This window comes from Notamacropus eugenii, chromosome 2, assembly GCF_028372415.1.
Source record: "Notamacropus eugenii isolate mMacEug1 chromosome 2, mMacEug1.pri_v2, whole genome shotgun sequence".
Classification (NCBI taxonomy): domain Eukaryota; kingdom Metazoa; phylum Chordata; class Mammalia; order Diprotodontia; family Macropodidae; genus Notamacropus; species Notamacropus eugenii.
In genome coordinates, this window is record NC_092873.1 from 356,035,464 (window position 1) to 356,323,821 (window position 288,358).

General features: G+C 41.0%; 4 protein-coding genes, 2 long non-coding RNA genes, 1 other non-coding gene and 1 pseudogene across 12 annotated transcripts in view; 2 read left to right on the forward strand and 6 right to left on the reverse strand.

Moving 5' to 3' along the window:
* Positions 1-3,023: 3,023 nt before the first annotated feature.
* Positions 3,024-7,021, forward strand: LOC140528490 (uncharacterized). Its single transcript, XR_011975205.1, has 2 exons — positions 3,024-4,174; positions 6,842-7,021. It is a non-coding gene; the product is annotated as an uncharacterized lncRNA (long non-coding RNA).
* Positions 7,022-8,248: 1,227 nt separating this feature from the next.
* Positions 8,249-58,980, reverse strand: TNS4 (tensin 4). Of its 3 annotated transcripts, XM_072646370.1 has the most exons (14): positions 52,011-54,106; positions 46,349-46,932; positions 36,821-37,265; positions 32,227-32,669; positions 29,943-30,032; positions 29,180-29,305; positions 27,001-27,099; positions 26,838-26,915; positions 26,455-26,526; positions 24,406-24,574; positions 22,738-22,806; positions 22,414-22,440; positions 21,567-21,704; positions 8,249-10,967 (listed from the first exon to the last, which is right to left on the reverse strand). In XM_072646370.1, exons 2-14 carry the CDS (start codon positions 46,860-46,862, stop codon positions 10,964-10,966), a joined length of 2,274 nt encoding a protein of 757 aa, XP_072502471.1. In that variant the 5' UTR covers positions 46,863-46,932; positions 52,011-54,106; the 3' UTR covers positions 8,249-10,963. The 3 variants fall into 3 exon arrangements, with proteins under 3 accessions (XP_072502471.1, XP_072502470.1, XP_072502469.1); XM_072646369.1 differs by lacking the exons at positions 8,249-10,967; positions 52,011-54,106 and adding an exon at positions 58,721-58,980 and having other exon boundaries at positions 20,510-21,704; XM_072646368.1 differs by lacking the exon at positions 8,249-10,967 and having other exon boundaries at positions 20,510-21,704.
* Positions 11,876-111,926, forward strand: LOC140528488 (uncharacterized). Of its 2 annotated transcripts, XR_011975204.1 has the most exons (5): positions 11,876-14,665; positions 33,576-33,649; positions 75,916-76,126; positions 110,401-110,636; positions 111,763-111,926. It is a non-coding gene; the product is annotated as an uncharacterized lncRNA (long non-coding RNA). The 2 variants fall into 2 exon arrangements; XR_011975203.1 differs by lacking the exon at positions 75,916-76,126 and having other exon boundaries at positions 11,886-14,665.
* On the reverse strand, positions 110,276-112,107 carry LOC140528487 (endogenous retroviral envelope protein HEMO-like; annotated as a pseudogene).
* Positions 112,108-125,426: 13,319 nt separating this feature from the next.
* Positions 125,427-142,245, reverse strand: CCR7 (C-C motif chemokine receptor 7). Its single transcript, XM_072646366.1, has 3 exons — positions 142,170-142,245; positions 131,507-131,556; positions 125,427-127,484 (listed from the first exon to the last, which is right to left on the reverse strand). The coding sequence occupies exons 1-3, from the start codon at positions 142,177-142,179 to the stop codon at positions 126,420-126,422; spliced, it is 1,125 nt and encodes a 374-aa protein (XP_072502467.1). The 5' UTR covers positions 142,180-142,245; the 3' UTR covers positions 125,427-126,419.
* A 97,147-nt stretch (positions 142,246-239,392) lies between these two features.
* Positions 239,393-260,494, reverse strand: SMARCE1 (SWI/SNF related BAF chromatin remodeling complex subunit E1). 2 transcript variants are annotated; one of them, XM_072646371.1, is made up of 11 exons: positions 260,408-260,494; positions 258,432-258,483; positions 258,209-258,252; positions 254,963-255,067; positions 247,646-247,726; positions 247,338-247,469; positions 247,075-247,246; positions 246,116-246,288; positions 245,211-245,312; positions 244,180-244,420; positions 239,393-239,665 (listed from the first exon to the last, which is right to left on the reverse strand). In XM_072646371.1, the coding sequence occupies exons 2-11, from the start codon at positions 258,436-258,438 to the stop codon at positions 239,454-239,456; spliced, it is 1,269 nt and encodes a 422-aa protein (XP_072502472.1). In that variant the 5' UTR covers positions 258,439-258,483; positions 260,408-260,494; the 3' UTR covers positions 239,393-239,453. The 2 variants fall into 2 exon arrangements, with proteins under 2 accessions (XP_072502472.1, XP_072502473.1); XM_072646372.1 differs by lacking the exon at positions 258,209-258,252.
* Positions 240,227-240,333, reverse strand: LOC140530540 (U6 spliceosomal RNA). Its single transcript, XR_011975977.1, has one exon. It is a non-coding gene; the product is annotated as a U6 spliceosomal RNA (small nuclear RNA).
* A 16,503-nt stretch (positions 260,495-276,997) lies between the features above and the next one.
* Positions 276,998-288,358, reverse strand: part of KRT222 (keratin 222) — a 19,364-nt gene continuing 8,003 nt past the window's right edge. For both annotated transcript variants that reach the window (XM_072646375.1, XM_072646376.1), the window contains exons 3-6: positions 283,086-283,306; positions 281,036-281,112; positions 279,814-279,919; positions 276,998-279,170 (exon numbers count right to left, since the gene is read on the reverse strand). In XM_072646375.1, coding sequence (XP_072502476.1) covers positions 278,942-279,170; positions 279,814-279,919; positions 281,036-281,112; positions 283,086-283,306 — 633 coding nt within the window. In that variant the 3' untranslated portion in view covers positions 276,998-278,941. The remainder of the gene's footprint in view (positions 279,171-279,813; positions 279,920-281,035; positions 281,113-283,085; positions 283,307-288,358) is intronic.

The following is a 288,358-nucleotide window of genomic DNA, read 5'->3' on the forward strand; positions in this document are numbered from 1 at the left end:
GGATGATGGGTTTTCATGACCCCTGGATTCCAGATCCTGAAACTTCCCTCTAAGAGCGTTCTGGGTTTCTTGTCCTCTGGTAATGGAGAACTACAGTCGCCCCTGAAGCATCTCTAGGTATATCACTTGGAGGTTTCCAGCTTGCTCACTTGAGCTTCCTCTGGCTTCCCCCTGGGGGAAGTGCCTTTGGGTTTCTGATTCTTTTTTGTACAGTCCTAAGCTTGATGCAGGGGTTTGCTGTTGTTTCTTTTTGGATTGTTTGATCATTATTTAACCTGGTGCCCTTTAAGAATCTTTGCTGCACTTTATGTGGGAGAGCTGGGCCCCTCTAGGACCTTTCAGATCATCATGTTAATTGGAAGCTCTCTCTGCCCTTAGTTTATCATTACCCAAAGCTTCTACATCATGTTTCCACCCTCTGGTTGCTGGATTTCCTCATTGGAGTGCATTTTCTTAATAAACAATGTGATTCTACATCCTTCTCTCCTGGAATAAAGGCATACATTTTCATAGCCATAGTCCACTTATGGATCAAATCCCTGTTTCCCACCAATGAGGTCAAATTGCCCTCCTTATGATAAACTCTCTGTTTTTTCTGGCTTATTACCCATCATTTGGACATTCACATATAGATATTCAAAAGCATGGGTTTTAATACTTGCTGCTTTCTTGAATTTTATATCCCGTGATCTCCTAGGTGTCTGTTATTCTTCCTAAGAATAACTTTCTCCCTTCCCTTTCCTCTTCTGTTTAAAGTCCTTTGGATTAGATTTGAAAGACTCCAGGCCAATATAGTCCTACCAGACCTTATAAGGTGCGCTCTGTCCCTGGCCAGGAGCTTGTCATTTCTATATTTTATGTCTTGGTTCAGAAATCAAAATTCCATTCTCAGACACCATCTTCTTTTTTAACCAGTTTATTTCCCAGATCTGTCTTTCTCTTTGGAGACCCTTGCTTTCAATGGGCAATGGTAACTACACTTATGTCCTCAAAGGCTTCAATTTCTTTCCTGGTACTTCATAATTTTTAATAATGCTTCCTACATTACTTCAGGCAATGTCATTTGAATCCACAGGAATTATCAGAAGTGTTTAGTAGTCATGTTGGGTTCAATAGGTCTTGGCAGATTCTTTTGTTATATCTTGGACCTGCCCCAGGAAAATAGCAGACTTTTCTATTGTTTGTTGTTCATCCTTCCTTTGGGAAGAGGACCAATGACATCCCAGAGTGACATCTTGACTTGTGAGTGAATTGAATTTAAGTAAGGCAGAGCTAGGCAAAGTTGCCAGCCTTGCTCTCTTCCAGAGTCATCAAAGTCCAGTGGCAGGAGAAAAGTTAAGATGACTGGTAAAGGTCCAGGATACAGTGGATGACCTTGGGGTCTTCCATGTCTGACCAAGCTCTAAGCCCTACACAACACCTGCTTCAGCTGCCTTCATGGCTGTTGGAACAAATTGTTCTCATTGGCCCATTCTGCTGGGGAAAGTCTTCACATGCTTGGGGTAGACATCCTCCTAATTCACTGATGGGTCTGAGGCCTGTTGGTTACCCTCAAACCATCTGCCAAGAATGTGGCTGCTGAACATGCTGCAGCTTCTTGGAGTCACAGGTGAGAGCTGTGTGCCATGTAGACACCAAAGGTAGATGAACAACCCTGAAAAGGGTTCAATAAGTCCTCACACCGGAGGTGCTAGTCCTCCGTAAGCACTTCATATGACCCTTGCTATGGCAAGCCCCTTGGGTTGACAGATAGCGGTCTCAGTAGTCCTTTTTGAAGAGTCAGTAGTCACACTAATTTATCCCTTATTCAAATGATCTCTCACCAGATAATGCCCATGGATCAACAACAGCAGTCTTGGGTAGACAAACATCTGCTTATTTTTTCAGAGAATGCAGATCCCCACTCTTTGGGAAGTTATTTCTGTTTCTTAGCTTAAGTCATTCAGTGATTTCCCCCCCCCCCCCCCCCCTTATTCTATATAGCTGTGGTAGGAGAAGTAACTATTCTGGGAGTCATTTGCATAGAGATGATAATTCAGTTATCATATGTGTGTGTGTGTGTGTGTGTGTGTGTGTTTGTGTTTGACTCTTCATGACCCCATTTGGGGGTTTTCTTGGCAAAGATACTGAAGTAGCTTGCCATTTGCTTCTTTAGTTCATTTTACAGATGAGGAAACTGAGGCCAACAGGGGAAGAGATGATAATTAAATGAGCAGATAAGGTCACCAGGAGATTGTAGAAAGAATGAGAAGATGATCAAGGACAGAGCCTTGGGGGCAAACCAGTAGTGCCTGACCCATAATAGACACTTTAATACATACCAGTTGACTGACTGACACTGCATAGATGATGGTGTAGCAAAGAAGATTAAAGAACAGTCAGACAAGAGGAGAACCAAGAGAGAAGTGGAAGAAAAGAGAAACTTGAAGAAGAAAGAACATCCAGGACGAAGAGGTACTTAACTGAAAACGTTACAGAAAGGACAAGAAGGATGAGGGCTGAGAAGAGTTCAGAAGATTTGGCAATTAAGAACTTGCTATAACTTTTGAGAGAGTATTTTCAGTTGAGTGATGAAGTAGGCATCCTGATTGTAAGGGGATGAGAAGGGAGTCAGAGGAGAGGAAGTGGAGGTAGTAAGCGTAGACAATGTTTGTGAAAGAAAGAAGAGATATGGTATGAGGGAATGGTAGGATCTAACAAAGGTTTTTTTATTTAGTATAGGGAAGACTTGGGAGAATTTATAGACAGTAGGAAAAGAACTAGTAGTAGACAGGGAGAGAATGAAGCTTAGAGAAAGGGAATAATTGTGGGGGAATTTTGTTGTAGAATATAGGAGAGGATGAGACCAAGGGTAGATATAGAGGGGTCAGTCTTGGTGAAGGTAAGCCCCATCTATTCATCAGAGACTGGAGTGAGGAGGATGGAATGGGGAATGATATCTAGGAGTTCTGAGATAGAAGGAGATAAGAGGAAAGTCAAGGGTAGGGTCTTTATTTTTAAAATAAAGTATGATGTAAGTTTCTCAGCTGAGAGGTGCAGAGGAAATAGGGTGGTATGAGGGAGCTGAGGAGAGAAGAGGATGTTTAGAACAGTCTTTGGGATAGAGCATCAATTAGGGAGGAGTAAATGGATGATTTTGCTTCAGTGAAGGCTCAGGTGAGATTAGATAACATCATTTTGTAATGAATTGCTTTGGTGAGTTCCTCTACCTCTGGTGTATTGAATGTGAACAGCTGAGGAGGCTGAGGTGGGAGTAATTTGGGGTTGGAATTTGTAAGGCATGAGTGATGATGGGACAAAGGGGTAAAGGGTCCAAGAGTAGCAGACACAATAGAGTTGAATTAAGGTATAGGTTAAGCTGTAGGGTCAAGATCAGGAAGAGGGGAAGGTGAAATAAAAGCAGGAGTGATGGTCTAAGAAAGCACTGAGGGATAGAGAGATTTGAGGTCATGGTGAGGAAGAATAGGTTTAGGAGTAGTAATGTTTAGAGAGGAGATGATAGGAAGTGAAGATTGGAGGGAGTTCAGAGTTTTTGATCATGGAAGTGGAATATTTGTGGGGACTGGAAAGATCCAATGGTGTGACCCTCATTATTTACAGATGAGAAGTAGGGTATGGTTGAAGGGAATAAGGCAAGATGAGCTTGAACCCTATTGCATGTGGCATTTCCATTGGACAAATTGCTTCACTGCTTCATGCTGGTCTTTCAGTGATGGTTGGTGACTGCTTGGGGATGTAGGCTGAGCAAATGGGTCCATGGTGGTTCCTGGGCATGGAAATCTCTACCAGTTATTGTCCTGCTATTCTCAGGCGGGTATTCAGGTAAAAATAATAATGATGATGATGATAGCTAGCATTTTTATAGTGCCTATGGTACACCAGGCACTGTTTAACACACTTTACATCACAACAAGCCTGGTAGGCAGGTGCTGTTATTATCCTCCTTTTACAGATGAAGAAACTGAAGCAGATGGAGATTAAATGATTTGCCCAAGGTCAATCAGCAGATGAGATTACCAAAGGAAAGAGTATGGGAAGAACAAAATTAGGGTCCAGGGCAGAATCTTGTGGGGATGTTCATACTGTCAGATTTGAGGCTGGATTTGACCAAAGTTTTCTTGACTCCAGGTCCAGGACTCTATCCACAGGACCACCTAGCAGTCCCGGATCTCTGGTATGTATTTCTTTCATCTACCAGCTTCTGTGCTTTGCCTCTTTAGGGTCATTTTAGGGCAATCTTAACTATAATCTGCTAGAACATAGTGTCCTTTCTGATAAGGGCAAGCTGACATCTCTTTACTCATGGGTACCAAAACAGCTAAAGAACTTCAAAGTAGAGTACCTCCAAGCTTAACTTTAAGTATTTTCTTTTTAACCTTTGTATCTGGGTAGGGATCTTGGGCATCTGTTCCAGACAACTATCTGACCTAGGGTTAGCTATCCTCAAGATGCTTTCTGGTTTAGCATACAAATGAATTTGAATCAAAGCAAAAGGAAAACCGAGGAGGCAAGTTCATTACTCTCCATCCAGTTAGGCTGAATTCTTGCCTTTCTTATGCAAATCTGTCAGGAACAAAATCCTGTTGCTTTGGTGATATGTTTTGACCAGGGGAAAAATTTGCTGTTTCCCTGCATAGGATCCTACTCTTCATATTTACTGGAAGTGATACCACCACTTCTTTCTTCCTTTTTTCTTGCTAATAGCAACACTGGATAACTATTGCATACTACCTATAGAGAAAGAAGCCTGAGATAGGCAATGGATTGGAAAGTCAGGAGCCTATGGTGAGAACTGAAAACTCACCCAAGTGAATCTATAGTAAAGAAACTCTCAGATAGCTGCGACTGGTAGGGTTCCTCAGGGAAGCAGTATTGAATGATTTGTATCTACCAAATGCTCAGCAGTCATGCTGCAAATAATTGTCCTGGCAGCTGCAACTGATCAATAGTTTTTTCCAAGTTACTTCATGTTTGCTGGCCTTTTTACCTGGCCAGTAATAGGATCATCAGGAGAGAAGCAGTCATGGAAAATGATGGATTATATAATGGGTGTAGCCCCATTTAGCTCTCATTTCTCTTGTGCTTGATTTGCCAAAAGGCAACCATTAAAAGCAAGAAAGTAAGAATTTATTAAGCACCTACTATGTGACAGGTACTATGTGCTTAGCTCTTTAAGAATACCATCTAATTTGATTCTAACAACAACCCTGGGAGGTAGGTCTTCTTATGAAACCTATTTTACAGCTGAAGACACTGAGGCAGATAGAGGTTCAGTGACTTGCCCAGGGTCATACAACTAGTAAGTATCTGGACATTGTTTTGAACATGATAGGACTGTAATTAGATTTTATTACCTGGGACAAAAAACAATTGAATTGGGGTGGGGTGAATCATGGGAGGATGCTAGGAGTTCAGATGCACCTACTGTGGAGGAATGGGGTAAATAGTTTGCTTTTTGAGGGTAGAGACCATTTTTACCTTTCTTTTAATCCCTGTCACTTAACATGGTACCTGACACATAGGTGCTTCATAAATGCTTGTTAATTGATTGGGGATTGAAATTGGGCTGTCTAAGTAGAATTGGGGTATTGGCTGTGGGTTGAGACTGATAGAGGACTATATAGGAACAATGGCCACCATGGGGAGACAGTCCTCCTTCCTACCTCCCCCATGACAGACTACTGGGGCAAGGTCTTATGCTAGTTAGTTAGGGATTTGCTCCTTCAGATTCACCACTGCCAGAAAATGCAACACAATGATAATTCTTCTCTGACTACTATAGTTTCTAGGAAGCAGAGTTACCTGGCATGACCAAGAAAGACCTGCTTAGTTAGGTGGAAATTTCCTTTGCATTTTCTGGTTGCCATTTAGAGCTGTTCAATCTAGGGGCAGAATCAAATAAGAGATGAGAGGAAATGCCCAGCAGTGGCACTGTAATTAGGTGGCACAGTGGATAGAGTGCTCGGCTGAAGTCAGAAAGATCTGAGTTCAAATCTTGCCTCAAATACTAGCTGTGTGACCCTGGGCAAGTCACTTAACCTTATTATTAACCCCTTAATAAAAGGATTTGTTCTGTAAAACTTGGACTCAGTAAAAAGGTTGCACCCAAGGACCTATAAGGCCACATGCAGCCTCAAGGCCAAAGGTTCTTCACCCGTGTACTAGATCTTTGATCCCTGGAAATACATTTAATCTCTCAGTGCCCTACAGAGCTACTGAAGAGTAAAAATTTCAGAGAAGGTGCCAGGGTATTTCCTCATTCCCTATAGCAATGAAACGACAGTTTGAATCCCTATGTTTAAGTGGACCTAAATTGTAATGGGAATCTTTCCCTATGGGGAAACTGGGATGGAGATAACCTTAATATGAACCATGAATTGTATCTATATGTTTTCCAAGGGTTAGCTCCACCAAAGGGGTGAGAGATCAATGTTGGTAGATTCAATAGTGTGCTATAACTGGTTCTAATTTCAGGAGAGCTGATTGTTAAATTTTCAGCATGAGCATTTGTATCTCAGAAGTTGGTGAATGCTACCAATCTGGGCTTGATTTATTTTTCTGTTGATTGTCTAGACTTAAGAAAGTAATAGAGAACATTAAGATTAAACTGAAAAGTTTAGTGAGGGTGCATTTTGTCTTTCAGAGAGCCGGCTGTTAAACATTTAGCAGTGCACCCTTAGGATCTAAGAAACATTGAATGTAAATTTTTCTTTTCTGCTTTGGAAAACCTTCCTCTGGGTAGTAGAGGAGCTTGGGTCAGGTGTTTGCTGAAGTTAAGATGTTCTAACTATCCTTGACAGGGGCGGGTCAGGTCTTAACCTCCTCTACCTTACCTTTGCAGATGAACATAAAAACCCTTTTCCCCATGCAAAGGATCATTTATCCTCGCTGACATCCATCCTTACCTCTGTACCCACATCATCTCACCTTGTAGCTGTTAGGACAATGGGAAGCAGTGTTCTATAGGGACACCAGGGGGCGCTGTGGACTAAAAACCAATAAATAAAAGCCTGGAAACACCTGGTTGGACAATGAATGTTCCATATCAGTGCTGACCCATACTGTGTTGCCCAGGTCCAGACACAGACAAAGGAAGCAGGAAGAAGCCTGGCCCTGAGGTTGCACAGTGATGAATCTATTAGACTTCAAGCTTCCTGAGGGTAGGAATAGGGGGTAGGGATCCTACATCTTGTGTAAGACACTGTCCAGTACCATTTTCCTAAAGAGTAGATATTTAAATGAATGGTTCTTCCACTGGGGTGAACTTAGACTTTTAAAAAATAATTGTATTTCAGCATAATTAGTTTCCTTTGTAATCCTATGTATTTTATTTTATGCATTTAAAAACACTGTTTTGAGAAGGGGTCCATAGGTTTCACCCCACTGCCTAAGGGGTCTATGACACACAGAAAGCTTCAGAACTCCTGGAATGAATGAATGAAATGCCCTTACACCCCAGGAAAAAAGAGAAAGCACAGAGGTATGAATTCCTCTGTTCTTTTATATGCCTTAAAATTCTTTTGCCCAGCTCTCCCCCTGTTGAACCTCTGACATTGTGAGAGACCTCATCAGAGCTGGAGATATGAGAATTCATGGGTTACTTCCTGTAACTGCACCCTCGAATCTTTTTGACTGTTTTCTCCTTTCCTTCTGTTTTTCAGTTTCCCCCTTGCCTCAACCATAAACCCCAATATCATCAGTCCTCTTGTTCCTCTGTGGGTTCCTGTGTCTCTGCCTCATCCTCTCTCTTGTTATCTACCTTCCTTATCTTTTCTGTCTCCTTGTATCTTGTAGATCTCTACTGTGCTCTGTCTGAATATTTTTTTTTCTCTGTTGGTTGTTCTGACTTTCTGAGTCTCCTAGGTCTACTCCTTATGTAAAAAGGAGGTTTAAAGGAGATGTTTTGAGTTTACCTAATATAATAGAACAATTGAAGGTAAAGTTGCTATCTAAGTGACCTGACGACGAAGTGTGAAGCTCCTAATACTTGGTTTGGTGGAATTATGGGTTGGGGCCATTGGATGAAGGCAACTGACTAAGCACATGATTGCTGAGGTAGGAAAAAGCAAACTGGCCCCACCCCAAGGTGAGCTTGGAGGAAAATGTCTGCTTTTCCCTTTAGTCTCTTGGACAGTGCAGCAAGTAAAAGAAGGAGGTACTTTCTCTTTCCTTCCCTCCCCTCTCTATCAACAGTGGTGCTCAAGGCAGCATCCAATAGAGTCATCAGCTGTCATGGTGTCCTGAGAATTGGGTTCATGGGGTGGAGTGGGATCTTGTGGGGATATGGCAAACCCCAGAGACCAGATGTCTTCAAGTCCTAGGAGTTGGCCTTTGATTCTTTCTGTAGACACATGGAAGTATCATATTTCAGGATGTCAGCCGAGCCAGAAGCTAAAGGCAGCGGCCACTATAGCTAGGCTGCATTGAGCAGCAGCTAGCTTGGAGACTTTGGGACCAAAGTTAGTGGGAAAAGTGCAGTAACAATTTGGCCAGCATCTGAGGTGTGAGTTGCTTCTCCTCAAATATGTGAAGAATTCTCTGGGTGTCTCCTCTTCTCATTGATGCTGTGTATATTTGTGGGAGACTGCTTTAGATTTATGGAGCAGATATATAGCTATATGGCTCTTACTGTTACATTTCAGTAAATACATTTGCTTTAAGCAAAGTTGTGTCCTTTTGCTAACTAAACAGGGGTAAATACATCCATGGGGACTCTTGAGCTATAGTTTTGGGAGTGCAGACCCAGAGTGTACTTTGACTCCAAGATGGTGGACTCCACACCCCTGGGGTGTGTGGGAGTATTCAGGGAGGACTAGCACCTCTGGGGTGAGAGCTACCTGTCAGGCCTAGAGGCCTAAGGCCTACCCGAGTCTTTCCTTACCTGTCGCAGGTCTTCGGCTGGCCAAACAGGATAAACGTATGAGAGAAGAGACTTTCCAGAGTCGAACAAGGGTTAGGCTTTATTCAGGGTCTTGGTTACATGTGCAGGAGGGGAATTCTTCCTCAGGAGAGAGGAGTCCTCCTCCCAAGGAGGCAAAGATCTTACAGTAAGAGAATGGAAGTATAGGAGAGGGGAGAGGGGAGGGAGGCGAGGGAAGAGGGGAGAGGGGAGGGACCCTCTGCCCTCTAAGGGCCCTTCAGCGCAAAGAGCGCCTTCAGGCTTTCCTGACCCTACTTAAGCTCTCCCACTGCATAGTTTGCACGTGAATACCGGGCGTGCTCTCAGCCTTTAGCTAGTAAACAACAGGTGAGCTCAGACCCCGGGCCAATCTCAAGGGTGGGATGTTCTCCCCAGCTCGTATCCCATGGAGAAGAGGTGGAGATGCACGAGATAGCCCGCGTCTCACTCCTCAATTCCCAGCTGTTCCCTGGGGGGCCTCATGAGAACTCTAAGGTTTAGAAGTCCTCACTTTTACCTGCCTGAGACTGTCCACATGGAACTGAGCTTACACCCCCAACAGCTACCCAAACTGAAAAGGTTCAGGGCTTCTCATCCACCTTTGGGGTCCACCTGTCACTCAATTCTCACCTGTGGCTCCAAGAAGCTGTAGTATGGGCAGCATCCCTACCCTAGTAAAACTGTCTCAGCAAATGAGCTAAATCAGGTTGAGGGTAACCAACAGGCCTCAAACCCATCAGTGAGTTAGGGGGATGTCTACCCCAAGCATATGAAGACGTTTTCTGGGGGAATGGACAGATGAGAACAATTTGTTCCAACAGCCATGAAGGTGGCTGAAGTAGGCACTGTGAAGCATTTAGAGCTCATTCAGACATGGAAGATGCCAAGGTCATCCACTGTCATTGTCCCGTCATGAGACTTTGATGTTTCTGGAATAAACTCTGCCTCACTTAAATCCAAATTATGCACAAGTCAAGACACCCTGGGATATCACTGGTTCTCTTAGAAAACTGTTAACCCCTTGGATCCAATCTGTGTTGTGTGTGTGTGAATGGGAGATGGGTAGCCCAAAGGGGGTACCCTATGCAAATGTCTCTGTCCTGTCTCATTCCTTCCAACTAAGAATTCTGCCTCTTTTTCATTTTTCTCACCTATCTTCTCCACCTGGCTCCTTCGAGTTTTCTCCTCCCCTCTGATCCATGCTCTAAATGTTTCTAAAGCTGGGCTCTCTCTGATTACCTAGGGTTCCTGAGCTATACTGTATGTTCTTACCTTCATAGGTCATTTAGAGCTTCAAGGAAGCTTGGAGGTATGGATTTAATTTTCCTCATTTTACAAAGGAGAAGACAGAGACCGAGAGACTATAAATGACTTGCCTGAAGTCACACAGGCACAGAGTCAGGATTTCAACAGGTCCTCTGGCTTGAAATCCATTGTTCTTTCCAAAAGCACCGCAATTACTTCCCTCCCTCTCTTTGTCTCCACATTCCTTTTCTCCCTCTTCCCTCCTCCCATTTCCCCAATGCTCCAACAACCTGACTAGGATCTGGGAAGGAAATCAAGGCCACACACTATGAAGGCTATAAAAGCAAGGCCACTAGGACACCATCAGTCCCTCACTAAGGAAAAAGCTGGGTTGGCAGCCATTCTTGCAGGGATGGGGCCTTTGGGGAAGAGAGAGGTTAGTATAAGGAGAGGCAAAGAGGAAGAACTGTGGTTGGAAGGGAGAGTATTGACCCAGGGTCAGAAATTGTGAGAAGCCAGAAGCGAAATGCAGGAGTGTTAAAGCACGTGGTCTACAACACTTACGAGGAAGGACAAAGCAGATTAAAATGTACCTGGGGAAATAGTTAACAAAATAAATAAAACATTGATAATGTTAGTATGTGGTTTTCTAAGTCAGAATGTGGCCACAGAGATCCTTATTATGTTTTAATTCTCCTTGTTTCTTTTGAGTTTGCTAGAACACTGGAGGTGGCTGACCTTGATCTGAATCTCAGCTCCACTTCTGAGGATGGGTGGGATCCTCATTATATCATAGCATTTCTTTGGGTTTCAATTTTCTCATCTGTAAAATAAGGGAGGGTTGAATAAATGCATAAAAGTACACTTATTAAACACAATTCTGTATTATGATTGCTGTAAGCAATAGGGATACAAACACAAAACTGGGAAATTTTTTCCAACTCTTAATCCAACAATGAACATTCTGCACTTCAGGGTAGGAGTCAGATGCCCTCTTCTCCACTCCAAAACACCCAGACCAACCATCCGCTCTATCCTCTACCCAGCTTCCAAAGTAATTTTTCTTAAGTGAAGGACTGACAAGGTCATTCTTACTTCACAGACTCTTGGTTCCCCATTGCTTCTTGGACTAAAATATAGACCTCTGTTCTGACTCTTTGTGACTCTGTTTGGGGTTTCCTTGACAAAGATCCTGGAGTAGTTTGCCATTTCTTTCTCCAGCTCATTTGACAGATGAGGAAACTGAGAAAAACAGTGTTAAGTGACTTGCCCAGGATCGCACAGCTAGTAAGTATCTAAGGCTGGATTTGAACTCAAGGAGAGAAGCCTTCTTGATTCCAATCCCAGTGCTTTCCTCCCCATCCCACAGAAGCCACCTATATTAAGCCACTTATAGCTGTTACCCTTCCCATATTCTGTGGTCCAGCCAAACTGGCCTTCTTGCTGTTCCTTACTCACACAACTCCATCTCTCACCTCTGTACCTTTGCTCTGGCTGTTCCTCATGCCTGGTATGCTCTCCCTTCTCACCTCTGTCTTGTAGGATCCTTCCCCAGCTAAAGCACAACCTTCTACATGAGGTATTTCCTGGACTACTCCTCCCCAGCTGTTAGTGTCCTTCCCCACCTCCAACTACCTTATATTTCTATTTTATACACACACACACTCTGAACATTCAATATGTACATATTGTTTCCTCTTATAGAATGTGAGTGTGTATATATATATATATATATATATACACGCACACATATCACCATACTATATGTACTTCTATTTATCAGTTCTTTTTCTGGAGGTGGATGGCATGTTCCTTCATATGTCCTTTGTAGTTGGTTTGAAATTTATGATACTCAAGATGAATTAGTCATTCAAATTTGTTCTTAGAACAATATTTCTGTTACTATGTACAACATTCTCTTGGTGCCACTCATTTCACTTTTCATTATTTCATGCAAGTCTTTCCATGTTTTTCTAAGATCATGGAGCTCATCACTTCCTATAGCGCAGTAGTATTCCAACACAATCATCTACCACATCTTGTTTGACTATTCTCCAGTTGGAGGGCATCGACACTAGCCAAATTGCTAAGTGTAGGACTATTCTATCCTAGGAGACCTATAGCCTCCAGCCATTCTTAAGGAAAGGCTTTGCTTTCCTTCCCTATCTCATTCCCCCTCACACGGATAAGCCCATTCCCTGGGAAAGGTCTTTAACTCGGAAGTTCAGTGGGTACCGAGGCTTGGAAAACCCAGCCTTCTCCTGGCTAACCCTTGCCATTCGGGAACCTGGTTCTTCTAGTCTGGCCAGGAGCCGACTCGAATTCACCTGCAGGCCAACTATGCATTCTAGGAAGTGGGGTTCCTAAGCCAGGCCTGGCAAGAGCTCTGCCCTGGCAGGGGGCAGGGCTGGCAGAGGTCTGCAGAGAGGATGGCCAGGGAAACAGCTCCCTTTTCTCCCTCTGGTAGCAGGAACCTTCATCTAAATTGAACTCAGTTCAGTTCAACAAACACTTATCAAACTCAGAGCCTGGTACATATTAAGCACTCAATAAATGCTTTATCTATCCATCTTTATTTATCTTCTACCATGTACATGGTAAGAAGGCAGCAGGGTGTAGAGGAAAGGGGGTCAGCCTTGGAATCAGGGAGACCCGGGTTCAAGTCTAGCCTCTGATACATACTAGTCATGCAAGTTACTGACTACCTTCTCTGTGTATGCCCTCCATCTCTCAAATGGGGAGAAACTATCTTGCTTGTAGGCAGGAGATGGATCAGATCATTTCTTGGTAGGGTTATAAAATTCCCATGATTATTAAAAGAGCCATTCTTGTAGTTACAATGGAGTCAGGCCTCTCAGATGGGGACAGGCAGACAGAGGATAAGAAAGGGGCCTTTATCTTAACAGCTGCCAGTTCCTTGAATCTAAAATGGTGAAGGGGAAAGATGAAAGAGAATTTATTTCTTCCAGGGAACCATTGACAGCCTCATCTTCCACCTGCCCCTTGCCCCTCAACTCATCAGTACTTATAATACTTAATTATTTACCCAATGTATGAAGGAATTTTTTTTTTATTAGGGAGTGGTCTGGCCTTGTGGTTTCATCAATGTGTGGAACTCTACTATGGAATTGTCCTCCACCAATACAGATATGCATTTATATCTTATATATTTATATTCTAAAGTAATTTATAATCTGAGTTTCCTGGGATCACTCAGAGATGAAGTGACTTGCCTAGGGTCTAACTGATTTTAAAGCTGACCAGCTCTATTGTAGCTATATCTCAAGGGAATAAATAGAACCCAACAAACACTTATGAAGCAATGCACTGGGGAGGTGCAAAATTTGATAAGACTTGGTTCCTGCCTTCCACAAGATTAAAATTCTTGGAACGAAATGCCCTATGTTCCATGCTCCTAAATGCCATCGTCTCTCTCTGCCCATGCCAATCCCTCTGTTAAGGCCAGTTCTGGTTGGCTCTGGCCTCTTTTGTGTTGGAGCTAGCCCAGAGAGATGTGAGCCACTGTGACTCCTTCCAAAAAAAACAAATTGAGTAACAAAACAAGTCTTAGGCCAGCTGGAAGTGAAGGGGACCGTGTGGGGTAGTAGAATTGGGGGTCAGGCCAGGGCTGGGGTGGGAAGGCTTGTAAGTTTAGCTTGGGAGAGGAGACTACAGGCCAAGGAGGATGGTCATGGGACTAGGACCAGAGGAGGGGGTTGGTGGTAAAATGAACTTGGTGGGTCTTCCTCCTTGGGGTTTCTAGTCCCTGACCTCTAGAAAGGGTGGAGCCTGGGCTAGAAAGAAAAAAAAATCTTTTTCTCTGATTCAACTTCTCCTGGCTTTTTGACTCCAGATTGTAGTGTCTATTTACACTCAGAAAAAGTCAGAGATCAATCCCAAGGTCTCCTGAAGCAGATATTCCCTGCCCCAGAATTCAAGACTGGAAGAACTCCACTTTACCTTCTATATCAGGACCCTTACATCTACAGTGTCTCACTCTCATTCTCCCTCAAACTCTTCCTTATGTGTATCTCATTAGCACAGAATGCAGACTCATCTTGCTGCAGGAGCTTGACCCTGGGCTCTCTGTGTTGGGAAATCCTTTTCCTCTTTTGCTCCAGGACCAAGCTTCAGCTACAGGGGAGGCTGGAGCTGATCATTGGCTGGTCATGTGGGTCAGCTGTGAGAACAAAAGCAACAGGGGGTCCAATGATCCTCGTTAGCAGGAAGTAGCTATGGGCTGAAAGTGTCTTGAGGTGGGCGGTACCCTGTGGTTATGAGTGGTCTAGTGTATAGTGTGTTGGACTTTGAGACCTAGGCTCAAATCCTGCCTTTGACTCTATATCTTGCTCTGTAAGAGGAGAGGATTGGACTAGATGGTTAATTCTTAAGACCCTCCTTCCAGATCTCAATCTATAATCCAGTGAATGAATGGTTGTGATGGGAAAGAACATTGGATTTCAAATCTGAAAACCTGGATTCAAATTCGGACTTTGCCACATGCTACTTGTGAAACATTGGGTAAGTCTCTTAGCTTCTCTGGGCCTCAGTTTCTCCATCTATGAGATGAAAGGGTTGGATCTGAGGTCCCATTTGGCTACAATAGTCCTCCATTTTAGGATGTCATGTAGGGGTCCTACTCCCTTCCTCTAGACAGTTCTAGCGTCACTTTCCCAAGAACAGTGGAATCCAAGGATGAGAGAAATTTAGGAGGCTTCTGAGGAATCTGAGGAGAGGGAGAGATGAGACAGAGGAGAGAAGAGGAAAGAGATAGATGGAAAGGGAGAAGAGAGAAGGGAAGAGGGGAAAAGAGAGGGAGAAGAAATTGGGAGTGGAAAGGGATGAATGACAGGAGAAAGGGAAAGTGTGTGAGTGAGTGTAGTGAGTGGGGTGTGTGTGTGTGTGTGTGTGTGTGTGTAGGGTTTAGAGTTAAACCCAAACAGGAAGAAATCTACCTTCTACAATTATCTGACTAAGGGAAGTTAAACCCCTTCTTCTTCATACCCTTCTTATTCAAGGTCCCAAGTTTTCTCTCTATCTGGGGCTCAAGGACTCTCTGGAGTTGGGAACTTCTTTCCACTCTGGGCAGACTGCTTTTCTTTTTAGCAAAAACTCAGTTCAATTTCTCTCCAACCCTTCCTTCCTGGAGGAAAGATTAACCAGGGTGGTTTGCTGCCTTGTGTGGACTTAGGCCTAGAGGCATTTTTGGCAGTAGAGCTAGACTGAAAAATGGCAGAGAAACGACGATGGGGGAGGGGGAAGAGCAGTGTATAGTCTGTGTGTGTAGCAGAGAGGTCTGCACACTGAGGAGAATGGAGACCTTCATTAGCCTTGGAATGGCTGATGGGAACACTGGGAGAGAGAGAGAAAGGGTCATAGAAGGGACCTTAGAGGTCCCTGAATCCACTCTAGCCCATTTTACAGAGGAGGAAACTGAGGCTGTAAGAACCAGGAAGGCTGCATGTTCCTTTAAAAGAATTCTATGATCAGTTGGTTCTCTCCCTGAATAGGGCACCAGTCCTGGAGTTAGGAAGGTCTGAATTCAAAGCCAACCTCAGACACTTAAAAAAAAAAAATTCTACCCGCTGGGTCACAGGGAAGCTATAGGTGAACTTGATTATTCTTTAGCCTTTAGAATTGTCTCTTCCCTTCCCTAAAATGGAGGGTATTGTTCAAGGAATTTTGTTCAAGGAAGTATAGGATTCGGAGCTGGAAGGGGTCATCTTGTCCAACCTTCTCATTCTACAAATGAGGAATCTGATCCCCAGGGGTTAGCTGACGTGTTTAAGTTGGCATCTACTCAAAGACGGTGCTAAACCTGGAATCAAAGTTCAAATTCTGCCTCAGGCACTTCCTGACCATGTGACCCTGGGCAAGTCCCTTAGCCTCCCCAAGACTCATTTTTTCATCTGTAACTTCAGATCATAGTAGATCTTACCTCACAGGATTTTGAGGGCTGAGATAATTACATGTAAACTCCAAAATGCTAAATACAGTTATTATTAAGTTGAAAAAGGCAGCCCTCCCTTTTCTGGTTCTTCCTCTGTTGTGAATTTTCATTTCTGGTGGCCCTGTCCTTGTAGAACTGGTGTGGTCCAAGGTGTCACATTGCCCTGAAGTCAGGGCATGAACTAGACTTGACAGTTTGGCTCCTCTGCTTGGCCAGGGAAACCATGGCAGCTTTGGTCAGAGAGAGGCAGAAACCAGTATGCTTTGAGGATGTTTTCCATTCCCACTCTTTTATCCCATAGTTATATGTGTGGGGAGGTGTGGGGGGTTGGGGAGAGGGAGATGGGCTGTCCAGATCAGCAGTCTAGGTATCAGAATATAGATTTAGAACTAGAAGAGATTGTAGAGGTCTTCAGGTCCAGTTTCTTCATGTTAGAGATGAAGAAACTAAGGCCCTAATTTGCTGAAGTCAAGTTCAAACAGGGAATAGGTGACAGACTCCAAATTCGGTGTTCCTCCTCCTATGCAATATTGTCTTCTGAGCTTCATAGGATCACAGATTTAAAACTGAAAGTGTCCTTAATGGTCATCCCCTAATTTAATAAGGAAAAAGAAGCCCAGAAGGTTTAAGTGACTTGTTCTAGGTTACACAGATACTAGGTGGTACTGCTGGAATTTGAACTGAGGTCCTTAGACTCCAATATTCTTTATATTGGGCCATGCCCATCTACCTATGCATACCCAAGGCTAATGTAGCAGCAGGTAGCCCTGACTATGGGTCCTTTCAGGTTCAAAACTGATTTCTCCATGATTCCTACATTTCTGGGCTATCTCTCCTGATCCCTAACCCACCTCCTACATGTCTGGGGTTGGTTACAAGGAGGTGTGGTGACTCAGTTGACTCTTGTCTCCTCACCACCCTGAGTGCTGCTTCGGAGCCTTCTCTGGAGTTTTGTTACTCAGTACCCTGGTGTGATGTGGCCCTAGCCATCCAGCTCCCCTATCTTGAGGAGGTGGACCATGTCAGGTGGATCCAAGTTGGGGCCAACCACATATTTTCCACATTGACTTGGCCCAACCTGACCCACCTAAGTTAAGGGGTAGAGCTAAGGAAGAGAACTGAAGGAAGACTGGGCAATGGGAAGACCCAATCTGAATCATAATCAATCAACAGGTTGTACTGGGAAGAACATGGGACATAGGACCATAGATGTAGAGCTGGAAGGGATCTAAGAGGTTCCTGTCCAATTCCCTTAATTTATAGATGAGGACACACAAGTAATAAGTAGGAGAGCTGATATTTAAACTCAGGTTCTGATTGCAGATTAGGATTCTTAACCCTTTGCACCATGACTTTTGGTCTCCATTCTAGTTCCTAGCTGTGTCACCCCGGGCCATTCATTCAGTTTCCCTCAATCTCGGTTTTTTCTTCAATACAATGAGGAAATTGAACTAAAATCAGGAGTGAGGAATCTACAGCCTTGAGGCTGCAAGTTCCCCACCCCTGGTACTAGATGAACTTGAAGAACCCTTTCAGTGCTAATATTCTATGGTTCCATGTTTCTTTTTGATTGGATGGCCTAAATCCATTCTGTTACCGATGACCCAGGATCATAGGATCAGAGATTGGCAGAAACTTTCAAGTTCACTGGTCTAAACTCCTCATTCTGCAGATGAGGAAAGTAAGGCTTACAGAGGTCCTGGGCCCCTTATTTTCTGTCTTTATAATCTTTCATTTGTTGACCTCATCAGTTCCTCTGGATGTAATCACTATCATTTGTAGGACTTCAGATCCTAACAGATATCTATACATCCATTCCTATGCTCTCTTCTGAGCACAAGACCTGCACAACCAACTGCCTAATAGATATTTTGTACTGGAAGTCCCCATAGGTACCTCAAATTCAGCAGGTCCAAAACAGAACTCATTATTCTTCCCTTCTTTGGAATGTTCCGATGACTGCAGAGACTACCAACTGTTCTTTCAATCATCCAGGCTTGCATGTTCAAGATTCTTCTTGACTTTTTGACATCTATACTCCAGAGATGAGAGTTGCTAAATCTTGCCTTTTCTGTCTTCACAACTTTCTCAGATCTGCCCCTCTCTTCATTTGCACAACCAACTTCTTCTACCTCTACCTTCTACCTCCACTAGGGGGCAGCGAAAGACCCGAATGAAAATCTACCCTCAGACTCAACTAGCTGTGTGACCCTGGGCAAGTCACTTAACTTCAGTCTGCCTCAGTTTCTTCAACTATAAAATGGGGATAATAATAGCACCTACCTCAGAGGGTTGTTGTGAGGTTCAAATGAGATATTTGTTAAGTACACAAAATAAGCACTTAATAAATCCCTTCCTTCCCTTCCCCTCCCCTTTCCTTTCCTTCCTATGGCCTCCCAATTGGTCTCCTTGCATCACATCTTTTCCCACTCAGATCTATCCTCTGGCTATCAAAATGATTTTCCTTAAAGGCAGGAAAGTATGACAGTGCCACTCTCCTACTCAGTAAACTCCAGTGGCTCCTTAATTGCCTTGAGGATCAAATATAAAGTCCCCTGACTTTCCTAACCCAGTCCCAATCTACCTTTCCAGTCTAGTTGCATATTGCTCTCCCTCTAGCTTGGAATGAGGCCATTTGGTGACCTCCTACTATCTCCTCCCCATGCCCACCTTTCCCTTCTCTTTCTAGCACCCTTTTCTGTATTATCTTTCCCCATTAGAATGAAAGATCCTTGTAGGCAGGAATTGTTTCACTTCCATCTTTATATTCCCAGGGTCTAGCATATAGTAAATATTTAATAAATGCTTGCTGAATGATGGATGGATAGATTACCCAAGGTCACACAACTATAGTAAGGAGAGAAAGGTGGGGGGGGGGAAGGAGAGGGAGAGACAGAGAAAGACAGAAATAGAGAAAAAGGAGACAGTGAGAGAGATGAGAGGCGAGAGAGAAACAGAGAGAGGGACACAGAAAGACAGAGTATGAGAGAGGTGGAGAGAGGAGAGAGGGAAAGAGAACGATGAAGAGGAAAACATTGAGAGGGACAAAAGAGAAAGATTAAAAGAGAGAAATTAAGCAATTAAGGGGAAAGAGGGAGAGAGATTAAAAGAAAGGGGAGAGAGGGATCAAAAGGGAGAGCAGAGGAGACATAGAGGCAGAGAGACAGAAGAGACAGAGAAAGGTTTGCTCTGGGCTTGGATGAAATAGGTTTAAGTTTCCTCATCTGAAAAATGAGAGTTCACATTACATTCTCACCCATCTCTGCCACGCTGGGATTCCATGGACCTAGCTGGGGCACAGGGAGCAGGAGGAGGCTGGGTGGAAGGGGGTGTATGTAGAGGGGAGATGGATATGGTTGGGCAGTTCCATGCCTGCCTGTGCCCATCACCCTCTAGGCTGTTCCAGCTGAATCTGGTTTCCCAGATTGAAACTGTAACCTCCGTCAAACCAAGCCCTTGGCCAAGGTTAATGATGTGCTGCTGGCCGCAGCTGCCAGCTGGCTCTCATTAGAGGCCAGTCACTTGTTACTTCTACAACAAATGTGATCCTTCTTCCAGAGAGATCTCCCTCCCTGCCCCCACCCTCTGCCCCTGCCCCCACCCCTCCAGGACTATCTCCTTCCAACTAATTTTCTAAGGGTCTCCTATTTTCTGTCTTCCCCCCACCCCAACAGGAACTTGTAAACATACCATCTGGCTTTAGGACCAGACCACTGTCTCCCTAGATTCTGTGCCTTAAATGAATCGTTCCATCTCCTTAAACAAGCTCCCCTTCCCCCCCTTCCCCTTTCTAGGAGCTGCTCCCCTGAGATGGGGTCCCCATCCAATGCCATGTTTTGATTCTTGACTCTCTGTTGCCCCCTTGCGGCTGATGCCGCTGGCTAGGGCCATAAAGCAGGTTTGCTCCTTTGTTCTGAGGGCAGAGAATTAATTTAAGGCAGATCCAGGAAGAAGAATTGGAGATGAGAACTGGATGGGACTTTATACGTCCTCTCATCCCATCCCATCATTTCACAGCCAGGGAAACTGAGGTCGAGAGAGTGACTTATCCAAGGTAACACAGGTAGTGAGTGGGAAAAGTGAGGGAACTCCTCAAAGTTGATGGATCCAAGGTTAACACTCCTCCCTCCTCCCTCCCTGGGCTCTTAGACGTTGAATACTTTATCCTAGGAAAGCTACATAAAAGAGGCATGGAAGTGAGCTGTTAGGGTGTGTTTCTGGTTTCCAGGGAGGGAAATACAGCTCATGCTCACCGGGACCTTAAGCTAGTTAGACTTCATTGCTGTTAAAAACAAAGGTCACAGTAGGGCCATATGCCAGCTTGTGATACAGCCATCGGGGCCAGTATGTCCTGACTTGGGACGTGTCCCATGACACATGAGGCGCAACCCAGAAGAATTGCAGACATTCCTGAGCCATGCTTGTATACTGCAGTTTATGCGGCCTTTTACAAATGCACCAATGCTGGGCAAGCCCTCCCCAGATATTTTTGAATGCTCCAATCAGCAGTAAGCCAGATAGAGATGTCCACAAGGGCTGGCCAGATTCCTTAGGTGTTCAGTGGTTAGACCTGTGACCACTTTCAGTGTTTCTATACATTCTGTCCCTCTTTCCCTCCCCTCTCCCCCCCCCCCCCCTTTATGGAGGAAGTCTGGCCAAACTGCTTGAGAGACTCAGTTAAGAAAAAAGCCTCTCTGGATCTGTTTCTTCATCTATAAAATGAGGGAGTTAGACTAGATCAGGGGATTATGGACTTTTTCAGTATAATGGCTCCCTTTGGCAGTCTGGTGAAGCCTATGAAACCCCCTCCACCAGATTAATATTTTAAAGGCAAAAAATAAAATACATAGGATTACAAAGTAAATCAGTTCTACTCAAATATAGTTATCAGAATACTATTAAAAAACAAGTTCATTGACCCCCAAGTTAAGAATTCCTGGACAAGATGTTCTGATCCAGGCTTTCAGGTTTTCTGGAAAGGTGGGGGCTGGTGGTGATCTTGTGTGTGAGGAACTGGGGGAGGGGAGCTGATGTGAACAGGCTTCAAGCATAGCATTAGCTAGATGAACTCACTCTGAGATTCTGTGACCCTGTGTCATATTGGGAAAGAATGGAGCCAGACAGAGCCCTTCCTATCCCATGGTTGTCAACTTTGAACATGTACCACCAACTGGGGGGAGTTTACTCACTGCTTGAAATATGTCAGGCATGGTGCTCTCTGGTCTCTGCTGTACAGAGGAGCTCAATCGCAGACCAGGACAGTTCTGTCAATGTCTGGAAGTTTTAGCTCTAGAATTAGTTTTATCAGTCTCTTTCCAGTCTCCCATGGAGATGTCAACCTGGACCCTTGTGGGGCCTTGGCCTCTCTCCTCTATCAGGTAGAGATGGGCAAGGGATTGCCACCCTGGGGTTCAGGGAGAAATGGGAGGCATCCCCTGGCCAGCTGCACTTTACACATCCCGTTGCACCTACATCTTCTCTATATCCAGAAGCAGGGTGCCCACGAGATCAATGACCAGAGAGACTGGCTGGAAAGTGTCATATTCAGCAAAGAGATGGCACACGTTTTCCGCAGGCTCAGTCAAACTTTTGGCAATAAAGCCAAAAATCCTTGAGGAGAGAGAGAGAAAGGCAGCTTGAATTAGATTTAAGGTTTGTGGGTGTTCCAGCCTAGGATAAGAATGGATTTCCTTAACTCACAATCTCCCCCCTTTTAGTCCCCCCCTCCCCAGACATACAAACACACACTCAATTTTAATCTAGCCTTAGTACTTCCTCATGCTCATATCTGGGTTTATTTAAGGTCTTCATATCAAATGAAAGGACAGAATCTCTACCCCCATGCTCCATCAGACTGGAGGTTCCCTCAGGGTAGACACTTTTTCCTCCCAATCCCATCAGATTAGGGACTCCCTGAAGGTAGGAACTGTCTCTTCCTCCATCAGGCTGAGGGTCCTTAAGAACAGAAAGCACCCTAATCAGTTTGGGGGTTTCCTAAGGACAAAAACTGTATCTTTTCCCCGCCTCATTAGATTGGAGATCACCTGAGGAGAGTCATTGATTTTCCCCCTAGCAGACTACACCCCTTTTCCCAAAGCACAGGGATTTTGTCTTCTCCCTTCCAATCAGACCAGATCCCTCTGAGGGTAGGGATTATATTTCCCCCAGCATATAGGGAACAGTTGGAGGGCAATGACTGTTTCTTCCCTTCTTTGAATCCCTCTCAATATCCCAATCCAGGGGTCTGTCCATAGAGGATCTCCTACCAATGACTGGCTAGGAAAGTTTCAGAATAAGAGAAGAGGGGAGGAAGACTTACCTGGAAGATTTGCAATACTTCTGCCACCTGTTTGAGAGAAGGGAGAAACGGGACAAAATGAAGAAGGGCTTTGTTCCCTTCTGAATGGAGCTCTGATTGAGAGAGGTATGGGGAAAAGATCTAACTTCTTCCCCTTTCTTATCCTCCCCTAGTGAAGCCCATAGTGTTACTCCTAGCTCTCCCAAGTGGGGCCACCTTATCCAGTGACCCCTGCTGGGGGAGGGGCAAGGCTGCCTTAACGGTTCCCTGGGGGTAGACGGACAGGACACATGTGGGACCGCCATCTTAAATCCTAGACTTGCTAGGCCTCAACCTTGTACTTACTTCCTATGCTCTGGGTCCATGCCACAGAAACGGAGTGTGGCAAGTGGATAATGGCGCCGGAAGAACACTCTGTGAAGAGAAGGAGCAAAAACAAAGAGTGGGTGGCAGCCTACTGTAGCACCTCAAGAGCATTCCCTTGAAGTCCCTGGAGAGTTGGGGGGCCAGAGAGACTGAGGGACATAAATTCAATATGCATATATTAATAATATTATAGAAAATGATTTGTTATATATAATACTGTATTATATGAATGGATAATATACCTTATATCATTACATATGCAATATTATTAATATTTATTTGTTCATCACAGTATGCAAAGTAAGGTATAAATACATAAAGAGAGATATAGGCTATCTTATAACCCAAAAAAGGGAAATAGCAAGGATGCAAATATAACTGAAATAAGGGAGAAGACAGTGACAAAGAAGAGATCTAGGTAAGGCTTGGGGAGAATTTTGAGGACAGTCAACTTGTCATCAGGTGGGAGAGTTTTCATGGAGGGTCTGGCAGGAAGGGTGTGGACAGATATTATGGAGATGGGGTGGAGGGTGGCCACTTGAGTGGAGGCAATGTGATGGAAGGGAGCAGGACAAGGATGGAACATGGAGTGAAGAATGCAGAATATGTAAAGCAACATGAGAGATAGGACTGGAAAGTTAGGTTGGAGTAAGATTATGGAAGGCCTAGAATGCAAGGATTGGGAGGTTACCCTTTATTCGGCAGGCAAAGGAAAATGTTGAAGATTTTGTAGTAGAGGAATGATAATCAAGGCAGTGCATTGGTTGAAAAGAGTACTTAGGCACTGGTTTGAAGGATAGATTGGAGAGGGGAGAGACTAGAGGCCTAAAGACCCATTAAGAAGCAATTGTAATAGTCTAGGTGAGAGGTAATGAAGGCCTGAATTTGGATTTTGGTTCCAGTGGGAGTGGAAAGGAGATAGATATGAGAGATGTTGCCAAGACAGAATCTGTAGGATCTGTCAACTTATTAAATGGGGGATAGAGAGAGGGAAGAGTCAAAATGGGAATCCAAAGCTATGAATCTGGAAGGAAGGTGGGTGCCATCAATAAAAATAGGGAAGAGGATTTCACTTTTGATTATGTGGAGTTTGAAATGTTGGCAAAACAAGCAGATATGATGACAATTGGAAATACTGGACTGGAACTCTGAGGAGAGGTTTCAAGAGAAGATATGGGTCTGGGAGTCATCTTTAGAGAGATGACAGCTGAAACTATGAGAATGAAAGAGCTCAAGAAGCAAATAGGAAAGGACCCTGTGTTCTGGGGGTGTTCTGCTTGAATTTAAGGGGTAGCAGGAGGATGACAAGTCAGAGGAGGAGTGATCAAAGATAGGAGAAAAACCACAAAGTGTAATGTCAGGGAAGCTAAAGAAGGAGAGAAGAAAGGGGTGGTCATCAGTGTCAGATGCAGAAGAGACATCAAAGAGGGTGAGTACAATACCAGTGCCACTAGATTTGGGGGCAAAGAATTGTTTCCATAGAGTGAGGACCAGAAAAACCTAACTTGCTGCTATTTATTCCAAGGTTCCATCCTCTAGGCCACTTTACTTCCTTTCTCCAAGTCATACTACCAGAAAGATGTCCCTGATATTCCCACTTGTACCCATACTCATCCTAGAAGGCCTGGTAGATAGGAAGTCTCTTACTTTCTTTGCACATCAGTGAGGGTGATGCCCTGGTCTGTGACTTTAACATGGACCACAGTAGGCGTGGGGAGAGTGTCTCTCTCAAAGGTGGTAGAAATGGCCTTCTGCACGGCCATGGCCCCAGTCAATGTCTCCACACTCACAGAGCTCAAGTACAGGGCTTGGCAGCCTAGAGGATACAGACAAGAATCACCATTGTGTATTGAGGCTTCCTGCCACCCACTCTGGATCATCTACATGTGGCTCTTTCCTTCTCACCATTCAGATGGAGCCCATGCAGCATGACTTGCCCTCGACTTTATTTTTTGAGTGAGGGAGGGCTGTGCAGGTCACTAGCCTCACTTCTCCTCCAGAGCCACCTGAATCCAGTGACCAGATATTCATCAGGATGACAGGATGACCTTGCTATCCACTGCACACTAGTGCAGGAGTCAGGAGGACCTGAGTTCAAATCTTACCTCAGACACTTGACACTCACTAGCTGTGTGACCTTGGACAAGTCACTTAACTCCAATTGCCTCATCCTGGGTCATCTCCAGTCATCCTGATGAATATCTGGTCACTGGATTCAGATGGCTCTGGGAGGAGAAGTGAGGCTGGTGACCTGCACAGCCCTCCCTCACTCAAAAAACAAAGTCAAGTGCAAGTCATGTCATTATTTCTCTGATGGCATGGTCTTCTTCAGCAACAAAGGACAAACACATAAAACATAAAATGCTGCAAATGGTAGGGCTGAGTAGGAAGCAGCCCAGCAGGGAGGATGTGGGAATAGGTTTTGGATTGGAATTCAGAGTCAAATGGGAAGATTCTATGTTATCTGTGTCTCCTCGGTCTGCCATTCATGGGAGGGAGGGATTTGTGAGTTTATGACCATGTAAGGGTCCTAGCATGGGTTATCTATCCCAAATGTTATCTTCCCCTCCCTTGTTCATTCTGACAGGTCAGTGCTCATGAATCAATGTGCATGCGGAGGCAGGGATGGGAGACGAGAATCCAGCAACCCTATAGAATTCAATCCCAAGCCTTGCTTGGTAGGGGGAAGTGTGTGTGTGTGTGTGTGTGTGTGTGTGTGTGTGTGTGTGTGTGTGTGAAGGTGTGTGAGAGTATGTTCATGTGAGAGAGAGAGTGTGTGTGTGTGTGTGTGTGTGTGTGTGTATGTGTGTGTGTGGTCAGAAGTTGGGGTGGGAGGAAGGAATTGGGAGAATATGGAAGCTTCCAGATGTGACTTCAAGGTATGAGTTAATCCAGATGGCTAAAGTCTAATTAGGGGAGGAGGGGAGGCAACAAAGAATTGAAAGAATCTTTCTGGGAGGGGTCTCAGACTAAGAGAGGCAGCCTTCCCCCCACTCCCCCATACCGTAGGGTCCCCAGGCCCAGAGAGACCCACTAAAGATGAAAGGAATAATAGGATTTACAGCTGGTAGAGTTGGAAGGCCCTTCAGGCATCATCCAGTCCAACTCCCTCATTTTACAGAGAAGGTTCAGAGGTTAAGTGATTTGGCTAAGATCACAGGGCAGAGTAGAAAACTTGGGCCCTTGGTCTCCAAATTGGGTGTTCTTTCCTCTCTAACATGCTGCCTCTCAGACTCGAAGACTCCTCCTCACAGAGGGGACTCCTAGAGACAGCACACAGCGTGTGTGTGTGTGTGTGTGTGTGTGTGTGTGTGTGTGTGTGTGTGTGTATGTATGTATGTGTGTGTGTGTATGTATGTATGTGTGTGTGTATACAGGGTCAGGCACCCTTCTTTCATTCACAGAACATACTCTGGGCACACCATTGGACTAGATGGCCCCAGTTGCCCCCTATGCCCTGTTACCTTGCTGGCTGGCCAGTTTTAGCCTCTCTACTTTTACTATGAGGAGAGAAGAATGTAGCACCTTGTTAAAGGCTTAGAAATAAAGCCCTGATAGGAAACATGTGTGTGTGTGGAGGGGTTGGGGGTTGGGTGGGGGTGGGGAGAGAGGGGTTTGGGAGTGGGAGGTGGGTCTGGGCTGTCGGCTCCTCTGAGCCAAGACTGGCGCCTTCCCTCCTCCCTGTTAACCACTTACTGGCTGTTTTCTTCAATCGGGAGGCCTCGCTGTCTGCCTGGGGATCTGGGGCCCCATCTCCACCTCCCAATTCTAAACCAAAGAAAAACAACAGGCCCCCCAAGGGGTTGGAACAAATCAGTCCCTCTAACAAAGAACACCCCTCATTAATCCCTCCGAATTGCTCCTTCTAACTCCAACGTGTCTAAGTAGCCCAATATAATTATTGCAATTATGCAAATATGGGACGCTAGGCCTCTAGCCCTTTGGAAGTTTATTAATCTTTTGCTCTGGTCCCCTCCCCTTTTCCCACCCCCACCCACTTCTCCTTTGTTCATCACAATGTCCTCCTCACCCTGTTCCATCAGATTTCCTCTAGGATCTACTGAAACTCATGAACTTACCTTTCCTGGGGATGACTAGCTTACAGGGCAAGGCTAAGGGCATGATGGAGTGCTGGTACACAAAAGCCGACAAGCTGCCTGTAAGGAAAATGAGGTCACCAAAGTGGAACAGGACACACCATCGCTGCCCCTAAAGGCTGAAAGCTAGCTGCTGGGACCTTACCAAAGTAGGGTTCCTCCCCAGCCCCTTTGAGGTGCACCCCTTTGGCTGAAGATTCAATGAGAAAATGTCGGATGAGGTCAAGGTCACTGCCGTCTGCTCCTGAATATGGGCAAGAGGAATAGTGGGTGAATTACCAGCATTTAGAACATTTTAGCCTTTCCCTATCTTATTTCAGCTGCAAAGCCAGATTAAGAATGAGTTTCTAGGCTGTGTCTTGGAGAAAGCACAGCACAATGGAAAGAGTTACAAACTTGGCCTCCTTGGGTTTCCAATCTTAGTTCTCTCACTATCGCTCCCTGGGCCTCAGTTTCCTTATCTATAAAATGAGAGGATAGGATTAGCTGGTTCTAAAGTCCCTGCTCTAGACTGTAATCCCATTCAGACCCCCTGAATTAAGGCACCCCGCAGCAAAATCACCCTGATACAGATGACAATTTATTCTTCAAATCCTCTCAAGAAGCTGCCAACTTCTTTTTGGCTCCAAGTTCTACTAATACTCTTTCCTGTCCACCTGTGTGATTGAGAGCATGTGAATTCATTCATGTCTTTATGCCTCAGTTTCCTCATCTGTAATTTAAGGAATCTGGATGAACTAGATGGTCTCTTAAAGGTTCCTAAATTAGTGCTAAATCTTACGAACTGGGGAATTTTTCTCTGTATTTCAAGAACCTTCAATGGCTCTCGCTTGCTTTTCAGACCAAATCTAAACTCCTCAGTTTAGTTCTCAAAGTCTTTTATTTACTTCCCATGCTCTTTCTCTTAGAACTGATTTTCTTAATCTGCAGTATAGTTCCTTGCTATATAGCCAGATTTCCTGGTTCCTTATTTTCCTCCTCTGAGTCATTCTCTTAATCATGTCATTCTCTTGATTTGAGATGACCTACTTCCTCTCAGCTAAATCACAGTCTCTATGTTAACTGTCTACATGTAACCTTCCTTGACTTTCTATTGCCATTTTGTGTACTCAAAATGCCTCTGTTAATGCCTACAAATTCTTTTCAGTCGTATCTGACTCTTTATGACTCCATTTGGAGTTTTCTTGGCAAAGATGCTGGAGTGGTTTGCTATGTGCTTCTCTAGTCTGTTTTCCAGATGAGGAAACTGAGGCAAACAGGGTTAAGTGACTTGCTCAGGGTCACACAGCTAGTAAGTGTCTGAGGCCAAAATTGAACTCAGAAAGATGACTCTTCCTGACTCCAGGTCCTGCGCTCTATCCACTGTGCCACCTATCTGCCCTGCCTGTGGATTAGATTGAATTAGTATGTGCTTGGTTTCATCTTCCATTTATTTGATATGCGTTATCTCCTCAATAAGGACTACAAATTCCTTGAAGGCAGGATCCATTTCCTGGTGTAATTTCCATTCCAGCAACCTGGAAATTGGAGTTGGAGGATTTTGCTTTAAGTCTCAACTCTGAATCTCATAATTACTGTGTGATGACAGACCAGTCCTTTGCTTCCCTTACACCTTTCGTTCTCTTATCTTAAAATCAAGATAACAACCAAGTCTGGTTATTGTGAGGATCAAGGGGAATAATATGTATGAAGTGCTTTGTAATTATGATATCAATGGGAGCTATTATTAATCATTAGCTAAAATTATCACTTACTCGCTTTGTGACCCTGGGCAAGTCTCTTGATCCTATTTGCCTCAGTTTCCTCGTCTTGAAATGAACTGGAGAAGGAAATGGTGAACCATTCCAGTATCTTTGGCAAGAAAACCCCAAATGGTGTCATGAGGAGCGGGGCACCACTGAAAAATGACTGAATCACCACCGCCACCACAAAATTATACCTAATGGAGTGGGGTGCTTTTCGGTATATATACAGAGCCACTCAGGAAGAGGCACACTTTGATAACAGTCAGATTCCTAAGCCAGTGTCCTTGTGGTAGGGGAAGCTGGATTTACTCTTAGGTTGATTCTTGTTTCTTTTCCTTTCTTCATGGATTTGGACTCAGAGGACATAGGTTCCAATTCCAGTTCTTCCCCTTTCTGTCTATATGACCTTGGGCAAGTAACTTCCCTTCTCTGGACCTCAGTTTTCTCATCTGTAAAATGAGGGAGCTGGACTTGGTGACTTTATGAGGTGCTTTCCAAATCTAAATCCGTGACCCTATGGTTACCCCTCCCCATGCCCAGCGTTGATTTCAGGTCCTGAGGAGGCATGTCTCAGATTACCTGGTCTACTCTGAAGGGATGTTGGAGATTCCAGAACCTTCATGGCAAGGCCAAAGGACCCTCGATACGAAGTGCTGTCCCTGATCACGAAAGCACCTGGCTCCTCCATCCTCAGCAGCTCAATTGCTAAAATGGTGCTCATATTAGAGGTTGCCTCCCTCCCCCAAACCCTATTTACCTTCCTCCAGTGGATCCTGCTCTCCCATACCCATTTCAGATGGATCAACCAGCAAGGGACCCTCCCCTGTTCTTGGAAATGTTAGGAAAGCAGGTACTAAAGTCTCATGGACCCATTTTTGAGTCTTACCTACTTGTAGACAGGACATACTTTCTACTGTCTAATCTTGGCCATTCTGGCTGTAGGATCAACCTATTTCTTTCTGTGCTTGTATATATTTGTTTGTATATTGTCTCCTCCACTGGATTGGGAGTTCCTAGGGAGCAGATACTGTCTTCTGCATTTCTTTGAATCCCCAGTGCTTAATAAATGCTTACTAACTGACTGACAATGGTAGTGGAGAATGGCAGAACCACTGATTGACTTGACCCAGCTACCCCAGACCATTCCCTGTCCCTAAATGAACCATGGCACAGGATAAGTTTTGCTTTGGTTTAGACAGATGACTTTGATCTAGGGACTTAGCTTTCCTGTGACACCTCTCCAGTTTCAAAGCCTCTGTTGTCCCATTCCAGTTTGGCTTTGCTTCTCTCCCTTTCTCTTGTCTGCCCCTCCTCTCCTCCCTTCAGAGAGCATGTACCTTACCTTGATCCCGAGTGATGCTTGGTTTAAACCAGTACTTGGATGTGTCCATTACAAACTTCATGGTTGGTGGTGGAGTGTCTCTGCTGGGACCTGAGATGAAACATGGAAGAGAAGATTCTTGTAGGCTGTATCCCTGCCCTGCTAAACCAATGACAATGCCTTCTCAAATTTTATGTTTATAGCACCCTCAAATCGAACCAAAGGAAGGGTTTCTAGGGTGTGGGTATGGCTGAATTTGTAGACCCCTTTACACATTTAACCTTTGTGGCCATTAATTCCTTCATCACTAAGATGAAGGGTTATCTAAGTAGAATGTAAGGTCCTTGAGGGCAAGACTGTTTGGTTTTTGCTTTTGTATCTCCATTGCCTAGCATGTTACCTGGTGTCTAGGAGGTGCTTGAGGTCTTCTCTAACCCTAAATGTTATGAAACTCAGGATAATCCTGGCAATTAATCAGAATCAAATTGGCAAAAATTCAATTAAAAGGATAAAATCGTACCCTAGATTTGTGGCACTGCTCTGCCTGAATCTGTTCAATTTCATGGCTCATTCCCTCCCTACTTCTAAAATTGCCATATGACATATTTAACTTTTAAAAACCATGATCTGGTAGAAAGGATATTTTACTAGGAGTCAGTAGACCTGAATTCTAGGACTAACTCTTCCATTAATTTTGTATGTGGCCTTGTAGCAAATTGCCTTCCTTTCTGGGCTTCAGTTTCCTCATCTGTAAAATGAGGGGCTTAGATTAGATCATCTATGAAGTTCTTTCTAATTATGAAGGTCTATAAAATTAAAAGAAATTAGATTTGGAAGATTTTTGAAAAATTTGATATCTCGGGGAAGAAAAATACAAAACTAGAGAAGCCCAGGGTGACATGAAACTAGGCCCAGGGACCACAATGCTAAGGGAGCCCTGGAGGCAACATAGAACAGTTGATAGAGCAATAGATTTTGAAGTGAAAGGACCTAAGTTCAAATCCAGTTTCTGATGTGTGTTTCTCTTTCGTTGACAAAGAAGACCATGCCATCAGAGAAACAATGACATGACTTGCACTTGACTTTGTTTTGAATGAGGGAGGGCTGTGCAGGTCACCAGCCTCACTTCTCCTCCCAGAGCCATCTGAATCCAGTGACCAGATATTCATCAGGATGACTGGAGATGACCCAGGATGAGGCAATTGGGGTTAAGTGACTTGCCCAAGGTCACACAGCTAGTGAGTGTCAAGTGTCTGAGGTAAGATATGAACTCAGGTCCTCCTGACTCCTGCACTGGTGCCCTATCCACTACACCACCTAGCTGCCCCATAATTTCTGATGCTTGCTACCTATATGACTTTGGGCACACAGGTAATTTAGCCTGAATGATCCTCAATTTCCTCAGTTGTATAATACAGATACTGGGACTTTGAAGTCCTTTCAGACAGTTGTTATCAAGCATTCAGTAAGCACTTACTAAGTGCCAGGCACCATACTTAGGGCACAGCAGCTAGTGGCTGGGATGGAGAATATACTCTCCAGAGACATCATATTAATCTGTCCTATGAGTTGGAGATTCCATAGCTTGACACTGAACTAGACTTGAGAACTTCAGGGTTTAGCAAACTCTGGAACCAGCCCGCCATAGTGAAAAGAGCAGAAGATTTGAAGTCACAGAATCTAGGCTGAAATCCCAGTTCTGCCAGCTACTACCTGTGTAATCTTGGGTCAGTCATATGACCTTTCAGAGTTTTAGTTTCCTTATCTATAAAATGAAAGGGTCCACCTAGATGATTCCTAAGGTTTCTTCAAGTCCTAAAGCTATATGACATTCATTCATTCAATAAATGTTTAGTAAGCTCCTACTATGTGCCAGGCATTATACTAGCACTGAGGATACAAGAAGAGGCAAAAAGCCTTAGCTATGTGACCTTTGGCTTACTCACAAGGTCACAAGGAGGTGACCTCTGTACCTTAATAAAGCACCTAGCACTGTGACTGGTATATAGTAGGTGCTTAAAAATACTTATTTCCTCTCCTGTTTCATCTATAAAATGAAGAGTTGGACTAGTTAACCTCTGCTTCCTCCCATCTCTAGATTAGGATTCAGCCCATAGGATCTTTGAGCCCCTCGTTACTGAGGGGATTTCCAGTTAAAGGAAATAAGAGAATGAGATTTTTGGTAGATAAGGAAAGGATAGGGCCATATCTTATACTACCTTAATATCCTCTTGTATACTAGATTAAGGCTTAGCATCCAGAAGGAGCTCAATCATTGTTACTAATTTGGAAGACGAAAACTCACCCTCTGAGGAGGAGGTAAGGGAGGCATCTGAGGGGGTCTTGCTGTGGCTTCTGGGGGCTGCATAGGGGCTGCTGGGGGTGTCAACCACAGGCCCGACAAAGTTGTGATGTTGACGAGGAGGCTGTGAGGAGGCAAGGCCTGGTTCTGGGCAGCCATTGATCAGCACAATGGGGATGTCCACCATGGAATTTGCGATGGATGGGGGGCAGCTGCTGGCATGCTCCTTCTGCAGTGGAGGTAAGTGTGAGCCAGCAGGCTGGCCCAAGGTGGAGACTGGTGGTGTGAGTCCTGAATCAGGGCTCTGCAGGTGGAAGTAGCTGGGTCTCCCACTAGGAGATGAGGCACCAGGATTGTGGATACTGGAGGAAGAGCCCCTGGGGCATTCTGGGGACTTGTAGACAGGCTGGTGGCTGGAGGTGGTGGTGGGAAGCAGAGACTGGTTGCTGCAGAAAAAGAGAGAAGACAGGTTGGTGTGATGTCTCTGGAGGGCACATTCTCCATCCCAGGCAACTGCTGTGCCTTAAGTACAGTGCCTGGTAAGTAAATGCTTACCAAATGCTTGTTGACTGCCAGATTGCATCGGGCTTGATTAAATGCAGCTTGGCAGCCCTCCAAGTCAAGGTTTCTTAACCCTTAGACTTCTTCAAAAAATGTTAAATGTATAAAATGAAATACATAGGATTACAAAGGAAACCAATTATGCTAAAACAGTTATCCATCTATTTTTTAAAAAACAAGTTCATGAAAACTTGGAAAGACTTCCATGAACTGAGACAAAGTGATGTGAGTAGAACCAGGAGAACATTGTGCATAGTAGCAGCAATCTTATATGATGAATTGTGAATGACTTAGCAATTCTCAGTGATCCAAGATAATCCCAAAGGACTCATGATGAAAAATGCTATCCTCCTTCAGAGAAATAACTGATGTCTGAATACAAACTGAAGTTTTCTTTCTCCTTCCTTCCTTGCTTCCTAAAATGACTAATATGGAAATGTTTTACATGATTGTACATGTGTAACCTGTTTCAGATTGCTTACTGTCTCAGGGAGGCGAGGGAGGGATAGAATTTGGAACTCCAAACTTAAAAAAAAGAATATTAAAAACTGTTCTTACATGTAATTGGGGAAAAATGAAATATTATTTTAAAAAGAAACATATGCTCATGGACCTCAGATTAAGAGCTCCTGTTCTAAGCAAAGTGTCAGCCCAATTACAAAGAATAGCTAGAAGGTGCAGTGCATAGGATGGATACTGGGCTTAGAGTCAGGAATACTTGAGTTCACTTAATTAGCTGTGTGACCCAGGGCAAATTATTTAACCTCTTCCTGCTTCTGTTTCCTCAACAGTAAAATGGAAGTGATATCTGCACCTATCTCCCAGGGTTGTTGTGAGGTTCAAACAAGATAATATCTGGCATACGGTAGGTGCTTAATAAATGTTTGTTTCCTTCCTTGAATCTCCCCCAAAGATACTTAGCTATACATGACGGGCATAGAGGTCTCTCACTCAATCTCCTTTTCTAGGATCCTCCTCATCACGTGCCTCCCCTCCCCTTTGCCCCACTTTCCTCTTGATTCTGACTAATACTTACAGAGTTCTGTTTGAGGAGAGATTGACCCAAACATAAAGAAGTGAGTGGTTGGGCTCAGGCCAAATGTTCTCAGTCTCTAGGATAGAATATTGGATTACAATCTCAATAGGAACCAATAGTATGATATGCAGTCAAGAAAATCAATCAGATCCTAGGCAACGTCAAGAGTGATAAAGAGCCCAGAATTAGGGACATAGACAACAATCCTGCTATTGTCACCATGGTTGGACCACCTTTGGAGTACTTTGGGCACCCTAGTTTAGCAAGGACATTACTGAACTGTAGAATGTTCAAAGGAGACTATCTAGGACAGTAAATGGCCTGGTCCAACTACTGACCTCCCTGTCTTTCTTCAAGCATCAATTACCATTCCATATTCTACCAGAAGCCTTCCCTAACCATTCTGGATTCCAGGATTTTCCATCTTTTAATTATTTCCTATTTATCCTGTACATAACTTGCTTTGTAAATATTTGTTTGCATGGTGTCTCCTCCATTAAACTGTAAGCTCCTTCAGGGCAGGGAGTGTCTTTTGCCTCTTTTTATATTCTTAAAGCTTAGCATGGTGCCTGGCACATGGTAGGTGCTTAGTAAATATTTACTGAATGAATGAATGCTAGAGGAATATGGGTTGAAGGAATGAGGGATGTTTAGGTGCATGGAGAAGAGCTTGGGAGAGGGGAGGGCAGGAAAAAGGCAATGATTTTGGTGATTAGGTATTTGGATGGTTATCACAGAGAATGGAATCTGCCCTACACTGCTTGGCCCCAGATGGAAGAACTAGCCAGAATGGGTGGACACTCTGAATGGGTAGATTTGGTTTGATGTAAAGAAAAAGAATTCCTAACAATTAGAAATATTCAAAAGTGGAATGGGCCTTCTTGGAAGGTAGCCAGGGTTCCTTTCCCCTTCACTAAAGGACTCTGAGGATATTGTAGAAAAGTTTCTTGGTCAGGTTCAGATTGGACTAGATGGTTTTCCAATTCTGACATGCTATGTGATCTGTGTTCTTAGTCCTTGACATCAGGAAATTGGGGTTCAAATATCGCCTTTACCACTAACTTTGGGCAAATCACTTTACTCCTTTGGTCCTCAGTTTATTTGTTAATATAATGAAAGGGTTGGACTGGATGATCTAAAGTCTCTTCTAGGAGCTCTGGCAGCAATTATTATTAAACTATTAAAGCTTAAAACTACACTAAGACTTTTGGGACAGCCACCATACTACTTTATAACTGCCATATTGTACATGATTGTCTTATTTGAGCTTTATATGTCCCCTGAGTTAGGTATTTCATATTTGATTATATCTCTTTTATAGATAAGGAAATGGGGTTTAAGAGATTAAGTGATTTGTCAAGAGTCACACAGCTAGTAAGTGTAAAAGACAGGATTTGAACCCAGGACTTCCTGATTTCAAATGTAAAATATTCACATTGCCACACTGTTTCTTGTATGTTGTCAATGGCTCAGCCCAGTTACATGGATATGAAAGCAAACAGGCTCTAGTCAGTGTGTCCCAAACTGGACATCATTCTGCAGCCATCTCTATACCCTACTACCCACCAGCTGAAGGGAGCTCTGTGGTTTGCGGTTGGGGAGAAGGTCCTCTTTTTTTACATGCCTAAAGCATCTAGAACTGGAAAGGACTTTTGAGGCCACTGAGTCTGCCCCCCCCCCCCCCATTTTACAGATAAGGAAACCAAGGCACAGACAAATTAAATGACCTGCCCAGAATCACATTCAGTCAGTCCACAAGCATATATTTGGCACTTTCTTCATACCAGGTACTGTACAAAACACTGGGGGTTCAAAGAAAGGCAAGAAACAATCTGCTGTCAAGGAGCTTACAGCCTAACGGGGGAAACATACAAACTGGGGGCAGTCTCCCAGGGAGGAGGGATGTATCTGGGTCAGGATCTGAATTCAGGTCATCCTGACTCCCAATCCATCACCGTGTTACTTGTGTGATCTTGGGTAAGTTGCTTGACCTGCCTGAATCTCAGTTTTCTTATTTGTAAAATGAGGAAGCTGCAGTAAAGTTTCCAAGGTCCCTTGCAGCTTTGTCTATCTCTTTACGAGCCTGTGACTATGATCTTTCTAACATGTTTCCAGCTTGGGACTGCATGATAAAAAGCAAGCTGGCAAATCCATAAAGTGGATGATAGCAAAGGGACCGTAATAAGGAAAAAATCTAGAAAGAATAAAACTTGGCTTCCCTTTAGATTTCTTCTTCCTATAGGGGTTTTCTAAGAGTATTTTCTGCATGTACTTAGAGGATTTGGGCAGCTAGGTGGTACAGTGGTTAGAGCATCTGGTCTGGAGTCAGGAAGACCTGAATTCAAATCCAGCCTCAGATACTTACTAGCTATATGACCTTGTACAAGTCACTTAACCCTGTTTGCCTCAGTTTCCTCATCTGTCAAATGAGCTGGAGGAGGAAATGGCAAACCTCTCCAGTATCTTTGCCAAAAAAACCCCAAATAGGGGTTGACTGAAATGACTGAACAACAACAAAAAGAGGGTTTAGACCTTAAAATAATGCATTTTGTTTGTTAACTTCTTAATATAGTATTCATAGTGAGGTAGAAAGAGTGCTGCATTTGGAGGCAGGATCTGGAGTTTGACTCCTACCTCAGACCCTAGTCAGGTTAGCTATGTGACTATGGATAGGTTACTTAACTTCTCAAAGACTTAGTTTCCTTGTTTGTAAAATGTGGACAGTATGTTGGCATGATCTTTCTCAGCAGATTTCTCCTTGAGGTGTTATGTATAGGTCAGATTTTCATAAAAAGAATCTCATTTTAAACACATGAGCTCCTCATTTAAATGAATTGATTTGTAAAGTGAAGAGCCTTTAATTCATCCTGAGAGAAAAATATCATTCACAGATTTTCTGCTTAAAGTGAGGCCCACCTCCAGATCATTCTGCCAATGGTGCTGAGCAGAGGCTGGTTTGGTTACTAGGAAGGGAGGGGGAGCAAGTAAAAATGGATGTACCTGCCAAACACATAGCTGGTATCAGAGCCTGGGCTGCTGGACAACAGAGAAGCCCCACTGCCTCTCTGCAGTGCCCAGCTACCCAGTGAGGGCCTTGGCATAGCTCCTGAGCCTGGAGAAGCTTCCTGGAGGAAGCTGTCCCTCTGGGGACCAGCGGTCTTGTTCTTGGAATGGGGAATGGAGATACCAGGGGAGGGCAGGTGATGAGATGACTGCTCTCCCATGGGGGGTGGAGGCTGATGCAGGTGGTGATGTCCCCTGTGCTGGTTCCCAGAGAAAATGAGGCTCTCGCTGCTGGCACTGTTTTCACGGGGGGTGTCTCTGCAAAGGAGGATGCCGCCGCTGAGAGGTGATCCACAGGAAGGGATGACAGAGGGACTGGTACAGCGCTGAGGAGGTTCCTGGCACCTTGATTTGGTGGATGTCACCTCAATGTACTTGATATCTTGTGGAGAGAGAAGAAGAAAGTCAATTGTCATCATTTAGGCAGCCATGCTTGACTGGAACCTCTCTAGAAAAGAGGCTTCTTTCTAAAAGAAAGAAGAGCTGGATTCTTAGGAGTTGTTATGGGAACCCTCTCCCCAGCCTCCTCCAGGCACACAATCATGAGGCTAGGCTGCTGCTCTTCCTTTTCGCTGTTCCACCATCCCCATGCCTAACCCTGGGGCAGAAGAGCTTGATTCAAGAGAATCTGCCTCTAACAGCGGCTGGGTGACCTTGGGCATATTACTTAACTTCTCTGAGGTCTGACTGGCTTATCCATAAAAGAGGGTATTGATCTAGAAGATGATGTCTAAGATCATTTCTGGCCCTAAATCTTATGATCCACCCCAGGGCCCTGGAGACATGGTTTACCTCCTGCCCTTCTTTCCCCCTGCCCCTCAGGTAAGGGGAATTTTGTTTCATTTTACTATCCTGGACCCATCACCAAGTGTGTTCCTTATTTTGGAACTGAGTCCTGCCTTAGTCCTGCCCTATCTATTTCCTCTTCCTGTCCCACTGCTCTGGTTCTGGCCCTCCCAGAACCATCTCTGGCTCCTGCATGTGGGCCCCTGGTTATGACTGTAATGCCTGAGCTTGTAGCAGCCTGTAGTAGGGTGGGGCCCATCATCTGGCCCCTTCTTGCACAGCAGTTCTGGCTCTGTCCTTACCTGCTCATTAAGACCTTGTTTTGCCAGCAGGGGATGGTGGTGATGGTGGGATGACGTCAGAAGGAGAGTCAAGGGGCTGGGCTTGGCCTAGACTCTTTGGGTGGGTGTTGACAGGAGAGGCTCAGCCTGTGCTCTTCTGCCTGTCCTTAAGCTAGAGTGGGACTCCCACTGCTAAATGGAATGAAGACTAGGGAGGAAGGTGCTCTGAAATTGCTAGAATATAATGAAAGAAGCACAGTGCTTGGCACATAGTAAGCATTTAATACTTCATTCAGAGCTGGACTTTCTCAGAATACCACAGGGCCTTTGCCTGAAGTTGGGGCAGCTGTATTCGGAGGAACCTGTTTTATTTGCTCTTTTTTAGGAGTAAAGGTCAGCTGTTAACCCTGAACACTGCCTAATAATCTAGTACTGTGGGGGTCCATCAGACAGCTTTGAAAATTTCTCCCTAGTACCTTTGACTTTGTTCCTGGAGCCCTATTAGCTCTATGGGATGGAAAGGGAGTAGGGGTTGGGGAAGTGTGCTACTGGAAAGGAAGGTAGAGAGGGAGACTGAGTCAGTGATGTTGTCCTTTGGATGCCAGGAGGTAGATATAATTGGGAGTGGAAGAACACAGTGGATTTCTTCACTCCCATAACCAAGGTGTGGCTCTTGTTTATCAGGACAAACAAAAGGAGCCCTCAGGGCACCCATGCAGTCAGTTACTAATGGGCAAGTCTGAGCTGAGCACTGGGTCATTTGCCAGGTGCCAAGAGCAGGAGCAGGCAGGGTGGAGGGAAGGGGTGATGGTGGGTTATTAAAACTAAAAGCCCTTTACTGTGGACAAGAATTTACCTGGGAGAAACATGTTGGAAAGTGAAATAGGGCAGCCTACGTAGAAGGAATTGCTTAGCTCTGGGCATCATGTTTTAAGAGGAATCGACACAAGCTGGATGATAGATATAAACTCTAAAAGAAGATCTTGAAGGATAGAAGATTGGGTTGAATTGAATTTAGTAAAGGGAAATATAATATAGGATCAAAGGGTGATTGATCCAGAGTTGGAGGGGACTTCAGAGGCCCACGTAGTCCAACCTCCTCATTTTACAGATGAGAAAACTGAGGCCGAGGCAGTTCAAGTGACTTGCTCAAGATCACTAAGTTAATAGTAGTCATCCTTTCCAAGTCCAAGATTCTGTGAAAATGGAAAAGTTTAAGTTTATCCAGAGGAAAGACCAGGATGGTAAAGGTCTTATGAGGAAGGTCCTATATGAGATGTCAGGCTGGATGAATCACAAGCCAGAATTGAGGTTGCTGGGAGAAATATCAAGAGTCTCAGAAATGCCCGAGAAGATACCACTCTGATGGCAAAAAGTGGAAAAGAATTAAGAAGCCTCTTGACAAGGATAAAAGAGGAGAGTGTAAAAACTGGCTTGAAACTTAACATCAAAAAAAACTAAGATCTTGGCAACTCCCTTCACTTCCTGTCAAACAGAGAGAGAAGAAATCGAAATAATGTCAGATTTTATATTATTGGGCTCAAAGATCACTGTGGATAAGGATGGTAGCCATGAACTTAAATGACCCTTGTTCCTTAGAAGGAAGGCTATGGCAAATCTGGACAGCGTACTAAGAAGCAAAGACAACACCTTGCGGACAAAGGTCTGTACAGTCAAAGCTATGATTTTTCCAGTAGCAATGTATGACTGTGAGAGTTGGACTATAAGGAAAGCTGATCACCAGAGAATAGATGCTTTTGAATTGTGGTGCTAGAAAAGACTTTTGAGAGTCCCTTGGACAGCAAGGAGGTCAAATCAGTCAGTACTTAAAGAAATTAATTCAGGCTATTCCCTGGGAGGTCAGATACCAAAGCTGAAGCTTAAACACATTGGCCCCATAATGAAAAGATGGAACTCATTGGAAAAGATCTTGATATTGGGAAAGACTGAAGGCAAAAGGAAAAGTGGACAGCAGAGGATGAGATGGATAGTTAGAGTCATGGAAACAATGAACATGAACTTGGACAGACTTTGAGAGATAGTGAAGGATAGAAGGGGCTGATGTCCATGGGGACATAAAGAGTTGCACATGACTGAACGATAACAAGAACAAATCAATGAGGAAGGAAGGAAGTGGCGATTGTTCACCTGAATGTACTATGACCATGACAGCTCTCTCCAAATACTTAAAAAAATATTTTGTGGAAGAGAGAAGATTTATTCTGCGTTGTTCCTGAGAACAGGACTGATAGGTAGGAGCCACAAGGAAACTGATTTTAGCTCAATATTTAAGGAAGAACTTTCCAGCAGCCAGCCGTGGAACATGCAGGGACCTGGGAGAGGGTAAACTCCCTGTTACTCAAAGTATTCAAACAAAGGTGAATGACCAGGATCACAGATTTTTAGAGTTGGAAGGACCCTCAGACACCATCTAGCCTCACCCATGTCTGAAAAAAAACAACAACCTTATAGACATGTTGAGAGGATAACTGAATTAAATGGATGTTATGGGATGACATTCAAGGATCCTTCTAATACTAACATTCTAGGAGGAAAGGATACAGCAAGATGGCTTTCCCTTTAGATAGACCTTGAGAGCAGGGATTTTTTTTTAATTTTTCTTTGGCACTCAATGCATACCAAAGCGCCTCAAAGGTAGTGGGTGCTTCATAAATTCTAGTGGATTGATTCCTCCTGTATCCTTGTGTTTTTGTGATTATGATTAAAGTCTCCTCATCCCCAGCCTGTCTGGCAGGCACATCTTGATGATGTCAGATCATAGGTGGGCAGCCACTGAAAGTCATTGAAACTCCAGTCCATCAAGAGAAAAAAAAAGGAGGCTGGGCAAATCCTCAGTCTCGTGAACGTCTGGAAACATGTCTCATCACCAGCTCTGTATGGTCCACCTAGGGTGAGTAGAGACAATTTTGGGGGAAGATATCAATGGGAGCTAGCTTTTTAAAAATGGTCTGCAAGTTCAAGGTGTCAAGAGTGTGACATGGGAACCAACAATTCAGATGCTCTCCTAGGCTGCACTAAGAAACATACTATCCAGAAGGAGGGGAAACCTTAGGCTTGATATGCTCTGTCCTGGACTGTTGTGTTCAAATTTAGGCTCCATATTTTAAAAAAGACATGGACAGGTTGGAGAATGTTCAGATGAGGGGAAACAGGATATCAAGAGGCCTTGAGACTAGACTGTATATAAGTTCAGTGGAAGGAATTGAAGGTATTTATCATCAGGAAGAGAAGGCTTGGGAAGAGGATGGGAGGGATGTTGAGGACATTATTGCTGTCACTGAGTATTTGAAGGGCAGTCAAACAAACAAACAAAAAAAGAACAAACAACATGGGCGGGGGCTGGACTTAAAGTTAGGAAGACCTGGGTTCAATTTGCCTTAGACACTTTTTAGTTTTGGGCAAGTCTCTAAAACACTCTGAGCCTCATTTTCCCATCCATAAAATGAAGGGGATGGATTAACTGGCCTCTTGAGCCCTTTCTATCTCTTAATCTATGGGCCCATTAGGCTTGTTCTCTGCTTGGCTTTAATGGGTAGATTGTATAAAGAGGTAGAGTTATGTGTGATGGAAGAAAAAATAATTCCCAATAATTAGAGCAATCCAAAAGTTGAGTTCCTTCCTTCCTTCCTTCCTTCCTTCCTTCAGATCCTTCTGACTCTAGGGTCACTGCTCTATCTGGTGCACCATCCAGCTGCCCCAAGAAGTTTCTTAATCAAATATGGATTGAACTAACTGGCCTTTGAGTTCTCTTTCCCACTCTGCTCTCTTCTTTTCCACCTAATCCATTTCCCTAGTGGAACCTAAAGATCCCTGTCTCCTCATAACCTTAGTTTCCCTTCTCCAGAGGAGTAACTAGTTTACTTTGAGCTCAGAGGCCCCAGGATATGGGGATGGGGGAAGAGGATCCTCTTCCAAGAGGATACAAAGGTTATCCATGTCCATTAAAGCACCCCATAGAGTGTGTAAAACACCCACCTAATGTCATTAATAACCTCATTAAAATAGTTTGACTCTATTAACAGTAATTAGCTCCTAAGCTCTCTCTCTTGGGCAATTCATCATTCCCAACTGGCCCTAACAAGCAATAATGACCACTAGAGGGATAATTATAGTTTTCGTAACTAGTATGGAAGGTGGCCCAACTCTGAGGGGAGAGGTAGGAGAGAAGAGGAGCAGGCTTAATCTCCATGTTAAATCCTAACTTTAACTTTTAGAGTCAGACTTAAATCTGGGGTGGTGGTTGTTCATCCTTGCTTCTCGAAGAGGATTGATGACATCACAAGGGTGATATCTTGACATGTGAGTGAATTGGATTGAAGTGAGGTAGAGCTGTGCAAAGTCAATAGCCTCACTCTCTTCTCCAGAGTCTTCCGAATCCAGGGGCAAGAAAAACATCAAGATGGCTGGCGATGGCCCACAATATTATGGTATCATAAAAATTAAAAAGCCGTTTAAGAAAGGAATGAAAATTAATTGGAAATCAAATCTGAGGTTAAGACTTACCTGAATCTCAACTTAGCTCTAGGCCCAACACTAATTTCATTCCCAATTCTCCTGTTAATTTGAACTTCATCCCTAGCATTGACCCTCACCTAAACCCAAATGTGGGCAAGTCGGATCATCTCATTTCCCTGGACCACAATTTCCTCTGTTCAAAACTGAGGACGTTGAACTATCTAAGTCTCTCCAGCCCTTTCTCTAATGTTGACAACCCTCTTGTAACTCTAACCTTGATGTCACCCAGCTTTTAGGCTATGGTTTCTTGTTTTTGTTCAGTCGTGCCTGCCTCTCTGTGACCCCATTTGGGGTTTTCTTGGCAAAGATGCTGGAGTGGTTTGTCTTTTCCTTCTCCAGCTCATTTGACATTTTACAAACGGAGACAGACAGGGTTAAGTGACTTGCCCAGGGTCACACAGCTAGAAAGTGTTTCAGGCTAGATTTGAACTAAGGTCCTCCTGACTCCAGGACCACCTAGCTTCTCCTTAGGGTTCAATATCCTCATCAATATGGTGGAATGGATGCTCCTTGATCCTCACAATAGAGAGGTCTCCCTGAGTCCTGTAGGTGGGCTGAGAGTTAGAGTTCAGAGAATAGTGAGGACCTGTAGATCAAAGTTTCAACTGAGAAAGGAAGACAGATTCAAAGATGAGGTTTTAGTATGGCTAAGCTCAGCTCTGTAGGACTCAGTCCTATCTGGGGGGTGGGAATTGTGGAGAAGAAGAGAAGGGTTTTGGGGGATCCTGATCAGTGAGGATCCTCTCTCCACTCATCCCATCCCAGGGGGCCCTTGGAAACAGAGGGAGACATCCCCACCTCCCAGGCTATATCATATAATCTTAGATTTGGGAGAGACTTGAGAGATCATAGAGTCAGGGATCCTTAACCCAGGGCCCATGACATTCTTGTTGCTGTTTTGAAATATTCTGATAACTGAATTTCAATAGAATTAATTTCCTTTGTAATCCTATGCATTTTATTTTATGCATTTAAGAACATTCTTCTGAGAAAGCATCCAAAGGACCCATAGGGGTCCGTGACACACAAAAAAGTTATAACCTCTGATCAAGTCCAACCACCTGATTTTACGGAAGGGGAAACCGAGGCTTACAGTAGAGGAAATGTCAAGGTCACAAGCATAGTCAGTGGCAGAGCTGAGACAGGAACTCAAGTCCTCTGACTTTACATGTTGGGCTGTTCTGAGGGAAATTCTCTTCCTGGTAGCAGGCCAGTGTCCCTTGTTTCTCATCACCAGCTACAAAGTCATCCCATTTTATTTAGACGCAGTTAGATGGATGACTTAGTGGATAAAGTACTGGGCCTGGAGCCAAGAAGATCTGAGTTCAAATGCTGCCTTAGACATTTACTAGTTTTGTGACCTTGGGCAAGTCAATTAGCTGCTTGCCTCAGTTTCCCCATCTGTAAAATGGAGATAATAATAGCACCTTCCTCTCAGGTTTGTTGTGAGAATCAAATGAGATAAATAACTGTGCTTAGGATAGTGCCTGGCATACAGTAGGTGCTTAATAAATGCTTGTTTCTTTCTTTCTATTCAATATGCCCTGGGCATGACATGTTTTGTGCAAAGGTCCCCTTTGGCGGTCTGGTGAAGACTAGGGCTCCCTTCTCAGAATAATATTTTTTAAAGTACAAAGGAAACCAATTATATTGAAATGTAATGATCAGTTTTTATTTTAAGACTTGGCCATGGAGAGGTCAAGTCACTGGCTGGGAAAATGCCCAGAAAAGGGAAAAGAAATAAGACTATAGAAGGTTACTTTCTTGGCGAACAGGCATTTCCTCCCTTCCTTTCTGATGAGGAAGAACAATGCTTACCATCAGGCAAAGACACAGAAATCAAGGCTTCTGTGTCCCAGCCCACCCAATGGGCTCAGGCCATGGAAGAGCTCAAAAAGAATTTTGAAAATCAAGTTAGAGAGGTAGAGGAAAAGCTGGGAAGAGAAATGAGAGACATGAAGTCAAAGCATGAACAGCAGATCAGCTCCCTGCTAAGGGAGACCCAAAAAAATGTTGAAGAAATTAACACCTTAAAAACTAGCCTAACTCAATTGGCAAAAGAGGTTCAAAAAGCCAATGAGGAGAAGAATGCTTTCAAAAGCAGAATTAGCCAAATGGAAAAGGAGATTCAAAAGCTCACTGAAGAAAATAGTTCTTTCAAAATTAGAATGGCACAGATGGAGGCTAATGACTTTATGCAAAACCAAGAAATCACAGAACAAAGAGAGAAGAATGGAAAAATGGAAGATAATGTGAAATATCTCATTGGAAAAACAACAGACCTGGAAAATAGATCCAGGAGAGACAATTTAAAAATTATGGGACTACCTGAAAGCCATGATCAAAAGAAGAGCCTAGACATCATCCTTCATGAAATTATTAAGGAAAACTGCCCTGAGATTCTAGAACCAGAGGGCAAAATAAATATTCAAGGAATCCACAGAACACCGCCTGAAAGAGATCCAAAAAGAGAAACTCCTAGGAACATTGTGGCCAAATTCCAGAGTTCCCAGGTCAAGGAGAAAATACTGCAGGCAGCTAGAAAGAAACAATTCAAGTATTGTGGAAATACAATCAGGATAACACAAGATCTAGCAGCCTCTACATTAAGGGATCGAAGGGCATGGAACAGTATATTCCAGAAGTCAAAGGAACTAGGACTAAAACCAAGAATCACCTACCCAGCAAAACTGACTATAATACTTCAGGGGAAAAAATGGTCTTTCAATGAAATAGAGGATTTTCAAGTATTCTTGATGAAAAGACCAGAGCTGAAAAGAAAATTTGACTTTCAAACACAAGAATGAAGAGAACCATGAAAAGGTGAACAGCAAAGTGAAGTCATAAGGGACTTACTAAAGCTGAACTGTTTACATTCCTACATGGAAAGACAATATTTGTAACTCTTGAAACATTTCAGTATCTGGGTACTGGGTGGGATTACACATGCACACACGCTCACATACATAGAGACAGAGTGCACAGAGTGAATTGAATAGGTTGGGATCATATCTTTAAAACAAAATGAAATCAAGCAGTGAGAGAGAAATATATTGGGAAGAGAAAGGGAGAAATTGAATGGGGCAAATTATCTCTCATAAAAGAGGCACTCAAAAGACTCATTAGTGGAGGGATAAAGAGGGGAGGTGAGAGAAAAACATGAAGTCTACTCTCATCACATTCCACTAAAGAAAAGAATAAAGTGCACACTCATTTTGGTAGGAAAACCTATCTCACAATACAGGAAAGTGGGGGATAAGGGGACAAGCAGGGTGGGGGGGATGATAGAAGGCAGGGCATGAGGAGGAGAGTGCAATTCGAGGTCGACACTCATGGGGAGGGATAGGATCAAAAGAGAATAGAAGTAATGGGGGACAGGATAGGATGGAGGGAAATATAGTTAGTCCTATACAACACAACTATTATGGAAGTCATTTGCAAAACTACACAGATATGGCCTATATTGAATTGCTTGCCTTCCAAAGGGAAGGGGTGGGGAGGGAGGGAGGAAGAGAAGTTGGAACTCAAAGTGTTAGGATCAACTGTCGAGTAATGTGCTTGCCACTAGGAAATAAGAAAAACAGGTAAAGGGGTATAGAAAGCTATCTGCCCCTACAGGACAAAAGAGAAGATGGAGACAAGGGCAGAGAGAGATGATAGAAGAGAGAGCAGATTGGTCATAGGGGCAATTAGAATGTTTGGTGTTTGGGGGGGGAGGGGATAAAAGGGGAGAAAATTTGTAACCCAAAATTTTGTGAAAATGAATGTTAAAAGTTAAATAAATAAATTTAATAATAAAAAAAAAAAAAAAAAGACTTGGCCATGGTCTTGCTCTTCACTTCCCTTTCCCCAGCACTCTTACCTAATATATCAGGGTCTTCTTTTTTGGTCCTTGATACTGTGACGTTGGGGGTTGGGGCTGGATCTGCTCTGAAGATTTCTACCCCTGAAGGCAGAAGCTCAAAGTTAGGATCAAGTTCAAGGATCATCTGGTTGAGGCTCTCTAGGGAGAAATCAATGGAGGAAGCCAGTTCGTCAGTCCATCCTGTATCCTGCTGCACTCTGGGCTGGGGAAGGCAATTCGACCTGGTCCCTGCTGCTGCTGCCTGTCCTGCTCCAGGAGTGTGGAGGCTCAGGACACAGCTGCCCCTGCTGGGGAGTGGTTGCCCCTTGCCAGGTGTGGGGGCCATCAGGACCTGGGCCCCCCAGCCTTCAGTGGTATAGTACGGACACTGGGGAGCCAGGTTGGTGCTCCGGGTGGGAAGAAAGCTGTTCCTGGTCTCCTCTTGAGGGCCTACACAAACAGCATGGCCTGCTCTCAGCATCTGGCTGGACATTACTTGGGACATGGTCAGTGCAGACTTGTGGCTTGGCATTCACCCTCCCGCGGTCCTTGTTCCAGTCTTGATCAGGAGGTTTTCCTTAGCTTCAAGTGTCCAGTGAGATCTGGAATAGGTAAGGCACAAGAAAAGATTAGGTTGGATCATTTAGAAATACTGGGCTCCCAGAATTCAGGCCCTTCCATGACACCTTCCCCAAGTTCTCCTGGGCATCACTGAAATCTTCAGATTGTCCCCAGAGCAAGGAGGAAATGAAATGTCAGGCTGAGAGCCCCTGGTGCAGGGGTCCTTAACCTTTTTGGTGTCTTATATTCCTTGGGCGGTCTGGTGAAAACTATGGGCCCCTTCTCAGAATTATATTTTTAAATGCATAAAATAAAATACACAGGATTACAAAGAAACCAATTTTATTGAAATAAAGATATGTTAATACTTTCCCCATCCAAGTTTGCAGAGCTCTTGAAATCTATCCATATATTCCTTGGGAGCCAGTGAGTCCCAGGTTAAGAACTCCTGATCTGGGGCGTGGCCAATGTAATCTTGCTCATAGGTAGGGGGATAGATAAAACAACCACTCTAGGGTTAACTTAACATGTCTTGAGAGAAGCAACCTGGTAAGAACTGGAATGAACCCTGGACTGGGAGTTAGGAAATCTAGGTTTGATCCTAGCTCTGAACTCTTCTTAGCTGTGTGATCCTGGGAAAGAAACTTAACCTCTCTGAACCTTGGTTACCAAATCAATAAAATGGGGATAGCATCACCTATAGAGTCCTTAGGGCAGCTAGATAGCTCAGAGGATAGAATACTGGACCTGGAATCAGGAAGGCCTCAGTTCAAATACAGCATCACATTTACTAATTGTGTGACCCTGGGCTAGTCACTTAACCTCTGTTTGCCTTAATCCACTGGAGAAGGAAATGGTAAATCACTCCAGTAACTTAGTCAAAAAAACATGGACAGTATAGGGTCATGAAGAGTCAGACACATCTAAACAACAATAACATATAGTATCTACCATTTTATAGATGAGGAAACTGAGGCTAGCAGAGGTTAAATGATTAGACCAAGGTCATATAGCTAGTAAGTATCTGAGGCTGGACTTGAATTTAGGTCTTCCTGACTCTAGATCCAGTGCTCTACGTACTGGGCCACACTGCCTCCCAGAGAGCCATCCCTTCAGGATGGGTCCTGGACCTGTGATTTCATTGGCATGGGATTCAAAATCTACCCCCAATGCAAACTAGAATTTTCACTGTGCCTTAGAGTTCTGGAGATCTGAGAGGGCCACATAGCCAGGACATGTCCCAGGCAGGGCCTGAAATCAGCCTTTCCTAGCTCGGTGCTTTTCCATCTCTCAGATCTTCTGATCAAGGAGAAATAAAAGGGAAACAAGATAACAGGTCAGCAAAATGAACGGACCTGCTTCAAAAGTTTGGCATTGTATGCCATATTCCACACTCATAGTTCAGAACTTACCTTCTTTTGGGGGGAGCAACATATACACTGAAAATTAAATACAAAAGATATGCAAAGCAGTTTCTAAAGAGAGGGCATTGTCCACTGGGGAAAACAGGGCAGACTTCCTATAGGAGGAGTTTTAAAGGAACCCCCTTTCTTACTCTCTTTTTGGAGTCTCACAACAACCCTGTGAGAAAGGTGCCAAATAGATTATTATTCCTATTTTACAGATGAGAAAATGAAGACTGAGAGAAGTGGTGTACCAGAGTCCTGATCTCTGCTTCCTTCATAAGCACTTTCTCTCATTTGGGATGAGAGCTTCTGTTCCCCAGTCTTTCTCTCTCCCTTTCTTTCTCTCTCTTTCTTCTTCCCCATCCTTTTTTCTTTCTTTTCCTTCCTTCCTTCTTTTCTTCTTTCTCTTTTTCCTTTCTGCTTTTTTCCCCTTCATTCTTTTTTCTTCCCTCCCTTCTTTGTTTCCTCTCTCCTTCCCTCTTTCTCTCTTTCCTCCTTTCTCTCTTTCCCCCTTCTTTCCTTTCTTCTCCTTCTCCTCCTTTTTCTCTTTTGCCTTTTACATGAAGAAGCAGAGGCCTGGCTTTTGTTTGGCTTTAGTCCAGACTGCTTTTTGGCTGCTATGATTGGCTGGCATCCATTTTCCTGATTCACACTAGGATGGGTCTGGGATGCTCGGAAACTCCTGTCTTCTTGCTACGGCAATGAGGGCAATCATTATCTCCAGAGAGCTGGGGGAGGTTGTTGTGTATCTAGAATTGATTAGGGGCATAGGGATCAAGAGGATGAATCCACCTTGACAGGGCCAGGCTTGTGGCTCCCAAGGTGTCATGGGGACTCAGGCTGCTAAGGCTGCATCTTGGAGGATGTCCATAAATGGAAATGGGAAGGAGCCAGAGAGGTCTCCTTCCCACTACCTAGGCTCAGGGCAGCTGAGGATACTGGAAGATGATTTTTCCATGATTATGCTCAAGTCTCTGTGACATCAGGATAAGATCTCAAAGCACTTTATAGTATACATCCTGAAGGGGTGGCAGTTGTGAAGTCTGCCATAGGCTCCGTCCTTCTGGGAAGATGGATCAACTGCCTAGAGTTATGTCGAGAGCTCTGCCTGGACTCAGGGTGGAGAAGAAGGCTTAGGTACAAATTCCGTCTCAGAAACCTACTGGCCATGTGAGCCTGGGCAAATCACTCAACCTGTCCATGTTGTAGTCTAACAATACTCAAAACATGGTCTTTAAACTGGCGTGAAGGATGTGTGTCCCCAAGACCCTTTCAGGGGGTCCTTGTCTTCAAAATTATTTTCATGATAATATTAAGATGTCATTTCTGTAACTCACATAAGCAAAATCTCTTTGGGGTCCTCAGTAATTTTTAAGGGTGTAAATGAGTCCAGAGGCTAAACTGAGAACTATTGCTCTAGGCAACTCTTTAAACTAAAAGATCTGCCTTTTTGGTAGAGACCATTTCCTGATCTGGGAATTCTCCCTCCCAGCTGCAGCCCCGATCTCTGTAAAATAAAGAAGTTGGACCAGAAGATCTAATTTGAGTTCAGACATTTCTGCAACCCCGTGAAATGCAGTCTTTCACATAGACTTGACACAAGGTATATATTTCCTCCTCCCTCTTTCCTCCCCCACAATATTTTCTTTTCTGAAATGGGAAAATCAGAGAAAGAGAGAGATGATCTGAGTCACAGAGAGTGTTGAGGGCAGGGATGGAACAGGCTCCTCTTTGAATTCTCCTTGCTTTTTGTGGTTACTGAAAAAAATCATTAGAACTTCTGGCTTCAATAATCCCAGCAGCTCCACCCGGAAGGGATTTTGTCTCTCTCTATCTCATCTCCTACCCAACAAATACCCTGAGAGCTCCTTGGGGTCAGGTCAGTTGACATTCAGTCGTGTCTAACTCTTCATGATCTCATTTGGAGTTTTCTTGGCAAAGATACTGGAGTGGTTTGTCATTTCCTTTTCCAGTTCATTTTACAGATGAGGAAACTGAGACCAACAGGGTTAAGTGACTTGCTTAGGGTTACACAGTTAGTTAGTTTTTTGAGGCCAGATTTTAACTCAGCAAGATGAGCTTTCCTAACTTCAGGCTCTATGCACTGGGACACCTAGCTGCCTACCAAACTCCCTGGGGTAGGGAAAGTGAATAGTCAGTCGGTCAGATGACTTTGGTCTGGACCCTGTCTCTTCCATATCTCTCAGGGTCCAGCACTGCATTTTTGTTCTCTGAATCACACATCTAAGAGGGGGAGGGAAGGCTGGCTATCACAATTTTGTGTGTAAGTGGGAAGGGGCACAACACAACTAGGGTCCTCTAGCCTCTCCTTCATTTTAGAGGGGAGAGGGCTCAACTGAGCTCCTCTCCATAGATTGGTGGAATGAGGTAGGGGATTTTCATGAAAATAATGAGTCAGAAGCATAGCTAATAGCCCCTGAAGGGTAAATATAGTAGGTGCCAGATGATATAGCCTGTTGAAGCAAGGGTGTGGGGTAAGAACTCATGGAAAGAATTCTGGCTTTGGAGTCAAAAAGATCTGGGTTCAGATCCCAGCTGTGCCAAATTCTTAAATGTGTAACATTGGGCAAGGCACTTCCCCTGTCTACACAGTTTCCTTTTTTGTAAAATGAGAAAGGTGGAGTAAATGACCTCTGAGGGGCAGCAAGGTGGCGCAGTGGATAGAGCACCAGACTTGAACTCAGGAAGATGAGTCTTCTTGAGTTTAAATCTGGCCTCAGACACTTACTGTGTAACCCTGAGGCAAGTCACTTCATCATGTTTGCCTCAGTTTCCTCATCAGTAAAATAAGCTGGAGAAGGACATGGCAAACCACTCCTGTATCTTGCCAAGAAAACCCCAAATGGGGTCACAAAGAGTTGGACACAACAGAAATGACTGAATAACCCCAACAAAGGTCCCTTTCACTTTATGGTCACAGATGACAAATCCAGTCTTGTCCCTAGAAGCTACATCTCCATCAACATCCTGCCTGGCTCTCATAGCATGTGCAATCCATCTCTGGGCTAATGGGATCACAGAATTTGCACCCTGGGCATCATCTAGTTCTGCCCCCACCCCTTATTTTTTAAAGATGATTAAAACGAGGCTCAGAGAGATTAAGGGAATTGCCCAAAGGCACACAGATGTTCAGTTTCAGAGCACAGATGTGAACCCAGGTCCTCTGACTCCAGAGGCTTGAGGATTTTCCAAGGTCCTCTAAGTAGCAGTGGGCAGAACCAGGATTCACCACTGATTCTCCACAGAGATGGCTAGATCTTTACCTTTGACCCACCCTCCCCCCATTAAACTGTGAGCTCCTTGAGGTCAAGGAGTAGGTCTTTTTGCCTTTCTTTGGACCCTTTTAGCATTTAGCACAAAGCAGGCACTTAAATGCTTGTTGACTTCAATCTTTGTGTTCTTATTCCCAAAGAAAAAAAAACCGGGCTGGTGATGATGATATAATCATAAAGGCGATAATAATATATACTAATAAATAATAATTATTTGTATAATAATACATGCTATTAATAATAAACAATGTTAATAACAATCATAATGATAATATTAATAATTTACAAAGCCCCCATATAATATGGGGGAAGATGCAAAGGGTTAAAGGGAGTGACCTGACAGGAGAGGATAATCAGAACTTCCCCCCTCCCCTATCTCATTCCCCCAAAGGCTTAATTAATCTTGATTTGGGAGGCTACCTGTGAACCAGCTGCCTGGGTCCACCTCGGATGGGATGCTTTCCCTGAGGCTCTCCTGCTGTAACTGGTCTCCCGGGACGGAGGCGGGCTCCACGGCCAGGTGCGGCGTGTACTGAGGCTCTAGGCTACCCCGCACTTCTTAAAGAGCATCTTTTCCGCCCTCCCTCCGGGGCCCCAGCACTTGGGCTTGACAGCGGGTAGACGCCCCTCCCATTTCCTCTCCTCCCTCTGGATTTCGGGCTAGCTAGCCTCAGGTGTGCCTCAGGTGGGGCTGGCGCGGGGCAGGGGCGGAAGTGAAGCAATGGGGTGCTGGAATCTGAGTTCACTGAGGAGGCAGGGCGGGAGCCCGTGGGCATCAGGCAGGGGTGGGTGGGGAGGATGGGGAAGGAGACTGAGTGTCTCCCAAGCTGGACTCGCCTCTCAGGTGCCAGCATCGCAGCTGCCCTGGGCTGCCTCAGCCTGCAGACTGGCGGTCTCGGGCCAGGAGTGCCCCTCTTCCGTGTGCAGCAGGATTGTTTTACTCTCAGGTGTCCAGGAGCGCAGCCGCAGGGAGGGACGTGATTGGAAAATAGGAAATCAGCTAGCTTCGTTACCCTTCGAGTTTCTCCTAGCACTGGGGGGGCTTTCCTTAGGCTTCTTCAATAGTAAAGGATGGTATAGTTAATAAGCCAACAAGCATTTTATTAAGCGCTTACTTATTATGGCCCAGGCACTGTGCTGGGAATTGGGGATACAAAGAAAGGCAAAAAACCCCAAACCAACCCAACCCAAAAATGGCACAAACAAACCTAGTCCTCAGCCCGAGGGAGGTCCCTCAAAGGGAGAAGGGGATAAACAAATGGGTTTAGAGCTGAACTGGTCAATTGATCTACTTCGCTTTGAGGCTTTTCCGTTATTCTTATTTTTATAAACCTTGCCTCACCGGGCTATTGTAAGAACTGCACTTTATAAACCTTAAAGCTCTATAGAAATGTGAATTATTATTTTTAGTAGGAAGGAGGGAAGGGAAAAAATATTTATTAAGCACCTATTATGTGCCAGGGGCAGCTGTGTGTCACAGTGAAAAGAGTGCCAGACTTGAAGCAGGAAAACTCTTATTCCTGAATTCAAATTTTCCCTCATATACTAATTATGTGACCTTGGGCAAGTCATTGATCCTGTTTGTCTCAGTTTCCTCATCTATAAAATGAGCTGGAGTAGGAAATAGCAAATCGCTCCAGTATCTTTGCCCATAAAACCTCAGATGGGGTTACAAAGAGTCAGGCAGGACAATAAAAATCTGTGCCAGGCACTGTCCTGAGTGCTTTACGAATATCTTGTTTGATCCTCATAAGTATCCCTGAGAGGAGAATGCTATTATCATGTATTTTACAGCAAAGGAACCTGAGACAAACAGAGGTTCTGGGACTCAGCCTGGCAGCACACAGCTGGTAAGTGTCTGACTCAAAGTCCAGTGCTCTCTTGGCCCACCCAGCTGCTCTAGGAAGGTATTAGTATATTATATTACAATTCTTAGTCATAGATAAAATGCTCAGCTCAGGTGTCATCACCCTCAGGAAGTCTCTCCTGTCTTCCCCAATGATTAACTCTTTCACCTCTTGAAATTTCTTGGTATTACCTGGAATATGCTTTGTTTCTCTGTGCCCTTGTTGAATTCCCATAGTAGAATGGAAACTCCTTGAGAGCAAGGGCTATTTTGGTTTTGCCACTGTTATATACTTTAGGCACTTAATAAATGTTTATAAATATACTTGTCTACTTTAGGCATTTAATAAATATTTAGAAGTATTCTTTAGGAACTTAATAAATGTTCATCAGTATAATTTGAGTATTCAATAAATGTTTATAACTATACTTGTATACTTTAGGCATTTAATAAACATTTATAAATATACTTTAGGCATTTAATAAATGTTGGTTGTAAACTCCCTCATGGTAGAGACCACTATACCATACTTATATTTGTATCTCCCAGCAGTGTTCAGCTCATAGTAGATTAAATGGCTTTAATTTTTGAAAATTTGCTACGGACTTAAGAAACACTACATTGAAATGAATGTTTTCAGAGACAAAGTAAAAGGAATATTGAGGATTGTACAAAGAGTTGTGAATCTCTGCTACGTGCAACTTGTTTTCCCCCCCAACCCCCCCAAGTCTATAACAGATTCAACATGTCATTTTCAAAGCTGTCGTGCTTGTCTGTGTTCTCTTCTGGCCATCCTTCTGTTATATTCATTTAAAAAAAACCAACACTTCAATGACTTCTATTTCTTTTCTTTTCAATTGACTAAATGGAGATGGAGTCTGAACTCTGTTGAAAAGCGCAAGGGATAACAGATGACTAACCTATCTCTGCACTAGTACCCATGGAAGGCTACAAGTCCTAGAGGAAACCCTCTAGCAAATTGGGCACATCTTCTGTGGTAGATCAGTGGAGAAGCATGGACAAGAATGGCACAAGATGAAAAGTCATATTCATGAAAAGCCTAATTCTGAAATTACAATCTGCAGTAGTGGGAGTACCTACATGTATGAGATCATAGATCCCTTGAATTATTGGAAAATGGCCTCAGTTTTGGAAGATACACTTTGGAGGATGCACAAAGTAGATACACTTTGGAGAAGAGAGGGACAAAGCTCTAATGCTGGGATGTAATGTAAGTGATGAAGGGCACTGCTGTTTCCAAGGGGGAGGTGAAATTCTTTTCTACTTCCAGACAATAACAGGGATAAGGGAGAACTATTTTCTCCCAATGCTACCCCTGTAGGGAGACTCTGATCTGATCAATCCTTTGCCTCATTTCCTCCTATCTGAAGGCAAAGGGTCATTTCAGCCCCTGTGTGGTGTTCATGTGAACACAAAGAACCAACCATTTTCTCCCACCCCATTAGGGTGCAGTCCCCAGTCAAAAACCACAGCTTTAGAATATGTCTTCCACTCATCATTGCATAGGTTAAAATGGAAGATGGACATTGAAGTTATGCCAGGCCCCATGACTCTACAATAACGTAGGTTTAAATCTTGGTGCTGCTATTGATTTGCTGAGTTGCTTTAGGAAAGTCAGCTAAAGTTTCTAGGCCTCTTTCCCCCCTTCCTTCTCTTCAAGGAGAGAATTAGCTAGTTGAATAAAATACAAATTTTTTAACCTGACATTCTCAGTCCTCTATAGTCTAACTCCAATCTTCCTTTCTAACCTTATTTCTCAAAAAAATTTTTTTCTTAAATTTTTAAAAATTCTGAACTTAAATGTTAAATAAAACAGACATTTTCATATTCATAGTAGAACAACAACAAAAAAGAGCATTGAATATGAAGTCACAAATCTCTATTATGTGCAGCTTACTTTTCTTTAATAATAAATTTAACATGTAATTTTCAAAGCTGTCCTACTTAGTCTGTGATTCTTTCTGGATTTCATTCTGTTCCCTTCTGTGCATTTAAAAATACTTCAATATTTTCCGTCTGTCTCTCTCTTCCTTCCTTCCTTTCTTCTTTCCTTCCTTCCTTCCTTCCTTCCTTCCTTCCTTCCTTCCTTCCTTCCTTCCTTCCATCTTTTCTCCTCTTTCTCTATTTTTCTTTCTCTCTCGTTCTTTTTTAGTCACCCTATTCCCTAGTCTACCTTTTCCTCTTATCCTGTTTTTTTCTTTCCAGCTGTATTTCATACTAATCTCATTTACATACTCTAGATTTAGCCAAAATGGACTAGTTACTGTTCCTCAGTCTTGTTCTTCTCTCTCTTGCCTCCACTGAATTTACTTCTGTTGTTCACCATTCTTGGAACAGGTTCTTCTCAATGGCCTGTGTATGTGTGTGTGTACATATATAATGTCTATAAATTTAAGGTTTGCAAAACACTTTACAGATATCTCTTTCCCCATATGTATAAGAGCACCACTATAACTTTCTAGTCAGAGTTTGAAGAATCATGGAAGGTTTCATGGAAGTGGCAGCACCTGAACTGGGTCTTGAAAAAAGGTAGATATGTTATTCTCTCTTTAGGTAGATATGTTATTCAAGAAGCTGCCACGGAGGTCTAAGGGCCTGATCAGTGTCCTGGGGAGACACTGAATCTCATTATATTATTGTTATACTCTTTACTCACTGCAATCTAATCCTGAAGGTGAAGACGTAAGAGGAGATTATTCAAGGCATGGGGTGGGAGGGCAGGAGTGAGCAAAAACATAGAGAGGGAAAGGGCAGAATAGAATACAGGAATGATGAGAGTAGGCCAGTTTAGATAGAACATTGACTACTTTTCGAGTCTTCTTACACTTTACCTCCCTTCAGGTACTCTTGGATCCAGTGGCATGGCCTCCTTGATTCATCTTTCCACTCAATAAATTGTAATGATTAGCTATTGCCTCTAGAATCAAGTACAAAATCCTGTTTAACCTTTAAAGCCCTTGATAGCCTGACCCCTTCCTACCTTTCCAGTCTTCTTATACCTTACTTCCCACCCACATATTCTTTGATCCAATGACAATATGTTTCAAGTCTTTATCAATGTGTGTTTATGAATATTTGTGTTTTAAGCATTTCTTTTGTAGTAGAGGGAATAAATAGCTGTCCTATACCTGATCTACACTGTACATTGAATACTGTTCTACTCCCTTTTGGAGAAATCCTAGATTGAGTTGAACTAAGCTTCAAGTGATGTTCTTCAGGGTTCTGAGGTTGAGGCTTAAAGAGCCAGAGAGTATGAGAAAAAAAAGCCTGACTCCTCTCTTTACAGGAGAGGTTCCCACAGGAACCTCTATAACCCCTATAACCTGTGAACTTGGACCCAAATCTCAGGCCCCTTGTGTTGTTGTTGTGTTTGTCCTTTGTTCTTGAAGAGGACCATGACATCAGGGAGATGATGATGTGACTTGTAGTTGACTTTGATTGGAGTGAGGGAGGGCTGTGCAAGGTCACCAACCTCACTTCCTTCTCCTGAGTCATCTGGGTCTAGTGGTCAGATATTCATCAAGATGACTGGAGATGACCCCTAGAGCTCCTTAGTTGGGGAAGGTATCCTCAGTCTTATGGGTTCAGAAGGCCTACTGACACATGGAGAAAAGTAAGACTATTTACTTTGATGTCTCTCCTCTTTCTTGAACTCAATGCCCTTTATCTCTTTTCTGCAGTTTGTGATGAAGAGGTTGCCTCTCCTTGCCAAAACCAGCTCCTTTACATGTACCCTTGTTTCCATTTGCTCCTGTTCTCTTCATCAGATTGACCGCTCTTTATCTCTAATCTTCAATCTTTCTCTATCTCCTGATGGTATTAATGGCCAAATCTTGTCATTTCTATTTTCATACAAATTCTGTTCTGTTCTTTACATTCTCACCATTTCCACATTAGTTCAGGCCCTTATCATGTCCTGTCTGGGCTATTACCTCCTTGAGGGTTTGTATCTATTTTATATATATATTTTGTGGTTCAATCATTATGACATATATATTATACATGCATTTTTGTTATATACATTATATATATAAACTAGAATCATAGGGTCATTTACAGATGAGGAAACTGAGGCAAACAGGGTTAAGTGACTTACCCAGGGTCAAACATCTATTAAGCTGTTTTTGAGGCTGGATTTGAACTCAGGTTGTCTTGACTCCAGGCCCTGTTCTCTATCCGCTGCCCCATCTTGCTGCCCCCATCTTTGTTTACTCAGTACCAAGCATACAATTTTTTGTTGGATTTAATTGAAGTGCTAGCAGGATTCCAAGAAATGAGGGGGATTATAGTGTTATCTTTTATCCTGTCAGATTCACTCTAGAAACCCTTCAATGAATGAGTCAAGGGCTATAGCAGGTTGGAGCGCACTGAGTCATCCTTATACCCCACACTCCCCAATTCCTGTGGCATTCATCTATGACACTGGTCAAGTACTGAATGTGTGACCTTGGATTCATTAATACCCTGTGCCATTCAGTTGAGCCAAACAGCCTCAGGGAGAAGAGCATAAGAAGTGTTTGGGCAGGCAGCCAGGGAGTGCAGTGGCTAAAAAGCTGAATATGGGGTCAGGAAGACCTTCATTCAAATCCTGCCTCAGATACTTATTAGCAGTGTGGTTCTGATCAAGTCACTTAACCTCTCCTGGCCTCAGTTTCCTCATCTGTAAAATGGGGAAAAGAGTAGCACCTACCTTGTAAGATTGTTGTGAGGGTCAGATGACATATAAAAAGTACTTTGCAAAACTCAAAAGTGCTATATAAATGTTTGTAGTTATTATTATCAGGGTAACAACCCACAACTGAGTCACAGTCCCCTTTGACAAACTGATGACACCTATTGGGCAGTCTCCAAAGAATGTTTTTAAACAATTGAAGGGAATGCTAAATTGCAGTTAGACGTTAGTGAAAATAAAGATGTAATCGTTTTCCCATTCAAGTCCACAGACTCCCCTCAAATCTAACCATGAACACCTGGGGTCCATGGACCCCAGGTTAAGAATGCTTGCTTTAGAACAATGTCAGGAATATTCATTAACTCCCTGTGTGACCTCCATTGAGTTACTCTCCCTCTTTGGGAGTCAGTTTCCTGCTCTAAAAATTTTGGGGGGTTGCCTTGTACTATCAGGTTACCTCCAGCTGTAACAGTCTAGGGAAATCAGCTTTGATCACACCCAGAAAAGAGGCAGGCCCCAAAGCGGGAATCAATAGACCCACCCTGGGTCAAGAATGAGACCCATGCTGGAATTGCAAGGCTGAAGGCCTACCTTCTCAGGATTCCTTCTCCTTTGTCCCCAGCTGACCTTGAGCTAAGCCCTGCTGCGTGCTTTGGGTTTGTTATTGTGGTGGTGAAGCCTGGCCTGGCTCCCCCCTGCAGAGCAGGAGGAGAGGGTTCCAAGGGCCGAATTCCTTTCCAAATGATATTCCCGTGGTTTGCTGAGCTGAGGCTTCCACAGAGAGAACAAACAATTTGGTATTAAATGTCACTGCAAAACAGACTCTGCCAATGAAGGTCTGAGTTGTCTCATTAGGGCGGGCAATGGTTTCCTCCTCCCCACCTCCCCAAGTTCCAAGCTGGACTCTCTTTGCCTCCTATAATCTCTTGTGTTTCGCAATCTTGGTATCCCAAGGCCTTCCTAAAGCCCAACCCTGCTTCCCCACCACCACCTCAGCCAACCCTTGAATCCAGCTTTCATCACAGGCTTTTGGCTTTCCTGGGAGCAGGACGCCCTGCTCCAGAAACTAATGTTGCTGGAGTTTGCTGGAAATCCCTGTCCCCTCCCTTTGAAGGGTCTGGGGAACCATCAGCACCATCTGTCTCCACCCCCTCGGAGCCAGGCTCTAAGATTAGGTTGCAATGTGTATGGAGCGGTGAGACTTGTTGTCTCCCCTGGGTCCCTTGAGGCTCCTGGGTCAGCTCTTGGGCCTCAGTGACAGCTTCTAGGATTACAGACCCCTACAGGCTAAGCAGCCAGGAAAAAGGTGGCCAGAGGCAGGCCTGTTCCAGGGTACCTTTTCTGACTGTAAGTAAACAGTCAAACTAAGAACAATCCTTTATTCAGCATCAATTCACTGCCATGCAGTGTTTAGATAGCCTGGAATGTCTAGGTACCCCACACCAACCCGATTGCAAATACTTTCCAAATCTCCAGTATCTCCACTCTTCAGTCAATCAATATTTGCCTCCTATGTGACTGACCCTGTGCTTGTCAATGAGAACATGAAGGCAAAAGTAAAATAATTCCTACCTTCAAGAAGCTTGGAGTCTACCTGGGAGAGACCAAATACGTGCGTGTGTGTGTCCATATGCGTGTAGTACAAAATAGATACAAAGAGATGTTGGGGAGGGGGAAGGCATTAACATCCGGGGGATCAGGAAAGGTGGCCCTAGATTGAGCCTTAAAGGAAACTAGAAATTCTGAAAGATACCATTGAGGAGGGAAGGCGTTTCAGGCATGAGGGAGATGAGTGTCCTATATGGCTGGACTAGAGTGTGGATGGAGGATGGTAAGGGGAAATAAGGTTGTAAAGGTAGGTTCCAGATCCTGAAAGGCTTTAAATGCCCAAGAGAGAGAAAATCCAGTTCAAAATGTCCAGCAGGCAGTTAATGTGAGACTGGAAGACTAGGGCTAGATACGTAGGTTGGAGTCGTCTGGGTAGAAATGATAATTAAACTCATGTGAGCTGAAGAGGTCATGGAGAGAGAGTATAAAGAGAGAAGGGAGGAGGGCTTAGGTCCTAGGACATAGCTTTGGAATATTTCCACAGTTAGGAGTCACACAATGGTTGGTGATCCATCAAAGGAGACTGAGGAGTGGTCAGATAGATAGGAGGAGAACCAAGAGAATGCTATGGAGACCCAGAGGGGAGGGGGTATCCAGGAGGAGAGGTTGGTCAGCAATGTCAAAAGCTTCATAGAGGTCAAGAAGGATGAAGATTTAGAACAGGCTATTCTATTTGGCGATTAAAGATGGTTGGTCTTTTGGAAGGGAGCAGCTAGATGGCGCAGTGGATAGAGACCCAGACTGAAGTCAAAGACTTCTCTTCCTGAGTTCAAATCGACCTCAGACACTTACTAGCTGTGTGACCTTGGGCAAGTTACTTAGCCCTGTTTGCCTTAGTTCCCTTTTCTGTAAAATGAGCTGAAAAAGGAAATGGCAAACCACTCTGGTTATCTTTACCAAGAAAACCCCTAATGGGGTCATGAAGAGTCGTCCATGACACAACAAACAACCACCACCACCTTTTGGAAGAAGGCAATTTTAGCTACATGAAGACGATAAGAATCAGGTTATAAGAGCCTGAGAAATGAGAGAGAGGAGAGGATGTAAAGGCAATGATTATAGACAACTTTTGCAAGGAGATGAGTTGAGAAAGAGAGAAGAGATAATGATAGGATCTAAACAGAGGAAAGTTGTTGGTTTTGTTGGTGTTTTGTTTTTTTCTAGGCTGAGGGAGACTTGAGTGTATTTGTAGGTAGCAGGGTAGCAGGTAGAGACAAGATTAAAGAGGAGGAGTCTTGTGGGCACAATGTGCTGAAGAAGATTCATTTTACAGATGAACAAACTAAGGACTAGAGAAGTTACGATCTAGTATGTAAAGGGATAGCTTTTTTAAAGAAAAATATATAGATAGGATAAGTCCTGGGAAGATGGCATATTCTAGGAACAGTTAGTAGTTCCATTTGTCTGGAAAACAGATCATATGAAGGAGAGTATATGTGAATTAAGGCTGAAAAGGTAATTTGGACCCAGATTGAGGGATGAGCATGAATCCAGGCCTGACACTCTAGCCACTGAGTCGACTAACTGCCTCAGATCCAAAGGATCTGAGTTCAAAGATGACTTCAGACACTTACTCACTATGTGACCCTGGGGAAGTTTTTTAACCTCTGCTTGCCTCAATTCCCTCATCTGAAAAATGAGGATAATAATAGTGCTTACCCGCTAGGGTTCTTGTGAGGATAAAACAATATAATACGTGTAAAGCACTTTGCAAATCTTAGAGTACCACATTAAAACTAGATATTATTAGACAGAACAATTTAGGGAGTTGGAATATCTGGGACTAGCGAGTTTTATACACTTCTAATTACCTTATCCCCGTGTATTGTTTCTGTCCTGAAGTATTCTCTTTTCCCTTATCAATGAACCCCAGAAATCATATTCTTGTGGCCTACAGTGTGTAGAGAGTTGGGGTAGAAGGAAAAGAGGAGACTGATGCTATGGTCAGGCAAGAAAAAAGGAAATTGGGACGTGATCTGAACCCTGACCAGCAATAGGTGAGGAAGGTTTAAGAAGCATTGACTTTAGAGGTCAGTGAAGGTTCATAGAGTCCAGAAAGGAGAAAGCATCTAGGTCAGAGACAAGGTCTCTAGGACTGCAGGAGCTGGAGTCCTGGGAGGAAAGGAATCAGTACAGTGAGGATGGAGTGTTGGAGTTCCAAGACTTGAATTTGAATCCTGGTTTTTCTGCCCAATGCTTGTGTGACCTTGGGCAAGTCCTTTCATCTCTATAGACCTCAGTTTCCTCATCTGTAAAACAAAGAAACATTGCTAGAAGGCTTCCAAAGTCCCTTCCAGCTCCAAAGCTATGTTAATCTTATGATCCAGAGCTGGATTCTTCCCTGGCTGGCATCACTAGGATGCTAACCAGCACTGCCAGAAGGGCAGTGAACTTAAGAACAGGAATTTATGATTCCCAAGCATCAGTTACCTGTACCCCATCTTCAACTTCACCCCATCTTAACCCCCACCCAGGGGATCTACACAAGTAGCATCTTCCCCCTTCCCCCAACCAGGTTAGTAACTGTCCAGAATTCATTCATTTACATTCAATAAACATGTATTAAGTGCCTGCTGTGCCCAAACTATGACAAGCAGTATTGCATAGTGGTGATAGAGATGGTCGGGGAGCCAGGAAGACTCTGGTTCAAGTCCTGCCTCTGACACAGTGACCTTGGTCAAGTCACTTAACCTCTTATTGATCTAGGCAACTTAGGTAATAAATTACGGGAAAGGTACAGACGTGCATTGTTCAAAGAAGTTTTCTCACCAGGAAGTTCCCTATTCCTTTTCTGTCACCTGGCCAATCCCTACCCCTAACTGCTAGGCAAGCCCAAACCCTTGGTTCTGGAATTACACTTGAAAGATAGAGTATATACACTTTCTTCTCATTGATATAAGCTGGTTCAACTCTAGCACTGCTTTCTCCGGGCAGAGAAGTGCTAGAGTACAAGAACCAATTTTAAAATTTTCAGTGCAGATCATTTACACCACAGAAACTGGCGAAGACAATAAATCAGGGTTTGATTGTTTTGTTGATTTTCTAGAGCTAAGAAAGTGACAGAGAAAATGTTAATAATGCAGATCAAAGTAAAAGACTATCAAGGATATATTGATCTTCTACCTCCCCCTTCCTGGTCAAGCTGATAATTAAATATTTACCAGCACACCCTTGGAATATGCACTAGTCCAGGTAGTTTCTTATCTTTGATGCAGGGGGCTGTTGGAGTCAGGGTTCTGTCTGACAGGTTGTTCCTTTGTCTGAATCAAGGAAGAAAATGTGTCTATTTCCTCTTCCAGTATCTGAGAACCTCACCCTAATGTGTCCGGGATTTATGGGGTTGTTTTAGGGAGTATGGTACTCAGGCTTCCTGCTTCCTGTCTCTCCAAAATTTTGGACAAAGAAGTTCTTTGATTTTTAAGTCTTAGATGTCAGAACTGGGGGTTCTGACAGTATTTCTTCTTACAGTCCTATCTTGATTTCCCGTCTCAAGCCTAAACTCTTTAAATCTACTAAAATTTTTTATTTAATTCAATTTTGTTTTATTTTCAAGTCTTCATTTTTTACTCTTCCATCCTCCTCTCCATTGAGAATATAAGAAAAACAAAACCCCTTTGACAAACACGTATAGTCAAGTAAAACTAATTCCTGCACTGGTCATGTCTAAGAAAAAGTCTTAATCTGTACCCCAAGTCCATCTATCAGGAGAGGAGCAACATGTTTCATCACGAGTCCTCTGGAATTGTTATTGGTCATTGTGCTGACTACAATTCCCAAGTTTTTCAAAGTTGTTTATCTTTGCAGTGTTTTGTCATTGTATAAATGGCCCTCCTAGTTCTGCTCACTTACCTCCGCTCAGTTCAAAAAAGTCTTCCTAGGTTTCTTTGAAACCATGCCCTTCATCATTTTCTATAGCACAATGGTATTCAACTCATTAGTATAAATGATAAGACTATTACTAATGCTCTCTTGGTGATCTCATTAGCTCCTATGGCTGTCATTGTCTTCTCTATGCAGATGATTCCTAATTCTGCATATACCTACAGACACACTGACTCACATCTGGATACACGGACACAGACAGACACAGACATATACACGTCCCAGTTTTAAGCTACTAAAGCTTAAAACTGCACTTATATTTGGAACTCTCAGTATATGTGTGTATACATATACACATATATACATATTATATAAATATTATACTTGGGATATCATATATACATATATATTTGGAGCATACATATTTTATAGACATATATGCACATATATGTACACATGTATACTTTTATGCACACATATATACATAGATATACACATATAAATGGTGCATATAAATAAATACACAAACAAAAAAATATATATGTGTATATATATCTATATATCTATATATAGCTATCTGTGTTTGTGTGTGTATTCTTTCTGCATGCCCCCAAACTTAAGTACTCTTTAAACTTCTCTATTTCTTTGGATGTTAAGATCAGACTTCTATTCCTCAAACTTTATAATCCCAGAGTGATATGTAGGGCTTCCTCTTCCCTTGATACCTATATCCAAACAATGCCAAGTCCTAGCAATTCGACCTATTCATTTCTCACATCTGTCCCCTTCTGCCAACTCATCCAGCCACCAACTTAGTGCAGCTCAGCCCTTGGTCAGCTTTCACCTGGACTATTACAATGGCCTCCTAATTGGTCTCCCTGCCTCCACTACTTCTCCAATCTGTCCTCCACACAGCTATCAGATTGGAATTCCTAAAGTTCATGACTGACCATGTCAATCCCTTAATCAAAAAGATTCAGTGGTTCACTATTGCTTCTACAATAAACTTGTTTAAAAAAAGCAAACGAACTCCTTTGACATTTAAAGCAGTTCACAATCTGGTTTCAATCTATCCTTCTAGACTGATTTCATGTTGTTCTCCCTCCTTCATATACTCTAGGTTCCAGCCAAACTGGACTCCCTGCTGTCCCTCACATACAACATATCATCTCCCATCTCAGTGCCTTTGCATATGCTGTCCTCCTCTCCTAGGATACATTCTCTCCTCATTGCTATCTCATGGGATACCTGTTTCCCTTCCAGGCTCAGCTAGCGTGCCATCTCCTGAAGTAGAGAGTGTGGTACAGTTGAAGAGCTCTGGGTCAGGCATCAAAAGACTCGGGTTTGAATCTCAGCTCTCCCACTTGATACCCATGAAACCCTAGGCAAGGTCTCTGTGCCTTAGTTTCTCCATTTGTAAAATGAGGGGTTGAAGTTGATGGCTTCCAAGGTCCCTTCCAGTTTTATGGCTATGATCCTTTTGGCAGTTAGTGCTGCTTCATCCCAAATAAAACTACTTTGTGTTTTGTTTTTACTTCTCTGGGTACCATTAAATATAAGCTCCTTGTGGGCTTTGTATCCCCAGTGCCATCTTGCACATTGTTGAATTAAACTGCTGTTGAAATGGATTTCTCAGTCCTTGTAGTCACCTCAGAGCTGACTGAGCACACCTCTTACAACTGGCTTCATGGGCCTCTGGCCACATATTCTTTCTTCTTGCCCATCCCCAAAGAAAGGACAAAAAAGGGAAGATTTCCTTTCAGGTCCTTGGGCAGATGACATCTAGGAACAAGAGGTAGCAATCAGAAAAGAGGAAGGTGTCAAAAGCTTTCTCCAAGTTTTAGCCCTGCCTAGAGCAACAAGAATAGTCTGAATTGGGAGGCTCAGGAGGGAGGGTTTTTTGTCCTCCTCTTAAAATCTGCTACTGTTTGCCTGTTGTGTGGTATGATGAATCAGAGAGACCTGGAAGCTGAAAGGGCCCTAAGAGGCCATCTGGTTCTAGGTCCTCTGAGCAGAAGACTGAAGCCTGGAGAAAGGGGAAGTGACTTACCTATCATCACCCAGAGAGTTATTGGCAGAGATAAGACCGGGATTGGTCCCCACTTTCTACAAAACTCACCCCATGAACTACACTGAAGCAGTCTCCACCCTACCTTCAAGTTCCCTTTGCTTAATTTCATCACTGGTGGGGGTTTTCCAGCAAGAGCCGCATGGTACTAGAGCCTGACTTTGGGTATCCTGAGGCCTGACGGAGGAAATGCCTGCATGTCCTAGCCCGAGGATGGCACAGAGTGAGTGGATGAGACTGGAATGTTCTCTCAGACCTCAGGAGTGGCAGGGAGGGATGTTGTGGGGTTACCCTTACACACATCCTGAGGTATCAAGGAAGAATCCGCCACACCCGTGTGTCCACAGGCATGGTTATTCCAAAGTAAAAGCTGTGTAAATACAGTCAGTGGGGCCCTGAATCATCCTCCAGTGGGTCCTTTGTTCTCCTTCTCTCTAAAGACTCAGAAACATACACTCCATTTACATTTCTTTGTCTAGTATTGCGTTTGGTACACCAATGACTTCATTTTTTGACATGGGTGTGTGTATGTGTACGTGTGCTGGCTAGGAACATGTTCATGTGTATGCTTTGTCTCCTTCAGGCTGGCAGTTCCCTGAGGGCAGGGGCTGTGTCTCCCCCCACCACAAGACTGCAGATTTAGAGCTGGAAGGAGACTTAATATTCATTCTAGATGAATTTATAAACAAGGAAACTGATTGCTAAAGAGTGACTTGCCGAGGGTCACAGAGGTAGTAAGTGGCAGAGCTGGCATTTGAACCCAAGTCTTGTACTCCAGAAGGCAGGTGGGTGGTGCAGTGGATAGTACACCAGACCTGGAGTAAGGAATACCTGAATTCAACTCCCAGCCTCAGACGCTTCCTAGCTGTGTGACTGTGGGCAAATCATTCAACCCTGTTTGCCTCAGTTTTCTCATCTGTAAAATGAGCTGGAGAAGGAAATTGCCAACCACTCCAGTAGCTTTGCCAAGAAAATCCCAAATGGGGTCATGAAGAGTTGGACACGACCGAAAACAATCAAATAACAACTTCTGATTCCAAATCCCAGTCCTCCCAGTACACCGCGTTGCCTCCTTTTTTTGTCAAACAATCATGCAATACGCAAGTATTTATTAAGTTACTATAATTCCTCCTGGCAAGGAGGTTACATGTGTTCACACATCTATGTTTCCCTCTCCCTTGGGATGGGAGCTCCCTCAGGCTAGGGACAGTTTCTCCTACTTTCTCTAGATTGTCCTGCCCTTTGTAGGGAGTATTGCCTGAATAATGGACCAACACCCCATTAAATTCAAGTGTAGGTGGGGGGAGAGAGAGAAGGGATAAAGAATGGGTAAGGGGGAGATCCAGGGCTCCTGCTCCTGCCATGTGCTCTCTTAGTGGGCAAAAGGAGAGCAAGCCTACCTCTGCTCTGGGCCTAAATACATAATTCCTAAATTTGAAGAATCAGCAACCACTCCTAGTAGGTTCCAAGAAATCCGGGTGGGGTCAATCTGCCTCTCTCCGACTCTGAGTCTGAGGGGGTGGGACAAGGGGAGGAGCAGAGCCCAAGCTGCTTTAAGGTGGGCGGGGATTGTGGTGGTAGAGTAAGAACCACCCAGCCCAGGCTGGTGTGGCCCTGTTTGCCTGTGTTGCCAGAAGGGATAGGGATGCTTAATGTCTTGGCTTGTCAGAGTCTATCTGTATGCTTCACAGACTTTGTTTATGCTCTTACCAAGGACCTTCACATTTTGGCTTCAAGCTATGCTAGCTCAGCCACTTCACTGTGTGACCTTGGGGGTAAGTTTACTAACCCTCTCTGGGTCTCAATTTCCTTAGTCTGCAAAATAAAATTGTTAGAACAGATGGTTTCTAAAGTCCCTCTCGGTTCAGAATCTCACAATCCCACCTTTTCACTTTTATCTCCTATAATGCCCCTAGATGACCACTCTACACTTGTCAAAATGGGTATCATCCATTCACCAAACCCTGGAACATCCATTCTCCCTGTTTCCTAAATCTGTACTGTCTTCACTGGTCCGCTCTGATTTTCCAAACACTATTCATCCTTTGAGGCCCACTATAATCCTCTCTTCTCTCCTCATGAATTCCTATTGAAGTTATTACTGGAGCTTCTCAATTTACACAAAATCTCAGAGTTGAAAGGGGATCTGAACAAGAAGCCATTTAAATCTCATTTCTCTTATTTTAAAAATTATTTTTACAAGTACTCATCTCTCCCTTCGACTACACCCCCTTCCAAAATGAATAACAACAAAAAAAGAAAAATAAACCCCCATAAAAATATCCTGGTCCAGCAAAGCAAACTTCCACATTGTCCATGTTTGGAAATAGGTCCCACCCTGCCTGCTGAGTGCATTCCCTGCTCTGTCAGGAAGTGAGTGGTGACTAAGTCTTCTGGTTTTCTTCAGTGGATCATTGTATTGATCAGGATTCTGGAATCTTTGAAAGTTTTTTTTTATCTGCATAATGTTGTTTTCTTTCTATAAATTGCTTTCTTACTTCTGCTCAATGGTTTCAGTCAGTCAGTAAGCATTTAGTAAGTATTTCCTCTGTGCCAGGCACTGACCTAAGGTGTTGGGAATATAAAATACCAGCAAAAAGACAGTTCCTGACCTCAAAGAGCTTCTGTTCTAATAGTGGAAGAAAACACACAAAAGGGAGTCCAAAAGCAGAGAGAGAGAGACAGAGACAGAGACGAAGACCAACAGAGAGAGACAGACAGAGAGAAATAGATGTGTGTGTGTGTGTGTGTGTGTGTGTGTGTGTATGTGTGTGTGTGTTCATAACGTTGGGAGTGGGGAAGGAGCCCATGCATGGCTATGGTATTGAAATACAGAGAATGAGAGATGGATGGTCTAAACCACTCCCCAACATGGAGGTTTCCAGAAGAACTCACTGATGAGAGGAAAGTCTGTTGGAGTGGAATGAGGAGGCAGCTGAGGCTTGGTGGCAAAGTCTAGAGAATGAGCATATGTTCAGAGAAGTCATCCCAGTTCCTCAGAAGTCATCTAGATCAAACCCTAAACCCATACCTGCTTGGGATTCCTTCCCTCCTGAAAAGTCATCAACCAGCCTCTTTTTGACAGCAGAGACTTTGTCTTTGCCTTTATTGGCAAATCCATCAGTTAGCAAAGTGCCTGGCATGTAGTAAGCACTTGATAAATGCTTGTTAACTGACTGCCAAAGACCTCCAGAGGTGGAGGAGCTCACTACCTTCCCAGGGAACCCATCCAATTTTTGTAAGATTCTAATGTTTAGGAGGGGCTGTTTCCAGTCATCCTCATCTGTATCTGGCCACCAGACCCAGATGACTTTGCAAAGCACTCCCTCACTTAAATCCAATTCACTTGTAAGTCATAACATCACTTCTTGATGTCATGGTCCTTTTTGAGAAGGAAGGATAAACAACAACAATTTTTAGGAAGGGTGGCTAGATGGTGCCATAGTGCACTGAGTGCTAGGCCTGGAGTCAGGAAGACTCATCTTCCTGAGTTCAAATCCAGTCTCAGACATTTACTAGCTGTGTGACCCTGGGCAAGTCATTTGACCCTGTTTGCCTCAGTTTCCTCATCTCTAGAATGAGCTAGAGAAGAAAATGGCAAACCATTCCAGTATCTTTGCAAGAAAATCCCAAATGGGGTCACAAAGAGTTGGACACAAAATGGTTAGAAAATTTTTTCTTTATGCTGAAGTAAAATATGCCTCTTAACAACATAACTTATCACTGGAGTGACCTTGGATCTGTTATTTCTCTTTAGAAGGTTTGTTTAGTGGTAGGATGCCCTCAATTTCTTTTTTCTTTTCTAATTAATTAATTTATGTTTAGTTTTCAACAGATACTTCCACAAGATTTTGAATTCCAAATTTTCTCCCCATCTGTCCCCTCCACCCATCTCAAGACAGCATGCATTCTGATTACCACTTGCCCCAGTCTTCTCTCTCTTCTATCACACCTCTCCCTTATCTTATCCCCATGCTTTCTATTTTCTTATAGAGTAGGATAGATTTCTATACCCCATTGCTTGTGTGTCTTATGTCCCAGTTGCATGTAAAAACACTTTTTAACATTCATTTTTAAGTCTTTTGAGTACCAACTACTCTCCCTTCCTTCTTCCCCACCCATCCCTACTGAGAAAGCAAGCAATTCAATATAGATTATTCATGTGTAGTTATGCAAAACACTTTCATAACAGTCATATTGTGAAAGACTAACTATATTTCCCTTCATCCTATCCTGCCCGCATTTATTCTATTCTTTCTTTTGACCCTATCCCTCCTCAAAAGTGTTTACTTCTAATTACCCCCTCTTCCCTTTTGTTCTCCCTTCTATCATCCATTCCCCCAAACCACGCTTATCCCCTTCTCTCTACTTCCCTGTAGTGTAAGATAGATTTTCATACCAAACTGAGTGAGCATGTTATTACCTTCTTAAGCCAAATGTGATGAGAGTAAAGTTCACTCTTTCCCTCTCACCTCCCCCTCTTCTCCTCCATTGAAAAAACTTTTTCTTGCCTCTTTTATGTGAGATAGTTTGCCCCATTCTATTTTTCCCTTTCTCCTCCCAATATTTGCCTCTCTCACCCCTTAATTTTATTTTTTTAGACATCATTCCTACCTATTCAACTTATCTTGTGCCTTCTGTCTATATGCATATATTCCCTCCAATTACCCTATCACTGAGAAAAGTCTCAAGAGTTACAAATATGATCTTTCCATGTAGGAATGTAAACAGTTCAACTTTAGTAAGTTCCTTATGATTTCTCTTTCCTGTTTACCTTTTCATGCTTCTCTTGATTCTTGTGTTTGAAAGTAAAATTTTCTATTCAGCGCTGGTCTTTTCAACAGGAATACTTGAAAGTCCTCTATTTAACTCAATGACCATTTCCCCCCCTGAAGTATTATACTCAGTTTTGCTGGATAGGTGATTTTGGTTTTAATCCTAGCTCTGTTGACCTCTGGAATATCATATTCTAAGCCCTGTGATCCCTTAACATAGAAGCTGCTAGATCTTGTGTTATCCTGATTGTATTTCCACAATACTTGAATTGTTTCTTTCTGGCTGCTTGCAATATTTTCTCCATGACCTGGGAGCTCTAGAATTTGGCTACAATGTTCCTAGGAGTTTTCCTTTTGGGATATCTTTCAGGTGGCAATTAATGGATTTTTTCAATATCATTTTACTGTCTGGTTCTACAGTATCAGGGTAGTTTTCCTTGATGATTTCTTGAAAGAAGATGTCTGGGTTCTTTTTCTGATCATGGTTTTCAGGTAGTCCCATAATTTTAAAATTGTCTCTCCTGGATTTATTTTCCAGGTCAGTTGTTTTTCCAATGAGATATTTCACATTGTCTGTTATTTTTTCATTCCTTTGGCTTTGTTTTATAATTTTTTGATTTTTCATAGTCATTAGCTTCCATCTGCTGCATTCTAATCTTTAAAGAATTATTTTCTTCAGTGAGCTTTTGAACCTCCTTTTCCATCTGACCAATTCTGCTTTTTAGGGCATTCTTCTCCTCATTGGCTTTTTGCACCTCTTTTGCCATTTGAGTTAGTCTATTTTTTAAAATGTTACTTTCTTGAGCACTTTTTTTGCATCTCCTTTAGTAAGCGGTTTTTCATGATTTTCTTGTATCACTCTCGTTTCTCTTCCCAATTTTTGCTCTACTTTTTTTACTTGATTTTCAAAATCCTTTTTGAGCTCTTCCATGGCCTGAGACCAACTCATATTTTTATTGAAGTCTTTGGATGTAGTAGTTTTGATTTTATTGTCTTCTGTCTGTATATTTTGGACTTCCTTGTCACCAAAGTAAGATTCTATAGTCTGATTATTTTTCTGGTTTTTGCTCATTTTTCCAGCTATTTACTTGATTTTTGAGTTCTTCGTTAAGGTAGTTTTCTGCTTCTAGTGGGTGTGGGGGGTTTACTGTAAGCCACTCGTTCCCCCCACAATCTGTGGGCCTAGAGCTCCAGAAACAGCTGCTGCTTCCACGGACTCCTCCTCCTCAGGTTCCTACACTCCCTCAGCTACCCTGGCCACTCTTCTCTCTCACACAGTTCCCACAAGTTTTTTCCACTGACCTTTCAATTTGTCCTTGGTGTTTTGGGGTAGTGAAGTCTGGAAACTGCCACAGGTGCCCAAGATTCAGTCCCCCTAAGGTCTGCTCAGGTCCGGTCTGTGCCGGCACAACTCATGCTGGACTGTGCTCTGCTCTCAGCATGGCACCATAGACACTTCCCAGTGACCTTGGACTGGAGATTTGCTTCACTCCATCATTCTGTGGGTTCTGCAGCTCCAGAATTTGTTTAGAGTCATTTTTATAGGTATTTGGCTGGGTTTAGGGGGAGAGCCATAGCAAGTCTGTACAGTTATTCTGCTGTCTTGGCTCCGCTCCTTCAGTTTCTTACCCTGTAAAATAAGGGGGTTGAATAAGAAGACCTTTAAGATCTATTCTGGCTCTAATTACTTACTCCCCCTATTACCTCATCATCTTCCCCCACCATACGATAAATTCTATCCTTTGTGTCCTTTCTATCTAATTGTGTCTTGTAGAGCTCTACAAAAAACTTTATTTCTCTTGGACAAAAAACTGAGGCAACCCTGGGTTCAATGATTTGCCCAGGGTCATACAACTAATAAGTATCTAAGGCCAGATTTGAACTTAGGAAGATGAGTCTTCCTGATTCCAGGCCTGCAGCTCTATCCACTATACTCCCTAGTTTCTTTTTACCTTTTACATCAAGCTTTTCCTGATTCTTCCTCCTTCACCCAGTTTCACATGCCCTTCTCCTCAAATTACTTTCTATTTACTTTGTCTGTACTCTTCAGATAGAATAAGAGCTCTTTGAGGATAAGGAGAGTTTCATTTTTGACTTTGTATTGCCAGGGCCTAACAGGGTTCCTGGGACACAATGGATGCTTGGTAAATGCTTATTGAATGATTAATTGACTCTTATAGTATTGGCACTACTCCTCAGGACACACCAATATCTTTGTCAATATCTTTGATTACCTAGGCGGAAGGAAGCAATGGAGAAAATATTAGTAATGCAAATTAAATTTGTAATTGTGTTGAGTGTACATTTTTTTCTTAGTCAATTTTTAAATATTTACTACCAGCTACACCTCTGGTTTTGTGGATTGGTAAATCTCTGAATCCTGCCCTGGGCCCTTTGACTTAGATGTGAGTTTTTATCTTGCATTTCCCAGGAGGCCACTTTGACACTACCCAGTCTTTCTAAATTCCCCTCTCCATCCTACTTTTCAGCACCAGTTACTTCTTCCTCCATGTGTGGTTCTCCCTTCCTAGAAGGCAAGATTTTGAGGACAGAGACTGCTTTGCTTGCTTGGATTTATATTGTCTGTGCTTAGTAGAATGTCTGGCCCATAATGCATGCTTAACAAATGCTGTTTCATCAGTCAATCAATCCACCAGTTAATTCATCTGGCCAATCAGTTGAATGAAGATGAATTTCTAGTCCCCATCCACTGGCTAATTCTGCCTCCTTTTGAACTTGTATACTCTATTTCTGGTCATAGGACTTGGATTCCCCATGGAGGCATGCACGTGTTGAAATGCTGCATGTATTTTTACTTCTAGCACAGAATTAATCAGTAAATACGCATAACTTAAGAACCAGAGAATGACACATAATAAAACATATGATGCATGCCCTAAATAAGTGACTGTAAAGTTGTTGTTCTCCCAAATCCCAGAAGTTTCCCTCTTCCTTTTTCTTTTTGCCTCACATACGATTGATCTATGCCCAGAAGTTCTATGAAATGTTCCTTTGATCCAGGCAAAGGAGTATAACAACATAATTCCTACAGGATGCTTGACTCACACTTCCCTCAGGACTGGTCATCAGTTATAGATACAGAAATATTTGACATTAGCTTATTCCTGGCATAAGAATGAAGATCTGTTGCAAATTGGAGCTCAGGAGGATTGGCGGTTTTGTATCTCAGCTGTCTGGGGACTGGTTGGGTTGTCCGACCTTACATGGCTGCTGCTAACTTGTAATGGAGTGAGTGAAATTGATAACCCAGTAAACAGCAGCATCCCCACTTTGTATCCTCGCTACCCTTTCTCCTGACATTGACCACCACCTTGAGCAGTTGCAACATGGCCCTTTTCTCTCTTCCCCAGTCCAAAGCCACTGTTGTTTCTTGAAGCAGTGGAGGGGAAAAGCAGGAATATTATTCAACAGGAGAAAGGCAGTGACTTTGTCCTTGCTGGGCTCAATATCTATTCCTATGCCTTTCTATTTCATATTCATTTATATAAGAGACTAAAATAATTTGAAGGACTGAAAAACTGGGGCGGGGGGGAACTCAGGGCTTTTTGAAGTAGAGCCAGCTAGGTGGTACAGTGGATGGAGTACTGGACCCAGAATCAGGAAGATGCAAGTTTAAATATGGCTTTGGACACTTATTAGCTATCTGGCACTGGGAAAATTACTTAGCCTCTGCCTACCCCAGATTCCTCACAGAGCTTTTAAACTGTGGATCTCGAAAAATTTGGCAACAAGGAAAGGTTTCTGAATGTGCCATGACCAAAATTAATTAAAAATCAATGCATAATGAATTGAGGTGTTTCTGGCAGGGCTTGTCCTTATTGCAATGTGCAACTTCACTGCAGCCTTGGTTCTGAACACAAAGTATGTGCACTTTGCACTGTGCATGCCCTCAGACCACAAAATGCTGCTGAAACTCAAAAAGGGGTCATGAGTGAAAAAAGTTTAAGAAGCCCTGAAAAATGGAGATAATAATAGCATCTCTCTCCCAGAGTTATTGTACGGGTCAAATTAGGTAAATATTTGTAAAAAGTTCTGGAACATGGTAGGTGCTTCATAAATGCTTATTCCCCCATCATCCTCATTATCATCATTATCTATTTTTGGAAGGGCAGCCCCTCAACCGATGCTGACATGGTGTGGTTTAGCAATCAGATGACAAATGGAGAAGCATCAGGAATTTCTAACTCTAAGTAAGAGTGAGGATTCTCTGATAGACACTCTGCCTTGAATGAGAAAGACAGAGAAGCTGAAAAGACCCAGACATTAACAGATTTCAGCCTGTAGATACCAGCTAGCCAGGACTGATCCAAAACACTCAGTGCTTAGAGAGAGGGGACTATTCTGTTTTATTCTCAGTGTCTAGCACGAAGCCCGTCATATATGTAAGAGGCCCTAAAAAATGCTTGTTGAATTGAATGAAACTAATGGCTTCCTCTGATTGGTGAGGAAAAGTAAACATATAGGTGAGCTGTAGTTGCATTTTGTTTTTAAGTTAATTTTAATGAATAAAAATCCATTTTCTCTCTCTAATCCCTTCTTCCCCTACTCCTTTTTGAAAAGCAAAAATAAAGCCCTTGTAACAAATATACATGGTCTAGCAAAAATAAATCCCCATATTGGCAGTATCCAAAAAATTATATCTCATTCTGCATCCTGAGTCCATCACTTCTCTTGTCAGAAGATGAAGAACATGTTTCATCATGGGTCTTCTGGGAACTGTGGATGGTCATTGCCTTGATCAGAGTTCTCATGTCTTTCAAAGTTGTTTGTTTTACAATGTTGTTTTTATTGCATAAATTGTTCTCATCCTGTGACCTTTGTTTAAAAAAAAGCTATTCCTTTTGTTTTTACATCCCGTTTATTTCCAAATACATCCCTTTCCCTACCCCTATCCAGGAAGCTTTCCCTTGCAAGAGAGGTTTAAAAAAATAATTCAACAAAACCAACTAAGATAGCAACCACACGGGACAGTATATTATTATACATCCATAGACTCACACTTAAGATTATCAAATTTAGAACTGGAAGGACCTCCAGAAGGCATTAATGAATAAATTAACTCCCTAATTTTTCTAATGAGAAAACTGAGACTAGGGAACTTGAGCAATTCACAGAGTTCTTGAGTAGGAGAAACAGGCTTTGAACCCAGGCCCTTTTCCTTTAGAGTTGGGACTTTTCCCACTGTACCACCTCTGCAGTGAAAGGAGAAAGGGAGGTATATTTTTTCAATTCTTCTCTGAAACCAAGTTTGGTTAGTCAATCAACAAGCCTTTATTAAGCATCCACTACATACCAGGCACTGTGCTAATTGCTGGGCTGCAGTTATTCAGCATTCCATTTCATTTTTTCCATTGTTGATATCATTATGTGGATTGTTTCCTTGATTACTTTACTCTGGACCACATCATAGAAGTCTTCTCATTTTGGGGAAATTCTTTGTATTCATCATTTCTTATGGCACGGAAATATTCCATTACATCAATTCCCTGCAGGTTGCTCAGCCATTTCCAAGTTGATGGATATCTACTTTGTTTCAAGTTCTTTGCTACAAACAAACAAAAACAGAAAAAAGAGTTAAGGGCAATGAATATTTTGGAAGGTGCGGGATCTTTCTGTCCGACTTCCTTGGAATATGTTCTGAGCAATGGGATCTCATGAGCTGATTTTGAGTGAATACGTAGCCACAGACGTCTTTGAATCTAGGTAAGTCATGTCTAGGAGAAACTCAGCAAGATGTTGAGAGCCCCCAATGTTACACATGGGAACTATTTTCTAGCTGCGCCTCTCCCAGACTCTACTTGTTTAATTGACGTTTTGAACCCACATATAGTATTTTGCATTTTGTTTTGTTTTGTTTATTTGCCCCTGTGTTTAATCTTTGTGGATAACTCCTTGGAATAAAAAAAACTCCTTTCACAAATTCAGATCAGCAACTTGCTTGTAACCTGTACTTTTACGGAGGTGTCTGGGTCACTCAGGTGAAATGACCTATCCAGGGTCATATGCCTAGTGTGTGTCAGAGACAGCTCTTCCTGACTCCAAGATTGACCCCTCCATTCATTGTGCCCTGTTGCCTCTCATTTATCTTTACTAAACTTTAATCTTATTAGTTTCAGTTCATCATTCTAGTCCATTGAGATCTTTTTGGATACCAGCTCTGTCATCCAAAATATTAGCTGCCACTTCCAGCTTTATGTCATTGGCAAATTGGATGTCCTTTCATTGATTTAAAAAGGGAAGTGGAACAGCTCAGAGCCGAGGAGAGCATTAATAGTGCTTCACTAGAGACCTCCTTCCAAAATGATACCAATTAATCAAATTGGCACTTATCTTCTGTCTTTTATTGCAGTTTAAAAAATGTTTTGGGGAGACTGCTATGGTATAGTGGAAAGTGCACTGGATTTGAAGGCAGAAGACCTAGGTTAGACTTGGTTTTGCCTTTTATTAGCTGTAAATGCCACTTAACCTTTTTTGAGTGGTCTACTTCTTAGGTAGCTGGGCTTTCAGGTTTTGACTTCTATGAGAAGGGAAGGCCATTAGCATTTATAGAGCACCTAGTATGTGCCAGGCACTTGCTGGGTACTTTACAAATATTATCTCATTTTATCCTCACAACAACTCTTTGAGGTGGGTGTTGCTATTACCCCCATTTTTACCATTGAGAAAACTGAGGTTAAGTGGTTTGCTCAGTTACATAGTAAGTATCTGAGGTCAGATTTGAGTTCAGGTCTTTCTGAATCCAGGCCCAGCCCCTTTTCTACTTCACTACCTCGATGCTTCTTCTGTGGGAAGGGATACATGTGTTCTGACCCTTTGCTAAAGGACATGTGTGAGCAGAAGCTCCTGCTTGGTCTCTTGGTTTCTGAGATGGGGTGGGGCAGAGTGGGGGTCGGGAAGAGGAAAAGATGCGGTGTTTGTGACAAAGAAGATGAAAGACTGAGCCTGAAAGGATTGCCCTGTCTATGGGCCCTGAGGAATCTGAGAGAGCCAATTTTATTCTCTTTTGAGGTAGCCTTTTTTTTTTTTTTTTTTACAACACAGCCAATAAGGGCTCTCCCTTGGACTCCTAGTGATGGGATGTGTGTGGGGGAAGGAGGGAATTTCTCTCTCTGTCATGTGTGTAACCAGCTTGTCTGCTGTTGGGGAAGAAAAAAATCAGAATTGCCTCCCTTTGGGTTTAGATTCCCCTGTGACTGAAACTCAGGTCTATTTGAGCCTAGAGCTCAAGTGGGGTGCCCCTTGGGCTATGAATGACAAGCAAAATTGGGATATTTTAACTCCCTACCTCACAAGGTTGTTGTCACATGAATCCCCTTGTGGATCTTAAAAGGAACACTATACCTAAACCTGTCTCTCCCAGCCCCCACCTCCCCCAGCTTCTCTATTTCTGTGGATGACACTTCGATCCTCCCACTCACCCGGGATGGAAACCTCAGCCGTCTCTGACTCTTTCTTCTCTCTCCCCCACCATGATCTAATCAGTTACCAAGCTCTGCTGATGCTATTGCCATATCTGTCTCATTTCTGTCCCCTTCTCCCTACTCACGCCAGCCACCACTCTAACTCAGGCCAGTCCCACCCAACCCAACAGGCATTTATTAAATGCCTAATTTGTGCTGCATTGGGAGTGTGAAGGCTAAATGGAAGGTCTTGAGGGGCTTTTAGGTCCTTATCACCATCCTTAACCTCCTAACATTTCTTCTTTCCTGAGGCCTCCTTCTCTCTAAGACCCATCCATCTCACAGCTGCCAAAACAACCTTCCAAATGTACAGGTCAGGGCATTGTCCTCACTCCCTTACTTAACAAACTGATTGCCTACGGTACAAAATACAAGCTCTCTAATCTGGCATTTAAGGATCTTGACAATCTGTTTCCAGCCTGCCTTGCCTGCTTCATTTCAAATTACTCTTTCCTTAGGCACTTTATGTCCCAGTCAAACTGAACTGCTCTTATTCCCTAAACTCGGTATTCTATCTCCCACCTTTATGCGTTCGTACTGGCTGTCCCCATGGCTGCAATGCACTCCTTCAACTCTGCCTGTTGAGAGCTTTCTCTCCCTTTCAGGCACAATTCAAGGACCACTTCCTGAACCTCCCAGTTGAAAGTATTCTCTTCTTCCCCAAATTTTCTCTGGGTATCCTATCTTGATCTCACCTTTACTCCTATTACAATCTAGGTTAAACAGGGTGTCTCAAAAGTCTTAGTGCAGATTTCAGCTTTAATTGTTCATGTATTTATTTATATGTGTCCATGCTGTTTACCCCTATAGAATGGAAAGTCCTAAGAAAAAGTGATATTTTTCTTTTCCTTCCTTCTTTGCTTCCTCCCTTCCTTCCTCCTTTTTTGTTTCTGTCTTTCTTTTCTTTCTTCTTCCCTCCTTTCTTTCTTTTTTCTTCCTTTCTTCCTTCCTTCCTTCTTTCCTTCCTTCCTTCCTTCCTTCCTTCCTTCCTTCCTTCCTTCCTTCCTTCCTTCCTTCCTTCTTTCCTTCCTCTCTTCCTTCCTTCTTTCCTTCCTTTTTTCTTCCTTCCCAGTGTCTAGTTAAAGCTTAACCCTGCACTAAGACTTTTGGAACAGCCTGTATTAGAATTAATTTGGTCTTTAAAAAATTAATCTGGCCTGTTTGTCAAATTGGACTCCCCCTCCCTGCAAGAGATTTTAAACTCCTTGAAGGCAACAACTGTGTATTTTTTATCTTTTTATCCTCAGCACCTAGTACAATACTTTCTATATAGTAGATGTTTAAAAAGTCTTTCAAAAAATTGAATTCTCTGTCCTTCAATCACTTATCAAGTATTTTTTTAAGCTTTTACTTTCTGTCAGGCACTGGAGATCCAAAGGAAAAAATGAAAAAAATCTTCCCTCTTGGATCTTACATTCTAAAAGAGGAAAACAATATGGACACATATAAGTTAGTATAAAATGTATGCAGTGTGATTTTTGGAGTGGAGTTGGGAGAGGGGGAGCAGATAATACCTGGAGTTGGTGATGGTGGGAGAGGAATCAATAAAGACTTCATGTAGAGAGTAATACCTGAGATGAGCCTTGCAGTAGGCTGGGTATTCTAAGAGGCAGAGGTGAAGATGGAGTACATTCCAGGCATGGGGAACAGCCCATGCAAAAGCATTGGGGTGGGAGATGAGATATGTGTGACAAAAGTAAGCCATTTTGGTTGGAACATAGAGTATGTTACGGAGAGTAATGTAAAAGTCTGGAAAGTTAGGCTGGAATCAGATTGGGAAGAGCTTTAAACACCAAACAGAAGAGTTTATATTTTAAATGAGAGGAAATAGAAGCATTTGGAGCTTTTTAAACAAGGGAATGAATGACATAGTTTGACTTGAGTTTTAGGAATATAACTTTGGAAGAGGTAGTGGGTGAATTGGAATAGGAAAAGAATTAAGGCAAGGAGATGAATAAGGAGACTGTGGCAATAGTCCAGGCAGCGGATGATGAGGGTGATGGCCCTGTAAGTAGAGAGAAGGGAATGAGTTTGAGAGGTATATGGGCAGCTAGGTGGCACAGTGGATAGAGCACTGGGCCTGGAGTCAGAAAGACCCATACTCCTGAGTTCAAATCTGGTCGCAGACACTTACTAGCTCTGTGATACTGGACAAGTCCCTTAGACTTGTTTGCCTCAGTTTCCTCACCTGTCAAATGATCTGGAGAAGGAAGTGGCAAACCATTCTGGTATCTTTGCCAAGAAAATTCCAAATGGCATCACAGAGTGGGACATTACTGAAGAACAACTAAACAGTGGAAGTAGAATGGATACAATTGGGCAACTGATTGGATTTGTGGGGTGGAAGAGAATGAGGTGTTGAGGATGGTTCCAAGATTGCAAATCTGGGTGACTAGAAGATGGTAGAACCTTCATCAGAAATAGGAAAGTTAGGAAAGGGGTAGATTTTTGGGGAAAGGAGATGAATTCTATTTTAGTCATCTTGAGTTTGAGATGCCTACAATATATCCAGTTGGAACAATCCATTAGGCAGATAATTATGTGCAATTGGATATATACCTGAAACTTCTTCAGAGAAGTTGTCATCAAGACAAAGGCTAGAGTGGCTCTACCAAAGCTGTAGGTCCTTGAGGTTTTGGTGGCCTTGAAAGAGACTTCTGAAGAGGAGTCATAAGGCTAGATGCAGAGAAATTATGTGGAAAGGCAGAGGAGAGGCAGGCTTCTGCTGTCCCAACAGCAGGCTATGCTTGTCTGCCATGTTTTTCCTGCTAAACTGGCAGAGAATTGGGGAAGTAGGTATTACCTCTGACAGAAATTAGGGAAAAATGGAACTGAGACTTTGAGTTGTAGCAGAGCATTCATGAAAGTGGGTAGAGATGAGACTGGAGCTGAGACGATGATGGGGGATGAATTAGTTCATATCTCCTTTCTTCTGTCTTGCTTCTCTGGGGCAGGAAAGCTATCCTCTATTTATTTGTATGATCACTAACTTTATATTTCCCTTCTGACCAGCAGAAAGGAGGAGAAGAAGAGATTTAACTGGCTTCAGCTGTCACAGCTTGAAAGTAGAAATATGTTCCTTTAAATGGTTATTTGTATTCCTATGTATTTTGAAATTTCTATTAAAGTATATGGTTACTTAAAATGATTTATTTCCCAGACTCAGTGCATAATTTGCGATTGGGAAAGGTGAATGCTACCTCAAAGGAAAAGAAAACTTTCCTCAACTCAGGCTGAAATGGGGGCAAATAGTTAATTTTTTTTTTGGTATTGTTAGTAATCTCTGAGACATCCATAATCAGGCTTTTTTTTTTTTTAAATATAGGGAAAAATTTGAGAAGGAAACATGTCAATAGCAGTGAGAGATGGGGGTTCCCATGTTTGTTACACATAGGACACAGTTAAGCCCTTCACTCCCACCTGACCTGACTACCCACATATTAGTCATTCTGAATATTAGTATAATTAGTTATTGTTCTCTTCTGAAAAACAGCATAATGTAGGAGATAGAGGACTAGCCTTGAAGTCAAGGAGATCTGGATTCAAATTCTGCCTCTGATACTATTTTTGTGGCCAATGTGGTCATTTATGTACAAAGGTAAAGCTCCGAGACTCATAGGTGAGTCTGTGGATCTGCATTGGTAGAGGGAGTTTCCTCACCAGGAGTTTCCAACACTGATGAAATCAAAGGTCTAAACAAACAACCCCCCTCCCCCACATTTTTGTTGTTATTTTTATCTCATTTCTAGAAGACAGATCAACAGGCAATTTGTTTGTTTTTGGCTATAGCTACATATCTACTGGGGCATGAAAGGAATGCGTAGACTCATGGAATCATTGATCCTCAAAATACTGAAATATTATTCTGATACATACAGTTTCTAACTATCCAATTAGACCTAACTATAAGCTCTTTAAGTGAAGGGAACATGCTGTCATTCATCTTCAATCCCCCACAGTGCATTCATGCATATGGTCGGTATGTGCTAAATAAAGGATTGTTGATTGACTGATGTTGTCAGAGGATGTGTTTTTTTTCTTTAGGCCCATTGAACCACAGAATGTTAGATACAGAATTAACCTTAAAGTCCAAAGAGGAAACAGAGGCCCTGAGGATTTGATCAATATCAGACTGACTTAGTATCTAGGCCAGGATAGGCTCCTGTCTCCAAGCCTTTTCCACTGCAACTGTCAGTCAATCAACATTTATTAAATGCCTACTATGCATCAACCACTCTGCTAAGCCCTGGGGATACAAAGAGACATAAGACAGTCTCTACCCTCAAAGAGCTCAGTCTTTCTTTGTAAAAGAAAGGTTTTAAGTGGCTGAGTCCAGATTCCATCCCATCGTCTGGATCCAAATCCATTGCTTTCCACTGTAGTACATGGAGGTCAGGTCCCTGAGACTCTCTGGATCTCAGGTTCCTCCTTTCGACCCCTCTCTCCCAGACTGGCCACTCATCTTTCTGACCCTTCCAACTTTTAGGGCAAGGTCCCCACCAGGGTCCATGTGGGATTTGCTGCCTTGCAGTGGGAAAAGCTATAGATTTGGGGAGCCATGGCTTTGTCATTAACTAGCTGTGCGACTGTGACCAAGTCACTTTCTTTCTCTGGGTCTTGGTTTCCTCTTTTGTAAAATGAGGGGCTTGGACTGGGTGATTCCTAAAATTCCTTTCTAGATTTAAATCCATGATTTGATGTTTCCTCCATGGAGAACTGAAGTCTCAAACCCAAATGATGGTCTTCTGACTCCCCCTGGTGGACAGCCACCTTTTCTATCTACAGCTACCTAGTAAGAGGGGAAGTCCAGGACCCTGCATGTGACTGGCATGGAAGGGAGGGGGTGGGGTAGGAGGAGAGACGTACATCTGGAGACAGGAAATAACAACCCGGTGCATTGTCTCTGCTTCCTAGAAAGGTGGTAAAGCTATATGCATTCACAAGTATACATAAGAAGGTATACAGATGATTCATTGTGTGTTCCTGTGTCTCTGTATACACAACTCATTACTTCTTCTAGGTGTTGTACAAGTAACTTCGCAGAACAGGCAGTCATAAACCCAGGGTTCTAGCTGGTTCTGCCTTGAGATCCCTGGGCAGCCTTGAGCAAGTTACTTAGGATCAGTTAGATCTGCCTGGAGCAGAGAAAAGAGAGAGGATACATACTATCTGTCTTTAAGGATCTGAAGGACTTTTATGTGGAAAGGTGATTTACCCACGATTACATGACTGGTTAGTGGCAAAACCAGGATTCAAACCCGGGTCCTTGGACACCTAGGCCTGATTGTTACCAATTACTCCAAGAAGGAGGCAATTCCAAGGTGGAACGCCCTAGAGGATATGTTTAATCCCAGAGGGCAGAACTAGGGATGATTGGGTGAATGCTGCCAAGAGGCAAATTTAACCTTGAGACAAGGAAAAGCTTCTGAATAATTAGAGTTGTCCATAAGTAAAATGGACTGCCTCTGGAAAAGGAGGCTTTCCTCTCCTTGGAGGTCTTGTGGCAGAGGCTGATCTTGTCAGGTATTTTGTGGGTTGGACCAGATAGATACCCAGTATCCCACCAAGTCTAAAATTCTCTGATTCTATAAAAGTATTTCCATTTCTGGTCCTTAGTTTCTGTATCTGTAAAATCAAGACACTGGTTGAACTGATTCCTAACATCCCTTCTAGGTGTGATTTCTGATTTCTGATTCTAGAAATCTGTAATGAGGGCTCTTTCTCAAGTCCCTCGGAGAGAAATGAAAGAGAGGCCAAAACTTTTCATGAGAAAAAAGAGAAAAACCAAGAGTTTAAAAACAAGTCAAATGTAGCTACATAGACAGCTTTCCCCCAACTCCTCCCCCGTTGGAAACTCCCTTCTTGTCTCCTGGGTCTGACGACTCTTGACTATGAGTGGGGAGGGGGCAGTTGTGGTTTGATTCTGAGCTGGTATTGATGGAGGAGGCAGAAACTATAGAGAAGGGGTTCCTAAGCTGGAGTCTATGGACCCCCACAGAGTCTGTGGGTAGATTTTTAGGAGGTCTCTGAATTTGGATAAGAAAAAAAATTACATCGTTATTTTCACTGACCTGTAACTGACACTGATCATTTCTTTCAATTATGAATATAGAAAACAAACATTATTCTGAGAAGTTATTCACCAGATTTCCTATAGCTCACACCTGGACCCCAGACCTCACCTGGTAACACTTATATTTTCCTTCAGCCCCTTTCCTGGAGACATTCTCATTCTCAAAGCCCAGCCTCTCCCTAGCAAACACCTATTTAGGAAAGAGGCCCTCTCCTCTCTCCCTGCTTTATTCTCTTCCTGAGAAAGAAACATTTCCAGCTGTAGGCAGTGGGATACTCCCATTCTCAGCTCTGTCCAGATTTCTAATGTCATCCTTCACCTAGAGGGCCAGGGACTTGATTAAGGTCACGCTACAAAGCTGGAATGGAAAGCTTCCCACACTTTTCAGACCCATTCTTTCTTTATTCTTCTTTTAAAAAGTCTTTGCAGGAGGATTTGTATATGATTTTTAATAGTATTTTATTTTTTTCCAGTTATGTGTAAAGACAATGTTTAAAATTCATTTTTACCAAGTTTTGAGTTCCAGATTTTTATTCCACTCTCCCTCCCTTCCCTCTTTTTAAAAACATAAACAATTTGATACAGATTGTATATGTGCAATCATGTAAAACATATTCCCATATTAGTTATGTTATGAAAGAAGAAGCAGACCAAAAGGAAAAAAATACACACACATAAATGAAGAAAGTGAGAACAGTATGCTTCAGTCTGCATTCAGAATCTACCAGTTCTTTCTTTGGCTGTGGATAGCATTCTCCATCATGAGCCCATTGGAATTGTCTTGGATCATTGTAGTGGTGGGAGGAGTTAAGTCATTCACAGTTGACCATCATACAATACTGCTGTTACTGTGTACAATGTTCTTCTAGTAATGCTCATTTCACTTTGCATCAGTTTGTGTAAATCTTTATAGGTTTTTCTGAAATCCCTCGGGTTCATTCTTTCGTGACCTTGCACCCAAGGTATAGGACATCTGTTGGACTAGGCACTGAGACTCCTTGCTTAAAGTCCAGGTCGTCCTTTTGATTGTCCCTTCTGGCCTTGTTCTTTATCTAGGGAAGAGCAGAGGAGTGAGAGAGACCAACAGGGCAAGAATAAAACCTAAGCCTTAGGCTTTGGTGAATCCCCAGGCTTACTCCCTGGGTCATTGGTTTCTTCAATTATCTAGACGCAGGGGTGGGGAATCTCCAACCTCGAGGCCACATATTGTGTTCTAGGTCCATGGGTGTGGCCTTTTGACTAAGACCAGGTTTTACAGAACAAATCCTTTTATTAAAGGGCTTTGTTCTGTGAAGTTTGGATTCAGTCAAAAAGCTGTACTGGAGGACCTAGAGGGTCACAGATTCCCTCACCTGAATTCTAAAGCCTTAACTAGGAATGTTTTCACCTGGGATAAAAATAGTTGCATGGATATGAGGGAGTGACTTGTCCAAGGTCACACAACTATTGGAGGAAATAGAGTTGGGATTTGAACCCAACTTCCCTCTATGCTCCCTACAATCCAACTATGTATGCCAGCTTACTCGCAGTTTCTTAAACATGTTCCCATGTCTATGCCTGGAATGTTCTCTCTCCCATCTTCCTACTCTTAGGGTTCTTGGCTTCTATGAAGACTCTCTTTAAGCACTACCACCTCCTAGGGGCCTTTCCTGGTCCCTTCATCTGCTAGTGCCATCCCCTAGAGGTAGCTAGGGGGTGAAATGGATGGAAAGCTGTCTTAGAGTCAGGAAAACCTGGGTTCAAATCCCATCTCAGACACTTAGTAGCTGTGTGACCCTGGGCAAGTCATTTAATGCCTGCCTCAGTATCCTCAACTGTAAAAATGAAAGGTGAGACTAGATGATCTCTAAGCTCCCTTCTAGCTGCAAATCTGTAGTAATAACAACAGCAAATACACATAGTATCTTTATGATCAAGTCTGAAACTCACACTTTGTCAGTATCCCCTGCTCTGGGACCTCTCTCAATGCCTTTCATTATGAAGAGTGGAGAGTTCCTCCCAGATCCTCCATTTAATGAGGCTTCTCAGGTCAGCCTTTCCTTCATTTCCCACCTGACCACACTCCTCTGGACTTCACCATGCCCCTTCATCAAATACCTAGCCCAGCCATCTCCACCCCGCTTTTCAGCTTCTTTTTATGTGTTGTGTTTCCCCCACTGGACTGTGAGCTCCTTGAGAGCAGACTGCCCTTTACCTTTCTTTATATTTACAGTGCCAGACAGGTAATTGATGCTTAACAAATATTTATTAACTGATCTCTTTTGTTCCACACCGACCCTAAGAAGAAGATGCTAGGTAGCACAGTGATGACCAGAGTTCAAATCCTGCCTCGGACATTCACTAGTTCTGGGACTCTGGGCAAGTCATTTAACTGTTCCAAGCCTCAACTTCCCTCATCTGCAAAATGAGACGAGGAGGGAAGGCTGAACCTGAGGGCTGCTGAGAGTTCTTCCAGTTCTAAAAGCATGACCCAATGCTATTTTTATCCCCATTTTACAGAGGACACTGAGGCTGAGGAGAGGTCTCTCAGTATTGTAGTCCCAAGCACCTACTTTCTTTCCCTTTTTCCTTTATCCCCCCTCAGTGTCTACATGCTCCAGACCACAAATTGTGTTTCCTAGGATTAATTTAGGAAAGAAAAGAGACCGTACAAATTCAGAAATAATATGCCAGAGTGAGGTAATTAAGAAATCTCCCTGGTCCCAGACTGAGCGGCACCTCAGCTTTCTAATCTAATTCTTAACTAAAATTCCCCATGCCTAGTTTGGCTGGTCCTGATTCTGTGGAGGCTGGTGTTTTAGTGGGCCTTCCCAACAGCGTACTTCCAAACCAGCTTGGGTTCCTGTTTTTTAACTGGAGATTTAATCTCCTCTTCCTCTTAGCCAATCAGAAAATCCCTTCTGAATGATGGGTTGCATTGTGATGGAACTGCTTCGGTAACTAGATGTGGCTTCTCAATTAAGGGGAAACAAGGAAAGGCAGTCGTCCTAGACTCCCCACCTGGGGAGGGGAAAACAAACATACAAACAGAATAATTCACTGCCCAAGTTTATAAGTGACAAATCTTTTTTTATTTTCTATAGTTACCTCTCTCCCTCTCCAGAGACTCACAACAGAACCTGGGCAAGGCATTTGGGTGTCTCCCCAACCTGAGACGGAATTCTGTGATTCTAGTAACTATGATTTTTTTCACATGGGACAATCAACACAAAATGCACCCAGGGAAGCAATGCTACACGTGCCCTCAAATGCTTCTGAGAAAGGCAGCCAAACATGGGCAGGAAAGAAGGTAGGGCTGAATCGTAGTTGCTATACCATTTGGTTGCTTCTTATTTCCATTAGTTAGATGCCACTCTCTGTGACTTCTGCATGTGATGCTAGTGCCCAATAACTTTGCCATCTGGTTCAGAGCTCCGGTCACCTACTCTAGTTATGTCTCTAGTGGAAAGGACTGGGTGGAAAGAACTGAAGGAAAGGAATCAGGTTGCTAGGTCATCATGTGGAGTATCTCCTCCCCCTATCCTTTCCTTTTTATATGATTCTTGGTATTTTAGGAGGAAGAAGTTCTACCTTCTTCCAGTCTTATTCCATCTACAGTTGCCAGTAGTTCAGTATATGATTGACTTGGTTAGTAGGTTTTCACAGAAACTGCATGGCACAGTGGAGTCAGAGGACCTTGGTTGAAATTCTACCTCTGCTCCTCACTATCTGCATGATATTGGTCACTCAGTCAACAAACATTTATTAAGTGACTACTATGTTCCAGGTACTATTCTAAGCGTTGGGTATACAAAGAAAGGCAATAGTCCCTGCTCTCAAGGAGGTCACAGTCTCTTGGGGGAGATGATATAGAACAACTACATAGAAACAAGATTGTTGTTGTTGTTCACTTGTTTCAGTCATATCTTACTCTTTATAATCCCATTTTGGGTTTTATCAGCAGAGATACTAGAATAGTTTGCTGTTTTCTTCTCCAGCTCATTTTACAAATGAGGAAACTGAGGGTTAAGTGACTTACCCAGGGTCACATAACTAGTAAGTGTCTGAGGTCAGATTTGAACTCAGGAAGAAGAGTTGTCCTGAGTTTAGACCCAGTACTCTATCTACTGAGTTCAAACCATGCCACACACACATTTAACTGCTCCACGTAGTTGCCCTGCAAACAATATATATACAGGATAAACTGGAGAAAATCAATAGAGGGAAGTCAGTAGCATTAAGGGGGATTAGAAAGGCTTCCTGTGGAGGGTGGGATTTTAGATGGAACTTGAAGAAAGCTAGGGAAGTTAGGAGGTAAAGACAAGGAGAGAGAGAGAGTATTCTAGGAATGGGGCATAGCCAGGGGAAATGCTCAGAGCTAGTACATGGAGTATCTTGCAGAGGAACAGAAAGGAGGCCAGTGTCATTGGATCAAAGACTCTGAGCAAGCTGGCTGATCTCTGGGCCTCAGTTCATTATCTAGTAATTGAAGAGATTGAATTAGATGACTTTTGAGTTACCTTCTTGCTCTAAATCCATAGGCATATATGGTGGTGGTAGATGTTGTCTGGTCTCAAAGAGGACCAAAATGACATTGCTGTGTTAGAGTCAAGTGATAGTGTGTCCAGCTATGGCTGATCAGACTAATACGAGCTTGGAATGCTCTGCCACACGTCAGGCACAAATAGTCCACGTGAACATTTGGGGTGGATACTCTATATTTGCATATCTTGTGTTTCTTTTGAGCTACTTCAATTATGCTTTGCTCATTGAGCACACCAGCTTTTCTGATGTGGGCATGCCATGCTGATTGGTTCTGTGCCAGTGTCTCCCATGTAATTCTAAAGTTCTTAAGGGAGACCTTGAGAGTGTCCTTGTATCCCTTCTTCTGACTACCACATGAGCACTTGTCCTGTGTGAGTTCTCCATAAAATAGTCTTTTTGGCAAATGTATGTTTGGCATTTGAACAACATGGCCAGCCCATCTTAGCTGCTCTCTCTTCAGCGGAGTTTGAATGGCAATTTAATTCGAGACAGGACCTCGGTGTCTGGCATCTTATCCTGGCAGATGATCTTCAGAATCTTCCTAAGATAATACAAATGGAAGTGATTCAGTTTCCTGACATGGACTTAGTATTCTGCCTAGGTTTCACAGGCATAAAATGAGGTCAGCACAATGGCTCTGTAGACCTTCAATTTGGTAGTCAGTCTAATACCTCTACTCTCTCACACTTCCTTTTGGAGTCTCCCAAGCACTGAGCTAATTCTGGCAATGCATACATCAACCTTATTATCAGTATGTATGTCCATAGAAAGTATACTGCCACGGTAAGTGAACTTATCCACAGTATACAAAACTTTCCCATTTGCTGTAACTGATGGTTCCACATACGGATGGTGTGGTGGTGGCTGATGGAGCACCTGTATTTTCTTGGTATTGTAAGGCCAAAATTATCACAAGCAATAGAGAATTGATCCATACTTCACTGCATCTCAGCTTCAGAGGTTTCATTAAGTGAACAATCATCTGCAAACAAACAAAAAAAATTCATGCATCCACACTCCCTCCACTTTATTCTCAGCTTGTAGCCTTTTCAAGTTGAAGAATCTGCTATCAGCATGGTGACTAACCTCGGTGTTTTATTTGTTCTCATTGAAGGCATTTGACAATATGACTGAAAACATTATATTGGCAAGCATGGGAGCAAGCATACAATGTTGTTTTACTCATTGGTGACTGGGAACGCACCAGAGCATTGTCCATTATCTAGATTCCGGGCAAGCATGCCATCATGAAACTGATATATAATGTTGATAAACTTCTCTGGGCAACCAAATTTTGACATAATTTTCTATAACCTCTCATGACTGAAAATATTAAAGGCCTTGGTCAGATCTACAAATATGGTGTATAGACTTCTGTTCTGTTCCTGGCATTTCTCCTGAAGTGGTCAGGCAGCAAACATCATATCAACCATTCCTTGGACCTTTCTGAAGCCACGGTGGTCCTTAGGTAGATGACCATCTTTTAAGTGAAGGATCAGACTATTAAGGAGGACTCTGGCAAGAATCTTGCCAGCAGTGACTAAGAGAGAGTCCCTACTGTGATTATCACAGGATAATTTATTTCCTTTATCTTTATGGAGATGTACAGTGGAGGCATCCTTGAACTCCTGGAAGATAACTTCCTCTTGCCATATAACCTGGAAAATTTCAGTCAGCTTTTGTAGGAGCAATGGACTCCTACCTTGTAAATCTTAGTTGGAATAGAATTAGCACGAGGGGCTTTGCCACATGAAAGGAGCCTAATGGCATTCAAAACATTTTTTTCAGTTGGAACTTGAGCTAGGGTGGGATTGATTTCAACCTGAGGTAAATGATCAGTGGCTTCAGCCATGATTGATGACAGTCTGTTGAGAACACTATGGAAATATTCAGTCTATCTCTCTAGAATCATGTCCTTATCACTAATTAATGTGGCTCCAAAAACACTGGGTAGTTGAGATGCACCGTAGGTCTTTGGTCCACAAGTAGCCTTCCGGGCTCATAAAAGTGCTTTGGATTGTTACTATCAGCATAAAACTGAATTTCATCTGCCTTCAAAGCTTTGCTCGTATTTTACTTCTGATGGAATTAAATACTGTATTCTTAGTGATGGGGTACTATCTTTCTGTTAAACCTTGTGGAGTTCTCTTTTTTTTCATTTAGTGGCTTCTGAATTTCATGACATAGTCATGACATTTGCCAGTGTTCTGACCCAGAAGAGCAAATGCAGTGCTGTACACCAAGTCTCTGAAAGCTGCCTATTCCTTTTCTCTTCCACTGTTGCCAACTGTGTGTTGGCTCAATTTCTCCTCCAAGTTAACAACGAACTGTTCCCTCTCAGAGAAGTGCTCTAAGCCACACCATCCATATGTGGAACTATTGGTTACAACAAATGGAGAAGTTTTGAATGCTGTGGATAAGTTAACTTACTTTGGTAGCATACTTTCCAGGGATGTACACACTGACAATGAAGTTGATGTATGCAATGCCAGAGCTAGTTCAATGTCTGAGAGGTCTACAGAGCCGTTGTGCTAACCTCATTGTTATGTGCTTGTGAAACATGGACAGTCTACCATCACCATGCCAAGAAACTGAATTGCTTCCATTTGAACTGTCTTAGGAAGATTCTGTGGATTACTTGGCAGGATAAGGTACCAAACACTGAACTCCTTGCTTGAGCTGAACTGCCAAGTATTCAAACTATGTTTCAGAGAGCGCAACTCCGATGGGCTGGCCATGTTGTTTGAATGCCAAATGTACGCTTGCCAAAAAGACTATTTTATGGAGAACTTACATGGGGCAGGTGATCACATGGTGGCCAGAAAAAATGATACAAGGACACTCTCAAGGTTTCTCTCAAGAACTTTTGATTTGACTATACAATGTGGGAGACACTGGCACAGGACCTCTCAGCATGGCGTGCCCACATCAGAAAGGGTGCTGTGCTCTTTGAGCAAAGCAGAATTGTGACAGCACAAAGTGAATGCAGGATGTGTAAATTTGGGATATCCACCTCAAAGATTCACATGGACTATCTGTGCCCGACCTGTGGTAGAGCATTCTGAACTCGTATTGATCTGATCAGTCATAGTCAGACACACTGAAATTTCACTTTATCATGGTAATGTCATTTTGGTCCTCTTTGAAGACGAAGGAGAACAACAAACCAACCAATCTGTTGACATTAATTCTTCTGGTAGTCTGAGGCTGCTACTTTTGCTGAATGTGAATATTTAGCTTGGAGAGGATAAGTCTACGATCAGTCCAGCACTCTGTGCCACATGTTGCCTTTGACATTCTCCCATCATGTTTGTCTCTTCTCTTTACAATCACAGAGTCTATTAAATGACAATGTTTGCTGCCAGGGTGCATCCACAAAGTTTCATTGCATTTAGGTAAACAGAAAGACAGTGTTGGTGATGAGAAGGTCATGAGATACACAAGTCTTCAGTAGTAAGTGACCACTGCTGTTGCTGTTTTCAACTCCATTCCTCCCAAGGACTCCCTGTCATGCCTGGTAGTCTGAACCTATTTTAACATTAAAGTCACCCAGAATTATAAACTTGTCGTCTTTTAGAACATTGATGATAAGGGTCTCCAGGTCATCATAAGATTTTTCTTTGACCACCTGCTGCAGTTATCATGCCAGGGATGGGTAAGCAGACAATTTTTAGGATACCTTTTCTAGCTCCTTCCTCATACCAGGAGGTGAGCAGTGTGATCCTTAAAAGGCAGCTCAGACACCCAGGAGACTGACAAATCCCACTGCTGCTTCTAGTGAGAAGATGACCCTATGGCCTGGGCTGCCTGTGTGCAGGGTTGTGATTACAGCTCCCCGTGTATCCACACCTGCCAATAGGCATACATAGAGCATGAGTGGAGTGTCTAATCTGTACTCTGTGCACACTTATTTCTAAATCTCAGTCCTAAATTAGTTACTAGTATTGATTTATGGCCAAGCCTTGAGTCAGGAAGACTCACCTTCCTGAGTTCAAATCCAGCCTCAGACACTTACTAGCTGGGTGACCTTAGACAGGTCACTTAACCCTGTTTGTTTCAATTTCCTCATCTGTACAATGAGCTGGAGAAGGAAATGGCAAACCACTACAGTACCTTTGTTAAGAAAACCCCAAATGAGATCATGAAGAGTTGTATATGACTGAAAAAACTGATTTATATCCAGACTAAAGGAAAGAAGTGATTAAGTTGTTCCATTAATTAGTCAACCAATCAACAAGCATTTGTTAAATGTCTGCCCTTTCCTAGGTGATAGGCAAAAAAAGGCAAAAAAAAAAAATGAAGATCTTTGCCCTCAAGGGACCTTCTAATGGAGGAAACCACATGTCTACGTATAAGTAAATGCAAAAAATATACAAAGTAAATATATGGTAATTAGAGAAGTATGTTTATGTGGTATTAGCAGCTGGGGTGAAGAGAAGGTGGTGGGAATCAGGAAAGATCTTATATAGAAGTTGTCACTTAGGCTGAGCTTTGAAGAAAGCTGAACTTTCCAAGAGGCAGATATGAGAAGGGAATGCATTCTAGGTGGTGGTGAGGGGTTGGCTGGGGTAGGGGTCAAGTACAAAGAGACATGGAGGTGGCACATGGAATGTCTTTATATGCAGAACAACAGTTAGGCCAGTTTGGCAGAAATGTAAAGTACATGATGAGGAATAATGTATACTAAGTCTGGGAGAAGTGTAGACAGGGATTAGATTGTGAAAGGCTTTATTTACCCACCAAATAGAAGGGTTTGTATTTTGTACTATTGTAGGGGAGTCTTAACTTTTTCTTTCTGTCATAGATCCCTCTGGGAGTCTGCTGAGGCCTACGGACTCCTCAGAATCATATTTCTAAATATATAAAGTAAAAGATATTGGATTATAAAGGAAACCAATTATATTAAAATACAGTTATAAAATACATATTTCTAAAAATGATTCATGGGCCAGTTTAAGAAGTTCTATATTAGAGGCAAGAGTGAGCCATTCAAGCTTCTTGAGAGAGGGAGTAGCATAGTCAGACCTATGCTTTAGGAATGCCAGCTGTGTAGAAGACAGATTAATGAAGGGAGAACTGAGAGGCAGAGAGACCATTTGGGAAGTTATTGTAATAGTCTGTGTGAGAGTTAATGAAGACATGAACTTTGGTGATGGTTCTATAGTAGAAGAAGAGGATGAATGGGGAAGATATTGAGGTAGAATGGAAAATATTTGGCAACTGGTTGGAAATGTAGAGTAGGGGAGAGGGAAGAGCTGAAAATGACTCCAAGATTAGGAGTATGGGTGATGGCAGAGATGGGTGGTTCAGTGGATAAAGCTCTGGGTCTGCAGTCAGCAAGACCCGAATTCAAATCCAGCTTCAGATACTTGCTGACTATGATACCTTGGCCAAATCACTTAACCTCTGTTGCCTAAATTTCCTCGTCTGCAAAATGGGGATAATAATAACAAGTTGTGAGGATCAAATGAAATTACATTTAGAAAGCATTTAGCACATTACATGGCACATAGTAGATGCTATATAAATGCTACTTATTATTATTGTATCTATTATTAGTAGCAGCGGCAGCAACAGCAGTAGTGGTGGTGGTGGTGGTTTCCTCAACAGAAACAGGCAAATCAGGACTAGGGGCGGGTTTTGAGGGAAGACAAGGAGTTCTATTTTGGACATGTGGGGTTTGAGACCCCCATGAGACATTCAAGTGGAGTTGTCTGTTCAGACAGTTAGTGATGTGGTACAGGACCTCAGGAACAAGATTAAGATTAGATGGGAGTCATCTGTACAAATGTAAGTGAACCTGTGAAAGCTGAGATTATCAAGAGAGTGAAGAGTACCCAAGAGGGAGCTCTAGGGGGTAATGCTCACTCTTGGGTGGTTTGATAAATGGATCATAGATTTAAAAGGAGGGACACCTCAGGGGCCATCTAGTCCAAGCCCTTCATTTTACAGAGAGCCAGAGAGGTGATGCCACTTGCTCAAGGTCACACAGGTAAATAAGTGGCAAAACTTCTGACTTTACATTCTACAGAGGAGACTGAGTAGGATGAGAACCAGAGGAGAGAAGTGTCACAAAAATCCAGGGAGGAAAGAAAGAACCAGGAGGAGCATCAAATCCTGCAGGGAAATCATGAGAGATGAAACCTGATGAAAAGCTATGAGTTTTAGCTCAGAGGAGAAGTTAGAATAGGCTATATGAGATCTAGGAATCATTTGCATAGGAAGGATGATTATACATACTGGAGCAGGTGGGGTCATTAGGAGAGAAGATGTAGAGAGAAAAGGGCCCAGGTTAGAGCCCAGGATGCATCTGCTAAATAATATACCAAGCTGGATGGACATGAAGAAGATATGGTATCAATGTAGCAGTGATGGGGAAGACATCCTTATTCATGCTTCTATTTAGGGAAAGAACCTCTGATTTAATTAGCCTAAGGAATTGTCTGTACCAATGCAGGTTGATATTTTTTCCACAATTTATAATTTTAGAGAGTTACCTAGAGTGAGGGGAGATTGTGACTTGCCCAAGGTCACATAGCCAGTACAGGTGAGAGGCAGGACTGGAACCCTGGTCTTCCCAGTCAAGCTCTGTCGATTAAAACAACACTGTCTCTTGGGTCTAGTTATGGCTGAGTTTTTAATTCTGATTTTTGTGATTTTAGCCCTACCTCCCATGGCAAGCTTCCTTTCCAGGGTTCCTTCCTGCCCCCATCTGCCTACAGTGATGGATGGGGCTGCAGCCTCTGCAGCACTCCTGTCTTCGTCCATCATGCTCCCCCTGGAATGAGCTGGGAATGGGCTCTCCAATCCAGGATATGGATGGGCTCAGGGGTAGGGACAAACCCAGCATGAGAATGAAGCAGCTGCCTCCCAGCTTTGCTTCAGTGTCTGCTGATGATTTTTCAAGACACTAATTCTTGGGGGAGGGGCAGAGCTGTTCTCCAGGCTTCTGATCAAATGGGGCCCCAGGCAGCCTTGTTCCAGAGTGGGCTATGTCATTCATTTAATTTATAGACCACTAAATGGGTTTGTTTTTTTCTTTCTTTAAGGAGCTCAGCCTGCGAGAACAGCAAGCTTGCAGGTTTAAGGGAGAAGAACCCAGAGTCAGAAGTTCCCTTTAAAAAATATGGGTACCTAATGTCCAAGGAAAGGAACAGGATAATTCATTCATTACTAGTCAAGCCTCAGTGGCCACAACGCTTGAAAATAAGAACAAGTAGAAAATTATCTACATCCTCTCTTCAGTAGCCTATGATCCTTATGGAAACCTGTCACACTGAACTGAATGACATTTACTGTGACAGCCTGGCCCAGGTGACCACTGTGGGCCTTTCCTTTGCCCCATGTTGCAGCTTCAGCACCATTTTCTACAGGAAGTCTTTCTTGATCCCTCAAATGATCGTGCCCTTCCTCCCAAACTACTGTGTATTTAACTACTTTGTGTATGTGCATTTTATATTCATACTGTATATATTTTTATATGTACTTGATGTCTCTCCCATTAGAATGCAAACTCCTTTTGAGTAGGGATTGTTCCATTATTTGTACTCATATGCCTAATCCCTGTCACACAGAAGGTGCTTAATAAGTACTTGTTGATTGATAGAAGGGAGAGAAGAAGGAGAAAAAAATGGAACCTTGGGAAGCTCCCAGTCTTATGGGGGAGACCCAATTCTTGTCCCCTAGCACTCCCTGTCTGAAAGGGAAGACAGTTCTTATTCTTAGAGAGTTTCCAGTCTTATTGGGTTGAGATTCCTTCCCCTTGCCTTCAGAGAAATCTAGGTCTATGGGCATAATTGTGCTACTTGAACCCAAGACTCTAAGCCAGGAGTTCTTAATATTTTATTTGTATCATGAACCTCTTGGGCAATCTGGTGAAACCTATGGACACCTCCTCAAAATGCTTTTAAATGAACAAAATGAAATGCATAGGATTAGAAAGGAAACCAATTATATTGAAATGAATATATATATATGTGTGTGTGTGTGTGTGTATACACATGTGTGTATATTTGTAAAAATATACACACATCCTTCTATCTTTTCATTCTTTAGATTTTGTTTGACTGATTCTTGATGTCTCATAGAGTCATTAGCTTCTATTTGCCCAATTCTAATTTTTATCAAATTGTTTTCTTCAGTTAACTTTTGTATCTCCTTTTCCACCTGTCCAATTATTCCTTTTTAGGAATTACTTTCTCCAGTTAGTTTTTGTACTTCCTTTTCCATTTGTCCAATTTTCCCAGTTAGGTTTTGAGCTTCCTTTTCCATTTGTCCAATTTTCCTTTTTAAAGAGCTGTTCTCTTCAGTGAATTCTTTTTTCATACTTTTAAAATCATTGGCCAGTTTTTCTTCTATTTCTTTAATTTGGCTTTTAAAATCCTTTTTCAGCTCTTCCAAGAGTGCTGTTTGTGCATGCAACCAGTTCATAGTGCCTTCTGAAGTTTCAGATGGGAGTACAGTCTCAATACTGACCTCTTTGGTATTCGTGTTTTGGTCCTTGTCCCCATAGAAAGATTCTATGGTCTTTTCTTTCCTGCTTTGCTTCTTACTCATGATGATGATGTTTTGTGTATTGTGGCTTCTGGTTCTTTCAGCTAGAAGCTAAAGAACCTGGTACTGAGCTGACTGGTGTGAGAAAGCAGAGGCCAGGTGAATTCTTTTATTTTGTGTGTGTGTGTGTGTGTGTGTGTGTGTGTGTGTGTGTGTGTGTGTGTGCGCGTGTGTTTCCCCCGGATTAGGCCTGGAGCTACCTTGTTAAGTGTGGGGGAGGGGTGGTCTTGTCAGGGGAGATCTCCTCAGGTGAGCTACTACAGCAAAGGCAAGCTCAGTGGTTGGTGATCCCAGCTGCCCTAGTGTCTTCCCATTTCCCCTGGAGTGCTGAGGCACGCCTAGGGTCCTGGTGTTGGTGGTTTCAAGGCTCCACCCTGCTGGAGCTCTGGATCTCCTCCTGGTTTGCTGAGGTGGGGCTGTCTGAGACAGCTCTAGTGCTCCACCTCAACAAGAGGAATCCACCTTAGCAATTTTCCTAGCCTCACGTGCTATGAGACTGTTTGCCCCTTTTACTGATCCCACTGATCCAGGATTTTTCTGGGAAAATATTTTATGGTTCTTTCAAGGTCATCAAGGGGAGGAGGAGAGATCATTTATCTATCACTCTGCCATTTTGGCTCCTGGAAGTTCAAATAGGTTACACACATATTTCTCTTCCAAGTTTACAGACCCCCTGAAATATACCTACAGTCCCTCCAGGGTTCATGGATCCCAAGCTAAGAACCACTTCTCTGTGGCCACATAAGCTAGTGGGGGAGATGTAATTCCTGTGTTCTGGAAGGTCCCAGTCTCATCTAGAGTCAAGTTCAAATCCTGACTGCTGCTTATCATTCATGTCACATTGGGCAAATTAGTTCACCTCTTTAGGCTGTTGTAGAATGAACCAACCAGACTCCAAAATCTCTAAGGCTACTTCCAGCTTAAATCCTGCAATGAAGCAACATAGTTCTTCCCATCAGGGAGCTCCCCCAGTCTGATGGGCAAAGACATATACAACATAAAGACAAACTGAGGCTTGGACTCACAGTGTCTCTGTGCCCAAGCCACAACCAGAGCTAGAAGGTACATACTTGCTAACTGTCCAGTGCTATCAAAATGAATTATTATGATTTTTATTAGTTATTATTATTCCTCTCCACCTTCTCCCACTAAAGTTTCCCTCTTGTGTTTTATCTTGGTATAGAGGTAGTCTTAGTTCCTTTGACAGGCTAGGAAGACTTGGAGCTCAGGCAGATCAAGCTAGATAATGTATCTACCTGATAGCCATCCCAACTGAGTCTGGAGAGGCTTGTCACCACATCTCTTACCTCTAGCTAATGAATTCTTCAGAGGTTTCTACAGAAATTCTTTATCATCAGCATAGCAATTATCCCTCCCCCTGAAATGGCCTTGCATTTCCTTTATAGATGCATGCAATTTCCTCCAGTAGAGTATAAGCTGCTTGAGGGCAGTGACTTTTTCTTTTCTGTCTTTGTGTCTCCAGGACTTGGCCCAGTGCCAAGCACACAGTAGGTACTTAATCAATGTTTGTTGACTGATGCAACAACAATCCAAAAATAACAAAAACTGAGTCAGTTAACAAAAGCATGTTAAGCACTTACAGTGCTTTAAGGCTTGCAAAATGCTTCACATGTTTACTCATTTGATGCTTTGGGAAGTAAATGATACTTTTTGGTAGATATTATCACCATTTACAACTGAGGAAATTGAGTCTTGAAAGGTTGTCTTACCTGAGGACATGGAGTCAGTGAAAGGGTTGTAGTCTGTATTGGTAAGGGAGCACAAACGAGGATGTGGTCAGATTCCTCTTCTTCTTCTTCTTCTTCTTCTTCTTTTCCTCCTCCTCCTCCTCCTTCTTCTTCTCCTTCTTCTCCTTTTCCTCCTACTCCTCTCACATACACAAGAGAAATCAAAAAGAGCCCTCTCTCCTCCTCTCTGCCTCATGGAATCCTTCCTTTCCTTCAAGCTCAGCTCAAGGGTTACTTCCCACAGGAAGCCTCTCTTGATCCTTCCAGCTGCTCATGCTCTCCTTCTCGACATTGCTTTGTATCTTTTGTGCTTAATTTTTTATGCACATGGTGTCCCTCCTCCCCCTCCCCAGTAGAATATAAGTTTCTTGAAGGCAGGAGCTGTTTCATTTTTGTCTCTGTAAATCCAGGGTCTAGCATAGTACCTGGAACATGTTTAATAAAAGATTTTTAAATGAACAAATGGACCTTGCCGATTTCCACCACTTCCAGAGGCCCAGGATCTTTCCTTTATCCATGATCCAAGGGGCCTGGCCTGTGCCTTTATTTCTTTTCATTTTTTTGTTTCCATTTCTTATGTTTACTAGCTGTGTGACCCTGGGCAAGTCACTTACCTTTTCTTGGTTTCAGTTTCTATATCTCTATATGGGGATAAAAATACTTGCACTGCCTTCCTCATTAAGTTTTAGGAAAGTACTTTATAAACCTTAAAATATTATACAAATGTGAATTATTATTTTGAAAACTAATTTGGCCAACCTCTTTCTGTACCCTATTACCAAACAATCACTGATATCTCAAATATCTCTTTTGGTTGGATATTATCTGTTTCTCTTTCCCCTTCTTGACCTGAGCCATAGCTGCAGATTATAACAATGGCACAGTGTAATAGAACCATTCCAGAGAGCTGATAGTTAAAATTTCAGTGTGAGTATTTACACCTTAGAGATGGCAAAGGCTTAAAATCAGGTTTAGTTGATTGTTTTGTTGGTTGTCTAGACTTAAAAAAGTGATGGAGGAAATATGGATAATGCAGATTAAACTGAAAGTGTTGTCTATCAATAAACATTTATTAATCCCTGCTGTATGCCAGGCACTGTCCTAAGTGTGGGATGTTCAGACAATCAATTGTTAAACAGCACACCTGAAAATGAAGGTGTTTCCAGCATGTTCAATGAGGCACAAACATGCAGAGCCAAACACTGGCTAGCTGGCCAGTTTAACTGCCTGGCACTAAGCCTCCCCATCTAAGTCATTCAATAGTGAACCCCACTCTGTGAGGCTAGCCAGTCATCTTTGACTAGAAATGCCACGTTCTCTCCTCTTTTCCCAACCTCATACAGATCTCTTTTCTACTTTCCATGATGCTTCCATGGGAGCTCTGTTCTTGGAAAAGGCAGTGACATCTTTAACAAGCTCTGTTCTATCTATGAGTCAACCCCTTGGTTTCATTGTGTATATCCTGGAGGATGAATGCTTCTCCTGCCTATTATCTATGGTTGTGCAATACCTCCAGTCAAAATTACTTTCCCCTCAAATATCATTTTGTCACATGGTCCCTGTAAGTCTTTCTTGTTTGGACTTGCCATTTCCTTATCTCCTCTAATGACTTATCCTGGTCCTGATCAATGTCTTGATACTGGATTCTGATGACTCTGGAGGAGAGAGTGGGGCAGATGACTCTGCACAGCTCTTCTTCATTTAAAATCAATTCATTTGCAAATCAAAACATCCTGATGTTATGGGTCCTCTTGGAGAATGAAGGACAAACCACAACTACTCATCATGTATGACCTGGCTTCTTGATCAGCCACCATTTTCATTACCTTCATCTGGATATGTTCTGGTTTGTCCATTTGGGTCCATCATTGTTCAGTGGGAGAAGACCACAGTGTTTCTCTCCCTTTATAAAATGGGGGAAGGGAAGGGAGAGAAGGGGCTAGAGTAGATGGATTTCCAGCTTTCAATCTATGATCCTGGGATCATAAGACCTAAGCTGGTACTCCCCAGATCACTCCATCTTGGTAAGGGTTCACTGCATCTACATTTAAGGCCATTGTTGTTATTGTGTTTGTCCTTCATTTTCAAAGAGGCCATACTCACTAGGGAAAGAAGACATAGTAGCTGTGGTCAGAGCCATGGGTCTCCAGACAAAAGGATTTCAGATACAAACTCTGAATCCAAGTGCTGAGGGTGATAGAGTCATTCTGTGGTGTCAATTTCTTCTTTCTCCTTCTCCTTTTCTCTGTATTTTAGCTGGCTTGCAGCTATGCTTAGGACAGCAGCAGATTCCACTCGTTTATTTTCCTAATGCAATGAAGCCCCTGGTAGAACCTGAGCAGAGGTCAAAGAATAAGAAGGAACTAGAGAGGGATGAAGCCATGTCTGTGTCTGCTCCATTCTAATATATAAAGCTGTGGCTGGAGAAACTCACCCTGCAGAATTAATGTTAGCGTCTAACATACAGCTAAGCCTTCTGGTTTTTCCAGAAGCTAGGGGATGGCTTCCTACGGTGGATTGGTTTCTTGGCTTTTTATGTTGCTCTTTCAGACCATTGTTGTGCCGTTTCAGGTCTTTGGTCTGGCTCTCATTTGGCATACAAACCTTTCTCTACTAAAGATCCTTGCTTCTTACCTATACATTTAATGTATATTTGCTTATTGCCGCCTCTTGGTTTTCTTCAAGTCCCAGCTAAAATTGCATTTTCTGTAGGAAGCCTTTCCTGGTCCCCCATAATGCTAGTGTCTGCCCTCTGGTCATTATCCCCATTTTATCCTCTATATGTCTTATTTGTGCACATTGTCTGCCACATTAGACTGCTAACCTTGGGGGCAGGGGAGGGAGCAGGGACTTCTGACTTTTTTTTTGCCTTTCTGTATCCCCATTGCTTGGCACTGGCACATAGTTGACACAATACATACTCATTGATTGACTGACAGTAGTAGAAAAGCACTGACCTTGGAGTATAAGGATCTGAGCTCTACCACTTACTGGCCTGTGTGACCTTGGGCAAATCTACTTCTGAATTTGAGTTTCCTCATCTGCAAGATGGAGATCGTAATAACTAGTATTATCTTCTTCTCCTGGTGCGCTGAAGAAAACAAACAGAAACCATAAAGAACTAATGAATTGTTAACAACAAATCACTAATTATTAATTATTAGTAAATTACAATATTATTAATAATGAATAACAGTAATTTGTATAGCACTTACTATGTGCCAAGCACTGTGTAAGCTCTTTACAATTATCATCTCGTTTGATCCTGACATCAACCCTAGGAGGTAGGTGCTATTATTATCCAACCCCATTTTACAGATGAGGAAACTGAGGCAAACAGAAGTTAAATGACTTGCCCAGGGGCATACAGCTAGTAAGTATCTGAGGTCAAATTTGAGCTCATCTTCCTGACTCTGTGCCCTTACCCACTGTGCCACCTAGTTACCTCAATTACGTGCTTATTACATGCCAAGCACAGTGCTAAGGCTGGAGATACCAATATAAACAAACAAGATAGTCTCTTCTGATAGGGAAAGACAATATATACAGGGTAGTGGTCAGGGAGGAGAATTTTGGACAGGGTAGACAGAGATTGGGATTGGAGTCTTCAGACAATTAAATGCTTGCTATGTGCCAAGTACTTTACAAATATTAATTTCATCCTCACAACAATTTGATTAGTAGGTTTCATGATTATTCCCCTTTTACAGTTGGAAATGGAAGTGGAAGGAGGTGACTTGTCCAGTGTCACACAACTGGTACATATTTGAGGCAAGTTTCAAACTCAGATCTTACTGACTTTAGCCCTCTATCCACTCTGCCACCTAACTGGCTTAAAAAAAAAGGATCAAAAAAAGAATCCCTGCCTTCAAGGAGCACATAGTCTAATGACAGACACAACGTGCACATAGTCACTATGAACATACCTGTGTAAATGGAAGGGAATCTCAGAAGGAAGGCAGAAGCAAATGTGTATTTGTGTGGTGGTGGTAGGAATAGGAAGTAGGATTTGAGCTAAGTCTTGAAAGGAAGCTGGGAAAACCAGTAGTTGAGTAGGGGAGAACATTCCAGACATGGAGAACAGCCAGTGCAAATCAGAGTAGGGAGATTGAATGTCCTTGTATAAAGAGCAGGAAGCAAGCCAGCGGGTAGCTGGATTGAAATTCGACAGAAATCAAGGAGGAGGAGGAGGATTGAGAAAAATCCATGGGATTTAGCTTTTAGGAGATCATAGGTAATCTCTGAAGTTTCAGTTCTCTGATGGAGGGGGTCAGAAGCCAGACTGTGAGGGGCTGTGGGAATGGGCGGATAGCGAGGAAGTGCACACAGAGAGTGTTGACTCTTTCTAGGAGTTTGGCAGGGAAAGAGAAGAGAGATCTAGGATGATATCACGAAAGGATATTGAACACAGAGACGTCACCAGGGAATCGTCTCAAAGTGTCAGATGAGCATCACAACGAGAGAGCTGAAGGAAAGACAGCCGAAGAGCTCTAAACTATTCTGTACTTTTTTTTTAACCTCTGAGACTTGATGCTGCTTTCGACAGAGAATGAATTGGCCTCTTCCTCTTAACCTTTCTTTCCTGTTGAAGAAGACAGAGAAAGTTTCCATTCTGCTAGTTTTTTTTTTCTGGTCACTGTGTGTACCTCTGTTCCTGTCCCGCAAACCTCCCCCCTCCCCCCAAAATGCTTTCTGATCTTTCTAAATAAATCAGGTCATAGGGTTCTGCGGGTGTCACTAACCACAGGACTGCAGTGTCTAGTTGCTTGCTGGGGTCACAGGAAGGCGCTGCTAACCTACAGAACTGCCTTCAGTCTGAACCAGCTCAGTGATGACAGGATCTGAGGGAGGGCAGGCTGGGACAGAGAGGAGGGCGAGAGGGGACTCAGACTCTGGTGATGAAACCCAGCCACCACTAGTTTCCCAGGAAGCTAGGTAAATGACTGTAAATCTGAGAAGGTTCACAATAAAACCTATTTCCTTTTCTGCATTCCCCTTCTTCTCCCTCAAGAGAGCTCAGTCTCTCTGTTTCTGCATGTGCCTGTCTCCTCTCTGCCTTCCCAACCCCTTGGACAGTTGTTCAGTAATCAGAGAAAACTGTGGCCAAAGTGGAGACTTCATTTCTCTGTCTTTGCCTTAGGACCATTCTTTCCAGCTGCTGGGGGGATGTGGTGAGGGGGGTGAAAGTGGCTGGGGGTAAACTATAAGTCTAGTCTAGGAAAACACCAGTCTCTTTCTCAGAGGGCAATAGGTTAAGTGCCTAGTACAAAGTAAAAGCTTAATAGTTGTTTGCTAAATTGAATCGAATGGTCTAGGGGCCTGGGATTTTAGTGGGGGAACGAGATGTGTTTAACTTCTGCCTAGTGGGAAGGGAGTTGGCAGGGCCTAAACCCCTGGGCAATCTGCCAGGTGGCCCAGCAACTTGGGAGAGTGGGGTGGGGCATTCTGGGAAGGTTGTAACCATTCACCCTGAGCTCTGGATTCACTGAAGAGTCAGTTTGCTGGAATTTGGGATTGTTTATACCAACCTTGCCATGCCTCTCCCCGCCATCTCTTTCCCCATCCCTCTCAGCCCCAGCTCTTCTTCTGTTTATTTGAGTTATTCGTTGTCACTTGGAGGAAGTGGGGGTGGGGGAGAATGGGACCAGACTTTGGGGAACCACGATTTCCCCAAGGCACACAAACCCCAGGCTTTTAAATCATCTGTTCTAAATTCACTTCCTTTGCCAAAACCTGCTGGAGGGCCACCTTTTCTCTCCTCCCACTATTTGAAGGAACTGAGCTTTCTTTCCCAGATTTCCTCCTTGCTCCCTCTATGCAGGGTTATGGAATTATATAGAATGTCAGATCTGAAAGAAACTTTGGACAGCATCTGGTCTAAACCTTCCAATTACAGATGAATAAACAGAGCTCATCCAATATTATAGGTGGTAGACTTCCCAGAAGCAGAATTTCTTCAGTCCCCCATTCAGCCTTAGGGTTTATAGGATTTGGCTATCTTGGGGGGGAGGGGAAGAGGAGGGGTACACACAGAGCTATCCCAAGCACCAAATAATGTGTTTTTGAAATAATAGGTTCATCAGAATTATGTACAGACTGGAGTTTCATGTCTCATAAAAATCCTGCTTGAGGACTGAAGCCTTGTGCTTTTTTGGATAGGAGGGTGGGTGCAAGCACCATATGAGTGTGTGTGTGTGTGTGTGTGTGTGTGTGTGTGTGTGTGTGTGTGTGTGTATGGAGGGGGAGAGGGAGTTGTTGTTCTGGCAATGATATATGGCTTTTAGAACTCTTTACCATCTGGCAAATGCCTTTCCAGGTTTATGGCACATAATTCTTCTTCATGTACTCTGCGTTCCAACCAAACTTGCTGCTCCCTGGAGACAATATTCTGCCTCCCTTCTTGGTATATTTGTACAAGTCGTCCTTCCTGCCTGGAATGCCTTCGCTCTTCACCTCCACCTTGGAGCATTTCTGGCTAATTTCAAAGCTCAGTTTCTGCAGGAAGCCTGATTCTATTTTATACCCCTAATGCTAGTAATGCCCCCTTCCTAACTCAGTGTCCAATGACTAGGAGATTTACTTTGTATATATAACAATCTCTACTTTGTATGCATTCTTTAATTACTTCTCTGTGTACCTACTGTTTCCCCCAATAGAATATAAATTCCTTGAGAGCAGGGATTCCTGACCCTTCAGACTTTCTCTATCAGACTTACTCCTATCCCTGTACCTGTAACTATACACACACACATATATCCACACACACACATATGTATGTGTATGTCTCTGTATATGTATACACACATACATATACACATATACATACATACACACATATATACACATAATATATAATATTATTAATATGTTCTTATTATATATTGTTTTCCCTCTTTAGGACAGCTAGGTGGCACTAGGTCTGGCTTCAGAAAGACTCTTTCTGAGTTCAAATCTGACTTCAGACACTTACTACCTGTGACTCTGGGCAAGTCACTTCACCCTGTTTGCCTTAGAGCAAATGAGCTGGAGAAGGAAACAGAAAACCAATCCAGTATCTTTACCAAGAAAACCCCAAATAGGGTCACAAAGAGTCGGAGACAAAATGGTTAAACTACAACTTTCCTCTTTAGAACATAAGTTCTTTGGGGGAAAGGACTTTCTTTCAGCTTGTGGCATATTTGTACTTCCAGCTTTCCCCACCTGACTCAGCATACTCTAAGCACTTGCAGCTGAGTTGCAGAGTGGATAGAACACGAGTTCAAATGTGGCCTCAGATACTTTTTAGCTGTAAGTCAATTATCCTCTCTCTGCCTTAGTTTCCGCAACTGTAAAATAGGAATAAAAATAAGAGCACCTGCTTTCTGGGGTTGTTGTGAGGATGAAATAAGATAATATTTGTAAAGTGCTTAACATAGTGCCTGACACAACAAATGCTTGCTCCTTCCCCTGGTCCCTTTATATACAGTATGTATATAATATAGTATGTGTACTTAATAAATGCTGGTTAAATGAATGCACATTTTAAGATTCTGAGTTTTCTCCAAATTCTATATCATTGAAAGGACTTGACAGTTTGGTTTTTTAAAATTAGATTTTTATTGACTTTTTTTGTGTTTGTAGCTCCCCAAAGTATTTTATTGATGCCTCTGTGTTTATATCACCCCTACATTCCTCCCTTCCCAGAGAGCCATCCATTATAACAAATAATCTTTTTAAAAAGAAAGAGGAAGAGAAAATTATTCAGGAACCACTTTTTGTTAGAGATAAATTAGTAGTGCTCCTATAAGAGAGGTGATAGAGAGTTGGAGAGCTGGACCTGGAGTTAGAAAGACTTAGGTTCAGATTCTGCTTATGACACTTGTGAGCCCCACAAAGACGCCACTTCATTTTTGAGCCTCAGTTTCTGCATCTGTAAAGCAGGGATAATACTTGCCGTTCATACCTCCCATGGTATAAGGGTCAGGATCAACTGTGGAAAGTCCCTGCAGCTTTTAATGCCTATACAGATGTCCACCGTTATTAGAGATGGGACTCTTTGCTATACAGGAATTTCTTTTAGTGGTGTTTCCCTCCAAGGGTTGGGGTAGGGGGGTAAAGGAAAGCATGTATGTATGTAGAGAGACCTCAACTTTACTCATTTAAGCAGTTGGGCAACACTTCCTGGAATCAATTAATACGCATTTATTAGTCACCTAATCCAGGAAAGAAAGTCCTTGACACCAAAAAAGCCCTTGGCACTGTCAAATGGTTCAACATCAGAAACATGGTTTTGTCAGTGGAAATGACATTATCGAGGAGGTGTTACCATCTGCTCTGCTATTGCGCCTGAAAGGCCAGAGTTCTTTCCATTTGACTTGCTGCTATAAAACCTTCCTTATGTACTGACTCTCCCCATTAGAGTATGAGTTCCTTGAGATCAGGCTGTCTTACTTTTTCAATATGTATTCCCAGGGCTTAGCATAGTGTTTTGCTCATTGTAAATACTTAAATGTTCCCTTGTCTTTCCCTCATTTCCTTCCTTCCTTCCTTCCTTCCTTCCTTCCTTCCTTCCTTCCTTCCTTCCTTCCTTCCTTCCTTCCTTCCTTCCTTCCTTCCTTCCTTCTTTCCTTCCTTCTTTCTTTCCTTCCTTGCATTAGGTACTATGGTAGATACTGGGAATACAAAATCAAGAATAAAGCAGTCTTTGTCCTCAAGAGTTTTCCATTCTTTTTAAATTATGGAGAAATATATCCTAGGTACAGCTCCTGGATGGGAAGGGCTCTTCTTTCTGCTTTTCCAAGGGGGATGGAACAGGAGTGTAGGGTCAATCTCTACCACCCCCATGACCGCACACCTAGGCCCTATTGGGTCAGAGTTGGGGGAATAGAGAGTGAAAAAAGGGGAACAGAAGCCTATAGCTCTTCATTATAGGGTTGAGAGATCACCTAGGCCAACTCCAGCATTTTACAGACGAGGAAAACAGAGAATTAGAGAGGAAAAGTGATGCCCAAGGTCATGCAGGCGGTAGCATTGTCAGGCTTTCCCAGATCCCAACTTGTTTGACCTCTTCCCTGGTAATTATCTTCACTGTTCACTCCGACAAGATTGTATGATTGTGGTCACCTTTGACCGTCATACTTGCTTTGCCCTGGCTTCTGTGTGTATGGTTCTCCTGACTCATCCTCAGGCTCCCTCAAATGGCTCTCTTCCCACATTCCAGCCTCTCTGGTATTTGTGGAACTAGGGTTTGCCTTTCCTGAATTCTTTTTTCTCTGCTAACCGTTAAGCATTCTCCATAGGCTCCCTCCCCCCCAAGACCCAACTGACTCCTGTAACCCCTGAGGCAGCTGTTCCTCCCATAACTGGTTTTTGGCCCAGACCAAACCACATTACACCTCCCCAGCAAGCCTCCAGGGGCTTCTAGACATCTGAGACTGGACATTAAGCCTCTACCAAGAATTCCGTTGCATTAGTTCCCATTCTAGTTAGAATTCTGTGCTGTCAGAGCGAAAAAGGACTTCAGAGATAATTCACACTTATTCCTTCATGTAACTAAGGGCCAGAGGTGGAGAGGGACTTTCCCATTTGTGGCAGAGTCAGCACTAAACCCCCAAACACTGGATTCTTGGTCCAATGAACTTTCTAATATACCAAGCCACTTTGTTCATATTTAAAAAAAAAATTATCACTTGTTTTTGACCGGATCAATGATTTTTTCGTTGTAAGAGTCTAAACTTTCTCTACTGGGGGACCTGGAGTCAGGAAGATCTGAGTTCAGATCTTAGCTCAGACACTTACTTTCTAGCTAGGTGACTCTAGGCAAATTACTTAACCACTATTTGCCTTGGTTTCCTCAACTACAAAAAGGGTAATTAATAATTAGGTAAATAATAATAGCTTTCTGCCTCCCAAAGTTGTGAGCATCAAATGAGATAAAGGCTAACTATGATTATTATCATATCACATCAAAATAAAATGTAATAAGTGAGAAAGATGAGAGACAGTGTGGTATAGTTGATAGAGTTGTTCAGTTGTGTCTGACTCTTTGTGAGCCCATTTGGGGTTTTCTTGGCATAGATGCTGGAGTGCTTTGCCATTTCCTTCTCCAGCTGAGGCCTGTTGCTCAATCCACTACATTACCTAGTTGCCTCCAAGATAGGTGCCATCTAGTGAACAGGAGTCCTCTCTTGAAATCCTCCTAAAGTGGTCCATTAGTGTTTTCTTGGAGTTCTGAAGGTTACCTCCCAAGGTAGCTCATTTCTTGAGGTGTCAGGGATTTCTTCTTTCCCTGGGATATTACCCAGTCAGCTCACTTTTAGGGACTAGGGTCTGAATTAGAATGACTTTGTTTACTATCCATTCATTGATCTGTGTTCTTAAGCCCTTCAGCCTGATGCACATCTGGTCTGATGGGGGTGAGAGTCACATAGGCAAATGAAAGATGCCCGCTACTGCTAATGTTTGGAAATGAAATTCTACTGGGGGAGACATTTGGAGGTGTGAAAAGAAACCTATTTTCCTACTGCCTGCCTCCCCCAGATATTTGTTCTGCAGCTGGCCTCCACAAAAGATTTCAGTCAGCCAGGACTGTATGAATGTATGTACACTGGCCACACGTGTATGTATGTGTGTGTGTGTGTGAATGTGTCTATGAGGCTGGCGTGAATGGGTGTATGTTGTAACCATGTTGGGCATGAATGAATGAAACCTGAGCCCCCCTCTCACCTTACAGTACTCCAGGGGTCCCCATCAGTTGCCATGGCTGTTGTGACCCTGGCGCCATGACAGGTCATGGGTTTTGTTTGTTTGTTTGCCACCTTTGTTGCCAGCCTGCCTAACCTGGGCTTTTGTTTGACTGTCTTTGTCAAGAGGGTGACAAACACTTCCCTTCACCTGTTGCCACTGGGCCCCACCAGAAACCACAGCTTGGGTGTGGAGCAGTTTCTCCACCTCCCCCTCTCTTTTTTGCTCTCTTTCCAGGTACCAACATGCCCCTTCACTTCCAGCTCAGCCCAGACCTGAGCACCTGGGCACAGAGTCTCCCAATTCAATTAAAAATATTTATTAAGTAACTACTTTGTACCTAGTACCATGCTGGTTGTTTTGGATATAGACAGAAAAACAAAAGTCTTTGCCTTCAGGGAGCTTATATTCTACTGATGAGGTAAAATTTCCCCCTGTATCCCCCTCCTTCTTGCTTCCCAGAGATCCATTCCATATAACAAATAATATTGGGACTAGATTATTTTAAATATCTCTCTTGGTTCCAAATCCTATGATCCTTTATCTTATAAATGAGAAAACTAGTAGATCTTGTGCATTAAGACAGCATTATAGAAGAGATTATACAGCCAGTAGGCAGCATACTTCAATAAACAGAAACTAATCAGAGCTTTTAATAAGGATACCTATGTCGTCACTCCATAGGGCTCTTTCTAGACATATGGTCCATTGTCTCCATCACAATTTCCCCCAAAGCTCTTTGAGATCCCTTTAGAATCTCAGCAAGTCTGGACTATTCAGGGTCTGCATTTATTAAGTTTTCTGACTTGGTAACATTTTGACTTAGCTTATTTTTATCAACATGAAACAATGCATGGTGTTGATAAATGGACAAACTCCTTGTTGAACTTGTTTCAGATCTAATGTCATCCCACTCTGAGTCACTACCTGAGATGGGGAGGGTCTCCCTCTAGCCACAGGATGGAAATGGTGTCAAGGGCGACGTTGAAACCTTCTATAGCTGAAGACATATTCACTGCGGCCTTCTCAGTTTCTAAAATCCCAAGTCATGGAAACAAGGCCTGGAATCCTGTGGGTTTCTTAGCCAAAGGATAAGTGACACCTTTATGGACCTGATGAATGACGCTCCCAAGGTTAGTGACAGATGTGGAAGTTCAGGTCTTGTGTATCTGAGTTGAGGGGCTAAATAGATTATGGGGCCCATTCTTCCCCACCCTGGAGGTAAAGTCTTATAAACATAATTACCACACATGAAATAAAGTCCAAGTGTGTGTGCGTGAGAGAGAAAGAGAGAGAGAGAGAGAGAGAGAGAGAGAGAGAGAGAGAGAGAGAGAGAGAGAGAGAGAAAGTCTATTATCAGAATAGTGGGTTCAAGTGGAATTTCGTGGCCACTGTTCTTTCCCTTGTACTATCAGAATATCTGTCTCAAAGTACCAAGGGCATCAATTTTCAAATATTTTCCTCGAACACGGCAAATGTTGCCAAGGATGTCATTGTAACCACAGGGTATAGTCTCAAACATCTGATTTGTAAGTGTGAAGTTGACAAAAAATCCTTCACTAGGGCAACTTGCCATATTAAATTTTGTGTGGACAGTCTCTCCCCCTTCAGCTGATACATCTACAATATCATTATGATAGTTCTTTGTTTCACTTTTCCAGCTGGCAGAGGTATAATTGAGGGGGAAGATGATGGAGTTGGAGTATCTGTTTTCTCTTGAAAGTCCTTGGGGAAGTCTTCCCACATTTTAGGTTTCCTCTGCTATTTGATCCAGGGTCTACTTCCCATGGGCCATCATCAGTGTCAAACCACATGGTCTGGGCACATCTCTCCTCTGGGTCATCACCCAAGTATAATGTTCCATTGTTGTTTTGGTTACACAATGGATGCTGACCTTGGTGTTGTATTCAGTATTGTGGATGTCCTGCAACTTGATCCATATAAAAGGAATGGCTTACATGTACTTTGTATTTCAGTCCTTTCTTATATTCAGGGGAGAGGGGTCAGTCCATATATTCCCACAGATATAGTTATTTAAGATAGGAGGAAGAAGAATATACTCCATATATGAATTCATTGATCTACTGGGTTAGTGGTACTGGCATGGGGATCATGGGGACCTTACTTTCCATTCTGCTGTTTATTCTTTGTTTTCAAAGCGGACCAATGACATCGTGAGGGTCTACCTTGACTTGAGTGTGAATTAGATTTAAGTGAGGTAGAGTTGCATAAAGTCATCAGTTTCATTCTCTCTTCCAGAGCCATTGAAGTCCAGTAGCAAGACAAAGTTAAGATGGCTGGTGATGGCTCAAGATGCAGTGGATGACCTTGGCATCTCCCATGTCTGACCAAATCTAAGTACTCCACAGCACCTGCTTTAGCTGCTTTCATGGGCATTGGAATAAATTGCTCTTATCTACCTATTCCACTGTGTTACCCACTTTATGACAGACTTAACAATCCATTGTTTTCTGCAGTGATGGCCCTTTGTATAAGTGCTGTGGACAGATTCTGTGGAAAGGCATGACCTGTTAGGTCAAATCTTAGGATCACTGTTGTAGCAATGGGGTGTATATTCATCATCTCTTGCTTCATTATGGGCATAGATGAGATTTGATTAGTCTTGTGTTTAGCCTCAGGATCAGCGTGTCAATAGCATTAACAGTTAAGAAAATAAAATAACCAACATCATCCCAGATTTGAATGGAATAATTCCATATAATCTACCTTTGAGTTATATTAAATTCTCAAGTGGACTATTGTAGCCCAATTCCATATGACAATGCATCCAATAAAAAAGAGACATGGACTTGGCTTGCATGTATCCACACAACCTTTCCTTTGGCTATTACTACAGTGTGACTTGTCAGTCCAATTTGATAGAGTCCTTTCTCACCAAAGAGCTACAGAGGACTTCCAGTGGTGAATTTTGATATAGATTTGGTCTCTGGGTCAGATACTAGGACAATGTTCTGTTTTAGGCTCAATCCAGTCATCTTGTGCTTTTCACTTTCAATCCCTTGAAGCTTTGCATCTTTATTCCTATTTCCCTTTTTGTCCAGGAACCCAGGTTGGCTAGACGAGGCCAGTGCCACAACACCCAAATTCGCAAAAGTTCCTCCAGCTGCTTCTGCCATACAACACTGGGGGAACATGGCATGCAAAAATATAAGTACCTACATGACAGTTTGAGGAGGTAGAGAACACTAGCAGCTTGGGGAATCAGGGAAGGCCTCCTGGAGGAGGCAGCTTGAGCTGTGCCTTGAAGGGAGCTAGAGACCTCTATTGTTTGTCTGCAGCAGAAGTGCTCAGAGTCTAAATCCCTTTCCCATTGTTTTGACACCACCTTTTAGGCAGTTACTTGCCTCATGTTCCCAAATTAAATTCAAAAGCAGAATCAATAGAAACTTAGACTTGGATGGAATCTCAGAGGTCATTGAGTCCAACCCATACCTGGATAGCAGTCTCCTCTACACATTTCTGACAGGTGGTCATTCTGCCTTTATTTAATGACCTCTATTGTATGGGCAACTCATTACTCAAAGGCAGCCTGTTCCACTTACAGACAGTGCTGATTAATAGATTTTTCTTTTCCCTCACATTGAGCCGAACTCTTTTTTGCTATACCAGCTGTTTAACCCTGGACTAGTTAGTTCTCTGGGACTGTTTCCTTTTATTGAAAAATGATGTTGTTAGTTCTCTATAGTTCTGTCTTTCCATGAGTGTATGGTTCCATGCCTGGGCTGTTCGATTCTCAATCCAGAGTTTTCCCAAGAACATACCAGGCCACCCTCATTTTTCTTTTTTGAGGACAGGGTTATTAGATCAGTGCAGTAGATCAGGGGAATGCTGTGGATATAATTTACCTAGATTTCATCAAATAATTTGACAGAATTTCTCATGCTGTTTTTGCAGAAAAGATGGAGAGATGTGGGCTAGATGATTTACAGCTACATGTATTTGGGTCTGAACCCAGTGACGAGTCATTAATCATTTCACATCAGATTGGAAGAAAGTCTCTAATGGAGGACCCAGGAGTCTGTACTTGGCTTTGTACTGTTCAGTATTTTAATCAATGTCTTGGATAAAGGAATAGAGAACATACTTAGCTAATACTAGGTGACAGAGATAGAGTCCACAAAGAACATTGGGTTGACTTTAATGAGATGGAATTTAACAGAGATTAATATAAAAGCTTATACTTGGGTTCTAAAAGCCAACTTCATGAGTAAAAGGTGGAGAGACATGGCCAAACAGCAGCTCATCTGAAAAAAGATCTGGAAGTTTTAAGTAGATCACAGTCAGTGAGTCCAAGGTTGGAATATTTTGGACTAGCCAAAAAAAAACCTAACAATCTTAGGCTGCCTTGAGAGAGGCATAGTGAGAACTCCGATGAATCCGTTGGCCAGCCGTGATTACAGAGGACTGATGATGAAGCATGCTACCCCCAGAGAAAGATGGACTCAGGATGCAGAATGAGATATTTTTGAGACATGGACGATGTGGGAATTTGTTGTGCTTGACTATGAGTATTTGTTACAAAGACTTTTTTTCCTTCTCTTTTTTTCAATGGGGGAGAGAAAAAAATTTTAAAAAATAGAATAAATTTTATTTATTTTATTTAAATAAAATAAAATTTTATTGTATATATGTACATATGTATATGTATGTATATGTATATGTGTATGTATACACACACACACATATATCAACCCTTGGAGAGGTACTTCACTAGAGAATTCAAGCAAAAGTTGTACCACTTCTAATCCCATTTTTGTCATCTTCTTCAGTTTATGAAATATGAAGTGAAAACTTAGAGTTGTTTTAATTTTTATTTCTCAGCCTCAGAGTCAAACCTCAACTTCTCATTCTTCCTTACCCAACATATATAATCAGTTCCCAAGCCTTGTTAATCTAATACTACCACCAGGCTTTGTTTCAAATCTATCTCCTTTTCTCCACTCCCATGGCCTACACCCTAGTTGAGGCCCTCATTACCTCTCACCTGATGCCTGATTGAGCTTCCTGCCTCAATTTTTTCCTCTCTGAAATCCAAGTTCCACATAAGCACCAAAGCAATATTCCTAAGGCCCAGGTCTGACCATGTCACACTTCTGCTAAGTAATTTCTTTTAAAGAGGCTTCCTATTGCTTCTAGGATCAAATACAAATTCTTCTCCTTAGCATTTAAAGACCTTTACAATTCAGCTTTATTTTATTTTTGGGGACTTATTTCCATTCACAAACTCTGTGGTCACATCCAACAGTCTTTTTTGTTGATCACATGTCTTTGCCCACACCCAAAATGCACTCTCTCCTCACCTCTTCCTCTTAGAATCCCTCATTTCTTTCAAAGATGAGCTCAAATACCACTTCCTAAAAAGGTCTTTCCTTCTCCCCTGACCCCAGCTACTAGTGTTTTCCCCTAAAGTTATTTTGATTTATTTTGCATGTACTTAAACAGCCCCTGCTAATGGAGTGGAGTTACACTTACATGTACATGTTGTCTTTTCCTATAGAATTTAAACTCCTCCAGTGCAGAGACTTCCTTTACTGTCTTTGCATCCTCAATGCTTAGGATAGTGCTTGGCCTATAGTGGTTGCTTAATGAATGTTTGTTGATTGATTGATTTGGAACATAGTTTTGTGTGGCCATTTGTAGTTTGCAATTCTTTTGAAAACTATTTTTTGATTGCTTATCTATTGGGAAATAGCCCTTGATGTTAAATATCTCTATCAGTTCCTTATATATCAAATTTTTAATGACAATATTTTATGTAAACATTTTCCTATTCTACAGTTTCTCTTCTAATTATGTCCTCATTAATTTTGCTTGTGCAAAAGCTTTAAATTTGATGTAGTCAAATATTTGATTTACTTTTGTCATCTCCCCTATTCCTTGTTTAGTTAAGTATTCTCTCCCTATCCATAGTCAAGAAAGGTATGTAATCTCATTCTCTTTTATTTTTTTTTTTATTGTGTGACCTTTTATATTTAGCACATGTACTCATTTAAGTTTATTGTGGCAGATGTTGTAAGATATTGTTCTAAACCCAATTTTTGACAAACTACTTTCTGTTTTTCCCCAGTACTTCTTGTTAAAAAAGGAGCCTTTTCTAGAGCAATTTGCATTTATAGGTTCACCAAACACAGTCTACTGTTCCTGACTGTTTCTATTTCTAGCTTACGTAATTGGTTTCACTGATCTACTTTTTAAAGAATTAAATACCAAACAATTTTTTATAACTATTGCTTTATAATATGGTTCGAAGTCTGGTAATACTATGCCATCTTCATTTGTACTTTTTTCTCATTAACATTTATATAGCTCTAACTTGCTTTACAATTATTATCTCAGTTCATCCCTACAATAAAGCTGGGAGGTAGGTGCCATTATTATCCCCATTTTATAGTTGAGGAAACTGAGGCAAACAGAGGTCAAATGACTTGCTCAGGGTCACATAGATAGTAAACAAATGAGGTCACATTTGAACTTAGGTCTTTCTAACTTCAGATTCAGTGCTCTATTCACTGTGCCACGTGGCTATTTCATTTTTTTGCGCACAATATAGTTTCCCTGTTTTTTACTTGACATAGCCAGCCTTACGTTCATGATTACAACTCCTGGTTTTTTAGTCGTGTGAATCATAATGGATTTTTTTCATTTCCTTCATTTTCTGTATGTCTTTATATTTAAAATGTGTTTTTGTATGCAGCATATCATTGAATTTTTAAAAATCTTCATTATCTTTCTTTTCACTGGGGAATTTAATTATTCATATTTAGGGTTTATAGCCAACAGGGAATTTTGCTGAAGAGTTTATGTAAATATAGATTGAACAAAAGATTTTTCTCAGTTTCAGACTTTTCGAGAGCTCAGCCACTAGAATCCTCTTATGTATCCATTTGTTTTGGATAACTCCCAAAGCACTGAACCAAGGGTAGGGAACCTGCGGCCTCAAGGCCACATGTGGCCCTCAATGTCCTCAAGTGCAGCCCTTTGACTGAATCCAAACTTCACCAAACAAATCCACTTAATAAAAGCATTTGTTCTGTAAAAACTAGAACTCAGTCAAAAGGCTGCACTCAAGGACCTAGAAGGTCACATGTGGCCTCCAGGCTGAAGGTTCCCCACCCCTGCACTAAAGTTGAATTAAACCTGTTGGGCAAGACCCAGTTGATGACCTGGTTCTCAGACAAAGAACTCTGAAAAATTTCATGTAATAAGTACTTTCCTGGCTTATCTCAGAGAGGCTTAACATTTAGCAACCTATGATGCCGGGAGGTCCTCATAATGAAGACCCACTTTGCAAGGGGCATTATGGGATCTTCCCTCACCATTCCCTCACCCTTACCCATCCCCATTCCATTAGATGCACAAACTTCTGCTCAGTTATCTTTCCTATCACTTTAATAAAACTTCTTACTACCATATTGTAATTTCTATGTTGAATTTCTGAAGAGAAACTGGATGTTCTCTCTCTATTTCCTTACTTATCTTGGGTGTCAACTCATTGACATAGACATTTTTGTTCTCAGGGCTAAGGTTATTCTCCTGGAGTAAACAGAAGTGAAATAAAAGTTGAGCCTCTCTGCCTTCTCTCTGCTACCAGTTATTATTGTTCCCTCCACTCCGAGCAGAGTTCCTGTATTTTCTTTCTCTTTTTTTCTTCCAACATAGTGAATTGTTATCTTTCATATACTAGTGTCATTTAGTGCTTAGCTCTAGCATTTTGTACTATTTTTAAAGGACCATATAAAGTTCTTTTAAAAAAGATTACGTAAAGCCCTTATACTTATGTGCTTTTTCTTGACTTTGCTTCTACCTTCTCTTATTATTCAGTCATGTCCAACTCTTTGTGACCCCATTTTGGGGGTTTTCTTGGCAAAGTTACTGGAATGATTTACCTTTTCCTTCTCCAGCTAATTTGACAGGATGGGAACTGAAGCAGATGAGATTAAATGAGTTATGTGACTTGCCCAGGGTCAAATAGCTAGTAAGTATCTAAGTCTGGATTTGAACTCATAAAGATGAGTCTTCCAGATTCCAAGCCTAATGTGCTATCCACTGTACCACCTAGATGCCCCTCCATCTTCTCTATATTTCTTTTAATAATCTAGGTTGGTTGGTTTAACTCCGTATTCATGCACATCAGACAGATCTCATTTTTCCTCCTCATTGGAGTCATTTCCCTTTGGATCTTCAGAATTTTATTCTTGACCATCTCCTAGTTCTTTTGGTCTAATTTTCCCTTTACAGTTTTAGTCAATAGGATAATTATCTTTGAAATCTACTTTCCAAAAATCTGAGATGTAGGTCATACTATGCTTAGATTTCTTCTCATTCTCTATCATAAATTCTAGTAGGGAGTGCTCCCTCTGCCCTAGGGTTTTCATCATGTTAATCCCCAAAACTCATTCTTCTCTGTTTGTGAGAATCAAATTCAAAATGGAATTTCCCCTTCTTGATTCCTCTGCCATTTGAAAGATAACATTATCGTGAAAGTAAGTCAAGATGTTATTAGCTACTTTGCTTTTGGAAGAGAAAAGCTCCAGTAGATGTCTGAATGATTGAAGTTTCCCATCACTATTAAATCATGCCTTTGTACCAGGTGTGTGATGACCTCCCAAATGTTTCATCTCTCTTCTGCTTCTGCTTTAGTGGTCTGTAGTATATTTTGATTGTAACATCTTTTCAGTTTCTTTTTCCATTGACCTTCACCCAAATGCATTCTATCATCTTTTCTGCTTATATTTCTGAATTTCCTATAAGAATATATCTTATTAAAACATAGAGAGTCACAGCTTTTATCCCAACATCTCCCAGTGATGTTTACAGGGACAAACTTTCTTCCTTACATTCAGACTATTAGTGTCTCTTGTTTGTACCTAAACTTTGAGCATCTGTATATAGTCATTTGAGACTAAACTACTGTCTCCTTTCTTGGGTTTTATCTCCCAATCTCCTATGTATTTCTGTATGTCTCAGCTGTTATTCTTCTTCCTTAATTATAGTTACTCTTTGTGGTATCTAGCTTGGGGGATATACCTTGGCTTTTTTCTCCCATCCCCATCCTTTTTAGCTTAATGCTTTCTTGACTGTATTTTTTAAGACACTGGACAAAAATATTCTTACAGGCCTTTGGCTATTGTTTTTAATCTCTGGCCAGAAATCTGTCATCCCTATATTTTAAGTCATAGTCCAGAAGTCCAAACCCCATTCTCAGATACCATCTTCTTAGAAAGTTTTCACTTCCTAAATCAATTTTTCTTCCATATCCCTTGTCTTCAATGAGTAACAGTCAAGAAAATAAAACCTATGCCCCTATGATCTCCATTTTCTTGACCAAAACCTTATAATCGTTGACAATGATTTTTAGGTTCCTTCATGCAGAATCATTTGAGCTGATGTGAGTCACAAGTGGATAATGGTCATTTGTTCTGATAAATCTTAGGAAGTTTTCTGTTACCTGGAAAAGGAAAAGGAAATAGCATCTTTGCCAAGAAAATCCCATAGACAGTATTCGTATGTTTTGGTCCATGGGGTCATGAAGAGTTGGATGCAACTGAACGACTAAACAATAACAGAAGATTCTCCATTATACCTTAGATCAGGGGTGGGGAACTTGCGACCTCAAGATCATATGTGACCCTCTAAGTCCTCAAGTGCAGCCCTTTGAATCCAAACTTCACAGAACAAGTCCCCTTAATAAAAACATTTGTTCTGTAGAAACTTGGACTCAGTCAAATGGCTGCACCGAAGGACTTAGAAAGTCACATGTGGCCTTGAGGTCCCAGGATCCCCACCTGCCTTAGATACTTGCTCAAGGATGATAGATTTCTATTTTTATTATCAAATTCACAAAAAGCTGTCTCAGTATCCTTAAGCGGGGAATCATCGACTACCCCTTTTGGAGTCTTCTTTTGATGTTACTAGAAGATCACCTTTCTGATAGCTCCTGTGGTTATATGATATGATTCTTTGGGAGTCAAGTCAAGACAACTGCCTTCTCAGAGCACCTAGCTCTCTTCCATTTAGAAGGAGCATCAGACCTAGTTTTAAGTTCTAAGTGTACGACTTATTTTTTCCTTCCCTTTCTGCTTTGTGTAACACTCTCCTACTCGGCAACATCCTGACAAGGGACAAGTCTTTTCTTTAGATCTCTTCCTCCTCCCCCATTGAAAGTTTATTACTGTTTTCTTTGTAAGGGTGGAAGTCAATTGAATCAGTTACCCACCCCTCCAGAAAATAATCAACTTAACCTGGAGAGTGTCCCCTTATTTGATCAATCATCAATCAGTCTAAAACATTTCAACTCTATGTGACAGGAGGTATATTTGGATTGTTTGAGAAGACTCAGTTGTGCCCTGTGGGGAAGTGAGATAGTTCCCATTTGTGCTATATCTGTCAGTGGAGAGGAGAAAATCATTCCAGCCGAGCCCCAGAAAGGTAAATCACTTGTGGAGGAGGGAATGATCTTCAGTCTCCTCTCTCCTCCCTTGACTAGAGGAGGACTCTATGAACTTTAAAAAGTCCAAAAGATATTGGATTTTCCATCAGCATCCCAGGAGCTTCCTGGAACCCTTGAAAGTATTTTTTGCATGATGAGACAAGGCCCAACTAGACACACTGAGGAAAAGGAGCTTCAAGGATTTTTCAAGGAGTATACTGTGCTTACAGGGAACTTCTTGAGCACTCCATGAAGGGGTGAAAAGGACTTCTAGCACCCAGGAAATGTGAATTACTTCCTTTTGCCACCTTGTGTAGTCTAAGTTTGAGCCTATTTTTCTTTGGACTTTGCATACTTGGGGTAGAATGTGTCCCAGATTTGGGTGGGTGTTTTCTAACAATTGATCTTACTATAGCACCTTAATAAATATCCTTTTCTAAAAGCTAATGAATCCTGGATGATTAATTGATAAAAATGATTATGGGCAAAAAGCGCACTGATGGGGGCTCATGAGCTATAGTATTATAAATATACCCCACAAGATCCTTAGGGTCCTTAGAACCTTTAAAGGACAGTGTTTGGAGTATTTAGGCTGCTGGTATGAGTAGGTATGAGTAAGGAGAAGAGTTTCAGAATATGCACTATACCCTTTAGGAGCACTTCATTGTCTCTTAGAATCTGAAGTGTGGAGAGGCATTCTTTGAACCCTTCCTCACCTTCCCCTTCAGGAGAGAGAGATAGGTCTACACCTGGATCAGAGGTGACAGTCGATTAAGCTTTGGAAGGAATATGGTCTTTACAAACTTGATGCAAGTTACTGCAAAATTTCTTCTTCTCTACATAACTGGTATGGAATATTCATCATTGTTTTGTAAAGCTGGTTTCTAGTAGGGACCAAACTCCACGATGGAGTTCCCAGAAACATCTTTGTCTCACCTCTCCACACACTTTGGGGTTGATTTGAGATACTCTTTAAGAGAAAGAATAATTTATATTCTTTTGATATCTTTTTTTTGGTCTCTGTCAATGACTTTGCTTATTTTTATAGTGTCCTTGGTGAAATTATGATTGGATTATCAATTCTTTCCCATCTTCATCGGCATGCCTTTCTTCCAACACTTCCTGTCTGTTTTCCGTTCTCTCAGATCTGCAGAGGGGGCAAGGTCTGTTCCTCTCAAGGTGTGAAGATGAACAACTGGGTTACTGTTTCAGAGAGACTGACAGTGATTGGACCCATTCTCCATTATTCTAAGTTCCATTTTTCTGATTCAATCTAGCCTTCTCTCTGAAACTATTCTCAGTCCCTTCTAGGGACTGGTGATAAAGGAGCTGGGAAAGGGTCCTCCAGGATGCTGCTGAGAAGCTTTATCCTTTGCCTTTCTCTTACTCCTTATAGATAGTTCTCTGTTTCTTTTGTAGTGGAAGTTGAATTATAGGACATGCCATAGAGCCTGCATGGGGATAGGTCTGTGGGAGCCATCCCACCACTCATGGGTGGAGCTGAACTGAAATTCTCTTGGCTACTTCAGGTGATATGGCCTTCTTTGTTTTCCTACCTACTGAGTATCTGGGGACTCTATAGGGGGCTCTGTTGGGGCTCTATGTCTTTTTGACATCTTATGATGGGGGAGGAATTCCTTCCCCTTCCCTTTACCCAACAGCTATTGTAGCTTCTCACACATGGTATTCATCTGCCTCTTCTACTTTATATTTCTTTCCTTGAGCACAGGTGACTGGACAGTGATCATGAAAGGTTGATCTTTTGGGAATATGTACCTTGGGAGTTCCTGAGACCCTTACTATTAGCTGGGGGAATTTTCTGAAACTACTCTCTTCTTGGATTACCACCACTAAGAGTGTGAATTCAAGCCATGCCCTTACCTGCACAAAGACATGGATGTTGAAGGAGTTCTCTTCCTTGGTTTCCTTTAATCCCCCCCACTTAGATTCTCTTTGAATCTGGGCCAACAGGAGAATACATCAAGCTGGATGAAGTGACTGGCCAGATTATGGCCAGGTTATGAAACAGATGACGACCTTCTTGAAGATCATCACAAGGAAGGATAGACCTTCCCAGGCCCAGGTAGGGTGAGAGAACTCAGCATGAGCATTGCTATCATATGGAAGAGCCCCTCAGACTTGATTGCATTAGTTATAGAATATGATAGGCAGTTAGATGGAGCAGTGGATAGAGAGTCAGGCCTGGAGTCAGGAAGATTTGAGTTCAAATCCAGCCCCATACTAGCTGTGTGACCCAGGGCAGGTCACTTAACTGTATTTACCTCAGTTTCCTCGTCTGTCAAATGAGCTGGAGAAGGAAATGACAAATCATTCCAGTATTGCTGCCAAGGAAAAACCAAATGGGGTCATGAAGGGTAAGACATAACTGAAACAACTGAATAAGAGGTTTTTGTGTGTTTGTGTGTACATGCATGTTTGGGGAGGGGTATAAAGAGATCATGACCTGAGAGATGGTTTCACTCGGTTTCTTTTTTGTTTGACTCTATCCTAACCTCAGGGAATTTTTTTAGCTTCTTCAAAGGCTGGACAGATTTACAGTTCTGGACAGATTTAGAGTCCAAGGGGGACTTGGACTCTAACGTTTGGGGGAAGAGTGGGGAGTGGGGAGACACAGAATGTGTCTACCATTTGCTAGCATCTATCACTTAATAAGGGGCAGTTAGAGGGTGTCATGGAGAGAGTGTTGAACTTGGAGGGAGAAAGACCTGAATTTGAATCCTGTCTAGGTATATGACCATGGGCAAGCCATTTTGCCTCTGCCTCAGTTTCCTCATCTGTGAAATGTTTAATAACAGCATCTACCTTCCAGGGGTGATACATACAAACACACATATACACATACATAATACACACATACATACATATATATTTTATGTATATACATATGTGTACATTTGTGTGTATGTGTAGATATATTATATATATATGTATATACACAAAATAAACCTTTATGTGAGGGTTTCTTAGCTTGGAGTCTATGAACTTGCTTTAAAAAATATTTTATCACTGTATTTCAATATAATTGGTTTCCTTTGCAATTTTATGTACTTTACGCGTTTAAAAACCTTATTCCGAGAAGGGGTCCATAGGCATCACCAGACTACCACCAGGGTCCATAATACACAAAACAGGTAGAGAAGCCCTGCCTTAAAGGGTTGCTGTGGGTAAGTCACTCGTCTGACCTTAGCTTTTTCATATGTAAGAATGACAATAATAATGTTTACATGCTCTGCCTCACAGGATTTAGAGTAGTGAGAGGGAGAAGATACAACCACTTCATTTTGAAGATGAGGAAACTGAGGCCCAGAGAGATTAAGTACTAAAACTGGGTGGGATTCAGGCAGGTTTCTTGACCACAGGATCAGGGCTTGACTCCACCATGCCATGCTTCCTCTGTTCTCAGGGCTGCTATGAGCACAGTGTTTTGTACTCCTTAAAAGGGGGTAGAAATGTGTGTGTTCATTTTCCAGGTGGGGAACAGAAACTAAAAACGTTCTAGCTTCTGTGCTTGGGTAGAAGGGAAAACAGGAGGGTTGGCTTGACGTAAATAAAGCATGGGGAAGGAAGGTGGGTGAATCAGAATGGGAGATGATAAGTGAGTGAGAAAGGAAGAGGGGGTGGAGGCTGGATCTGTTCTGTGGGGACTTTCACTTGTCACTGGGTCACCCCAATCCCACAGTAACTGAATGGGTGTTTTGGGCTACAGGCAGCCCTAAGGCAAAGTCAGGACCTTGAGCTCCTAAAGCCTATGGGTTGGGGATGTGTGTGTAGGGGAAAGAATGAATAAGGTTGAGACGTTTATTTTCTTTGCAAATATTTGGAGGCCCAGGCTCATTCTTTGAAGATGAAGTGTGGTGTTTGTGTGGTTTGGGTGACTGCCTTCTTCATGCCTGCTCCAGGACATTCTTCCCATTGAGAGATGCCATCTTCTATGCCATCTGTAACTTGATCTATAATTCGATTAGTGAGTGCGCATAAAAGTATGAACACAAGCATCTGAGCAAACGCATGTGCACACGCACTGACGGTCTCCCAGAAAGAGGTGGAAGTCTATGTGTACCCACATATACAGAGGCATGCCCGGTGCCACCTTCTCTCCCACTTTTCCCTAACATATATCAACACACGTGTACACATAACACATGCACACAGATACATGTACTTCAGCCTCTTTTAATATTTAATGTTGTTACAGCAAAGTCAGTTCTCTAGTGGAGGGGCTTTGTGTGTTAGGATCATTCCTCTCCTGGAGTTGCCTTGCAGGCCTAGAGAGTGGCTGACAAATTGTGCTCCCTGGCTCAATCCATCCCCAGAGGAGGGTAATGTAATGTGGTTATGAGATTAGAGAATGAGCCTCATTACCAGACAGGCTTCATTTTAAACAGTCTCGCTTTCTCTTTAGAAAAATAGATGAACAGTACTGTTTCCATAAGCCTCCCAATCTTCCTTCTCCATTTGTCACCTGGCAGTAGTTAACCACTCTCCCTCCCCTTCCCCTTTCCCCAGTGTTTCCAGCCCCCTTTTCATACATCACCGAGTCTACAAAGGTACTTCACTCCCTCCACCCCCCACTTCCAATGCAGTCACAGGTTCTCCCTGTAGAGATGAGGTCTAAGACAATTTTAAGAGCAGCAATGAAATGTCCCTTTCCCACTTCCAAGTACATTTGCAGAAGGAGGGTCAACAGCTCCCTCTTCAACTCCCTTTCCCTCACCTACAACAGAGTCCTACTCCACAAAGAAGCTGGGGATCCATAGTGGGTGCTGTTGGCATGAGGTCCATTCCCAGCATTATCTATGGGCTGGGCTGATTTGGGTCAAATACTAAATACCTTTTCCTAACTTCAGGGTGTATATGGAGTCCCATTCCATAATCCCAAGAAGAAACTCCAGTCATGGGGCACCAGAAGCTGAGGGTAGAAAAAGAATCAATAAACAAAGTCGGTTGTCTAATGACAGTTTGGAATTCTCCCTCTCCCTCATTTCCTTTAAAATCTCAGATATAGAGCTAATACCCTTCCTGGTCTGTCCAGAATACTGGGCTATTGCGGAGAATGGCGCATGCTTATTTTCAGGAACAGAATTTCCTGGATGCAGAATTCCCACAAATTCTGATTAGTATGGGAATCTGGGCATTCCTTACCAAGTCCCCATTCAGTCTGGTGGGTGGATGTCTGGAGAGTCCATGGGACAATGCCTAGTTTCATTAGGTTTCAGAAGAGGGGCATGTTATCTGCCCTATTTCCTCCCTCACTGCAAGGCTATAGAGGTCATTGGTTATGACAGTGGGGACTGTTCAACTTGGTAGGGACCATAAACCTGGATTTCCAAGGGAAGGTGGGGAGGAGTGGGTCTGGGAGGGAGTGTCCAGGTGGGGAATGGCTGATTGCAAAACTAGAATCCTTCTCATTTGCAGTTTGCAAAACTTCTCCTTTTTTTATTGAAAAAAGCTATTATTTTCTTAAGGGAAAAACATTTATTTGTGTGCATGTGGAAAATGTTTTCCTAATGAAATGGAAGCTGATGCTCAGCCGAGTATGACAAAAATCTTCCTTTACCCACTATAAAGACAACAGGGGAATACATTTGTGGAACTTGAGTAGACAGCATTGTTTTCCCGCTTTCCTCCTGCCTGAAGCCAAACAGAGACTGGGGCTCAGTGTGTTCCAGCTTGGTTCCACAGGCCAAGGCAGGAAAAAGTGGGTTTGGCTTTGGAAACTCTTCTGACCTGCAGAAGTAATCCCAGTCACCCTTTGCCCACTCCTTACAAACACAGTCAGGATTAGGAGAGGGGTACCAGCCCTACTCAGAACTGGTTCAAGTGTAGCTGAAAGTTGAGTCTTCGTCAGTGGTGAAATGAAGATATCTTAGTTCAGAAATGTCCCAAATACAAAAGTATGGGGATGGGGATGGAGTCAGACAGTCAAGCCTTTTCCCTTTAAGACAAAGTAGGTTGTCTACTTTCTCTAGTCCAGACAAGATAGTCTTGTTCTCTGGGGAAACATGCTTCAGCTCTCAGGGATGTCTTTGAAGAGTGTTTTTCCTCTGACATCCAAGATTAGTTTCATTCTGAGATTATGCCCTTTCACCTCATCTCCCCATAACCTCAACCCCATTAGGCCCTTTCCTAGCCCCAGGCCACTCCCAACTCTCACTTTTAGATCTTGAGGATAACCCAAGCATCCTGAGCTCTGGTGCAAGTTGTCAGTACACCTCTTCTCTCCCTTTTGTTGGGGTTGATGTGGTTGGCTCAGGTTGACTTCTCAGGTGGGTGTTTTCTCTAGTTGAAACACCAAGAATAACCTTTATAGCGAAGTATCAGAGAGAGGGAGAGAGACCCTTTTCCAGCCCTAGCAGCTTTGAAATTCTTGGGCTTAATTGTCTAAGCAGCTGTAGCCACTTGGGCCAAGAGGGCAATGGGGTCCTTGGGGAAGGGTTTGAGTTCTCTAAGGGGAGAAGGTGGTGGTGGTCTCTGCCTCCATGCTCATGGAGAAGCGTCGATTCTGTCGGCATGAAGATAAGTGGAGAAGGCGCTCTTGGCTGAGGCAGCCAAGCGTCTTGAGAAGCTTGAAGAGGTCTTGGCGGAACTTGACACCAATGAAGGCATAGAGGAAGGGGTTGAGACAACATCGCAGGCACGCAAGGCTATAGGTGATGTCACTGGCTATGTCCAGTTGCTTGCTATGTTCGCAGTCAGTGGAAGTTTTGTTGAGGGCTGCCACAGTCTTGACCAGGACCACACCATTATAAGGTAGCTGGAAGACGATGAAGACAATTACCACGGCAATGATGACTTTGATAGCCTTATTGCGCTCAAAGTTGCGGGCCTGCAGCAGCGTGCGGATGATGATGAGGTAGCAAGAGAACATGACCAGCAGTGGGATTAAGAAACCTATCACCATTTGAGACACCTGGATGATGGTTGTGAAGGTCACCAGGTCTTCAGTCACCAGTGAACAACGCCCATTCTTGAGGATGTTGCTGTAGATCAGCTCTGGGGTGGAAAAGAGGAGAGCCAGCACCCAGACCACACCACAGGAGATCTGGCTGATGAGGACTATGCGAGTACGATGGCGGTGGGCTGAGACAGCCTGGACAATGGCGAAATAGCGGTCAACGCTGATGCATAGCAATAGAAGCATGCCACTGAAGAAACTCGTTTTGTACGTAAAGTAGACAACTTTGCAGAGGATAGGGCCAAAGATCCAGGACTTGGCAGCACTGACTGCCCAGAAGGGCAGTGTCAAGAGGAAAAGGATGTCAGCCAGGGCCAAGTTCAGCAGGTAGATGTCGGTCATGGTTTTCAGCCTCTTAAAATATATGTAGGTCAGCATGACCAGCCCATTGCCCAGCAGGCCCACAAAGCAGATTACTGAGTACATAGTGGGCAGGAACCAGGCTTTGAAATCCCGGACATCTTTTTTGTAGCAAAGGGATTCAAACTGGCTGTAGTCTACCGTGGTGTTTTCATCACTGTAGTCATCAGTGACTCCATCGTAGCAAAGGCAAACCTGTGGGTGGGATGGAAAAAGGAAGCAGGGAATAAGGGGGAGACATCTGGTTTATTCTGGGGGTTGTAAATAGTGGAAAAGGAAAGAAGTCTACCTAAAGACCCCAGGGCAGGAAATGGGAATAAGGGACTGAGCTTCCCTTGATTACTCATAGACTGGAACTCAATTTAGACTTTTCTCTAGGTTGCTTTAGGAGCCGTTGGTTGTCATTTTCTAAGCATGAGTGTTTATGTTCTGTTTTTCTGATTAGACAGAAGCACTTTGAAGGTGGGGACCTTGTCTCTTTCATGTCTGATATTTCCCCTAAAGCACCCAATACATGGCCCTGTACAGTAAGACTACTAAATAATTAGGGGGTGATTTCAGGATGCTATATAATAGAATTAGAGTCAGGAGATCTGAGTTTAAATCCCAGCTTTGTGACAGATACTAGGTTACTAGTATACGAATGGTCACTTTACCTGGCTGAGACTTAGTTCGTTATCTATAAAAAAGGAGATAATAATATCTTTAGTACCTACCTAACTCAAAGTTCCTATTTTGGAGAACAAACAAGATAAAAAACACATTACCCACCTCCAATTACCACGTATGTGTCAGCTCTTTTTATGCAATAGCAAAGACTTACATATATAATATAGATTGAGAAAGCATTTATTAACCACTTACTATGTGCCGGGCACTGTATTATTTGTAGTATTTAACATATGCTATTTATTGAAATACTTGAATGAATGAATGACAGGGGCAGCTTAGTGGGAGGTGTGGCTGTTTCTTCCTTCCCCATACATAGCCTAGCACCTGCTTCTACCATGCCTGTCAAGGTCCTTCTCTGTTTCCCCAATCTGGCAGTCTGTGCCCACAAAAGGAAATAGAGGTCCCCCCCCCCACTCATACATTATCTGTCTCTGTGTCTGTTACAGACCTTTCCTATATATATATATATATATATATATATATATATATATATATATATATATGCGTATACATATATATATACATATACACAATGCATACACATACATACACACATATACACACACACATATATATGTATGTATACACACACACATATATACATTTGCTACTTAGCAGAGTATTGGAGAGGCCCCAGGGAGCCCTAGCAAAACTAACAATTAACTTAAATCCCAGGAACCCAAGCCTAAGCTCTGTTGGCTCAAAAAACCTTCCTGCCTTCCTGAAGGCAGATTTTTTTTCATTTTGTCTTTTTATAATGCTTTGTAACCAGTAGGCACTTCATAAATGCCTGCTGGCTTAGCTTGGCTTGGACTAGTTGTATTCCTAGATTTAGGCAGGGGGAGGGATTAGATAATGGACCCTTTGTCTGAGCTTTTCTATTTGGTATTTTGATGATAATAGCTCACTTTTATACTTCCTCCCCATAACCTTAAGAAGTGGAGAGTACAAGATGTGGAAATTGAGTCTTACAGAGGTTAAACAACAGTATCAGAGAATGCTAGAGCTGGAAGACAGCTTAGTGTGTCATCTACTCATTTATAGATGTCTTAAAGAGGTGACTTGCCAAGGATTGTACAGTTGGGTGGTATTGGAGGTAGAGTATGAACATGGATGGTCTGGTCTACCTATTTGTGCCTCTGCCTCCCATCAAAGTCAGCATCCACCCTTTTCCCCTAGCCTAGGCCATTCTTAGAGGAGGTATGACCCAAAGCAGGCCTAATTACTCAGTCAGGGAGTATATTCCAGGGATGGAATGTTCAGAAACATTGAATTGCCCAGTGTCCAGTCTTCTCTCTCTCTGTCCCAGCTGCCTGGGCACATTCTCTCTGACTTCCCCAAGGCCTCAGGCCCCTATCCATCCCCAGGTGTTGCATGACTCTCTCAGCTTAGACCCTCCCTTCTCTCCTCTCCCTACAGAGAAGGGTCCCTGGCCCTCCCTTCCTTCTTCTCCAGCTCCTCTGCTCATCCTCTGAGGCTCTCCCTGTACACCGCTGCTGTAACCCACAACTCACCACATCCTGTTCCACCTGAGCCAACTCCCTCATGTAAAAGGGAAATACAAGCCACAACTCCTGTTCCCTCAATCCTCCACCCCCTTCCCCAAACCCCAACTCTCACTGTCAGAAATATAGCTGCTACACAGCCCTCTAGTAAGAGTCAGAATCGCAGAACCTCAGAACTTGAAGAGGCTTCAGAAGCCAGCTAGGCCTACCCTTACCTGAAAAACAATCCCCCTATAGCACTTCCAAGAACCAGTCACTCAACCTCTGCTTGGATCTCTAGAGAGGGGGACCCGTTTCCCTGTCAAGACAGGCTATTCCCCTTTGGGAAAAATGCTCTTTTTTTTCTTTCCGTTGAACAGAAATCTGCCAATCCACCCACTTTACCTAGTTTCATCCATGGGGGCCAATCTGGACAAAGCTAATTCTGCTTCTACCCAACTTCCCAACTAGTACTTGAATGCAGCTATCATTTTCAGCCTGTCTAAGGCACAGGCAAAAGAGAAGGGCCTGGGGGTAGGGGAAGCAAGACTTCACTCAAAGATGGGGGACCCAAGTACCAGCAGTCCTCTGGCTTGGGCTTTCAGGAATGAATGATGATTAGAAATTTAATTCTAGACTTTATTCCTGGAAAGCTGAAGCTCTGGCTACCTGGATAAGTTAACAGTCAAGTTTGGAGATTTTCTGTGCTGTCTTGTTCTACTGTTGGGCATCCCTCTGTGTCCAGCCCACTCCCTTCCTCAGGGCTGTCTTGTGGACTACCAGCAACCAAGTAAACATTAGACTTGGATTCAATTGGGGATTTTTGACCTAGGGTTCATGGGTAGATTTTAGGGTTGTATGAATTTGCATGCAGGGAAAAATAACAATTTGTTAAAATTGTTATTTTTACTTCCTTCAATTATTTAAACACTCTTCTAAGAAGGGGTCCCTAAGGCATCACCATACTGCCAAAGGAATCCAGACACACGAGAAGAAGTTAAGGTTCCCTCCTCCTCTCAAGTAGATTAGATGATTGCTAAGATTTCTTTTGAGCTCAATTTTCTCATCTGAGCTCAAATTTCTTCTTCTGGAGAATAAGCCCCTTGAGGGTAGGCTATATTTTGGTTTTATCTTTGAATCCTCAGCACCCAGCACAATGCCTGACACACAGTAGGTAAGTGATATTTATGTTGGGTTGAATTGAATGTATAAAATGGGAACTCCCTAACACTCAAATCGACAGAACTGTGTCTAATGTTAGTGTCAAATGTTTAGTGATTAAATGATAAAGATTCTATCTCCCTCTCTATGCTTTTGTGGTTCTTTCAGTGATTTTTTTCTTCTTCCCCTCCCCCACTCCATGTAGGGAGTTTGGGCTGATTAAATCCATTTCACGAATTAGAAACTGAAATCTGAGAGATGTACTTTGCAGATGGAAGTTGGGAGGATGAGTATGAGTATGGCAAACTTGAGGTCACTAGGACTTAGATGATCAGAATAAATGCACTCCCTCCTTCTACCCCTCCTCCCTTGGCCACGTGAAGTTTTATACTCTTAGATCTCATTTATGTGTGTGCTGGTTTGTGAGTGAAAACATCAGAACTTTGTCTTTGGTAGTGCAGTGGAACGGGTGCTGGTTTAGTGTCAGACTGTTTGGGTTTGAATACTGGCCTTGCCATCCACTACCTGTATCACCATGGGAAGGTCACTTACTCTCTCTCTCTTTGGACCTCCCTTTCCTCATTTGCAAAATGAGATGGGTGGTCCAGATGACCTTTAAGGACCTTTTAACTATGTGTTTTTATACTGTTCCTCTCTGAAAAAAATACAGGATGTATCCTTAATTCAAGTCTCTCTGGGGGAGAGGGGATGGTAATACTTGCTTCTTCCCCCAATAAAGGAACTTGAGGAAATGTGACCCAAGATCGTGTGACTTTCCCAGTTTGAGGAGTAGGGAATGAGAAATAGGGGTGCAGCTGTAAAACAGGCCCTATTATTACCCTCCAATCCAGGGCTCTCTCCATCAGACCCTCTACCACTGGCTTGGTGAGGAGCTCTTACCTGACAAATAACAAGCAGGGTCACCACCATTATATTTCGCATCCCTTTTCCTGCAGAGGACAAAAGACATGACATTATCAGTTGACCTGGAAGTTTTTGGTGAATCTGTGATTAATGAATTCTAGTATAGTGTAGAGGTTTTTAACTTTTCTGGGGCAGCTTGGTGAAGCCTATGGAGGGAATGGACCCCTTCTCAGAATGATGTTTTTAAATTCATAAAATGAAATACGGAGGCCAACAGAAGAAATTGTGAAATAAATAGGCATTTTTTTTTCACATCTAATTCATGGACCCCTTGAAATCTATCTATTCAAGTGGAGGGGGGGCGCTGTGGGAGGAGCATTAGATAGTGGAGACATGGACTCCAAATCCTGTTTCCTGATATAGCTTAACTTTGTTAAGTTATTTAATCTCTCTGAACCTCAACCTTCTCATCTGTAAAAGGACAATAGCTGCCTTTTATAAAGTACTCTGGCATTTGCAAAGAGCTATGCCGTTCAGAGTACGCATTGGAAGGATGAATAGTGAAGGTGAAACTTAAGTATTTTGGCCACAAATTGAGAAGATAGGACTCATTGGAAAGGACCCTGATGTCAGAAAGATTGAAGGCAAAAGGAGAAGGGGGCACTTGGGGATGAGATGGATAGATAGTGTCATGGAAGCAACAGGCATGAGCTTGGACAGACTTTGAGAGACAGTAGAGGCTAAGAGGGCTTGGAGCGCTAAAGTCCATGGGGGTCACAAAGAGTAGGACATGGCAAAATGAATGAACTACAATGCTGTTCATATATTAACTCAGTTGGGGTCATGGCAACCCTGTGAGACAGGCACTATGAGAACACCATTATCACATTATGTTGTTATTTCAGTTGTGTCCAGTGCTTTGTGATTGATCCCTTTTGGGGTTTTTTTTCCTCTAGCTCTTTTTACAGATGAGAGAACTGAGGCAAGCAGGGTTAAATGACTTACCCAGGGTCACAGCTAGGAAGTGTCTGAGGCTGGATTTGAACTCAAGTCTTCCTCACTCCAGGCCTGGCTCTATCCACTGTGCTACCTAGCTGTCTTATCCCCATTATACAGATAAGGAAATTGAGGTTCATGGTTCCATGGCTAGGAAGTAACTAAGCTAGAATTTGAACTGGCTCCCAGTTCAGAACTCCTAGTATACCATACTTGCTTTTTAATACCATCCCTCACCTCCCCATTCCCCACCCCAAGTATTTAAGTGTTGTTTTGAGGATCAAATGAGATCATGCATGGAAAGGGTTTTTGCAGAGCTTGAAGTCTATGTAAATGTCAGCTCTTACTTTTAATCTCCCCTGTTCCTTATTAAAGAGAGGGAAGAGGGGAAGAGATGCTGGGAACTTTCATCATGGGCACTGCTACTACGCACTAAGTTTGTTGAGACAGAACATCAGAACCAGATACCTGGCCAGCTGCCCAGCCCCCTCCCCTTGCTCTCTTCTCCTTTTCCTCCTCTTCCTACAGCCAGCTCTATGTTTCAGTTCAGGTCCACATCTTCAAGGGGAGGTATAGGGCTCTTCCCCCACCTCTTGGAGACTCTTTCCATTCCCTTTTAGAAGTTTCTAATGTGGGGAAGACCTACTTCTAGCTGAGTTAGAATATGTCTGACTCCACTCTCTATCTCCCATGGCCCTGGACAGGGCTACAGGAGAGCCAGGACCTGGCTGAAGTTTTGCTCAAAATAGCCATCCAGGGAGAGTTGTCCCTGAGTCTGGGTGTTTCTACAGAGATATGATGCCATCAGTCATCTCCTCTGGGTCCCTTCTGAGTGGGACTGGCCAGTTTAGGAAATAAGTTTATGAATGAAATTGGGTGGGATGACTGGGTTCACTTGTTTCATTAACCATCTGATGGGGACAGGTAATGTCCCATGGGTCCCTCAGTTCCATACCTAATCAGAAGGGCAGCTAGGTGGTGCACTATAGAGCACCAGTGCAGGAGTCAGGAGGACCTGAGTTCAAATCTCACCTTAGACACTTGACACTCACTAGCTGTGTGACCTTGGGCGAGTCATTTAACCCCAATTGTTTCATCCTGGGTCATCTCCAGTCATCCTGATGAATATCTGGTCACTGGATACAGATAGCTCTGAAGGAGAAGTGAGGCTGGTGACCTGCACAACTCTCCCTCACTCAAAACAAAGTCAAGTGCAAGTCATGTCATTGTTTCTCTGAAGTCGTGATCTTTTTCAGCAACGAAGGACGAACACACACCCAATCAGAAACAATTTCCCTTTAGCCAGAGTCTTCTCCCCTCTTATATCAAAGTGTGTTGTGGGCACCCCCAGGAGCTGAGAAAAGAGGACTCACTCAGAGAGTTGATGGAGAAGTAGTGGTAGACTGGGGAAAACCATGGCTGGATTGGGAGTCAGATGACCTTGGATTTGAATTTGACACTTGTACTATGTGTTAGCTACTGTGGGCAAGTCCCCCCTCCCTGCCCACATCTCTGTGCCTTAGTTTCTTAAAATAAGGAAGTTGAACTAGATGACCTCTAAGATTCCTTCTAGCTTTATATTCAAGGTTCCAGGTCCCCATAAGCCTGGGGACTAGGGTATTCTTTGGTGAGGAGAAATGGTGGGGAGGAGACCACCAGTGCCCCCAAGTTAAATTTTCTTAAAAGCTGTTTAGTGGGCTGGTACTTTCTTTGTCTGTCTGTCTCTCTTTTTTCTCCATCTCTGTCTCTCTCTCTCTCAGAAGGATTTGTAGGGGTTTAGGACGCATGTTCCATCCTGACCATGAAGGTCAGATACAGCTGGGGAATGCCAGGAAACCTGGCACTGGATTTAACCAGGTCCCTGTGGTACCAGACAGACTAGGACTACAGGGTCAGAGCAGAGTTAGAAAGTCTTAAGACAGACATAGCAACCTCTCTGTGATCTTCTTTAAGGCCCTGAAGTCAGAAAGGGCCCTAGAAACCTTTTTCTGGGAGATTGGAGAAGATAGTTTGAATTCAAAGGGCTGTCCACATTAATAGCATTTATGTAACCCTTTAAAGTTGGCAATATGCTTTACCAATGTTATCTCATTTTATCCCCACAACAAATTTTGGGGGTGGGTACTATTGTTATCCTGCTTTACAGATGAAGACATGGAGGCAGAAAGTTTTTAAAGCATCTTGCCCAGAGTCACACAACTGGGAGATGCTGGGTTTGAGCTCAGGTCTTCCTGATGCCAGGTCCAGAGCTCTAACCACTGTGCCACCTAGCTACCTTTCCATGTTTGCAAGTCACCTCCCTCTCTGGGCTTCAGTTTCCTTTAGAAAATAAAATAAAATAAAATAAAATAAAATAAAATAAAATGAAGGTGTAGGACAACATGATCTTTAAGGGTCTTTTTGGTTCCATGTTCCTCTTTGGAGAGGGTAACTTGAACATGAATGGGGCTCTTCTCTCCTTATTTTGGACTGGGGAAATGTGACCCACTCTTCCACTTCAGAAGACTTTAAGAATTAGGGGAGTTCACAGGTATTCACACTCTGCCTCCCAACCTTGGATGCGAGTTCCCTCTGGACTTGTTTCCTTGTCTACACCGCCACCTACTGGAAATGATTTGGCAAGACAACTAAAATTTCCACTGCCCCTGGGGGTGAGGGAGAGGGGTTTTTGGGGGTAGAGGATGGGGAATAGGAAGAGTAGTTTTGACTTACTGGATTGTCCTTGGGGAAAGAAGGTAAAGGATCCAAACAACACAAAGGTTCTCTGCTTCCTTAAATTGTCACCTAAGTCACCCTCTCACCATCATGGGAAATAGCACTGGATTTCAGGTCTTGAGTTCAAAACCTCCACCTTGCTACTTATGTGACCTTGGGTAGGTAAATCACACATGCACTCTGTGTCTCAATTTCTTCCTTTGTAAAATGAAAGATGTTGTATTAGATGGTCTCTAAGGTCCCTTCCAGCTTCAAATCTATGATCTTGTAATCTTTCCCCACTTGAAGTTGAACCCTGGCAAATATTAAGAACCTTAAGAAAATTGAGAGAGAAGCTACTTGGAGTTTTCCTTGGGGAAAACTACCACCTACTTCATCTGATTGGGGAACTGGGTCAAGGTAAGGGGAGTCAGACATAGTTAGTCAATGAGGAGACTCACAGAGGATTGTCTACCAGTCCAGGAATTCTTTATCGTTTTTGTCATGGACACTTTAGGCAGTCTGGGGGGAGCCTATAGACCCCTTCTCAAGGTAATGTTTTTGAATGCAAAAGAAAGTTTCTTGTTTAGTTGTTTCAGACTTTTCATGACCCTATTTGGGGTTTTCTTAGCAGAGATATGAGACATTTACCATTTGCTTCTCCAGCTACTCATGAGGAAACTGAGGCAAACAGGGTCAAGTGACTTGGCCACAGTCACACAGCTAGTACATGTCTGAGACCAGATTTGAACTTATTAGTCTGCCTGATTCTGAGCTCAACGCTCTATCCTCTTGCCACCTAGCTGCCCCCTGTGAAAAATACAGAGGATTACAAAGGAAACCAATTTTAATGAAACAGTTATCAAAGTATTTTTAAAAACACATTTGCTGGCCCCAGGTTAAGGATTCCTATTTGTCCAACACAACCTGAGCAAAAATGAGGAGGCTACCCAGGTTTTGTTTGGAAACCTCTAGCAATGGGCACCTCATTGTCTGCTGGAATCATCTATTCTCTGTCTGTTGAATCAAAGAATTTAAGAGCTGAGTTAAAATGTGGAATAGATCTGGAAATAAATGTTTTAGTAAACATTAAATATCTATGTCTGCAGAGATGAAAGAATATACAGTTCTTGCTCGCAAAGAACTTCTAATCACCTACCAACGTTCAACTAGCAACAATCCATCATCTTTACAACCTTCGTAAAGAGGAGGTATTGTGTAGGGGAAAAAACACCTGGGTTTGAGTCCTGATTGTTATCATTACTTTTTGGAGGCAATTGGGGTTAAGTGTCTTGCCTGGGATCACACAGCTAGTAAGTGTGTGAGTTCAGATTTGAACTCAGGTCCTCCTGACTCCAGGGCTGGTGCTCTTATCCAGAATCCAGATTTTTTAAAAAACTTCTTAGTTGTGTGACCTTGGGTAAATCAAACTTTTTGAGCCTTGTGTTCTTCAGTCTGAAAAATATGGATAAACTTACACTACCCATAAATTGTGATTTATATAGCGTTTATAGAGCATTTGTGAATTGATAACACTATGAGGAAACTGAGGGAACTCAAAGAGGGAAGTTGTTTAGTTAATTAGTCACAGAAGTAGAATCAGGATCACCAGATTATAGAGTTAAACTTGGAAGGAATTTTAGAGTTTATCTAGACCAGCTTAACTATTTGAGGAAACAGGCCCCGAGAAGTTGAGTGACTTGTCCAAGGTAGCATAGGCAGAAGTGCTTTGAACACGTCTCAGCTCGGTCTCCCTTCTCCTAGGCTTCTCTGTCCTCTCCTTCCCTTAACTCATCTTTCTAACACCCTTTAAACCAGTAAACCTCAGTTTCCCCAGAGGATTCAGTCTGGGGCCAAGTCCATACTTGCCACACCCTGTTATAAGGGGCCAGGGATATGGGCACTGACTCATCTCAGTTAAGCTTTGAAGTTTAGTTGGACATGCAAATATCATTTAGTCACAGTTGAGAAAGTCTGTTCTGACTAGCAGTGGGAACCAAAAAAAAAAACAACACAAAAACCAAAAAACCCCAAGGTATCAGTAAAGTCACCGAGAGTGAGAGTAGGACCAGCAACCTTGTTTCTTTTTCACTCCACTGCCACCCCTTCCCCCAACTATATTCTCTCCCCCTAGCACCTCATATGTGTCCCTTCACTGCCAGAGGGACCATCCTGAGTGGAAGTTACCCTCTTCTGTGTCTGGGAGGTTGGGGACAGGTTTGTTTGTGTTTTTTTTCCAATGAAGGCCTGGCAATACTGGGAAGACACAGGGGAAACCCTGTGCTAAGCAGGGATGGAGAGGCCATTCAGCTGTTTATGAGTCAGAACCTCAAGCAGTCATAGACCAACTGGTTTTAAGTAGGAAGGTTGGTCAGTACCAGTAAAACCTGAGAGTTTGTGGATGGGATTTTGGGACACGGTTGACTTGAATACTGGGTGTTTTCTGCAACGGTTACCCATAGCTCTTACCATGAAGAAATTCCCTAAAATTCCTCTCTGAGTTTGCAACAAAAGAAATTCTCCCCGCCTCTTCAACCTGAGATACAGGGGGTTGTTGGCTCTGTGATCCCCATCCCCTTTCCAAGTCATGTGCTCAGGACTTCCAGCCTGCCAAATTATCTGGGTACCCAATTCTTCATTCTGTTTGTATGTAGTTTATATATGTTAGGAATTGTGTTGGTGAGGAAAGATCAAAGGTTCATAGATCTATAGCTTGAAGGTGCTTTAGAGGCTGTCCTACCCCAGAAAACTGAGGTACAGAAAAGCTAAGTGATTTGCCCAAGATTATACAAGTAACACATATTAAAGGTGAGATTTGAACCTGGGCTCTTTGACTCAAAGCTAGTGGACTCTCTATGATACTATATCACGCAAAGGAAAGGTAAAGTACTGCTTGACGGGAGCCAATCTCCCTCAAAAGGAGGAGGCCTCCTCTGGGATTGGGGGTTCAGCAGGAAAGCTTGAGTCAATGACAAAAGCACTCTCCCACTGAGAGCTTATTGCCACATTCCATGTTTTACGTGCACATGTTTTCTCTTCTCAAGCCTTTCACCCCTTTCCTTGTTCTTTTGCCTTTTCTTTCCTCCTCTGAATTCTGTTCTCCTTCTCATTGCCCCCACAGCTACTATGCTCCCTCCTCCTCCTCCTATTCCTTGGAACATTTTGAACTCCAGAGGTTCTGCCTGGCACTGAAGATTAGGGGGTCTGGAAATCAACCAGCCTAGCAGATAGCCACAAGTCCAGGCTCTGCAGCTATGGGATGCCCTGGCAAGTAGTACTAAAAATGATTAAAATGATGACTATGATAATAACAGAAGCAGCAGCTACAACAGCCCTAGGCTCTAAGAGAAGGATTCCTGTGAGAAAATGTTCTATTCCTTGCAGCTGACGCTTGATCATACATGAAGTTCGGGACAGGAGTCGCCTGGACAGTGAAATTTTTGCCTTTGTTTTCTCCTCTGTAAAATAGGTTAGATTAGATGATCTCCTTTGCCTCTCTGGCATTCTGATTCTGTCCCTTAACCTAAACTTCATTTTATGTGAATGTTCCCCCATTAGCTTGTAAGCTCCCTGAGGACAGAGCCTCTGGACTCTCTGCCTTTATGTCTCCAGTGTGGTGTACATAGTGGTTTTTAATAGAATTGAATTCTTTGAACTTTCTCTCCTACCACACCTGTTACCAGCCAGAGCTTTTAGCCGAAGGCCAAGCAGGCTGTGTGACTTTCTCTTTTTGTTGTGGGAAGACAAGAAGAAGTAAACTAGAAAATCTCTATTAGGGGGTAGATGAGAAAGAAAGAAGTCCTGTAATCTGGACAATCTATATCCAGGATAGCCAAACAATGGCTATGGACAATGGGGAAATGATCATATCAGTTAAGCTAGTGAGTCCACTGACTATCAGAAGTTCCTCCCCTCAATCATCTCCCCACCTCTCTTGAAATGTGCACGAAAAATTTGTAGAACCTGGACAGAGACATACCATTCTTTTCCCCCTCATCCTCCAACACTTTTGAGCTTAACCTGTAATTTCATTGGGATAGGGAACTTCCAGTAATGAATCTCCTTCCACCAATATAGGTTGCCATCTGCTCTGTAATGTATGGTTTTGCTGCAGGAATTCTGAACTATTTTTGTGTCATGGATCTCTTTGGTGGTCTGGTGAAATTCACAGAACTTTTCTCAAAATCAAGGTTTTAAATGAATAAAATAAAATACACAGTATTACAAAGGAAACTAATTATTCTGAAATACATTTATCAAAATAGTTACAGAAAAAAAAAAAGTTCATAGACCCCCAGATTAAAGACACCTGTTTTAGAGAGTTGCTTGAGACACTGAGTAGTTGAATGCCTTACCCGAGGTCATTTAGTCAGAGGACTTGAACTCAGGTCTTGACTCTGAGGTCAGTTTTCTACTCATTAGCTAGACTGTCTCTTATGCTATCTGCTCAAGTTAAAAAAAGGCATTACAAGTGGCTGTCAATGACAGAGCATGCCTGGTTGCATGGCCATCTACCTGACTGATACGTTCAGGGGACTGAGAACCAGAGGTGTCCCTGCCCCATGTTCCTCCTCCCCCTGCCCCCAGCACTCCTATGTCCTGTTGTTTTTGAGAATTCAGACCTTGACATCTTCCCTCTGCTTCTCAAAGCAGCTGAGAACAGTCGTTTTTCCCTGCTCATTCTAGTACTGAAAAGAGCCAGCACAGCCCCGGTTCAATTTTCATTTTGTGTAACAGAAACTAGGCAGTTATCTTGCCCCGTCTGCCACTCCCGTACCTCCTCCTGCCCAACTCTCCCCAAATGAAATGAGTGAAACCTAACGCGCCAATGAGGACAATGGGGCCTGCCAACTGCCACGGGCCCATTCTTAATAATAATAATAAGAAAACCTCTTGGTGGTTTCCCTCTTCTTATCTACCCACCATATCTCTAAACTGCTCTCTGTCTTGGGTGAGTTGAGAGCTCCAAGAACAAATCTCCCTCTGTCAGGAGATTCTATCACATCCTCTAAAGCCGAGATTGGTGGGAGCCCCAAGGCAATTCCATATGTGGCTGGCTGCCCTGGAAGGATTGGAGGCAGAGATGGGGAAGGACCAGGAGCAGCAGGGGCAAGGGCCTCAAGTCGGTAGCCTCTGAATGATGGAGTTGAGGGGGTGAGGGAGAGGAATGCAGCTTCAGAGAGGTAGAAAAGATGTGACTGCTTTGGGGAGAGTGAGCTCCATAGTGGAATGAGAGATGCCTTCTGGGAGTTTGGAGGAGAGGGGCTGGAATATATTCAGACATAGGACACAGGATGATGGGTTGTTGGGTGGAAATCCTAGTGGTCATTTGCTTTTTCAAAGCTACTTTGCAGAAAGATGAGTCCAGGGTTCCAGGTCTGTATATGGGGTTGGGGCAGGTAGGGTAGATCTGATAAGGTATGAAATTGTGGTGCTGTAGCAAAGCAAGGCAAGGCAGGGTGTACTGAGGCACCTTTCCTTCGACAAGTCAGACCTCTTGTGGCATTGAGGCCACTGTGGCAGCCACTTGCTATCCAGGAACTCAGTCTGCCCGACTGCCTGCTTTGACTCATTTCACATTACTGTGAAAGGGAGCAGATGGCTCCATGAAAATCCTCCAAAATCTTTTTGGCTCTTTTTCTTCTCCCAAAAAGGACAGAACTCTGGGATATGACCCTTGAGGATCAACAGGGTTTAGCTAGAGGAGGGGTTTTTGAACAGAAAAGGTTGCCATGTACTGCAAGGTCTGATTACAGGATTCTCCTTCTCTGGTGGGATTCATCTGCCTGGGACAAGAAAGGACTGCCTAACTGGAAAGAGGGGCTTGACTGGGTACTCTGGCGATGACTGCTTCCCAAAGAGTATGGTCCTACCTAAGCCTGCATTGATATTGTCCAGCAGGTCTTCCATAGTAATCTTTATAGCAGGAGAAATGGAGCTAGGGGAAGTCTGGGAGTCCCTAGCTGTCTTTCTTTCCAAGTAGCATTGGAAGCTACATTTCAAATGATTTAAAATATCTATTTTTATATCTATTTTTTTCAAACTTAAGAGATTTGGAAGTATCCTGTGAAAAATTCCCTTGGAATGTGAATTATTCTCTCTGGGAATCTAGAGTTGAGCCATAATGCTCCTGGGGCAAATTCAGTTGAGGAATGGGGCTAAGGGGTAAAGGCACAGAGTACAGTAGTTGGGCCCTCTCGTGAGGGTTAGGAAGATGGTAGCTCAGGAGAGTAGTGCCCATGTCAATGGGATTCTGGTTGTAGTTATCCAAAGGCAGTTGATAGAAGACTAGGACATGATGGGTAGGTTAGTGGTCATCATGGATAGGAAGGCATGCTAACCCTGATTCCTTGGCACCCTGGGACAAAGTCCCATTTGCCCCAGGCTAGTTACAGCTCTGATCTGGAGAGACCCTTACTTTCACACTCAGTGGCCAAGAGATACAGCTGAATCTTTTACCTATTTCCTGCTTTCAGAGTATAAACTGTCTCTCATTCCTCTGCTCTCCCAAGGTTGATTCAATATAAATCTCTTTCTGGCATCCTTCCTATCTCAGGTGGGAAAGGATGGACTCAACCCTCAGTTACTATTCCTTCCCTATCCATATGAATGGCTGAGTGGTTATTTCTAGATTCTGGCTCTACCTTTGGAGCAAAGGAGATGAGAGGCAGTTTCTGTAGGAGCAGTGAATTCCCAACAAACCAGATATCATCTAGTGCCGGGCTTGATCAGAGGTCCCCACCATACCTGATCACAGAAATTAAATTTTGAGAACAATTCAGCCCAACATATTCTTGAATGGAACTCTGATCAGGATCCCCACCAGAGATAAGCCTTCCTCCCCATTCAGTACCCTGTAAACTCCAGCTGTTATAGAGGCTCAAGGAGACCCTAAACATAGTCTCCTTTTTTGTATTTCTTTGCCAATCGGCAGACCCTAAGATTCATCATCTGTATGCCCCTTCTTGTGAACATCAGTAAGAAAAGCTTCCCCCGAAAGTTCACTCACCTAGGTCCATGATGCTTGCTCTGCCGTTGCTGTAATCACAAGGAGAGAGCGGCCACCCCCCACAACCTCTAGCTCTGAAACTGTGGAGGAAGCTGTGTCTAGGTTCTTTTATTGAGTGAGCAAAGGCACACGTGATGTATGCTTCCTTCTCTTCTCCTCATTATACATGGGTCATAAGGCAGCCCATCTTTCTCAGAGCTGCCCCTGAGTCACTATCGAAAGTTCTGCACTGAGAAAGTCCCTTCTCTAGTCCTTGTGAATCCAGATACAAGTGAGGGAAATTGGGAGGCCCTGATGATGTAATTCTGGTTGACTGCTTCATTGATCTTTCCAGCCAAGTCTTTGATTACCTATGAGTCCTACGAAGAGGAGCAGTTTGGAAAATGGGTTTCTGTATCATTTCCTCCTCTGAGATACAAAGGGGTTAGGTCAAGTGGTCTCTAGCTTCTCTGAACTCTGACATTCTGTATTTTATATTCTTTCTTTTAAGGCAGGTGCTTCTTAATTTTTTCTTTTTGAATCGTGGACTCAGTGTCAGTCTGGTAAAGTCTATAGACCTCTTCTCAGAATAACAATTTTAAATAATTGAAGGAAATGATAAATTTCACATATATGCATATATGTATATATGTATGTATATATATGCATGTATTTATGTATGTATGTATTTCCTCTCCCCCCATCCAACTTCATGGACCCACTGAAATTCATGGACCCCAAGTTAGAAATCTCTTTTCTAAGGTTTCTTCCAGTCCTAATGACCTGTGTCCTGTATTCTAAGGTTTCTTCCAGTTTGGACATTCTGTAGTTCTAAGATCTTATCACCTCCTTCTAATAAATTTAGACTTTCTCTTCTATCACACCTGTTACCAGAACCGAAGGCTGGTTTGACTTCCTCTCTCTGGCAGAGGAGACAAATAAACAGTGAACCAGCTCAGAACCAGAGAACAGATGGTTTAAAAAAGAGGTCTGTGATTTGGGGTCATATTGATGGGAAAACCAAAGCCTGGAACACTGAAAGTGGACTGTATCTGATGGGTCTCCCAGTAGAAGTACAGAAGTGTGTGTATGTATATGTGTGTGTGTGTATGTATATGTGTGTATGTGTGTGTGTGTGTGTGTGTGTGCGTGCGTGTCCTCTTCTGTGTAAGGGCAAAAGTCATTACTTTCAGGGTTACTGATCATATCTTTTTCTACAGCAATGATCACTCTTTCTGGACAATTGGACCAATTTTTTTTAAGCCTTGAAAGTAGATTTTATCAGCTTACTGAAGTACTCTGATGGAGTAAAGGGGGCTTTGCCTTCAAGGTGCTAAAATTTAATAGGTCCTAGTAACATTCACAACTCTTCAGAAATAGCCTCACTTAGTATCTAATTAGTAAGAACAATTATTTTAAATAGGATCCTAATGGATGGTGCTTTAGAAGGAACTAGGTAGTGCATTAGATTAGATTACATTAGAGTGTTAGGCCTGGAGTCAGTAAGGTCTGAGATCAGATCTGCCAGAGATCTGGCAAGAAGAGTCTTAAATTCTCTGCTTCTCCCCAGCAGCCAGCACAATGTTCAGCACCTATAGGTGTTTAGTAAATGTTTATCGAATGGATGAATGCAGTACTGAAGGAACCTTTTTCCTGATTCCCTTCATATAAGCCTGTTGAGAGCCTAATAGAGCTCACTCCTTTAGCCTTTCCAAATCAGACAACTTGTGTGGTTTGAGAGGAAATTGATGTCATTTACAGAATCTGGGGTCATACAGTAGGGGCACCTGGGTACATATGCCTATTGGTGGTTGTGGTACTGTTGTTATAAGCCATACTTGGGCAGATTTGTTGGTAATGGAAGGAAGGGCTTTGGGTGGCCTAGTTAGTGGAGTCAGGGTTGTGACATAGCACCAGAGCCCATGGGATCCTTGAACTCATCCTAGGAGCTTTCTCCTGGCATCTGCCTCTAGGAACCAGATACTTCCCTGAGGTGACAAGAAGTCAAATTCTTTTGTGCTGCTGTTTTATATCCTCTCTGGGCACTATTGGCATTGCTGAGTGGGGGACCTCACTCTGTTGACGGAGAGTACCCAAAGAGGTTTCCTTACATCATTAGATTCATCAGAGAGTGGATGGGTGGTGGAAATACTCTTGTCCTAAGACAACTGTTAAAGTTCAGTGACTCTACAGCTTCTCTATCCCCAATCTCACAAGAGTCTTGGAAACCCCCGGTCACCAAGTTACCTTCCATTTTCTCCTCTGTCTACATGAGGAGAATGTCCACTGCCTAAAGAATTTTCGGTTTCATTCTTAGTTTCTGGGGTTGGTCTTTGGATAAGAAAATGGGGATTCCCTTAGTATCTTCTCAGACCTGGCCATGGGCTTCCCCTTAAACATTTTTTAAGTCAGTCAACAAACATTTAACTGAGTATCCACTGTGTGTAGAACACTGTTTTGGAGACAAGAGCCATAACTAGGGTGGAGTGAATGGGGCTTTGCTCCCAGAGTGCTAAAGTTTAATAGGTCCTAGCAACATTCATGGTCCTTTAGAAATAGCTTAGTATCTAGTTAGCAAGAATAATCATTTTTAATAGGAAGCTAGTGGATGGTGCTATAGAGGAAGCTAGGCCATGTAGAGGATAGAGTGTTAGGTCTGGAGTCAGAAAGACCTGAGTTCAGATTCAGTCTCAGACCCTAGCTGTGTGACCTTCAGGGAGTCATTTAACCTCTGTTTGTCTCAGTTTTCTCAATTGTAAATGTGATAATAATAGCAGTTGTGAGAATCAGTGAGATAATATTAGTAAAACACTTAGCACAGGTACTATGTGACTGGCACCTAGTGGGTGCTCAGTAAATGTTTAATTCCTCCCATCCTCTATCATAGCTTCCAGGTGAGTTTCTCTCTGGGCTGGCCTTTCTCCATTAGTGGCCTGATGGTATCCTAAGGTATATCCATCCATGGTGGTTTTGTCCCAAGGTGAATTGAAAGTGCTTTACATTACTGCTGCAAGTGTAAAAGTGACCAGTTGTAGCTTGGCTAGGATTGTAAAGAGATAACAGCCTCAAGCTGCAGAACAAACTGAAAAGACTGTTTTGCTGATTGCTTAGAGTATTTCTTACTTAGTTTTTTAAAAAATAGTTTTATTCTAAGTGGTAACTGTCAGTGGAAATAAGAGCAGCAGCAAACATCAAGAGGACTGTCCAGAAGCCACGTATTCTAAACAACTTACATTGTTTTAAAAAATGTGTATATTCACTTGAATAAAATGACAAAAAAATTTCGCTTCCTTCTGTGCCTTCCTTCTGATCCTTTTTCACTGTTACATCTTCTTCAGTTTTTATTACTACTGCTACTATTGTTATCATTCTCCTTCTTGACAGGATGCATTTTTCCAGATTTTAAAATTGTTATTATGATTTTTTACATACATACATATCTTGATGTCTTCTTTCTGTTTCCTTTGCTTGCATCACTCTATTTTCCACCTTTCTTGTTTGCTTCTGACCTCTCTATTTTCAGTTTCCTTCTACTGAAGTCTTTCCACGTCTTTTGATTCATCATAGCTGCTGTTTTTTTCTGACTCAATAATAAATATCCTGTGATATTCCTGCACTGTTATTTTTTCCAGTAATTATTTGATAGTTCAGTGTGTGGATGGTCTTTGTTTTTTTTTTTGCTATTACAAGCAAAGTTGCTGGAAATATTTTTGCACAGATGGGTCTCATTTAGCTTTTAAGGACACCCCTTAGTGTCCTGAGGCAGCTAGGTGACACAGTGAATAGAGAGTTGGACCTGTAGTTGAACCTGAGTTCAAATCTGATCTCAGACATTTGCTGACTGTGTGACCCAGGACACGTCTGTCTTCCTCAGCTTCCTCAATTAAAAAGGAAATAACCCTTACTTTCCAGGGTTATTGATGAGTTCATAATATTTGTAATGTGCTTAGCACAGTTCCTGGCACATAAAAAGAGCTTAATAAATGCTTATTTCTTTCCTTCTCTTAGGGTATAGTTCTACCTTACTTCTAGTACTAGAACTACAATTCTAGTTGTGATATCTGTGGATCCAAGGACATGAAGAGTTTGCTAGATGGTATTGTATTGTATTGCGTTGTGTTGTATTGTATTGTGTTGTATGTAGGAACATTTCTTTACAGGATCAATTGAAGAGTGAGAATGGAAGAGAAGCCACAACCTTTTTCCTTTGGGGAGCTCTCATTCAGAATCCTACCTGGACTTCAAGCTCCACCTCCTCTAGGAAGTCACCTGTGACTATACATTTTGCCCCATACTGATTTCTTGAGCATTGATGACAGAACACAAGACAATTGAATATTAGACCTGGAAGGGACCTTGGGTACTGTCTGGTCCAACTCCTTCATTGTACACACGAGGAAAACTGAGGCCCATGGAAGGTTGCTGCTTTACTTCATGATTCAGTGACACTGGTCTCCTTTCTACCCCTCCCATATCTTTTGCCACTCCGTTGTGGGGGAATAAGAATGAAAAGTCAAGGCTAACATTTGTTGTGAGCCCGGGAGAGTTACCATATCTCTCTCATATCTCCTCTTCTCTGGGACAAATATCTATAGTTGCTTCCCTCAGCTGATGTGTGGCATGGTCTTGAGCCCTCTTCCCATCTGTAATGTCAAATTTGTCACCTAGTCCATTTAACAAACATATTTTGAGTATTCTTTGTGCATCAGATGATGGGGGTTGGAGTGGGGAATAAAGAGGAATAAACTGCAACCCGATGAAAAGTTGTTCACTGCTATTGGATGTTGTTAGATTGTCATTTTTTTCTTTGCAATAAATATCTCTCTTCCCAGTTGCTTTATCAGAAGAGGATCCAGACCCAGAGAGACCCTAGAATTACCATAAAACCCAGAGAAAGATGCTATGGAGGGAACTCCAGATCTGGAAACCCTAGAGAGTTACCACTAAATCCAGAGAGATCCCATGGAGGAAACTCCAGACCCGGAGACACCTTATAGGGAAAACCCCAGATCCAAAACACTCCATGAAGAAAGCCGATGCAGATACCCTAAAGATGAGACTCTACACTTAGAGAAACTCCATGAGGCAGTTGATCTCAGATTACAGAGCTATTTTATGGTGAGATCGACAGTCTTGATGATGTAGGAAGAGGGAGTCTTGGACAACAGAAGGCTCTCTACACCTGGAGAGACCTTACAGTAGGGCCTGAGATCTGGAAAGACCTTGTAGAGCAGACCCTAAAACTGGAGAGAATCAGCAGAGGGGCTCCTAGATTCAAAGCAGCAGGATCCTCAGGGATGGTGATACCCGCTGCCCCTTCAACATACACACAGGGAGACCCAGATCTGGAGAAATCACACAAAGGGGACCCCACGCTGCAAAAGCCCAGTCTAGCATCTCTATAGAGGAGTCCCTGATGGAGGTTTTGGCTTGCCTGATTTATTCTTGGTATCTTGGCTCATCTCAGGGCTCAGTGAATGTGCTGCTATGGGTTTGGTCTATGGTCTAAGATTTTCCATTTGTTTTTCCCTACTCTTGACTCCCAAATCTCACCATCCCATTTATCTCATCTTGGAAAGGTCTACATCTGGATGTGGCAGAGAAGGAGAATACTCTGAATTCAGGTGGTAGGGAAGTGCTTGGAACTTTGGGCTATGAAGTGGCAAATGAGTTCTTTTACAGGAGGAGAGAAATTGGAGTGGTGTGTGTGTGTGCGTGTGTGTGTGTATGTGCGTGTGTGTGTGCGTGCGCTTGGTGGTGGTGGTGAGAATTGATGACGCTGGCTGGACAGAGGCCAGAGAGATGCAGCTGGAGACCAGAAATCTGTCTGTGGTGGTGGCAGCTGCTGCTACCACTAAGACACACACGCACACAAACACACACACACACACACACACACACACACACACACACACACACACACACCAGACAGAGAGAACACAATGGGCTTGTCTCCCCAGGAACAAGTTTCCTGTTTTTGATGTGTGAGCTCAATTGTTGGGCATTGGGAGGGGTCTTTGAAGGTCTGTTTGTTTTACATTATTTTGTTCTTCAGGGACCTAGGAGAGAATGTGAAAAGGGAAAGGAAGTTGAGGGGGAAGGTTAATTTTTTCTTTCAGTGTTTCTCTGTGAAAACTTTGGCCAGTGTGGTTTCAGCCAAAGCAAGGTGTTTTGAGTGTAGGAACAATAGAAGGGCATGGAGGTGGGTAAGGATTGCCACCTAGCTTTCCCTGGACTCTACTCATGCCATGCCCTTCCCTCCTAACCAGGTCCTTTCCTCTTTTGACCAAGGTCTGCCTACTCCCTCCTTCTCCTGTTAGTTAGTTAGGATCAGACTACGGTTCCCAGTAAAAATAGAGCTTTAAATGCTTCAGTGACCTTTATTTCAGTGGAAGGGCAGAAGGGGAGGGGGGACACGGGAACCAAAATAGCTGCCAATTGGTTTGCATATGTGTGTGTGCGTGTGCGTGTGCGTGTGCATGTGGGTATTTCAGCCTGGTCAGGTAAGGAGATTTGGAGGAAGAGGAGGAGGAGGGAGGAGTGATGGTGATGTGGGTCTGAAAAGCAGAACTCCCTAAATTGAGGACTTAGTCTACAGAAAGTGCCTGCCATGTGCCCTTTGCAACTAAAAATTTTTTCCTTTTTCTCCTTTTTTTTTTAGAGTTACCAGAAAGAGCATGTCTTCACCTTTGTTTAACTTGAGTCAGGATGATGTAATGGAAAGAGCACTGAGCAAGCGTCAGACTGGTGGTTCCTCACTCTTCAGTTTAATGACCTGGGGACTTTGGTGACTCTCGTTTTCTGGGTTGGTTTACTCCTTTGTAAAGTGAGAGGAATGGGCTAGAAAATCTCCTGGGTCTCTTCTAGCTCTGAAAAGCTGAGATTTCTTTGATTATTCTTAGTAAGGCTAGATCATTCTTTACCTAGCCCCAGGAGACCCCATCCACCAGTGTTTGCGACATTAGATGTCTCTGAAGGTATAGACCCTTGATCCAAATACTAGCAGGACAGCCAGGGAAAATGAGGCTGGAGAACATGAAACTATCTACCTACTTGTTCCTGAGCTTACTTTATTGGGCCTGGAGACCATCTATTTCTCTTGCCCTCTCTGTCTCTGTTTTTGTCTCCCCTTTTCTAACTTCAAGTACTACTCAAATCTTAGCTGATGCTACCCTAGGTGACCTGTTCAATAACCTCTACATTATTTTTCATCTAGACTCTTGCTCATCGTCAGAGAAATTGTACATGTGTATATGATAGGATCCTAGGACCCTAGATTTCCAGCTAGAAGAAATTTTAGAAGTTATTGAGCCTAACCTCTCTTCCTCTTCCTCCTCAATTATTTATTAAACACTGTTAGGCACTGTGCTAGGTTCTGGAAATACAAAGAAGGATGAAAACATGTCCCTGCCCTCAGGCCCTGTGCTCCTATTTGAATGGGGAGAGACAATATGTAAATAACTGCGCATATAAGACATGTATTAGTGTATCATTTTACAGATGAGGGAGAGGTTAAGTGAATTGTCCAGGACTATACGATTATTAAATTAGAAGCAGGACATGAACTCAGGTCTTCCTGCCTCCAAGACTAACACCCAATTCATTGTGCCCCTCTAGTTACCTCTAGGTCCTGAATTACTGGACCATTATTTCTGTTCCTATTGTTCTTACATTTGTAGCTTAATTCAGATAAACTAATTAACTCATTTTACTGAATGGCCCTGGTGTATTGAGTAGTTTATATGTATTGATTATATGTGTTGATCTCTATAGGTAATTGGTGGAAAGACGCAGATGAAGGAGGATGCAGCCACCAGTCTCTCACTGGCCAGTGTGATGAGGAAGGCATAGTTCTAACACCTAGAGAGCTCCCAGTGTGATGAGGTAGAGAGTCCTGGTACTTGGGGAGATCCCATTGTGATGGTGGGGAGGGATGTGGCTGCATTCTCAAGCCTTGAGTACCTGTACCATGTTGAGATCAGGGAAACCTGGTAGTCATATGTTGTGGGACCCTGAAAAAAATTTCCCCAACTGAACTAGACAATCAGCTCCTCTTCTTTACTTCCTTATTTCTAAAGGGGGAATATGATGATGGAAAGAGAAATGGAAAGAGTCCTGGGTTTGCAGTCCAATCTTGCCACTGTTAGTTGCTATCTATGTGGCTGTGGGTAGGTCACAGCCTCTTGGAGCTTCAATTTCTTCACTTATAAAATGAAGGGGTAAGATTTGATGATCTTACAGTTCCCTTACAGCTCTAAATCTTTGATCCTATGATTTCAGAGTCTAGTTGGAGAGTAAAAAAAACCAGAGAGATGAAAAGAGAGGAGAAGAGAAGAGAGGAAAAGAGAGAAGAGAAAAGAGGAGAGGAAAAAAGAGAAGAAAAGAGAAGAGTGGAGAGGAGAAAAGAAAAGAGAGGAAAGGAAACAAGAGAAGAGAAGAGAGGAGAGGAAAGGAGAAAGGAAGGAAAGGAAGGGGAAAGGAGAAAGGGGAAAGAGAGAGAGAGAAAGAGAGAGAGAGAGAGAGAGAGAGAGAGAGAGAGAGAGAGAGAGAGAGAGAGAGAGAGAGAATTATGTGTGTAAAAGAGAGACAGATAGAGAGAAACAGGGACAGAGAGACAGAGGTTTGTTTTTTTTTATTTTGTTTTGTTTTGTTTTCAATGATCATTCCTGTCAAGTTTTCAGATTTGGGCTTTGTAAACCTAGTAGAAGACTAAAGATCCAGGAAGCTGCTTATACCTTCCTTTGGGAATGGGGGTTAGGGGAAAGAATGCTCAGAGTTGAGGTGTTCTGGAAACTGAAACAACAGCCCTTGTCTCGTGGATGGACATCAAAGCAGGGTAGTTAGTTCCACTGCTGACCAAATTCAATATTGTGGTCCTTATAGCCCAAATCTGAAGGAGATGGGAGGGAGATAGTGATAAGGAGAAAGATGGGGAGAGGAGACAATTAAATGGGGGTAGAAAGGATAATCTCTAGTGTCAAGCAAATTAATTAAATTCAACCCTATAAACATTTATTAAGCACCTACTATGTGCCCAACCCTCAGCTAAATGCTCCTGACATCAAGACAAAAACAAAAGCAGCATCTGTCCTCAAGCTGTTTACTTATATTCTATTGGGGGAAACAGGGATGTAGATAAAAAAAATACCATATTTTCAATGTAAATCCATAGTAATTGGGGGTATTGGGTGGGAAATCCCAAAGGCTGGGGAGAGGAATGAAGAACCATTTCATGCAGCAGTAGCATTTGTGCTGGAACTTGAATGGGAGATAGGCATTTTAAGGGGGAGAGGACATTGAAGCATGGTAGATAAGCTTTGCAAAGGTAGGGAGGTTGTTGATGGAATGTGCTTTACGGGGAAGAGAAAGTGTAGATGAAGTGGAGCAATATGAAATAAGTCTTGAAAGACTGGAAAGACACAGGGGAATGGAACCTCTACTTGCCTTGGCAGGCATGAAGCAGGTTCCACTGGTATCCACATGGTCAACCATGGCTCCTGTTGGAAGAGCATTAGGACCTGGAGTCAGGAGAACTGAGTTCAAGTTCTGGTTCTGCCATTTATTAGCTGTATGACATTCAGTAAGTCACTTCTCTTCTCTGTGCTCCAGTTCCCTACCTTACACCGTTGTTATGAGGCAAGAGGGCTGTAAAGGCTATATGAATGTGAACTCTTTCTTATTTCAATCAATCAACAAGCATTTATTTAGCTCTTAAATATATAATTTAGAATATATAATAAAAGACATGTAATATAATACGTGACACATGATATAATATGCTATATGATACAGATTCATATATGACACAATATAACATAAATAATCTGCCAGACGTTGTGCTGTTTTTTTTTCTAGAGGAAAAAAAGAAGAGAAAGGGGAGGGAAAGATTTCAGAGGCAACGAGGGATTTTGCTTGGAAAACATTTCTCTGGACTTTTCCCCCTTAAATTTGGAGAGGAGGGGACGAGGAGAGCAAGGACATAGAGGTAGGAGGGAATGGGAAGGGGCGGGGAGCATTATACCATTAACCATGTTCATTACTGAGCAGTTATTGTTTTTAACCTGAACCAATATGAACAAAGGGGACTGGTTTAGAAAACTAAAAATCCAGACCCGAGAAGTGGCAGCCCACGTGTTTGGGGATTTGGCTGTTGACAGGGTACTGGCTTCCCCGCACATTAAATCTTAAATAGCAGAAGTGAAAAGCCGGCAGTTCATTCCCGGCCCTTGAGAGGACCTCCAGCTGTGGTTGGAATACGTAACCGAGGGGGTGGGGGTGGTAGCAGGGGGAAGGTTTGGTATTTTCTTGGTTGTTGTTGTTTTTGTTCTAAGACATCCCTCTAGGGACTCTCCGGACATCGTCAATCCCCCAGGGAGGAAAGGGGGCGGGGTGTGCGCCCGCCTTGCGCCTGTACAACCTCGTGAGGGATGTCACTTGGGAGAGGAGGCCACCAAAGAAAAGGTCAGAACTTTGGGTCCTCTAGTGGTCGTGCCCCGCTTCACGTTCCCTTGGTTCCTGACGTGGTGGTCAACTTCCTTAATTCCCCTTTGGATGGGAAGTGCGGCCAGGTTTTTGATGGAGGGTCGTATTCCTTCTTGTTTTAACCCCTTCCCCCCCTCCCCCAACCTCACCCTCAAACAAACACACGGCAGGGGAATTTTATGAAGTCTTGAGACTTGCCTAAAATGCCAACCCAACCTGACCCAGGCAGAGAAGTCCTGACCATTGCCATAACGAGTGTGAGTCAGCATAAACTTTGCCCTAGAGCACTGAAGTGGTGGGGTTTCCTCCTATGGTGGTGGTGGGGGTCTTTCTCTTCAGTAGGGAGGGGAGCATTTCTACAGGTCTCACCTCATATTCCTCCACTGACCACCCTGGGACAAGACCCAAACTACCACCCCCACCGTCCATTTACTGTGATGCTCTTTTCCTCGAGTTGCGTTATCTGTCTTTTACTTCCCACAGAGGTTAATACGGACTCTTGGGGATAAGCTAGCCCATTGTACCACTTCTCAGGTGGTACAATGGATAGAGCACTGGTCCTGGAGTCAGACCTGAGTTCAGATTTGACTTACCTATCTTTGTGATCCTGGGCCAATGATTACATAACATCTGTTTTCCTCAGTTTCCTCAGCTGTCAAATGGGAATGACAATAGTACTCATCTGGCAAGGTTGTGACAATCAGATGAGGTAATATTTGCAAAGCACTTAGCATGGTGGCTGGTGCTTAACAAATTACTCATTCCTTTCCCTTGTCCTGTTGCAACTTTTCCTACCAGTAGACTCAGCCAAGACCATCTTCCCATTGACTCTGCCCCAGGTACAGGTTTTCCAAGGTACAATTCTGTTCCCCATCATTTGCTTGATGAAGGTGGATAATCATTTGGGCTTAGAAAAAGAGAGACCAAGAGGTTGGCAATTTAACTATCAATTTAACCTCTCGTTTTTTCTCCTTTGCCAGAGAGGTAGAAGGAGCTACTCTGACATTCATGGGCTAAGTGTGAGTCCCTAGTAGAACCCAGGTCTCTCGACTCCCAGTCTGATGTTCTTTCCAAAACATCTGTAGCTTACCAGCAGAAGGTCCCCTGTTCCCAGTAATACATTCTTTATCTGTGTCAAGGCAGACAAAGGTTTGAGAACATACTATGTGACCTTGATAGGGTCACTTACACTCTTTGGACCTCAGTTTCCTCATCTGTGAAATGGAGGGGAGGGGATTGAACTTAGTTTTTAAGGGTCTGAAAATGGGCAGCTAAGTTGTACAGTGGATAGAGTGCTGGGTCTGGAATCAAGAAAACTCATCTTCCCAAGTTCAAATCTGGTCTCAGACATTTACTAGCTGTGTGACCCTGGTCAAATCACTTAACCTTGTTTGCCTCAGTTTCCTCATCTGTAAAATGATCTAGAGAAGGAAATGGCAAACCACTCTAGTAGCTTCGCCAAGAAAACCCAAAAGGAGTCACAGAGTCAGACACGACTGAAATGATAATGACATCCCTCTCATAGTACTTGTCTCACAGCATTGCCATGAGGTCCAAATGAGTTAATGGATGAGCAGCACTGTTGAAAAATGACTGAATAACAAGGTCTGAAAAGATATGTTTGGGAATAATGGAAGCATCTTCAGTAGGTAGGGTGAGGCTACAATGCAAGGTCTTGGATATTGGATTGAGGGATTGAATTTAATCTGTTAGACAATGGAGAGTCATTAGGATTCTTGAGCCAATAAAAACGATGTTTGGGAAGATTAATGGGATGGATTGGAGAAGCAAGAGACTGGGGTGAAGAAAAACAATTAAGGGTCTATTATAGTAATACAGCAATAAGAAGAGAAGCTTTGGGGGGGGTGGAGGACTTGATATCTGCTATGAAAGGGAGGGGAAGGATGTGGATGGATGGGTATGGAGGAGGCATAACAATAATTAGGAAAGGCAGGCATGAGGAGTGGAGAGCCATGGTGCCAGGATGCTGGGAATGGTAACCTGGGATAGAGCAAAGGATCAAGGTAGTTGTACCTTGTGAAACAGACTTCTATAAGGCATAGAGGTGGTGAACCAGAGGGTCACTGCAGAGTCTCTTCCATATGGGGACCTGGAAAAAAACTTTTGTCACCTCACTTAGTTAGGACTCTGCCTACAGTTGTATGCCAGTATGCTCTATCTGTTCCCTCCAAACCTTTCCCTCCAACTGGAAGATCCATGGAAACCAAATGGACATGTTGGACAGTTAACTTCTCAATAGGATGCAAATGACTTTAACACTGTTGTTGTCATCATTGCCATCATCATCATCACAAATCAACAATAACAACTATTTATAAAGTGTCTACTGTGTGCTAAGCACTTGTGTTATGCTCTAAGGCTACCAAGAAAGGCAAAAACACATTCCCTGCTCTCAAGGAGCTCATATTCTATTGTGGGATACAACATACAAACAACTATGTATAAGCAGGATATATACAGAATAAACTGTAGATAATCTCAGAAGGTGAGGGTGGAGGAGAGTGACCAGGAAAGACTTTTTACAGAAGGTCAGATTTGAGCTGAGACCTGATGGAAGCCAGGAAAGCCAGGAGACTGAGACAGGGAGGGAGAGAATTTCAGACATGAGAGACAGCCAACAGAAATGCAGAGTCAGGAGATAATGTGTTGTGTGTAAGGACCAGCAAGAAGGTGGTGTCATTGGATTTTTATAGTAAATGGAGGCAGACTTGAAATGTAGAAGGGAGCCAGGTTGCAAAGGATTTTAAATACCAAAAAGATTTTATGTTTGATCCTGGTGGTAAGACATTGGAGTTTATTGAGCGTAAGAGAGAAAGGGGGTGGAATGTGACTTGATCAGACTTATATTTTAGCTTATAGGTGCCGTTGTTTGTCAGTGACATCATGGATAATATCTTGACTTGTGTGGGAATTGTATTTAAATGAGGCAGAGTTGCACAAAGTCATCAGCCTTACTCTGTCTTCCAGAGTCATGTTAGCAAGATCACCTTGGCAGCTGAGTGGATTTATTGTGGGGCCCATGAACTGGGTGGGGAGGGGGCCCTTGTTGTATCTGGGCTGCATAGCTGGTCTGCCTCTACCATGAATATTGTGTGCCTAGAAAGTTTCTTCTGCTTTCTCAGCTCCCTTGGATTTCTTGAGCACAGTGGGTGAGGCTTTCTGCAGAACACATCTTTTTTGCTTTGTTTTGATATGCTAGAGAGTATTTACCCCGTTGCCAACATGTCAGCAGGGTCTTCCTGCCCAGCCTAGCCCCCAGAATGGAACAAAGTATGAGGCAGAGCTTTTAGAGAGGGTGTTGACATGGAACCCAAAGCTTCATTTCTATGAATAGTCAGGAGAGGAGTGGAGCGCAGGCAGAGTGATTTCCCGGCCCCTGAGAAGGGTTTAGCTGTGACAAAATAACAAAAAGCCACTTCAAAAACACACCCGAACAAGTCACAAAAGCAGATGCGACCAGGTCTTGAGAAAGAAAGAGAGAGAGATACTCTGAAAACGCAAAACCCTGATCTGAGAGCGAAAACAACCAGAAGAAGGAGCAAATTGTCTCAGTCTTGTAAATGGGCCTGTCCCCCAGGGGTTCTGAAAGGGGCTGGGGATTGGGGCCAAGGAGGCCCACAAACCTCAACTGAGTTCTGAGAATTGCTTGGCTTGGCAAGTGAAGATGCTGGGGCTGTCCCAAGGCATGGTGCTCCTGGTTTGGAAAGGAGGTAGAGTTGGGAGCAGGGGTTGACTGATATTTGTTACCTGTGTAACTTGGGGAAAGTCAATTAATCTCACTGTGCCTCAGTTTCTTTATCTGAAAAATGAAGGGAGTGGAACTAGATAGCTTCTGAGGTCCCTTTGAGGTCTCATTCTATACTGTCTACTCAGCTTTTTGGGCTATCATACTACACTATTGACTTATATATAGTGTGCAATCCAACAAAATCTCCATAGGCATCTCTATGGGGAGTTCATGTGCCATCCTCAGCTGGACAGTGACTCACAGAGGTGGATCCCAGGCTGAAGCCCCAGAGCAGAGAGAAGTTTTAGAGGCAGAGTTTCTACCTTTCCTCCAACCTCCCCAAATCCAGTTCTGTGCCATATTAGCCTTCTGCTTGAGGTGTACACCAGGCTGAGCTTTCTCTGGACATCCATATCAGAGACTGGGCTGACCAATTTCTTTTCATTCTTCTGAGCTAGGACATCCAGATAATGGAGAAGAAAGGGGAGCATTTCAATTCAATTCAATTGAAAATAAACACCTTCCTTGCAGTCTATAATATGCTGGGCACTGGAAACACAATGATAAAAACAAACTAATTCCTGATTGTAAGGAGCTTGTAGTATCTTGGACATTTTCATTCGGCGGCGACCTTAGCTGTCATCTAGTCCAGCCTATACATGGAAAAGGATCCCTGCGAGACTCTGATGGACTACTGGAAATCCAGCCTCTGCTTAAGGACCTCTGGGAAGGGCAAATGTATGGCCTTCCAAAGTGACCCATTCCCCATGTGGGTGATTCTGATGGTTGGGAAGGTTTCCTGACAGTGATGTCTCAATTTGCTTCTTTGGAACTTTTGCTCATGGCTCCTAGTTTTGCTGTATGAGGGAAAATGAGCAAGCCCAATTCTTTTTCCATGTGAAAACCCTTCAAGTACAAGTCTTCTCTTTTCCAGGTGAAACATTTCTAGTTACTTCAACCAATCTTCACATGGCATGGATTCAAGGCCCTTCATCACCCATAGCCTCTAGTTTATCAGTACTTTTCCTAAATCAAGATGCACAGAACTGAACACAATACTTTGGATATAATCTGAGCAGGATCAAGTTTCCTTCTAGATTTGGCTCAAATACCACTTTCTATAGGAAGTCTTTCCTCCTCTCACCTCTCCCTTTCTGTTAATGATCTCTTCCTTCCTTTCTCCTTCCCAATTCTACCCTGGATTTATTTTGTATATAATTATACATGATATATACATGATATGTATACATGACATATGCAATTGTATATAATTATACATGATAAACACATAATATATGCATATGTGATATATGCAATTATATATTTTTATATAATTATACATGATATATGCAACACAAATGTTATAGAATATATGTAATATATCATGTATAATTATATTATACTTATATATTATACAATTTAATTATTATTATGCTATATAAAATATCTATTTGTTTTCCTTGTTACAATGTAAACTCCTTGAGGACAGAGACTGTTCCCCTTTTGTCTTTGTATCCCTGGTATTTGTGGGACAGAGAGGTAGTACAGTGGATAGAAAGCCAGGAAGACTCATCTTCCTAATTTCAAATCTGGTCTCAGAAACTTACCAGCTCCGTGACCCTTGGCAAGTTCTGTTTGTCTCAGTTTCCTCAGCTATCAAAAATGAACTGGAGAAGGCAATGGCAAACCACTCCAGTATCTTTGCCAAGAAAACCCCAAATGGGTTGAATGAAGTGTCAGACACAACTGAAAAACAAAAATCTCTAGTATTTAACACAATACCCAGTACATAGTAGCTTATTTTTCGGTCGCATATGTCTGACTCTTCATGATCCCATTTGGAGGTTTTCTTGACAAAGATACTGGAGTGATTTGCCATTTTCTCTTCCAGCTCACTTGACAGATGAGGAAACTGAGACAACTAGAATTAATTGACTTGCTAAGAGTCACACAGCTAGTAACTGTCTGAGGCTGAATTTGAACTCAGGTCTTCCTGATTCCAGGTCCAACACTCTAATCCGTTGCACTACCCAGCTGCTCAAAGACAATGTAAAATGTGAAGTAATTTGAAGGGGGAGAGAGTAATTGAGAATAAAGGTGGTTACTGAGGCCAAGGGAATACATCTTCTAGACTAGGGAGCCTTAACCTTTTTTTGTGCTATGGACCCTTTGGACAGTCTGGTGAAGTCTATAGACCACTTCTCAGAATAATGTTTTTAAATGAATAAAATAAAATACATAGGATTCGTAAGGAAAACAATTATGTTGAAATATGGTTATCAGTCAGTAAATAAGCATTTATAAGGTACCTACTATATGCCAGGCGCTGTGCCAAAGTTTGGGGAAACAAATACAAAGAATGAAACTTTCCCTACTCCCAAGAAGCTTCCAAAGTTAAAAATTCTCTAGACCAGTCAACCAGTCAATCAACAAACATCTAGGTGTTTGAGGCATAAGGGATAGAGCACTGCACTTGGAATCAGGAAGACCTGAATTCAAATTATGCCTCAGACACTAGTTTTGATACTGGGCAGGTCACTTAACGTCTGTCTGCCTCAGTTTCCTTAACTGTAAAATGAGGATAATAATAGCACCTACCTCCTAGTGTTGTGTTGAGCAACAAATGAGATAATATTTGTAAAGCCTGGCACATAATGGGCACTTAATAAATGCTTTCCCCTTCCATCGGTATGTACATAAAATACAAAAATGTTGAACTTTGGACCAAGAATCAAATACCTCTCAGCCCTGAGGAAGCCAAGTTAGGGAAGGTGACCTTGTGTTTCTTCCCCAGATGGCCATTGCTCACAAGTCCCCCTAACTTCTCCCCAGCCTTTCTGTTCCATGGATTTTAACTCAGTTCTGCAGCTGGATTCCAGGCTTTGCCAGTCTCCTCCAGTTTTCCTGTTTCTCAGCAGCATGTTTCTTTTAAAAATAGAAGCCATAATACTCAAGTTTCTTTCCTTCTTGCATGAAGGGTGGGAGGCCCTCCCCAGAACCAGCTGGGCACACACTCAGAGTGCCAAGGGCTTGAGTGACCACAGACTTAATCAGTCTCCATCCCTTCATTCCATTTTTTTTTCTGAGAAAAAGACAAGAAGGCAGGTTCTCCCTGGGCATAGGCCTGCTCCGCTTGTAAGAAGCCTGGTGTGACTTTCACACTTTCTCCCACTCAGCGACTCAACCTCCTACTCTCTGAACAGGTTTTTGCTGACTGCTGTTTTTTTTGCTTTGCCCTGGTGTGGAGGCAAAGCCAGATCAACAGTTTTGTGTGGTTGAGTTGACCCACTCTGTCTCTCTCAGAGCCTGGGACCGTGAATGGAAATTCAATGGGAATGAGAGACACAGTATGGTACAGTGGATAAAGGAGTCAGGATAGACTCAGGCCTTGGAGTCAGGATAGACCTGGGTTCAAGTCCTGACTCTGATTCTATCCTTTAGCACAGTGCCTGGCACAAAGTAAGTGCTTAATCAATGCTAGTTGATTGATTGGCCAACTCTGATAAATATTGACTGTGGCATCATGGGCAAGTCACTTAGTAATTTAGTGCCTTAGACAAGCCTCTAATATTGGAAGTTATAGATAAGCTGCATAATCAGCATCAGTGAAGGATTTTTTTTTGTAATATTAGGAGTTCCCTGACTGAAAATAATGGGTTTGGACCAAGGAAGGTTGGAGGTCATTTTGCTGCATTTTGATATTTTATAAAATGGCCATGTAGAACAAAACACAAGTTTCCATCAGTAGATTTAAATATTAGCACTTGATCACCTTTGACCCTGAGGTGGAACCTCTGCTTGGTAAGGGCACTAACCTGCCGGAACCCTGTGGGCATCACTGACGGGAAATCTCTCTCTTTTACCACATTATTTTGGGTTCTGCTGAATCTCAGGAAGATGAGGTTTGTTATGTGTGTGTTGTGTGTGTTTTCAGAGAAGCCTGAGCCCCCCTTGATGAGCATCACGAGACTTGCTACTCTGGCTTCCACTTTCTGGAGAATCAAGGACCAGATGCAGAGGAACAATAACCAGTGATTCTGGTATCTTTTGAGAAGCTCTGTACATTTCAGGCTTGGAAGTGGAAAGAAGAGACCCCTAGCTGGGTCTAGCTGCCTGTTAGGGAAAGCCTCCTCCCTGCCTAGCTTCTTCTTATCCAGCTTTCTAAGGCTCAGCTCAAATCCCATGAAGCCTTTATTGATTAACTCAGACCACAATGATCCATCTGTCTCTTCTCTGGACTCTTGTAAGTGCTCTTTGTTGGTACTGCTCACTGTCTGGCATTGTTAGCATCATGTGTGCTCGAGAGTGTGTGCGTATGGGCAAGTGTGAGTGTGTGTGTGCTTTCTCCAAAGTCATTGTAAATTCCTGTAGGGCAGGGTCCTCTTAATTCTAAAGAATCACAGAAGCAGAGATTTAGAGTTGGGAGAGACTTTAGAGGTCACATGGTCCACTCTTCCCCCTCCTCTTATCAGGGTATTATGAAACTCTGATCTAGAGGGGTCAAGTGACTAATCCAAAGCCACACAGGTGGCAGACTTGGAATTTGAAAACCCCGGTCCTCTCACTCCAAATCTAGTGCTCTTTCCATTGAACTACTCCCCCAACACATAGAAGGCACTTGATTACAAATTTGCTATTGTTTTTCTACCATGGTTGGAGTGACTACATGGAAGGAAGGTGGAAACAAGCATTTATTAAGCACCTACTATATGTTAGGTACTGTGCTAAATGTTTTACACATATTATCTAATTTGGTCCTCACAACAGTTCTGGGAGACAGGTACTATTATTATCCTCATTTTGTGAAAGGAAGTGAGGAAACGGAAGCACACAGAGTTTAAGTGACTTGCCCAGGATCACACAGCTAGTAAGTGACTAAGTTCAGATTTGAATTCAGGTCTTCCTGATTCCAACTCTATCAATGGACCACCCTGCCTTTCTTCTACTCCTTTCCCACACACAGAGAGTATCACAGAAATTGCCTCTGTGTACCACCAAAAAGTCTATTTTACCTGTTTGGGTCAATGTGGCCTTAGACTGACCTACTTCACAGTGATGCAGAGGCTGTTTCTGTATTTCCTTGCATGTCAGAAGTCCAGCATGGCATAGAACAGTGAATCTTAAACAGTGGGTCACGATGAGTGCCCTCAGGCCACGTATCAACAGAAACAGCCAAAACATGAAAAGGGGTTGAAAGTGAAAAAATTTAAGAGGCCCTGGCATAGAAGATAGGACACTGGACTTGGAGTCAGGAAGACCTGAGTTCAAAACCTATTATAGGTACTTACTAGCTATGTGTCCCTAGGGAAGTTACTTAACCACTCCGGGCTTCAGTTTTCTTAACTGTCAAACAGTTTTGCCCGGTTAGGTTGATCCACCAAGGTTTGGACTCACTGACTTTTTTTTTCCATTTAAAAATTGTTTATTTAGTATTTTATTTTTCCCCAGTTATATGTAAAATCAATTTTTAACATTTATTTTTAAAATTTTGGGTTCTAAATTCTCTCCTTCCCTTCCCACCCCCTCATTCAGAAGGCAAGCAACTTAATATAGGTTATAATAGTCATATAATTTGTCATGTGTAGTCATGCAAAAATTATTTCCTTATTAGTCATATTGTAAAAAAAACATAGACCAAAGAAAAAAACCCTCAAGAAAAATAGAGTAAAAAAAAGTATACTTTGATCTGTATTCAGACTCCATCAGTCTTTTATCTGGGACTGAATACCATTTTTCATCATAAGTCCTTCAGAGCTGTCTTGGATCCTTGTGTTGCTGAGAATAGCTAAGCCATTCACAATTCATCATCTTACAATATTACTGTTACTGTGTACAATATTCTCCATATTCTACTTATTTTACTTTGCTTCAGTTCATGTAAGTCTTTCATGGTTTTTCTGAGAACATCCTGCTCATCATTTCTTACAACACAATTATATTACATCACAATCATATATCACAACTTGTTCAACCATTCCCCATTTGGTGGGCATCCCCTCAATTTCCAATTCTTTGCCATCAGAAAAGAGCATTATAAATATTTTTTTGTACATATAAATCCTTTTCCTTTATGGTTTTTATTTCTTTTGGGATACAGACCTAGTGGTGTTAATACTGGATCAAAGGGTATGCATGGTTTTTTTATGGCAATTTGAACATAGCTCCAAATTGCTCTCCAGAATGGTGGGATCAGTTCACAGCTCCACCAAGAGTACATTAGTGTCTTAATTTTCCCACATCCACTCCAAGATTTATCATTTTCCTTTTCTGTCCTATTTACCAATGTAATAGGTGTGAGGCACTACTTCAGAATTGTTTTAATTTGCATTTCTCCAATCAATAGTGATATAGCGCATTTTTTTTCACATGACTATAGATAGCTTTGATTACTTTATCTGAAAACTGACTGTTCATATCTTTTGACCATTTATCAATTGGGGAATGGCTCATATTTGTATAAATTTGATTCAGTTCTCTTTATATTTGAGAAATGAAGCCTTTATCACAGAAACCTGCTGCAAAATTTTTTTCACAGTTATGATTGCGAACTGTACTTTCCTCCATCTTATTTCCCTCTGCTTATTCTATTTTCTCTCTCCTTTCACCCTGGCCCTCTTCAAAAGTGTTTTACTTCTGACTATCACTTCCTCCAATCTGACCTTTTTTTCTGTCAGCCCCACCTCCTTTCTTTTATCCCTTTCCCCTCCTGTTTTCCTATGGGTTTAGATAGATTTCTATAGTCAACTGAGTATGTATATTATTCCCTTTCTGAGTCATTTCTGATGACAGTAAGGTTCATGCATTCCCTGCCACCTCCCTCATCGTCCCTTCCACTGTAAAAGCTTTTTCTTGACTCTTTTTATGTGAGATAATTACCTCATTCTACCTCTCACTTTCCCTTTCTCCCAGTACATTCCTATTTATCACCCTTTAATTTTTTTTTTAGGTTTCATACCATTATATTCAACTCACACCTGTGCCCTCTGTCTATATATACTCCTTTTTACTGTCATAATAATGAGAAAGTTCTTATGAGTTACAAGTATCACCTTCTCATGTAGGAATGTAAACAGTTTAACCTTATTGAATCCCCTATGATTTCTCTTTCTTATTTACCTTTTTATGCTTCTTTTGAGTCTTATATTTGAAAGTCAAATTTTCTGTTCAGCTCTGGACTTTTCATCAGGAGTATCTGAAAGTTCTCTACTTCACTGAATGTCCAATTCTCTCACCCTACCCCCAGGATTGTACTCAGTTTTTCTGGGTAGGTGATTCTTAGTTGTAATCCTAACCTCTTTGCCCTCTGGAATATCATATTCTGAACCCTCTAATCCTTTAATGTAGGAGCTTCTAAATCTTGTTATCCTGACTGTGGCTCCATGATACCCGAATTGTGTCTTTCTGACTGCTTACAATATTTTTTCCTTGACCTGAGAGCTCTGGAATTTGACTATAATATTCCTGAGAGTTTTCATTTGGGGATCTCTTTCAAGAGGTAAGTGATGAATTCTTTCAGTTTCTATCTTACCCTCTGGTTCTACAATATCAAAGCAGTTTTCCTTGACAATTTCTTGAAAGAAGATGTCTAGGCTCTTTTTTTGATCATGGCTTTCAGATATCCAATAATTCTTAAAATACCTCTCCTGGATTTATTTTCTAGGTCAGATGTTTTTCCAATGAGATATTTCACATTTTCCTCTATTTTCTCATACATTTGATTTTGTTTTATTGTTTCTTGATGTCTCACAAAGTCATTAGTTTCCACTTGCCCAATTCTAATTTTTAAGGAATTGTTTTCTTCAGTGAGCTTTTGTACCTCTTTTTCCATTTGGTCAATTCTACTTTTTAAGGAGTTCTTTTCTTCAATGAATTTTTGCATATCCTTTTCCATTTGACCAATTTTTTCTTTTCAAGGTGTTCTTCTTGTCATTGAATTTTTGTACCTCTTTTACCATTTGACCTATTCTGTTTTTTAAGGTGTTATTTTCTTCAGTATTTTTGTACCTTCTTTACCAAGCTAATGACTCTTTTTTCATGATTTTCTTGCATCACTCTCATTTTTCTTCCTATTTTTTCCTCTACCTCTCTTACTTGATTTTTAAAATCCTTTTTGAGCTCTTCTATGGCATGAAACCAATTCATATTTTTCTTTGAGGCTTTGGATGAAGGAATTTTGACTTTGTTGTCTGCCTCTGAGTGTGTTTTGCTCTTTCTTGTCACCATGGTAACTTTCTATAGTCAGAAGTTTTTATTTTGTTTGTTCATTTTTCTAGCCTATTTTTTGTTTTTTAACTCTTTGTTAAAATGGGTCTCTTCTTCCAGGGTGGAGGGTATACTGTCCCAACCATCAGTGGTTTTGTGTAGTTGTTTTCAGAGATACTTCTAGGGACCTGTAAGTTTTCGGTTCTTTCATGGTGGCATGATCTAAGGAGAGGTGTGTTTACCACTCTATCGGCCTGTTCTCTGATCTGTGAGCAACCATAAGCACTCTTTTGTGTCCTGGAACTATGACAAGAGTCCCTGATGCACTTTGGCTGCAAGCTCTGGTGTATTGGTGGTCCTTTTCATCCATGGTCTACAACCCAGGACTGCAACCCAGATCTGATTATGGGCAAAGCAACAGAGTCCTGCCTCCGGTGCCAGCAAAGATACCCCTGTAATTTCCTTTTGACCAGTTGTTCGACCTCCTTACTCTTTGTGGGCTGGGAGTTCTAGAAGCAGCCTCTGCTACTTCTGCTGCTGTTTCAGTCAATCCCAAGGCCTGCTCCTGGTTTGCTGGGGCCCAGTTAGCACTGGCATGTCCTGTGCTGGATTTAGCTCCACTTTCACCTTGGTGCAAGATACCTTTCCTGCCAACTTTCTAAGTGGTCTTGGGCTGGAAAATTGTTTCACCCTGTCCTTTTGTGGGTCATGTCACTCCAGAATTTGTTTTGAGGCATTATTTAAAGTTGTTCAGAGGGGCTTGGGGAAGACCTCAGGTGAGGTTTTGCCTTTTCTGTGCCATCTTGGCTCCTCTCCCCCTCCCCTCAATGACTTTCAAGTTTCCTCCCAGCTCTTTAGTCCCACAATTTTGTCCTATGACTCTACTTGCTGATGCTCGGTGTCCCCACCTCCTGCTCCTCCTGACCCCCTGGGATATTTACTATGCATTTTAGGACATTTTCCAAACTATTTTCCTGCAAATTTTATCTGATCCTTGTTTCTGGGAGAGCCATAGTGAGGAGCAAAATGATTTGGTCCTCCTCCTCCTTTCATCCTTTTTTTTTTTTTTCTGCAAACACTTCAGGACACATCACTATGGAACACAAATGGATTCAAAAGGGGTTATCCTTCCAAATTGCCATTGAAAGTCTAGCTTTTCCTCTTCTATACCTCTGCTTGTCATCTTTGGGTTGGGGTAGGAGTTCTCATAACCCAAACTAGCAAATGAGACACTAATTATTTGTTCAGTTCTAGGATGCAATCTAATGACACAGTTAGATACTCACGTCTACTGTCCCTGGTTCAGATCCTCTCCTAGCAAAATCTAATTTTTTTAATATTAGTTTTATTTACTTTCAGTGTTCTACAATCACTACCATATAACTTAGATCTTTTTTCCTCCCTACCCCCTAGCTCCCCCTCCCTCCCCAGGACAGCATACAATTTTGTATAGGTTCTACACATACATTCCTATTAAATACATTTTCACTATAGTCATTCTGTGTAGAAGAATTAAAATGAATGGGAGAAATCATATAACAAACCAAAATGTAATACACAGACACACACACACACACACACACACACACACACACGCACACACAAGATCTGCTACATTCTGCGATTGAATTCCATAGTTCTTTCTCTGGATGTGGAAGGCATTTTGCCTTAAAAGACCATTGGGAATTTTTTTAAGTCCTTGCATTGCAATGACCTTCCAAGTCTACCAGAAGAAACTCTCACACCTTGTGGTCATTGCTGTGCACAAAGTTCTCCTGGTTCTGCTCCTTTCACTCAGTATCAGATCATACAAGTCTTTCCAGGCCTCTCTGAAGTCTTCCTGTTCATCATTCTTATAGAACAATAGTATTCCATTACATTCATATACCATAATTTATTCAGCCATTCCCCAGTTGATGGGCATCCACTTGATTCCAGTTTTTGGCCACCACAAAGAGTGCTGCTATAAATATTTTTGTACACGTGGGACCCTTTCCCATTTTTATGATCTCTTGGGAATAAAGACCTAGAAGCGCTATTGTTGAGTCAAAGGGTATGCATATTTTTGTAGCCCTTTGGGTATAGTTCCAAATTGCTCATCAGCTCACAGCTCTACCAACAATGAATTAATATTCCAACTCTTCCACATCCTCTCCAACATTTATCATCTTCTTGTTCACCAATCTGATAGGTGTGATATGGTACCTCAGAGTTGTTTTGATTTGCATCTCTCTAATCATTAGTGATTTAGAGCATTTTCTCATATGACCATAAATACCTTTAATTTCTTCCTCTGAAAACTGCCTGTTCACGTCCTTTGACCATTTATCAATTGGGGAATGACTTGTATTTTTATACATTTGACTCAGTTCTCTATATATTCTTGAAATGAGGCCTTTATCACTGACACTAGTAGCAAAATTTTTTCCCCAGTTTTCTGCATCCCTCTGAATATTGTGTTAGGTTTGGTTGTGCAAAAGCTCTTTAGTTTAATGTAATCAGAATTATCCATCTTGTACTTCATAATGCTTTTTATGTCTTCTTTAGTCAAAAATTCTTTCCTTCTCCATAAATCTGATAAATACACTATTCCTTGCTCCTTCAATTTGTCCATAGTATCCATTTTTATACCTAGATCATGTACCCATTTGGACTTTATTCTAGTGTATGGTGTCAGGCATTGGTCTATGCCTAGTTTCCACCACACTGTTATCCAGTTTTCCCAGCAATTTTTGTCAAACAGTGAGTTCTTATCCCAGAAGCTGGAATCTTTGGGTTTATCAAACAGTAGATTGCTATAGTCATTGCCTACTGTGTCTTGAGTACCTAGCATATTCCACTTGTCTACCCTTTTGTTTCTTAGCCAGTAGGAAATGATTTTGATAATTGCTGCTTTATCATACAATTTGAGATCTGGTAGTGCTAGTGCTTGACCTTCCCTAGCATTACTTTTCATTAGTTCCTTTCATATTCTGGACCTTTTGTTCTTCCAGATGAATTTTGATATTATTTTATCCAGCTCTAGAAAATAATTATCTGATAGTTTAATTGGTATGACGCTAAATAAGTAATTTAATTTAGGTAGAATTGCCATTTTTGTTGTATTAGCTTGGCCCACCCATGAGCAAATGATGTTTTTCCACTTACTTAGATCTGACTTTATTTGTGCAAAAAGTGTCTTGCAATTGTGTTCATATAGTCCCTGGGTTTGTTTTTGCAGGTAAACTCCCAAATATTTTATAATGTCTACCCTAGCTTTAAATGGGTATTTATTTTTTTCTGTCTCTTGTTGTTGGACTTTGTTACTAATATATAGAAATACAGAAGATTTGTGTGGGTTTATTTTGTAACCTGCAACTTTGCCAAAGTTGTTTATTATTTCAAGTGGCTTTTTACTTGAATCTCTGGGATTCTCTAAGTATATCATCATATCATCTGCAAAGAGTGATAACTTCGTTTCTTCTTTGCCTATTCTAATTCCTTCAGTTTCTTTATCTTGTTTAATTTCTACAGCTAATATTTCTAGTACCATATTGAATAATAGTGGTGATAATGGACATCCTTGTTTCACTCCTGATCTTATTGGAAATACATCTAGCTTATTTCCATTGCATATAATGCTTACTGAAGGTGTTAGGTAGATACTGCTTATTATTTTATGGAAAGTTCCCTTTATTCCTGTGTTCTCCAGTGTTTTTAATAGGAATGGGTGTTGTATTTTGTCAAAAGCTTTTTCTGCATCTATTGAGATAATCATGTGGTTTCTGTTAGTTTTGTTGTTGATATGATTGATAATACTAATAGTTTTCCTAATATTGAACCAGTCCTGCATTCCTGGTATGAAACCTACCCGATTTTAGTGTATTATTCTCATGATAAGTTGCTGCATTTGTTTTGCTAGAATCTTATTTAAAATTTTTGCATCTGTATTCATTAGAGAAATTGGTCTATAATTTTCTTTCTCTGTTTTGTCTCTTCCTGGTTTAGGTATCAAAACCATATTTGTATCATAAAAAGAATTTGGGAGGACTCCTTCTTCCCCAACATTCAAAAATAGTCTATATAGTATTGGAATTAACTGCTCTTTAAATGTTTGATAGAATTTGCTTGTAAATCCATCCAGCCCTGGAGATTTTTTCCTAGTGAGTTCATTGATGGCTTGTTCAATTTCTTTTTCTGAGATGGGGTTGTTTAAGTATTCAACTTCCTCTTCTGTTAATCTGGGCAATTTGTATTTTTAAAATACTCATCCATCTCATTTAGATTGTCAAATTTGTGGGCATAAAGTTGGGCAAAGTCATTTCTGATTGTTGTTTTAATTTCCTCCTCATTGGAGGTGAGTTCACTCCTTTCATTTTTGATATTAGTAATTTGGTTTTCTTCTTTCTTTTTTTAATCAAATTGACCAAAGATTTATCAATTTTATTGGTTTTTTCATAAAACCAACTATTGGTTTTATTTATTAGTTCAATAGTTTTCTTACTTTCGGTTTTATTAATCTCTTCTTTGGATTTCAGTGTTTCTAATTTGGTATTTACTTGGGGATTTTCGGTTTGTTCTTTTTTGAACTTTTTCAGCTGCATGCCCAATTTATTGATCTCCTCTTTCTCTATTTTATTCATGTAGGCTTTCAAAGATATAAAACTTCCCCTAAGAACTGCTTTTGCAGTATCCCATAAGATTTGGTAGGTTTTCTCATTATTGTCATTCTCTTGAATGAAGTTGTTGATTGTTTCTATGATTTGTTGTTTAACCAATTCCTTCTTTAGGATTCAGTTATTTAGTTTCTAATTAATTTTTGGTTTATCTTTCCATGGCCTTTTATTACATATAATTTTTATGTACTATGATCTGAGAAGGATGCATTGACTATCTCTGCCTTCCTGCACTGTACTGTGAGGTTTTTATGCCATGGAACACAGTCAGTTTTTTTATATGTGCCATGTACTGCTGAGAAAAAAGTATATTCCTTTCTATTTCCATTCTGTTTTCTCCAGAGATCTATCATATCTTCCTTATCCAGAGTTTTATTTACCTCCTTAACTTCTTTCTTGTTTATTTTAAGGTTAGATTTATCAAGTTCAGAGAGGGGGAGGTTGAGGTCCCCCACTAGTATAGTCTTGCTCTTTATTTCTTCCTGCAACTCCCCCAGCCTCTCCTCTAAGAATTTGGATGCTATACCACTTGGAGCATACATGTTTAGTAATGATATTGCTTCATTGTCTATGGTGCCTTTTAGCAGGATATAGTTTCCTTCCTTATCTCTTTTGATTAGATCTATTTCTGCTTTTGCTTTGTCTGAGATTAGGATTGCTACCCCTGCTTTTCTTACATCAACTGAAGCACAATATATTCTGCTCCAACTTTTTACCTTTACCCGGTGTGCATCCCCCTGTTTCAAATGTGTTTCTTGTAAACAACATATTGTTGGATTATGGCTTTTAATCCATTGTGCTATCCATCTCTGCTTTATGGGAGAGTTCATTCCGTTCATATTAACAGTTTTGATTACAATCTGTGTCTTTCCCTCCATCCTCTTTCCCACTTTTTGTGGTTTTAGTTTTCCTATCTCCCTTCCCCTCCTCAATAGAGTTTTCACTTTTGACCACCACCTCCCACAGTCTTCTCTTCCTTCTTTCAGCCCCCTCCCTTTTACTCCCCTTTACCCTTACTACTTCTTCCCTCCCTTTTAGCTTCCCCTCTCCTTTCTTCCCCCTTCCCCTCCTACTGCCTATAGAGCTAGCTAGATTTTTACACTTAATTAAGTTTATTGTTCCCTCCTTGATCCAAATCAGATAAGAGTACCTCTCAAATAGTGCTCATCTGCCTCCCCTCTTTCCCTCTACTATAATTTTGTACTTCTTCCTGTGATGTAATTTACCATTTTCTGCTTCCTCCTTTTCACATCTCCAGTTACTATCCCTTTGCATGCTTAAATCATATTTTTATTATCACATCATTTACTTTATACCTTTATACCCTCTATATCCCTTTTATATTTCGTAATAGATGTACAATTCTCAAGATTAGCAAGTATCATCTTCTGTTATAGGGAGGTAAACAGTTTGCCCAAACTGAGTAACAAGTTTTTCTTTTCCCCATTTACCTTTTTATGCCTCTCCTGAGACCTGCATTTGAAGACTGAATTTTCTATTGAGTTCTGGCCTTTTTGTTAGGAAGGTCTGGAAATCCCTTATTTTGTTGAATGTCCATCTCCTTGCCTGAAATGTTATGCTGAACTTTGCTGGGTAATTGATCCTTGGTTGTAGTCCCAGCTCCTTTGTCTTACTGAATATCTGATTCCAATTTGTTCGATCTTTTAATGTAGAAGCTGCAAGGTCCTGTGTAATTCTGACTGTAGCTCCTCAATATTTGAATGGTTTCTTTATGGCTTCCTGTAGTATTTTCTCCTTCACTTGATAGTTCTGGAATTTGGCAACAACATTTCTTGGTGTTTTTAGTTTGGGATCCCTTTCGGGAGGTGAATGGTAGATTCTTTCAGTGACTATTTTGCCCTCTGGATCTAGCACTTCTGGGCAGTTTTCCTTGATGATTTCTTGGAAGACATTGTCCAGACTCTCTTTTTATCTTGGCTTTCTGGTAGGCCAATAATTCTTAAATTTTCTGTCCTGGATCTATTTTCCAGATCAGTTGTTTTTCCAATTAGATATTTTACATTTTCTTCTATCTTTTCATTCTTTAGATTTTGTTTGACTAATTCTTGAGATCTCATAGAGACATTAGTTTCTAATTGCTCAATTCTAATTTTTATCAAGTTGTTTTCTTCAGTTAACTTTTGCATCTCCTTTTCCATCTGTCCAATTATTCCTTTTAAGGAATTATTTTCTCCAGTTAGTTTTTGTACTTCCTTTTCCATTTGTCCAATTTTCCCAGTTAGGTTTTGTGCTTCCTTTTCTATTTGTCCAATTTTCCCAGTTAGGTTTTGTGCTTCCTTTTCCATTTGTTCAATTTTCCTTTTTAAAGTGTGTTCTCTTCATAGAATTCTTTTTTCATACTTTAAAACTCATTGGCCAGTTTTTCTTCTATTTCTTTCTTCAGCTGTTTCAGGAGAGCTGTTTGTGCATGCAAGCAGTTCATAGTCCCTTCTGAAGTTTCAGATAGGAGTACAGTCTCAGTAGTGACCTCTTTGGTGTTCTTCTTTTGGTCCTTGTCCCCATAGAAAGATTCTATGGTTTTTCACCCTTGCTTTGCTTTTTCTTGCTCATGAAGGTGATGCTTTGTGTGTTGCGGCCTCTGGTTCTTTCAGTTAGAAGTTGCAGAACTTGGTGTTGAGCTGACTGGTGTGAAAAAGTTAAGGGCAGATGCTGTTTTATCTTTTCGTTTTGTGTTTCTCAGATCAACCCTGGGGCTAGCTTGTTAAGTGTGGGGGAGGGGTGGTCTGGTCAGGGAAGATCTCCTCAGCTGAGGTGAGGCAAGAACAAACTCAGGGGTTGGTGACCATGGCTGCCTTATTGTCTTCCCATTTCCCCTTGAGCGCTGAGGCATGCTTGGATCCTAGTGTGAGTTTCCATTCCCCCTCCACTCCTCCCTCGGGCTCCTGCCCTTTGGTTAGCCCCCACCACAGTAAGAGGAGTCCCCCTTAGCTATTTTTCTAGCCCCAGGTGTTAGGAGACTGTTTGCCCCTTCTGCTGATCCCACTGATCCAGGATTTTTCTGGGGAAATATTTTATGGTTCTTTCGAGGTCAACAAGTGGGGATGAGAGAGTGGGGATGATCACTCCACCATTTTGGCTCCCAGAAGTTCTAGTAGGTGACTTACAGACGTTTAATCTGCAGGTTGAAAGTCTCAGGAGCTGCTGTGGCTGATATCTGGGGCTCAGTGGCTCTCACTTGCTTGGCTTCACTGGTCTCCCGCCCTGGGCTGCCACTCGACTGTGCTGCCACTGGCTCAGGCCACCCTGGGGCTTTCTTGCTTGGCTATTGTAAAATCTAATTGTTGACAAATAGGAACATACCTGGGTTTCAGAGGTTTGGAAAAATCAGATCTGCACATTACGTCATTGACTCACAGATAAATCAGATTTGCCTATAAACCCAAATAAATGATCAACTCATGTCTCTATTCATTTCCTTCGGCTGTCCCCTAGAAGACACTCCTTCATTGCCCCTCAAAATCCTCCTCTTCCTTCAGGGTTCAGCCCAGGCATCTCCCATATATGATGACTTTCCTTATTCTCCCAGTTTAAAACACACTATCCTTCACATTTTTTTTCTGAAAGTACTTTGATTTCTCCATTGCTTCCACCCCTCCTTACCTTGTATCCTACCTGTCTCTGCTTCTATTGTTTTTTCTCCACTAGAATTCCTTTCGGGTCCAGTAAGTTCCCCAAGGGCAGAAAACATTGTTCTTTTATAAGCCTTGGTAACCTTAGCTCCTAGAGACAGCTAGGTGGCACCGTAGTGAATAGATTGCTGAACCTGGAGTCAGGAAGACTCATCTTCCTGAGTTCCAATCCAGCCTCAGACACTTATTAGCTGTGTGACCCTGGGAAAGTCATTTAACCTTTTTTGCCTCAGTTTCCTCATCTGTAACAATGAACTGGAGAAGGAAAGGGCAAACTACTCCAGTATCTTTGCCAAGAAAACCCCAAATGGAGTCACAAAAATTCTGAAATGACAACACACACATATAGCTTCCTAGTTGTCAGTGGTCTCACCTCCTCAAATTATTCTGTTCGTGTTTGTATATTTATTTATATTCCTTCACACAATGTAAGTTCCTTGAGGGAAGAGGCTATTTATTTTCATTTCTATCTCTGTCTTCCCAGTGCTTTGCATTTAAGAAATTTTGAGTTGAATAGAATTGTATCTTCTCCATGTCATCTTATCCCATGAGACTTTTGTCCTAATTTTCCTATGAAGCTTCCATTAAGGGTCCACTTAATGTGTTTGGAGGCTTGCTCTAGATTACTTAGCATTGTAAGGCTATGACTTGGAGGTGTGGGGTGTCCGTCAATGATCGCCTACTCTCTTATACTGCATATCCTGGCCCATCTCCTTTTCTAGTGGTATATCTTTCATATGACATCCTTGATGACACTTTTCCAATGAAATTCTTTGTTGGCAATATGTCACAACCCACTTACACCCACCATGTGCCTCTCTATTATCCAACTGTTAGTATTCAGAGACTGGTGTTTCATGATTCACAGCCCCATAGTATCACAGGAGGGATATTGGCATGTGGTATAAGTGGATAAGGCATGGGATAGGGAGTCAAAAAGACTGATACTTTCTAGTTGTGTGACCCTGGGCAAGTGATTTAACCTATCTGGGCCTTAGCTACATTATCTCTAAATTGAGGGGGTTGGACTTGGCCTCTAAAGTTCAGCTCTAAATCTATGGAGATGGGGGAAATAGATGAAGAGATTGTTATTTTCTTGATCACTTCTTTTCAGTAATATCAATGTGCCTGTTGTTCAGTTGTGTTTAACTCTTCATGACCTCATTTGGGGTTTTCTTGGCAAAGATGCTATAGTGGTTTGCCATTTCCTTCTCCAGCTGATTTTACAGATGAGGAAACTGAGGCAAACAGGGTTAAGTGACTTGCCCAGGGTCACACAGCTAAGAAGTATCTGAGGCTGGATTGGAACTCATGAGTCTTCCTTTATCCACAGAGTCATCTAGCTGCCCTTCAACATGTCTAGTGCCTCCCTACTCTTTTTGAACAAAGTATCCATGACCTTGTAGGCATGGCTTTTGTAGCACCTTCAAGCTTTTGGTCTCTTTCACTTCTTACTTCTGAGCCATATTTCACAACATATTTTCCACCATCTTCCCCATGCCTTTCTTTGCTCTGAAATCTTGGAATATTGAAGTACATGTTAATTGAATTGGAAAGGTTCTATCAGATACCATATACCCCATACCATATCTCATATACCAGTTCTCTACCTCTTCATCCTCTGCAGCATTTGGCACATGAGCTGCAAGACCCTGCTGCTCTTTTCTGCAAATATCTGAGATAACCTGGTGCAGTTGAATCCTGGTGCAGATCATTGGAATCCCCAGACTTGGAGTCAGAGAGCCTTGAATTAAAATCCTCCCGCACCCACTCACTGGTTGGGTAACTTTAGACAAATCTTGTAACTTTCCTATGCTTAGAGTTCTTCATTTATAAAACCAGGGAGTTGGATTTGGCTCCTAAAGTCTAGATGTTATAATCACCATGAGCATTTTAACATGAGATGACCAAGAGTCCCCTGAAATGATACTTCTTGTGGCTTTTGGACTCAGAATAAAGCAAGTTCTGCCAATTCATTTATTTGCTTCTGTAGAAGGGAGGGTGCGAGCTGTCCTTTCATGAGTGTAACTTCCTTTTGGCTTCTGGTTTCCTTTATGAGGACTATGTCAAGATTGATGGGATTCAGTTCCTCCACTTACATGCCCACTTATTTCACACTGGGATAAGAATCTCATATTTTAAGTATCAGCAGTTAAGTTAATGTGAATAGTCTCCAAACAGCCTTTGCCTGTCACTCCAGAAATAGGAAGGGGGTATAGAACTTGGAGGGTCATTTTGTATTTTTCTTTGTTTCATGGTGTGCCATGTAGACCTACTGTTGATGAGCCTCTCCTTTGTCAACTGGGCCAGCCCTTAGGAAACAAATGAAGGCTGTTGCTTGGATTATACTCACAGCCATACCTGCCTGTTAGAATCTTCCAGAACTTACAGCTCTCTATGGGACAGCCTTTGCCTCTATATCAGGGTGAGGAATTAGAAATAGGACCTTTTAGCCCATAATCAGGTGGAGTAAACATAGAAGGAGATTTATTAATATTTGTTGAAATGAATTAAATTGGATCAAGTCAACTCTAATTTAGAAAAAAAAAAGTCAACCTGCCAGGTTTTTTTTTTGAGAACAGAATGCAACAGGATCATGGTAACCAGGAGGCCCTATTCTACAGCATGTAACAGTGATGAGAACTCTTACAAAGTGTAAGATTTAACAGAGTATATACTTGGAACTTTGTCCACATCTCTGGACCTATTGTAGAGAAACATGATATAGCATAGATACTCAAGCTGTAACGGATGGTGTCCATCCATTATATCCAGTTATCATTTCTATTCCAGAAAGTTGGAAACTTGTAGCATCTGTAGTAGGCTGTAGTTTTATTCTGTCAGACTCTTGTCACAGTGGTCATGGGAAAGTTGACTGGATGGGAGTTGAAAAAGATGTAAATAAAGCAAAAAGACAGATTTTAAAAATATAATTTGAAGAGTGAAAAGAATTGCCCAAACAGAACATAATGGTACCCAGTGGATTTGTGGAAAGCTTCTTGCTTGGCTTTGTATATTAATGATGTCAATGTTGCTGTTTTAATAGAGTCATTAATGACAAAAACAATCAGTGGTTGTGTTCCTGTGTAAAACAGAACAGATCACTGGGTTTTGGGTAAGCCTAGTTCATTGGACAACCTTAAAATGGCTTTTGCCTTTCAGCTCATAGCATGGTGCCTGGCACATAGTAGGTGCTAAATAAAGGCTTGTTGATTGACTGATTAACTATCTTTGGTGAAAAAAATCTTCTCTGAAACATATTGTGAAATATACATTACATTTCTGGATAAAACCTGGCTAACTTTCATCATGACTTTTAAAGTCTGAGCCTGTTTAGAATTAGCATTTTAATGTAGCTATTGGGTATAGATATGCAATTATCTTGAAAAGAAGACCTTCTGTTGGAAAATTTCCCTACTGAGTGCAATCTTTTTTTTTAATTTAAAAAGGCATTTTCTATTGTGTGATAGTTATATAGTGTGTTTTAAAGTATAATCATCAATAAATGAAAAATCTGTTGCAACTGTAAAACTGTCATGTCCTTTTATAGAGAGATTAGAATTACTTTTTAGAGATATTAAAACAAATTAAACAGAAAGCTGATGATCAATTATGTTGTCATTTTTTCCTCTTTGATGGGTCATTGGCCTCTTATTCTAGTTGGAGAAGAGAATGTTATTTAACTGGACAAGAAAACATCTCCTTAGGTAGGTAATAGTTATATGGGCCTCATAAGTGTGTGAAATAGAGGTGTTAGGGATAATACATAGGTTTTCTGGCTTTGAACAAAACTCTGAAAAAGAAGTGGTGGAAACATTGGTCTTTCCATACCACACCCTGCCCTAGCACGTGGCTTGTAAGTTCTGCCTTGACTGATTAGCCCAGCACACATGGTTGCTGCCATCTAGTGGTATCCCAGAGCCAGTTCTACTCAATTTAATGGAATCATAGAATCGTAGAATTTTAGAATTGTAAAGACCCTTAAAGATCATCTTATCTTCCTTTTTCAGATGAAGAAACTGAGACCCAGAGACATTAAGTAACTGGTGGCTATTATCTAATGACTCCTAGGACATTCTCCTTCCTTCCTCATTGAGTTCAGTGCTTGGTTTACAGTCATTGCTACAACTCCTGCCCTCACATTTTATACACTCACACACACATGCACACACGCACGCACACACACATAATGATACTAATGTATCAAATACCATAACTTCCCACTTTCTCAATCTGCTCAGTTACTAGGAACTGCTCTTTCCCTCTATCTCAGCTGTGCACAAATATGGCCATACCCTTCCTCCCATCACCTCCAAGTATTCTATTACCACATTCACAAATTCTGAAATTCCTTTATCTGATCCTAACCTTCTATCATTTCAGATTTCCTTCTTTTTTTCAGAGGCAATCAGGATTAAGTGACTTGATCTTCCCTTTATCAGATTGGCTATTCCAGACCTTTTCCATCCCCTGGCAAGCTTTTCAGGAACCCCTTTCCCCCTACCTTCTCACTTCAAAGATTCCAACTAGAGCTCCCTTCTTCTCTCCTCCTCATCTCACATCTTTTGGGCATCTTTCCCCATTATCTCCTTCATCTCTGACTCTCATGAAAAGGAGTCTCTTCTCTTCACCCAGGTAAACCCATCCTATCCCATCCTGCCTCCTCCATCAGATTTCCTCCTCTATCATTCCTACTCTCTCTCTAATTTTTCCATATTTATTTATACCTTCCCTGAAGCCTCATAATGTGCTCATGACTCTCCCATTCATTTTTTATTTTTGAAATTTTTAAAATAATATTTTCCCCAATTACAAGTAAAAACAATCTTTAGCATTTTGTTTTTTTTTTTAAGTTTTGATTTCCAAATTCTCTGTCCCTTTCTTCCCCCATCCTTGAGACAGCAAGCAATCTGATGTAGGTCATACATGTGCATCCATGTGAAAAATTTCCATGTTTGACTCTCTCACCCAACATTTTGACCCATTTCCACATACTTAGGCAGGCTGGTCCTTGGACACATCAATGCAGTATATATTTGGTGTAATTAGTTACCAAGGCTTGGACAACTTCAAGGTCATTCATGACTTGTCTCTCTCACCCATTCCACATATCTAGTTTATGTTGTCTTGTCATTTCTACCTTAACAACTTCTGTAAAAATTCCATCCTGGCTGGTGATTGTACAAGAAGGAGAAGACTGAGAAGGATCAAAGCCAAAATCCTCACTGGACCATTAGGAGAGGACACAGAAGCCAGCAAATGGTAGGGTTAGGTCCCAGCCAACTGATCCAGAACTGCAGCACCACCAGCAGCTTCCAAACTACAGACTACAGCATCAAGTAGAACCTTTCCATTCTACCCAAGAATGTTGGATGAGTAGAAGCCTGACCCTAGCACAGAGCAGGTGATATGAGTAAACAGAAGAAAATATTGAACATAATGGAGAACGTTGTGGATTAAGAGAAGACCAGGAGAAGAGTCACTCCATAACAAATACAAGTAGAATCTCAGTTAAGGAATGGCTTGATCACAGACCCCAAGTTTGTCTGGAAGAAATGAAGCGAGAGTTAAAAACTGAAAATAGAGCTATTGAGAAGAAGTTTGGAAGGAAAATAAAGGAAGGAAGGAAAATAAATCCCTAATCAGAAGGTAGAATTCCTTTCCTAATTAGTGGGTTCTCTGAAAAATAGAATAAACAGAATTCAGTGGTTACATGAAAAAACAATAAATATTAGAACAAATATAAAAGATTTAATAAAAAATAGGAGAATATGTAAGACATCTACTACCAAAAAATGATTGGAAAGGTTGAGGAGAGGTCACTTAAGAGTCCTCAAGGTCCATGAAAACCATGATCAAACAAACAAAAAGTCTTGGATACTATATTTCACAAAATCATAAAAATAAAACTGTTTAGGATTATTATAAGCAGAGAATAAAGTAAAAATAGAAAGTACCTACTAATAATCTTTTGAGTCTATGCAAAATTGAAAACACCCAGGAATAATATATCCTAAATCCAGAGCTTCCAGGTAAAAGGAAAAAAACTTCAATTGACCAAGAAGCAAGAGTTCAAGAACCAAGGAACCATCATCAAGGATCATATGAAGCTATGCTGCAGCTATTATAGAGGCAATATTGGAATATGATATTTTAAAAAGCAAATGACTAACACATAATCAAGAATAACTTACCCTGATCTGATATGTAATGTTTGATACCTGCCTCTACAAGCAGGGATAGTTGTCTTCTCATAATTATTGTTTGGGTCCAAGCTTATCCTTTATTCTTTTGCAGAAAGTTGGGATTCACTTTTAAAAAGCTATAAAAGTATTTTCCAGTCTTTTGGGGAGACACAGATATCCCATCTCCCCAAGTATTTATAAACTTCTAAAATGCTGTGGCACCCCTGGGTGGGGGACTAGTGGGAGAAGGGTCAAGGTTTCTTCACTCACTGATGCCTTGTGACTTTTTTTTTCAAATAAATCCAAAGTACAGTGTCTGAGTAGAAGACTGTGCTGATAGAGAGCATGGGAAAGTGAAGCCTTTATTAGATAAATTCCTATACATCAGGTATGTATGATTTTTGTTGGGCAAAAATTCCCGAGATATATAGATCATAACCCATCTGCACCTTGGTAGACGGACTTCATGAACTGTAGTATCTGAAAAAAAACCATACAGTATATGGTGATGAGCCTGTTGGAAGTGGCAAAGTGATATGCAGTTCATCACTGAGTTGGTAATTGAAGCTTTCCAGGTCAGTAGAAACTTTTAGAGTTCGTGCTCCACTGGGCTAGCCTTTGAGGATCCATAGGTACCTTCCCACCAAAATGAAGCAATAGAAGAGGACTTTAGTGAAGATTGAAAAGAGTAAGTTTAAGGACTAGGGGATTTGCTCATCTAGATCAGTGAAGTTGGATAACATAGTAGCAAACAGAGAGAATACAATGTAGGAAGAAGATTAAGAGGAGAAATAGCCAGTAATATACAGGACATAATATAACACCAAAGAAAAGAGTCATCAAGAAAACCTCTGATCTCGGATATCTGAACAAATTCAAGCATCATGGATCCGAATGTGATGAGACAAATTTTTTCTCAGAGGGGTCATTGATACTTGGTTTTAGTAGGACTTAGGACTGAAATGTGGCTATGGGAAAAGGAACAGCATAGATATTTTTAAAGTATTTTAAATTATTTAAATTAAAGTATTTTAAATAAATAATTATTAAAAGGACAGACTCAAGTGAGGAAAGGAAGGAACTAGAAGGAGTAAACAGGGTAGGGAAGAGCAGGAAAAGAATCAATAAGGGGAGGAACAGCAGAAATATTGTTGCATGGATCACCTGGACAGCTGTGAAAATTAGATGAGGAGTTTAGGAAACAGATTAAAAAAAACTTGATTTTTTTTTTTGTCTGTGACTGGTATAGTGACTTGCGTGTAGAAGACATTTAATGAATTTTTGTTGAATTGAACTAAACAGGCGGAATTGACTTTGATTCTTGGCAAAATTCTAGAACACTATTAAAAAGAGGGTTTGTGAGCATTTAGAAAGGGAAGCAGTGATCACTGAAGAGCCAGCAGGACTTCTTAAAAAACAGGTCATGCCAGATTAAACTTATTTTTCTTTATTGACAAGTTCCTAGACTGGTACATTAGAGAAATATTATTGACAAGAAATACTTGAATTTCAGAAGTCTTACTAGTAGACTTGAGTACAAAACAGTCTAGATAATAATATAGTTAGGTAAAATTGCATTAGTTGAATGAATGACCCCCAAACTGGTCTTTAGTGGGTCATTGTCAGCTTGATGGAGTTAGAGGTTAAACATTGTTAAACTATTCCTAAGTGAGGAAGGTTGTTACTCATAACAACCTTGTTTGGAATACCTCTCAAGGTTCACCTTCCCTCCATTTGCTTTATCTCTTCCATTCATGATGGTAAATGTTTATCACCAGAATTTTTGAAAGGGCAATTATATATTTTACTAGCCAATCTTGGTTCAAGAAAACAGATACTATAACATGCCCCTCTCTTCTCATCAGGCAAGTCAATTAGTCAGTCATCAAGAATTTATTAAGTGTTTACTATGTGCCAGGCATTGTGCTAAGCCTGAGAATACAAATAGAAGCAGAAAAACAATCCTTTTGCTAAAGAGCCTTACATTCTAAATGGGGAAGATAATACATAAAAGGGAGCTGAAAAGGGTTAAGTGGAGGAAGGTACATGGAATAGGGGCAAGGGAGAGAAAATCTTGGAGAGTTGAGACAGTATCACATCCTAAAGAGGGATGAAGATACCTTTGACCTGAGCCTCCTCCTTAAATGGAAAATTCTGAGAGGAACCAGCCAATCAGAAGGTGAGGCCTTAGGGTGGAGAATATTTCCAATATGTAGAAGTTTTGAGCTTTCAAGTTGAAGAGGTGGGGGCTACAGGGACAGAATTCTAAATAGATTCTCAGATGTGGTCATTATATTGTGGTTTTATTTAATAATTTCCCCTTTGTTACAAGTAAGAGTTCAATTCCAGCATGGTAATAATATTATATATGAAAATGACTATGATGTATAGGACCCTTTCTGCTGTCTTTGCCCTTCCCTGCACAGTTGGAATCTGTGATCTGGTGGGGACCATGACAAGTAAGTAGTATGCAATAAAGTCAGACCCACAAGGTACAGAGGAGACACTATAGTGTTTAGAGTGGAGAGAGTTTCTCTTCTTGTTTTACCTGCCTATGTTTATACTTCTGACTGTGAATGATGAAACTAGCTTCAGTTAGATTCAGTCAGAGGTCATTCCTAGGGACAGGATGGTGAGTGGGATAGACTTAGTGAAGACTCCTCAGATTGTAATTTTTCTCCCAGGGGTGAGGTAAGGCCTAAAGGCTCAAGGTTACAATATTTTTAGAATAGAATAGTTCCATATAAGGATATAAAACTGTGTAGTGTATTAGGGTCTCAATGATTGGATAAAACTTACATAATTCCTCGATGTCTTCATTTCAAAAGGGATTGGTTAGATTTCGTGTCTAGAATGTAAGACCATATTCTCAGCTAATGAGGATAATGGTCAGTGGGGGGAGGAGGGACTTGCGTTAGGGTCTATATAAATCACTGTCCTGTTCTTTGTCTTCGGCTTTCCTACTCCTACAGGTGAGCCCCGCTTCTCGAGAATCGAATAAATCACTTTTCTTTCATCACTTTGAGAGGCCTCTGAGTAATTGATTTATGTAGGGACCTGAGCCATCCCACACAGTTTGGGGGCTTCGCCCGGGATCTGTGACCTTTCTGAGAGATGGCTGACAGCTCAGTTCAAAGACTGGGTGCCTGTGGGGAGATTTCCCTATCGTCCTTGAAAAGGGCTGCTGGGCCTCCCTCTCTGCAAGGTAACGACCCGAAGCAGAGGAACTCAGTGAAGACAGAAAAGAATAGAGATAGGGACTCCAAAGACTCTGAAGCTGTGAAGTGTGTAAAAATGCCAACTGGTTGGTGTTGAAGTTTGCAGTCAGGCAACTTGTACGCGTATACGACTCAGCGGTAAGCGCGGGGGGGGGGGGGGGTGGGGTGGTGGGTGGGTCTGGGGGTCAATTCGTTGAGTCTTAGATAGACTCGGGGAGAAGGTGAAGACTCCCAACCAAATTAGTGGACTGCGGGACCCCAGGGTGAAGGGCCTCCCCAAAAACGTTTGCTGGGTGACTGCTGGTGATGAGCGACCCTCACCTGAGAGCTGGCAAGAGAAGCTAGCAAGGGAGCTAGCATAATTCGTTGAGTCTCAGACTCGGAGGTGTTGGCGACAACCCTCGACCAAAGGAGCCAGCAGGAGAGCTAGCAAGGGAGCTAGCACAATTCGTTGAGTCTCAGACTCGGAGGTGTTGGCGACAACCCTCGACCAAAATGAGACAAAAGCAGTCCAAGAATAGAGCTTCGGAGTGGAGTTAGGAAGAAATACTGGTAAATAGTCCCTTGGGAAACCGATTACAAAATTGGCATGAATTACCAAAATTATAGAGAAAAGAATGTAGAAGAAGATGATTAAGTATTGTTGTTTCATATGGGGTGAAAAGACATCGGAGGAGGAGGCACAATCTGGCCCAAATATGGTTCCTCCGAGGATTGGGTTTGCCAAAAATTTAAACCTATATGTACTATTCTATTCTGTTAAATGTTTTGTCTGTATATGTTGTGTTGGTATTTCTGTGTGAATGAAAGTCTGTGTGTCTCTGTTTTTATCTGATAAGGTTGTAAATTTAGCCAGCCAGCCAGCAGGAGCAGAAAGGCTGAGCTGAACTGTCCTTGAAATTCCTGTTACTCCCTTTCTTCAACCCCTCCAGACTAGTTTCAGAGGGGCGGAGGGACAAGGAGGGAGAGAAAGGAAAAAAAAAAAATTCTTTTTCCCTCAGACCTAAGAGGCATGCTGGCAACCATTTAACCATTTCCTGCCTCACCCAAAAGAAGAAATTTTAGTGTAATGGGAAATAACAGAAAGTGAAGTGAATTCATTCTGGTCGTATTTGGAATTGTGAATAGGTGAAATGTGTAATTCTTAATTTAATGTTTCAGATAGGTTAGAATTTATTAAAGTTTGGTGGAAGTAAGCAGAAGATTAGAAAGTAAAAAATCTCAAGTAAGCAACTTAGAGCTGAGAGTTTTGGATTTAGGTTTAATTAGATCAATATATTTGATGCCAGACAATGTATTTAAAGTAAAAAGATAATAGGTTTAGGTTTTTCTTTTTCTTTGCAGAGTGGGAGGGCCAGAAAGGGGTGGCCTTGGGAATCCTGGCACAAATAAGAGGAGGGCAGAGACACCCAGTAGCATTTCTGGCAAAAATGTTAGATCCAGTAACAAAAGGATAGGTATTTGTTAGATGCAACATTAATCTAATGTAACTGTTACATGATTTTAAATTTTGTAATTTATTACATATAGATTGGGGTTTTAAAAAGATGTAATAGAAATTTGATAATTTGAAACTTACATTTGGTTATAAAAAAAAGAGCTGAATAGGTTAATGGCTTCTTTTAAGTTTTAAGTAAACTTAAATAAGTTTAAATTTTTAGGTAATCTATCTAAATATTGTATTAGAAATTGCATTGTTAAGTTCATTAATGAATTGGTTAAAAAGAGCTGTTATGAATTTTTTTATAAGAGTTTCCTTGTAGCATTCTTATTAAGAAAATGAGAACGCTTTAAAAATGTACATGTATGTATATATATAGGTGTGATTTTCAAGCCTGTTTCATCTGAGCATGTATTACGTTAAAAGTTTATTTCTGTTGTTGAAAAGGAAATTTTAGCTAAAATTGTTTTTGCCATGAATCAAGCATTTACTCTAAAGTTATTTTTGTAAAAGAAAGTTTATGGGCAAATGTGAAAAGGCTTTGGGTTTAGGTCTTTTCTTGTGATTTCTGTCAATTAGTTTCAAGGGGATTGTGATAAATTGCAAACTGTACATAAGAGAGGAAATATTTGCTGTATTAAGAAATACTTTGTAAAATCTTTCGTATGGGTTTTTGGAAGGCCTACCTATCCAATTTGTATTTGTAAGTTACAAAAGTGGGAAGAATTTAGTTTCTCTAATAGGATATGAAAATGCAATTGGTGTCATCTGAAATTTATTGTTTGGGTTCATAGCTAAAACAATTTGTTATCACTTATGAAAATTATGTTTGCCATTTGTAATTCTAATGCTAAAACCTAAAGCTGGTACACTGTGTGTATATGTGGGAAAAGAAGCAGTCCTCAGGCTAATAACAAGTACAGCCCCAGCAGCTGAGGAGATTGTATATAGAACTTGCTTTGGCGAGAATTTGAAAATGTATAAGAAATGATCTTCAGTGATTGGCTCTTTAGGGCAAATTTAGGATCTAAGAAGTAAGTAAAATCCCTGGGGACATTCTTTCTAAATCTAATGGGAATAAATAGATATTGTATCATTGTTACATAGAACAAGATTGGGATTTAAAGTTAACTGTAATTGTATTTTATTTACAGGGGGATTCAAGGAAAGGAATCCCTTACAAAAAAAGGGGGGGGGGCGGTGGTAGCCCCAGGTGGTCTGGGAGCTCCAGGAATGGTCTTGATGGGAGTGGCCAGTAAACTGGAGATTTGGACTGATAGAATTAAGAGTGGGAAGTAGAATAGACTTGGGCATAGTGAAAGAGTGGACCTTAGAAGAGCCGGTTCACGTGGAAAAAAAAAACCAAGGAGTTTTCAAGGTGAGGTTTTCCAGGGCCTTTAGGCAAATGGGACTAAAACTCTTTTGGGGTAATGGACAAAGGTCCCAACTTGGAATGAGATCTTTACATGTTACAAAATGATGTAAAAGCAATTAGTATTAAAACAATTGACTGAATTAATTACTGAGACTAAATCAGAGACAACTTCAGTTTGGGAAAAAGAATTTCAGTCTAATTTTCTTAGAGGTAGGTAGCCTCTGGTAATATTTGGCATTGAAAGTTAAATGATTGTTTTGATTTGAATTCATTACAGGAACATAAAAATTCAAGTTAGTGTTTGAACTTATCACATGTGTAGCTCATTCTTTTAGATTGAGCAGGGTTAGAAAGAGATAAAGTAGTTTGGGAAACAGATATAAATCTACTAGAGCAATGACTTATGATTGTTATTCAATCAGGAACTAGAACATGTATAGAAAGGCATGTAGGCTACTTAGACCTGCTTCAAAGATGTTCCTTGGCCAATGTGAAATTAGTCATGTCTGAAACTGATTATTGGAGCTTGCTATTTTAAGATTTTTGTGGGACTATTAACTGACTGTTCTTCTGAGTCTAACTCCAGGTGTGGATAGCAAGAGAGGTGGTCTGAGCCACTGATCCATGATGCCAATAAGCCTGTGAGATGCTGGTATGAACTGCAAAAAGGTGATCTCATGGGAAGGTCGGGAGAGCGACTGTTCAGTCTGGGCTGAGGTAGGATTCTCCTGACTCAATTTCCCGACTGACACCTGGCAGACTTGAAGCCTGGCTGAATGCCAGTTGACAATCTACTCCTGCCTGGAACTGACATGAAGTAAGGGAGATGTTGTTTCCCTGCAATGTCCCTACTCTTAGTGGCAAATTCCTAAAATCAGAAGTTTTGTAAGTAATAATACCAGATCTGTTGAATAATAGATTGTTGGTAGGGGAACATCTGAGGTTAAGTCTAAAATTGAGCTAACAGGTTTAGGACTTTAGAACAACAACAATAAGTTAGGGTCCTCTAATTCTTAGTAATAGTGTGAAGACAATCAGGTCAAGGGCTTGTGAGACTAGCGTGCACCGTTATTATTTTGTCTTAGTTGGTTAATGTTAAATGAAAAATGGTTTGTGGACTATATTGTAAATGCTTTAAAAGAAGCATCACATGATCAGAAGTTGGAATTGTTTTATGATGTGATATGCACTGTGTTAAAAATGATTATTTATTGTATTTATATAAGTACTGGAGCCTGGTATTGACTCCTTAGTGAAATCTCATCTTCCTAATGAGGGAATGAATAATGACCTACTGTGAAATGTAGAAGCTGCATTTTAATGTGAATTTTCTTTTCTTTTAAAAAAAATGACAATTTGTCAAAGTTTCAATTGTGATTTTTGTAAGAGTGATAGGAATGGTAATCTAAGATGGTATTAAGTTCAGTTTTGTAGGAGAGTGGACATCTGGATTTCTACAAGAAGATGAAGAGAAGAAGATGCTGAGATGCTGTGCTGAAGACTGTTTGAAGGAGCATCCAGATCAGAAAACTGCATAAGATGATATTTTTCCCCAGACTGCTGTATGAGATGGAACCTCTAAATGGACAGTTCATTAATTTAAATCTCTGTATCTGTACTTATGACAACGGGACTGCCCCCTGTAATTTGCTAATGTGTCAGTCAACTTTGCTTCCTTCCCATATTCATATAAAAAAAAAAAGGAAGATAGATGAAGGGAAGGATTCATAAGGGAAAGAATGTGAAGAGGTATTTATTGATTGGATTTAGGTATGGAAAAAGGAATAAATAAGAGGAGGGGAGGAATATGGGTAAGTTCAACCCTGAACTATCTATTCCCCCATCCCAATTCAGAAAATGTTTAGCATGCTTGGGAAGCCAGTAGACAAAGTTATGGAAGGTTATTGCATTTAAAAATTTTAAAGTTGTTTACTGTCATTTATAATTATTGCTATTAGTTATTAAACTCTCAAGCTTCATGCTTGGAAACACACTTTGTCAGTATTAAAAGCTCCATTTGAAGTGTGTGAGAACACACAGAATTTGGAAAGGGATAGCCAATGAGGTATATATATATATTCATTATAAGTTTTGTTATTTGGGAAACTATACTAGGATTATTATTGTTTGTTCTTAACAGGATTCTCTGTTCAGTAATTGTCCTAAGCCATTAATCACAATATTTAAACAGGACTCTTCTGTTAAGACTGTGTGGACTTGACAAACCGTGGGAACAATGCAACCAAAATGTAATACCCTGGGAATGTCCCTTTTAGGCATGATCCTGTTCCCACTGCTGGGACACCAGGCCCCAGTTATCAACCCCACTCTTGAAAATAGTTTCCCAGCCCTAATTCAGACCATTGCGGACATCTTTGAGGTATCCGACTGTTGGATTTGTGGGGGGACCTCAGCAGTTAAGCCAATGGCCATGGGTAGCAGTACCGCTGAGTCCAGTCTGGATTTTAAGTAATAGATCTGTAGTACATGACAGAACAAGATTCTGGACAAGCCAAGAGAAACACCAATGGTCTTTGTCCGAATCAGTTCCAGGTGAATATTGTTTAAACCAAACAGGACCTGAATTGCAGGAGACATGGCTGGGAGAAAGTAATTGTAAATGGACATTCACACAAAGGCCAGAAACCCTGGCTCATATTGATTGTGCCCAGTATGCAAACAGATGGGATCAGAACGGTATTACCTATTCAGATGGTAGGGTGATTCCCTGTACCCATTCATATTTCCCACCCTCTTCATATGAAGAGAGAGAACAAAAGGGGAATATCACAGAGGTTGTAGGTATAAGTTTTACAACCCCTCTGATCCCAGAAAACCATGTGAAAGGTGTCACGACCATGACTATTTGTGGAGATATATATATATATATATATATATATGAATAGTATTAAGAATAACACAGAATATAAAGAATGGGTATGGAAGTGGGAGAATGGAACACATAGGATGATGTTTGATACTTTCTGGAGTGTAATCAATAGAACTGGGGAGAATTATCAACATTGTATATGGAAGAGGAAGCAACAACTATGGAAGGGTAAGTCAGAGATCATGAAAGGAGGACCATTAGGCCCGGATGATGTGAAGTACTTTCCGGCTGTGGATTATAGAGTAAGACTGTTTCTAGAGGAAAATCCTGCTTTGAGAGGGCACTATTGGATATGTGGACAGACAGCCTATACTCACCTTCCGCTAAACTGGAGAGGTGTTTGTTACATTGGATTGGTGAGACCTAAATTCTTTTTCTTGCCTGAATCAGGGAAACAGCATCTAGGGGTCCCTCTATATGATGATCTAGCAAAAAGAAAGAGGAACATCGACACCTCCCTCACTCAGACTGGAAATGCAAATGGGTGGGGCGATACTTGGCCTCCTGAGAGGATAATCAGAGAGTATGGGCCTGCAACTTGGGCTCAAGATGGGAGCTGGGGTTATAGAACCCCTATGTATCTATTAAACAGAGTAATCAGACTCCAAGCAGTAGTTGAAATTATAACCAATCAAACAGCAAAGGCTTTGGACTTCTTGGCTGATCAAGCCACACAGACTAGGGAAGCAGTACTGCAACATAGATTAATCTTAGATTATTTACTTGCAGAAGAAGGAGGAGTTTGTGGGAAACTCAATTTATCTACATATTGCTTAAAAATTGATGATAATGGAAGGATAGTGAAAGAGATCACCAAGAATATCAGGAAGGTTGCTCATGTTCCCATACAAACTTGGGGCTCCACTTTCAATACATCCTGGTGGTCCTAGTTTGAGGGGAGCTGGTGGAAGAGGTTACTGTGGTTTGGCCTTATAGCAATTAGTGGTATTGTATTACTTCCTATTTGTTTACCTTGTTTGATTTCACTAATTACTAAAATAGTTAGAAATTCTTTACTAAAACTTGCTAGAGTAGAAGAAAGGACCGAAGGAGCCATTCGATTGATGATATTAAAGAAGGAAGGTTGGGCACCTGTGGAGACAAGAAACATGAATGATCCTGATTGGGATGAGGAGATTAATCGACAGTGTGAGATTATGTTACAGAACTTTGGTTGAAACATCCGTGAGAAGTCTTCAGGCTGATAAAATAAGAGGAGGGATTGAGTGGGATAGACTTAGTGAAGACTCCTCAGATTGTAATTTTTCTCCCAGGGGTGAGGTAAGGCCTAAAGGCTCAAGGTTACAATATTTTTAGAATAGAATAGTTCCATATAAGGATATAAAACTGTGTAGTGTATTAGGGTCTCAATGATTGGATAAAACTTACATAATTCCTCGATGTCTTCATTTCAAAAGGGATTGGTTAGATTTCGTGTCTAGAATGTAAGACCATATTCTCAGCTAATGAGGATAATGGTCAGTGGGGGGAGGAGGGACTTGCGTTAGGGTCTATATAAATTACTGTCCTGTTCTTTGTCTTCGGCTTTCCTACTCCTACAGGTGAGCCCCGCTTCTCGAGAATCGAATAAATCACTTTTCTGTCATCACTTTGAGAGGCCTCTGAGTAATTGATTTATGTAGGGACCTGAGCCATCCCACACAATGGACATGGAGAAGAAAAAGCATAAGCCATAAGAATTTTAGGTTGAATTAGGTTCCAAGTCCACAACCAGCACCAAAGAGGAGGGTCTATGATCCTAGGTCTGGAGTTCCTGAGTCTTTAGTTAGTCTTGCCCTCTTAGATATGGGAGGTGAATTGCCCTACTGAGAAAGGCATGGCCATGGTGACTGAACAAAGTGAATTGTGCCTTTCCTAGGTCTTTGAATTTAGCTTATTGTACCATCTGAAGTCTGTCCAAATTGGAGAGAAACATGAATTTATGTGGTGGATGTTTTACTTGGTATAGTTTTATTGTTTTATTGATTCTGTGCAGCCTCTAAGCATATATTATCAACAGATAAAACTAAAGGGAGTTTATTTCATGTTGTCAAAGTCACACGGCTAGTGCTCGGTGAAATGTTGGAAAACAGGGAAGAGATAAAGTTTGCCAGAGATGGAAGGTTTCTCAAGAACTAATCCTGAGTCACCAAGACCATAATAATCCACCTTTCTTAAGCAGCAAAGGCTGTTTAGCAAGAGGCAGAACTGAAGGGCAGAAATTCCTTCATTCTCTGAGAACCATAAGGAGTGACAAATTTCTATCACTTCTAGTCTTGGGGTGGCACCATGGTAGATTCATTTAGCTAAATAGCATTAGATCAATGGTCAATGATATCACTTGGTGGTTTGACTTTTAGGTAAGTGATCCATGGGAGGAGTGGGCTGTATACTCCCATGAATCAAAAGGGGGAAATAGAAGGAATTGAGGACATTAGGATAGCAGGTGGTTAATTGTGGGAATTGAATGAACCACACATACCAACTCCATCTTGTGACTCAATTCTGGAACTGGCTCAGTCCCCTTTCTGTTCAGTTATGGGTCTAGTCTAATTTCTGGCTTGTGAGAAAACTGTATTCAGCTGTGAGAATTGGGAGAAAACCTTATTGCGTTGTGTGAACTTAGCCCTGAGTGGTTGGAAAGGTGAACCAACTCTGTCTGCTGTTTAGAGGTGCTTAACTAGGGACCCAGGTTATGCTGACAAAATCTGGTCAGATCCAAGGATTGAGGCAAGGAGTTTTCTCACAATTATACATCTCAAGCAATCCACATGTCTTACATGAAACCTGGTCCCATACTGATCAATCAGTTATTTTTTCCATGTTCTTTTGATTGTACACAGACACTTGGGAGTGAGACACCTCTTTTTTCTGATTTCAGGGAATTGTACTTGTTCACTCTTCCCATCTCAACTTGGAAAGTCCTAATCTTTCCTCCAATTAGAAATCAGAATACCTAATTCTGTATTTTTTCCTTTTAGTTAATTGGTCTTATCTGATTAATTTGTTTTTAATGTATTCAACAGCCTGTCTTTCCTTGTATTCAGGGTCCAGGCCCATGCTGAGGAGGTTTGATCCCAGTTTGTTTGGCAATTGTCATGCACGCGCGCACACACACACACACACACACACACACACACACACACACCCCAATATGTAGTATGCTTGGAAGATTGAACTTTTATTTTCTTAATCATTTCATCATTTACCTGCCACAGGTTAAATGTAAAAATAACAGGCATCAGTATCCCCAGCCCAACAGTATTTATAGTATATCAATATGTATAAATAGTAACAATATATTCTCAGCCCATGGCTAAGATACATTTATCTTCTGATCTGAAAAAGTTTTATGTACATATATATGTATATATACATATATATGCATTTATGTATTCTCTATCTACTATCTGAAAGAGATGTGAGGCACAAACAGGGCAGATGAAAACAAATATTTTTAGATATAGTCAATGTATGGATTTCTTTCCTGATCAGGAATCAGTTTCATGTTCATGGGCTCAAATCCTGCCTCAGACTCTTAGTAGCTGTGTGACCCTGGGCAAGTGACTTAACTCCGTTTACCTCAGTTTCTTCATCTGTAAAATAAGTTAGAGGAGGAAATCTAATTTTGTTGAATTTTCAGGTCCAAATTCTTTCCCTTCCACTTCCCACTGAGGAAATGAGAAAAACAAAATCTTTTACAAACATAGATAATCAAGCAAAACAAATGCCCATATCGTCCATGTTAAAAACAACAAAAGAAAACAAAAAACCCAACCCCAAACAAACACAAACCCCAAAAAACAAATCCCAAATCCAACACTTGCCCCAGTCTCCACCCTGACTCCATAACCTCTCTATTCGAGTTGTGCAGCATATTTCATCATGAGTCCTCTGGAATGGTGGTTGGTCATTATGTTGATCAGAGTTCCTAAGTTTATAGTTCATGAACGACCCCAAATAAGTTGACTCATCCCGAAAGAATTTGTGGCAGGATAGTATTTATTTTATACAGGCTGGGGTGGTTTTCTTTTAAGGAGACAAAGGGACCATTCTTTCTGGAGGGGTAGAGGCATAAAAAGCCCAGCCTGTATGGAATTGGTGCTCTAGAGGTTTAACAGAGTTCAGAGATGCCTTTCTGACCTTTTGCATGAAGAATGTGGAGGAAGAAGGAAGTAGTGCTTTTTTTTTTTTTAATCAATTAGGAATTGTATCCTTTTAAACCTTTTTGTAAATAAAGTTCTTTATTACACTTTTACGATCTTTGAGTATTGCATCGCCTTTCAATCCCAAACCTGAATCACTGGACTGGCCTGAGCTAGGCCTGGCCCCTGAATAACACTCAAAGATGAAAGGGGGAACAATAAATCGGTATAAAATGGAGCCAATGTGTCTGCTTGGCAGGAGTGTTATGTGGGCAATGATCTGTTTTCCTCATCAGCTCTAGTGGAACCATGGGATTTTGACTCACACATCTCATCTGCTTTCTGTATAGGTGAAAATGAAAATGGCGATTAAGACAATTAAGTGGAGAAGAGCGATGGGAGGCATGCACACACAGACCAAGGGGGTGCTGGAGGTAAACCAATCTTGAAAGCATTCAGGGATCATTTGATAAGATGTTTCAGGTAGAGAAAGTTACCAAACAAATGAAAAAAAAATTATGGACAATATTATTATCCCCAAAATGCGATGGAGAAAACATTCATAACTACCAGCCCATATGCCTACTCTCTCATCTTTATAAAATCATCATAAGAATGATTCATATCCTTGATGAAGATGTGAGAAGGAACAGGCTTTTGGGAATTATTTTCTATAACTGACTGCATCTTTATAGTAACATAGTTGACTAGAAGGCACAGAAAATACAAGATTCCTCGGTGTTTTATGAATTATTGTTATTTCACTATGAAATAGCATTACTCTAGGTGAAGCAAAATAGTATCCTCTTTAAGACTTATCTTCACCTAGGAGTCTGTGCCTTTGTCAAGTTGTCCCTCAAACCTGGAATGCAATTCTTTCTCACTTCTGTAGCTGGTGACACAAAGGATAGAATGTAGGACATTGAGGTAGGAAGACCTGAGTTCAAATTTGGCCTCAGGCACTTATTAACTGTTTGACCTCTGTTTGCCTCAGTTTTCACAACTGTAAAATGGAAATTGTAATAATAGTATCTACCCTACAAGGCTGTTGTGAGGATCAAATGAGATAATATTTTTAAAGAGCTTAGCTTAGTGCCTAGCATAAAGTTACTACTATATAAATGGTGGTGGTGATGGTGATGATGGTGGTGGTGTGGTGGTAGTAGTAGTAGTAGCAGTAGTGGCAGTAAAGGCAGTAGCAGCAGTAGCAGCAGTAGTAGCAGTAGTAATAGTAGTAGTAGTAGTAGTTGAGGGCAGCTAGGTGGCACAGTAGATGGAGTTCCAGACCTGGAGTCAGGAAGACCTGAGTTCAAATCTGGCCTCAGACACTTAGCATCTATGTGACTCTGGACAAATCACTTAACCCTATTTGCCTCTGTTTCTTCATCTGTAAAATGATCTAGAGAAGGAAATGGCAAACCACTCCAGTATCTTGGCCAAGAAAATCTCAAATGCAATCATGAAGTGTGTAATATTACTCAACAACAAAAAAAGTAGTATTCTGCCTCTTAATCAATCAACAAACATTTATTTAATCCCTATTTTGTGGAAAGATATAAAGACAAAAGCGAAACAATGCCCGTCCTTAAGCGGCTTACTTTTTATTGAGAGAGATGTAAGTTGGCATTGAGGAGAGGATACACAGAGCTGTCCTCCTTGCATCTGACCAACCATGTATGCTAGCTCTTGAGAGCTTTGGGCATGATGAAGTCAACCCCTTTTTGGTCACTGAGTGAGAAGAACCAATGCCTTAGTGAACCTTTAAAAAAGGGAGCAACAAGTGAATGTTATGAAATTATAACCCAGCTTGAACTTTCCCTTATTTCTTTGCCCACATGGTTGTGGTGGGACCACGGGTATGGAATACTGTATATGATGTCAGACTCTTAGGGTATTTTCATGGAACATTTTTTCTTTTTTTAAAATTCTTTTATGGAATGGTTCTCTGAACTTGACCCAGACCTCATCTGTGGATCCAGAGCATATGGAGTCCTGAGTAGAAAGGGAGTGGTGTTGCGGAATGGGTATTTAAGGTCTAGATCTCCTGGTTTCCCATTGTATGGAGGGTACATTGCAGGATCCTCTTCTCTGAGAGTTAACCATTGAGTAAATAGTCTTCTTCTCAAACTCAAAACTATCTGTGTGAGTTATTCCCATGGATTTTGTGCTCTGAGGCCAGGGACTTTTTCTTTGTCTTTGTTTCTCTAATGCATAACATAGTTTTTGGCACATAGTAGGTACTTAATTAGTGCTGTGTAGTACCCTGTTAGGCCATCTCCTTGACTCAGATTTTCGATTTGGGCTCACCAAGAAATGATTATAAGTTTCAAGGTACATCATGGATTTACACTTTTACAACCATAGCTCAAAACTTCCCACCAACATATTTAGCCAAAGGACATAATTATCTTAGGGCAAGATATTTACTGGAATAGCATAGTAATAACTTGATATTAGAGTATTCTCCCCCAAATCTAGGGCCTATGCTCCTGTGAACATATGTGTGTGTGGGCATGTGTATATAAAACTATGTATACACACATATGCATATATACACTTTGGGGCAATCTATACACATGTATGTATAAGTGTATGTGTATATATGTGTGTGTATATGTATACATTTATGTATATCAATGAGGAGAGGGATCCAGAATGTGAGGCTTCCCCCCATGTGAGTAATATTGGTGGCATTACTCTTTTGGAAGTCTGTAATTAGCACTCCATTTAAATATTTAAATATATAACATCAGTTAGCTTTTACAGAGGGATATTAATTTCAAAGATATACCAAGAACAAACATTTTTATCCCCTCTAATAGCTCAGAAAGGGAGGAATATCTCCTTGCTCCACCTTGGTCTCTTGGGGAGGAGGCTTAAAACATAGTTTAGTTTGGGTCCCAACAAATACATACCTAAATACAGTATGATCATTGGATGAATTCCCCTTTTTTTTTCCAGAGGGGGATATAAAAGGGGAGCTAAGGGTAGGATGTTCCCCCCCCAAGCAAAAAAAAAAAGAGAAGAGAATAAAAGAGAGGCCAGAAGGAACTCAGAAAACAGGATAGCTTTGGAAGTTATATGTTGAATTTATTATATACTTTAAAATAAAAAAAACTATATATACTTTAAATATATAATTTTTAAAAATATAAAAATTTTTAAAAATGTAAAAAAATTTAAAAATTATATACTTTAAATTTTTAAAAAAATGTATATACTTTAAAAGAATTTATTATATACTTTAAAAGAAAAGCACTATATAATAAAGATTCATAGTTTCATGGACTATCCTATCCTCTTGTTCTACATTGTATACGATATTGTGCATTCTCTTTGGTATCTGTTAAATTCAGAATTTAAAGAAAACTGGATGAAAAAAATAAATTGTATATCACCTTCAATGATCCCCAGTTGCTTCACAGCACAAAAATCTATCTTTTTAGAATAAATATTTTCCTACTTATACTGTTTGGTCAAGAAATTTGAAACACTACAAAAAAGAGGAAGAGATAAAGGAAGTAAGTAAAAAGTAATAAAGAGGAAGGAAGGAAGGAAAAAACAAAGAAAAGAAGAAAAAAGGACAAAGGAGGGAAGGAGGAAAAGGAAGTGGTGTAGTCAGCCACGCAGTGATCAGGGGTTAAAGGCCCTGTGGTGCTGGTAGTCTAGGTACCCATGAGATGTAAAAAGATCTCAATGAAGGTCTCCAGCATATTGATCACTATAGGAGAACATGAAGAAAAGCCATTCATGAGTTGCCATCTGCGCAGAGAAAAGGAATACCAGCATTAACAGGTGTGTTAAAAGGATGCATTATCCTTTCACCTGTTGATAATGTTTGACTATTTCAATAATTCAGAGGCTCTGTGGTCTTGTCTATGTGGGCCTGCCTTCTCACTCAGTGATGCAGATTGCAAGATCTCTCCTCCTTTTCGTCTTGTGAGATCCTTCCTCATATCTTTATGTAAATCCTCCATACAGGAGTTACTTAATCACTAGGTTGGAGACCTTAGCCTGATTATTTGAACACTCTTTGGTTATTGTCACACTTGAACTATGTGACCAATTTTTGTGCCCATACACACCTTGGGTGATGTCTCTTACACCACATCCTTTACACAAGTCACTGGGAACATGTTCTGGCTACTTGAACCCATTGCATTTTGGGTCACTCATAATTCTAATCCTACTGGGATCATGGGGTCAGTCAGACTACCTGGATCCCATCAGCTATTACTAATGTAGTCAGTATAAACTCTTGGAATCCTTACGCTTACACTGATGAATCAGTTCCCCCAGAGCTTCTTCTCTCAAAGTTAAGTAAGTCCTAAGGAAACTGAAGGATTGGGGTGTCTTCAGTGCTGTAGGCTTGACCTCCCATTCTGATGTGTTCTTTCCAATGTTAGCTTCCAGTGATAAGTGCTTCACTTTCATTCAACCAATTAACATCAACTATCTTGGATAAAAGGGTGTTTACTGAACTGATATAACAAGGACAGAAGCTACAAAACATTTCCCCTTGAACAGGGGAGGTGGGTGGTTGTGACACTTCAATCTATCACCTCAGTTCCTAGGAAGAGCTGTCTCTCACTTAAAGAAGAGATGACTTGTCAGGGTTGTTGTGAGTGTAAAATGAAAATGGCACAAAGCATTTCCCCCACCAGGTTTGCTTCCCAATATGACATCACCTCTGAATGCATCTGAGTCTGTTCCCTCTTTCAGTTGTTACTCTTTAGGGTCTTAGATGCCACATCTCCTGGACATCCCAGCATGGACCCCAGTTTGCAGAGCTCTGGTGGCTCATCATTTTCACCTTTGCAAGTTCACCAGGTCATAGCTGTTTCCAATACTCCTTCACTACAGGCAGAAGACTCACAAAGTCAAAGAACAGAACAGTCCCATCCATAATCACTGCCTTGTGAGGCAGGTGGAAGGAGCCCAAGGTCTTTTCTTATCCCAGAAATTTACAGTATGTCTCTCTCATTCAAATGCAGCCAGGCAGGAAAGAGGAAGACCACCCTCCTCACCCCTAGCTTTGGCTTAGTTAATGCTTTTTGAATACATATCCATGTTTGGTTCAGCAACCACTCAAAAGTTCACGTTGTCACCCAAGGACAGTGACAGAATGCCTGTGCATGTTCCACAATCCATATGAGAATTTCACCAGTCATACACAGAACGTATGCTCACAAGGGCTGGATTTTTTAGACAATCAAGATTATATCCATCAAACTAATATTATTATCATAATTAGGGACAGGGACAAAAGCTGTGATTTCTTTCATTGAAGCTAGGTGCCCTGGGCCTGGAGTCAGAAGAGCTGTATGGCCCTGGGGAAGTCACTTGACTTCTTTCTGTCTCAGTTTCCTAGACTGTAAAATGGGGGTAATAATATCATCAGTTTGTCAGGGTGTAAGAGAGATAACACTAGCACACGGGAAAGCTGCTAGCACAGGTTCTTTGTTGATCTGGTCAGACAGGAAGGACAGGAAGACAGCTTTGAAGAGGTTAATAATCTTTCTTTATTATAATCCAGTCTTCTTAAGAGGGTTTGCTGATAATGGGAACACCAACTCCTACAGCACTCCCTAATCACCCTTCTTGCAGGGGTGGATGAGAAGGGGAAGCAGCTACCACTATATCTTGATGAGGCCAACTGAGACAGGCACAACTTGTGTGCTCCCCTAAATCCCCTCAGACTTCAGTGGGGGCTGGTTGAGGCAAACAGAGATTCCCCCTAAGCCTTGATGGGGGCTGATCAAGGCATGCACAGCATTCCAGCTTGTGCACTCAACCCTAAGAGTTCCCCACTCACTGACCAGTGCGCACCTGCTTTATAGCGCAACAGACAAAGAACGCACATTGCCAGCGAGAGCCTCCCAAGTTTGCGTTATCTCACCATTATATCTCACTGCACAGTCGCAGTTGGGTATTTACCATTTATGCACAAATGTTTATATTATTAATCATTGCAAAATGTTACGGAAGCATGGCGGAGATGCTTACAAGTCATGAGCCTGGGAAATTGTTATGAGATTGTTATGGCCACGGATCCTGGGAAACTAAACTCTAAGAAAGAATAAAAAAATCCACCTTACTTACACAAGGTTGTTGTGAGGATCAAATGAGATAACATTTGTGAAGTGCTTAGCTCAGTGCCTGGCATATAGTAGGCACTATATAAATGCTTATTCCCTCTCATTCCCTCCTCTCTTCCCTGCCCCCCCCCCCCCATGTAAGCCAGCACCTTCTTTGCAACTTCTAGTTTTCAAGAGGGGCAGCTAGGTGGTGCAGTGGATTAAGCACCAGTGCAAGAGTCAGGAGGACCTGAGTTCAAATCTCACCTCAGACACTTGATACTCACTAATCGTGTGACCTTGGGCAAGTCACTTAACCCCAACTACCTCATCCTGGGTCATCCCCAGTCATCCTGATGAATATCTGGTCACTGGATCCAGATGGCTCTGGAGGAGAAGTGAGGCTGGTGACCTGCACAGCCCTCCCTCCCTCAAAACAAAGTCAAGTGCAAGTCATGTCATTATTTCTCTGATGGCATGGTCTTTTTTGGCAGTGAAGGATGAGCACACACACAGTTTTCAAAAACTCCCTAGAGTACTGAGTTAAGTGACTTGCCCAACGCCACAACTTTAGCTGGGTCTTCCTGGCTTCAAGGTCAGCTTTTTGTCCTCTATGCCATACTGCCTCAACATTGTCATCATCATTGATGTTCAGGGTAGAGGTCAATGGCTATACCTTCATGAAAACGTTCTTTGGTGAGGGTCTGCCCCTGTCACATTGATGATGACGATTTCTTTTACTTGTTCAACACCTGCCCCACCTGTTTGCTATTCTGATTTATCCTGGAAGGGCCCCGTTTGCAGCGAGGTGGTGCAATGATAGAGCGCCAGCCCCGAGTCAGGTGGGCCCCGTGTTCCAATCCAGCCTCAGGCACTTACTGGCTGCATGACCCTGGGCAAGTCACCTTACCCTGTTTGCCTCAGTTTTCTCATCTGTAAAAGGAGCTGCAGGTGTATGCAGTGTAATGTAATGCAACTGCATTCAGCCTCACTTCTCCTCCAGAGCCATCTGAATCCCGTGACCAGATATTCATCAAGATGACTGGAGATGACCCAGGATGAGGCAGTTGGGGTTAAATGACTTGCCCAAGGTCACACACTAGTGAGTGTCAAGTGTCTGAGGTGAGATTTGAACTCAGGTCTTCCTGACCCCTGCACTGGTGCTCTATCTAGTGCACCATCAGCTGCCCCAAAATGACCTGGAAGAAAGAAATGGCAAACCGCTCCAAGAAAAATCTCAAGGGGTCACGAGGAGTCAGACACCATTGAGTAACAACAATAATTCTCCCTTTCCAGGCAGGGAGACTTCTCAGAGCAGAGAAGAGGGCTGTGGTTAGCTAGTCACATTGTCACATAGTACAAGAATTAAAAAAACAACCTGTGGTTCTATGCTTTGTCCTGTGGGTGGAGCTCCTTAGTTATGGAATGGGACAAAAATCTACTAATGGAAAACATTCCAAGAGCTGTGGGCCATTCTGGATTGTGTGCGTGTGTGTGTGTGTGTGTGTGTGTGTGTTTAGTTTACAGCTCCTTCTAGCTGGAATTGGTCATCTAGACCAATCTCTTCCTTTGACAGAGAGAGAGGAAGTAACAGCATGTGTAGATAATTCCCCTAATTACTATTATTCAATGCTCTTCTTATTGCATTGGGCTTCTTTGTTCAAAATTCAACAAAATTTAATGATGTACTGTGTATGTGGGGCACTGTTCTGGGCTCTTACCAAGATGGTACGGGCAGCTAGGAGGCCTAGTAGATAGGGTACCAGAGCTGGAGTTAGGAAGACTCATCTTCATGACTTCAAATCTGGCCTCAGACATTTACTAGCTGTGTGACCCTGGGCGAATCACTTAGCCCTCTTTGCCTTAATTTCCTCATCTGTAAAATGAGCTGGAGAAGGAAATGACAAACCACTCCAGTATCTCTGCCAAGAAAACCCTAAATGGAATCATGATTCAACAGCAAAACACTAAGATGACATAGTTATTGCCTTCAAGGAGCTTAGATTCTAGTAAAAGGGATAAGATAAATGCTGAGGGAATTTGGAGGAGGGAAAGGTCACTTCTGTTTGGGGGTATAAAAGAAGGCTTGTTGGAGGCTGATCATCTGAGTTAGGTCTTCAACAATGCATTGGACTTGGATTTAATTATCTGCTCATTTATCAAATACTTATTGAGTACCTTCATTAAATAGATCCTGTCTTTGAGCCAGATAAACATTTAGATAACTCTGATTTCTTTTCTTGTGGAGTTCTGAGTCAAGTAAAGAGATAAAACCTAAACACGGATGACCTTAACTCTCATTATTACATAAGTTCCTCAGAGAGAGTTATGAACTTCAAGAAGGAAGGTCGTCCCTGACAGGCTTTCTGGGAGGGCCTTTACCTTAGGTTTTAAAAGATGGATAGGAATTTAAGGAAAAAAGCAACAAGCATTTATTAAGTTCTTACTATGTGCTAGGCTCTGTGCCAAGGTCTGGGGATACAAATAGAAGAAGAAGAAGAAGAAGAAGGAGAAGGAGAAGGAGAAGGAAGGAGAAGGAGAAGGAGAAAGAGGAGGAGAAGGAGAAGGAGAAAGAGAAGGAAGGAGAAGGAGGAGAAGGAGGAAGGAGAAGAAGAAGAAGAAGGAGGAGGAAGAAGGAGAAGAAGAAGAAGAAAAAGAAGAAGAAGAGAAGGAGAAGAAGGAGAAGGAATAATGATAATTTATAATAACAATAATAATAATAAGACTATCCCACTCTCACGGAGCTCACATCCTAATGGGGGAAGACAATACACAAAGGAGGTGAAATAAGGGTGGAAGAGGAGAAACAAGGGTATTCCAGGAATAAAGAAGAGTATGAGCAAATGGTAGGAAGTGAGAAAGTGCACAGGGCATGTTTAGGGGGAAGAAACTTGTCCATTTTGATCATGTAAAGAGCAGTAAGGGGAGAGAAGATTGGCAGTGTCCCCTGGTAGGTTGTGGAAGGACTTAAATGACCAGTGGACCAGTATGGACTTGATTCAGCAGGTGACAGGGAGCCATGAAAAATTTTTTAACAGAGGTGTGATATGACCAGATCAAAACATTAGAAAATTTTATCCTGGCAGCAATATGGCAAGATGGATTGGAGGGTGGTGATGGTTTTTGGTGCAGGGTCAATGTGAGGTGGAGAATAGAGGTAGGAAGACATGTAAAGAAGGTATTGTGAGAGTGCGATGGGATGGAAAAGCAGGTCTATCCTACAGTAATAATAATAGCTCACATTTTTATAGTGTTTTGATTTGTAATACATGTTGTACATGCTATCTTATTTGATCCTCTCAATACTGGGAGGTAGGTGCTATTTTTATCCCCATTACAGATGGAGAAACTGAGGCACAGAGGTTGAATAACTTACCCAGGGTCACACAGCTAATAAGTGTCTGTGGCAATATTTGTCTTCCTGACTCCAGGTCTAGCATGCCATCCACTATGCCATCTGAATAGAAAGGAAGGAGTAATTGACATAGATGTTGTAGGGTGGAATCTAAAGGGCTTGGAATTCAATTGGATATGAGATATAAGGGGAAAGGAAGAGTCAAAGAAAACATTAAGGTTTTGAATGAAGTAAATAGTAAAACAGACAGAAATAATAATAATTATTATTGACAACAAAAGTAATAAAAATAGCTTTCAGATAGCATCTTTAGATTTTCAAAGCAATTTGCATATTTTATCTCATTTGATTTTTGCAACAAACCATTGAGATAGGTGATATTACTATCTCCATTTTATAGATATGGTAATCAAGTGTCAGGGGTAGGATCTGAACTCAGTTAGGTGGTGACGGGCATCAACTACTGGGCCTAGATTCAAGAAAATCTGAATTGAAATCTAGCCTCAGACACTCAATTAGCTATGGGACCTGGCACAAGTCACTTCATGGCTTCTTCTCTAGGTTTCCTCAGCTGTAAGATAGGAATATTAATAACACCTGCCTTCCAGGGTTGTTATGAAAATTAAGATAGTGTTTGTGGTTTTTTTCATCACTGGTTTCATGGTATGTGAGTAAATTCTTGAAAAATGATATTTTATTTTTTCTCAATTACATGTAGACAATTTTAAACTTTCATTTTTTAAAAATTTGAGTTTTAAATTGTCTTTCTCCCTTTTCTGTCCCTGAGATGGTAAGCAGTTTGACATAGGTTATATATGCAATCATGCAAAACATATTTCCATATCAGTCATATTGTGAAAGAAGAAAAAACCCCACAAAAATTAAGTGAAAAATAGTCTTTCAGTCTGCATTCGGACTCATTTCTCTCTCTGGATATCCATAGCATTTTTCATTGTGAATCCTTTGGAATTTCTTGGATCATTGTATTACTGAGAATTGCTAAGTCATTCATAGGTGATCATTGCACAATATTGGTGTTACTGTGCACAGTGTTCTTCTAGTTTTGCTCTCTTCACTTTGCATCAGTTTATGTAAGTCTTTCCAGATTTTTCTGAGAGCATATAGCTCATCATTTCTCATAGCACAATAGTATTCCATCACAATCATATACCACAACTTGTTCAACCATTCCCCAATTGATGGGCATCTCCTCAATTTTCAATTCTTTGTCACCACAAAAAGAGCTGTAATAAATATTTTTGTACAAATAGGTCTTTTTTTCCTTTTTAAAAAATCTGTATGGGATACAGGTCTAGTAGTGGTATTACTGTGTCAAGGTGTATACACAGTTTGTTCTCTCTTTGGGTATAGTTCCAAATTGCTCTCCAGAAAGACTGGATCGGTTCACAACTCTACCTACAGTGCATTAGTGTCCCAATTTTCCTACATCCCCACCAATATTTATCATTTTCTTTTTCTGTCATATTAGTCAATCTGATAGGTATGATATGGTACCTCCGAATTTTCATTTTCATTTTCTAATCAATAGTGATTTAGAGCATTTTTATATGACTATAGATAGCTTTGACTTTTTTTTATCTGAAAACTGCCTGTTCATATCCTTTTGATCAATTGGAGAATGACATATTCTTATATATTTGACTCAGTATATATATTTGAGAAATGAGGCCTTTATCAGAGATACTTGCTGTAAAAATTGTTTCCCAATTTCTTGCTTTCCTTCTAATCTTGGTTGCATTGGTTTTCTTTGTGTAAAACCTTTTTAATATTACTAAAATTATCCATTTTATATCTCTTAATGCTCTCTATCTCTTGTCTGGTCCTAAATTCTTCCCTTCTCCATAACAGGCAAACTATTCCTTGTGCTCTTAATGTGCCTGTGATATCACCCTTTATATCTACATCATGTACCCATTTTGACCTTATATATACAGTGTAAGATGTTGGTATATACCTAGTTTCTGTCATATTGTTTTCTAGTTTCCCTAGCAGTTTCTGTCAAATAATGAGTTCTTATTAGAATCTTGTGTCTTTGGGTTCATCAAATGTTAGATTGCGATTGTCATTTACTACTGTGTCTTGTATACCTTATCTCTTCTGATAATCTACCACCTTATTTCTTAGCCAGTACCCAACTGCATCGGTAATTATTGCTTTATTTATTTATTATTTATTTATTACAGTTTGAGATCTGTTATGGCTAGGCTGCCATCCTTCATATTTTTTTCATTAGTTCCCACGATATTCTTGACCTTTTGTTCTTCCAGATGCATTTTGCTATTATTTTTTCGAGTTCTATAAAGTAATTTTTTGGTTTGATATGGCACTGAATGATTAAATTAATTTAGGTAGAATTGTCATTTTTATGATATTGGCTCATCATTTTCTTGAGCAATTGATATTTTTCTAATTGCTTACATCTGACTTCATTTGTGTGAAAAGTGTTTTGTTATTGTGTTCATATAATTCTTGGGATTGTATTAGCAGGTAGATGCCCAAGTATTTTATATTTTCTACAGTTATTTTAAATGGTATTTCTCCTTCTATTTCTTGCTGCTAGACCTTGTTGGCAATATATAGAAATGCTGGTATTTGTATGGGTTTATTTTATATCTTGCAACTTTGCTGAAGTTGCTAATTATTTCAACTAGTTATTAAGTTGATACTGTAGGGTTCTGTAAGTAAACTATCTGCAAAGATTGATTGTTCTGCTTTCTCATTGCCTATTTCTTCTATTTCTTTTTCTTCTCTTATTGCTGTAGCTAACATTTCTAATACAATATTAAACAATGGTGGCTATGATGGGCATCCTTGCTTCATCCCTGATCTTATTAGGAAGGCTTCTAGCTTGTCTCCATTGCAGGTAATGCTAACTGATGGTTTTTGATAAATACTACTTATCATTTTAAGGGAAGTTCCATTTATTCCTATACTCTCTTGTGTTTTTAATAGGAAGAAGTGTTGCATTTTGTCAAAAGCTTTTTCTGCACTTATGAGATAATCATATAGTTTCTATTAATTTTGTTATTGATATAGCCAATTATACTGATAGTTTTCCTAATATTAAACCAGCCCTGCATTCCTGGTATAAATCTCACCTGCTTGTAGTGATATCTATCCTTGTGATATATTGTTGTAATTTCCTTGCTAATATATTTAAAATTTTTGCATGGATATTCATTAGGGAAATTGATCTACAGTTTTCTTTCTCTGTTTTTGCTCTCCTGGTTTAGGTATCAGCCTCATATTTGTGTCATAAAAGGAATTTGGTAGGACTCCTTCTTTGTGTATTTTCCCAAATAGTATGTATAGTATTGAAATTAATTTCTTTAAATGTTTGGTGGAATTCACTTATGAATCCATCTGGCCCTGGGGATTTTTTCTTAGGGAGTTCATTAATGGCTTGTTCAATGTCTTTTTCTAAGATGGGAATATTTAAGTACTCTATTTCCTTTTCTGTTAATCTGGGTAGTTAAATAATTTTGTAAATATTCACCATTTTGCTTAGATTGTCAGATTTATTGGCATATAATTGTGCAAGATAGCTCTTAATAATTGCTCTAATTTCCTGTTCATTGGTGGCAAATTCACTCTTCTCATTTTTGATAATGGTAATTTGGTTTTCTTCTTTCTTTTTTGTGTTTTCTTTAAAAAACAAATTAACCAATGGTTTATCTATTTTATTGATTTTATCATAAAACCAGCTGCTAGTTTTAGTTATTACTTGAATGGTTTTCTTAATTTCACTTTTATTAATCACTCCTTTTCTTTTCAGGCTTTTCAATTTGTTGTTTAATTGGGGATTTTTAATGTGTTCTTTTTCTTGTTTTTTTTTAAAATTGCATGACTTATTCATTGATCTGCTTGTTCTGTATTTTATTGATGGAAGTGCTTGAGATATAACTTTCCTCCTAAGTGCTGCTTTGGCTGCATGCCATAAGTTTTGGTATGTGTCTCATTGTTGTCATTCTCTTTGATGAAATTATTGATTGTTTCTATGATTTGTTCTTTGATCCACTCATTCTTTAGGATTAGATTATTTAGTTTCCAATTAATTTCCACTGCCCTTTGTTGAATGTAATTTTTATTGCATTATGATCTGAAAAGGATGCCTTTTTGCATTTGATTGTAAGGTTTTTATGCCCTAATACATGGTCGGTTTTTTCTGTAGGTGCCATGTATCACTTAGAAAAAAGGATATTCCTTCTTATCATCATTCAGTTTTCTGTAGAGGTCTGTCATATGTAACTTTTCTAAAATTCTGTTCACCTCCTTGACTTATTTCTTGTTTATATTTATCTAGTTCTGAGAGGGAAAAGTTGAGGTCCCCCACTAGTATAATTTTACTATCTATTTCCTTCTGTAATTCATTTAACTTCTCCCTTAGAAATTTGAATGCTATGCCATTTGGTACATATATGTTTAGTATTGATATTACTTCCTTGTCTATGGCACCTATAGCAAGATGTAGTTTTCTTCCTTATCTCTTAATTAGATCTATTTTTACTTTTGCTTTGTCTGACATCATGATTGCTACTCCTGCTTTTTTTTTTTTTTAACTTCAGTTGAAGCATAGTAGATTCTTCTCCAGCCCCTTGCCTTTACTGTGTGTGTGTTTTTCTGCTTCACTTGTAAACAACATATTGTAGGTTTCTGGTTTTTAATTCATTCTGCTATCCGCTTCCATTTTATGGATGAGTTCATCCCATTCATATTCACAGTTATTACTACTAACTGTATATTTCCCTCTATCCTATTTTTCCCCATTTATCGTCTTTTTCTCTCCTTTCACTCTCCTCACAAATATTTTGTTTCTTATCGCCAACTCCCCCAATCTACTCTTCCTTCTATCAGCCCCAACCACCCCCTCACCTCCACCATCCCTCTCATCTCCTACTTTCCTATAGTATGAGATAGATTTCTATACCCAGCTGACTGTGTAAATTATTCCCTCTTTGAACCAATTTCAATGAGAGTAAGGTTCAAGAGATGCCCCACCACCAAGCTTTTCCTCCACTGTAATAGGTCTTTTGTCCCTCTTCAAGTGAGGTAATTTACTCTATTTTATCTCTCCCTTCCCTTTTCTCTCAATGCAATTCACTTTCTCACTCCTAAATTTTTTTTTTGTATCATCCCATCAAAGTCAAGTTTTACCTTCACCCTGTGTCTATGTATATGCCTAACTGTCCTAATAGTGATAAAGTTCTTAAGAGTTACAAGTATTATCTTCCCATATAGGGATGTAAACAGTTTAATCTTATTGAATCCCTTTTGCTTTCTCTTTCCTGTTTACCATTTTATGCTTTTCTTGAGTCTTGATTTGAAAATCAAATTTTTTGTTCAGTTTTGGTCTTTTCAGGAGGAATGTTTGAAAATCCTCTATTTTATTTAAACACCATTTCCCCCCACTGAAGGATTATGCTCAGTTTCACTGATAGGTCATTCTTGGTTATAATCCTAGCTCTTTTGCCTTCTGGAATATCATATTCCAAGTCCTCTGATCCTTTAATGCAGAAGCTGCTAAATCTGGTGTAATCCTGTGACTCCACAACATTTGAATTGTTTCTTTCTTGCTACTTTCAATATTTTCTTCTTGACTTGGAAGTTCTGGAATGTGACTATAATATTACTGGGAGTTTTCATTTTGGGATCTCTTTAAGGAGATGATTGATGGATTCTTTTGATTTATATTTTTACCCTGTGGTTATAAGATATCAGGACAGTTTTCCTTAGTAGTTTCTTGAAATATGATATCCAGGTTCTTTTTTTTTTTTTGATCATGACTTTCAGGTAGCCCAGTAATTCTTAAATTTTCTCTCCTTGATCTATTTTTCAGTTCAGTTGTTTTTCCAATGAGATTCACATTTTCCTTTATTCTTTCATTCTTTTGATTTTGTTTGATTGATTCTTGATATTTCATGGAGTCATTAGCTTCCACTTGCCCAATTCTAATTTTTAAGGAATTATTCTCTTCAGTTAACTTTTGTAGCTCCTTTTCCTTTTGGCCACTTCTACTTTTTAAGGAGCTATTTTCTCCAGTGGATTTTTGTGCATTTTTTTTCATTTTTTGTGATTCCCTTACAAAGATATTGACTCTTTTTTCATGATTCTCTTCCATTCTCTCCCATCATTTCTTTTCCCAATTTTTTTTCTATCTCTCTTATTTGATTTTTAAAATCTTTTTGAGCTCTTCTGGGAGGTATTTTTGGGGGAAGAGAGGGAGACTTAAGACCAGTTCATAATATGTTTGAGGTTTCATGTAAAAATGTTTTGATATTGTTGTTCTCTTTTGAGTTTGTGTTTTGATCTTTTCTGTTATCGTAGTAATTTTGTATGGTCAGTTTCTTTTTATTTTTTATTTTTTTGTATTTTGCTAATTTTCCCAGCCTATTTCATGACTTTGAGAGTTAGGCTCTGCTGCTGGAGTAGAGGGACTGTTCCAGGCTTCTTGTGTTGGAATATTAGGGCCTAAACACTGGCCTGATGCATTAGAACCATGGGTCCCCTGGCCTGCTGTGTCACAGAGTTCAAGGCCTTATAGCTGGCCTGTTGTGCCACTGGCCTGTTTTCCAGGGCCATGAGGTCTCACTGCTGACCTGTGCTGGGGCCTGGGGCCTCTGTCTGGCTTATGTTGACTTGATACCATGTGCTCTGGGCTGAGCTCCTCTTTCATCATGAGTGAGATAGACCTTTCTTACTGACCTTTTAGATTGCCTTGGGCTGGAAAATTGTTTTATGCCATCTTTTTGTTGGTTCTGCTGCTATAGAATTTGCTTCGAGGAGTTATTTTATAGTTTTTTGGAGGTGAATTTGGAATAGTTCAGGTGAGTTCCTGCCTTATTCTGCCATCTTGGCTCTGCCCTTGGAGATAATATTTTTAAAGCCCTTAGCATAGTGTGTGGCACATATTAGGCTCTTAATAAATGCTGGTCTGCCTTCCTCTGCCCACTACCCACTATACCACCTAATTATCTCATAGTGAAATAGAAATGATAAAGTCAGAAGAAGTAGCATATTTAATGAGTAAAATAATAAGCCTGGTTTGTGTCCTGTTGAATTTGAGGTGGTTGTGAGAAATCCAGATGAAGCTGTTCTAAAGGCAAAGTTACTGATCTGAAGCTTATGAGGTTAGAACCAATGATACAGATTTGGTAGGCATTTGCTTTTGGTTATCAACATTTTTTTGCTTTGTGAAGCCATACCAACAACAAGAAAAATTATTGTGACCTCCCCCCAAAAGGGGGAGGGGGAAGCTAGTGGCACAGTGGTTAGAATGCCAGGCCTGGAATCACTAAGACTCATCTTCCTGAGTTCAAATCTGGCCTCAGTCACTTACTAGCCATGTGACCCTTAACTTAACCCTGTTTGCCCTACTTTCCTCATCTACAAAATGAGCTGGAGAAGGAAATGGCAAACCACTTCAGTATCTTCACCAAGAAAACCCCAAATGGGTTCATGAAAAGTTGAATACGAGTGAAATGACTAAACAACAACCCTCCTCAAAGGGATAATTGAATATATATTTAGAATATTCTTTACAAATATTTACTGTTTAACATGTCATAGAAGGATTTTTATCTTGGAACATCAATGAAAACCCCCAAGGGGTTTGAGATTCACTAAATGGGAACCACTGACTTAGAAGGTGGTCATTGAAGCTACCTAGGACTGAATGAGATTGCCAAGGAAGAGAATATAGAAGAAAGAAACTAGAGAAAGAAGAGAAGAGACCTTCAGAGCCTACAGAGATTTGGGGAAAATACTGGTGGTGTTGGTTGGGAGAGTATATATGGAGATGGGGAGGCATCAACATGGGTATTCAGTGTGGAGGAAACAGTGTAACACATCTGGGGAATGTCAAATAGCCAGAGCCAATAGGGTGTATGAAAATGGGTAGTGAGAGAGGAGGTCAGAAAGATTGGTTGGGACCAGATTGTGGAAGGTTGCTGTTGCTCGTCCTTTGCTCTCAAAGAGGACCATGACATCGGGAAGATGATGCCATGACTTGCATTTAAGTGAGGGAGGTCTGTGCAAGGTTACCAGCTTCACTTTCTCCTCTGGAGCCATCTGAGTCCAGGGGCAAGATATAGATCAATAGTACTGGACATGGCCCATGTGTAATTCTTTGAATATGAATCAAAAGAGTTTGGATTCTGTCCTGTCAGGGAACCTTCGAAAGCTTTGGAGCCATGTACTGATGTGGTTAGAACTGTGATTTAGGAAGATGAGACTGCTCATAGTGGCTCCCTTCTCACAAAATGGAGTCCTCCCAAAATCTTAGTATAGTTTTCAGCTTTAATAGTCTTGAGTTACACTAAGACTTTTTGGGACACTTTGTATGTAGTTAAACAGGAAAATTCACAAGGTATTACGTTAGACATTCAGAGAAATCCAGGATGCAAAGGTATGAAATATTTGTTGAATTGAAAAGATCAATTCTAGCGGATTTTACCTTTCTTTATATCCCTAACATTTAGCACAGTGCCTGGCATATAATAGATACTTAATGTTTATTGATGGACTGACCTGCCTTGGATGTTCCTGGTTAAAGGTCACTGTTTTTTTTTTTCTCTTGGTGTGTATGTAGGGGAAGAGGTGCTAAATAAGGATAAATGCTAAGCTGAAAATTTCTTGGGGTACCCAGAAGGTTGAACTCTGTCAAAGAGCCAAGGAACCATTTGCCTTAGCCATTTTGACATTGGTAACTTCCTCAAGGCCAATGAAACAAATTCCTAATCCCCCTGGATATGTGCGGTGATTTGCCCTCTTTTCATTTTCCTGGGGATAAAAGAAAGGAGAAGTAGTGGCTCAAGACCTTGAAAACTCTGCCCTTGGTTCTGGCATTTTAGGAATCCGTCTAGACTACTGTTTTGGGAAAGGGATCCCATTTTGCCTCAGGGGTAAAGGCAGTATTTGCCAATGAGGCCCATTCCAGCAGCTTCTATCTCTCTGGGGTGGAGTGAGCAAGTTTGCATCTCTTGGAATCCCTGGCTTCCTTCAAAACTTGGCTCAAGTGTCATCCCCATGAAGCCTTTCCCAATATACTAGTCCTCCCACCCCTGACATTAAGTTCATAGGATCTGGAGTTGGAAAGGATCTCAGAGGCTGTTTAGTGCAGCTATTTAATTTTATAAATAGTAGGGTTCTCCCCTCACATGTAATAAGTATTTACATTATGTAGCATACATGTCACAAGGCTACCCTGGTAGAGAAGCTGCACTTGTAGGAATAAATCAGGAGAAGGGGGAAGAGGAGAGTAGAAGAACCCAGGAACGGCTGCTCCTTAATGTTTTCCAGAAAAAGAAGAGTCTTCTCTCTAAAGTCCAGGCTTTTAGTTGTACAATATCAATAATCTGTGGGAAATTTATGGCTTCAGATTTTCTTTTTCCTTACCTCCCTTCTTTATTCCTTCCTTTCATTTGTTCAGTCTCTCCTCCCTCCCTCTTTTTTTGGCCCCTCTCTTTTTCCTTCCTTTCTTCCTTCTCTATCTCTCCTTCTCTCTCCCTCCTTCTCTCTCTTCCTCTCTCCCTTTCTTCTTTCTCCCTGTCTCTCCCATCTCTCTCAGTTTTTCTCTATGGTTTTATCTCTCTTTGTCTCTCTTTCCTTTTGTTTCTTTTGCTTATCACCCTGTGATGGCTTTAAAAATATTCCTAGGCAGCTATCACTGAGTCTAGGAATTCTTTCCCACTTCCCTATCTAGTCTCTGCTTCCACAGTGTACACTGGATGAGTCTACTCTATTATTTAGATCTCACTGGCTCCCCAATTTCTAATACCCCCACAGAAACACAAATAAAAGTTTATATAACACGAAAATAAACAAAGTAATGACATACAAGGCAAGGGAAAGAAATCTCAAGGTGAGGAAAAGGAGCCACTGTGTGCATGTGCTGACTGGGCACAGCCAGCTGCCAAAGGAACTGGGGCTGTCTTTCAATGATCTCTCCCACTCATAGTTTTATAATTTACAAAATTACCAAGATATCTACTCCCAAGAATCAAGTATCCCAAACTGAAATGAAAATATGTAGGTGTGGTTTTACTCCATTCACAAACACAATCAAGAGCTGACAGAAGTCATTGCCATTCTCTTCTCTTCGTCTCTGGGAGTTGCCATTGGAGAGAGATATGCTGAAACTGGGTGGGAGAAGAAAGTGGCTTGAGGACTCTGTACACTAGATAATTAAATCCTGTATGACCAAGAATTGACTATAGGTGGATAAAGATTCATGCAAATGATGATTCAAGTTTCCTGCAAACAAATATTCAGACCAGTCATTTCTTACCCTTCTTTCCACCCAGTCTAAGCAATTTCCCAAGGAGAGCCTTGAGTTCTTCTGAAAAAGGATGGGTAGCAAGGGAAGATGGTATTTGAGGGTCACTGGAAACCATATGGTTGAATTAAATGAAAAGGAGGGAATGAGTGTATGTGTGTGGGGGGAGGTGAGAGGGGCAGTATTTAGGCTGGAGAAAAGAAGATTTTGAGGGAGACTTGATCACTACCTTTAGATCCTTGAAAGGCTGTCCGATGGAAGAGGAATTAGATTTGTTATCCTTCATCCTACAGGGTAGTATGAGGAGTGTTGATCTGAAAGTTTGGTTAAAGGAGGCAACCAGCCTAAGTGATTGTAACAACAAGGACCCCGACATACACAGGAGGGCCTCCTATACAGGTTCTTAGATATGCTTTTCTAAAAGGAAAGCAACTTTTGAGGGGTCAACAATCTACTTTAATCAAGCACATATTTCATTCACTTAGTTTAGGGGAAAAAGTCAGCACCCTGAACTTCAAAGAAAATAGAAGCAGAGAAATAAAGACCAACAGACAGGACTTCCAACTGTCTGACCAAAAGCAATACATACATCACAGATCAACAGACAGATCCAACTGTCTGACCATTACACACATACATAGTTAGCAGAGAGAGAAGCACCAACATCTGGGTTTTCAAAGTCAGGGGGCTCCTTAGTGGTTACCCAGAGTCTCCTCTGTTCAAACAAACACTTCCAATGAGTAAGCCCCAAAACAAAACCTTACCTCAGAGTGTATATATATATTTCAGAGTAAGAGGACATCACAACTCTTGAGAAGCAGTGCCTCGTTAGAAATTAACAAAAGGTGTGGGCCTTCCTACAAAACAAATCTCCCCTAATCAAGCTTCCCTTAATGGGTAGACCCTTTAATGGGTAGGGAAGATCTTTAATTCTTATTAACATAATTAACATTACAGTGACATGTAAATTCATTTTGTTTTATTCCTTTAAAGCAAGCAAAATACATGCATGCATGGAGCCAGATAAAATCTGACTGATAAAAGTAGGACCAGCCTTAAATACTTTTAGAACAATTTCAGCTCAGGACTCAATTTATGATCTCCATATATGTTTAACCATAGTATGAGACAGGGATTTTCTTAGTTGAATAGGTGGTAAGTACAATAAGATAAGACAGTTGACTAACTGTCAATTGAAATGACCATCCATGATATGTGTCTTCTTTACCATTAACCTGCCATAACATAGTATATATTCATAAAATATTAAGATAAGAAAAATCCCACTATTCAGGATCATGTCTTGGGTTAAGGAGCTCATCCTTAATGGCCATAAACAGAGAAAAAAATGCTCTTAGTTCCATCTGACCTTGTTGACATAAGAAAAGGCATTCTCTGAATTTAGTAAGGCCAGGGGGCTTCTTCTAGTTGATTAGTTCAGGCTCTGGCCCTTATTGAGGTTCAAATGATATTAAATGATTATCAGGAGCAAGGTGTGAAATGATAGGGATACAGATTTGGCCCTGATATCAGGAGGAAATGTAAATAACTTACATTTATGGAGCACTTTAAAGTTGGCATTATTAGCAAGTTTAAAGAAAGGATCCCAGCAAACTGGGCATATGTTTTGTGAAAGATCTGCAGGGTACCACAGAAGGAGATCAGGATGGATTGTGAGCCTTACCATTGGAGGAAATGAATGTGATGGAATTATGAAACTTCTGAACCCTTTGAGGTAGATAGTGTAAGGACCATGCCTATTGTACTGAGACTCTGGAAATTCATGGGACATGCCATGGTCATGTAGCTAGTAAGTGTCTAAGTTACAATATTAACTTAAATCTCTTGATTCCAAGACTCCAAGACCACTCCAAGACTCTTTGCCATATACTACCTTGTTCATTGGAGGTCTTTAGTCAGAGGTTGGAGGATTACTCGTTATGGATATTGTAGACAGATTTGCTGATCAGGAATGGGCAGAGGGAGATGAGCAGTAGTATAGTGGAATGAACGTTAACTACTGAGGCTAGACTGGAGTTCAAATCCCATCTTGGATGCTTTCTGTCTGTTTGATCTTGGACAAGTCTTTTAGCCTTCCTTGATCATTGTGCATATGAGTACGTGTGTGTGTGTGTGTGTGTCTGTGTGTGTTGGGAGGGAGGTGTTGAACTAGAACACTTCTGAGGTCCAAAGGAATAGATTCTATGACAATTCTGAGATTTTTTTTTTCAGTGAGAAGAATCACAGGTTGTTGATTTAGAGCTCTAAGGGACCTCACGGATCATTGAGTCCACCTCTCCCCTTTCCATTTCATAGATGAGGAAATCAAGGTCCATACAGAAGTTAAATGATTTGCCCAAAGTTAAGAGTATCACATATGTTCATCTCTTTGTGATCCCATTTGGGGTTTTCTTGGCAGAGATACTGGAGTGGTTTGTCATTTCCTTCTCTAGTTCATTTTACAGATGAGAAAATGGAGGCAAATGGTTAAATGATTTGGTCAGGGTTACATAGCTAGGAAGGTTATATCTGAGGCTAGATTTGAACTAAGGAAGACTCATCTTCCTGACTCCAGACTCAGTGCTCTGTGTATTATTGGTACCACCTACCTGCCCATTGTTACATAAGGTATTAAGGACAGGTAGGTATATAAGTGGATAGAGTACTGGACCTGGAGTCAGGAAGATGAGTCTTCCTGAGTTCAAATCTAGCCTCAGACACTTACTAGCTGTGTAACCCTGACCAAGTCGCTTAACCCTATTTGCCTCAGTTGAGCTGGAGAAGGAAATGACAAACTACTTCAGTGTCTCTGCCAAGAAAACCCCAAATGGGGTAAAGAGTTGGACACAACTGAAAATGACTGACCAGGAACAATAACAACAAATTAAGTGGTATAGCAAGGATCTAGAACCAGTTGCTCTGATTCCAAATCCAGCCCTTTCACTGTTTATGAAGTCAGTCAACAAGCATATTGACAAGTGCTTACCAGGTGCGCAGCCCTGGGCTAGGTGTAGGGGATACAAATAAAGGTAAAAAGCAAAAAGCAGCCCAGGCCCTGCCCTCAAGGAACATACAACCTCATGAAAATGATCACATCTTCATGAAAATAGTTTTCATAAGATAAAGAAGATGGAGGCAGGCAAGCTGAGAGGGGAAGGCTGTAGCAACTGGGGAAGAGAGGGTAAAGACCTCCTCCAAGGTGGGATTGGAGTCTTGAAAAGGAAGCCAGGCAAACCAAGAAGAGGGAGAGGGAGGGAGGTGAAAGAGCCTTCTAGGCAGGGGCCACCCAGTGCAAGACTGGAGATGGCGTTGTATTCTTTGTAGACTGTATGCTATGGAGGTCAGCGTGACTGGATCCTGGAATGTGTAGAGGGAAGTCAAGTGTAAAAAGATGGTGGGAAGGGACTAAGTTATAAAGAGTTTTGAATGCTGAACAGAGACCTTCATCTTTGATGATGGGAGCAATGGGAAGTCAACGGAGCTCACTGAGCAGGGATTGGAGTAGGATGGGGTAAGGGGAGCTATATTTGAGGCAAGAAGAGCAGTTGGAAGGCTACTGCTGTGGGACAGAAGGTTTTGGAGACCTTTTCAGGTATCCTGAGGTTTGAAACAGTGTGATCAGAGTAGTTTCTGTTGTTTTAAAAAGCAGAAAAACAGCTTTAGAAGTGTCTTTAAAGGCAGCTAGTAGCTTTCATGTTTGAGGGCTCCAAAGGGAAAGGGGAGTAGTCACTGTCTTGGGGAAGAATTTGTAGCTTCCCATTTGGCCCCATTCCCCCCAACTCTAATCCCTTCAGCCCATCCCTGGATGGCTCCTGTTGGGCAGAGGTATCTCCATGGGAAGGTGGCCACAGCCAGTTTCCTCATCCCTCCTTAGTCATCCTCCACCTGCCTGCGGCTGGGTAGGAAGCCCGTCATTTGGCCCAGCCTGGGGTAGAATCAGTCTCCATCTCTTCACTTCTGAGGCAGCCCAGGATTTGTTATCCAAGATCCTCCCTTGGAAAAGAAAAAAAACCAAACAAACAAATCCCACAACACCACCACCCTCTCATTATTTCTCCCAACCATCTGAGAATCACTTTTGTTAATCCAAAATCCTTCAGGGCTGTACTTAGAGCCGGTGTCACGGTTCCAACTCCACCCCTGGCACCAGGAGGGTTGGAGGGTGGAGGGAGCAATTAAGTTGAAAGGGAAGTTAATCTTTGCCTACCCCCCTTATTCTCACCTCCCCCCTCTCTCCTCCACCTCATTTTGTGAGTCCAGAATTTTTTCTTTCACTTTCAAAATCACAAATTTCTACTGATGCCTGCATTTTATTTTTTTTGACCTTGGGTGGGAGGGGTAGGGTGGGGTTAGTCCAATGTGAGAGCTGGTCAAAAATTCTAGTTTCAGGGAAATGATCATGCCAAGGTTGGGGGCCGGGAGGGGAGAGGGGCTGTAGAGGGGGATTGATTAAGGGAGGATAAAGCAAATTGGAGCTCTAGTCCTTTAGAAAGTTCTGTTTCTGAGACTGTTTCCTCATTTATAGAATAAGGGAGTTGGACAAGATGACATTTTCTTTCCCCTCTCTGTGCGAGTACTGAGACTTCCAAGATGGCACCCATCTCTACCTTCTACATACAGGCCCACCTCTCCCCTTCCCTTCCTAAACTTCTCTCCAACCTTGGTCATCCTCCATTTCCCTTCCTAAGCTTCTGTCCTTCATTGGTCATCCTCTCCTTCCTTCCTTTCCTCAGTGTCTGAAGTGAGGGTTGGGTACAGAAGCAAGGTCAGTGTTTGGGGAAAGAAGTTTGGACTAAATGGACTCTGAGCCCTCTTTTAGCTCTAATTCAATGATTCCATTATCTTCCTTCTTTCCTCTTCTCTCTCCTATACAAAATTCAAGTACAACCAAGACCCTGGGAAGACCTTTGGGTTCAAAACAGAGAATTCTTCTCCTCACACTTATCCCAATATTCCTTATGCTGAGGACAGTAAGGAACTCTCCAAGGTGTCTGACAAGGGCATTTCTGGGGGCTATGAACTTTGGAAACATGACTTGGAGGAAAAGGAAAAGCTACCTCCTTATTGAGGGAGCTGGGTAGAAAAATGGATAGGGCACTGTGGTAGAAGCGACTAAGATGTGAGTTTGAATCCTGCCATAGACATTTAGTAGCTGTGTGACTCTGGCTTGCGCTTCTTATGTAATATTGTACGTTATTATATCATTTACATTTGTGTCTTATTCTCCTACTAAATTGTTAGCTCCATGAGGCTAAGAATGGGCTACCTTGGCAGGGGCAGCTAAATAGAGTGCCATGACTGGAGTCAGGTAGACTTGTCTTCCTGAGTTCAAATCCTGCCTCAGAAACTTACTAGTTGTGTGACCCCGGGCAAGTCACTTAACCCTGTTTGCCTCAGTTTCATCATATGTAAAATGAGCTGGAAAAGGAAATGAGAATCCACTCCAGTTCTCTGCCAAGAAAACCCCAAATGGGGTCACAAAGTCAGACACAACTGAACAATAGACAAAGCTAGGAAGTGCAGTGAATAGAACCTTATGTTTGGAGTCAGGTTGACTTGTGTTCAAATCCAGGCTTGGACATTTATTAACTGTGTGAATCTGGGCAAGTCATTTAACCTCTGTTTGCCTTAGTTTCCTCAACTGTAAAATGGGAATAATAATAGCACCTACCTCCCAGGGTTGTTGTGAGAACCAAATAAGGTAATATTTGTACAGTGCTCAGAACAGTGCTTAGCACATAGTGAGTGCTCTGTGAATACTTATTCCATTCTCTTCTCCTCTTCCTATCATGTGAGACTTTACTTTTCACAAGACCAACGCTCAATGACATGGAACATAGAGTTTTATGGAACTACATTTATCTTTTTTTTAAGTGTCTCTCACTGTTTACCTTCTGAGTTAAATTTTTGCCTACTCATAGGCTAACTTTGCCTGCTTTCACCCCAGTTTCAGCTCTGGTGACCGATCACTCACAGGGTATAGAGCTGGAAGGGACAGCAGAGAACATTTTAGACTAAACTCCCAAAGGAAAGCAGCCAAAGCATGAGGGGATCTGGGCACCCTTTCCCATAGACAGCCTTCAAAGACTGCGCATGGGGAAATGGTTGCTGAGAGAGGTTCTGAGCAGGTTGGATGTAGCCTTTAAAAGCTCCACCACAAGATGTCCAGGAAGGGGCTCCGGTCACTGAAATTTCCTGCCTTTTGAAATTGACCATAGGGGGAATTCTGTCCCGTGCCCCACCCCCAAGCCCTTTTCCTCTTCCCCACCTGGTAGTCCAGATGCAAACCTCATTGTCTAGCAGGTGTAAGAAACAGAAACTATTTCTCAGCAAACCTCCAGAGGGCACTAGGTGCAAAGATTAGGAAGAGAATAAGTACATCAGTGGAGGTGAGAATGTTTTTCTGATATCAGGTGGGAACATGCCCATTGGGAGATAGTTATCATAACAAAAGCTTCATGTGTGGGAGTCGGTCTCTTCTTAGAGAAGGTTAGAAAAACAGAACTGCTTGGTGAGCCAAGCCTCCTTGTGGGGAACTAGCCAGGTGCTCACGTCAGAAAGCTCTGACTCCCCCTTGGGGATAAGTATTAGACAAGTCTCATCATAGTAATTTATGTTATATGGCAGAGTAGTGTAATTGATAGTGCTAGACTTAAAGTTGAGAAGATTTGACTTCGTATCCCCCCTCTGATAAGAGCTGTGTAACCATAGACAGATGACTTAACCTCTCAATTTGGTTGTTGCGTCGTTTTTCAGTTGTGTTTGACTCTTTGTGACCCCATTTAGTGTTTTCTTGGCAAAGATACTGGAGTGGTTTGCCATTTCCTTCTCCAGCTCATTTAACAGATGAGGAAACTGAGACAAATAGGGTTAAGTGACTTGTCCAGGGTCGCATGGCTAGTGGTTTGCTATTTCTTTCTCCAGCTCATTTTACAGATGAGAAAACTGGGCAAATGGGGTTGAATGACTTGTCCAGGGTCACACAGCTAGAAAGTGTCTGAGGCCAGATCAGAATTCAGAACAACGAGTCTTCCTGCTTCCAAGTTCAGTGCTCTATTTATTGCACCACCTAGCTGCCCCAACCTCTCAGCTTCTTCATCTTATAATGAGGAAAATTAGAGAGAATTACCTGTGGAGCCTACCTTGTAAGTTTTTGGGAGGTCAAAATAATTAAATTAATGAACATTTATATAGTGCTTAGAATGTGCTAGGTTTTGTGCTAAGCCCCTTACAATATCATTTTGTTTGATCTTCATAACAATCCTGGGAGGTAGATGTTATTATTATCCCCATTTCACAGATGAGGAAATTGAGGCAGACAAAGGTTAAGTGATTTTCCCAGGGCCACACAGCTAGTAAGTGTCTGAAGCCAGATGTAAACTCAGGTCTTCCTGACTTCACACTCAGTGCTTTATCCACAGTGAAGCCTAGCTGTAAACAGTTCTGTAAACTTTAAATAACTACCATTATGGCTGATCATCAGGGGGAATATTTTTATGCATAAATCGATTCATTCAAGAAGAAGACCTGTTCAGTCAGATGGATATAGGTATAATTATCTAGAACAATTCAGATAAAGGTAGAGGAAGTTGTCCACAGTATCTTATAACTTTATTTTTTGTCTGGAATTTTGATAATGTAGGAAATTCCTAGGAAAGAAACTTACTCTACACACAGGTAACTTACTTATAACTTATAGTGGATAGAGCACCAGGCCTGGAGTCAGTAAGACCTGAGTTCAAATCTAGTCACAGACACTTGCTAACAGTGTGACCCTGGGCAAGTCACTTAACCTCTGTTTGTCTCAGTTTCCTCATCTGCAAATGGGAATAATAATAGCATCTTCTTCCCAGGGTTGTTGTGAGGACTAAATAAGATAACTGTAAAATGCTTAGCATAGGGCCTGGCACAAAGAAAGCACTATATGTGTTACTTAGAACAATAAAAATGATTAATGACAGTCTTAGAGATTAGCCTGGAACTGAGAGGTCAAGTCCACAAGCATTTATTAAGCACCTACTTAATAAACAGTATTTTGATAGACACTGTTCCTAGTGATGGAGATACAAATATAGGCAAAAACAGTCCTAAACCTTATAGTCTAACATGTGACCCAGCACTCAGTACAGTGCCTAACCCATGGGGTTGTTAAGTAGTAATTTTTTTTCAGTCTTGAACTACTCTTGGTGACCCCCATTGGGGTTTTCTTGGCAGAGATACTGGAGTGGTTGTGCCATTTCCTTCTCCAGTTTATTTTACAGATGAAGAAACTGAGACAAGCAGGGTTAAGTAACTTGCCCAGGGTCATACAGCTAATAAGTGCCTGAGGCTGGATTTGAAGTCACAAAGATGAGCTTTCCTGATTCCAATTCCACTGCTGTGTCTATGGCACCACCGAACTGCTCTACGAGACACTGAATAAAGGCTTATTAATTGGCTAGTCACATATCCAATATGTATTAGAGGTAAGATTTGAATCCAAGTCTTCCTGATACCAAGGCTTGCCCTATATTTACTATACCATGCTGCCTTGGACAGAATAGATACATTAAATATTTGTGGAAGTGAACTGAATTGAATCCAGCTAATCTTACCAACTCACTTCATTCTAGATGTGTGGACCTGAACTGAGGTGTGGAAATAATAAGATTTGACAATCCTAAAGGAAAAATCTAAATCTTTGTTTCATAGTCAATGGGAGAAAACAGAGAAAATGAAGAATGCCTTAAGATTGTGGATGCTGATGAATTGTGAATTGATGATGTTTCCAGGTCTTCTTTTGGTTCATATTACTTTAGCCTTGTTCCTCAGTAGTGTCTGAAACTTTGTGACTCTCTGGACCGTACCGTCCATGGGGTTTTCTGGGCAAAGAGACTTTTCTTTCTTCAGTGGATTAAGGCAAGCAGAGGTTAAGTGACTTGCCTCAGATCATACAGCTAAGTAAACACCCGAGGCTGGATTTGAACTCAGGTCCTTCCAGACTCCAGGCCCAATGCTCTATCTACTGAACCATATGACTGCCTCCTATTTTAGCCTTAGCCCACAGCAAATGAGCATGGTGATTCACACAAGGCTTGTCCCTTGGAGTTATTTCATGCTTTTCGCTTGAAATATAATGTGTATCCCTATTGGGGTATTTAGTTTTCTGGAGTGTTCGAAGTTTCTGCAATAGATTTAGACTCTGCTGACTCTTCCATGTTCTTGTCCTTAAGCTGAAAATATTCTGGCTTCAGGTTATCATTGCTATTCATTAGATATGCAATGAGAACTGATTTTGCCCTAAGAATTATCTGCCAGGAGGACTTTTGGAAAACAGTAGCCAAAGGAATAAAAATTTAGTGCCGCTGTTTCTAGTTTAGAGTGTCATGCCTTCCATGGGGATATTTCCAGCTGCAGGAAATTCTGGCACCTAGGACAGCATTTACCAAATGCTTTTTCCATTAAGTTCCCCAACACCAAATGGGAACCATTAGGTTCTGAAGCACAGAATGTGAGCTTTAAAGGGCTTTAAAGATCATTTAATCTAGGGGTTCTTAATCTAGGGTCCATAAACATGTTTTAAAAAGTATTTTCATAACTATTTTTTTCTTTTCTTTTCTCTCCTTCCTCTCTTCGTTTCCTCTTTGCTTTTTTCCTCCCTCCCTCCCTTCTTTCTTTCTCTTCCTTCCCTCTGTTCTTTCCTTCCTCCCTTCTTTTCTTCCTTCCTTCTTTCCTTCTCTTTCTCCCTGTCCCTCCCCCTCTCTTTCTTTCTTTCTGTAAGACAGATAAAACACAGCACACTTGAGGGCTGCTAGCACAGGTTTATTCTTGATTTGGTCAGACAAGAAAGATACTAAAAATGGGTTAATAATCTTGCTTTATTATAGTCTAGTTCTCTCAGAAGAGGTTGCTGATAATGGGAGCACAAACTCCTAGAGCATTCCCTAATCACCCTTCTCACAGGGGCTGGTGAGAAGGGGGGAAACAACCCCTACATCTCAATCGAGACAGGCACAAATTGTGCTTCCACTAAATCCCCTAAAGCCTCAGTGAGGGCCAGTTGAGGCACATACAGCATTTGCGCATTCAACCCTAAGGGTTTCCCATTCGCTGACCAGTGACCACCTGTTTTATAGACCAACAAAGAAGTCATAGTGCAGCAATAGCCTCACAAGTTTACATCACCTCATCCCTGTACCTCACTGCGTGCCCGCAGGGGATGTTTATATTACTTACCATTATATAACTATGTGCAAGTGTGGTGGACATGTTTTGAACCATAACTGTGGGAACTCATATCTAATATTTGGGAACTATTGATTGTTATGGCTATGGATCCTGGGAAACTGAACTCTGAGAAATAATAACAAGGAATTCACCTTACACACACTAAAATCCACCTTACATACACTTCTCTTCCTTCCTTCCTCCCTCCCTCTCTCCTTCCTTTCTCTCTCTCTCTCTCTCTCTCTCTCTCTCTCTCTCTCTCTCTTTCTTTCTTTCCTGGGTCTCCTTATCTCACCAAGGCTAGAGATGGAGCAGCCATTCAAGGGTTTGATCCTACTGATGGTTAGCCTGGGAACTTTGACCTTTACTGTTTCTGACATGGGCCAGTTTGCTCCCCCTTTGGCAGGCTGGCAGCCAACACGGGTGGGGGCTTACTATGTCGATGCTGAGTTTTGTGCAAATATCTGATCAGTTTTAGCCCCATTGTGGTTTAGAACTCCTACCCTCAACCAATTTCCCAGCCTCATTCTCCCCTAGTAGCAGGGATCATAGGCATGCACCTGGCCAAAAACAATATTTCAATACACTTTGTTTTCCTTGTACTTCTATGTATTTTATTTTGTACCTTTAGGAGCATTATGCTGAGAAGGCTTCACCAGACTGCCAGAGGGGCCCATGACACAGAAAAGGATAAGAGCTTGTGATTTAGTTTACCTTTTGTAAGAGAGGAAATTGAGGCCAAGAGATGGGAAATTAATTGCCCCAAATCATAGGTCTAGACTTGAATCTAGATCTTCTGATTTCAAGTCTAGGGCTCTTTCTACTTCACTTTACTTTCTCCCATGTAGAAATTTACTGCTATAGCATAACAGAAATGGAGGGGTGGATGGGACTCATATTTTATGGGATTTCTGGTGACAGTGACTTTGACTAGATGAACTGGCAGCTTATAGGTATCAGCCCATATTATTCAGAGCACAGATGCCAGAGGATTCTATTTCCAGACTTGTCACTACTAGGTGGGTGACCTTGGGCAATTCATTTCTCCCTGGATCTTAGTTTTCTCAATGATCACAGAGAGGTATTGGAAAAGGTGACCTCCAAAGTCCTGCCAAGCTCCAACAGTCTGTGGTTCTGTGCATCTGCCAGCACAACACAATGTGGTTTCTGCCTGAGGGGGCCAGGGTAATGGGAAATATTAAAAAGTGTCCTATGCCAGAGGGAAACCACATTGTTAGCTAGGTCATCCTGATTGGCCTAGAAAATAACTTCTTGGAGCTGCCATTCTCTTCTAGGAACTGTGGTTAAGATGCCAGACCAGAAGAGAAAATAAAATGGTGTTCAGTTGAGAATCTCCAGGAGTAAGAAAGAGAATGGAAGAAACTCCCAGGTAGATTCAGATAAGCTTTGCAAACATGGTGTAAAACCCATTTTGAGACTGGCACCGAAGTTATGAGAAAATCAGAGTTGCCTCATAAGAAGAGTCTCAGCTGCTCATAGACTGACAGGAAACCGCAACAGGGGTTGTGGTCTCTGTCTCTGTCTCTGTCACTCTTTCTCTCTCTCTCTGTCTCTGTCTCTGTCTCTCTGTCTCTCTCTCTCTCTGTCTCTCTCTCTCTCTCTGTCTCTGTCTCTGTCTCTCTGTCTCTGTCTCTCTGTCTCTCTCTCTCTGTCTCTCTCTCTCTCTCTGTCTCTCTCTCTCTCTGTCTCTGTCTCTCTCTCTCTCTCTCTCTCTCTCTCTCTCTCTCTCTCTCTCTCTCTCTTATCTCTCTGTCTCACATACACACACACACACACACACACACACACACACACACACACACACCAGCACCACCAGCACACTGATGCAATTTGGTAGTGAAGAGGGTAGAGCACAAAATCTGGATGAACCTGGACAAATCACTTAATCTCTCTGTCTTGGTTTCCTCATCTGCAAAATTATTCAGTTATTTCCAACCCTTGGTTACCCCATTTGGGCTTTTCTTGGCAAAGGTACTGAGTGGTTTGCTATTTCCTTCTCTAACTCATTTTACAAATGAAGAAACTGAGGCAAACAGAGTTAAATGACTTCTCTAGGGTCACACAGTTATTAAGTGTCTGAGGAGGGATTTGAACTACTGAGCAATTTGTCTAAAACTGCTGTTACCAAGTACATTGTTCTAGTTCTGCTCATTTCACTCTGCATCAGTTTGTACACATCTTCCTAGATTTTTCTGAAACCATCTCTCTCATCATTATTTATAGCACAATAATTTTCCATCACATTCGTATGCCATAACTTGTTCAGCCAGTCCACAATAAATGAGCACTTCCTAAGTTTCCAGTCCTTTGCCACTACAAAAAGATCAGCTACAAATAATTTTGTAATATGGTTTCTTTCCCTCTTTCTTTCTTAGATCCCTTTGGGGTCTAGACCTAGAAGTGGTATCCCTGAGTCAGAAGGTATGTGTAGTTTAGAAGCTTTTTTCCTCTGATCCACTAATTTAAAACCAATGCCTGGGGCTTTAGAATATCCATACTTAACAAAGGTGGTTTTCTCCTTTTGCTATAGACGTTGTTCAGTCATTTAAGTTGTGTCTAACTCTTTATGACCCCATTCGGGGTTTTCTTGGCAAAGATACTGGAGTGGTTTGCCATTTCCTTCTCCAGCTCATTTTACAGATGAGGAAACTGAGGCCAACAGGGTTAAGTGACTTGTTCAGGGTCACATAGCTAATAAATGTCTGAGGCCAGTTTTATTTATTTATTTTTTTACTTTTGAAAATTAAATTTTATTTTAATTAGTAAAATTTCTTGATTTTCTGTTCCCATCTAATTTGAAAAAAGAAAAGCAAATCATATATAACCAATATTATAATTACTTCTGTGGCATAACAGAAATGGAGGGGTGGATGGGACTCATATTTTATGGGATTTCTGGTGACAGTGACTTTGACTAGATGAACTGGCAGCTTATAGGTATCAGCCCCTATTATTCAGCGCAGAGATGCTAGAGGATTCTGTTTCTAGACTTGTCACTACTAGGTGGGTGACCTTGGGCAATTCATTTCATATAAATGAGAGAATTTAAAAATTCTCTCATTGACCATATTTACAAATCCATTTTATGCTCTCTGAAACAGTCTTTTCTGTATCAGAATATAGGGAACATTCAGCATATTTCATCCTTGGTCCTCTGTAATCATGGATAATCATTGTGCTGATCAGTTCTTTCAGGTTTCTATATTGTTTTTATCATTTTTTTGTCAGTGATCTTTTTTTATTGATTTATTTGTTTTCAGTTTTCTACAATCACTTCTATAAGTCTTAGATTTTTTCTCCCCTCCCTTCCTTCTCCCTCCCCCTCTCTCCCTGAGATGACATGCAATCTTATGGGTTCTACAAATACATTCTTGTTAAACACATTTTCACATTGGTCATGTTGCATAGAAGAATTAAAATGAATGGAAGAAATCATGAGAAAAACCAAACCCAAACAAAACATAACACAAGAGAAAATATTCTGCTTCATTCTATGACACAATTCCATAGTTCTTTCTCTGGATGTGGAAGGCATTTTGCCTTCCACAAGAGTTCATTGGGAACGTTGCAATGAAGGGCTAAGTCTCTCAGAAATAGTCCTTGCGCACTGTGGTTGTTGCTGTGTACAAAGTTCTCCTGGTTTTGCTCCTTTCATTCAGCATCAGTTCATATAAATCCTTCCAGGCCTCTCTGAAGTCTTCCTGTTCATCATTTCTTATAGCGCAGTAATATTCCATTACATTCATATGCCACAGTTTATTCAGCCATTCCCCAGTTGATGGGCATCCCCTCAATTTCCAGTTCTTGGCCACCACAAAGAGAGCTGCTATAAATATTTTTGTACTTGTGAGACCCTTTCCCATTTTTATGATCTCTTTGGGATACAATCTGAGAATCTAGGTCAAAGGGTATGCACATTTTTGTAGCCCTTTGGGCATAGTTCCAAATTGCTCTCCAGAATAGTTGAATCAGCTCACAGCTCTATCAACAATGAATTAGTGTTCCAACTTTCCCACATCTTTTCCAACATTTATCATCTTCTTGTTTTGTCATGTTAACCAATCTGATAGGTGTGATGTGGTGCCTCAGAGTTGTTTTGATTTGCATCTACCTACTCGATAGTGATTTAGAGCATTTTTCATGTGACTGAAAACTGCCTGTTCATATCCGTAGACCATTTATCCACTAGGAAATGACTTGTATTCTTGTACATTTGACTCAGTTCTCTGTATATTTTAGAAATGAGGCCTTTATCACTATCACTTTATCACTTTAACACTAGTTGCAAAAATTCTTTCCCAGTTTTCTGCTTCCTTCCTAATCTTGATTTCATTGGCTTTGTTTGTGCAAAAACTTTTCAATTTAATATAATCAAAATTATCCATTTTGCACTTCATAATGTTCTCTGTCTCTTGTTTGGTCATAAATTTCTCCATTCTTCATAAATCTGACAAATACACTTTTCCTTGCTCCCCTAATTTGTTTATAGTATCAGTCTTTATACCTAGATCATGCATCTATTTGGACTTTATTCTTGTGTACAATGTCAGGCATTGGTCTATGCCCAGTTTTGTTACACTGTTATCCAGTTTTCCCAGCAATTTTTGTCAAACAGTGAGTTCTTGTCCCAGAAGCTGGGGTCCTTGGGTTTATCAAACAGTAGATTGTTATATTCTTTGACTATTATGTCTTGAATACCTAACCTATTTCATTGGTCTACCCCTCTGTTTCTTAGCCAGTACCAAGTGGTTTTGATAATTGCTGCTTTATAATACAATTTGAGATCTGGTAGGGCTAGGCCACTTTCCCTAGCATTTCTTTTCATTAGTTCCCTTGATAGTCTGAAACTTTTGTTTTTCCAGATGAATTTTGATATTTTTTTTCTAGCTCTAGAAAATAATTATCTGGTAGCTTGATTATTAGGGCACTGAACAGATAAATTAATTTAGGTAGAATTGTCATTTTTATTATATTAGCTCACTGAGGCCAGTTTTGAATTTAGGAAGATGAGTTTCTGTGTCCAGGTGCAGCACTCTATCTACTATGCCACCAACTGCCCTGCTATGTACATGTATAGTATGAAATTCTTGATGTCAAAGTGGATTTCTTTTTTTTTTTTTTTTATTTATTAAATTTATTTATTTAACTTTTAACATTCATTTTCACAAAATTTTGGGTTACAAATTTTCTCCCCTTTTATCCCCACCCCCCCCAAACACCAAGCATTCTAATTGCCCCTATGACCAATTTGCTCTCTCTTCTATCATCCCTCACTGCCCTTGTCTCCATCTTCTCTTTTGTCCTGTAGGGGCAGATAGCTTTCTATACCCCTTTACCTGTTTTTCTTATTTCCTAGTGGCAAGAACATTACTCGACAGTTGATCCTAACACTTTGAGTTCCAACTTCTCTTCCTCCCTCCCTCCCCACCCCTTCCCTTTGGAAGGCAAGCAATTCAATACAGGCCATATCTGTGTAGTTTTGCAAATGACTTCCGTAATAGTTGTGTTGTATAGGACTAACTATATTTCCCTCCATCCTATCCTGTCCCCCATTACTTCTATTCTCTTTTGATCCTATCCCTCCCCATGAGTGTCGACCTCGAATTGCACTCTCCTCCTCATGCCCTCCCTTCTATCATCCCCCCCCACCCTACTTGTCCCCTTATCCCCCACTTTCCTGTATTGTGAGATAGGTTTTCCTACCAAAATGAGTGTGCACTTTATTCTTTCCTTTAGTGGAATGTGATGAGAGTAGACTTCATGTTTTTCTCTCACCTCCCCTCTTTATCCCTCCACTAATGAGTCTTTTGATTGCCTCTTTTATGAGAGATAACCTGCCCCATTCAATTTCTCCCTTTCTCCTCCCAATATATTTCTCTCTCACTGCTTGATTTCATTTTGTTTTAAAGATATGATCCCATCCTATTCAATTCACTCTGTGCACTCTGTCTCTATGTATGTGAGCGTGTGTGCATGTGTAATCCCACCCAGTACCCAGATACTGAAATGTTTCAAGAGTTACAAATATTGTCTTTCCATGTAGGAATGTAAACAGTTCAGCTTTAGTAAGTCCCTTATGACTTCACTTTGCTGTTCACCTTTTCATGGTTCTCTTCATTCTTGTGTTTGAAAGTCAAATTTTCTTTTCAGCTCTGGTCTTTTCATCAAGAATACTTGAAAATCCTCTATTTCATTGAAAGACCATTTTTTCCCCTGAAGTATTATAGTCAGTTTTGCTGGGTAGGTGATTCTTGGTTTTAGTCCTAGTTCCTTTGACTTCTGGAATATACTGTTCCATGCCCTTCGATCCCTTAATGTAGAGGCTGCTAGATCTTGTGTTATCCTGATTGTATTTCCACAATACTTGAATTGTTTCTTTCTAGCTGCCTGCAGTATTTTCTCCTTGACCTGGGAACTCTGGAATTTGGCCACAATGTTCCTAGGTGTTTCTCTTTTTGGATCTCTTTCAGGTGGTGTTCTGTGAATTCCTTGAATATTTATTTTGCCCTCTGGTTCTAGAATCTCAGGGCAGTTTTCCTTGATAATTTCATGAAAGATGATGTCTAGGCTCTTCTTTTGATCATGGCTTTCAGGTAGTCCCATAATTTTTAAATTGTCTCTCCTGGATCTATTTTCCAGGTCTGTTGTTTTTCCAATGAGATATTTCACATTATCTTCCATTTTTCCATTCTTCTCTCTTTGTTCTGTGATTTCTTGGTTTTGCATAAAGTCATTAGCCTCCATCTCTGCCATTCTAATTTTGAAAGAACTATTTTCTTCAGTGAGCTTTTGAATCTCCTTTTCCATTTGGCTAATTCTGCTTTTGAAAGCATTCTTCTCCTCATTGGCCTTTTGAACCTCTTTTGCCAATTGAGTTAGGCTAGTTTTCAAGGTGTTAATTTCTTTAACATTTTTTTGGGTCTCCCTTAGCAGGGAGCTGATCTGCTGTTCATGCTTTGACTTCATGTCTCTCATTTCTCTTCCCAGCTTTTCCTCCACCTCTCTAACTTGATTTTCAAAATTCTTTTTGAGCTCTTCCATGGCCTGAGCCCATTGGGTGGGCTGGGACACAGAAGCCTTGATTTCTGTGTCTTTGCCTGATGGTAAGCATTGTTCTTCCTCATCAGAAAGGAAGGGAGGAAATGCCTGTTCGCCAAGAAAGTAACCTTCTATAGTCTTATTTCTTTTCCCTTTTCTGGGCATTTTCCCAGCCAGTGACTTGACCTCTGAATATTTTCCTCACACCCACCTCACCTCCTGATCCTCCCAGCCCGTGTTTGTTGTCTGAGATTCAAATGCTGCTTCCAGCCTCAGGGCTTTTGGCGGGGGCAGGGCTGCTATTCAGTATGAGATTATGTTCTGGTGCTGAGATCGGGGCAGGGCCACCTCTCAGGCTCAGTTCCCTCAGGGGGTTTATGCACAGACCTTCCGCAATGGATTCAGGCTCCCGCCCGCTTGGGGAGCCCCTGTCTGCAGCCGCCTCTCAGCTTTTACCTCCCGGGGGGGGGCCTGTATTATGGGGGCACCCCACTCCCCTCTCGACCCGCCAAAGAGACTCTCTCACCCACCCCTGTCACCTGTGGGTGGAGGGACTTGTGCGGCCGCTGGAGATCCCGTCCCTGAAGCCTGCTCGGATCTGTTTCTCTCGGTGCAGCAGCCGTGGCCGCAGCAGGTCTGGGCTGGGCTTTGTGTCTGCAGCGCGACGGACCTTTTGCGAGAGGTTTGCAGATCCCTCTGTGGGTGGAGGGACCCGCGTGGCCGCTGGAGATCCTGTCTGTGAAGCCTGCTCGGATCTTTTCCTCTCGGTGCCGCGGCCGCGGCAGGGCTGCACTCAGCTCCCAGTCCCGGCACCCAGTCAGCAGCGCGAAGGACCCCCCCGCGAGAGGTTTGCCCGTCTCTCTGGAACAGAAATCTCCCTCGCTCCAATGTTCCGTGGCCTCTGGGTGCGGAATTCGCCGTGAGTTACTTCCCTGTAGCCATTCTATGGGTTGTGGGTTCAGAGCTATGTGTATGTGCGTCTTTCTACTCCGCCATCTTGGCTCCGCCCCCCAAAGTGGATTTCTTTGGCTTGAATTAGTGGGCTTGCTGGTTTACAGCAATGAGAGTGCTTGGATTATTTCATTTTATGTGTTAAGTATCTGGTGTTCAGTCTTTTTTTTTAGTCATGTTCCACTCTCCATGACCCCATTTGGGGTAATCTTGGCAAAGGTACTGGAGTGGTTTGCCATTTTCTTCTCTGGCTCATTTTAGAGATGAGGAAGCTGAGGCAAACAGGTTGAAGTGACTTGCCCAAGGTCACACAGCTAGTAAAAGTGTTTGAGGCCAGAATTGAACTCAAGATGACTCTTCCTGCCTCCAGTCCCTGAACTCTGTGCACTATGGCTCCACCTAGCCTCCCATGTTATGTAGATACCATAAACACAATTGGGGGCCCTGCTCCAAGTCAAGGTCAAAAGGAACATTTAAGGCCCCAATGGTAAATGAACATTTCACTTGGAGACAGTCTTTAATTTACATCCACTTAAGAGAACATAAACAAGTAGAGACATAACTAATAAATTTTTTATGCTGGGGGCAGGTGGCAGGAAATGTGTGCCCTCACAGGCTACTGGGAAGCGGCTGCATGGGTGGAGTGCCAGGGAGGAGTTCCATTTGGGAACCCAGGAGGGTTAAGAAGTGGGTCATCTGGTAGCTTAAGATCATAGGAACAGGGCTTTAGACTTGCAGTGCACTTTGGAGATCTGAGTCTGTCTTCATTTCATAGACAAGGAAACTGAGACAGATAGAGAATAAATGATTTCCCCAGGGGCACATAACTAGTAAGTTTCTGAGTCAGGACTTGAACCCAGGCTTTCCTGCCATCAAATCTAGTACCCTTACCACCAATTCATGCTGCTTTTGTATTCTCTATGCTCATTATTCTTCTTAAGTAGGTACCAAGCTTGCTGCAAAAAGACTGTGAGTGCTATCAATGACCTCTAAATTACAATGCCCAATAACAAATAATGATAAATACATTTCAGTGCCCTGGGGCAAAGTTCCAGTGGGAATGTTATGATTCTGTAAATGGGGAGCAGGGGTTTTTTCCAGCCCTTTTATAGATCTGACCTGAATCATTATTATCTAGAGGAACTTGTCAATTGAAACCTTGTTAGATTGATGGTCCCAGATTTAGCCTTCACTCAAGCCTTACTTGACTTTCAAACTATTTTTGACTCAAGGACAAGTTGGTGAGGGTAGAGGTTGCAGCTTCTGAAACTCTTAGGAGCATCATCTCTGCTGAGCACCTTTGCTTGATTTGTGTGGTGGCGAGCCTTGTCTCTCTGTTTAGCTCTAACAATAAAAACCACTCACTGGGTATGGGTTTTACATGACATTTAGAATGCCATTTCTGGCATTTTAGATGATTTATACATTCCAGTCCTTTGCAACCACCAAAACTGACTGTTCTCTGCCTGTGGTTACTATCTTGTTTTTGCATAAAAAGCTATCAGCCGGGAATTTCCCTTTGCAAAGCGTTGTTTTTTTCCTCAATAGCTGTTCAAAGGGGCATGAAAAAGGGGCTCGTTTGGGGAGGGTAAAGGAGGAAGAAAACATGAAGCAGCCAGCTCAAGTTGTTGGTTTGTCTTCATGTCTTAGAGAGTTCTTAATAGGGATAGGGCTTGTATTCAGTACCATTGGATTGATACATAAATGACGCCCAAATGGGAAATTTATAAAGCACTTAGCACAGTGCCTAGCACATAGTAAACATTTAATAAATGTGTATTCTTTTCCCTTCCCCTCCTACATCATACAGTTTATTCTTTTGAAGTGATATAAGATCATTACCGGATAAGGCTGTGGTGAACTGACCTGGCCTGTAGAAAGGTTCCTCCATTCCTCATACAGTCAGCCACCTTCTAAAGCTTTATTAATTATGATCAAGGCCTATCATGAACCCAGAACATTCCCTGGGGACAGGTGATGAATCAGGCTGTTCTCTGTTCCTCACAGATTCAATCTGTTGCCATCAATGAGGGTTGACTGAGCCTTTGCAATCTGAAGCCTTGGAGGGTCCTGTCACACCAAGACACCAGAAGAGTGCTCTTGTACCCTAGCATCCAAGAAACGTCCATAGGCCAGTCTTGCCCAAGATACTAGCTGTGTGATCCTGGGCAAGTCACTTCACACCTGTCTGCCTCAGTTTTCACATCTGTAAAATGGGGATAGTAGCACCCACCTCCCATCTTTGCCATGAGGATCAAGTAATATAACATATGTAAAGGCCCTGTCAAATCTTAAAGTACAAAATAATTGCTAACTGTAATAATAATAGCTACCATTTATACAATACTTTAAGATTTGCAAAGCGCTTTACATATATTAACTCCTTTTATCTTCATGATGACCTTGGGAGGTGGGTCCTACTATTATGTACATTTTATAGATGGGGAAACAGAAGCAGAGGTGAAGTGACTTCCCCAGGGTCACACAGCTAGTAAGTGCCTGGGGATGGATTTGAACTGCGGTCTTATTGACTCCAGGTCCAGTGTTTTATCCACTGGGTTACCTGGGCCAGAGGACTGAAGGCCCACTGTGCTGGGTAGTTTCTCTGTGAATAGATGATCACTTGTCTGATATACTAGGAATTCCTTTTATTTACTGATGGGACCAGATGGCTATGGAGGTCATTTCTAACTCTCAAATTATGTGATTCTGTGACTCATGGATGCACTTGGACAAGAAATGCAAAGTACGAGAAGAGATGGATGGGTTGTAATTTGTACTAGTGAAAGGAATGCCCACACTGGACAGGCCCAGGGTCTTACCAATGTAAAACATTTACCATCTTAGTATCTTGGATTGGGCACCAAATGAATGTAGGGGACAGCTTTCTGAACCGCTTTTCTCCAGAGAGACTAAACACCTGCTTTATTCCATGGTGCTTAGAGAACTGAATTTTGTGAGTGAATTGAACTTAATTCTTAGCTATGAGAAGGGCAGAAAACCCAGGTTGCCTCATCCTCTGGCAAATATGGGACAAAACTGAAGAAATTAAGTATTTTCATAACCCCAACTTACTACATAGAATAAATAGTTTTCATATGCAGCTTTTGTTATTAAAGCTTTAAACTGCACTAAGACTTTTGTACACCTCAGTTATAAATTTCATGTTTAATATTTCAGAGGGTAATGCAGTGCAGAGATCATTGGATTTGAAAACAGTGGACCCAGGTGCAAAGTCTAGCTCTGATGCTTCCCACCTGTATGACCTTCAGTAAATTATTTCATCTAAGACTGCTTTTTTCTTCTATAAAATGAAGGGAGTTGGCCTCTAGATGTCTAAGGTGCATCCCAACTCTAAAGCAATGGTCTGATTTAATTTTTAATTTAATTTTTTGAAGAGGGGGAAGAAAGAATAAAGTTGCATCATCTTGCAAACAGTTTGGGAAACAAAGGAACTTACCTGGCCCTTGGATTCCTAGTCAGAATAATGTGGCCAAAGGAAAAAGACCATAAATAACAGTGCCTTGTACAGTTTCAAGGGTGCCAGTCTTTCCCAGGTAGAGTGTAAGGCAGGGGCTACCTTATATGGGAGATTTCTGTTCAACTCTTCTGTCAACAAGAATCTGAAGGACAGGCTGGAAAATTCGAAAAAGGTATATTGATTCAGAGTGGCATGGTTATCAAACACATCAAACACCCCTAAAGAGGGGGTGCAGGATTTCGAGGTAGAAAGACCTGCAATCAAATCCAACCACAATTACTAGATGTGTGACCCTGGATAAGTTGTTTAACTTCTGCCTCAGTTTCCTCTTCTATAAAATGGGGATAAGAATAGCGCCTACCTTCTAGAGCTTTTGTGAGGATCACATTGTAAAGTGCTTTGCAAACCTTAAAATACTATAATAAATTATTATTACAAAAATATTATTGTTAGAGAAGCTAACTAAAGCAGTCACTGAATTATCTGGAAAGGTAAGATAAGCCAACATACCCACTAAGCTAAAAACATGACATTACAAAAACTTTCAGAAATTAAAAAAAACAACTTTCTGCTGTTTTCTGCAATATTTTATTTTAAACATTTTTATTGATCTTTTGTTTTTATAATAATAGCTAGCATTTAGATAACACTTCAATATTTCCAAAGTACTTTTACATGTGTTATCTCATTTGAGCCTTACAACCAACCATTCTGAGAGGTGGGTGCTATTATCCTCATTTTACAGACTTGCTCAGTATCACACAGCTGTCTGAGGCAAGATTTGAACTAGGTCTGCCTGACTCAAATCCAGCCTTCATTTGCTCTGCCATCTAGCTGGTTAATTTGATTAATTTTTAATACAACTTCTGAGGTGCTTTTTGACTCTGAGGTCTTATGCTTCTGTGATAACAACATGAAAATTAATAACAGCTTTAGGGACACAAAGATAAAAGAAAGGGAGGGATAAATAGACTCAAAGTTTGCCTTGACTCCTAGAGAACTAATTATGATTTCATCATTTTTTCTTTTGAAAAATTTACACTAAGTGACTGTAGGCCAGGTTGTTTATTTGCAAAGATGTCATGTTGTTTAACAGGCAGGTTGTTAGGAACTGATTGTTGATCTTCCAGGGAACAAGGTAAAACGTGTGCACTTGCTGAAACTTGGTGGAGGGAATGAACATGCATGGCGGGGTGTAGTTTGGGGTGGAGGAGGTGGTAGGGTTTCTACAGTGAGGATTTAAATATAATTCACATTTTGTGGGAGAAACCAAAGATTCGTCCTAATAATTACTGGCAAGAGGAATCCATGGAATAAGCTTTGTAAATATGCAGAAATTCACATAAACTTTCAGAGATGCCAACCAGTCAGTGGTGGAGCCAAAGTTAAGTGCCTACTTTAAGGCAGCTGGTGACACAGCAAATAGAACTCTAGGCTTGGAGTCAGAAGACCTGAGTTCAAATCCAGCCACAGACACTTATTAGCTGTGTGAAATTGCTTATTCAACCTCTCAGTGCTCTAGATAATTCTAAGACTATAAGGTGAAAGAAAGTTGTGACCTGCCCTGGTAGAATTCTTCAACTGAAACTCCTTACACAAATGAAATCACAGATAGCCCTATAATCATAATTTTCAGGTTTTTAGGAAGCAAGTCCCCTAGTTTGGCATCACAATCAGTCACTCAAGTTGCAGGTCAATTTTGGGCCCAGGCAAGTTTATAGGGGAGTTTTGGACAAGACAGACCACCACTGTTTGGAGGCTGGTTAGGGATATCTTTGTAATCAATGCCTCTCTCCACACCTGTATGAAACAGTCTTCCACATACCATGTCCTTTTCAATGAGAACATACAAGCAGAGTTCAGAGATCCTGCTAAGTCTGATGCTACATTGTCTGAATTGGAAGGAATCTTGGAAGCCAGCTGGTTATACCCATACCTGAACAGGAATTATCTATCACAGCACAGGCTCCTCTCCTGAGGGTTCCCAGTCTAGAGGATTAGAATATTGGAAGGATGGAAACAAGAATTTATATTAAGGGCCTGCTCTGTGCCAGGTACTGCACTAAGTGCTTGGCAGATATTTTGATATTTGATCTCATTTGGACAAGAAAACAAACCAAAACATTTACATATGAAAGTTTTATATACCATCATAACCTTCTTTTAGCTGGGAATGTGTGCTGGGTTTCTATTTCAGTTATTTCTTTCCTCTGTGGAGACTCGAGTAATGCCTCTGGTAATGCCTTAGGTTTCATCGTCTCAGAAAAAGGAGACAAGAAAGCTTTGTTCTAACTTCAATGACTGGTAGTTGCTGCGCAAAACACCCCATATATTGAGATCTGTAGTTATGCCATTGTCACCAGTAGGGGCAGCTAGGTGGCACCATAGTGCAGAGGCCAGGGCCTGGAGTCAGGAAGGCTTATCTTCCTGAGTTGAAATCTGGTCTCAAGACACTTGCTAGCATAACCCTAGGCTAGTCACTTGTAAGGTGGATTTTAGCGTAAGGTGAATTTTAGTGTGTGCAAGGTAGATTTTTGTTATTCCTTCTTAGAGTTTAGTTTCCCAGGATCCATAGCCATAACAATCTCTTGTTCCCAGATATTGGATAGGAGTTTTCAAGATTATGGTTCAAAACATCTCTACCATGATTGTGCAGCATTAAATAATGACCATACAAACGTTTGTGCTTAAATTGTAAATATCCATTGCGACTGCACAGTGAGATACAGGGATGAGGTATTGGAGGCTATTGCTGGCAACAGGCCTTGTCTGTTGCCCTTTCAAGCAAATGGGCACTGGTCAGTGAGTGGGAACCCTTAGGGCTGAATGCACAAGCTGGAATGCTGTGCTTGCCTTGATTGGCCCCCATCAAGGCTTGGGGGGAACCTGTTTGCCTCAACTGGCCCCCACTGAGACTTGAGGGGACTGAGGGGAAGTACAAGTTGTGCCTGTCTTGATTGACCCCACTGAGAACTAGGGGTAGCTGCTTCCCCTTCCATTGGCCCCTGCAAGAAAGGTGATTAGAGAATGCTGCAGGAGTTGGTGCTCCCATTATCAGCAACCCTCTTGTGAGAAGACTAGACTAAAAGTATTATAATTAACCCTTCCAAAACTGTCTTCCTGTCTGCCAGAACCAGAATGAACCTACCTACTAGTAGCCCTCCTGTGTGCTGTTATGTCTTATATCACATATCATTGCCTCAGTTTTCTCATCTATAAAATGAGATGGAGAAGTAGTAAACCGCTCCAGTTTCTTTGCCAAGAAAATCCCAAATGGGGTCATGAAGAGCGGGACAGGCCTGAATGTCACCAAACACAAGTTCTGGGCAAAAGGCTACGTGGAGGTGATTGATTGTAAGGACCAGACCTAGATTTGAGGACTGACTTCTGAGCCTGGGTTACATTGGGGGAAGCATTCACATCTAGATGCTTATTTTGTGAAGGCCTCCTTTGCAATGCCAATTACTCAATACAGTGCCTAATTTTCAGTGTTTAATGAGCAGCTACCTTTCCAAGGCAGAGTACCTTGTACTTCTGCCTGCTCGTCAGACTTTTGAGTAGACCAGTATTTTGCCTGTAACAGTTTTGGAACAATCTTAACATTTAATAACAACATACAATAATAATTTTGATACACTTCATCCCAAGAACTGCTTGTCAGCAGTTAGGAAAAAGTAAATCTTTGCCCTCAAACTGACAATGAAAAATATCTGATTGCAGATCAGTCAAGAATACATCTCTAAGGGGTATAAAGTAAAAGATACCCATTTTCTTGGTGGTCTGTGGGCTATTTTGTTCCTTTCTAGTCATATCTCTAAGAAAGGTGATCCAGTTGCTTGCTGATAAGACACTTCCTTCATACAAATGTTCCTGAATTGCAAGGAATGAAACTAAGCTGTATTTTTGCACGTGTTAACCCACATATTAAAAACACCACTTGAAAGATCAAAACATTTTATTACATTTGAAATTTTAAAAAGAAACATGTCATTGGATATGCCAATATTTAATAAGTTTCCTTTTCATGAAGGAGATTCATTATATACTGTTGGGGGTGGAAGCTCAATTCCATGTGGACAGTCTCGGGTGGGTAAAGGTGGGAACTTCTAAATCTTAGAGTTCTCATGAGGCCCCCCAGAAAACAGCAGGGAATCGAGGAGTGAGACCGAGCTATCTCGTGTATTTCTGCCTCTTCCCGTGAGAAACGTGATGGGAGGAGCATCCCTGCCCTCAAGACTGACCCGGATCTGGGCACACCTATTGTTATCTAACAGGCACGGTATTCAGGTGCAAACTACACGGCCGGAGAGCTTAATTAGGGTCAGGAAAGCCTGAAGGCACTCTTAGCGTGGGAGGGGCCCTTACAGGACAGAAGGCCCCTCTTCCCTTTTCCTCTCTTCGCTCTCCCTTCCCCCTCTCTCCCCACTTCCACTTCTGGTTTCATTCCCTCACTGTAAGATCTTTGCCTCCTTGGGAGATTTCTCTCTCTCTCCTAAGGAAGAATTCCCCCTGCACATGTAACCAAGACCCTGAATAAAGCCTAACCCTTGTTCGACTCCGGAAAGTCTCTTCTCTCATACGTTTATCCGGTTTGGCCAGCCGAAGACCTGCGATATAGGTAAGGTAAGACTCGGGTAGCCCTCAGGCCTCTAGGCCTGGCAATATACTGTCTCAAGTCTAATAGTTTCCATGAAGTTTTATTATCAAAAAGAGGCTCTGACCTAAGGAAACCTGCAGCTTAAAGGTTTAATTTTAATACAATTTCACGATTGTATCCTGTGATCTAAAAAAAAAAAATTCAATGGATAACTCCCAGCTGATTACTTTGAAATAGGCTATTTGCTTCAGGAAGCCTGCTTATTCTACATACACACAAATGTCTGTTATGTCATCAGTGTGGGAAACTCCCAATAAGGGACTCCCTCTTGCAAAACAGATTAGTTTCAACCTCTCTAACTTAGGTTAAGTCCTAGGGAATTACCTCAGCTTCTAATGGTGAAGAGACTTGTCCAGAGTCAAACAGCTAATCATTGTCAGAGGCTGTAATGAAATCTAGATCCCTCTGGATCCAAGCCCAACCCTCTGTCCACTGTACCACTAGGCCTCTTTAGTCTATATAATGCACTTTAAATTGTCTTAGTTTGGGATCTTCTCCATCTTTGGAATGTTTAATTAAAAAAAAAGTAGTTGAACTAACTGTATCAACTAACTAAAAATGGATGATGTTCATTCCCATGACATGAAATCTGGATGACTTAGAGTGAACCATAGGACATGTTTTTCATGTCCCTGTGGAGCAACCTATTTCACTAACCTGTTGCCTATGGGGATAGTCAGTAGATCAACAAGGCCCAGGGGCAGGAGGTGAGGCCACTCAGTACCTGTGCCGCTCATATCTGAGGATACCTCACCTGAGGAGCCAAAACACCAGTGAGCTGTATGTAACATCCAGCTGTGTGTATAAATCCTGCCTCGGCAGAGATAAGCAGGCTAAGGACGCTTCAATACACTGCTGATAGGAACCAAGAAAGTTTAAAGCTGAGGGCTTGGTAACGACCCAAGTAAAACATGGAAAGGCATCTTTAAGAGTCAAGTTGAGTTGAGTCTACAGCATTAAAAGTTAATTCTATAAAAAGATGGAAATTCCTTCCATCCACTAAAGTTTTGAGACTTTAAGTAGTTAAGACTAGAAACAAAGTTCGAAGAAAACAGTGATCTCTACCCGACTGTTGAAGAAAGGCCATTTTACCACTAGGGATATCATAGGTAAGTGGTCCAGTAGTCTTTGGTGATGGACAAAGAGAGCACATACACAAACCACAAAACGCCATTAAAACTCAAAAACAGTATTTCATTAAAAAAAATAATTCAAAACACATGGAATTCAACATTTATTCTTTCTTCTCACTGTCCTCTGGTGCAGGGTCTGTTGGAGGTTCTTCTACCGTTGCACTGTTGCTCTCTGACCCAGTGTTGCTGTCACTAGTCCCTTCTTCTGCCATACTATCTACTCCCTCTTGGCCACTCTCTTTATCTTCAGGTGTAGATGTTCCTTCTTCACCATTCTGTTGACTTTCTGTAGTTTCCTCTGGGTGTGTCTCTTCTGCAATCAGATATTTTTCACTGTCAGTCTGAGAGCAACGATTTACTCTTCCTAACTGTGCTGACAAGCAGTTCTTAGGGTGAAATGTATCAAACTTATTATTGTATATTGTTATTAAATTTTAAGACTGTTCCAAAAGTCTCAAATCAAGATTTCCAGAGAAAGAGCCAACCAATACTTTGTGCTTGGCTGTTTCTTGTTAAAAATGAAAGAACAAAGATTTGGACTGATACCTCTTAGTACAATTTTCTTAATTTTTTTCCCTTAAAATATGAGAATAAGCTTAATAGCTTCTATGAAAAATTTGAGCTGAGACCCTCAATTCCCTTTTAGACAGATCAAAGAGGGATCTAGACTCTTCTCAAGTTAGTAAGTAATCACTGGCCCAGTTCTCCTATCAGCTATACATTCTATGTCTTATACATAGGACATTGTCAAGAGTCTGAATTAATCTGACCTTCCATTTTACTCCACCCTGAATCCATTGTCCTTTCACCTTCCCGCCACAACCATAGCTGGTTCACCTAGCTTTCCCTCTCACCCTAAGACAGTCTGAGTGGTAAAAATATGGAATAATTTATGAATTTGAGTGTCACTCATGTGCAGGGGACATGGTAATCTTTTCTGCACCGTTCCAATTTTAGTATATGAGCTACTGAAGAAAGCACAGATTACCTGGTTCTTATACTAAATTCCCTTTTTTCCCCTTCTCCCCATGTCACACACTTAGAAAACCAAGCTTGTTTTTTCTAGGCTTTGCTCACAAGGAGACTAATATATAGTTGAAAGTGTTCACAAAAAAAATCTACACAAGTTGGCTAGATACCTTAAAAGTTTACTAGTTTCTGAAGAGATGCTCATCAACTGGGGAATGGCCAAACAAGTTGTGGTATATGAATGTAATGGAATAATATTGTGCTATAAGAAATGATGAACAGGCGGACTTCAGACAACTCTGGGAAGACATATAAACTGATGCTGAGTGAAGTGAGCAGAACTAGGGGAATACTGTTCACAGAAACAGCCAGTGTGTGATGACTGATTTTGATAAACTGAGCCCTTCTCAGCAATGCAAGGACCTAAAATAGTTCCAAAGGACTCATGATGGTAAATGCCATCCATATCCAGAAAAAGAACTATCTAGTTGGAATGCAGAGCGAAGCAGACTATTTTCTGTTTTGTTTTTTCATGGTCTCATTCATTATAATTCTTCTATGCAACATGACTAATGTGAAAATGTGTTTAATAGGAAATGTATGTGTAGAGCCATATCACATTGAATGCTGTCTTGGGGAGGGAGGGAGAAAAACTTAAAAAACTTAAAACTTAAGAAAATGAATACTGAAAACTAAAAATAAATAAATTAATAAGTTAAAAAAAAGAAAAAAAGTTTACTAATTTCTCTGTAATGATCTTGGGAAAGGAACTTATCCTCTCTAGGTCAGTTTCTCATGTGCAAAACTGGTGGGGAGGAAGAAGAGAGGGGAACGGAATGGTGAGGGAGGTTGGATTAGATGGCTTCCAGGGTCCTTTCATGTTCTAAATCTGTGAACTGGGAGTTTTCTCTCTTTTTTTTATCATGCAAAACATTTCCACATTAACTATGTTCCTCCCCCACCCAAAAAAAGAAAGAGGAAAATAACTTGCTTCAATCTACACTCTATGTCCATCAGTTGTCTATCTGGAGGTGAATAGCATTTTTCATCATTAATCCTTTGGAACTGTGATAGATCACTGTACTGATCAGTTACTAAGTCTTACACAGTTGGGTTATTTTTACAGTATTGCCAATACTGTGTACAACTTCTCGGGTTTTACTCACTTCACTTCGCATCAACTCATATATCTCCCCAGGTTTTTCTGAAACCACTCCCTTTCACTTTTTAAAACATAGTATTTTTCCTTCACAATCACATATATAACAATTTGTTCAGCCACTCATTCCCCAGTTGATGGGTAACCCCTCAATTTCTAATTCTTTGTCACCACGAAAAAGGCTACTATAAATATTTTTGTACATATGAATCCTTTTCCTTTAATCTCCTTGAGGTATAGCCCAATATAGTGACAGTGGTATTGCTGGGTCAAAGGGTATTCTGTAGTTTTATAGCCCTTTGGGCATAGTTCTAAATGGTTCTCCAAAATGGACTGACTGCTTCAGAGCTCCACCAACAGGGCATCCTTCCCCTACCATCCTCCTAACATTTTAGCCAATCTTCTGGGTGTGAGGTGGTACCTCAGAGTTGTTTTAATTTGCATTTCTCCAAATTATTAGTGATTTGGAGCAACTTTTCATGATTACTGAAAATGCTGATTTCTTCCTTTGAAAACTGCCTGTTCATATCCTCTGAGCATTTATCAACTAGAAAATAGTTCTTATTTTTAGAAATCTGGCCCAGTTCCTTATGAGACATTTATCAGAAAAACTAGTTGTAATTTCCCCTAAATTCCTGCTTTTCTTCTAATTTTGGCTGCATTGGTCTTGTTTGTGCAAAAACTTTTTAGTTTTATGTAAACAAAATTATCTCCTATGCTCCCCTAATTTGCTTATTATTATAACCTTTTAGGACTAACTCACATACCCAATTTGACATTAATTTGGTAATTTGGTGTGAAATGTTGGTGTATGCCAGGGTTGGGGAACCTGCGACCATGGGGCCACAGGTTCCCCACCTCTGGACTCTGCCTAATTTCTGCCAGACTACTGTCCAGTTTTCCTAGGAGTTTTTTAAACAGTGAGTTCTTGTTCCAATAGCTGGGATCTTTGCATTAATCAAACACTAGGTTATTGTGCTCATTTCCTTCTGTATATACTATGTATCTAATCCATTCAACAGATCAATCACTCTATATCTTATATAGTTACAGATTGCTTTGCAGCATAGTTTGAGATCTAGCTTTGATAAACCCTTTCCTTTGTATTCCCCCCAGCTCCTCCCCAATTTCCATGATATTGTTGACTTTCTTGTTTCTCCAGATGAATTTCATTTTTTTTTCTAGCTCTATCCTTTGGTAGTTTGATTGGTATGACACTGAATAAGTAAATTAATTTAGGTAGTATTGTCATTTTTATTATAATAGCTAGGCCTACCCATGAGTAATTAATATTTCTTTAATTATTTAGATCTATCTTTATTTGTGTGGTGAATGTTTTGTAATTGTTGAACTAGGTGTCTTCTGAGAATTCTTGGTCTGCCATGATTCTCCATGCCTTTGGAGCCCCATTCTTAAGGTTTCCTGCTTTGCTGTGACCCAGTGTAAGATTGACCCTTCATCCTATGCTCAAATTGGTCATCTGAACCTCACTCTTCTATTTTTTACATATGTACCTTTAAAACAAAACAAACAAAAAAACAAGCTGTTGAGATTAAAATCCAACATTCTTCCCATTATCTTGATAGAATAATACTTTATTCTCCTTCACTCTCAAGGGCATAACAGGTCATCAATGTGCTAATAATGATCCTATTTTTCATTCCTCAGGAGATATTCCAGCTTAATGGATTTCTCCCAAGTGACCAAGTAAGTTGAATATTTAATCTACAGTCCCATTAACTTACTAAGGTTTGGACACTGGGTTCCCCTTTCCTGGGAGAGGAATGTGTCTCTCAAATGATCCAGGAAGCAATTTTATATGTAAGATTACATGAATCTAAAGGCTCACAAATATTCTTACTCCTTTATTGCTTCCACTAATGGGCTAGAAAAAAGCTTTTATAAATAAGCACTAACTTATTTACAAATGGTGAAATGAAACAAAGGAGTGTTGTGTTTTGTCTAGTGGTAAAATTAGAAGAGAACAAGATTCTGATTCTCAAGCTCTGCTTTAACCACAGGACGTGCTTTGCTCTCTAAATTTGCTAAGATCAAAAACGTGTTCATATTAAGTAGCAAGTGACACAAATAATTAAATTTTTAATTTCACTATCTGCAGTGTTAACATACTAAATTAAGTTTTTACAAGGACAATATTTACTTTTCACATGTCAGAGGACATAAAACATCTGAACATGAAGCCTGTGGGTTTAAAGGAAGCCTCTCCCACTTCTAGAAAAATTTAAAACAGACTCTCCCAAACAGTATGGAACAGTGAAATGAGCAATGGCTTTGAAGTCAGAAAGCCAAGGTTCCAATGCCACCTTAAGAGTATATCATCTTTGGCAAGCCATAATCTCTGGGCTTTAGTTTCCCAATCTGCAAAATGAGAGGATTAGACTGCATGATTTCTGAGGTCCCTTCCAGTACTACATCTATGAATTCTACGAAATTTTATAAGGTTTCCAGGGGATATCTATTATTATATATAAGAAATCTGCAACTATTTTCTGATGATTTCTGAAGAAAGAAGAAAGGTTCAATTTGCTTGAAAGCCTTTATCTAGAGCTAGAGTTTTAGTCTGTTAAGGTTTCTCTGGATAGTTTCAGAAACAAAGGTTAAACACCACACCCCATAGCCCACCCTTGGAGGAGTGTGCATTGGGTTTTAGACAGTGTCACAAGGACAGACGTTACTACCTGTCTCCATTGGAGTGCTTTCCTCTTCCTTCTTCTCATCACCCTTGCTGGCTGTCTGGTCGTCCTCGCTGGTGGCAGTAGCAGCGGCAGTAGCGGTAGCACTCACACCGCTCTGACTACGCTCTGCCTGCTCCATTGCTTCTTTCTCTCGCTCCTCCTGCCGTTTTCGGGCTTGTTCCTCTGCCTGGGCAATTTCAGCTGCTATTTTTTCCATGTCTACCTCCACTTTTAAGCTACACAACTACAAGCCAGAAGGAAAAATACAGCCATCTTAGCAAAGTCTCACTTTAAACAAGTAAATTTGGCTCAAAAATGGATTTACAAATACACACAAAATATTATATTGCCTACCTAAAAAGAAAGTGTGAACGTAGGCTTTCTGCAAGATAAATCATCACTGTTTCTAGTTATTTGTCATATATTTATCAGTTTGACAAAGAAATTCATGAAAGTTAATGATTCTAAAGCTCTCTTACAACTGATATTACAGAGCAGTCAGAAATATAATGAAAATACAGGAATGAGTAGAGGACTTCAATTTCTCAGCTTGAGTTACTCAAATCTAGGTTTACTAGTCATTATGGAAAGGGTCACATGTGCATCACATCTGATAAGAACATACACTGAAAACTCCATACTTATGCATACTGTTTGATAATTTTACTATAACATATAAATGTATTTAAACTAAACTCTAATTTTGTCACAAATGGGCAGCTATAAATTGGCGGTAAGTCACTCTTTCAAAAGGGGATAAAAGCTACAGTAAAATTAATTTGGAGAGCGGCAGCACTGTGTAGTAAACAGCTGAACTCAGAATCATAAAGAGCCGAGTTCAATTCCTACTGGTAACACACAATGGCCGTATGACCACAGCAAGTCACTTAACCTCTGCAGAACATTTACTGCCAATCTTTGTTGGGAGTTTTTCTCAAAGGAATTTCCCTATACTAATGAAATCAAAAGTTGGTTCCAAAAATAAAAGAAAAAAGTTTCCTATCACAAACAGAATTAATAAATTAAACTGTTACCCTCTTTAGTTCATTGTTAAATGAATCTGTGCTTTCTAAGAACTTCCTCTTCTTTTCCTGGTGACGTTCTTCTATTTGTAAGAGTTCAGCTTCTAATTTTCTCTGTAAAACACAAGATCTAAGTCCAGAGTGTTTTCTAACAGCCAGATAAGCTTTCCCTTTTGTCCCTACCCCTTTCAATACAAAAAATCTGGTTATAAAAATCTAGCTTGTTTTTTCTAATGGTGTCCCCCCTCCTTTAAAAATAGCATGGCATTAAAGAAGAGTTTTGAGCTTTTCATTTTATTCTTTTATGATATATCACATCGAGATAATATTTTTAACATTGACATCAGAAAAGGGAAGTGAATGTGGAGTTTGTGTGATACTGTGGAAAGTCTAAGACTAGAATAAGGAAAAGACCTGGGTTCAAATCCTGTCTTTCATACTTTCAAGCTATGTAACTTTGGACATATAACCCAACAAGCCCTCAGCTCCAGTTTTCTCATCTGCAAAAAGAGGATAATAACTTCACAGGGTTATTGAAAAAAAAAAGAGATAATGCATATTAAAGCACTCTGCAGAGCTTAAAGTGCTATATAAATGCCAGTTATTACTAATGTTGTTATTCAATAAAACTGTTAACTTGTTCTTAACTCTCAAACTCTTCAATGATTTCTTTGGAGTAAAATACCTCATATAAAATACCAGAGTTAACAGGTATCTAAGTTAATCTAAATTTTTAAAATTGACAAATTCCCATTACAAGGTACAATTTAAAATGATGTATTATCATGCAGGAAATCTCAAGGGAAAAACCTCCACCCTTACTTCCATGTACTTTCATGTACAGTACAAAATCAGGTCACCTACTGCACAGCTTTACTCAAGAAGTGATGAATATTTTATGAATAAGCAGTCTTTACCTGATGGACCATTAAGGACTGAACCTGTCGTTTGAGAACCTGCATTCTGGCTGTGGTAACAACTGAACGAACATCTGGCACCACACTTTCACTTAATATCTCACTGATTAGACGGTGGTTTCTCTGGAAACGGGCAGTAGCTGTGTGCTTCATTGAAAAACCATCATCATAGTCTGTAATAAACAACATGTTCGTGAAAGTTAAGCCATAAACATAATAGATAGCACTTGTAAGGTCAACATTTAATTGCTCAGCTAGCAACTGTGCTAGGTTTACCTAAGAATGCTGAGGCACAAAGCCATGCAAGGGTCACTCTGATGTTAAACACAGGCTAGGACATGTGGCAAACACTGGTCAAGGTGAGAAGTTTCCTACAAACTTTTACAAGATGATGAATACTAGAGAAGTAGTTAGCTGAAGTACAACAGGAGACAGAAGTTATATCTGTTTTGGTCTTGAGCTGCCCAAAGCACTGAATAAATCTGTGTTTCACTCGACAGTGACTTAAGAATTTAAGACTAGCTAAGCTATTTTGAGGTTAACATAGTGGTACCTTCCTTTATTTAATATTGTTCTCTAAATGTCCATTTATAAAATTAAAATATAATTTATTGTCTGCCTTCCAGAACTCCTGGAAAGGGCTAACTTCAAATATTTCCCTGCATATAATGCCTTTTTCTTTTTAAGTGAAGACCAATCATAGGAGAATAGAAGATGCCTGTGCTGCTGGGTCCTTTATTTATCCTTTACAAATACTCAGGAAGAAAATCTTGGTCACAAATTGAGTTTATCAGGTATTCTAGAAACAGAGAATATGAAAAACTAGAAACAGGAGTTGACTTTTTTTTAAGTGACTTTTTTTTTTTTAAAGTACAAAAAGGGAAGTGGTAATGAAAGGCCCTGAAGGATTGTGCTTAATATTCAAGACCTCCCATTATTTAAAAGCCCATCCCTTTTACCATCTGGATCCTCTGCAGGTTGGATGCTCATATAAGGTTCTCCCTTCTCCATTCGGGATTGTCTCTGCCGACTTTCCTCCTCTAATGCAGCTTCAGCTCGACTTTTTGCATTGATGTAAGCAAGGTATGCAGGTGAATTATGATAGGCCTTCATAGATTCATTATATTCTATCTGCAATTTGACAAAATTGTTTTTTCACATATGTGATTAAAGTATCCAAATGGTTATTTCTGTGCTCTTACCCTACTCCCTGACACATTACCTTTTCTGCTTCGTATTCATTCAAATATTCTTGTTTCTCTTCATCAGTAAGGTCTCGCCACATCCCACCAATAATTTTGCCAATCTCCCATAACTTTAAGTCAGGGTTGGAAGCCTTTACTTGGTCCCAAACCTTAAAAAGAAAACATCCATACTTTTAATAGTGGCCAAAAGTACACGTGGATTTTAAAACAGTCATAGGTTAAAAAAAAAAAAAAGATAAGCCAACACTTAAAAACCTTCATTAAGGTTTGAAATTCTACTTAAAAGAGGAAATAAAGATTTCACTCCCTGATATTGTGTACCCACCTTTCTGCTGTATCTCATATAGGGCATCAGAGGCTTATCTGGTGGCTTTGGGGGTTTGGGAATTGTAATGCCAGAGGAAGCCTGTAAAAAAAAAAAGAACTGGATAATCAGTTGCAAATAGTAGCATGTGGCAATCTGGAAATAGACATATATAAAAAAGTATTTTTTTCTACTTGTCCATTGATACTAGATTCATTTTTCTCCACTGAAAGATATCTTCACAAAGGCATCACCAGAAAAACAAGAAAATGTCTCTGAAGGTACACTGCTTTGTCCGCTTTAATACTAAAGCTATAAAGGTGGTAAGGAAAAAAGACAAAGCAGCATGAAATGATCTAGACATAAGAAATATGGATACATGTCAATGACTTACAGTTGAAACACCAACTGGCATTCTATGTCCTTTAATTTACAAACATTAGTAACATACAGTCAACACTTGATTATCTGCACCAAATCCTGAGCCCCCTCAGCACTTACCAGACATACCTAATCTGCTGATAATGCTGCTTTGTCATTGTTTTGTAACTATCAGCATAGTACCTAGACTTAGTAGAATTCCAAATTTAAAACTAACCCCTTCCCACCAAACACAATCAAAAAAAACTAAACCAACGACTAGACCAAATCAACAACCAAATCTTTACTTTACTAAACAAAACAACTCAAACCTTTACTTACCAACCTTTTAGAAACTGGTTACCTTTCAAATCCTCAGTTTTATACTTGGGTTTAAAAAAAAAATCAATGGCATAAGCATAGAATGGGGGATATATGACTACACAGTAATTCATATGAAAAAGTTCTGGGGTTTTAAAAAGAGCTTAAAAAAAGCTTAAAAAGAGTCAACAATGTGACAAGGCAACCCCAAACCCTGGGATCTTAGGCTGCCTTCAGGTAAAGAGTACTGGAACAAGTGAGATCCTAATTCTGTTGCTTGTACTGTTCTGAGTTATTTTGTTTGGTGCTAAGAGACATGTTTTAGGAAGGAGATTGAAGCATGAAGATCAAAGTAACTAGGATGGGAAAACCATTTTATACAAAGAGTTGGATATGTTTAACCTGAACAGGAAAACATTTAAGAGTATTTGAAGGGCTGTACCGGTTAATAAACTATAGAATAAAGTTCATCTCTTTTTCTCCCGAATAGGTAAAAAATTATAGATAACAGGGAACTGTGTCCTTACACAGAATTCTAATGTAATTGGGGACTGAAAGCTATATCAACTATAAAAAGCTCCGTATTATACAAAGTGATTTTCATGTAAACTAAAGAGAAAAGGAAAAGAGATAGAAAAGGGATTTAGGAGAAAGAAGAAATAAATGGGAAAGGGGGGAAGAAAAAGAAAGCAAACGAAGGGGACTGGGAGAGGATTCACATCACGTGATTAATAACTGTGTAAGATGGCTGATGACCTCAGGTCCAAGAAGTTATTTTGGGGCCAATGTTCCAGGAGGCATCTAGGTGGCCCAGTGGATAAAGCACTGGCCCTTGAGTCAGGAAGATCTGAATTCAAACCTGACCTCAGACACTTACTAGCTTCTTGGTTCTAGGTAAATTATTAAACTTCAACTGTAAAATGGGGATAATAATAACACCTACCTCCTAAAGTTGCTGTGAGTATTGCATGAGTTATTTGAAAAGCAAATAGTGACTGGCACATTGTAACTGCTTAATAAATTTTTATTCCTTCTCTAAAAGTATAAGGTTTTATTTCAAGAACTCCCCATAACAGTGAAACATATGGAAATGGAGGAGTGAAGTTAGGCTCCAACATATGAATATACTAAATTGTAAATTTATAAAATTCATTTGTAAGTTTGGTATGCAGAATACATTTTCTTTTAGAAACAATGTTATAAGTAAGGGAATATATAGACTAACCAGCACATCTCTGGTTCTTGTTTTCAATGACTGTTTTACATGAGGCTGACTGGATTCATTCCTACTGAATTGAAAGGGGGTGGAAAGAATTTCCTAGCCTGCAGCATTTTTCTTTCTAACATCTCTTGAACAATACACATTACTTCTTTTTTTTTTTTTTTTTCTGATATTGCTATTGCTGTGGTGTAGGACCACATCACCTTAAGACTAGACTAGTACAATGCCCTATTGGTTGAACTCCCTGCCTCAAGTCTCACCCCACTCTAGCTCACCTTCTGCTCAGATGTCAAATTAATCTCCCTAAAATGAAGATTTAAATCCCTCCTCCCTGCCATTCAATAAACTCTAGTGACTCCCCATCACATCCAGGATCAAATAAAAAACCCTATGTTTGGCATTCAAAGCCCTTCACAACCTGGCCCCCCATCTCTACCTTTTCAGTCTTATTACCTGAACACCCCTAATTCCCCCCCTCCCCCATCCAATGACACTGGCCTCCTTGCTGTCCCTTGAACAAGAAACTCCATCTCCAGTTTCTGGGCATTTCCACTAGCACTTGTCCATGTCTGGAATGCTGTCCTTCATAGGTCTCCTGGCTTCCCTCAAGTCTAAGCTAAAACCTCATCTTCTATAAGAATCTATTTGTTCCTGAGTCCCCATAATGGCAGTCCTGTTAATTCCTTCCCTCTGTTGATTATCTCCAATTTATCCTTGTTTGTATATAGTTATTTGTACTTTGCCTCTGCCAAACTCCTTTGCATTTCCAGTGTTTAAGCAAAGTCCCTGCTACACAGTAGATGCTTAATAAATGCTAGTTGACTGACTGCAGGTCTGGCAGTATTATTTGAATATAATGGGAATAAGTAGACTACAGGTAAATTGCCGTATTACACTCAAATTATGAAAACCTTACCCTAAGTGGTAAAGCAAACTAGCAACTTTTGGACTTATCACCACAGTAGGGTATAAAAGAAGACACCTACACATTTCTAAAAACTATTACTCAAAGAAGGATATCTTTATTTTAAAAAAAAATTTGGAGTTGCACTAAGAGCTGCTTTTTTGCAATTTTGTGCCATGTGGTTTTTAAAATACTTCCATGGCAAAATCCTCAAGTTCCAGCAAATAAGACTATTATTCCAAGCAGCAAAACCATTATACTGGTAGTTCTATACTGCTTGGGTTCCAGAGAAGGAAATAAAAGAGTGAGGTGGAAAGACAACCTTAACAATCTCTCATCTCTAAATTTTTTGAAAGAAATCAGAAACACTTTTAAAGATCAAATTGTGGTAGTATTTATCCACATAGTGATCTACAGGATTGACTTTTTTCCCTTAAGGCTGCATTAGTGATCTTTGTTTTTCCTAATAGATTTTTACCCATTTCCTGAGTTACATTTTCAAAACATTAGCAGACAGGAAGTTTTCCCTACTAGTAACTGGCTAATTTGCATAAAATACAGTAAAATCCCATTATTAAGAACTCTTAGGAAACAAGCTATTCTTGATAGTTATTTTCTGGCTGGTTCAAGGTTTACCCCATCAACTGTATTTTAACACCTCCTATGCTTTCAAGCCTCTTAACTATTCTGGATGAAAATACTTAGATAATTTTTAGATACACATACCTAAATAGAAGATACTTTTTCTTGTTGACTTTGGATAGTATTATATTGTGATACAATGATAGTCTCAGGGCTCTCTGTGGTAGGTAGGTATGGCTGAAAGCGGGGCTGTAATTATTCCCTCTCATCCTTTCTAATTTTCTTTCTAATCTTGGAAACCAGATAATCAACTTTAGTAGAACTAAATGTAAAGTGAGACTAAAATAGATCCTGAAATCCCATCGTGGTAGTAAAATATCTGGGCTTTAATATGAGGACCTTGTGACACCTATTTTTCTTGCTCAGAGAGATTCTTTTGATTATCTTCTAGTTTTCAAAGTATTTACTGAAGAACTATTTTAGAAGCGTGTGTACGTGTTGTTCTAAAGCTGATAAGATGAAATTTCTGTTAAGACTGTATTAAAACACCTTGATCCAAGCTATGAATTATTTTGACTTCACAATTCTTTTTGAAGAGCTGACTGCTATCATTGGAATGAAAAAAAAAGTTTCACAAGTGCCTATAGAAATGTAGTTTTTGTCTATAAGAATGAAGGGAAACAAGGTTTTACACAGACTGAGGGGAGCTCACAGAAAAGGTGGAACAAATGATCTTGCTCAATCATACTTTTCATTTTATCGAGAAAGGACTAAGGTCCACAGAGGTAACTTGTAACTTGCCCAGAGACAGAGTTACTTTAGAACAGAACAAAGCTGGAATCCACATTTCCTGATTCTGAACTTAATAACCTCAGGGCTCTGCCTACTGTCCTGTATTATTTCTTAGGGATCCCTTGAATTGATCTGTCTTCTCAAATCTTAAAATGAATTTTTCAGACTAAAATATGAAAATAAAGTTTTAAGCATAGAGACAAAATTTTTTTCCAGGTTGTTTCTGGTGCTGGCACACAGTAAATAGACACTTAAAACATGCCTGTTGACTTAAAATGAATGGAAATTCAGAAAGAGATTCTCAAGTACAGATGGGCAATCAAAAAGGTAGCTTTAAAATTCCCAACTGAGCAGTATTATAATTGAGTTAACCAAAAGAATACCGAGTTAAAGTGTCAGAAAACCTAGATTAAAATCCCATTTCTGTCTTTTACTAGTTATTACACCCTGACCGGGTCAGGTAACTTCTTCAGTCCTCAGTTTCCTTATGAAGACAATGGAAGTACTTGCATCACTTTTCTTACAGAATTGGTGCATCAAATAAGAATATATGCGAAAGCCTATGTCAACAACTGTACATGTTCTTGGAAGTCAGTTTACATATACAAGAAGTAGTTTTGTGTTTCAAGCCTCCTTCTATCCCTGCAACTTATAAGACCTATTTGCATCAATCCCTATTTGCATCTTTAAAGTAGGTTTCTATATTTTTTTGAGGCCCTTTGAGAACTGTGTTGTCTTTTGGCTTGCAGCATTGTAGTGTGGTAGAAAAAGTACTGGTCTTGGATTTGGGGAGACCTAGATTCTAAGTCCAGCTTTGTCACTAACCGGTCTGCGTTTATGGGCAAGTTAATTAATTTGTCTGGGCCTCAGGTCTCATCTTACCTTTTATTATTTTAATACATTTTGACAAATAATAACAACACAGACTATAAGGGTGAAAATATTCAGGTCCTTTTCCACTGTCATTTTTTTCCTTTTGGTCTGAGGGCTTTTGCTTTTAACAGCTGTGCCTTTATGTAGCACCTAACAATGTGCCCATGGTTATGAAAAAGTACTCAAGCAGGTAATCATAATAGGTGAAAAGTTTTTCTATAAAAAATCTTTTAGCTAGACTCCAGTGAGGGTGAAAAACAAAGAAATATAAAACCCATACAGGACTGAACTTATTAAGGGTTCAGAGATAAGAGAAGAGGTAATATTAAATGCCTGTATTTAGATCAACGATTTTAAAGAGTTAAGAGCTAAGAGCCAAGAGAACAGATGCCCCAGAATTCATGTCCACAATGTTTGAAGCTGCTGAACTGAAATTAATAGCTTCACTTAAAAAGCCTCTCAGTGCAAGATCCTATTACAGCTTAGTTAGTTAATACCTAAATCTCTCATCCACAGGGGAAAATATAAAGAAAGCAACTAAAAAAGAACCCAAAGAACCATAAATTCCTAAACTCAACCATTTACATACCAGCCCACCCTGGAGTCAGCATTCACTCCAAATGCTCTGTCCTAAGACATCAATCACCAGGATGGAGTAGGGGAGAAGGGACTAAAGTTAGGACAGCAGTTTTCCAGCTCTTTCTGATGTGATCTTCAGAGTATTACCTCATTACTTGGTGGACAATGAATTCACATGTCAGACACACTCACTTTTAAGTACAATATGCATTTCAAAGTAAAAAGAAATTATTCTGAGATTACAGACACCATTATTTCTACTCCATCAGTACTGATAATCAAGAGCTGACTGTAGAACAAAGTATCAAATTGATTATTCCATTGAATTTGCTGCCTGCATAACTTTCTGCCAGTATTCTGAATTAACTAATATAGACTGTTTTTTCATTTAATTAAATATATGTTATCAACCTTTCATAATCTTTCCATTTCAAAGTTATGCATCCAGGCTTAGGAAAACAAAAATGTACATAAAAGTTGTATGCATTAAGGAATGCATACACACATGCACACACTTAGGATTCTCTTCTAAAATACCATGAAATAGGCATGGCACATAAAACTTGATATGCTTGTGAAGTACAAATCATGTAGAAACAATGAAAAATCTAAGACGAGAGGAACCTATCAAGCCAAGTAATGGACTTAGCAAGATAGATACAAATTTTGATAATACCAAGCTTCCACTCACAGTTTACTACAGGGTGAGAGGGTTTCTTTTATGGATACCATAATCCATTATACTACCTTTAGCTAGAAAATAATTCAACTGTAACAGCCATTCAATGAATAAGTTTAATTAACATTATACTTAGGTATTTGCAAATAAATTGGCTTTTTGATCTCTTCCTAAATAATTTATAAATTTAAATTAAGGCACTTTTGCTTCTTTAATAACTAAATTTATTTGGATGGGACCAGCCTCATATTGAATTTAATGCCAATCAAATTCTGTTAGAGTGAGATTATAACACATTAAAGGTTGCTTATTTAAAATAAATAGCACAAGAAATTTTGAAAAATCTATTTTTTACGTTACTTTTTCTTCCCACCCCAGAAATGGGTGTTCATATTTGTTCATCAAATTTTGAAAGTTTTATTTTCTTTTATATAGCAGAGGCAACATCAAAAGCCTTATCTTTTCAAATGGAGAGAAGCAGGTTTGCTTCCTTTCGGTGGCTGCTTGGGGATCTGTTATTATACTCAAAGGACAAATGAACTGCGCAGAATAGTGAGGTGGGAACTGAAATCTCAAGTTTCTGGCAGACTAGGACAATGCTTATTATTCCTTACCTAGCCTACTCAGTGGGTTTCATTCTTAATTAGAAAACTGGCTCTTTAATCTAATTCCTAAAACATCAGATGAAATAGATATACCTCTCTATTTAAAAGAAGACATTTGATTTACAAAAATTTATGATTTTTTCTACTTTCAGTAAGGGAGTTCACTATTTAGACTTCTTCCTACTGATCAAGTTGAATGAGTTTTTCTTTTGCTCCAAGTATTTTTTTCCCCACAATTCCATTTTGGGGAATGTAAAATATTACAATGGAAGTGCACAAAATATTGGAAAAAGCAAAGTTAATTTTTGCAGTCAAATTATTTTTTAAAATGGCTGTATCCATGATTTGGAAGGACCTAATTGAAGCCATTTCTGGTCAATTCCAGGTGTCTGCTGGATGCTGTAATAGTTGATTCTCCTACCGTGACCCGGCTGTTGGTGCCCGGGTTCCCTCCCAGCCTGTAGTTGTTGTAGGCCAGATGACTGTATGGATTGTATCCCACAAACCCTGGTGTGCTGGGCATTTGCTGATGGAAACAAATGAGACAAAAACACGAATGAGAAATGAGCTCAAACGAGGAAAACACAGAAATGAAAAATGATCTGCATATGGCATGCAAAAGCAACCTGAACTTAAACAAGCAAATGATGGGTTGTAGTTTGGTTGGCTTTTTCAATACAGAAACAACTCCAATAGAAACCTGTTTGCAGGTTTGTTTTTGTTTTAGCAGAGAAGGCATTTAGATTTTACTACAGATTCAAAATTACTTTATAATCAACTAAAATGGGCATGGGTCTAAAATGACAAAGACATACATTCTAATTTAGGCTATTAAATGATAGAACTCAGGGATATATGGTATTTTGAGACAAGAGGCCCGGAAACATGATACACCAGAGGCCCAGGAACATTTTACATACAAGACAGCACACTGTTAAGCATTATGTGGACACCACCAATGATGTCATCTACCAAACACACGAATAAAAACAAGCAATGGATCTGCTTTCAAGATATATATATATGTATATATATAAAAAACATAATTGCATGTAAATATGAGAAATGACAAGCACCTGCTTAACTAAGACTGGGGGTTCCCGAGTACAGGGGAACCTACCTTGTGGAATTCAGTGGATGTCAAACATGATTTCAAAACAAAGACTTGTGCGAGACGCGTGGATTTTGTTTAAACTTTCTTTCTGGGCTACATTCTATTCTTAAAAAAAGCTGTCACTTTTATACGCTCCTTTTTCTTCTTCCACTTCTTCTTCTTTGATTTGTCTTCTAGAGCTCAAGCTTGAAGACTTCCTGAACTTTGCGTCAAAGTTGTACTACTTCTTTAGTCAGTCCCTACATAATGGTCTTTGGTTTTTCTTTTCTTACTTAGTTCTTTGGTAACACTAGACATTTAAGAGTGCAATTCCTTAATTTGCAGCAGAAACATTGTGTTTTGTCAGTACGGTGAAATGGGATCTTAAATGGCCCTAAGTTCATTACACACAGGAGCCTCTTATGATTGCTATCAGTTAATATAAACACGTCCGATGTTCATGAGGACCACAACAAAGATGCATAAGGAAAATGCAACAGGGAGACTAAAAGTAGCAAGTTCTTTTCTTATGAAACTCAAAACCAAAACAAGCAACAACAACCATTTCATCTGAACATTTGATTCACAACTTTAGCCCTGTATAATGTACACACCCAATTCATAAACTCAACTTGATTCAACTGTTATTAGTGTAAAATAAAAACAAGTTTCAAAATATGCTGTTGTGACCCATCCTTAGTGTCTAAACATAGTGTACAAAGAAATACTGAATTGAAATATTAGGAGAAGTAGCAGTTGACCAACTCCTAGTCTTTCCTATTATGGAAGACGCAAAAAACAACTTAAGGAGTCAAAGCACAGAAGAAATGAGGTGCATTTATTCTGAGTAGTACATTTTGGTGGGAGAACAGAGCCATTAAATTGACATCAGTCTGTTAAGTTATCAGATTTCTTACCAATGAGTATCTAAAGCAACATTATGATGATATAACAATGTAAAACTACTCCTCAAGACAGGCAGAAATACATTTTTGTATTTTAGTGATAGAAAAAACGTGATTTCTCAGTTGCTGAATTTTAAAATAGAAACACTTAGAGCTACATATAAGAAAATTTGAATTTCTACCTACACACTGGCTAAAAGGGACTATTTCTATCAACAAAACATCTCCAACAGGTTACAAAATGGTGGGAATTATTACAAGAAAATAACATAAGAAAAAACAAAACCAAGGGAACTATAGAACTAAAATAAGAAGCTGAAACGTCACAGACCATATCAATTTCAAAACTAAAGTATACTGCGATTGTAAACATTTGTTCAATTTCATCTGTATTGTTCCTAATACAGTGCCACAGAAATAGTTTGTTAATAAATGTTTTTTGATTTAAGGGGAGTGAAATACTCCACAGACTCCCTCAGAGCCATCTGTCTGTAAGACACAGAAATGTCCACATTTGTGTCTGCTTAACACTTGTCTAAGTTGTCCTATTTGAAAGCATGCAATATGATTTGAAAATTATTTTTAAAACATCTCAGTACACAGAGGACAAAAAAACTGCTAATAAATGTAAATAAAACATAACTAAACTGAAGCAATTACCACAGTGATTGTCTGATGGGGGAAGAAACATTTGTAGTAACACAGAAAGAATCTACTATTAGTGTGATGCAAAAACTGAAAATAATCTGATATATAGGCATAGAGATTTTATATACATGGGTTTGTGACATAGTAAACTACCTCAATGTTTCTTAAACTCCAAAGAATCAGGTCTATTGAGATCTGAAGAGCTAACTGTTCAAAATCAGATTTGCAGACTGGGCAAGTACTTTCATGCTTATCAGGGAAGGGTCTCATATGCACTGGGCCAAATCTTGCTGAGTAAATAAACTACTCTATTGTAACTGTGACTATCTCTCACATCAGTTAACGTATTCTTTAATGAAACTATTAATGTAGTATAATATGGCCAATCTGTAACATAGGCCTTTCCTAAATAGCATGAAAATGAAAACATTTTAAAAGTGCTTGAGGGTTGTTATAAAACTAGGGACTTCAATATTCTAAAAAAGACTATATAACTTTTTCTTAAAGAAATATGGACAAAAGGGAATAAGCAACAACCAGCTGAAGGCAAAATTTTTTTTAGTCAAGAAAATGGAATGTTCTGATGGGTAAAAACCCAATAGTTTTTTCATTTAATACGATGATGGGATTAGCCTAGATGACCTCCAAGGTCCCTTTGAGCTTGAAATTCTATGATTTCTTTTTAAATGATGACTATTGCCAAGATAAAAGCGGTGAAATTATTGTTATGATTATCACAGGGTTCTTATTTTTTCCCAGTACAAGAAAAACTCACTATCAGGAATTTATTTTGCAATTGAGAGATCACTGTATCTTGGCAGTTTATTCTTTGAAAATTTCAGGGTTAGTTCAAGGCAAGGTGTGAAGAGATTTAAAATATTTAGTAGGAAGTATTATTTTTACATGAAATGTTTTCATTCTGGTTGCTGTATTACTGAGTGATTGCTACTGGAAGACATCTGGGTTTTTGTAGCAAGGCCAGACTTTTGGCTATTACATTAACAAGAAAATTAAAACTTACTGTTGCAGGAGCTGGGGTGGGAGGTGGGGCATAAGATGGTCTTTCTGTTTGAAAGAAAATAAATAACTTCTTGTAAACAACGGAGATATAACACTAAGCAACAAAACTACCAATGGCCCTGTTTTGAAGAAAAATTTTGAGAAAGAATATTTTGGAATTCCCATTTGCTAGGGCATTAGTCCCTTATTCACACAGTTTGATAAATATAAAAAATGAAACTTACTTGACATTTTGGAAGATTAAGTTCTCAGTCCCTTAACAATGAACTTGGGACACTAAAAAAAAAACAACAAAACAACAAAGAAAATCAAAAGTATGCATGAGAGAATGTTTTCCTAAGCAGTCAAAGAATATGATAAATAAAATAGTGTTTCTGGGTAAAACAACTCCAAATTTTGCCTTTTCTCCTTTTTTAAAAAAATCCTTTAAGAATGTGGCTTGGAAGCTTATTTTCTGAATTAAAATGATTATTACAAATTATTGGGGGAAAATAACAGCGATTGGACTAGTGCAATAGTTTTTAAAATTTTACCCTGAAATTCTATGAGATTACTGAGCTATTCTCATTTTAAGAAATATTTACTGATAACACAAGCAAATTTAAAGATGCTCTTTTTAAAAATGATTAGGAGAAAGAATACAACTGATTAGCAGTTTCTTTCCATTTAGTGTCTTGGAAACTGCTCTTTATTACTCTTTTGAAGCTGGGCAAAGAACAGGAATTTCCACAGCTTAAGAGAAAACTATAACTTTTCAAAAAGAGAAGCAGATATGCTATATGAGCAAGAGGACTGAATCTGAAATCAAAGCTTTTAGGTCTGAAATTATAAATTTCTCCTATGACTTTGGTAAAGTTACTTAATCCTCTCTGAGTCTCAATTTCCTCATCTGCAAAAGGAGGTGATCAGACTTGATCAAGATTTCTCAACCTAGGTTCCATAAAAATGTTTTTAAAAACACATATATTTAGTGGAATTGGTTTCCTTTGCTTCCTTGTAATCCCATGCATTTTATTTATTAAAAAAAATAATACTCTAGGAAGGCTTTACCATACTGTCAAAGGGGTCCATGATAAGAATCCTTGGACAAAATGATCTATAAATTTCCTTGCAAGACTAAATCCTATACACTTGTTTTAACTAACTATAAGTTTTACAGAAATAATAGTGTTTCACTTTATTATATTTCTGATACTGGACAAAGGATTTAGGAGCATAAAGTTAACTAAACACTTTGGGGCAGCCACTTATAGTGGAAAGAGCACCATCTCCAAGGTCAGAGGATCAGGGTTGTAATTCCACATCGGACTATTTATTTACCTGTATAACCTTGGGCAAATCACTTACTCTCCCTCATTTTCTCATCTGTAAAATTATGGGATGGGGGTCGTGGGGGTAGGGGAAGGAGACTGGATTAGATGGCCTCTAGGGTCCTTTCCAGCTCTAGATTTATTAAGCTATGACTGTGTTTGTCTTAAAAAAAAATGTCATTCTAAGTACATATAAATGGGAAAGCTAAAAAAAAAAAAATCAGAAAAAACGACAAAGTTAAGGACCCCTTTAGTAAAGGTCCTACCCACTCAGGATAACTTTCACCCAGTGACTGCAACGTGGAATGAATGCATCAGACAAAGATGATTTTGGGGGGCATGTATCACCTCAACAAGGCTCTTCAGAATAAGGGAGGAGGGGGAACCATGACTGCAACGGGATGAATATTCCCGGTGGATCTAGTCTCAGTACTCTAGGGAATTTCCCCATTTTTAAGGAAGAGGAGCATGCGGACGTCACGGACCTCTGACTATGGAGTCCAGCTGTTCCCCGCGAGCAGGTGCTGCCGGAATCCGGCCGCACTTCTGGGGGGAGGGGTGGAAGGACCAGGACAGCGTTCCCCCCGCCCACCCTCAGACCTCCCCTTTGCCACTCTCAGGAGCCCGACAGGGACAACGTGGCTCCTCCCGGGCCGCGGCCTACACAAAGAGCTCCGGTTTCCCCGTCCCCGGTCGGGGGGCTGCCGGGACCTCAGCAGGCTCAGGAGATTACTCCACCGGGGGCCGCCGTAGGCCTCCCGCCCTCCCGCCCGGGCTCACAGCCGCCCCCGCCGCCCAGCTTGGTCCCAAGTTCGGGGCAGAGGCAGGGGCGCCGCGGAGCTCTCGCCCCCCGCTCAGTAGGCGCGTCTTCCCCGTCTTGCTCCACTTACCCGGGCTCTGTAGAGAGGCCGCCGCTCCGGCTCCTCTTCCTTTGTCCCGCGCAGGCCCCGCCCCCTCGCGCCGCGCCGCCGCTTTCGCGGTCGCACTTTCGACACACGGTTGGACTCGGGACTAGGACCAACGACGGCTCCTGGGAAGAAAGAAGGGCACGAAGCCGCGGCATTGCCAGGCGAGAAAGTATCTGGCACCGAGTCCGTCTCTTTTTTCCCTCAAAGGTTCTCGAATTCCAGAGGTTTTTTTTAGCGGGGCGCAGATTCGCCACAGGAGCCGGAGTGGGAGGGGCGAGAAGAAAGACGACAGCCCATAGACAGGAAGAGGCCCAGTCGGAAGCGTAAACGCAGCCTTTCCTGGAGGCGGGGCCAGAGCGAGGAGGCGCCGGGTGCGTGGCGAATGTGATACCTCGTGACCCAGAGCCCGCGCTCGCACAGCCTCTCAGACTCGAGCTGGGGGCGGGTTCAAGACGCGCCGTTGCGTAAGTAGGTGGCCGTGCCGTGTGCACGTATGCAGGCGTGCGCGCTTCCGCAGCTCAGAGCGTGCCCGCGCTGGACGGTAAGGGCTGGACTGCTCGGTCCTGCTCTGAGCTGAGCCTGGTCTTACCCACTCAACTGTCCGGGTCCAGACTAAAGTGTTTGTCTATAGCAAAGACACTCCTGACCCAGCGGGGAATGCGGGAGGGGTGACCCGCCCTAGAGGGTGCGGTCGGGACTTTTAGGGTTCAGAGCTGGAAGGGAAGGAGGGCTAGAACAGCTGAGCATCGTCCCTTTATTTTACAGAGCGGGAAGCAGGGCTGGAGAAGTTAGCTTGACTCGCCCAACGTTGTGCAGGTAGTAAATAAATAGCAGGGGCTAAAGGCGTCCCCGAAGCCACGGTCCTTTTAACAGCGCCAGATTACGGGGGACCCACCCGCCCTCTTACCCGGCTCCCTGGCATTGCTGCATACTGTACCCTCAGAACTGCTCCCGAATCTAGTGCTTTTACCCTTACGAAGGCAGTCTTTCAGGGAAGAGGAAAAGGGGAGGAGACTGTCTCAGAGGACAGCTTGCATCCTGGGGATGAGGGGGAAGGAGGTGGTTGCCAGGCAACCAGCCTGCCTTGTTTCCATAGTAACCTGCTGATTGCCCGTGAGCTGTTCAGATCCTAGACTGGGAAAGTCAGAACTGGAAAAAACCTCACTGCATCTCAGCCCAAGTGGATCCTAACATGGTGTGGAGATGGGGGAGTGGGGTGGGCGTGGGGAAGAGCAGGGGAGAAGGCGATGAATTTGGATATGAAAAAATTACATCTTTGACCAACCTCTCCTAGAAATTTAGCATTTCCTTCCATTAGAAAGTTTAAAAAAACACGCACACACATAGGTGGCCAAAAGTGTGCAGGACACCAAAAAAAGTTGAGAAGCCCTGGTCTAGTCCAGGACTTGTTTTTGACAGCTGAGAAAACAGGCCATGAGAAATGGGATGATTTGGCTTAGATCAGCACATTAAATCAAGTTAAGCCTGGAACTTGTGTCTTGATTACCAATCTAAATGCTGTTTTAAGCCCTTTTACTCCCTTAAAAAATGTGTGTGCATGTGTATACGTGTGTATATGTGTATATGTGTATATACACACACATACATATATCGTTGCCACCTTAAGCCTCCCTTTCTCCTTGTAGGACAGCTTTGTCATGATCCTTTAAAGCACTCCTCTTTCTTTTCTACCGTGTTTCCTTGGCTTCCTCAGTGGGGAACCACGGCATAAGGTGTAATTGTACTTCACCTCAAGGTCTGAGTAGAAGGCCACTTATTCCTTTTGATTTGAATATATAGTATGGCCCCAGTATCTTCACTATCTGCCTACTATGGCTAGCTCTGCCTCTAACCCTGCTTTCCTATTAAGGACATTTAATTTGTAGAGGTATTGTTCTTATGCCTCTCTATACCCCACCCCCACAAGAACTACCTTGTTTCCCATGGAAATTTGTAAAAGGAAGAGGAACTATAAGCAATTTGAAAAGATTTATGTAAACGCTTCTCTCCCCCATGTAGAGGGAAAATAGTTATAAACTGGGAGATTTACTCATTCCCAATGTTCCTTTAAAAACCATGGCTTTTAAAATCAAAGAATTAGACATGTATTGAGATCAACACTATAATAAGCACAAATACCATGGCTACAGGCACTTAACCCTGTAAAGCAGACAAATAAAGCAAATATAGAGACAAATATACCAAAATAGTCTTGATCAGACAATATGGCATTCAAAATTTGCTGTCTCTTCCACATCTTCCTTTATTGTTGCTGAATGGAGGTGCAAGGGGTGGGAGGTTGGGAATAGGTAAGAAGTATGGGATAATTTGTCAGTCATTAATTATTATTTCACCTATGGATAGCTATAGAGCCAGATTCCTACCATGACATTGCCCTTTCCATAGTTATCCCTGTTTCCTTTTTCATGCGACCTGGAGAAAGTAGGTACAGAAAGAGAAATTCAGAACCTAAGGGATAGAGTGGATCTAGGAAAATGCTGTGGGACCTGATGGGCAGATGAAGGTGGGGTGGAGGGAAGAGAAGAAGTCTATAGGAGAAGAGAGGGTAATGGATAACATATGTTTCTTCTTAATAGTTTGATGAATCCTTGATTTCATTTGTGTGGGTTCTTTCCCCATTTTTGTTGTGTACTGTCATCATTTCAGTACCTTAGGTTAGCAATCTGTGTCATCCTTGACTGTCTATTCTTTCTTATCCCCCACATCCAATCCATTGCAAAGTCTTATTGACTTACTTCCCCAACATCTCTTGCCTCTGGTTCTTTCTCTCTATTCATACAGCCGGTACCCTAGTTTTTAGTACCTCATCCCCAGGGATATTTCCCCCTCTTACTTAGACTATTGAAATGACTCCTAATTTGTCTCCTTAAATTCATTCTTGTGCTCTTACCTCTCAAATTCATCCTCAATCCATGTGCTAAATTGATGTTTCTAAAGAATAGATATGACCAAGCCCTACTTCAGTGGCTTCCTATCTGTTCTCGATAAAATATGCATTCCTTGTTTGCTATTTAAAGTCCTTCACAATTTGGCTCCAACTTATTTTTGCAAACTGATTTCACATAATTCCCTCATACACTTTACATTCCAGAAAAACTGATTTACCTGATATTCTCTGGACATGATCTTCCATCTCCAGTCTCCATGACTTTGCCTAGCCTGTCCCCCGTACCTGGAATGCTCTCCCTTTTCACCTTTGCTTCTTGGAATCCCCAAATGTCTTCAAGGCTCAGCTCAAGTGCTACTTCTTTAAAGAGACCTTTCTAGTTCCCTCCAATTCCTAGTGTCCTCTTCCTAAATTACTTCGTGTAAAGGTGAGCCCAAAGCTTTTTTTTGACTTTGTCTGGCCATATCTGTAGTGAAGGGCTATGAATATGGTTGGGCAGGTAGGACAGATGATAACTTTGTGCCTTGGGCTTAGCTATGGCTCTGTAAGATCCCCCCTCAATTCATCTACTTGAGAGAGAGAGGTTTGGGTTAGAAAATTGAATAATTTGGGACTTTAGAGCCATTGGTGATTATTGGATGAATAGCCCATGTAAGGCTAGTCTTCAGAGATTAAAATCAGGAGGTAGAGGGAATATTCAACATAAAACTGGGATGAGGTTTTGGATGGAGACTGAAGGCCCTGGGCAAGAAAGTATATAGTCTAAATTAAAACTTAAGACTGAAGACTTTAAAAGAGCTTGTTTCCTGGGGCTAAGAATTTTCTTTTGAGGATGAGATGCCTCATTAAGTCTGAGGGGAACTACCTAGGTCAAAAAGAAGGAAAAAAAATTTAAAAACAAACCAAAACAACAGCTTATGTTTCCTAAAGAAGATTTTTTTGTTTTTTGTTTTGGCTGTTCACCAAATGAAAAGTGGCTACTTTTCTTTTCTTCTTTTTCTAATTCAGTTTATTTATTTATAATTTCAACATTAACTTACACAAAATTTTGAATTTCAAATATTCTCCCCATCTCCCTTCTCCCCACACCTAAGTACAGTGTGTATTCTGATTACCCTTTCTTCCAATCTGCTCTCTCTTCTGTCACTGCCCCCCCCCCCCCAAATCCCCTTCCCTTCTTCTTTCCTGTAGGGCAAGATAATCTTGTGTTATCCTGATTATATTTCCACAATATTTGAACTGTTTCTTTCTGGCTGCTTATAATATTTTCTCCTTAACCTGGGAACTCTGGAATTTAATTATAGGAATTTTGCTTTTGTGATCTCTTTTGGGGGTGATTGGTGGATTCTTTCCATTTCTGTTTTACCCTCTGGTTCTAGAATATCAGGGCAGTTTTCCTTGATAATTTCTTGAAATATGATGTCTGGGCTCTTTTTTTGATCATGGCTTTCAAGTAGACAAATAATTTAAAAATTATCTCTCCTGCATCCATTTTCCAGGTCAGTAGTTTTTCCAATGAGATGCTTCACATTGTCTTCAATTTTTTTCATTCTTTTTGTTTTGTTTTATAATTTCTTGATTTCTCATAAAGTCATTAGCTTCCATTTGTTCCATTCTAATTTTTGAGGAATTATCTTCTTCAGTGAGCTTTTGGCCTATTCTACTTTTGAAAGCATTTTTCTCCTTAGTTGACTTTTTTGGACCACTTTTGCCATTTGGGTTAGTCTAATTTTTAGGGTGTTATTTTCTTCAGCATTTTTTTGGGTCTCCTTTAGCAAGTTGTTGACTCATTTTTCTTGCATCACTCTCATTTTCCCAATTTTTTCTCTACTTCTCTTACTTGATTTTCAAAATCCCTTTTGAGCTCTTCCATGGCCTGAGACCAATTAATATTTTTCTTGGAGTCTTTGGATGCAGGAGCTTTGACTTTGTTGTCTTCTGGTTGTGTGTTTTGATCTTCCTCATCACCAATGACTTAAGAAAATACCTTTTCACCAAGGAAGTAAGAATCTATAATCTATTTCCTCCTGTTTGCTCATTTTCCCAGCCAATTACTTGACTTTTGACCTCTTTGTTAAGTGGAGGGCTGCAGAAACAGCCACCACTTCAGCAGCAGCTGTCACCATGCTAGGGCTGGGACTGGGGTGGGAACATGCTCCCATCTCAGCCAGGTGAGAGACCCTCCCCACTGGCCTTAAAAGCTATCTTTGGAATTTGTGGATTGAGAAGTCTGGAAACCATTGTAGTCTTCAGTGATTCAATCCCCTAAGGTCTGCTACAACTCTGTCTGCACTAGTGTGGACCATGCCAAACTGCATTCAGCTCCCAGACTGGTGTGATATACCATACCCATCAACCTTCCAGGTTGTGTTGGACTGGAGATTTGTTTCAGTCTGTCATTTTGTGACTTCTGCTGCTCTAGAATTTGTTTGGAGTCATTTTTTACAGTTTTTTTTTGAGTTTGGGGGGAGAACTCAAGCAGGTCCTTGCTTCTATTCTGCCATCTTGGCTTCACCCTGATGGCTGCTTTTCTAAAAGAGCTATAAAAAAGCATCTGCTGTAACTGAATGAGCATAGCAAAGCCCACTCCATTCATAAGGAAGATCTAGGTAAGAATTGCAGCTGAACAAGAAGCTGAGAGTAGAGAGAAGCAACACAGCCATTAATGAGGTGTGGCCTAGCCACATCTGGTGGAGACTTTATGAACCTTACCCAGCATGGGAGTGCCCTCTGGGGCTGTATGCAATAGACTAGCATCTGATGGAGACTACATGTTTAGTGGAGACCAACAGGGAGCCTGCTAGATATATTAAAGGCATAAAATACCTTTCATGATACCATATTATCCCTTTTTATGCTAGCTATTCAGATTGTATAAAAAACAAGACAAACCAAAAAAATAAAACCCTTTAGGTTTTAATGACTTAGCTTTTTCTCTTTCCAGCAAGCTATCTATTTCCTATCTAGGTCCCACCCCTCCTACCCCTTCTTTCCGACCCTATTTCTTTGGGCCCAACCTCTCTTCCCCAATATCTGAAATCTTCTGTCTATGCTAGAAACTTTTGGTTTCTTAACTCATCGGTATCTCCCTGTCTGTAACTTAAGGGAAGAGATCTTTCCCAATGGGACCTTTCCCCACATGGGATGCCTCCCTTTCCCACCTTAATGATCTTTCCTGACTTGACTGTCTTCCCTGGCTGAATCCTCTTGCTATACCATTTAGAACTGCCTCTTCTCCATGCCTGAGGACTATGGTGCTTAAGATTCCCTAGGGAGAGCCTTACGTGTATCCCTTTCTTGCTTCTTCCCAGCTCAATTTTGGAGGGGGATGTTGGGCTTGGAAATGCCAGTACTGGACCCACTGTAAAGGAGGAAGGAGTAGGGGAGTTACTGGTTTGTTCTAGCATTCTGCCCTTGTGCCTGCCTCCTGATTGCTTGGGTGTCTCTTGTTAAAGCACCTGGCCTCCACTTAAGGGCTTTCTCTTAAATATTCCAAGTAAAAGAGCACATTGTTCAAGTATTGCTTGGTGGACAATTTTTTTTTTTTTTGCAAAACCCATTTAATCCAAGCAATAGACTTAAAGTAATTGATGATTAACTGTGTTGATGAAATTTAGGTGTGTCTTCTTACTTTAAGGAAATCCAAAATGTGCAAATTTAGATTTGCAGAATACCGACATTGGGAGTTCAGTTTATTGAAGATTCCTTTAAATAGCAAGAACTGGACATTTACAAATATGATTTTGCATCTAAAAATTCTGTTTAGTCTGTCCTTTAGGTATATATATCCAATGGAAGGGTGGAGAACCTTCAGCTTTGAGGTCATATGTACCCTTTTGAGTCCTCAAGTGCAGCCCTTTTACTGAATCCAAACTTCACAGAACTAGTTCCCTTAATAAGATAATTTGGACTCAGTCAAAAGGCTGCACCCAAGAACCTAGAAGGCCACCTGTGACCTCAAAGCTGAAGGTTCACCATCCCTGACATAACAACCTGCATAAATTACTGGGGAATAAAGTTAGAAATCAAGTTGTTCTTGCCCTATTAATTAGCAGAAAGCTATCTACTGAATGTATGACCTTTTGGCATATTCACTGTGACTGATGGCCTTAGACTAGGGGCTGTTTGTCATTGGGGTGTTTTGAGCAATATAGAAAAGCAAAGTCAGAATTTGTGAGGGAGGTGATGGAATGTACTTTAGAAGAGAATCTTGGCATGCAAAATAAACATATGTTACTCAGACTTAGTTAAGCTAAATTGGGGATACTCATCCTTTCCACTTCTTAAGCTTTAATTAAAATAATTAACATGAGGGATTTAATGTAAACTCTGAATGTTATGAAAGAATAAGAAGACCTAAGGTGATTGCAAAAAATATTATATATTATTGGAAAATAATAGTTATTATTGCAAAACTTATTATTTACTCTTATTTCAAAATTAAAAAAAATTATATTGACTTTGAGAAGTAGTATAGCATAGTGTATAGGGAGCTGGCCTTGGAGCCAAGAAGATCTGGATTCAAGTCCTGCCTTTGACTTATACTGACTTTGTGACCCTGGATAAATCACTTAACCTGTCACTGCTCTAGGGACCTCTCTAAGACTATATCTTCCAGAGAAAGTGCCAGTATCCTTTGGTAGAGGGTGTTTAATTATCAGCGGGTTCCTAAACTAGTAAAATCATAGATCTAGCCCTTATCCTCATCTGCTTAATTTAAAAAATAAGTTTATTGCTATATTTTATTTTTATACAGCAGATACTTCCTAATAAACACTGAAACAAACCCTTTTATAAAGTTCATCTTCACTAGCTGTCCTCTGCGCCTGGAATGTTCTCCCTTCTTGGCTGTACCTTCTGTCTTCCCTGACATCCTTCAAGACTCAGCTCAGATCCCACCTTTCTGGAAGAGACCTTTTTTAGTATTCTCCCCCCTCCACCCCCTCACCCCGCTGCAAGTGTCTTGAGACTGTTATTTAGCTTTTTAAACTTATATGTATATTTTCTCCCTCATTAGAAGCTGAGCTTCTTGAGGGCAGGGATTGCTTTTTGCTGTTCTTTATAACCCTAGCACTTAGCACAATGCCCTATACATAGCAAGTGCTAGTACTTGTTTGTCTGCTGACTGCATTCTCTGAAAAAAACTGGGCTTTGATTGTTAATGAAAAGGAGGGAATGCACTCAGTTTTTTTCATTGTGTTATCACTTTGGCTATTTTAACTGAACAGTGTTTCGTTGCTTCTCCATGTTATTTTTATGTACATTGGTGCAGCCATTACACATGTTGTGTACATTGTATACATTGGTGCAGACATTGCCTATGTTGTTGTTTTGGCTGTGCTTTTTTCATTCTGTATTGCTTCCTATGAGTCTTACCATGTGTCTTTGAATTCATTATATTCCTCATTCCTTACATTTGCTGTAATGGTCCATTCCATCTGTATATCATAATTTGCAAAAAACTCTTTTTTCCCTGTAAATATTCTACAAAAAAAGGAGTTTTGAAATAAATTTTCCTAAAATGTTTCCATCCTCCACTAAAATTCTTCTCTGGTGTTCCACCTTGACGTGGAGTTGATCCTGGATTCCCTAGGGCTATGGAGGCAACAAGTACTGGCACCTTCTACCAAGCTAGAAAGGGTTTGAGTATGACCTGGCTGATAGACTATGCTTGTATCTGCCCTCTGGGGATCAACCTGACTAAGGTTAGAGATGCTGGCCATAGGGTGATGAAGGTTTTGGCTGTACAGTAAAAATTCACTTGTTTTTCAGTCTTTCCAACTCTTCATGACCCCATTTAGGGTTTTCCTGGCAAAGATACTAGAAAGGTTGGTCATTTCCTTTTCCAGCTCATTTAGCATATGAGGAAACTGAGGCAAACAAAATGAAGTGACTTGCCCAGGGTCGCAAAGCTCATGAGTGACTGAGGTCAGATCTGAACTCAAGGAGAAGAGTTTTCCTGACCAGTACTCTATCCATTGTACCACCTTGGTGCCCCACACAGTAGAAGATCCTCTACCAAATCATAGAAGATCTGCAGTCTATCAGTGGATGGAGGAACTGTCCTAGATTCATGGATCTTTAATTGACCGATCTTGAATTATTAAAGGTCACAGAATCAGAATTTTAGAGTTGTAAGAGACCTCAATGCCCATCTAATCTAACCCATACCTAAAGGGAATCCATTCCCACTATAACATTTCTGACTATAGTCATGCAGCCTCTGCTTTAAGACCTCCACTTTTTGTTGAGGAAATCCATTTCCTTAGGGATACCTTTAATTGTTAAAATTTTTTTTTTTGGATATCAGATCTAAATTTTTCTCCAACTTTTTGGATACAGAACAAAATTAATTCCTTTCCCATATGATAATCCTTCAAAAAGATGACCATCATGTTCTTATTAAGTCTGGTCTTCTCCACTCCAAGTATGAGTAGTTCTTTCCACTGATCACTCTATGGCTCACAAAGCTGGTATCTTTCCTTTAGAAGCTATCAATGGCATGACCATCTCCTTCATGCTAGAAATGAGGCATTCCTGGCTTTAGCTCAATATGGCATTAACTTTTTTAGCAGTCACATTGCACTACTAAATATTGGGTTTTCAGTTCGCTAAAACCCCCAGACTGTGGTCAGACAAATTGCTCTCTAACCACGCCTTTCCCATCACATGCCTCTGAAGGTGATTTTTGAACTGAAGTGTAGGATTTTTACACTTTGAATGGTGACAATAGCCAGCATTTATATAGTGCTTTATGATTTGTAAAGTACTTTACGTATGTAATCTCACATGATCCTCATAACAACCCTCTGAGGCAATTTATTAATATTATTCCCATTTTACAGCTTAGGAGACTGAAGCTTAGAGATATCAAATGACTTGCCCAGGATCACATAGCTAGGAAGTTTCTGATGTAGGAGTTGAGCTCAGGTCTTCCTGATTCCTTCTCTAGTGCTCTGTCTACTATGCTACCTTACTGGTAATTTGTCTCTTGAATTTCATCTTATTAGATTCAGCATCAAATGCTTTCCTTTTGTCTGTCAATGTTTCTTTGAATCCTGACTTTGGTATCTTCCCAGATTTATACCATCTTTTAATTTGATGGGCATGCCATCTAAGCCATTATCCATGTCATTGATAAAAATGTTAAATAGATTCTTAGGATCATTGATCAAGAGGTGGAAAGGATCTTAGAGACCATAATCTCATTTTACAGATGAGAAGGTTAAGTTAGTTGTCTAGGGTCAGCACAGCAAGTAAGTGGCAGAGTTGGGATTTGAATTCAACTCTTGTTTCCAAGGCTAGCCTTCTATCTCAGTATTTAATTATTATTATGAATTTATATAAGTGTTTATATCTCTATATAAAATTATATATATACCTGTTCAATATTGTGCAGGAAGGACAGATTCTGCCTTCCTGTACAGACTCTGTATATAACACACCCTGAAGGTGACTTAGCTTGTTTCTTGATTTGTCTTATATTCCAGAGGTATTAGACTTGGGATATAAAGGAGGCCCAGAATGAGCCAATGATGAAGCCCCTCTGAGCTGACATAACAGTGATCTTTTGGAACTCTCAAGTGATGTTTCAGTGTCCTTAAAGCCAGGTTAGCTATAAGATAGGTTCCAGCCAGTCTGTATCAGATTGATAAACTGTTTGTGCAGGTGAAACTTTTCAGATAAACAAGGGTATCTTACTCCATGGCGTAGCAGTTCCCAGAGGGGCTCCTCATCCTCCTCCTTCTGCTCCTTCTCTTCCTCTGTAACCTCCCATCAGATAGGAGATTGCCCCTTTCTTCTCCCATGTTGCAATCCATTTTTGCTCTAACACATAAATACCCAAGACTTTGACAGCATTGTTGGGCTCCTTCATACTTGGTTCAGAGCAGGGCTTCTTAAACTTTTACATTTCAGCAGCATTCATTGGTGTTGCATGGTCTAATGACACACACAGTGCAAAATATTCATGCTTTGTGTTCAAAACCAAGGCTGCAATGAAATTGTCTGATGCAACATAGGTAAGTGCTGTCAGAAACACTGTTAATTATGCATTTGATTTTGAATTAATTTTGGGTCCTTGTGTGTTCAGAAACCTTTTTTAAAAAATTATTTATTTAATTTTAGTTTTCAACATTCATTTCCACAAGATTTTGAGTTTCAAATTATCTCCCCATCTCTCCCCTCTCCCCACCCCATAACACTGTGCACTGTGATCACCCCTTCCCCCAATCTGCCTTCCCTTCTATCACACCCCTCCCTTCCCTTATTCCAGTCTTTTCTCTTTTCTTGTAGGGCAAGATAGATTTCTATACCCCCTTATCTGTATTTCTTATTTCCCAGTTGCATGCAAAAACAATTCTCAACATTTGTTCCTAAAACTTTGAGTTCCAGCTTCTCTGCCTTCCTCCTTCCCCACCCATTCCCACTGAGAAGACAAACAATTCAATATAGGCTATACATGTGTAGTTATGGAAAATACTTCCATAATAGTTATGTTGTGAAAGACTAACTATATTTCCCTCTATCCTGTCCTCCCCCCCATTTATTCTGTTCTGTCTTCTGAGCTTGTCCCTTCCCAAAAGTGTTCACTTCTAATTACTCCCTCCTCCCATTTGCCCTCCCTTCTGTCATCCTCCACACACCCATTATCCCATTCTCCCTTACTTTCCTGTAGCGTAAGATAGATTTTCATATCAAATTGAGCATGCATGTTGTTCCCTCCTTAAGCCAAATGTGATGAGAGTAAGCTTCTCTTTTTCCCTCTTACCTCCCCCCTTGCCCCTCCATTGAAAAAGCTTTTTCTTGCCTCTTTTATGAGACATAATTTGCCCCATTCTATTTTTCCATTTCTCCTCCCAATGTATTCCTCTCTCACCCCTTAATTTTATTTTTTTAGCTATCATCCCTTCCTATTTAACTCACCCTGTGCTCTCATCTATATGTATATAATCCCTCCAACTACCCAAATGCTGAGAAAAGTCTCAAGAGTTACAAATATTATCTTTCTGTGTAGGAATGTAAACAGTTCAACTTTAGTAAGTCCCTTATGATTTCTCTTTCCTGCTTACCTTTTTATGCTTCTCTTGATTCTTGTATTTGAAAGTCAAATTTTCTTTTTAGCTCTGGTCTTTTCATCAAGAATGCTTGAAAGTCCTCTATTTCATTTAATGACCATTTCCCCCCTGAAGTATTATATTCAGTTTTGCCGGGTAGGTGATGCTTGGTTTTAATTCTAGTTCCTTTGATTTCTGGAATATCATATTCCAAACCCTTTGATCCCTTAATGTAGAAGCTGCTAGATCTTATGTCATCCTGATTATATTTCCACAGTATTTGAATTGTTTCTTTCTGTTGGCTTGCAATATTTTCTCCTTGATCATGGAACTCTGGAATTTGGCTACAATATTCCTAGGAGTTTTTCTTTTCAGATCTCTTTCAGGAGGTGATCAGTGGATTCTTTCAATATTTATTTTACCCTCTGGTTCTAGAATATCAGGACAGTTTTCCTTCATAATTTCATGAAAGATGATATCTAGGCTCTTTCTTTTGATCATGACTTTCAGGTAGTCCCATAATTTTAAAATTGTTTCTCCTGGATCTGTTTTCCAGGTCAGTTGTTTTTCCAATGAGATATTCCACATTGTCTTCTGTTTTTTCATTCTTGTGGTTTTGTTTTGTAATTTCTTGATTCCTCGTAAAGTCATTAGCTTCCATCTGCTCTATTCTAATTTTTAAAGAACTATTTTATTTTTTTATTATTATATTTTATTTGTTTTCAGTGTTCTATAATCACTTCCATATAACTTAGATTTTTTCCCCTCCCTCCCCATTTTCCCCATCTCTCCCCCTTTTCCCCCCTCCCTCACTGAGTTGGCATACAATTTTATATAGGTTCTACACATACATTCCTACTAAATGCATTTTCACCTTAGTCATGTTACATAGAAGAATTAAAATGAATGAGAGAAATCATAAAACAAACCAAAATGTAATACAAAAGAAAATGATCTGCTACATTCTACGATTGAATTCCATAGTTCTTTCTTTGAATGTGGAAGGCATTTTGTCTTAAGAGACCATTGGGAATATTTTAAGTCCTTGCATTGCAATGAAGTTCTAAATCTGCCAGAAAAAAATCCTCATACACTGTTTTTGTTACTGTGTATAAAGTTCTTCTGGTTCTGCTCCTTTCACTCAGCATAAGTGCATTTAAGTCTTTCCAGGCCCCTCTGAAGTCTTCCTGTTCATCATTTCTTATAGAACAATAGTATTCCATTACATACATATACCACGATTTATCGAGCCATTCCCCAATTGATGGGCATCCCTTTGATTTCCTGTTTTTGGCTACCACAAAGAGTGCTGCTAAAATATTTTTGTATACATGAGACCCTTTCCCATTTTTATGATCTCTTGAGGATACAGTCCTAGAAGCAATACTGCTGGGTCAAAGCATGTGCGCATTTTTGTAGCCTTTTGGGCATAGTTCCAAATTGCTCTCCTGAATGGGTGGATCAGCTCACAGTTTCACCATCAATGAATTAGTGTTCCAATTCTCTCACATCTTCTCCAACATTTATCATCATCCTGTTTTGTCATGTTAGCCAATCTGATAGGTGTGATCTGTTTGGATTTGCATCTTTCTGATCAATAGTAATTTAGAGTGTTTTTTCATATGACTATAGATGGTTTGGATTTCTTCCTTTGAAAACTGTCTGTTCATATCCTTTGACCATTTATCAATTGGAGAATGACTTATATTCTTGTACATTTGACTCAGTTCTCTATGTATTTTAGAAATGAGGCTAAAGAAATGAGGCTTTTGAACCTCCTTTTCCATTTGAGTAATTCTACTTTTTAAAGCATTCTTCTCCTCATTGGCTTTTTTGGACTTCTTTTACATTTGAGTTAGTCTATTTTTAAAGGTGTTATTTTCTTCAGCATTTTTTTGGTCTCCTTTAGCAAGCTGTTGACTCACTTTTCATGACTTCCTTGCATCTCTCATTTCTCTTCTCAATTTTTCCTCCACTTCTCTTACTTGATTTTCAAAATCCTTTTTGAGCTCTTCCATGGCCTGAGACTATTGCATATTTTTTTTGGAGGTTTTGGATGTACAAGCCTTGACTTTTATGTCTTCCTCTGATGGTATGTTTTGTTCTTCCTCATCTGAAAGGACAGAAGAAAATACCTTTTCACCAAGAAAGTAACCTCCTATTGTCTTATTTTTTTCCCTTTTTTGGGAATTTTTCCAGCCAGTTACTTGACTTTTGAGTCCTTTGTCAAGTGGAGGGTATACTCTAAGGACCTGTAAGTTCTCAGTTTATCAAGGTGACATAATCAAGGGAGAGGAGTTTACTTCTCTCCTGGCCTGCATTCTGGTCTGGGAGCAACCATGAGCACTCTGTTCTGCCCAGGATCTGGGAGTAGGATTCCCTCTCTCCAGAGCCTCCACCAGCTCTACCATGCCAGAGCTCCTCCTCACCCGAGGACCACTAGTTAGGGCTAAGGTCCAGATCAGCTGCTTGATTCCCCCCAGGGTCTTTAGGCTGAGGATTCCAAAAAGGGATGCTGCTGCAGTGACTTCCACTGCCCTGGGGCCAGGGCTTGAGCCAGATCCATGCCCCCCTCTCACCCAGGTGAAAGAGCTTTCTCACTGACCTTTGAAGCTGTCTTTGGTATTTGTGGGTTGAGAAATCTAGGAACCACAGTGGCTCCCTGTCATTTCGGGCCCTGAAGCCTGCTCCATTCCTATCCAAGCTGCGTGGCCAACGGGCCAATGCTGTACTGCACTCCAAGCCTGATGTGATAGACCTTCCCTGTTGGTCTTCCAGGCTGTCTTGGGCTGGAAAGCTCTTTCACTCTGTTGTTTTGTGGCTTCTGCTGTTCTAGAATTTGTTTAGAGTCATTTTTTACAGGTATTTTATGGGCTATGGGGAGAGAGCTAGAGCAGGTCTGTCCTTCTACTCTGCCATCTTGGCTCTGCCCCTCCCCCCCAGAAACCTTTTACTATTGCCACATTCTTCCCAACCCCATATGAGGTCACAATCCATAGTTTAAGAAGTGCTGGAGAGGATACCTGACATTCATGTCTTGTGTTCTCTTTTATAATAAAATAACTTACTACACATGTCTTTTGGAGTTGTGACTATTGATTGACAGTGGCACAAAACTCTGATATGTCAATATATGTAGTAAAATCGACAACTGTGTGTGTATAGATGTATCTATCATTGAAATTGGGTTCGTGCACTATAATATTCCAACTTAAAAGATTCAAATTTATTTAAGTGTTTCTGTAATTAGAGGATTTATCCTATAAATCTAGATTTTTTTTTTTTTAGTATTTGGAACATAGATCAAATTGGGTAATTGCTTTTCATCTAGAAAATGCTGCCTTTTTCTGTTAGATTTTGAAAGTCTAATATGAACTTAATAGAAGTCCAATTGTCAATACCAACCAAATTCCTTCCTTCTTGACACAGTTTTGCCCCCAAATTCTACCCAATCCAAAGCTAGTGCTTTTAGAAGGAAGATAATTTAATGTTCTGGGAGTTTTGAAACATTTTAGAAGAATATTGCTATGTACTAATTTTAATTGCCATAGCATGTAAGCTCCTTGAAAGCAGGGGCTGTTTTTATTTTTGTCTCTATATCCCCAGTACCTAGTATAGTACCTGGCACATAGTTCAGCAAACAATCAATTGTTTATTAAATATCTATCATGTACCATATAATGATTACTGAATTGAATTGGATCCCATCCCATGTATTTTCCTTTAGGAATATCTGGTGGGATGTGATACTAATAAAGTGTAGAAAATAAACATGGACAAAAAACAAACCTATTGAGGACTGTTATGCCTCTTTCTGTTGTTACAGTTATTTCCCATCTATAACTGGAATGAATTTTGTTGACATTGCTTTTAGAGATGTAGAGAGGAAAAGGGTGTTGGTGAGTGTGAATAAAGACTTTGTCATCCTGGACAATCAATCAATCTACAAACATTTATTCATTGCCAGCCATGGGCCAGGCAGTGTGCTAGGCATTCCCTTAACATTCCTAGATATTGGTTTCCTTACTTATAAGATGAAGGGGCTGAGCTAGATCTTTGAGGTCTTATGTTCTTTCCAGGAGGGATTCTCAGAGGCATCATGGCATAGTGGAGAGAACATTGAATTTAAAATCAGAGAACATGGATTCAAATTTTTATTCTGCCCTTACTCCTTCTGTGATCTCACTACCTGTGTGATCATGGAAAAGTTGCAACTTCCCTGGACCCAGAGATGTGTATTTACATAGGCCTGTGCATTTCAGCATGAGCATTTACACCTCAGAAATTAGCGAGGTGGATCAGGACTAGAGCTGTCCAGACATAAGAAAGTGATGAAGAAAATGTTAGTAATGCTGACTAAACTTCAACATGTGTTGTGCATACTTTTTTTTGGACAGCTAATTATTAAACATTTACCAATGGAACACTCCTTGAACCTCAGTTTTTTTCAGCTACAAAATGAAGGGATTGGATTAGATAACATCTGGGGTCCCTTCTAGCTCCAAATCCATGATTCACGTGAGTTCATGATCTTGAATCTTAAATCTATGATCTGAATCTATGATCTTTGAGATGAAGGAAGTACGTAGCAAACTAAAACACAATGCATGGTTGAGTTCCACATTTCACCATCTTTATTGCAGTGATATCACTTTGGTAAATTCACATTCCAGTTTAAAAGACCTCCAAGCTAGTCAAACTTTGTTACAAATTCAAGTATTTTAAAACATACATGTTATAAGCACAGAGAGCTGCATAGTAGAGTTACTAAGGACATTCACGATGCCATGGGCACTGAACAGAAATTTCACTAGATACATAGCTTATCATGTTTTGCTGTTGCCTAGTAATGCAGTAGCTACAGAACAGAGACCTGAATAGTTACATTTAAAATAAAGAATAAAACAAGAGGGAGGACATCAGCATGTATAAAAGCAAGTTTAGGTCAGTTGCTGATACACTGGTAAACATTTAACTGGCTGTTGTGTTCTCAGCAAAATGAAGCATCTCTTTTCACTAAATGGAAGAAGCTAAACTTGCAAAAATTTAAATTGATTGAAAGAAAAAATTTAAAATTTCTAATATCCCTGTATTATCGTGTGAAAGATATGCTTTTTTCCCCTTGCTAAAATGTGCATTTTCAAGTTTGAATTAGAAATGGAAAATACTATAAAGGCTTTACTAAAATGCTGACAATTCTGTAGCCCTTAGATGGTGATCCATTGACTGGAGAAATATGGCCAGTTGAATTCAACCATGATTTTTGACTAAAAACAAGTGACTAGGCCATTAGTGTAGATGAATTTTCAATATTTGAAGCCCTAAAATAAACCCTAGCAAGCAAGTTTTGTTATTTTTTTAAAAGGGTTATTCCTCATGGATATGGTTTCTTGCTTGTATTTTTACAGTTTAAACAATTTCTGCATTTAAAACATCTTGCAAAGACTCCTAGCTTGACTTAACAATAAGATGTATCTTGATATCTACAGATGAGTCAAAGACATGTTGTGAGAGTACTTTACCCTGTTGAGCACCCAACCTGAGGTGCTTATTGGACACTGACATTCCTTACATTTAATTTAGTAGAGAAAAAACTGCGGTGCTGAGCTTTTAGGTAACTATTTGGGTTCTCTTTTAACCACTTCTGGTAACTACAGCAACCATTTCTTCACTTTGTTTTTCTTGCTTTGTTTGTGTAAGCTATAAATTCTGTTGGCAACACCCTGAATATGGTGCTTTGTGGGTAATGACTTTTCTTTGGAAGTCCAAAAGACAACAAAAACCCCCAAAACTTTGCAGGTGTAGATTACTATTGTTTAACTGTAGAACTAGGCTTAGGGTGTATTCTTGTGGGTTGGACAAAGCTAGAAAATAACTCAGTTGGGGTGGGTTTTTCTCTTTTATGCATAGGCAGCTGATCCCAAAGAAAAAATACCGGCCAAGTTAATAGTGTTCTCCTTTAAAATGTTGTTAATATATATATATATTTTTTTGTAGATAGAAAACAGGGTTCAGGTATATAATGGCTGGTCATGGGTTGGGATTAAAAAAAAGACAGTCCTTTTAAGTCTCAAAATTTTTCGACCATGAATAAAGTGGTTATTGCTATTCTTATAACACTGATTAAGAAAAGAAGAGAAAGCATTAAATTATCTTGGTCCAAACAAGGGGTTCAAACACTTCAAAGCAATTTTGGGTGAAAAGATAAGGTATGACTGAAACACCTTAATTCTAAAAACCCCTGTATTTGTATGTGGAAGGGGAGTTGGGGGAGGGAAACAATATTTGGGAAGTGAGTAAAACAAAAGAAGTGTTATCTATCAATTAAAAAAAAATTCATCTCCTAAAACAACTATCAGATGTTGGATTTTGAAAAACTTGCTCTCTTATCCATTTCTCTTTCAAAGATAACTACATGTTCATTATATGTATTAACACAATGATTTAATAACATTTCCTTTTAATAACATTTGAGGACACCAAGGGGACAATGTGGCCTATCTAGATTTATCTGGATGTTATTTTCAAATCCCACTGAATACAGTCTTTGGATTAATTAGCTCCTGTTGAAGGTTTGATAGAAGGGATGCTGCATGACCTCCGCATAATGAGTCTAACCTCTATGTCAGGCAGATTATCTTGTTTAGTCTGTAAGCATCCTTCATCTGTGGCTGCTAAGTGTAGATCGAATCGTAGAGAAACAGACTTTTTCCTTAATCGTGGATTATCTTTAAAGAAAGAACCTTCCCATTCTTTAATAACTTCATCCACTCTTTCAGTCCTGAAATAAAAAATTAAATCTTTTTGTATTAAGGAGAGAATTAATACATTGGAAACATGGAAATAGTAGAAAACATGGGGTAGAGTAGGAAATCTAGGGAATTTTTGTAGAGAAAGCTATGACTAGCTTTCTCTGGAGACAAAACATGTAAAAATTTGTTTTGAGGTTGTATTTTCAGGAAAAATAACAAATGAAAAGGTTAGTCCTATTATATCTGAACTTTTGTTCAATTAGAATATACTTGTAAACATCAGTGTATTAGGAAGAGTAGATATTTATTTCAGATTATAATTTGTTATATTAGCTTAATTTAGGAATTTGCTGTATTAGCTTAATATAAGAAAGTGAAAATGAATTTAAATAAGGAAAATAATTAGATTTCAACTATTTTCATTACTGGGGATTAATTATTTATTTTTGATTTAAATAAATAAATACGTTCAATTTATTTCTTTTTGTTACTTTGAAAGTCACTCATTTAATGTCTCCATGTCTTAGGCAGCAACTCTCTAAGAGTAACTGAGAAGCTTTTAACCTGCATTGGTAGAGAGAATTTCTTCACCTAGGAGTTTCCTATGGCAATGAAATCATAGGTCTGGTCCTCATCCCAGTCCCCATCCCCTCCATAAATAGTTTTTCTTACTGTATGGTCCCATGAGCTTCAGTACTTTCCTTCACAATGCTTCCATTTAAGATGGCCTGTTTGGTCACAGTTTCTACCTTTTCTTTCTCACGTTTGTGTATGACCTCTGATGAAAAAGACAATTCCTGAGGAATGTAGCATTTACTGGATACTGAAACTTATTATTCATTAAAACATTAAATGATGAGCATTAGCTTGGCATAATAGATTAGGGTAATGGTGTTGCAGTCAAGAAGACCTGATCCCAAGCTCATTTTCTTCACCCCCTAGATGACAGTGTCTTGGTGTGCCCTTCTTCCCCCGCCCCCCATTACCTGGCATATATTTGGTATATGTGTTTATATTGTTTATTCCAAAAGTACAGAAGCTTTTTGATGGTAGAAACTTCTATTTTTGTCTTTCTATCTCTAGTACCTAACACCGTGGCTGGCACATGGTAATTGCTTAATAAAAGCTTATTGATTGATTTTTTTTTAGCTGTGGGACCATGGAAAAGTCACTTAAACTCTCAGTGCCCTATGCAAATATCTAAGAATTGAAGTTAAGCTGGGGTCCATTAACTTGATTTTTTTAAAAAAAGAATTTTGATAACTGTACTTCAATATAACTAGTTTCTTTTATAATCTTCTGTTTTTTATTTTATGCATTTAAAAGCATTATTCCCTGAAGGGGACCATAAGCTTCACCAGATGGTCAGAGTGGTCCAAGACACACACAAAAAGCCAAGAAATCCCTATTATAGGCAGTTATAGATCTGGTAGAAGGCATTTTCACATTCAGAGTTTACTTTGCCAGTGAATCCCAGGCCCCCATCAATTAAATAGTAACTTACAATTAATTATAGGCTATATTAATTTACATCATGAATTTTTACTTGCTGTTTTTAATATTCAGTGTCAAATCAGAAATTTGACCTGTAAATGCTAAGTGGTAATAGTAATGGCATTTTAAGGGCTACAAAGCATTATATCTATACTATACAACAATGCTATTAAGTAGATTATTACTATTATCCTAATTTTACAGAGGAAGGAACTAAGGCCCAGACAGCTTAAGTGATTTGCCCAGGGTCATGTAACTCATAAGTGTCAGGGAGGATTTGAAGTCAGGTCTTCCTGATTCTAAGTCCAGAGCTCTAGCTGCTGTACCAGCTAGCAGCACTAGGTGCTATATGCACTGATTACCACTACATATAGTGACTTACTAATGTCAGCAAACTCACCTGCAGGTAAGATAAAGCCTACTCGACTTGTGGTAGGCTTTGTATCTTCTTTCCCAGACTGAATAGAGCCATAATATCTGAAAAAAATGGAAAAGAATTGCATTATGGTGATTAAAAAATTAGATTAGTTAATCAAGATCTTAAATGACAAAGACTTTATTAATATACATAACTCTGAGAACATTAATTACAATTTGAAATTTTTCATTCATATTTTCCCAACAGCTTCACTAAGTATTTCATATGTTAGATGTTTAATAAATGTCTGCTAATGATACACACATATAGATACTAAAAAGACATAAACACACAAAGTGAATAAAATTAATTTTTTGGAAGGTTTGAAAAGAAAAATTTCATCATATTCCTTTGAAATAGTTGGAGGTATCTGGGATAGAAAACTCAGATGGGGAGTTACTGTTCTAGAATTTTACCTGAGAGGCTTCTAGAGTTAAATCATAATATCAAGTAGGTATAAAAAAGGCACATTTGTCTTCCATCTTATGAAGATCTGGTAATGCAAGCATGGGCCTTGAATTTATTAATTTGCTGGCTAAAGCCATTTTGTGACCTTGGTTGTAGTAGATATAGTTTTGAAATTGTAAATTAGTTCATTTCTTAGATATCTCCTTTCCTCCCCTCGCCCCCAAAACCTCCGCAGCATACATACAAACACAAAAACCCAAGAGTACAGAGATTTTGTTTTATGGACTCTCTCAGAGTTAGAGGTCAAGTGACTTCACTGCCCCCACTGAGCTTGTAAGTGGTTGAACTGAAATTTCAGTTCTTAGGAATGACTGAATTAATCTCCTTTTCATGGTAAACATCATTTCTTCCTGTCAATACAGAACTACCTTCTATGCTGTGTTAAGAAAAATGTTATTCTGTCTTTGTAGTGAAAACACCTTGTACTCACTCATATTTTGTTGTTGTTGTTGGGTTTGTTATTTCATTGCTAGTAGGAACTCCCAGTGAGGAAATTTCCTCTACCAATGTAGGCCAATACCTGTTCTTCTGCAGCTTAAAGTCTTGCAGAGAGTTGCCTGGGGAACTGAAAGGTTGAGTGAGTTTTCCAGTGTGAGCCAATGTTTCAGAGACAGGATCTGAGGCCTGACTGAGGCTAGCCTTCTATCTACCGTGCCACACTGTCTCACTGTACTCACTTTCCAAGATTTTGGGGATCAGGGGATTGATTGTAAGTAATAGGGATGTATGGATTTTAACGTTTTTACCTTATATTATGGTTGGTTCATGGAAGGCACAGAATGGTCTTAAAAGAGGCATATGAGTCCTGAGAATAAGTGAGGGCAGGCTGAACACAAGGCTCACTTGACAGTATCTGAGAATTACTTACTGTAATGATCTAGGTGACACTGATTTCATTTACTGTGTCCAACTCAAGTATTTCTACTGCTGACTTGTAGAGGACCACAACCTAGTCTGCCATATGTTTACTACGGTCCCTAAGCAGAAAGACTCATCTTTATGAGTTCAAATCCAGCCTCAGACACTTATTAGCTGTATGACCTTGGGCAAATCACTTAACCTTTTTTGCTTTAGTTTCCTCATCTGTAAAATGAGCTGGAGAAGGAAATGGAGAACCACTCCAGTGTCATTGCCAAGAATACCCCAAATGGGGTCATGTAGAGTTGAACATGACTGAAAAATGACTTAACATTAATTTATCTTAGGTGAAGGGACTAGACCTGGGATTTCATTGCATAGGGGGCTCCCAGATGAAGAAACTCCCATTACCAATTCAGGCTGGCACTTCTCCTGTAACTTACAGTCTTAGAAGGTTGCTAAGAGGTTACATAGCATCCCCACCATCACAGAGCCAGTATGTGTCAGAGCTGGGACTTGACCTCAGGTCTTCCTGACTCTTAAGGCTTCTCTTTATCCACTATGCCATGCTCTCTCTATCCATTATCTTAGGAACTTGATAAAGAGAATGTGATGGTGCTGATGGTTTTGGGGGGTGGGTAGGTTTTTTGGGCTTGTGTTCTCTTTCTCTGTCGGATCATTTTGCTCTCTAGATGGAGTTGAGTACCTGATTTCTTCTTTTTCCAGAAGGCGTCGATAGGTCGCTATCTCTTGTTCTAGCCTCATTTTTGTGTTGAGTAGCATCTCATGCTCTCTGAGCTGCTTTTCAATCCCTCGCCTTACTTCTGCCAGTTCTTTCTCTAGGCCTTCGATCACAGCCTCCAGGTCTTGAAGCTGCATTTGGTAATGTTGCTCAGACTCTTGTAGTGAATTTTCCAGGCCCCTTTCCTGTTTAACCAAGATAGTATTAGTGATGCAAAATGTAGCTTTGAAATCTGATTTGAACTATCATTACTACCCATTACAACAAGGGGTTCTTAACCTTGATCTATGTATAGATTTTGGAGGGGTGTTTCTGTGAGCTTAGATGGGGAAAAAATTACATCTTTATTTTCGCTAACCTCTAACTGAAATTTAGCATTTCCTTCAATTATTTAAAGTCATTATTCTCAGAAGGAGGCATAGGTTTCCCCAGACTGCCCAAGGGAGTCATGATATAGAAAAAGTGAAGAGTGGGCTTATACTCAAAGACGGGATTGAAAATGAATGAATCCTCATGTCCTCCAAAATACTTACAGCAACACTTTTTGCGATAGCTAAGAATTGGAAACAAAGTAGCTGTTCATTAACAGGAATGGCTAAACAAATCATGGTACATGAATGTAATAGATTATTATTGTTCTATAAGAAATGATGTATGTGATGGGTACGGGGAAGCATGGAAAGCACGAACCGATGAAAGTGAAATAACACAATCAGAAAAACAAGCTAGCCAGTAACTGCAACAATGTAAAGGGAAAGCAAATCACTCACCAAAAAAATCAAAATAAAATGTAACAAAATTGTGAAGATCAACTATGACTTAAATGAAGAAATATCACAAGATAGCCTCAACCCGCCCTTTGTAACATTAGAACGTCTCCAGGTGTTACACATTACATATGTTTTCAGACTTTTTCCATATATTGATCAATGGTGCTGAATTTTCCCCCTACTCTACAAAATGCTGTTTGTTACGTGGGATGGCTCCCTGGGACAGGACAGGAAGGAGATAAATAGGATAACTATGATGACACAAGGAACAAAAGATATCAATAAAACTTTTAACAGGTAAAGAACCCCGTCCTTACAAGGTTACCTGTAGATTATACTTTACTTTTTATAATAAGCCATCCTCTCCAGCTCTGGCTGTCTCCCAACACACTGATTACAGAAGAGGAATTCACACCCTCCTTGTTACCCATTGCCACTTCCAGACCCTTCCCCTGCTATCATAACATTACCAGCTAACATTTATATGTTACTTAATTGTGCTAGGCATCGTGCTAAGTACAATCATTATCACATTCAATTCTTACAACTCTAGGAGGTAGATGCTATTATTATTCCCAGATAAGGATGAGGAAACTGAGGCAAACAGCAGTTAAGTGACTTGCCCAGGGTCACACAGCTAGCAAGTATCTGAGATTAGATTTGAACTTGGGTCTTCCTTACTTTAGGCTCTATATCTATATCTATATCTATTGTGTTGCTCCTAATCAGCAAGTAACCTCTTTAAAAATTATTTTTAAATTTTAAGTTAGCATATTTTTTGTTACATCTTAACTTCTGAACTGTTTCCCTCCCTCCCAAACCTCCTAGATAGAGAAGCAACCATTTCACACACACACACACACACACACACACACACACACAAAACCATGCTATGCATATTTCTATTTATCAATTCTTTCTCTGGAAGTGGATAGCATCTCCCTTCATAGGATCCTTTGTAACTGACTTGAGTATTTATCATACTAAGAATAACGGAGTTGTTTACAGTTATTCTTTGGATAATATTGCTGTTACTGTATACATTATTTTCTTGGTTCTGTTCACTTCCCTCTTCATTATTTGTCCAAGTCTTTTCACGTTTTTCTAAAATCAGTCAGCTCATCATTTCTTACAGCACGGTAGTATTCCATCACAATCATATACCACAGCTTGTTGAGCCATTTCCCAATTGACGGGCATACTCTCAATTTTCAGTTCTTTGCTGCCACAAAGAGAGTTGTTATAAATATTTTAAAAAATATAGGTTCTTTTCCTTTTTCCCTGATCACCTTGGAAAACAGACCTAATAGTGGTATTGTTGGGTCAAAGGCTATATAGATCTTTTAAACTCTTTCAGCATAATTCTAGATTACGCTCCAAAATTCCATAGTGTTCTCCGTAATTGAAGATTTCTCACAATTCCACCAATAGTGTCTCAAATTTTCCACATCTCTTCCAACACTTGTTATTTCCCCCATTTATTATTCTTGCCAATCCAAGTGGTATGAGATGATATCTCAAAGTAGTTTTAACTTGCATTTCTTTAATCAATAATGTTTTAGATATTTTTTTCATATGAATATGTATATATATAGCTTTGATTTCTTCATCCAAAAACTGACTGTTCATATCCTTTGACTATTTAGCAATTCAGGAATAACTCATATTCTTATAAATTTTACAAAGTTCTCTATATATTTGAGATATACGACCTTTATCCAAGAAACTCTCTATAAATTCCCCCCGTTCAATTTTCTACGTTCCTTCTAATCTTGGTTATGTTGGTTTTATTTGTACAAACCATTTTTAATTTAATGTAATCAAAATTATCCATTTCATATCTCACAATGCTCTCTATCACTTCTTTTATAAATTCTTTTCGTGTCCGTAAGTATAATAGGTAATATGTTCCATGTTCTTCTAGTTTTCTTATGATATTTCCCTTTATACATAGGTAATATATCCATTTTGACCTTTTCTTGGTAAATGGTGTAAGATATTGGTCTATGCCCAATTTCTGCCAGACCATTTTTCAGTTTTCCCAACAATATTTTCTATTGAATTCTTATCCCAAAACTTAAATTTTTACATTTGTCAAATACAAGGTTGTTATAGTCATTTACTATTGTGTATTATATGTCTATACTGTCCAATCATCTACCTTTCTATTTCTTAGGCAGTACCAGATAGTTTTGATAATTACTGTCTTATAATACAGTTTAAGATCTGGTATGGGTAACCCTCCTTTACATGTTTTCCCCATTAATTCTTTTGATATTTTGGCTTTTTTTTCTTCCAAATGAATGTTGTTATTATTTTTTCTAGCTCAATAAAATAATTTTTTGGTAATTTAATTGGGATGGCATTGAATAAGTAGATTAGGTAAAATTGTCATTTTGTTTCTCCCCACCCATGAACATTGAATATCTCTCCAATCATTTGAATTTGACTTTATTTGTACAGAAAGTACTTTATAATTATGTTCATGTAATTCCTGAGTTTGTCTTGGCAATTTTACTCCCAGGTATTTTATTCTATCTGTAGTTATTTTAAGTGGGAAGTATCTCTTACTATCTCTTCTAGCAGGGTTTTGTTGGTGATTAGCAATCAACCTTTTCTCCGATATTCACTCTATGCAGATATATGACCCAATTCAAATCCTGATGGAAGCTATCTGTCAGTCCCCAGCTAATTCTACCTCATTTCTCAAAGAATTCAGTACCTGTATTAATTTCTCTTCCAACTCCTGAGCTTATACTAGGGAACTTCAACATAAATGCTGAAATTCCCTCAAATATTCTGGTCACCCATATCCTCAATCTATTCAGCTCCTATGACTTACTCCTTCAATCCATTTCAGTGCCACACAGGGTTTGTCATTACTCACAAGAGATTTACTTTTCATTGTCAAGAACTCTGACATTTCTTTGTCTGACTACAACTGTCTATCATCCCATCTCTCCCAACTCCTTTTAAATGCTTTCTTTGCCCTTACTCTGACCTCCAAACCCTCTAGCTCTCCATACTCTTCCAGGCCATCACCTCTGCTCTGACTTCACTTTCCTCCTTTCCCATACCCTTAACCATTTCAACTTTACACTATTTTCTATTCTTGAATCTTTTACCTCCTGATCCTATTACTGTACATACTTGGCCAAACCCAAACCTGGATTATCTTTGCCATTTTCATACCAAATTACCCAGGTTTGCAACTTGGGAACCATCTTGAATTTCTTGCTCTTCTTCACCCCACACTAGGATGTGTGGGAGGCTAAGGATGTCCCTTCACCCCAGAACTAGGGTAGTTCAGGTCATTATCACATCTTACTTGGACTATTACAAAAATCTCCTAACTGGTTTCCTTATCTCATCTCTGCCCTCTTTGGTGGCTCCTATTATTTCTGGAAACAAATATAAACTTCTCCATTTGCCATTTAAAGCCCTGCATGACCTGGTTTCAAGCTACTTTTCCAGGATTACTTTTCGTCATTTCCCTTTATACATACTTCAGTCCAGTCAAACTGGCCTTCCTGCTGGTCCTTACTCAAGACAATCCATCTCCTGTCTCCATGCCTTTATATAAGGCTGTTCTCAATGCCTGGAATAGCATCCATTCTCACCTCTATCTCTTAGAACCTTTACCCTCCTTAAAAGCTCACCTCAAACATACCATCTCTTTCATAAAGACTTTTCTGTTCCCCCAGCTGCTAGTACCTCCTGCCTATATTATCCTGTATATACTTTTTGGGTATATAGAATTAGAGCTAGAATAGAGTTAGGAATCGTTGCATTCAACCACTCCGCTACCTTTGCCAAGAAACCCCCAAATGGGGTCACAGTCAAATTTGACTGAAAAACAACAAATACTATGTTGGTTGATATCAATTCCTGAAGAATCATATACATAGCAAGATGTGTGTGTGTTCGTCCTTCGTTACCAAAGATCATGCCATCAGAGAAATAATGACATGACTTGCACTTGACTTTGTTTTGAGTGAGGGAGGGCTGTGCAGGTCACCAGCCTCACTTTTCCTCCAGAGCCATCTGAATCCAGTGACCTGATATTCCTCAGCATAACTGGAGATGACCCAGGATGAGGCAATTGGGGTTAAGTGACTTGCCCAAGCTAGTGAATGTCAAGTGTCTGAGGTGAGATTTGAACTCAGGTCCTCTTGACTCCTGAACTGGTGCTCTATCCACTGCACCACCTATCAAGCAGTGCATAGAGCTCTGGCCTGAGAGTCAGGAAGTCCCAAGTTTGTATCTGGCTTCAGATACATATGAACTGTGTGACCCTGAGTAAGTCATTTAATCTGTTTGTTACAGTTTCCCCATCTAATATGAGTATAATAATAGCACCTACTTCCCAGAGTTGTTGTGAAGATAAAATGAGATGTCATTTGTAAAGCACTTTGCCAACCTTAAATGCTATTATTATTAGCATGTTATTGTATACAAAAGACTTTG

Bases quoted from the DNA above. Each gene is read 5' to 3' on its own strand.
- CCR7 (XM_072646366.1), bottom strand. The intron at 127,485-131,506 runs GTAAGAGCTCCT...TCCCACCCACAG, and splicing joins CCCTGCTTGTTATTTGTCAG to GTTTGCCTTTGCTACGATGG.
- TNS4 (XM_072646370.1), bottom strand. From the start codon at position 46,862: ATGCCAAGCCACAAGTCTGCACTGACCATGTCCCAAGTAATGTCCAGC. The intron at 37,266-46,348 runs GTAAGAGTGCTG...TCTCTCCACAAG, and splicing joins AGAAGACCCTGATATATTAG to ATATCAAGTACATTGAGGTG. The intron at 22,807-24,405 runs GTAAGAGACTTC...TTCTCTTCACAG, and splicing joins CTCACTGATGTGCAAAGAAA to AGTGTTCTTCCGGCGCCATT.
- SMARCE1 (XM_072646371.1), bottom strand. The intron at 247,470-247,645 runs GTGGGTACACAA...TTTCTTTTTAAG, and splicing joins ATATGAGATACAGCAGAAAG to GTTTGGGACCAAGTAAAGGC. The intron at 247,247-247,337 runs GTAATGTGTCAG...GTCAAATTGCAG, and splicing joins ATGAATACGAAGCAGAAAAG to ATAGAATATAATGAATCTAT.